Source organism: Meriones unguiculatus, chromosome 14 (genome assembly GCF_030254825.1).
Source record: "Meriones unguiculatus strain TT.TT164.6M chromosome 14, Bangor_MerUng_6.1, whole genome shotgun sequence".
NCBI lineage: Eukaryota > Metazoa > Chordata > Mammalia > Rodentia > Muridae > Meriones > Meriones unguiculatus.
Genome location: NC_083361.1, coordinates 40,683,034 through 40,971,391, shown reverse-complemented (window position 1 = coordinate 40,971,391; position 288,358 = coordinate 40,683,034). Strand labels below are relative to the sequence as shown.

At 39.6% G+C, this 288,358-nt stretch overlaps 4 protein-coding genes, 1 long non-coding RNA gene and 1 pseudogene across 8 annotated transcripts; 5 read left to right on the top strand and 1 right to left on the bottom strand.

Moving 5' to 3' along the window:
• Positions 1-68,191: 68,191 nt before the first annotated feature.
• On the top strand, positions 68,192-71,961 carry Ccdc179 (coiled-coil domain containing 179). Its single transcript, XM_021654564.1, has 4 exons — positions 68,192-68,236; positions 68,975-69,019; positions 70,533-70,637; positions 71,929-71,961. Exons 1-4 carry the CDS (start codon positions 68,192-68,194, stop codon positions 71,959-71,961), a joined length of 228 nt encoding a protein of 75 aa, XP_021510239.1.
• A 6,132-nt stretch (positions 71,962-78,093) lies between these two features.
• Positions 78,094-87,277, top strand: Svip (small VCP interacting protein). The gene is made up of 4 exons (XM_021654562.2): positions 78,094-78,291; positions 79,741-79,791; positions 80,293-80,403; positions 84,915-87,277. The coding sequence occupies exons 1-4, from the start codon at positions 78,238-78,240 to the stop codon at positions 84,927-84,929; spliced, it is 231 nt and encodes a 76-aa protein (XP_021510237.1). The 5' UTR covers positions 78,094-78,237; the 3' UTR covers positions 84,930-87,277.
• A 3,051-nt stretch (positions 87,278-90,328) lies between these two features.
• Gas2 (growth arrest specific 2) lies at positions 90,329-219,139 on the bottom strand. 4 transcript variants are annotated; one of them, XM_060367224.1, is made up of 9 exons: positions 218,790-219,139; positions 210,930-211,094; positions 194,443-194,564; positions 169,771-169,912; positions 157,283-157,346; positions 150,611-150,752; positions 143,873-143,980; positions 128,950-129,003; positions 90,329-91,497 (listed from the first exon to the last, which is right to left on the bottom strand). In XM_060367224.1, the coding sequence occupies exons 2-9, from the start codon at positions 211,075-211,077 to the stop codon at positions 91,279-91,281; spliced, it is 999 nt and encodes a 332-aa protein (XP_060223207.1). In that variant the 5' UTR covers positions 211,078-211,094; positions 218,790-219,139; the 3' UTR covers positions 90,329-91,278. The 4 variants fall into 4 exon arrangements, with proteins under 4 accessions (XP_060223207.1, XP_060223208.1, XP_060223209.1 ...); XM_060367225.1 differs by having other exon boundaries at positions 218,881-219,139; XM_060367226.1 differs by lacking the exon at positions 128,950-129,003 and having other exon boundaries at positions 218,881-219,129.
• LOC110559238 (heterogeneous nuclear ribonucleoprotein A3-like) lies at positions 202,341-205,847 on the top strand (annotated as a pseudogene).
• Positions 219,140-238,629: 19,490 nt separating the features above from the next.
• On the top strand, positions 238,630-239,925 carry Fancf (FA complementation group F). The gene has a single exon (XM_021654566.2). The coding sequence runs from the start codon at positions 238,651-238,653 to the stop codon at positions 239,710-239,712; it is 1,062 nt and encodes a 353-aa protein (XP_021510241.1). The 5' UTR covers positions 238,630-238,650; the 3' UTR covers positions 239,713-239,925.
• A 997-nt stretch (positions 239,926-240,922) lies between these two features.
• LOC132647201 (uncharacterized) lies at positions 240,923-252,454 on the top strand. Its single transcript, XR_009585521.1, has 3 exons — positions 240,923-241,760; positions 247,013-247,099; positions 251,358-252,454. It is a non-coding gene; the product is annotated as an uncharacterized LOC132647201 (long non-coding RNA).
• The last annotated feature ends 35,904 nt before the right edge of the window (positions 252,455-288,358 follow it).

The following is a 288,358-nucleotide window of genomic DNA, read 5'->3' as shown; positions in this document are numbered from 1 at the left end:
GGGATATCTGTGTGGGAAAACAGGGTTCACATTCCAAGCAGGAGAGCAGCCTATAAGAAACATTGGCTTCAAATATGGACTCTAGACTCTACAGGAGAGCATCAATGAAGGAAACTCTCAGGGATCACCTGGCTGGTGACAAAGAAAGAGCCACAAATGTGCCAAGAATCTCCTTTCCTTAGGTGAGATAGATCCATTCAGGGTATGATGAAGGCAATGAATGCACTACTTGTGACAAGGGGTTATGGACACAAAGACCATCAAATCTGCATCTTAAAGATGCAGTAACCAAATAGGAGACACCTTCCACAAGGATTTCATTTCAGATCAGTCGATTGTGGCATCTGAAATGGGATTGGGGTGACTCTGAAGATCACATCCTTAGAGAAGCAGGACAAGACTCTGAGATGGATGACAAGGAAGTGTGGTGGGTGAAGGTGATACAGACTCATTTGAAGAAGCTCCTGAAATTCACCATGAAGATCACCAGGATGAATTCTCTCCCATCCAACCATAGCACAACAAATGTTAAGCCCCTAAGGAAAATGGCTTCAAGAGGGAAAAGAAGACAGTGAAGGGGAAATCCTTAAGAAAGCCTAATGAGAAAACTCAGCACAACTAGAAGAGGGTATAGCTGTGTCTGACAGAAAACTGACTACAGAGAATTACTCCCAAGAATAACCCATTGAAGAAAAGAGAGCATAAAGATGGCACCTCACGAACAACCACCTCTAAGCACAAATGTAGTGAGAATTGTGTAATTTTGGTTTCTTGTATATAAAAAAAAAATGTTATGTGAAAAAAAAAAAGGTCTGAGGCCTGAGTTACATGAATAATAGGGGCAGCTGCAGCCTTGTGGAAGGAGTTGAAAAGTTGCCTTGATAAAGCTGCAATTAGTAAATCCATAAAGTCAGATATTGAAGAAGGAAGAATTATATACCAGGAAGTATAATCCAAGTAGCCTCTGTATCCATTAAAATTACAAAGACTTACCTTCTCCCTAGCCATTTGCGCTAACCGTAGTGGTCTTAATGACTTCCACAGTCATACTTGGGCTGTGATAAAGCATAGCATTAAATCTTCTGCTGATGCACAGGAGAGCACTGGCCTTCAACTGCCAGGCACAGATGAGCGGAGAGCTTTTCCTGTAGTGAAGGTACTTGAAATCTGACCTTGCTTTGAGCAGGCAGAGTACATCGTTGGGAAGAGCCCTGGTGGAGTGTAAGGCCTGAGGGCAGTTCTGTCCAGTGCTTAGCACATTACCACAATCCAGGAAGAGTTGTTGTGCCCACTTGTCATCTTTGGAGACTTCAGGGTTGCGTCTAGGAATTGGCACTTCGGTCTATAATGGGAAGATATCTCATTATACATTTTAACTGCCATAATCAACATTTAAATCTCTAAAGATTTTGAGGACCATCTTTGAAGTATTCATGATTTTAAATAAACTTTACTTGTTTTATCTACTAGCATTAGGTTTAACCTTGAAGACATATACAAGATGCTAAAAATTTTTCTCATTAATATGAATTTTGTAACAGTTTGCAAGTTAGTAGCTTTCATAAAGTTGGGAACTGACAATTTTACCCTGTTAAATTTGAGCCTTAAAATGTTGAGCTGAAGATTTAATTGAACATCCCTTGGCACCAAAATAAAACATTTAATATAAAATTCAAAGCGAGCCTGGAAAACTTTCTGATCTTTTTTATAGTGAACAGTGATAGAATATCAAATTTTCCTGTATAATTCAGTTATCTAAACAGCTGAAGCTTAACAACATGAGCAAAACAATGAGAACAGACATCTCTCTTTAAGTCAGTTACTGTTAATCTAATAGACTTTCGGAATTTATAAACCTTATTGAATATATATTGTTCATTATATTTTAATTTAGAAGCCTTGTATTGAACATAGTTAACAAAAATTTAAATAGTAAATCCTCTAAGTCAGGTTTTGTTAAACTGAATATATCTTTAGACACTTAGGAATTTATACTTATCCAAATAAGTCTATCCTAATCCAAATACTTTGCAAACCTGCGATTAGTTTTGCTCGTATGATATGGTCATCTTAAGATGGTTGTGAAGTCAAAAGGCAGGTACACGTTATCCTAGAGATAGGTGCTGCCTGCCATGTAGTTGCCACTTAATTTCTGAATTTTTTTAGTAAATCTTTAAAAATAACAACAACAACAAAAACAACACTGCAACTCAGAAACTGTCGCTTGTCACCATCTTGGAGCACCCTGCCAGACCACAGAGGAGGACTTTGTCACCGCCTTGGAGCAGCCTGCCAGACCACAGAGGAGGACTTTGTCACCATCTTGGAGCAGCCTGCCAGACCACAGAGGAGGGCTTTGCAGCCAGTCCTGAAGACACCTGATAAACCAGGGTCAGATGACAGGGGAGGAGGTCCCCCTATCAGTGGCCTTGGAAAGGGGCAGGGAGGAGATGAGGGACAGGGAAGGAGGGTGGGATTGGGAGGAAATGAGGGAGCAGGATACAGCTGAGATACAAAGTTGATAAACTGCAACTAATAATAAAAAAATAATAAAAAAGTTGAATGCTAGTCACTTATATGCTATATTTAAAGTTTTTAAATGTTTTAGCAAATTAAAATTATCTATGCATAGATGTTTAACTATGAGCCTTTTGTTACAAGATTGACGCTAAATTTATTGGAGGTTTCTATTTTATAGTGGATGATGAATTAATTAACTGTATATTCCAACTGCAGTTTTTCCTCCCTGATATTCTCCCAGTTCTTCCCCCTCAACCCTCTCCCCCACCGACTGACTTCTCTTTTTCTTCAGAAAAGGGGAGGCCTCCTATAGATTTCAAGTTGCAGTAAGACTAGGCATATACTTTATTATTAAGGTGAGCAGACACAGCCTAATAGGAAGAAAGTGTCCCAAAACCAGGGAACAGAGTCAGAGACATCCCATGGTCCTGCACTTTGGAATCCCACATAAAGACCAAGCTACACAACTGTAGCATATGTACAGAAGACCTAGGTTAGTCTCATGCAGGTTCCCTGGTTGGTAATTCAGTCTCAATAGGCTCCATATGAGCCTAGGTTAGTTACTTCTGTGGGTCTTCTTATGGTGTCCTTGAGCTTTCTGTGTCCTACAATCCTTCCTCCTCCTCTTCCTCAGGATTCCCAAAAGCTCTGCCTAATGTTTGGCTTGGGGTCTCTGCATCTGTTTCAGTCAGTTGTTGGGTAAAGCTTCTGATGATGATTATGCTAGGCTACTGTCTGCAAGTATAGCAGGATTTCATTAACAATGATAGAAGTGGGCTCCCTCTCAAGGCCTGAGTCTCAAAGTGGACGAGTCATTGGTTAGCCATTCTCTCAATTTCTGCTACATCTTTATCATGGAATGTATTACTGACAGGACCAAGTGTAGCTGGAATGTTTTATGGCTGAGTTAGTGTCCAAATTCCTCCACTGGAAATCTTTCACGGTTATAGGAGATAGCTTGTTCAGCCTCCATATAGCCGTTGTTAGAAGACTTATCTTGGGTTACCATAAGGGACTCCTGGAACTTTCTACTGCCCTTGGTTTCTAGCTCATCCCAAAGATGCCACCCTAGTGGTCTTTTGGTTGCATATTTCTGAACCATACTCAATGAACCTAGAAATCCTGAGAGAGTCTTTAGCATACTCTGAAGACAGTATATTGAGAACACAGCACAGAAAAATCAGACAGGTAAAAGTTTTCAGAGTGGGAAGTAGAGAAACTTCCTAGAAAAGAGAGCTTTTGGAAGTTTGTGGATCACTGGTTTGTGCAGTGGCAGAAGTTCTTACCATAGGAAAGAATTTGAAAATCAAGGTTGCTAATCTTTCACGGTTGATCTGTACTGAGGTCAAGCTCTTTGTAGTCTAAGAAGGACAGCAAGAGGATGCAAAGTGAAATTACACTGGATGGCGGTTAGAGCAAGGAAGCAAACAAAGGGTTGCAGGTGGTTTCAGGCAGTTGCAGCTGGGACTTGCAACTCCTAACTGGAGGTGAAAAAAAAGAGCTGAGCTGAGGTGAATAATGTGTTGTGGTAACAAAAATTTCTATCTGAGGTAAACTAAATGAAATTGAAAACATGTCAAAGCCAAATGTGCCAAATCACAGAGGAAAGATGTCCCTCGTCCTTGTAATTGGTGCCCAGTGGGGGCAAAAGGAGCATTCCTGGCACACAGGTATGGCTTTTGTAGTAGTAGAAAAAGCAGGCAGCTTCAGGGTAACACTTACCGACTCAGAAGAGCTGAGGGGTTACAGCAAGGAGAGAAGAAAACAACTGGAGAAGTAGGCTGGGAGAGGCTTTTTCTTTTTAAGAGAGGGCTTCAAGGAGGAAGAGGAAATTGTCTTAGTCCAGCCAATTGCCCAGCCAATCCTGCTAGGGTCCAGGAGCCAGAGACATGTTTACTGAGAAGTAGAGGAATGTCAGATGGTTAGGGCAAGTAGGGTATAGAGGCATGGTAGGTGGCAGAAGCCACCAGAAACAAATGGTCTGTACATTACTTAGGAGAGGCAGATTAGCAGCTTGGTTCAGAGGAGCCAAGTCTCTGGGAAGGGAGCTCATTTATGCCACTTCTGAGGTAGTTCAGCACCAGAAGAATGAACAAGACAAACAAAAGGATGGCACCGCTGGCTTTAAGGGGCTGAAGTTTTTATTATAGACATAAGAGAGTTCAGACATTTTCTGAGGTATCTTGAAGAATCCAGAATGACTATGACTGGCAAATTGAACTAGTCTATGTGAAGAGAAGAAGGAAAGAGGAGGGAATAGGGAAGATGGGAACGAGGGAAAGCTGCTAAGAGGACAAGGGACCAAAACATTAAAAGGGATACTTGCTTGAAAGGGCTGGGTTATACAGGAAAGCACATTTGGAGAAGGTAGGCCATCCTAGGCCCTGGGATGCAGAGTTTCAATGAAGAAATATGTCAGCTAGGATAATTATGTAATGAGCAGGAGCTGAAGCATGCTGAGAGAACCTAGTACCTATTGTCCATTTGACAATGATAATTGGTGTCTCAGAACTTTGTCTGAGGTTTGAGACCTAATAAATTCCAGTAGTATGGATTTCCTGGTCTAGTCTGTAGGGTTTTCTTGTAGAATCTTGAGATTTTCAAATATGGATAATTTGATACTTTTCCTTTCCTATTTGTACCCCGATCTCCTTCTCTGGTCCTATTGCTGGAGCCAGGACTTTGAACTGTTTATTGAATAAGATATCCTTGGCTTGTTTAAGTGAGAATAAGTAAAGTTCTTCTTTGTGTAGTGGGTCTTGGCTATGGGCTTGTGGTGTATTTCCTTAGTTATATTGAAATAGGTCCCCAGTGTCCCTTGGACATTTATCATGAAGAGATTATGTTAGATTTTGTCAAATGCCTTTGAAATAGCTTATAAGATGAGCGTGTGGTTTCTATCCTTGAATCTATTTATACATTTTCAGTTAAAGGGTTTTTGTCTGACATGACAGCACCATTGCAGGCATGAACTCACTACAGCTATGGCTACCTCCACAAACATGCAGCAAATCATGCCAGACAAAATCCCAGTATCGATGTAGAAGGAGGTCAAGAAGTTCAATACATAAATGAAGATCTACTGGCAAATGCTGCTGCTGCTGAGGAAGCAGAGTCACTTTTCTTCAGAGATGTGGACTCTGAGATGCTCCAGTGACGGTGCCCATATCCATGTATATACAAGGAGAACTAAGTGGACTCAGTTTTGTTTCTGTTTTGGTATTTATTAAATCATGTGACTTGGGGAGGTAAAAATAGTTGGGGTATTAGGAGATGAATTAAACAGAGAAAATGGGATGAATTTTATTAATAGACATTACATGAATCTTAAATATTCCTCAAAAGTTATTGGGTCTGGTAGCTCATGCCCATAAGTCTATCACTCAGGAAAATTAATCAGGTGAACTGAAAAGAGGGAAGAGTCAACTAAATAGTGAGTTACAAGCTGGACTGTGGTGTAGAGCAAAATCCTACCTGAAAACAACACAGAGGAATTATCCAGTGTTCTTATGTACTAAGTGTGGGGGAAACACATGATTTAATCTGTACTGCAGACTTAATATGTGCTAATGTGCTAATCCTTAGCCTCCATCAATAGGTGACAATGCAAAACTCTGATTCTATATTTCCTTGAAAAGAACAGACCACTGAGCAAAGATACAGTGTCATGCAATGTAAGTTCTCTCCATTTATCCTTGGATTGCAAGTGCTCACTGGAGGTCATTCAAACATATAAACCTGAATAGATAAGATCAAGGTTGACCTTGAGAAGCAGAGAGTTGAGATCAGTGGGAATCCTGAGAGCCATAGAGAGATAAGAGTAGGGGTGATTGTGAGACTCAGAAGCTAAAGGAAAGCAGAAGTAATTCTATAGACAGAGATGGTCACCAATAGCTTTATATGAGTCCATAAAAGTTATTTACACCAAAAGTTAGTTTTTTGTATGTTTTCTTTTTAAAATTATTTGTTGTTTTATTAATTACAGTTTATTTACTTTGTATCTGAGGTGTAGCCCCTTTCTAGTCCTCTCCCAATCCCATCTTCCCTCCTACCTCTCCTCCCATGCCCATTCCCAAGTCCACTGATAGGGGAGGTGGTCCTCCCTTTCCCTGTAATCCTGTTTGTATGTTTTGAAACAGGGTTTTTTGCAGACTCAGGACTTCTGGTACTATAGGTATCTTGAAAATCTTCCCCTGGAAAAAGTCTTGAGCCACCATGCCCGGTTTATGCAGTGTGGGGATCACCCCAATAGCTGCATGCACCTAGGTAGCACTTTATCAAATGATCCACATCTTTATTCTCAAGCCATTAGGTTCTTGGTGGTTTATATTACTTAGGCTTAATTACAAGACAGGTAACTGGCAACCATGTCTATAATCTACTGAGCTGAGAAACACAAACTATAAAGAAAAGAAGTTAAAATAAAAATTAATGTGCATCAAAATAATCAATGAAATCACTATCACTTTGACAAGGGGGAGCACAAATAAACCCCTCTGAGAATATGAATATAGTTATCTGTCTTTCACAAGCATCTTCCTGTTGAGGTAGACTTTGATAAATTCTTCCCTTTGGAGGAATTTCAGAAGCTGGTATGAATCTCGATATAAAAAATGGATGACTCGGGGCGGCCTCTGAAAGCCAGAAGAAGAAAATAGGAAACAACCTAGGAACCTGCCACCGAGGGCCTCTGAAAGCCTCTTCCCTGCGGACTATCAAAGCAGATGCTGAGCCTGATGGCCAACTGACGGGCAGAGTGAATGGAATTTTATGTAAGAAGTGGGAAATAGCAAGAGCTGGAGAGGACAGAACTCCACAAGGAGAGCAACAGAACAAGAAAATTTGAACACAGGGAACTCCGCAGAGACTCATACTCCAACCAAGGACTATTCTTGGAGATAACCTAGAACCCCTGCACAGATGTAGCCCATGGTAGTTCACTGTCCAAGTGGGTTACATATTAATGGGAAGAGGGACTGCCTCTGACATAATCTGATTGGCCTGCTCTTTGATCACTTTCCCCTGAGGGGGGAGCAGCCTTACCAGGCCACAGAAGATGACAATACAACCACTTCTGATGAGAACTGATAGTCTAAGATCAGAAGGAAGGAGAGGAGGACCTCCCCTATCAGTGGACTTGGGGAGGGGCATGCATGCAGAAAGGAGGGAAAGAGTGGGACTGGGAGGGGAGGAGGGAGGGGCTTATGGGGGGATACAAAATGAATAAAGTGTAATTAATAATAATAATAATAATGAAAAAAAGAGATGTGTAAAAAAAAAGGATAAAAAAAATGGATGACTTGGGGGGGGAGGAGGGCAAGATGGCGGAGCCAGGAGAACACAGCAAGACAACATTTTCTGTACAGTGACCAAGACACTGAACTCTGGGCCCTAAAACAACAGTGATTGTGTTTCCCAGGTGAGAGGAAACCCCCATGGCATGGAAATCAGTCCAGGCCACGCTCAGGCCACCCAGCCAGAACTGGGAAGAGATCCCGGGTAGCGCAGGCACGAGGTCGCTGGACCAGAGCCACACGCCTGTGTGTCCTGATCACCTTCCCAGGCTGAGCAGTGGGCATTAAAAAACACCAGAGACTGGGAGTCCCAGTCAGGAGAAAAACCCACAGGGAAGGAAAGTAGCGGGACTGGCCACAGGTCACCCAGTCTTCCCCTGGAAAAGGTCGCGAAGACCTGCAGGTATAAGCCACCATCACTGAACTGGGCTCCCGCCGCCAGCACAGAGTGGCTGCGCGCCCAGCTCTCTGGCACAGACAGAGCTGTGCCCCAGTGCAAGAGCAACAGGGAGTCCCTGTCGGGAGAGGCCCCCATAGGGAAGGAAGGAAACAGAACTGCCTTGGGACATTCAGGCTTTAATTGGGGAAAGTCTCTAGCAGACCATTGGGTATGAGCCACCATCACTGAACTGAGCTCCCAACACCACCATGGAGAGTAGCTTTGCGCCCAGCTCTCAGGCACAGACTGAGCTGTGCCCCAGTGCAACAGAATCTGGGAGTCGCTGTCCGGAGAGGGCCCCACAGGGAAGGAAGGAAACAGTGCTGACTTGGGACACCCAGGCTTTGCCTGGTGAAGATCTCGAAGACCAGCGGGTATGAGCCGCCATCACTGATCTGGGCCCAAGCCAGAAGCACAGGGAGTTGTTGGGCACCCAGCTCTCTCTGATTAGCGGGCAGGTGCGCATGTCGCCAGTCAAGAGACCTGCTTTGTTCGAATTATTCCTCACAGACAGAACTGTGCATCCCAGGACACCAAAGACTTGGAGTCACTGTTGGGAGAAACCCACAAAGGTGACAGACTTAGGCCACCCAGTATATCCTCAGAAAAGGTCCCGCAGATTGGCCCAACCCAGGGACCTGCTGTACACCAAATAGCCTGCTGTTAACAGGAGATCAGTACTCACCCACCACAGATTACTGCTTGAGTACTGGGACACAGAGTCCCAACCTCAGACCTACAAAAGCCCAGGATCCTTAAGATCAACCCCCAGATACTGCTCCAAGGAGCAACCAGTTATCCCTAACAAAACTGACCAAACGACAGGACACACAGGTCACAGCAGCAGCTCACTAAATTTACAGCAAGAAACCCAGAAACAGGGTACCTGTCTCCACGACTTCTCCAGGGGAAAGGAGAGCCCTCTAGAGTAACAAGGACCACAGTTACCACTAAGGTCTCTATGCCTGAGGTGAGCTGTGGCAACTCCTAAAAAACACCGGCCATACAGTGACTATAACCAAAAAGCTGAGAAGTCTTTACTTAAGAAAAATCCATCTTCATGCCAAAGAGAATCTCTCCACCACAGGATGCCAGGAACCACCAGAAACTAACTCCAAGCACCTAAGATAGCCCAATGGGAAGAGGCCAGAGCAATATGGCCTCTCCAGAACCCAGTTATCCAGGGGCAAATAGCCCTAGACACAAAGACATAATTGAAATTCAAAAAAATGAGCAAACATTTATGATCATGAAGAGGATAACAGAGGAAACAAATAAAATACGTAAAGACTTAGAGGAAGATAAACTCAAACAGATTATGGCCATCTGTAAAGAAATAGAGGAAGATAAAAACAAACAAATTATGGCCAACCATGAAGAAATACAAGAAGTTGCATCCAAACAGTTTGTGGCCTTTAGAGAGGAAATGCTTAAATCTCTGAATGAAATAAAAAAAACAGAGGATTGTTCAAACAAACAGCTGAAGGAATTGATGGAAAAACAGGAAAATACAGTCAGACAGGTGAAGGAAACCAACACAATAGCTCAAGACCTGAAGATAGAATTGGAAAAATTAAAAAAAAAAAAAACAATGGAAGAAATTGTGGAGAAAAAGAACTTAGGGAAGAAAGCAGGAACTACAGAGGTTAGCATAACCAATAGGTTACAAGAAATGGAAGAAAGAATCTTAGGTGAGGAAGATACAATGGAAGAAATAGATGTATCTGTCAAAGAAAATGATAAATCTAAAAAATTCCTGACACAGACCGTCCAAAAACTTCAAGAAAACATAAAAATATAAAACATAAGAATAATAGGAATAGAGGAAAAAGAAGATTCCCTGCTCCAAGGCCCAGAAAATATTTTCAACAAAATCACTGAAGAAAATTTCCCCAACTTAAAGGAGAGGCCTATAAGAATACAAGAGGTTGATAGAACACCCAATAAATTAGACCAGAAAAGAAAATTCTCTGGTCACATAATAATCAAAACAGTAAGTATACAGAAAAAAGAAAAAATACTAAAAGCCGCAAGGGAAAAAGGCCAAGTAAAATATAATGACAAACCCATCAGAATCACACCTGACTTTTCACCAGAAACTATGAAAGCCAGAAGGGCTTGGACAGATATCATGCAGACCCTAAGAAAACACAGATGTCAGCCCAGGGTACTATACCCAGCAAAACTGTCAGTACTCATAGACAGAAAAAACAAGATATTCAATGAAAAGAAAAAAATTTCAACAATACCTACACACAAATCCAGCATTACAGAAGACACTAGAAGGGAAAATACAACCCAAGAAAACTAACTACTGTCAAGAAAACACAGGAAATAATTAACCTCACTACAGTAAAAGAAAAAGCAACAAAGCATACAACCTTATGACCAGAACCAACATCAAAATCAAAGGATCTAACAAACACTGGTCATTAGTCTCTCTCAACATCAATGGACTCAACTCTCCACTAAAAAGACACAGACTAACAGAATGGATGTGTAAACAAAACCCAGCAATCTGTTGCATACAAGAAACACACCTAAGTCACAAAGCTAGACATTACCTGAGGGTAAAGGGTTAGAAGACAGCTTTCCAAGCAAGTGGACCAAAGAAACAAGCAGGAGTAGCCATTCTAATAGGTGATAAAATAGACTTTCAACCAAAATTAATCAAAAGAGATGGGGAAGGACACTTCATACCAATCAAGGAAAAATTCCACCAAAAAGATATCACAATCCTGAACAACTATGCCCCAAATACAAGGGCACCCACATTTGTAAAAGTAACATTGAGAAAACTTAAACCACATATAGATCCTCAAACATTAATAGTGGGAGACTTCAACACCCCACTCTCAACAAAGGACAGGTCAACTAAACACAAATTAAACAAACAATATCTTTAACACAGGTTGAATCAAATGGACCTAACAGACATCTACAGACCTTACAACCAAACAGAATTTACCTTCTTCTCAGCACCTCATGGGACCTTCTCCAAAATAGACCATATAGTTGGTCACAAAGCGAGTCTCAACAGATACAACAAGACTGAAATAGTCCCTTGTATCCTGTTGGATCATGGAATAAAGCTGGACCTCAACAACAACAGAAATAGCAAAAAACCTACATACACATGGAAACTCAACAACTAGCTACTAAATGACAGCTGGGTTAGGGAAGAAATAAAAAAAATAAATGTCTTCCTAGAACACAATGAAAATGAAGATACAACGTACCCAAACTGTGGGACACAATGAAAGCAGTGCTAAGAGGAAAGTTCACAGCACTAAGTGCCTTCAAGAAGAAATTCGAGACAGCTCATTCAAGCATCTTAATGGCTCACTTAAAAAAACTAGAAAAAGAAGAAGCAGACACACCAAAAAGGAGTAGACAGCTGGAAATATTCAAACTCAGGGCTGAAATCAATCAATTAGAAACAAATAAAATAATTCAAAGAACCAATGAAACCAAAAGCTGGTTCTTTGAGGAAATCAACAAGATAGACAAACCCTTAGCCAAGCAAACTAAAAGGCAGAGAGACACCACCCAGATCAATAAAATCAGAAATGAAAAGGGGGACATAACTACAGACACTGAGGAAATCCAAACAATCATTAGGACTTACTTCAAAAGTCTATATGCCACAAAATTTGAAAATCTAAATGAAATGGACAATATTCTTGATCAATTCGACTTACCAAAGCTGAATCAGGAACAGGTAAATCAATTAAATAGTCCTATATCCCCCAAGGAAATAGGAGCAGTCATCAAAAGTCTCCCATCCAAAAAAAGTCCAGGACCTGATGGTTTCGTGCAGAATTCTACCAGACATTCAAAAAAGAGCTAACTCCAATTCTCTTCAAACTATTCCACAAAATAGAAACAGAAGCAACATTACCAAACTCATTCTATGAAGCCACAGTCACCTTGGTACCTAAACCTCACAAAGACCCACCAAAAAAAGAGAACTTCAGGCCAATCTCCCTTATGAACATTGATGTAAAAATGCTCAACAAAATACTCACAAACTGAATACAAGAACATATCAAAGATATCATCCACCATGACCAAGTAGGCTTCATCCCAGGTATGCAGGGGTGGTTCAATATGCGGAAATCCATCAATGTGATCCACCATATTAACAAACTGAAAGAAAAAACCACATGATAATCTCCCTAGATGCTGAAACAGCATTTGACAAAATCCAACATCCATTCATGTTTAAAGTATTGGAGAGATCAGGGATACAAGGCACATATCTAAACATAGTAAAGGCGATATACAGCAAGCCTATAGCCAACATCAAACTGAATGGAGAGAAACTTAAAGCAATCCCAGTGAAATCAGGGATAAGACAAGGCTGCCCACTCTCTCCATATCTCTTCAACATAGTTCTGGAAGTCCTTGCTAGAGCAATAAGACAGTTGAAGGAGATCAAGGGGATACAAATTGGAGGAAGAATTCAAATTATCACTATTTGCAGATGATATGATAGTATACATGAGTGACCCCAAAAACTCTACCAGTGAACTCCTACAGCTGATAAACACCTTCAGCAAAGTGGCCGGATACAAAATTAACTCAAAAAAATCAGTAACCCTCCTGTATACAAAAGACAAAAGGGCTGAGGAAGAAATTAGGGAAACAACACCCTTCACAATAGCCACAAATGACATAAAGTACCTTGGAGTAACCCTAACCAAGCAAGTCAAAGACTTGTATGAAAAAAAATTCAAGTCTCTGAAAAAAGAATTAGAAGAAGATATCAGAATATGGCAAGATCTCCCATGCTCATGGCTTGGCAGGATTAACATAGTAAAAAAGGCCATCTTACCAAAAGCAATCTACAGATTCAATGCATTTCCCATCAAATTACCAACACAATTCTTTACAGACATTGAAAGAAAAATTCTCAGCTTCATATGGAATAACAAGAAACCCAGAATTTTGTAACAAGTTGTTCAGTTTCCATGTGTGTGTAGGATTTTGATATTTCTATTGTTGTTGAAGTCCAACTTTTTTCCATGGTGATCAGACAAGATACAAGGGATTATTTCAATCTTCTTGTATGTGTTGAGGCTTGCTTTGTGATCAACTATATGGTCTATTTTGGAGAAGGTTCCATGAGGTGCTAAGAAGAAGGTAAATTCTTTTGTGTTTGGGTGTAAGGTTCTGTAAATGTATGTGAGGTCCATTTGATTCATGACCTCTGTCAGAGATATTGTTTCTTTGTTTAATTTCTGTTTTGTTGACCTGTCCTTTGTTGAGAGTGGGGTGTTGAAGTCTCCCACTGTCAATGTGTGGGGATCTATATGTGGTTTAAATTTTATCAATGTTCTTTTACAAATGTGGGTGCTCTTGTATTTGGGGCATAGATGTTCAGGATTGTGATTTCTTCCTGGTGGAATTTTCCCTTGATGAGTATGAAGTGTCCTTCCCCATCTCTTTTTATTAATTTTGGTTGAAAGTCTATTTTATCAGATATTAGAATGGCTACTCCTGCTTGTTTCTTGGGTACTCTTGCTTGGAAAGCCGTCTTCCAACCCTTTACCCTCAGGTAATGTCTATCTTTGTGCCTTAGGTGTGTTTCTTGTATGCAACAGATTGCTGGGTTTTGTTTACGTAACCATTCTGTTAATCTGTGTCTTTTTACTGGAGAGTTGAGTCCATTGATGTTGAGAGAGATTAATGACCAGTGGCTGTTAGATCCATTGATTTTGATGTTGGCTGTGGTCATAAGGTTGTGTGCTTGGTTGCTTTTTGTTTTAATGTAGTAAGGTTAATTATTTCCTGCACTCCTAGGCATATACCAAGAAGAGGCTCAAATACACAAAAAGGACATTTGCTCAACCATGTTTGTAGCAGCTTTATTTGTAATAGCCAAAAGCTTGGAAACAGCCCACATGCCCCTCAACTGAAGAATGGTTGCAGAAACTGTGGTACATCTATACAATGGAATATTACTCAGCAATAAAAGTAAGGAAATCATGAAATTTGCAGGTAAATGGTGGGACCTGGAAAGGATCAACCTGAGTGAGTTGTCCCAGAAGCAAAAAGACACACATGGTATATACTCACTCACATAAACATACAACACTGAATAAACCCACTAAAATCTGTACATCTAAACATACTAAGCAAAAGAGAGAACCCTAACTAAAATGTTCAGTCCCCATCCTGAAAGGCAAAGAGGATGGATTTCAGGAGAAAAAGAAAACAGGAAACAACCTAGGAACCTGCTACAGAGGGCCTCTGAAAGCCAGAAGAAGAAAACAGGAAACAGCCTAGGAATCTGCCACCGAGGGCCTCTGAAAGCCTCTGCCCTGCAGACTGTGAAAGCAGATGCTGAGCCTTGATGGCCAAATGACCGGCTGAGTGAATGGAATTTTATGTAAGAAGTGGGAAATAGTAAGAGCTGGAGAGGACAGGAACTCCACAAGGAGAGCAACGGAACAAGAAAATTTGAACACAGGGAACTTCTCAGAAACTCATACTCCAACCAAGGACTATTCATGGAGATAACCTAGAACCCTGACAATGCAGCCACTTCTGTTGAGAACTGATAGACTAAGATCAGAAAGAAGGAGAGGAGGACCTCCCCAATCAGTGGACATGGGGAGGAGCATGCATGCAGAAAGGTGGGGAAGGGTGGGACCGGGAGGGGAGAAGGGAGGGGCTTATGCGGGGATACAAAATGAATAAAGTGTAATTAATAAAAGTTAAATAAAAAAATACTGTAAAAAAAAAAAAGAAACCCAGAATTGCTAAAATAATCCACTACAATAAAAGATATTCTGGAGGTATCTTATCCCTGATTTTAACTTGTACTATAGAGCAACAGTTATAAAAATTGCATGGTACTGGCATAGAAACAGAATGGTGGATCAATGGAACCGAACCAAAGACCCAGAAATAAACCCACACATTTATGGATCTTTGACAAAGATTCCAAAATCATACAATGGAAAAAAGATAGCATCTTCAACAAATGGTGCTGGTCTAATGTCTACATGTAGAAAAATGCAAATAGATCCATACTTATCACCCTGCACAAAACTGAAGTCCAAGTGGATCAAAGACCTCAACGTAAAGCCAGACACATTAAAACGGTTGGAAGAAAAAGTGGGAATACCCTAGAACTCATTGGTACAGGAGACAACTTCATGCACAGAACATCAACAGCACAGGCTTTAAGAGCAGCAATCAGTAAATGGGACCTCATGAAACTGAAAAGCTTCTGCAAAGCAAAGGACAACGTCATCAAAAGAAAATGACTGCCTACAGATTGGGAAAGAATCTTCACCAACCCTTTATCTGACAGAGGACTAATATCCAGTATTTATAAAGAACTAAAGAAGCTGACAAGCAGCAAACCAAGTAATCCAATTAAAAATTGGGTAACAGAGCTAAACAGATAATTCTCTGTAGAGGAGTATCTAATGGCACAGAAACACTTAAAGAAATGCTCAACCTTACTAGCCATTAGGGAAATGCAAATCAAAACAGCCCTGAGATTTCACCTTACACCCATCAAAATGGCCAAGATGAAAAACTCAATGGACAACACATGCTAGAGAGGTTGTGGAGAAAAGGGAACCCTCCTCCACTGCTGGTGGGAATGTAAACTTGTACAACCACTCTGGAAAGCAATCTTGTGTTTTCTCAGGCAACTAGGAATAGTGCTTCCTCAAGATCCAGCCATACCACTCCTAGGCATATATCCAAAAGAGGCACAATAGGGACATTTGCTCAACAATGTTTGTAGCAGCTTTATTTGTAATAGCCAGAAGCTGGAAACAGCCCAGATGCCCCTCAACTGAAGAATGGATGCAGAAATTGTGGTACCTCTACACAATGGAGTATTACTCTGCAATTAAAAATAAGGAAATCATGAAATTTGCAGGTAAATGGTGGGACCTGGAAAGGATCATCCTGAGTGAGCTGTCCCAGAAGCAGAAAGACACACACGGTATATACTCACTCATATAGACATATAACATAGGATAAACCTACTAAAACCCTGAGCATCTAAAAAAACTAATCAAGAGAGAGGACTCTGACTAAAACAATCGATCTCCATCCCGAAAGGCAAAGAGGATGGACATCAGAAGAAAAAGAAAACAGAAAGCAACCTTAGAACCTGCCACAGAGGGCCTCTGAAAACCTCTGCCCTGCAGACTATCAAAGCAGATGGTGAGACTTATGGCCAACTGCTGGACAGAGTGCATGGAATCTTATGTAAGATGTGGGAAATAGTAAGAGATGGAGAGGACAGGTTCTCCACAAGGAGAGCAACAGAACAAGGAAATTTGAACACAGGTAACTTCCCAGAGACTCATACTCCAACCAAGGACTATTCATGGAGATAACCTAGAACCCCTGCACAGATGTAGCCCATGGCAGTTCAGTGTCCAAGTGGGTTACATAGTAATGGGAAGAGGGACTGCCTCTGACATAACCTGGTTGGCCTGCTCTTTGATCACCTCCCCCTGTGGGGGGAGCCGCCTTACCAGGCCACAGTAGAGGACAATGCAGCCACTTTTGATGTGAACTGATAGACTAAGATCAGAAAGAAGAGGAGAACCTCCCCTATCAGTGGACTTGGGGAGTGGCATGCATGCAGAAAGGGGAGGGAGGGTGGGATCGGGAGGGGATGAGGGAGAGGCTTATGGGGGGATACAAAATGAATAAAATGTAATTAATAAATAAATAAGATAAAATAAAGGTTTCATCAAAAAAAATCCCTAGTGAACAGAAAACTTTTTAAAAATAATTAATGTGTTAACTTCTGCCTTAGATCACTCTGAGTAACATACATATTCTTTGAGAGAAGAATAACATTAAGAAGTTGACATCTGGAACAGTGATATCTTCATTGTGCCATCCATACATGCCATTTCCCAGAACTCAGCTCTACCTGAAATCCCAGACATCAGCAGCCATCAGGGACTACAAAAAACAGTCATCAGGGACTACCAGAGGCTGGCAACCAAAAATGACTACCAAAAGGAAGTCATCCACTAGGGATCACCAGAGGCCTGAAGCCATCAGGACCTACATGCTCTACCTGCAGTCCTGGAGGCCTACTGTAATCAAGGACCACTAAGCCTGCCAAAAACACCAACAATATCAAGTTGATTTAGGCCTGCATAAAAACACTCTCAACAGAACCCAGGGCAATATGGCATCACCAGAACCCAGCTATCCTACTAAAGGTTAGTTCTGGATATACTAACAACCTGAAGAGTGAGAAAACCACCTTATATATAATCTTATGAAGATGATAGAGGCCATTAAAGAGATAATAAGGGCAATAAAGAAAACACAAATTGAGGCAGTTCTGAAGATTTAAACCTAAGGAAAGAGAAGAGGAATTACAGAAACAAGCATCAGCCACAAAATATAAGAGATGGAAGAGAGAATCTCAGGTGTAAAAGGTACAGTAGGAGACATTGATACAATTGTCAAAGAAAGTATAAATCTAAAAACTTTCTAACATAAAACATTCAGAAATTTGGAACATTATGAAAAGATCAAACCTTTTCTTAAATTAAAATTTCTTTTTTATAATTAATTTATTCACTTTACAACCTGATTATAGTCCCCTCCCTCATCTCCTCACTGTCTCACCCTTCCTCCCTCTTCCCAATTATTCCCCTTCCTTATTTCTCAGCCTAACAAGTCTCATTAGGACTGCCTTCATCCTCTTCCTCTGTAGCCTGGTAAGGGCCCCCCACCAAAAAGAAATGTTCAAAGACCAGGCAACAGAGTCCATGTCAAAGACAGCTCCTGCACCCTTTACCAGGAGACTCACATGGAGACTGAAATGCCTATTGACTACATCTGAGCAGTTGGTTCTAAGTCCTCTTCGTGCACGGTCCTTGGTTGGTGCATCCGTCTCTGCTGGCTCCATGGGCCTAGATATGTTGGCTCTCTTGATCTTCTCCCTGTACCCTCTAGGTCCTTTTAATCCCCTACTCTTTCCCTCATTTAAGAATAAAAGGAATAGAAAAATGAGAGTACCCAGCTCAAAGATTCAGAAAATATCTTCTGCAAAACCATAGAAGAAAATTTCTCTAACCTAAAAAAAGAGAAGCTTATAAACATACAAGAATCCTACAGAGCAACAAATAAATTGGAATAAAAAAGAAAATACTAATGTGATAATAATCAAAACACTAAATGCACAGAACAAAAAAAAAATATTTTAAAAGTTCAAAGAATAAGGGCCAAGTAACATATACATGTAGACCTTAAAATTACACCATTAATCTCAACAGGGACTTTAAAAACCAGAACAGCCTAGACAGATATAAAGAGAACACAAATGCCAGCCAAGAATCCTAAATCCACCAAAATCTTCAATCACCAGAGGTGATGAAAACAAGACCTTCCATGACAAAATCAAATCTAAATATATTTCCACTAGCCCATCCCTACAGAGGATACTAGAAGGAAAAATCCAACACAAGGAGGTAACAACACCCAAGAAAATGCAGGAAATAAGTATTTTCACACAAATAAAACCAAAAGAAGGTAATCATACACACACATGCACACACACACACACACACACACACACACACACACATTATGACCACCAACATCAAAATTACAAGAATCAACAATCTTGGAGCATTTACATTTTTAACATCAATGGACTCAATTTCCCCCCAAAAAAGACACAGGCTAACAGGCTATGAGAAATTCATTCTGCTGCATATGAGAAACAGAACTTAACAACTAAGACAGACATTACCTCAGAGTAAAGGTCTGGAAAAAGTCTGTCCAAGCTAACAGACCCAAAAACAAGCAGGAATAGCTATTCTAAAATCTGATAAAATAGACTTTCTGAAATTTCCAAAAAATTCTGTTTCTTTCCAAAAATACTCTACCATGTTAGTCAAAAGAGATGAGGAAGAATAAATCATACTCATCAATTGGAAAATCCACCATGATGATATCTCAGTTCTAAATATCTATGCCCCAAATGCAGGGGCACCTACATTCATAAAATGAACATTACTAATTCCTAAATCACACATTGAACCCCATGCATTAATAGTGGGAGGCTTCAACACTCCACCATCACCAATGGACTGGTAAAGAAGAAAAACTCAACAGAGAAATAATGAAACTAACTGATGTTCTGAATCAAAGGGTTGTAACAGATATCTACAGAACATTTCACCCAAACACAAAATATTCTTTTTTTCTGAGCACCACATCTAACAGTCTCCTGAATGACCATATTCTCTGTCACAAAACAAACCTCAACAGACACAAGAAGATTGAAATAATCCCTTATGTCTTATCAGAACACATGAACTAAATTTGAACAACAGAAGCAACAAAAAGCCTAAAAAACTAATGGAAACTGAACAACTCTCTACTCAGTGTTCATTGGATCAGGGAAGAAATAAATTAAGAGACTTTATAGTCTAATAAATTAATTAGTCCAATAAATTGTGTCCAGAGCTAAACTGAGAATTCACGACAGACCTATATCTAATAGCCGAGAAGCATATAAAGAAATGTTCCATTTCCTTAGTCAACAAAGAAATGCAAATCAATGTGTCCCTGAGATTCCATCTTACACACATTTGAATGGCTAAGATAAAAAGCAAGTGACAGCACATGCTGGTGGGTTGTGAAGCAGGGGGAACACTCCTCCAGTGCTAGTGTGGGTGCAAACATGTACAGCCACTTTGGAAATAAATTTTGTGCTTTCCAAGAAAACTGGAAATAGCTCTACCTCAAAACCAAGCTATACCACTCCTGGCCATATTCCAGAAGATGCTCCACCAAACAACAAGGACATTAGCTCAACTATGTTCATAGTGGCTGTGTTTATAATAGCCAGAAACTGGAAACAACCCAGAGTAGACAAAGAAACTGTGGTGTATCTACACAATGGAATGCTATACAGCTATTAACAACAAGTACATCGTGAAATTTTCAGGCAAATGGATGATTTAGAAAAGATCATCCTGAGTGAGGTAACCCAGACCCAGAAAGACAAGCATGGTATATACTCACTTATAAGCAGATATTAGCAATATAGTACAGGAAAACCATACTATAATATGCAAACCTAAAGAAGCTAGGAAGGACCCTAGAGAGTATGCTTAATTCTCATTCAGAAGGGCAATATAATAAACACCAGAAGCACCTGAAGGGATAAAATAGGATTGGAGCCTACTATAAATGTCATCTTAAAGACTCTACCCCACAGGAAATTAAAACGATGGTGAGACTCACAGCCAAAAACTGGGCAGAGCTCAGGGAGTCTTATGGAAGCATGGGAGAATAGAAGGAAGAGAGTGGCAGGAGCTCTAACAGAAGACCAAAAGAACCAACATATCTGGGCCCAATGGTCCCTAGGGAGACTGATGCACCAACCAAAGTCCATGTATGGAGAAGATGTAGGCTCTGGCTCAGATGTAAGTGATTGGCAGCTCAGTCTCCATGTGTGTCTTCTACTAAGGGAACAGGTTGTGTCTGATATGGACTCTGTTGCTTACCCTTTAATCACTTCCACTGGTGGGAAGCCCTTGCAAGGCCACAGAGGAAGAGGAGGCAGGCAGTCCTGATACTACTTGTTACACTGGAATCAGTAGGTTGTGGAAAAAAGCTCCCCCTTTCTGAGAATTAGGAGATAGGAATAGGGGAGAAGAGAAAGGAACAGTGGGACTGAAGGGAGGGGTCTACAATCAGCATATGAACTGAATAAATTTTAAAAAACATTTAAAAATTAATAAAAGGAAAAACAAAACAGGAAACCCCTTGACATGACATGAAGAGATCAAAAACGTCCAATGATACAATTGAGCTCTTGTTGTGTTGGCCATCCGCTGATGGGCATACAGCCTACCCTAAAGAGCAGCTTCCTGGTGAGACACTCTAAACTAGATTTTCCCTTGAAAGTGGTTATAAATTGTAGATAGCTTCTGGGTTAGAGATGGGGACATGTGTCCATTTCTTCTTCAGCTCTATGTCCCCATTTGATGTAAGCACATGCAGGCCTTGTGCATGCTGCCACATTCCCTGCGAGCTCATATGTGCATCAAACCTGTTGATTTACTGGGCCTGTATGCTTGTGGTCCTCCATTTCCTTTGGATTGCAAACTCTACCAGCCTTCTCTTTGGCATGGCCCCCTGAGCTCTGGAGGTGGGGAGGGAATTTAATGGAGACATCTGTTATAGGGCTGATTTTACCAACTTATCTCACTCTCTGCATAATATCTGGCTGTAGGCCTCTGCACCTAATCTTATTTTCTGCTGGGGAAAGTCTCCATGATCATAATTTAGCAGAATTTATTGAAATATTTTCTAATTTAAGAAAAACTTTACAAATAAAGCTGCTACAAACATGGTTGAGCAAATGTCCTTATTGTGTACTTGAGCATCTTTTGGATAGATGCCAGAAGCTGGAAACAACCCAGATGCCCCTCAACTGAGGAATGGATACTGAAATTATCCATCAACACAATGGAATACTACTCAGTAATTAAAAAAAAAAAGGAATCATGAAATTTGAAGGTAAATGGTAGGAACTGGAAAAGATCATCCTGACTGAGGTATCCCAGAAGCAGAAAGACACACAGGGTATATAATCACTCATAAGTGGATATTAGACTTACAATATAGGATAAACCTACTAAAATTTGTACACCTAAAGAAACTAATCAAGAAGGAGGACTCTGACTAAAATGCTTAATCCCTATTCAGAAAAGCTAAGAGGATTGACATCAGAAGAAGGGGGAAACAGGGAACAGGACAGGAGCCTGCCACCAGAGGGCCTCTGAAAAGCTCTACCCTGCAGGGTATCAAAACAGATACTGAGACTTATGGCCAACCTTTGGGCAGAGTGCAGGGAATCTTATGAAAGAAGTGGGAAATAGTAAGTCCTGGAGAAGACAGGAACTCCACAAGGAGAGCAACAGAACCAAAAATTCCGGGCACAGGGGTCTTTTCTGAGACTGATATTCCAACCAAGGACCATGCATGGAGATAACCTAGAACCCTGCACAGATGTAGCCCATGACAGTTCAGTGTCCAAGTGAGTTCCATAGTAATGGGAACAGGTACTGTCTCTGACATAAACTGATTGGCCTGTTCTTTAATCACCTCCCCCTGAGGAGGGAGCAGCCTTACCAGGCCACAGAGGAAGACAATGCAGCCACTCCTGATGAGACCTGATAGACAAGGATCAGAAAGGAGAGGAAGACCTCCCCTATTAGTGCACTTGGAGAGGAGATGTGTGGAGAAAGGGGAGGGAGGATGGGAGTGTGGGGGGAGAGGGGGGGTTTACAGGGGCATACAAAGTGAATAAAGTGTGAAAAACAGAAATAAAGTATTATTAGTTAAATTTCCTTTAAAATAAAAAAGAGTAGACTAGCAAAACAAACAGCAATGGGGAAAGTAAAAATTAAAAAGAAAAGAAAAGAAAAGCTTTAAACAGAATTCTTTTTTGTTTCTGTTGTTGTTGTTTGGTTTTTCCATACGTGGTTTTTCTGTATAGCCTTAGCTGTTCTGGACTCACTTTGTAGACCAGGCTGGCCTCAAACTCACAGAGTTCTTCCTGCCTCTGCCTCTCTGAGTGCTATGATTATATTTGAGCTGAACTGATCCTGCTTTTCGATCACTTTCCCCTGGTGGAGCTTCCTTGCCAGGCCACAGGCAAGAAGATGAGCTCAGTTCTGATGACAATTGATGAGCTGAGGTGGATTATTGGTTGGGGCTTCTCTAAAGGGCAGGGTAGATGGGGGAAGACAGAAGGAGTGTTTACCAGGATAAGAGGGAGGACACTATGATTTGGATGTAAAGTGAAGTAATTAAAAATAAATTTTAATGGAGATATTTGGTGAATAGTACACATCTCATGCTCGCTATCTTCTCTGTGTGTTCTACAGCCTTTTTTCCCTCTTTTGGGCACTTGTGATGCCACCTGAGGCCACACATGTCCCGTAAGAGGGTCAATGTCTACAGACATAAAATCCTGATGCTTCATTCTGAAAGGAGTCTGCTGTAACTGTCATTAATGATTGATGGAAGATGCAGTGACATCATAAAAATGTATGCTAACATTTTGTGTTTATATAAGAAATGCCTCTAGCCATCTCTTTCCAAATTGCTGCTGTGTGAATTTAACATCTTAATCTGCTTAAAGCCAACTTCAAGTAAACATGGCAGTTATGATTGCAAACTAGAGGTATTAAATAGAGGCTGGTGTGAGATATTCTATTACGATGATAAGCCGGTTGGCTAACAATTTATTTGCAAAAGCCAACAATGCCAAAATCCTCAGAAGTAAGAGACTCAAGAGATTAAAACAAAATTCTAAAAAAAAAAAAATCCTTAAAAAAAAAAAAAAAGAGTAGACTAGCAAAAACAAACAGCAATGGGGAAAGTAAAAATTAAAAAGAAAAGAAAAGAAAAGCTTTAAACAGAATTCTTTTTTGTTTCTGTTGTTGTTTGGTTTTTCCATACATAGTTTCTCTGTGTAGCCTTAGCTGTTCTGGACTCACTTTGTAGACCAGGCTGGCCTCAAACTCACAGAGTTCTTCCTGCCTCTTCAACCAAAACCTTTGAATACTCCACCTAAACTCAGCTCTTATACGTATGTAACAACTACTATAAGATTTCTTGTTCTTTAAATCAGAATCTATGTGATAAAGAGCTGGTGAAAGCTTCATGGATCTGGTCCTCTGTAGTCAGTCTGCCTGGGGCCACTGTGGCTCACTGAAATTAATAGAGCCCATAAAAACATACACCCTATGGGATTAGGTGCAGACTGTCCTCAACAGCAACCATGACTAACACCTGGAGGCAGTGGGGTTTTGATTCTCCACTTCAGCAAGGATGTTCGCAACCACCAGGACTAATCCTGTCAATCCCCAAAGCCTCTTGGAAAACTGCTGATGCTTTCAGTCCACAGCTTCATCTATTTCCTTTTCCCCAAAGTAAAACTTTTAGAAATATATTAGCTTACAATTATGTCTGTGCTCATGTTCCTTGCTGTGTGTCTACAATTTCCATAAATATTCTCCTCAAGTAACTGTTTCTGTCATAACAAATCTCAGGCACAGTTTAGAAAAATGTATCAGTATTGAAACTGATAAATAAGTGCATGTGTGCATGCATGCTTGCCTGTGTGTGTGTGTGTGTGTGTGTGTGTGTGAAAGAGAGAAAGAGAGAGAGAGAGAGAGAGAGAGAGAAGAGAGTATGGATCCATGCTGATCAATAAATTAAAAACCAATGGTTTATATACATTAAAAATGCAATGAGTGTAGAGTTAAGATACCAAGAAGCTGTTATTTTGTGTAGAGGCTAATCATTATGAACAATTTAGAACGTTGCTGGATGCTGATGGAGCTAATGCTGAGCTCCTCCAATCTGCCACATGTAACAGTGGTCTGAATAAAGACAGCATTACCCAGAATACATAATCAAGAGGAAGACATGCTTATTTTGACTTTTCTTCAAACTTTGTGACTGAAGAATCAGTCCAGGTATAGAAAAAGATAGAACTTTAAAGGAAGCCTGAAGTTTTCAAATAGATTTTGACCTTTCTATCTATCTCCATTAACATACATTTCCACCCTCACCTTTTCCACATCCTAGCTGTAAGGACGTCACAGGGCCTGCTCACACTAAAGAGAATTGGTCTCCATATAGGCATGCCTATTTAGGTTCTGCATACCTCTAAGAGTAAACGTTGTTCTAATGTTTGTACAATTGTCTCCATGAATAGAAATGTCTGAGTGAACAAATAGGTGCAGGCCCCTGTGCTGACATTAAAAGGAGGATTAAGTTCTTACATTTGTATAAAGAAATGAAAATATCTTTAATTTTACTTTTATCCACTTGATATACTGCCAACTTCCATGCTATTCATGCTGTCAATTATCAAACCAAAGGAAAATCACAGGAAGTATGGAATTAACATTGAAACCAACATTCATTTTATTTTACAGAGTAGTCTTTGTATTACTTGTAATTTCTAATTCGTTTTCTTTATGGTTATTTATCCAGAATATGATGACTGAATATTCAAACCAAAAAAGCACAAAACAAAATAATCTAATAATCTAAATCTTGCTTTCCTGGAGGGTCCTGTTTGAATAGGTATACCCCCCTTAGACACACGTGTTTGAATGCTTGGATCATAGGGATTGGTACTACTAAGAAGCATGCCCTTGGAGTAAGCACTGCCTTGCTGGAAGAAGTGTGTCACTATGGTGGGAAGCTTTGAATTCTCCTATGCTAATGCTATGACCAGTCTGGTACATAGTCTCCTTATGCTGCCTACAGATCAGTATAGGGAATTCTCAGGTCTTCCAGCACCATGTCTGTCAGCATGCTGCCGTGGTCCCACCATGATGATAATGGACTAAACCTCTGAAACTCTAAGCCAACTCCAATTACATGTTTTCCTTTATAGGATTTGCTTTGGTCATCATGGAATAGCATAGCAATGGAAACCCTAAGACAGGTCCTTTAGAAAAACAGAGAGTGTTGCATGTTTCCACGGGTTGCAAAACCTATTGTTTTGGAAACCACCCAACAGCTATATACAAGCTTTTGCTTAGATAACCTACTTCTGCACTTACAGATAGTTGGGGAAAAAACATGTGGGTGCTGCAAAATGAGCCTGAGTCCTCTGAAGTAGCAACAATTGACCCTACCCACTAAGCCATCTTCCATCTCCACAAGGAACTTACTTTTGTAATCTTCACAGATTTACAAACCAGTGATATCTTTCTCAAGAACCTATTGCTTTCTGTGAAATATAAGCATTAAGGAAAACAACAGCTAGGCTTGACACTTAAAGGGCTGTTTTTTTTTATTTTTTTTATTTTTTTTATTTTTTTTTAATTTTATTTTTCTTATTAGTTACATTTTGTTAATTCTGTATCCCAGCTGTATCCTGCTCCCTCATTCCCTCCCCAATCCCACCCTCCCTCCCTCATCTCTTCCCTGCCCCTTTTCAAGTCCACTGATAGGGGAGGACCTCCTCCCCTTTCATCTGACCCTGTTTTTTCAGGTATCTTCAGGACTGGCTGCAAAGTCCTCCTCTGTGGCCTAACAGTACTGCTCCTCCCTTGTGGGGTGGGGAAGTCAAAGAGCCAGTCATTGAGTTCTTGTTAGAAATAGTCCTTGTTCCCCTTACTATGGGAAACCAATTGATTACTGAGCTATCACAGGTCACATCCAAGCAGAGGTTCTAGGTTTTATCCACTCATGGTTGGTCTTTGGTTGAGTGTCCATCTCAAAAAAGACCCTGTGTAAAGGGCTGTTTCTAAAAAGGCCTAGCCTTGGTATATTATTCCAAGTTGTAAAATTATAAAATCATAAAGATTAACAATTTAAGTTTTCTCAAGACCAAGGCAGTTAGCAAATTCAGATGTCCTGTATTCTCACCACCCTATACAGTCATCATTTCCATGAAATAGAATTCAGCCTGAGTTCCAAACTACAAACTTTATGAAATTTTCTAATAATATTTAACTGGTCAGTATTGTTTGGAATCATGACTAAACACACACAGACACACAGACACACAGACACACACACACACACACACACACACCATCCCCAGTAATTTTCATTGCAAGTGCTCTGTATAAATACCACAAACAGAATTCACTCTTGGGATCTGCTTGATGAGGACTGACTTCAGAATTAGCTGGAGTTTTGGACCCATTGGCCTGTCAAGTACCTGGCCATTCCTACAGGGTTACACACACCTTAATGGATGTGGTTATATGATTGCTTCTTCGTGCTTAGGTAGTGGTAATTTTCTGATTATCTAAAAAGTATCACTTCTTGACTTAGGGGCTGCCCCTTTCTATTGGTTCTAAAACCTTCATAGTAATTTTTTAGCTATTCTGTGTTTAACAGTTTTCTTTTTCTTTTCTTTTTCCCTCTTTGCTTCCTTGTTTCCTTCCTTCTTCATTCCTTCCTTTTTTCCATTGTTCCTTTCTTCCCCTCCTGGCATCCATTTTCTGTCAAATGAAATCTTTCTCTAATTATAGAAATGATTTCAAAATTCACATTTATACATTTCTGGGCAAATTAGATGAAGTATTAGTGTGAATTTAGTCAGCCAGAGTAAACTGAGAGCCTCATCAAAAGTCAGTGAGGAATTCCATGAATTAGTAACTGCAGCACTTAGAAGTTCAAAATCATGCTCAGCTACTGAACAAGGAACTGCCACCATGCACTGCATAAAACCCTGTCTCAAAAAATCAAACAAACAAACAAATGAATAACCTAACATCCTGCTTAGGCAGTCATTGTACTTGGGAGAATTTCCCTTCTTCCTATTTTGTCTTTATTTTCTTATGGATGGAGGCATTACAGAACACCTTTCAAGAAATTAAATGTAATCTTCTCTCTTAGACCAGCTGATCTGAATCCCAAGTTTTACCTGACACATTAACTCTTTACCATATGACAATGTCACACATTCAGACATTCTACAATAGGTACAAGCACGTGGTGACAAAATATTGTCTGAAATATTGCCCAAGTGTGATAATCCAGTTGTTGCACTGGCTGACCAAAGCAGTTGAAACTGAAAATGCAGTTTAACATTAAGATTTCTCTGCTGTGAAAGGGGATGAGGCCCTCCCCAATCAGTGGACTTGGAGAGGCAGGAAGAAGAAGAGCGTGGGAGGGAGGGTTTGGCAGGAGATGAGGGAGCAGATACAGCTAGGATACAGAGTTAATAAAAAGTAAATAATAATAATAATAATAATAATAATAATAATAAAGATTTCTCTTCTGCATCTTAAATCTTCAAAGTTGCAAAGGTCTTCATTTTAACAGAACACAGGTGGTGCTAACTCAAACTACTGATGAATTTTGTTTTACGTGTACAGCATTCCATTTCTGAGTTCAGACAGACAGCATTAAACACTGTTGAATCAAACAGAGAGGGAAGTCCTGCTAAGCCTGACCTCTGCCATCAAAGAGAATACAGTCCAATGAGTAGAAAGAGATGGTTAAAATCAGCTATACTGACCAGACCTTGGATAACCATTGACAAAAAGGGGCAAGATGCAAAAGGAAAGGAGAAAATACCAACCCAGGGCATGGGAGCAAATGCACGGTTTTACTAAGAATCAAGATAGCAGAGTACAAATTTGTACTCTGCTTCTCTTCTTAGCTACCCTTGTCTGATGAAGTAATTCTCTATTTCTACACGTGCATCTCAACAGTTGACAAATGTATGTATGGAATGGACTAGTCAAATGAAGCTTTATTACAATCTTAAAAGAAAGAAAAACAATTAGTATTACCCTCAGATTGGTAATTTAAACATCATTAACTATTGTAATAGCTCAACATTATAATAATAATGAGTAACCAAATTGAATCTGGGTTTCTGTATCCTGCTGGTTTATGACTTATGAAATAATCATTCTGAAGAGAATATGAGAACTAGTAACCACTCAGTACTCAGAAGGGATTTCAATTCACCTGGACTTTTAGATTTGAATACCTTAAACTACCCCAGGATCTGGCATAGACAAAACAATGAAAACTGGCAATGCATTAGGAGCATCTTGGAGGTATTTACAGGCATTCACCAAAGCCTCCAAAAAATGTAGCATGTTCTGGGCATTTACAGGCATTTAGCAAAGCCTTGGGACCATTTGGTACCTACTCTAGATGTGCAATGCAATGTAGAAAGAGCCACATCTTTCTGAGAGAGTCCTGAGATTTTTATATAATTTCTTTACTGACAGAGTAACAACTGGATAACTATCTACCTAGGCATGAGAAGATTACTTTTATGAAGCCTAACACAGGACAGCAAGATGAGAACCCAGTTTGGAACAACTGAACCAGTTCTGTGGAGAACTCCACAGATCTGCTCTCTGCTATGGTCTGTTCATCTTTGAATGCTGTTTCTGGGGTCTTTGTCAATGGCCACTTTTGCTATTCATTTTATAAGTAAAAGAACAAAAAAACTGAAAAAAAAAAGAATCAAGAAAGCTTTGTAAGATTAGTGAGATAAAAGAAACTAAAGGGTTAGCTAAGAACATGTCTGAGCTGAGAGAATCCTGGGGTGATAGAACCACTAAGGCAAAGTCCTTAAGGATGTTAGACCATTTCAGGGTGCACATGCCAGAAGGCTAGTGTACAAGCTCCTGACGGTGTATAACATAGGGTGGGCTTTGCGGTTACCACCCTGAAAGTGGTGTCATGAAAAGCAGTAAGATGGCAATAAACAATTCCAGACGGTAAACTGACAGGCTGAATCCTGGGCACACACAAAGCCACACAGAATATGAGCGTACTGTTTGATACAAGGAGTTGAAATCAGACAAACCAAAGACTGAGGAAGACAAAGTGGCTCTCCTTGTTTCCTAGTGAGTGTGGCCAGCGGGGGGGACGGGGGTGGACATTATTCACTCAAATGAGGATAATCACGGTATGCTCAGCCAATAACCTTAAAACTATTAATTAAAATAGAGTAAGGGCAGAATTCCAAAGCAACAAACCTATAAATGTAGAACGTAAAATCTGAACAAGATTTTGCCACCCAGTTTTCTCAAATGAAATTGAGCCATCCAGGCATCTGTGAGTGACAGATGACTCAGGCTCGGAGCAGGGTCCCTGCTGAAGATGGTCAGAGATCCAGAGTCCAGAACAGAGTCAGAGGAAATCCCAGAAACAAACAAAAACAATAATGTTCCCCCTAATATCTGTAAATTGAGAGAACTCAAACCACATTTTCTTCCATAAATGCCTTTTGTGATTCCTGTGTACTTCCTTGACACATTGGTTTATCTAACGTAAAAAAAAAAAAAAAAAAAAAAAAAAAAAAAAAAAAAAACAAAAAACGACTTACCTGCCTCCAGAAGTGTAATGTTTTAGATTCAGTGATCGGGGTTATAATCTCTCGACAGATAGAGAGTTGCATGTCACCTGGAAGCTGGGAGTCTTGTCTAAACCGCAAGGACAAAAGCTAATTTCTTCAGGTTTCACTGTCCCTCCTAAAGTACCCCAGTGCATGGCTTCTAATGGCCGTTAGCCCACACGGCTTCCGCTTGCCGGTAATCCGCATGGCTTCTAATGGCTGTTAGCCCGCATGGCTCCTGGGTAGCCCGCATGGCTTCTGGGTAGCCTGCATGTTCCAGCTGCCTCAGCAAACAAGCTGAGGACAGGCTGCAACCCACCTGCTCTCAAAGATGGAAGTAAGCAAGGTTGGCAGTCCCATGTCTTGTGCAGTCCACCTGACAGACTATTCACCCATCTGCTCACGGTTATTGTCAAAGTTTACAGGGTTAAAACCCTCACGCCTATAAAGAAAATCCAGCTCCTATAACTCTGAAATTTGGATCCATTAGGCCTGTGGCTACATATGTGGTATTCAGACAGGAACTCATTCCTCCTACCCAGAGAAATTAAAGCACATTTAAACAACCAGGCCTAATCCTCATGATCAGAATTGATTGTTTCACGCCACAGTTAAACTCACCTTAGATCCCCGAACACTGTGGTCTGCAGAATAGAAATGTACTCTGCAGATGAAAGATGTAGATGACTCTGAAGACGTTCTCTTTTGCTGCAGTTACGTGCAGCCCTCTAGGTGAGGTGTGTTAGCTTAGTTTTCAACCTGGCCGACTTAAAGATATAACTAACCTCCATGAATCTAAAATTTTAATGCAAGGGTTCCTTTATCCTGGGCTCCGCTGATAACAGAAAACCCATTCACTGTGAGAGGCGTGCATCCCCAGCTACAGAGAGGAAATCTTAACTCACTGTATGTGTGGTTAGACACTGACCTGCGCCAGGTGACAGCTGAGGTGGACTTGGATAAACTATTTCAGCACACTTCAATAACTTGTGGCTCCAACTGGACTTCCAGAGTGTAGCGCCAGGGCTGGTTGATGCGAACAGTACTGAAAATAAGCTACTTTATTCTCTGTTTTCATTTATTCTTCTGTGTCCCTTGATAAAAGGTCGTGTCATAACTGGCCCTTTAGTTAGTTCTGAATGAAATATCTTCCAATTATTCCTTTAGGGCACAGACACCTCTTGCCAACATGCTTTCAGATATGAGTGGGAGAGGTTACCAACAAGCTGCAGATGACGGGAGCTCCTTCCTGCTGAAGGGCCCCGTATACAAGGAGATAATTTGTTATCAAGACAATTAATAGATGTCTACTCTACTGATATCCAAGCACAAAATGTCATGGAGCTCTCGCTTGGGCTTCAAATCACTTCCCCTGATTTTTTATTATGTTCAGTATTAACCACTGAAAATGAGTGCTAGTTAACAGCAAAGATATATTGTATATTAAATCCTAAAATCACATATTGGGTTTGCTTGGCTTCCAAGCTATAACAGATGAGAGATTCACACACTCACAAGCAAATGTTCTATAGATTAACTCGTGGGGAAAATGCAGGAATTCAACCATTTCCTCATTCTTTCAAAGTGGAATAGTAACACACTTCACCTAAATTGCTGGCATTGAAACGTTCAGTACAGACACCAGGGAGATGATTGAAAGAGGGCTGTGGTTCCAGGCTACAGGGTGATCTGCCCAGTTATTGTTTTACTGTTGTGGCACACATGCACATGTGTGCGTGTGTGTGTGTGTGTGTGTGTGTGTGTTCATGAGAGTGTGTGAGTGTGTATATATGTCTGTATGTGTTTGTTGGTGTGTAGCATGTATGTAGGGTGAATGTGTGTTTTAGAAGATGGTGAGGGCACACTTCTCTTGCTCTGTTCCTTCTTCGTCTTGCTTTGATCTGGGCCAAACATCATGTAATCTGTGGTGAAAGTGAGGGCAGGATGTGGAGCAGCTTCTCTCCACAGCTTCCTCTTACATTTCTATAACGTTTAATAATTGCTTCATTCTCCTTTCCGTGGCACTTGTCATAGCTAGGAATTTGCATACTGCTTCCCAGAGAGGTGCAAGCTTTTATACCAGTCTTGGGAATTCATTGCTCATTACAAGACCACAAAACACATGATACATGCATAACCCTCCTTCGTATTTTCTCTCAGAGCTTTGGTGGATTGACATATCACATTAAAATATCCCACCTAAACTTTTTAAGAGAGATTTTTTTTTTCCTTTCTCAAGGTCAATGTGTGCCTAACGTTATGATGGAATGAGTCAAGAGGGCCAGTTCAAGATTTATGTATTCAGTTATGTTTCTGCCATATTTTTATAAGGCATATAACAATAGTCATCCAAAACAGTACAGCAAAAGCCTGCATGAAAGCTTGCTCTTCAGCGGAAATAGTGGTGCCCAGCATGTGCATGCTCACTTAATATATCCAGCACTTCTACATGTGTAGTGTTATTTCTTCATCTTTTCTTCGCTGCCTGTGATTTTGTTATATACATACATAGTATGGTAGTTGAAAAAGTCAACTATAAAGTTATTTTTCCGTGACTCATTTGCATGACTCACTGATACACTGGTGTTTTCAATCTGACTTTTTCTGAATGTCAAGCAGTCACTAACGTGAGTGTGCAGGCAAAGCCTGTGTGATGATTGTAGTTGCATTGACGGCACTGTCTGCATGTGTTTTCCAGAATCCGGTGGTTTTGTTTTGCATTGACAGGGTCTGACCATTATCCAAAGCCTGAGAGTCTCTTGTTGTTACACCATAGTTTTTATGTTTTGCAGTAAAGCATGCACTTATTTCTATAAAAGCACTTTCGTCTTACTGTGCTGTTTTCTCGGCAGTAAATGGTCTTGAATTTGCACCATATAAACTTTCTTTATGTATTAAGCTTAGTCGATCCAGCACAGCCTGTGGGGATGGCTGCAGGGAAAGGTGGAACACGTCAGGAGCAGAGCCTCCAATGAGGTCTGAGAAATACACTCTGAAACAGCCTCTCCTCTCCCTGGAGGATGCAGAGGTTTCGGCACATCCACATAGGCTTTATTGGTTGCCAGATTCCATTAAAAAAAAAGTGGGAAACAGTAAACCCTGCTTCTTCATGTTCCATCTACAATGGGAAGTATGCTCTTTACCAGTGGGAATGCCCAAGCCATCTGAAATACATCTTCTTAGTTGAAAGTTACCCACAAGGGAGACTTTTTCTTGGAAGACTTTTTTTTTAATTCACCACAGTGATTTTTATTTCACAGAAAAACGTTGACATGTGTAAAGAGCCTATTTTAAAAAAAATATTTTACATCTCAAAGGTGCCCCTTCCTCCTCTCCTCCCAGTCTCCTCTTCCCACCTTCCCCCTTCCCCTCTCTCTTTTCCCCCAGAAAAGGAGAGTTCCCTCCCTGTGTAACAGCCTTCCCTAACACATCAAGTCACATCAGGACTGAACATACCTTCATCCCCTGAGGCAAGGCAAGGTAGTGCTGCCAGGAGAAAGGCAATAGAGTCCATATTAGAAACATCCTCCATCCCCTCCTCACCTCCACTCACCAGGCAACCAACATGAAGACCAAGCAGCCTATCAGTTACAGGTATGAAGGGGCCCTAGATCCAGATCATCCATGCTCTTTAGTTGATTTCTCAGTCTCTATAGAGTCAGTTGTCTCTATTTGTCTTATTGTGAGGTTCCAGGTCCTTCCATCTTTCCCCCAACACTTCCACAGGACCCCCAGAGCTCTGCCCATGCTTGGCTGCAAGTTCCAGCATCTGTCTGAATCTGCTGCTGGCTAGAGCCTCCAAGATGATAGTCAAGCTAGGCTCCTGTCTGCAAGCATAGCAGAGTATCATTAGTGTCAGGGTCTGGCTCTCTACCGTGAGTTGGGTCTCAGGTTGGGCCAATTATTGGTTGGACTTTCCCTCAGTCATTGTTCCCTCTTATTCTCTGCACTTCTTATAGACAGGATAATTTTTGAATCACAGGTTTTGTCAGTGGGTTGTTGTTTCCCTCCTATTAGTCCTGCCTGGCTAGGGGATATTCACTTCAGTCTTTATGCCTCCCTCTCCCCATTAGGAGTCTCAGCTAGAGCCACACCCATGTCCTCCCAGGAGCCTTCCCTGTCACAGGCCTTCATCTTGACAAAGAGATGTCTCTCCTCAGTTTCTATTCTTGTTACCAGCTCTCTCTCCTCCCACCCCCATTCTTCCCACATCTGATTCCCATCCTTCTTTCCTTCCCCATTCCATCTCCTGTCCAGTTTCTTCTCTTCATCCACTTCTGCTGTCTGGCACCCTCTCTTGTGGGCACAAGAGATTGTAGTATTATAATCCTGTACTATAGGTCTAATAAAACTGAAAACAACATAGATGTCCCTCAGCCTAAGAACAGATACACAAATAGTGCTACATTTACATGACGGAATACTATTCAGCTATTAAAAACAAAGAATTTATGAAATTTGTAGGCAAATGAATGGAACTAGAAAAGATCATCCTAAATGAGGTAACTCAGACCCAGAAAGACACATGGTATGTACTCACTTCTTGGAAGATTTTTATAAAATTCTCAAAATGAGAAAGAATGTAGGAGAATATTTTTCTTATGTCAGAAATTACCAGTAATCTATTAATAGACTCTGGACAAATATAAATCTCTCTCTCTCTCTCTCTCTCTCTCTCTCTCTCTCTCCTTTCCTCCCTCCTGCTCTCTCCCTCGCTCTCTTGCTCTCTCTCTAAATTTCTCTTTCATATGGGGCTCCACAGCTATTTTTCTTCTCTGTTCTCTAGCCTTCCAGTATGACCACTCACTTTTTTCAACTCACTTTGCCCTGTGTAGCTCAGGCAATGTCATGGTAATATCAGGTAAGGGAGGAAGGCAAGACAGTTCTCCTGTTAGCTTAACTGTGGCTTTTTGATAATGCAACTTATAGTGATAAGTGCATTTTGCATTTTTAAATACTCTCATATTACATCAACGTATGAGAAAATATTTCCCATGCTATCCCTCTTATTGGGTGAGATATGCTCATATCTGGTGCTTAGCCAGTTCCTTTTTGTTGGTGGTGCAAATAAAGTTTATATTAAGTACTTTAGAAGGTCATGATAATGTTTCTCCCTCTCCCTCTCCTCTCTTTCTTTCTTTCTTTCTTTCTCTCTTTCTCTCTTCTCTCTCTCTCTCTCTCTCTCTCTCTCTCTCTCTCTCTCTCTCTCACACACACACACACACGCACACATACACACATGCAGGGTCTTAACATGCTGGGTTTTGGATAGAGCTTCCAATTGAATGCAACCTGCGTATTAACCCAGTCAGTATTTTATAGAGAAAAAGAACTTCACTGCTGAGCCCAGTCAACTCATGAAGACAGATGATAAGTTGGTGTGATGGAAACCTAACAGGGAAGAAGTGTATGTGTGGGGTATGTGTGTGTATGTGTACATGTGTGTGCATGCATGCGTGTGTGTGTGTGTGTGTGTGTGTGTGTTGAAGAAACTAAGAAACTAAATTTTGTTTTTCCCCTTTAATTTTATCAGACTTCTCTGAATCTAATGGTTTCTCCAGAGAGAAGCTGTGAGTCCAGTGTGAGGCATAGCTTCCAAATGCATCAAAAGATCACAGAGTGGATAGAGTAGGCAGCTTGATGATAGTCTCATCCATAGGGAAAGCACAACAGCTGATGGGCAGCAAAAGGTGAATCCTTTACGCACTGATTTGAAAGCCTGTGGCTCTAGGTACAAATTTTCCCTCACTGTATTACAATGCCATATTAGCTAACACCTCTAAATCAGCATCTGCATCTTATGTGAAACAGAAATCAGAACAGTACAATGCCTTTTATATAATTTTTTATAATGAGATTGGGAGGGTCGAAGTTTTTGTGTGTGGGTTGGTGTTCCTTCCCTCTATTAGGAGACTTTTCTAGTTAGAGGGTATCCTCTTCAGTCTCTATGGCCTCTGCTACTAGGAGTCTCTGCTTGAGTCCCCCCATTATCTTCCCAGGGGCCTACCCTGACTTAGGTCTCCAACTCTTCACAGAGATCTTCCCACCCTCAGTTTCTCTTTTCTTTACAAGCCCTCTATACTCTCACCCTCATTATTCCCAAGTCTGATCTCCACCCTCTTAACTCTCTGAGCCCTGTGTCCTACCTTAAACCAATATTTCTATCTATTCTTTTTCCCCTTCTAAGTGACATTTATGCATTGTCCCTTGCCCAGAGAGATTTGCTGAGACTGAAGGATCAACCAAGGGCCATGCACAAACTGGACCTAGGACCCCTACAAAGATGTAGCAGATGGGTGTCATAGGCTTCATATGAGTCCTCTAGTAAAGGAAGTTGGGACAGCAAAGAACACAGACTTACTTGCAAGCTTGTTTTTCACTTCTACTTAGCAGGACTGCCTTATCAGGTAACAAGGGAAGAGAATAGGCTCAGTCCTGATGCAAACTTGCTGAGCTAGGATGGATGGGAAAGGGAGCTCCCTTTTCTAAAGGGGAGGGAAATAGGGTGAAACTGGGAGAGGAAGAGGGATAGGACTATAACAAGGATGTAAAGTGAATAATTATTTTAATTCTAATTTTTATTAATTACAATTTATTCACTTTGTATCCCCCCTGTAGCTCCCTCCCTCCTCCCCTCCCAATACCACCTTTCCTCCCCCTTCTCCACCCATGTCCCTCCCCCAGTCCACTGATAGGGGAGGTCTTCCTCTACTTCCTTCTGATTCTAGTCTATCAGGTCTCATCAGAAGTGGTTGCATTGTCTTCCTCTGTGTCCTGGTAAGGATGCTCCCCACTCAGGGGGAGGTGATAAAAGAGCAGGCCAATCAGTTCATGTCAGAGACGGTCCCTGTTTCCATTACTATGGAACCCACTTGGACACTGAACTGCTATTGGCTAGATCTGTACAGGGGTTCTAGGTTATCTCCATGAATGGTCCTTGGCTGGAGTATCAGTCTCAGAAAAGACCCTTGTGCCCAGATTTTTTTGTTCTGTTGCTCTCCTTGTGGAGCTCCTATCTTCTCCAGGTCTTACTATTTCCCACATCTTTCATAAGATTCCCTGTACTCCACCCAAAGGTTACACAATGGAATATTGCTCAGCAATAAAAAACAAGGAAACCATGAAATTTGCAGTTAAATGGTGAGAACTGGAAAGGATCATCCTGAGTGAGCTATCCCAGAAGCAGAATGACACACAGGGTATATACTCACTCATAAGTGGATATTAGACATATAATATAGGATAAACGTACTAAAATATGTACATCTAAAGAAACTAATCAAGAAGGAGGACTCTGGCTAAAATGTTCAATCCCCATTCAGCAAGTCAAAGAGCATGGATATCAGAAGAAGGAGAAAACAGGGATAGGACAGGAGCCAGCCACAGCGGGCCTCTGAAAGGCTCTACCCTGCAAGAGTATCAAAATGAATAAAAATTTAAAAAATAAATATTAAAAAATTAATTTTATGGTAATTGAAATAATACCCTGATATCTGATTTATGACATAAAAACTAAAGGTTCTACAGTGGATTTTATGAAACATGGCCTTGTAAGCACACATTCTCTGCTTATCAGTCTTCTGGCTCTTACCTTCTACTGCTTCCCCAGATATTATACAATTTCTTTTACTTATACTTGGTCCCAAACCATGTTCTGTCTCTCCATTCCTCTGCAGACATACTCAACTCTGCCCATAGATCCTAAGAGATTCTAAAATTATTTTGGTCACCTGTCCTTCATTCTTCCATAACAAAATACAATATACTATGTCAGTATTTTTCCACAGATAAAAAACAATATAGAAAACAATTCACCCCTGCAGCCTGCATAGCAAATTCCAGCACTGTGAAATCTACCCAGCAGGAAGGAAGCCTCCATCCCAGTTCCTGCTTGGTTTCTCTCTGTCCTGTAACTACGTCTGTGGGATGTTTCAGCAATATGGTCTTGCTAGAAGAGTTATCACCTCTATTTGCTTTCCAGGAGGCTCCAGATATGCCCCCTCCCAAATTACAGGCAATTGCCACTGGAACAGGGTCCGAAGTAGTCCAAGATAGCCTCAAACTCACTATATAACTGAGGATGACCTTGAATTGCTGAGCCTCCTGCTCCCACCTCCCACATGCTGGGATGCCAGGCTAACGGCCTGCAGCTTATCCCTGCAATATTAGCGATCAAATCTAGAGACATGTTATATGATTAGGCAAGCAGTTTATCAACTGAGCTACCGAGGCTTGATTTCTCATGTTACAAGTCTGAGAATTTTCTGAAAAAGTATTCTTCCATTAGGGTGGCTTCTCAATTACAGTATATAAAAAATAACTAAATAGCTATTAACTTTGTACTTAATTTATGTTGTTATGGTGTTCTGCACATTTAAGATAATATATGGTATGTATATTAAATAATGTTCCCCTAGGTTAGGAAGTGCTATAACCTACTTTTAGGGTCAGCAAGCAAGTTAGGAAATACACTATTACTCACTTCTGAATTGCCTGTTGTTCTATTCTTTCATCTTCTCTACTCCTGATGATGCTGTCTTGGACCTTGGCTGTTTGCCAGTCACACAGGTCTGCATTTATGTTTTGTATCTCTCTGTTCAGCCTACACAATCTTCACTGAGAAAAACCGAATCACACGACACAGTCGCAGAGCTCAGACAGGTCTCTTATCACAACCACCAAGGGCCATAAAGGAACAACAGCCACTTCCTGGGAACTGACAAACATAACATGGCAGAACTGCTGAACTGTTAAAGAACTGCCAGAGCTTCTTCCACACAGAAAATTCCAGTGAAGCTTCTCAGAAGTCTGAAGTTTCATCAGACAGTTTATAGGAACAAAAGCAAAGAGGACTTTGAAGTGAAGGCACATGTCCTCATCTTTATGCAAGAGGGCATCGCTAGTCTCTGCAGGATTCTGAACTTTAACATTGCGCATTAACGTGAGAGTCACCTGTTCTTTATCTTTCTACAAGTCATCTCCTCTCCTTAATCTTCACATGAGAATGTTGATGTAAACTGCCCAATGTGTCTTTATCACATTATATTTGGTTTTTTGAGACAGGGTTTCACTGTGTAGCCTTGGCTGTCCTAAACTCGCTTAGTAGACCAGGCTGGCATTGAACTCACAGTAATCCAACTGCCTCTGCCTTCTGAGTGCTGGGATTATAGGCACGAACCACTGCGACCAGCTGCATTTTTAAAGTACGTGTTAAAAATAAGTGACCATAGTGATGGGAACAGGGACTGTCTCTGACATGAACTGATTGGCCTGCTCTTTGATCACCTCCCCCTGAGGGGGGGAGCAGGCCACAGAGAAAGACAATGCAGCCACTCCTAATGAGACCTAACAGACTAGGATCAGAAGGAAGGAAAAGAAGACCTCCCCTACCAATGGACTTGGGGGAGTGGCATGCATGGAGAAGGAGGAGGAAGGGAGGGATTGGGAGGGGAGGAAAAGGGGAATTACAGGGAGAATAAAAAGTGAATAAAGTATAATTAATAAAAAATTTTTAAAAAAATAACTGACCCACAATAACTTGTATAAAGGATATCAAAATGACACTTCTGTCCTCATCTTTAGCTACTGAAAATACAATTCCAATGGCCACTGATAACTGGTCCTGAAGTCTGATACAGACTTTCCGGTATGTTTCAGTGCATTCACATTGTATTACTTACTTTGTATGATGCTAACGTGCAGCACATGAAGCTGATACTTCTTTCACTGAAACATATGTAGTGGGCACATTTCTACACCAATATATGTTAGGCTACTGCCTTTATCTAAATGTCTATACTACAGTTCACTGTATGGATTCAGATTGAAACCTTATTTATTGGGTTGGGCTGCACATGACACAGCATAAATGTAGAGGTGAGAGTCCATCCTCTCCTTCCACTGTGTGTACAAGGGATTAGATGTACATCATCATACTTGGCAGCAAGCTCTTTTACCCACTGAGCATTCTCAGTGGCCTTGAATCTTTCTCTTATTGGCCATCTTTATAATTTCTTTCTGGTTTTAAATTCTGAAACAACGAAGCTGTATGTATCTTTATGTGATTCTGAGTTAATACATTCTGAAAAAGAAAGCTTCAAGGTACACTTAATTGGTATTTATATTTTTTTAAAGATACACAATCTTCTGACACAGAAAAAAAATGACTTCAATCAATAAAAACAGAAATAATGAGTTTTCTGGAAGCAGGGAAGGTAGTCCACCCAGAGAAGAGCACACCGATTGGTTGTCTAGTGACAAAAGACACAGCCCTGAAAATATATATATAACATTATCAGGACTCAGTAGGTTAGATTTCTAAATACATTTATATATGTAAACACATATATGCATGAAATAACAATTGATGAAAAGAAAAGGCCATGAATTTGAAGGAGAGTGGAGAGGATTTGGAGGGAAGAAAGTGAAGGCAGGAATGTTATAATTAAAATACAATCTCAAAAAAGAAAAACCAAACAAACAAAATGTTATACCTGAAAAATATAAAACTACTAAAAAGTATATAAAGAACATGGAAATAAACAAAAGTTTGCTGCAAAAGAGCCCCAAAATTCAACCATCAAGGACAAACAGGCCACATAAAGCTGAAAAGCTTCTGCAAGACAAAGGAACAGAACGCAAAGGTAGCATATGAACTGGAAAAGTTGTTCACAAGCACTGTATCCCACAATGCAACAACGGGAAATATCTGGATTGTACAAGATAGTCAATAATAAAAAATCTAGATTGTAAAGGATAGTAAATAATAAAAACAACAAAAATCTAATTAAAAATGGGCAAGTCTAACCTCAATGAGATATGGACCAAGCTGCACTTAACATAGCTAATGTCAAAAAGACAAATACTAACAGTTGATGAAACAGGGAGAAAAGAAACATAGGCTTCAGTAGGAATGCACTTTAGAAAACAGTTTACAAGTCCTTCAGAAACTTAAATCCCAAAATAGGGTATAAAGCCAAAGGAAAATGAACTAGTATGTTGGAAAACTATCCCATGGCCATTTTCTGAGTCTGTTGTTGCGTTTTGCAGAGACTCAAACAGTGTATCCGTCTTGCACCATGGTTCTTCCAGAATAATCTGCGTGACTTCTCTTCCACTCTGCTTCACTTCCTGTAGAAAATCTTCAGCCTGTGTTATTCCACATTTCTATTAGACACAGAATATTATTAATATATCTGAGCTTTTTCCTTCTGGAATGGGCTTAGCAACACATATAAAACTGGTTACTCCTGTTGAGGAAGAATTTTTTCTGGTTTATATTCCTACTGCTTCGTTCCAGGCCTCTCATGCCCGTTGACTCTATTGTCAGTTTTTACTACTGTAAAAGAGAGAGAGGTTCTCCTGCTAGAATTTTATACAAGTACTTTTTTCCCTAACTATATCTGAAAAGATCACTTCCTTTAGTGAATATAAACATAGGCTTCTGCTTTCTATCTTCCCTATTATATTTGCTTCTTGGTTAGTTTATGGGCTTTTTTTCTCAAATAATATATCCTGATTATGGGTTCCTCTCCCTCTACTCTGCCCAGTTCCCCCCCCACCTTCTCTTCCATATTGATTTGCTTGTCTTTAGAAAACAAACAAGCTTATAAGAAATAATATAAAGACATAAATAGAGATATAATATGTTTATATACACATATACACACATACAAAACAAAAAACTAAGTCATCTGAATTGGACAAAACAAACAGAAGGAAAGAGCCCAAACAAAGGCACAAGAATCAGAGACCCACTTATTCACACGCTCAGGAATCACATAAAAACACTAAATTGGAAGACAAAATATATATGTGTAACTGTGGCCTTTTGCTCCCACCTCCCAGTTCCAGAAATATCGACTCTGGGTTTTTATTATTTATGAATAAATGTCTAGGCCATAAGCTTTGGCTTGTTTTCCAACTAGCTCATAACTTATTTTACCCACTTATTCTAGTCTATGTGTGCATATAGCTGGCTACCTCTCCTCGGTTTCATTCAAAGTCCTAAATGTGTTCATTCGAAGGCTCTGCAGAGGCTCCCCTCACTCAGCATTGACCTCTATAGGATTGCACAGCACAAAGAGACTTCAGGTTCTTGATTGTATCTCTGGCTTTACTGCAGCATCAATTAGCCATGAACCACTGTCACTCTAATCCCTCCTCCAACTTACACAGTTTGTTCTATTTTCCTAATTTTTTATTTTTATTAATTACAGTTTATTCACTCTGTATCCCCCCTGTAGCTCCCTCCCTTCTCCCCTCCCAATCCCACCCTCTCTCCCCCTTCTTGACCATGCCCTCCCCAAGTCCACTGAAAGGGGAGGTCCTCCTCTCATTCCTTCTGATCCTAGTCTATCAAGTCTCATCAGGACTGGCTGCATTGTCTTTCCCTGTGGCCTGGTAAGGCTGCTCCCCCATCAGGGGTAAGTGATCAAAGAGAAGGCCAATCGTCAGAGACAGTCCCTGTTCCCATTACTAGGGAACACACTTGGACACTGAACAGCCATGGGCCACATCTGTGCAGGGGTCCTAGGCTATCTCCATGCATAGTACTTGGTTGGAATATGAGTCTCAGAAAAGACCCTTGTGCCCAAATTTTTTGGTTCTGTTGCTCTCCTTGTGAATCTCCTGTCCTCTGCAGGTCTTACTATCTCCCCCTTCTTTCATAAGATTCCCTGCACTCTGCCCAAAGGTTAGCTATAAGTCTCAGCATCTGCTTTTATACCCTTTTGTCTTTTGTATACAGGAGGGCTACTGATTTTTTTGAGTTGATTTTGTATCCAGCCACTTTGATGAAGGTCTTTATCAGCTGTATGTGTTCACTGGTAGAATTCTTGGGGTCACTCAGGTATACTATCATATCATCTGAGAATAGTGATACTTTGACATCTTCTTTCCAATTTTTATCCCCTTGATATCCATTAGTTGTCTAATTGCTCTAGCAAGGACTTCAAGAACTATGTTGAAGAAATATGGAGAGAGTGTGCATCCTTGCCTTGTCCCTGATTTCAGTGGGAATGATTTAAGTTTCTCTCTGTTTAGGTGGTATTGGCTATAGGCTTGCTCCATATCGCCTTTACTATGTTTAGATATGTGCCTTGTATCCCTGATCTCTCCAAGACTTTAAACATGAATGGGTGTTGGACTTTGTCAAATGCTTTTATGGCATCTAAGGAGATGATCATATGGTTGTTCTCCTTCAGTTTGCTTTATATGGTGGATCACATTTGCAGATTTCCGTATATTGAACCACCCCTGCATACCTGGAATGAAGCCTACTTGGTCATAGTGGATGTTATCTTTGATGTCCTTGTATTCAGTTTGCAAGCATTTTGTTGAGTATTTTTGCATCAATGTTCATAAGGGAGATTGGCCTGAAATTCTCTTTCTTTGTTGGGTCTTTGTGAGGTTTAGGTATCAAGGAGACTGTGGCTCCATAGAATGAGTTTGGTAGTGTTCCTTCTGTTTCTATTTTGTGGAATAGTTTAGAGAGTATTGGTGTTAGCTATTCTTTGAAGGTCTGGTAGAATTCTGCCCTGAAACTCTCTGGCCCTGGACTTTTTTGCATGGTAGACTTTTGATATCCGCTTCTATTTCCTTAGGGGAATAGGACTATTTAATTGATTCACCTGTTCTTGATTCAGCTTTAGTAAGGGGAATTGATTGAGAAAATTGTCCATTTCATTTAGATTTTCAAATTTTGTGGCATATAGACTTTGGAAGTAAGTCCTAATGATTGTTTGGATTTCCTCTGTGTCTGTAGTTATGTCTCCCTTTTCATTTCTGATTTTGTTGATTTAGATGGTTTCTCTCTGCCTTTTAGTTAGCTTAACTAAGGGTTTGTCTATCTTGTTGATTTTCTCAAAGAACCAGCTCTTAGTTTCATTGATTCTTTGAAGTATTTTATTTGTTTCTAATTTATTGATTTCATCCCTGAGTTTGATTATTTCCAGCGGTCTACTCCTTTTTGGTGTGTCTGCTTCTTTTTTTCTAGGGCTTTTAGGTGAGCCATTAGGTTGTTTGAATGAGGTGTTTTGAATTTCTTCTTGAAGGCTCTTAGTGCTATGAATTTTTCTCTTGGCACTGCTTTCATTGTGTCCCACAAGTTTCGGTATGTTGTGTCTTTATTTTCATTGAATTCTAGGAAGATTTTATTTTCTTTCTTTTTTTTCTTCCCTGACCCAGGTGTCATTTAGTAGCAAGCTGTTCAGTTTCTATGTGTGTGTTGGCTATTTGCTATTTCCGTTGTTGAGATCCATGATGATCAGATAGGATACAAGGGATTATTTCTATCTTCTTGTATCTGTTTAGGCTTGCTTTGTGAACAACTATATGGTCTATTTTGAAGAAGGTTCCATGAGGTGCTGAGAAGAAGGTAAATTCTTTTGTGATTGGGTGTAAGTTCCTGTAGATGTCTGTTAGGTCCATTTGATTCATGACCTCTGTCAGAGTTATTGTTTCTTTGTTTAATTTCTGTTTTGATGTCCTGTCTTTTGTTGAGAGTGGAGTGTTGAAGTCTCTCAATGTTAATGTGTGGGGATCTATGTGTGGTTTAAGTTTTATTAAAGTTTCTTTTACAAATGTGGGTGCCCTTGTATTTGGGGCATAGATGTTTAGGATTGTGATATCTTTTTGGTGGAATTTTTCCTTGATGGGTATGAAATGTCCTTCCCCATCTCTTTTTATTAATGTTGGTTCAAAGTCTATTTGATCAGCTATTAGAATGGCTACTCTTGCTTGCTTCTTGGGTCCATTTGCTTGGAAAATTGTCTTCTAGTCCTTTACTCTCAGGTAATGTCTATCTTTGTGACTTAGGTGTGTTTCTTGTATGCAACAGATTTCTGGGTTTTGTTTACGCATCCATTCTGTTAGTCTGTGTCTTTTTATTGGAGAGTTGAGTCCATTAATGTTGAAAAAGATTAATGACCAATGGCTGTTAGATCCTTTCATTTTGATGTTGGCTGTGGTCATAAGGTTGTGTGCTTTGTTGCTTTTTGTTTTACTGTAGTGAGGTTAATTATTTCCTGTGTTTTCTTGAAAGTAGCTAATTTTCTTGGGTTGTATTTTCCCTTCTAGTATCTTCTTCAATGCTGGATTTGTGTGTAGGTATTGTTGAAATTTGTTTTTGTTGTTGAATATCTTGTTTTCTCTGTCTATGAGGACTGAGAGTTTTGCTGGGTACAGTAGCCTGGGCTGACATCTGTGTTCTCTTAGGTTCTGCATGATATCTGTCCAGGCCCTTCTGGCTTTCATAGTTTCTGTTGAAAAGTCAGGTGTGATTCTGATGGGTTTGCCATTATATGTTACTTGGCCTTTTTCCCTTGCAGCTTTTAGTATTTTTTCTTTGTTCTGTATATTTACTGTTTTGATTATTATGTGGAGGGAGGATTGTCTTTTCTGGTATAATGTATTGTGTGTTCTGTAGGCCTCTTGTATTCTTATAGGCCTCTCCTTTAAGTTGGGAAAATTTTCTTCTCTATGATTTTGTTGAAAATATTTTCTCAGCCTTGGAGCAGGGAATCTTCTTTTTTCCTCTATTCCTATTATTCTTATGTTTTGTCTTTTCATGTTGTCTTGGATTTCTTGGACAGTCTGTGTCAGGAATGTTTTAGATTTAACATTTTATTTGATGGATACATCTATTTCTTCCATTGTATCTTCCACACCTGAGATTCTTTCTTCCATCTCTTTTCGTCTATTGGTTATGCTTACCTCTGTAGTTCCTGTTTTCTTCCCTAAGTTCTTTCTCTCCACAATTTCCTCCATTTGGGTTTTCTTTTATTTTTTCAATTCTATCTTCAGATCTTGAGTCCTTTTGTTGATTTCCTTCACCTGTATGACTGTATTTTCCTGTTTTTCCTTCAATTCCTTCAGCTGTTTTTTTGAACAATCCTCTGTTTCTTTCATTTCTTTCAGCGATTTAAGTATTTCCTCTCTAAAGGCCAAAAACTCACTGCATCTTCCTGTATTTCTTTATGAATGGCCATATCTGTTTGTCTTTATCTTCTTCCATTTCCTTATGGATGTCCATAATCTGTTTGACTTTATCTTCCCCTAGTTCTTTATGCATTTTATTTTTTTATTTTTTATTATTAGTTATGTTTTATTAACAGTGTATCCTCCTCCCTCATTCCCTCCCAATCACTCTCTCCCTCATCTCCTCCCTGCCCCTTTCCAAGTCCACTAATTGGGGAGGACCTCCTCTCCTTTCATCTGACCCTACTTTATCAGGTATCTTCAGGACTGGCTGCAAAGTCCTCCTCTATGCATTTTATTTGTTTCCTCTATTATCCTCTTCATAAGCATAGATGTAAGGTCATCTTCTTGGATTTCAGTTATGATGGGCTGTCCAGGGCTGCTTGCCTCTGGATAAGTGGGTTCTGGAGATGCCATATTGCTCTGTCTTTTGTTGGTTGAGCTTTTACGATGGCCTCTACCCATTGGGCTATCTTAGGTGTTGGGTGTTAGTTTCTGGTGCTTCCTAGAATCTTGTGGTGGGGAGAATCCCCTTGGCTGGAAGATGATTTTTCCTGAAGGAGGCCTCCTCAGCTTTTTGGGAATGGTCACTGAATGGCTGGTGTTTTTCAGGAATTTTCAAAGCTTACCTCAGGTGTATAGACCTGAATGGTAACTGCTGTCTTTGTTGGTCAAGGGGGCTCTCCTCTCACTCGGAGAAGTCCTGGAGATAGCTGCCCTGCTTCTGGGTTTCTTGCTGTAAATTTAGTAAGCTGCTGATGTAACCTGGGTGAAGCATGGTTTAGTCAGTTTAATTAGGGATAACTGGTTGCCCCTTGGAGCAGTATCTGGGGGCTGATCTAGGGGATCCCAAGCTTCTGTAGATCTGAGGTTGGAACTCTGTACTCCAGTACCCGAGTGGTAATCAGTGGCAGGTGAGCACAGCTCTCATGCGTGCAACAGGAGGCTAGAGTCTGGAGCCTGTGGATAACCAGAAACTTGTCTGGAGCTAGGTGTCCTGAGGTAGGGCCCAATGTCTCTCCCTACCCTATGGTTTCCTTCCAATAGAAGACCCAGTCTGTGGTGTTTGCGGTGGCGCATACAGCGTGCAGGCACTGGCGGGTGGTGGCTCCAAGCTGGTGACTGCCAAGAATCTGGAAACTTTTCCCAAGAACTTTTCAGTGTGTGTGTGGGGGGGGAGGGGAGGTCAGCTGAGTGCTCTAATCTGGGACCTTTTGTTTCTCGCGCTGTGGGGTTTTCTCCCGACAGGGAAACCTAGTCTCTGGTGCCATGGGGCCCACAGTTCTGTCTGTGACAGAGAGTTGGGCACACAGCAGGTCTCTGGGCTGGTGGCTGTGCCCCCGCCAGTCTGCAGGACCTTTTCCAGGGATAGAATTGGTGACCTGTAGTCAGTCCCATTTGTTTCCTTCTCAATGGGGTTTTCTTGAGACTGGGACTCCAAGTCCCTGTTGTTTTGGTGCCTAGGAAAGTGATCAGGACATGCAGGCATGGGGCTCTGGTCTGGAGACAGGGTGCTGAGGGACCCGGGATCTCTTCCAGGTTCTGGCTGGGTGACCTGAAAGTGGACCTGACTGATTCCCATACTGTGGGGTTTCCTCTCACCTGGGAAACATGATTGCTGGTGTTTTAGGACCCAGAGTTCAGTCTCTTAGTCACTGTACCAACATTGCTGTCCTGCTCCTTAGACACAGTATCCTCCCTGCGCTGCCATCTTAGATTCCCGACCTGTTCTACTTTTATATGTAGGGTTTTTCCAATCTTATCTGAGTCCTTGGAGACAGGAAAAATAGACTGCATTGGTCTTCTGATAGACTTCCAGGTACCCCTTCTGCTTCCTGAGCATTCTTGAAAACATCCTGTTGATGGGAGACAGACTGACTCTTACAAATCGATCACATATGCCAGAGTCCTCTCAAGTCCTCTTTGTTTATCCATTCCACAAGGTCCCTGATGTTTGTCTGGCCATGGGGATGAGACAGCTGAGTACATACTTGGGCCTGTGGTTTGCAGAAGAACTTGGACAAAAAAGAGTGGGATTTTTTTTTACCATAAACAACTGAGTGTACTACAGAGGAGAGGGTCACTGAGAGTTACATGGAGGACAGAACAAGGGCTGTGACACAATCTCAGTCACAGTGCAGATTTTCATGAGAAGATGCCAGTATAACACCCGAATAAGTTAACATCCAAGTGGGAGATCAGCTTCATCAAATCAAAGAAGAACATGTAGAAACCTGTAGGTTGAAGGAAGAGCATGATAAATGTCCTAACCCAGAAAGTAGAAAATGGATAAGAGTGACATGAAATAGGCCCAGAGAAGTGCCTTGGGTGGATGCTCTGAGCTGCCTTCCTTAGGAATACCTGGACACTCATAAAGCATGGAAGATCATGGATGAAATGAACAAATGTGCATTTGTAAACTATATCTCAGAACTCATGGCATGGGGTTAGTTGGGGCACGTAGCAGGCACATCTTTGGAGGAAGGCACTGGGAAGGCAGATCGGAAGCACAGGTTAGGGAAGAGGATCAGGGATACATGACCACCAACGAAGGGGCACGTCCGACACGGGTGTAAGAAGAAAGTTTCGAAATTAAGTGCTCTGAGAACTGCTGCGAGAAAGTCATGCTTCTGCTAGTGAGTATGAAATTTAGACAGCATGATGAGCTACTTACATATTTCCCTATGGCTACGAAATAAAGACTTGCATATGGTCTAGAGAAAGAACAAAGAAAAAAAAAAAAAAAGAAAAGAAACTTCCCTTAACACTTTCCTTATTGACACATGTGAGAAAGTGCAAGTGAAGGACCTCATAGCCCCAAAGAGCTGCTTTGTGCCCTTAAATGTTCCCGGGTGGAGAGTGGGAGAAAAGAAGAGCAGAGCAGAGCACAATGTCTCATACACACCTTCAAAAAGTGTAATCTTGAATTGTGTGAAAATATAGAAAAAGTAAAATTAAAATGTAAAAATTATTAAAAAAAAAAAACAATGGTAATAAAATTTCAAGTAGGGAAATATTTATTTAATGAGGTGGGTCAGACTTCTCTTGCTTTATAAGTGACACATTATAGTATAAATTTCAAGATGCTGAAGGCACAATCTGACTGCGATGCTCAGATGATCATTTCAGATTCAGGAGAATTCATTTACCTTCAAAGGAAATGCTTTATTTTTATTTATTTACTGTTTTTTTTTTTTAATTCTTCTCTTACACATTACATCTGAACCATGGTTTCCCAGTCGCCACCACACACACCTCCTCTCTTCCCTAGATCTACTCCTCCTTTTGTTCGGGTTTGAGCTAGGCCATCTGCATACATGTTAGAGTTGTATAGCTTAGATTTAATGGGAGCAGGAGCTGTCTGCTTTTGGATCGTTTTTCCTCCCACTGGATTGCCTCATCCGTCCTTGATATGAAGGTTTGTGCCTGGCCTTATTTAGCTGATATTTCTGGGAGGCCTGCTTTTTCTGCTCTTTTTTTCTTTTTCTTTTTAGAGAGAAACAGAAGACACTTCTTAAAGATAGATCTTTTAGCGCCATCTTTTGGTTAAACAATAATTTTATTTCATCCAGGCCTACAAAATTTTACTTTAGTAATTTTTGTGTGTTTGGTGCCGCCTGCTGGAATTTGAAAGAATACACAGTAATCCCATGTAGACTTTTACACAGAAGTGGTTTGTCACCTATTAAAGAAACAATCTCCATGCATGCTACTTGGTTGGAGTATCAGTCTCAGGAAAGACCCTTTTGCTCAGATCTTTTGGTTCTGTTGCTCTCCTTGTGGAGCTCCTGTCCTCTCCAGATATTACTGTTCCCCACTTCTTTTGTTCTGCCCAGTTCATGAACCCCAAAAGACCAGGAATAAATAGACTCCACTGTAAATACATGAGGTTCTTTTTATTGTAAATTACAAGCTGTAGCTTGGGCCCACAACCCCAAACCACTGAAGCGGTGAGAGCCTAGGGCTCTTGCTCAGGTTAGTTGAGTGATTTAAAGATTCTGGTCCCTCCCAGCATGCCCAAGGCAGGGGCAATTCCTGCCTGGCAAGCATCTATTGGTCAAAATTAGCTATAGCAAGGTCCCCAGACCATTAATGACGTGGTGTCCCTCCCTAGGGGCATGGGCCAGTTTACTAGCAACTGTATCTCTAGTGGGTGGGGAAAGAATGCTGTAAGGTGGTCCTTCCCCTCAGGGCATTACTGGACTTCTCTATCCATCTAGTTCAGGCCTTAATCAATAATAGCTGCTAATTTTTAATCTTTTGGTCTCTCAGTTTCATAAGATTCCCTGCACTCGGTCCAAAGTTTGGCCATAAGTCTCAGCGGTGGGGGGGGGGGGGGAGCAGCCTTACCAGGCCACAGAGGAAGACAATGCAGCCACTCCTGATGAGACCTGACAGACTAGGATCAGAAGGAAGGAAAAGAAGCCCTCCCCTATCAGTGGACTTGCGGAGGGGCATTCGTGGAGAAGGGAAGAAGGGAGAGGTTGGGAGGGGAGAAGGGAGGGAACTAGAGGGGGTATACAACGTAAATAAAGTGTAAAAAAAAAGAAACAATATAATATCTTTAAAGTGGATAGATTCTGGCTTCTGAAAACTTTTGAAAATTATTGACATATTCTTATGAATTATTACAAAGTGGTTTTGCGCCCTCGGGTGACTTGTTCCTGTCTTTGTGTAAACCTGAAAGAAATGAGAAATTACTCTCACATTGTTTATCAGGACAACATTTGTGCATATTTGAATAGATCACCCATGAGTTCTGTAATTTTACACAGCAATATAATCCACATGCTATCATCTAAATATGTAGGCTCAGTGCATATATTGCCAAAAGAGAGCACAATAAAATCCTTAATGGTGTGGGGTTGGTAGATGTTGTTGACATCTTTCCCAGAGAAGGAATCTTAGCAACAGTCTGTTCGTGACTGTGTATGGCTGCGTGCATGTGAGTGTCCATGTGCACAGATGACAGAAGAGGGCAGCAGATATCCTGGATCTGGAGATACAGGTTATGAGCCAGTCCACGTAGATGCTGGGAACTGGATGCATGTCCTCTCCAAGAGCCTGAGAGGTCTTGATGGCTGAGCAGTCCCTACAGCCTTAACCTTGAACATCTAATCCTCCTGCCTCCATCTCCCAAGTGCTGGGATCACTACCATGCTCATTTTATGAAATGCTGGGAATCAGACTCTGGTGCTTTTCTATGTAAGCACTCTACCTACTGACCTACATTCACATCCTTTTTTTTTTTTTTAATGAGTGGTATCATTTACCAAGTAAAATGTATACTTGAACACATTTTAGTGACATCATAGCTCTCTAGCTAGCTGTGTGTGTCAGTTGGCTTTTGTTTCTGTAATAAATATTCAAGAAAATCAACTTATAAACAGAAAAGTTTCATTTTTGCTAATGGTTTCTGAGGTTTCAGTCAGATTTGTTGTTACCACTGTTTTGGACCTCAGTTTAGACAATTTATCATGGCAGAATAAGATGGTGAAGGAAAGCCAGTCTCCTTGTGGGGGAAGAAACAAAGATTAAGGGAGGAGCAGGGGTATTAATATCTTCTTCAAGGGCACACTCCAAGGTATTCAAGATCTTCTACTAGGCCTTGTGCTATGTATTTATTCATATTTAATTTTATTTATATATCCACTTTACATCCCAATTGCAGCCCTTCTCTCATCTCCTTTCAGCCCCCCCTTCCTCCCTTTTTTTCTCTATCCTCCCTCCCCTAACCCTCAGTAAAGGGGATCAAGCTCATCAGGACTGAGCTTATCCTCTTCCATGGTGGCCTGGCAAGGAAGCCCTGTCAGGCAGAAGTGATCAAAAAGCATGCAACAAAGTCCATGTCAGAGAGAGCCTCCACTCCCCTTAATAAGGAACCTACGTACAGACCAAGCTGCTCATCAGGTACATATGTATAGGGGAACTAGGACCAGTCTATGCATGGTGCTTGGTTAGTGTTTCAGTCTCAGCAAGTCCCCCTGGGTCAAGGTTAGCTGCCTCTATTGGTCTTCTTGTGGTACTATTGTCACCTCTGGAACTTCTATCCTTCTCCCAACTCTTCCACAAGGCTTCCTGCACTCTGCCCTATGGTTGGGACTCATGAAAGAGCCAAAGGTGCAGGATCTCCATGACACAGGGAAACAACAGGATAACCACAAGGAGGTCTAGTGAGGAGCCAATATTGATGGTGTCATAGATCTAGAACCAGACAATGACTTGTTGCAGTGAACATTTGCAAGTGAAGATGTGTGGACAGAGGGATATGCTGTAGGACACGTTGTGACATATAAAAGCTTCCACAATAACATGTTTTTATGCTTTGTTTTTTGTTTGTTCATGTGTTGTTGTTGTTGTTGTTTTTAATTTGGGAAGGAGGTTGCAAGGGCAAAGGGCAAATGAATGGGACTGGGGTGCATGATGTGAAACATGCTAAGAACCAAGAAAAAGTTGTTTTTTAATTAAATTTTTATTTTTTATATTAATTACAGTTTATTCACTTTGTATCCCATCTGTAGCCCCCTTCCTGCTTCCAATCCCACCATTCCTCCTCCTCCCCTCTAAATCCCACCCTCCCTCCCTCATCTCCTCCTATGCCCCTCTCCAAGTCCATGGATAGGTTGTTTGTTTGTTTTTTAATGGATGCTAATTCTGAAAATTAGAATAGTTCTCTATAGGGGAGAACTATTGTCACTCTACATGGTCTCTCTTTAGTGCCACATCATTCCTGTGAGAAAGAAGGAAAATGTGGAGAAATCCAACAAAACTTTTACTTCTTTTTTTTTTCCATTCTCTATTCCATTATTTATTGTTAAATTATCTTCTTATGTTGTAGAATAGGTCAACATTTATATAATTAATAGCTATATATTTTCATATAACCAAGTTAAAATATTTTTGTGAGTATATATTTATTTTATTATTTTTATTTTTATTGATTACAGTTTATTCACTTTGATTTCCCTGTACCTCCCTCCCTCCTCCCCTCCCAATCCCACCTTCCCTCTTCCCCACCCATGTCCCACTCCCGGTCCACTGAAAAGGGAGGTTCTCCTCCCCTTCCCTCTGATGCTAGTCTATCAGGTCTCATCAGGAGTGGCTGCATTGTCTTCTTCTGTGGCCTGATAAGGTTGCTCCCCACTTAGGGGGAGGTGATCAAAGAGCAGGCCAATCAGTTCCTGTCAGAGACAGTTCCTGTCCCCATTATTCTGGAAGCCACTTGGATACTGAACTGCCATAAGCTACCTCCGTGCAGGGGTTCCAGGCCATGTCTATGAGGGGTCCTTGGCTGGAGTATCAGTTTCAGAAAAGACCCCTATGCCCAGACTTTTAGGATTTGTCACTGTCCTTGTGGAGCTCCTGTCCTCTCCAGGTTTTACTATCTCTCACTTCTTTCATAAGATGCCTTGCACTCTGCCCAAAGTTTCGCTATACTTCTCAACATCTGCCTCGATACCCTACAGGGTAGAGTCTTTCAGAGCCCCTCTGTGGTAGGCTCCTATCCTGTTCCCTGTTTTCTCCCTCCTCCAATGTCCATCCTCTTTGCCTTTCTGAATGGGGATTGAGCATCTTAGCCAGAGTCCTCCTTCCTGATTAGCTTCCTTACATATAGTATACCTGAGTGACCCCAAAAATTCTACCAGGGAACTCCTACAGCTGATACAGACCTTCAGAAAAGTGGCTGGATACAAAATTAATTCAAAAAAATCAGTAGCCCTCCTGTATACAAAAAACAAAAGGGCTGAGGAAGAAATTAGGGAAACAAACCCTTCACAATAGCCACAAAGGAAATAAAGTACCTTGGTATGACCCTAACCAAGCAAGTCAAAGACTTGTATGAAAAAAAATTCCAGTCTCTGAAGAAAGAATTAGAAGGAGATATCAGAAGATGGAAAGATCTCCCATGCTCATGGCTTGGCAGGATTAATATAATAAAAATGGCCATCTTACCAAAAGCAATCTACAGATTCAATACAATTCCCATCAAATTACCAACACAATTCTTTACAGACCTGGAAAGAAAAATTATCAACTTCATATGGAATAACAGGAAACCCAGAATTGCTAAAACAATCTTCCACAATAAAGGATCTTCTGGAGGTATCTCCATCCCTGATCTCAAGCTGTACTATAGAGCAACAGTAATAAAAACTGCATGGTACTGGCATAGAAACAGAATGGTGAATCAATGGAACCGAATAGAAGACCCAGAAACAAACCCGCATACTATGGACATGTGATTTTTGACAAAGATGCCAAAACCATTCAATGAAAAAAAATAGCATCTTCAACAAATGGTGCTGGTCTAAGTGGATGTTTACATGTAGAAAAATGCAAATAGATCCACACTTATCACTCTGCACAAAATTAAAGTCCAAGTGGATCAAAGATCTCAACATAAAACCAGACACATTAAATCAGTTAGAAGAAAATGTGGGGAAGAGCCTGGAACTCATTGGCACAGGAGACAACTTTCTGAACAGAACACCAACAGCACAGGCTCTAAGGGCAACAATCAATAAATAGGACCTCATGAAACTGAAAAACTTTTACTTCTATTCCATCTTTTTGCATATCCTTTATTATTTTGTGTGCAATATGAACTCTAGAATTAATCTAAATCATCTTCAAAATTATAGAGATATTAGAGGGCAATTTTAACATGGGGTGTAGCAGAAAGCAAGACTAGGTTTCAATGGGATATTTGGAAATAATCTCTTATGATAAGGATGAGATTCATGGAACATAACTACTACTGAAAGGTTGCAAATTTAGTCCAATATGTAACCAAATAAACAGTTCAACCAAAGGCAAGATGATCATGATCAACATAAAGGATGTTCTCTGTCTTGTTCTCCATTAAAGGACATCCATCCCATCTCTGTTTTCTGCAGCTTTTAATACAAATTTTAAGGATAACATGGCATGGTGACCAGTCAGCATGTGATCTAGGGGAAAAATGAAACATTTTCTTGGGTCGAGAGAGAGCTCAGACAGAAAAATGTCTTGCCATGCAAACATAAAAGCCTAAGTTCAGATCCCCAGAACACATATAAGAAGTATGTGTGTGACAGTGCATGCTGGGGAGGTGGAGACAGCCACAGTCCAGAACCTGGCTGGCCCATCTGGCTGAATCAGTAAGCTGCATGTTCAGTGACAGAGCTTTTATCAAAAACTCAAGAGGTACAGAATGAGCAAGGAAATATGCTGGAGGTCACCTCTATTCCACACTGCATGCATATATGAGCATATTCATATATGGATTCATCCACACTAAACGGTATTTGCAGTAAACACAACACACACAGAACAGAATAATGAGCTAAGGTGCAATTTAATAAAAACCAGTTAAAACTTCTGCAACCTAGATTCCATAATTAATTATAAATACAGAAAACAAAAAATTATGCCATACAATCCTTACATGGTAAATTATATAATATATAACAGATACTTAATATATTCAGCAATAGTACATGCCAAGAGTTGGTTGAAATAGAAACACAGTTACATAGACAATTTCTTACAAAGTTTGTAAAATGAACTGAAGACTGCCAACCTCACATATAAGTCAAGTGTAATGTGAGAATTCACTGATAATTGTTTCAAAAAAATCAAAAATGTTTGTTTAAATTACAGTCCAGTTAGTAGTGAAATATTTGCCTGGCACATGGCTCCCCAGCATTGGGAATGACAATTTACTAAAAGGCTATAATAAGGAAGCACTAACCCTTTACTTACACAATCCCCTTGCAACTGACAGGATATACCCTTACAAATACCATTCCTCTGCTGGTATTACTTTACACAGTAACTATTCCTATAGTTGTGTTCATCAGGGAAATTTCAACACAACACACAGTCTAAAATTTAAATGGTGCTCAATGGGCTTATATAGTTATAGAATGGGTTGAAAAAAGAGTAATAAATCCATTACATTACGATCCTATTCACAAACGGGAAATATCACAGAAAGAGAACAGATTTAATTATGAAAAGAAGTCACTGATTATTTCAAGCACAGTACTTGGGCAGAATTATTTTTCTAAGCCATCCATGAGACATTCTCAATATTTATTAACATATTACAAAGGCCATGCAGTATAGAGTCCAATGACTATAGCAGAAAGAGAGGCAATAAGCAGTCTCCACTCAGGGCTGAAGCAAGTGGCATGAGGCAAGACTTAAACTGAAAAAACAGCAACAGGGAAACAAGAGGTGCAGATCAATGCCATTATTATTTCCTTGAGAAACGGGATAAGGGAGGGGGAATGTAGCTTAGTTGGAAGAGTGCTTGCCTACCATGCAAGATGCTTCTGGTTTAATCTCTGTACCACAAAAGAGCAGATATGGTGGCTACCACCTGAAACCCAGTTGGGACAGAGAGGCAGGAGGATAAGAGTGCAAGATCTTTCTCAGCTACCTGATGAGTTCCAGGCCACCATCAAAGAAAGGAGAGATGGAGGAAGGAGAAAGTGGTGATAAAATTTTTACTCAAAAGGGTTTCCTTTCTATTGTTAGTATGAAGAAAAACCCTGAGCATGAAGTTAAATGTGTTTAAAAAAGGATTATGGAGACTCCAAGGTAGTGACACCCAGTGAAAACAGCGTCTGAGTATTTGGATCGCAATAACTTGCTCAGTGAGTGAATGGCTGAGCTCCTTTCTCCAAAATGCCAGTGGCCATGTCTCCCTCATGAGATGAGGGATCCTGAGTGTTAGGGACATGGTCCCAGCCTTCAGCCACTGGGCACCTTCCACCTACCTGAAAAGAGGGCCCATTCCAGACTCCAGGCACTGGACTCTCTCTGCCTTCCCTTTGACAACTACTAGGTTCCAGGGGACACAGTCTCAGTCTCAGATCCACCGTTCTACTTGTCTCCCTCCCAGATGGTGGTACCTAGCATGCTCCATGACTACTGAGCAAGCCAGTGACAGTGCTGCTGACTCCAAAATGCCAACATCTGTGCTTCCCTAGTGAGAGGAGGAATTCCAACTACCAGGTACATACAGTTACAACCTCCCATCCACTGCTCTACAGGCCTTCCTGAGGAGATGTGCTTGACCTTGAGATCATACAGGTTACACACCCCCACCCAAACCCCATGCCTGTAGGTCCCACTGTGACAAACTCAGCAGAGGAAAGATGTGGGCTTTTCACTGAGATCCAGCCTCCATCCCATGTTCCTATATACTACCCAGAGGAGGGCTGCTGGACTCAAGACACATTCAGCCTCTGAGCCCAGGTCTCCTTCCCCATGTCTTAGAAGCCCAGCTGACCCCAGGAGCAAACAGCCAATGCCAGGGACAAAAGGCAGGGCAATATGGCACCACCAGAGCCCAACTATCCTATTACAACAAGCTCTGGATATCCTAAGGCAGCTAAAACACAGAAAAAGATCTTAAATTTATGCTAATGAAGATGATAGAGGCCTTTAAAAAGGAAATGAATAAATCCCTTAAAAATTTCAGAAAAATACAATAAAACAGATAGAGGAATTTAAAGAGAAAATAAATGAATCACTAAAAGAAATAAAGAAAAATACAAACAGGTGAAGGAAATGAATAAAATAGTTTACGACCTGAATAGGGAAATAGAATCAATAAAGAAAACACACAGTGAGGAAATCCTGGAGAGGAAAAACATTGGAAAGGGAACAGAAACTATAAAGGTAAGCATCACCAACAGAATATAAGAGATGGAGGAGAGAATCTCAGGCATAGAATATACAACTGAAGAAATCAAAACATTTACCAAAGAGAATACTAACTCTACAAAAAAATTCCTGTTATAAAATTTCCAAGAAATCAAGGACACAATGAAGAGGAAAAAAAAAAAAAACCTGAATATTAGGAATAAAAGAAAGATTCCCAGCTCCAAAGACCAGAAAATATTTTCAACAAAATCATAGAAGAAATTTTCTCCAACCTAAAAAGAAAGAAAGAAAGAAAGAAAGAAAGAAAGAAAGAAAGAAAGAAAGAAAGAAAGAAAAAAAGAAAAGATGCCTTTATACACAAAAGAAGCTTACAGAACACCAAATAGATTGGACCAGGATACACATTCCTCCCACTTTATTGTTTTAGTAATAAAAACACTAAATGTACAGAGCAAAAAAAATATTAAAAGCTGCAAGAAAAAAAAAAAGGCCAAGTAACATATAAAGTCAGACCTAGCAGAATTACACCTGATTTCTCAACAGAGATTCTAAAACTCAGAATGGCCTGAGCAGATGTCTTGCGGACTCTTTATGACCACAGATGGAAGCCTGGATTACTAGACCCAGCAAAGTTTTCAACTACCGTAGATGAAGAAAACAGGATATTACGTGACAAAACCAAATGTAAGCAACCTTTATGCACAGACCAAGCCCTACAAAAGATACTGAAAGGAAAACTCCAAACAAAAGAGGTTAACTGCATCCAAGAAAACACAGGACAAATAAATTCACAGCAGCAAAACCAAAGGTAAACAAGCACACAAACACACTATCACCACCAAAATCAAAATAAAATAAACTAATAATCATTGGTCATTAATATCTATTAATATCAATGGACTTATTTCCCCAAAAAAAGACAAAGGCTAACAGAATGGATGTGTAAACAGGACCCATCATTCTGCTGCATACAAGAAACATGCTTCAGCAACAAAGATGGACATTACTTAAGAGTAAAGGGCTGGGAAAAGGTTTTCCATGCAAACAGACCCAAGAAGCAAGATGGAGTAGCCATCCTAGTATCTAATAAAATAGACTTTCAACCAAAATTAATCAAAAGAGATGGGGAAAAACAATGCATTCCCATCAAAGAAAAAAATCCACCAAGAGGACATTTCAATTCTGAGCATCTATGCTCCAAATACAAGGACACTCACATTTGTAAACGAAACATTACTAGAGCTTAAATCACACATCAAACTACACACATTAATAATGGGACAACCCTACTCTCATTAATGGATAGGTCATCGAGACAGAAACTAAAGAGAGAAATAATGACACTAACAGATGTCATGAATCAAATGGATCTAACAAATATCTGCAGAACCTTGCACCCAACCACAAAAGAATATGCATTCTTCTCAGCACTGCCTGGAACCTTCTCCAAGACTGACCATATAATTGGTAACAAAACAGTCTTCAACCAATACAAGAAAATTGAAATAACATTTTATCAGATGGATTAAAGCTGGACCTCGACAACACAAATAACAAAAAACCTACACACTCATGGAAACTGAACAATTTTCTACTCAATGTCTACTGGGTCAGGGAAAAAAGAAAGAAAGAAATTAAAGACTTCCTAAAACTCAATGCAAATGAAGGCACAACATACCCAAACTTGTGGGACATAATGAAAGCAGTGCTAAGGAGAAAGTTCATAGCACAAAGACTTTCATTAAGTAATTGGAGAGATTTCATACATGCAACTTAACAGAACACCTATAATAAAAGAAGCAGGCATACCCAAAAGGAGGAGATGACAGGAAATAATCAAGATCAGGGCTGAAATCAATAAATTAGAAAAAAAAAGAGAGAGAACACAAAGAATTAATGAAACAAGAGAAAATCAACAAGATAGACAAATCCTTGGCCAAACTAACTAAAAGGCAGAGAGACAGTATCCAAACCAACAAAATCAGAAATTAAAAGGGGGACATAACAACGACAGTGAGGAAATCCAAAGAACCATTTGGTCTTGCTTCAAAAACTTGTAATAATTTTGTTCTATTAACAGTGTCCTTTGACTTACAGAAGATACTCACTTTCATGAGATCCCATTTATTAATTGTTGATCTGTTGGCATTCTGTTCAGGAACATAGTTGCCTCCTATGCCAGTGAGTTCCAGACTTTTCCCCACTTTGTCTTCTAATAGGTTTAGAGTCTCTGGTTTTATCCAGTTGGACTTGAGTTTTGTGCAGGGTGATAACTATGGGTCTATTTGCATGTTTCTACATGCAGACATCCAGTTAGACCAGCACCATTTGTTGAAGATGTTTTCTTTTCTTTTTTTTTTTTTTTTCCATTGTATAGTTTTGGCTTCTTTGAGAAAACAAGTGCTGGCAGAAGTGTGGATTTGTTTATGGGTCTTAAATTTGGTTCCATTGATCAACTTGTCAGTTTCTATGCCAATACCATGCAGTTTTTATTACTATTGCTCTGTAGTGTAGCTTGAGATCAAGGATGTTGATACCACCAGAAGTTCTTTTATTGTACATACTGTTTTGGCTATCCTGGGTCTTTTATTTTTCTATATGAAGTTAATGGTTGCTCTTTCTAGGTCTGTAAAGAATTGTGTTAAAATTTTGCTGGGAATTGCATTGAATCTGTAGATGGCTTTTGGCAAGATGACCATTTGTATTATGTTAATCCTAGTGATCCATGAGCTTTGGAGCTCTTTCCATTTTCTAAAATCTTCAATTTCTTTCTTCAAAGACTTGAAGTTCTTGTTATACAAGTCCTTGCTTGATTAGAGTTACACCAAGAAATTTTATATTATTTGTTGCTATTCTGAACTGGTATAAGATGGAATCTTTGAGTCATTTTTGTTTTGCATTTCTCTGATGGCTAAGGACATTGAGCATTTCTTTAAGTGCTTTAAGGCATTTGATATTCTTCTGTTGTAAATTTTTGGTTTAACTCCGTACTCCATTTTTAATTGAATTATTTAATTTATTGGTGTTTAATTTCTTAAGTTATTTGTATATTTTAGATACCATCCCTCTGTCTGAAGGGTTGGTGAAGATTTTTCCCAATGTGTTGGCTGCAGTTTTGTTCTATTGGCAGTGTCCTCTGACTTACAGAAGGTTCTCGCTTTCATGAGATCCCATTTATTATTTGTTAATCTCAGAGTCCATGCTGTTGGTGTTCTGTCCAGGAAGTTGTCTCCTATGCCTATGAGTTCCAGACTTTTCCCCACATTGTCTTCTAAGATGACCTCTCACTTCTGAACATCTATGCCCCAAATGCAAGGGCACCCACATTCGTTAAAGAAACATTACTAAAGCTTATATCACACATCAAGTCTGACACATTAATAGTGGGACACTTCAACATCCCACTCTCACCAATGGACTGATAATCAAGGTAGAAACTAAACAGAAAAATAATGAAACTAACAGATATCATGAATCAAATGGACCTAACCAATATCTACAGAACCTTTCACACAAACACAAAAGAATATACATTCTTCTCAGCATTGCAGGGAACCCCTCCAAAATTAATCATATACTCAGTCACAAAGCAAGCCTCAACAGATACAACAAGATTGAAATAACACCTTAAAAGCTGGATTAAAGTTCCAGATTAAAGCTGGAACTCAACAACAGAAACAACATAAAAATTACTAACTCAGGGAAACTGAACAACTCCTTACTCAATGAACACTGGGTCAGGAAAGAAATATAGAAAAAAAATTAAAAACGTTCTGGAATTCACTGAAAACTAAGGGACAACATACCCAAACTTAAGGGACACAATGAAAACAGTGCTAAAGGGAAATAAAATATATTTTTTTATTTTTATTTTTCTAAAGAAACATGGAACATGTCCAAACTCATTCTATGTAGCCACAATCACCCTGATACCTAAATCACACAAAAACAACAAAGAAAATTTCAGACCAATTTCCCTCATGAACATTAATGGAAAAACACTCAATTAAATATTTGCAGACCGAATTCAAGAACACATCAAATACACCATCCATCGTGACCAAGTATGGTTCACTCCAGGCATGCAGGGGTGGTACAATATACAAAAATCCAAAAATGTAATCCACCATATAAATAGACTAAAAGAAAATAATCATATGGTCATCACATTAGATGCAGAAAAAGCCTTTGACAAAATCTAACACCCCTTCATGGTAAAAGTATTGGAAAGATGAGGGATACAAGGCTCATACCTAAACATAATAAAAGTAATATACAGCAGGCCAATAGAGAACAACAAATTAAATGGAGAGAAACTCAAAGCAATTCCACTAAATTCCGGGAAAAGACAAGGCTGCCCACACTCACTATTTCTCTTTAATATAGTACTTGATATTCTAGCTAGAGCAATAAGACAACTAAAGTAGATCAAGTGGATACACATTGGAAAGGAAGAAGTCAAATTATGCCTATTCACAGACAAAATGATAGTACATATAAGTGACCCCAAAATTTTAGTAAGGAACTTCTACAACTGATAAAATAAACACCTTCAGCAAAGTGCCTGGATACAAGATTAACTCAAAAAGTATGCAAATAGACAGAGAAACAAATTAGGGAAACTACACCCATCAAAATAGCTACAAATAATATAAAGTATTTTGGTGTAATTCTAGCCAATCAATTCAAAGACCTGTATGACAAGAACTTCAAGTCTCTGAAGAAAGAAAGGAAGAAGATATCAGAATGTAATGATCTCCAAAGCTCCTGGGTTGGTAGAATTAACATAGTGAAAATGGCCGTTCTACCAAAAACAATCTACAAATTCAATGCAATTTCCATCAATGCCAACAGGATTCTTTACAAACCTTGAAAGAACAATTCTCAGCTTCAACTTTTTCTTTGAAAAAACAAACCAGAATCTTCTTGAGGTATCTCCATCCCCAACTTCAAGCTGTACTACAGAGCAATAATAATAATAACTGCATGGTACTAGCATATAAATAGATTAGTTGATCAATGGAAACAAATAGAAGACCCAGAAATAAACCCACACACCTATGGATAGTTGATTTCTGACAAAGATGCCAAAACATACAATGGAAAAAGATAGAATTTTCAACAAATGGTGCTGGTCTAACTGGATGTCTACATGTGGAAGAATGCAAAGAGATCCATATCTACATAGCAGTGTATCAAAGCAGATGCTGAGACTCATGGCCAAACTTTGGGCTGAGTACAGGGAATCATATGAAAGAAGAGAGAGTTAGTAAGACCTGGAGAGAACAGGAGCTCCACAAGGACCAAATATATCTGGGCACAGGGGCTTGTCTGAGTCTGATTCTCCAACCAGGGACCATGCATGGATAAAACCTAGAACCCCTGTTCGACGTAGCCCATGGCAACTCAGCATCCTAGTGTTCCCTATTAAGAGAAATAGGGACTGTCTCTGGCATGAACTCTGTGGCTAGCTCTTTGACCTCCCCACCCGCTGTGGGAGGAGAAGCCTAACTAGGCCACAGAGGAGGACATTGCATCCTATCTTGATGAGACCTGATAAGCTAGGGTCAGATGGAAGGGGAGGAGGACCTCCCCTATCAGTGGACTTAGAAAGGGGCAGGGAGGAGATGAGAGAGAGTGGGATTGGGAGGGAATGAGGGAGAAGGCTACAGCTGAGATATAAAGTAAATAAACTGTAATTAATATAAAAATAAAAATTTAATTAAAAAAAGAGATCCATATTTATCACCCTGCACAAAACTCAAGTCCAAATAGATCAGACTTCAACATAAAATGAGAAACACTAAATCTATTAGAAGAGAAAGTGGGAATAAGCCTTGAACTCATTGGCACAGGGTACAACTTCCTGAAGAGAACACCAACATCTCATGTTCTAAGATCAACAATTAACAAATGGGACATCATGAAACTTAAAAGATTGTGTAAGGTAAAAGACACTGTCAACAGAACACAATGGCAGCCTACAAATTGGAAAAAGATCTTCACCAACCCTCATCTGACAAAGGGCTAATATCCAAAATATATTAAAAACTCAAGAAATTAAACACCAGCAACCCAAGTAATCTAATTTTAAAATGGGATGCAGAGTTAAACAGAGAATTCTCAACAGAGAAAATCTTGAAAGGCAGAGAAGCACTTAAAGAAATGTTCCATGTCATTTCATTAGTCATCAGGGAAATGCAAATCAAAATGACTATTAGATTCCATCTTACACCCATCAGAATGGCTAATATTAAAAACTCAAGTGAAAGCACATGCTATTGAAGATGTGGAGAAAGGAGAACACTCTTCCATTGCTGGTTGGAGTGCAAATTTGTACAACTAGTTTGGAAAGCAAGCTGGTTCTTTCACAGAAAATTGGGAATAGCTCTATCTCAAGACCCAACCATACCTCTCCTGGGTATATATACATACCCAAAAGATGCTCCACCACACAACAAGAATATTTGCCCAACTATGATCATAGCAACTTTTCTTAATAAAACAACCCAGATGTCCCTCAAGACTGAAGAATGGATAAAGAAAATGTGTTGCATTTACACAATGGAATACTGCTCAAGTATTAAAAATAAGGAACTCACGAAATTTACAAGCAAATAAATAGAACTAGAAAAGATCCTCCTAAGTGAGGTAACCCGGACCCAGAAAGACACTCATGGTATGTACTCACTCATAAATGGATATTAGTCATATAGAATAGGATGACCATATCACAATTTCAGACCCAAAACAGCTAAGTAAAGAGGAGTGCCCAAGGGAGGACACTTAATTCTCACTCAGAAGAGGAAAAGAATAGACAGCAGAAGTGGATGAAGAGAGGGAACAGGGTAGGAAAGGGTGTGGGAGTATGGAGAGAAATGTGGATAAGGATCAGATGTGGGGAGAGTGGGGCAGACAACCAGAGGGCTTGGAGAGAGAAAAGGAACAGAGGGCAAAAGCATCTCTGAGAAAAGCTGGGGTTCCTCAAAAGGGTAGGCTCCTGGGAGCATATGGGGGTGACTCTGGCTGTGACTCCTAGCAGAACGGCAGGAGATATCAAGACTGAATTCACTACCCCTATACCCAGGCAAGACTTCCAGTGGAGGTAGTAGGACACTAACCCACCCATAAAACCTTAGACCCAAAATTTACTCTGCCAACAAATTGTGCAGAGATTGAAAAAAGGGCCAAACAGTGACTGGCCCAACCTGAGACCCACTCCATGAGAGAGAGCCAACTCCTCACAGTATTAACAATACTTTGCTATGCTTTCAGATAGGAGACTAGCATAACTGTTCTCTGAGAGGCTCCACCAAGCAGCAGATCAATAAAGATTCAGAGACCCACACCCAAATACTAGACAGAGCTTGAAGAGTCCTGTGGAAGAGTTGGAGGAAGGATATAGAGACATGAAAGGGACAAGAACTCCACAAGAAGAACAACAGAGCCAACTGACCAGGGTGGCAGGGAAGGGCTTACAGAGACTGAAGCACCAACCAAGGACAATGCATGGACTGGACCTAGGCCCCTACACATTATATAGCCAAAGGGAAGCTTAGTCTTCATGTGGGTTCCCTAGTAAAGGTTAGCAGAGGGCTGTCTCTGACATGGATTTTGTTGCCTACTTTCTGATCATGAACCCCTGTCAAGGCTGAGAGAATGCACTCAGTCCTGATGTGACTTGAAATGCTGGGGTTTTTTGGTAGGGGAGGGGGCTTACTTTTTCTGAGGAGTAAGTGAGGGGTGTGAAGAGAATAAACTTTATGTTCAATATAATCTGTGAAAAGGATCCTGGGCAGAAATGAAATGGACATGGACATGGAAATGGAGAGATGTACCTGAGGGAGAGAGGGTCAAAAATGTTTTCAACTTCAATGGGACTACATGAAAAGGGATAATTGTCAAGGTTACAAGTTCATAGATGGCAAGAAAATTAAGTGTTTCCAGTCTTGGCAAAGAGCATTTGGCATTACATGCTCTAAGGCTGCCTTTCACCTACCTGCTCACTGTGACTCTTGGGTACAATTTACAGCATGTCACTGTGCCTCTTTCATGATAACACTACCAGGCACTTACTCCCTTTTAATGGCTATGGAACTGACTACGCATAAATAATTACATCCCTGCTGAGCACAATACACTGTTCCCATGGTTCATGTGACTCGAAGTGCTGGGCTTTGTTGGTAGGGGAGAAGGCTTCCCTTTTCTGAGAGTAGGGAGGGGGGGATAAAAGGATTATGAAGAAAATAAACTTTATGGCCAATATAATCTGTGAGAAGGATCCTGGGCAGAAATGACATGGACATTATTATACTCTGCTAGATATGTCTCTGAGGTGGAGGAGAACTTCACTTGAAAAAAAAAATGCCTCCTTAGGACTGCTCTTCAGCCATGTCTATGAGTAAGTGCCTTTCTGTAGCATGCCTGAGAAGGTGACCCTGGAAGAAAGCAGACTGAGCATGAGTCAGGAAATAAGCCAGTAAGTGGCATTCCCCCATTCTCTGCTTTGGTTCCTGTCTCCAGGTTCTGCCTAGAGTTCTTGTCCTGGTTTTATCAATTGATGGGCTGTGATGTGGAAATATAAGCTGAAATAAGCCTCTCCATGTTGTTTTTGGTCATGGTATAGCTTGGTTAGTGTTCTATTGCTGTGAAGAGATACCATGACCAAGGCAACTCTTATAAAAGAAAACATTTAATTGGATGCTTTGCTTACTGGCTTAAAGCCTTAATCCATTATCATCATGGCAACATGGGGGCAGGCAGGCAAAATGATGCTGGAGCAGTAGCTGAGAACTTTAAATCCTGATCTAAAAACATCAGATTGAGAGAGAGACAGAGAGGCAGAGAGAGAGAGAAAGAGAAAGAGAAGAAAGGTGGGGGAAGGGGATCTTGGTGTGGGCTTTTGAAATCTCAAAGGCCACCTCTAGTGTCCTAGCTAGTTTTATGTCAATTTGACTCAAGCTAGAGTCATCTAAAAGAAGTCAATTGAGAAAAATGCCTCTATAAGATCCAGCTGTAGGGCATTTTCTTAACTAAGGATCAGTGAGGGAAGGCCCAGCACACTGTGCATGGTTACATCCCTAGTCCAGTGGTTCTAGGTTCTATAAGAAAGCAGGCTGACCAAGGGGATCAAGCCATTAAGTAGCACTCCCCCATGGCCTCTGAAGCATCTCCTGCCTCCATAATCCTACCCTACTTGAGTTCCTGCCCTCACTTCCTGCAATGATAAGGAGAGATGTGGAAGTGTAAGTCAAATAAGCCTTTCTTCCCCAACTTGCTTTTTCATCATGGTGTTTCAGCAGTAGAAACCCAAACTAGACACCCAATGACAGACTGCAACAAGACCACACCTCTTAAGCATCCCCAAGCAGTTCATCAACTGGCAACTAAGGCATGCGAACATACAAACCTATAGGAGCCATTTTCATTCAAACCACCAGATGATGTTTATCACAGCAACTGAGAAGCAAACTAGAATAACCAGTTTGGAAAGAATTCTGCTTAGCATAAGTGAAAAATGTCTAGCACAACAGAAATGAAGTAGAAAGCTGTGCTTAAAATACTCCAACCAAAGACCATGCATAGAGATAACCTAGAACTCCTGCACAGATGTAGCCCATGGCAGCTCCGTCTCCAAGAGGGTTCCCTAGTAATGAGAACAGGGACTGTCTCTGACATGAACTCAGTGGCTGGGTCTTTAATCCCCTGGGGATCCCCTGGGGAGCAGCCTTAGTAGGCCACAGAGGAAGACAATGCAGCCAGTCCTCATGAGACCTGATAGGCTAGGGCCAGATGGAAGGGGAGGAGGACCTCCCTTATCAGTGGACTTGGAGAGTGGCGAGGGGCATGGAAGTAGATGAGGGAGGAAGGGTGGGATTGGGAGGGGATGAAGGAGGGAGCTACAGCTGGATACAAAGTGAATAGATTGTAATTTACAAATAAATAAATAAATTTAAAAGAAAGAAAAAAAATTGATCTTAGCAGAAAGCCTGAGCATAAAGCAGCCATATTCAGTCCCCTCTCCCACTCTGCCCACTTTCCATTGAAAGTCACAAGAGGTCAGAAGGAAGAGAGCTGGGAAAAAATGAGTAGACAGAATGTAGAATCAGAACAGCAAAAAGATTGGAGTGACAAACAGGATTCTGAGTTAGATGCATTGACCAAGGACTCTCCTATGAAACAGACAGGTGGTGTATGTAGCTTTGAAATACATGGGATCGTATACAGGGAATTACAGAAGCCTGGAGCTTTTTAGACAACCAGAAGCTGTGCCGCAGCCTCATGGGCACTGGTAGGGAAAGGGTGGGGCTCAAGCTGAGAAAATAAAGAGAATTGTGATGGTAGGGTGGGTAAGGGCCTGAGGGACATGAGTAGCCCCATCTTTAGGCAGTAGGTGCCTAGGGCACCCTACTGCTCTGCAGTATGTGCCTGAATGTTAAGGAGGAGGAGCCTGCTCAAGTCTACCCAGTGAGTACTTTGATGTCTTTAACTCTATTCTGGCCAACCTTGTCCTAGGCTTGCACCCATGCAGTCAGCTGCAGCCATCCAAGGTTCCAACTTGGGGACTAGGATTCAAAAATCTTGAGTGAACAGACTATATACTAGGCTGCTGGGAAGAGTCCTGGAGAAGAAAAGGCACCACAGTATGTGCTCCGGTTGGACTTGACATAGTGTCTTTGCTGACTGATAGACTGGACTACCCTAAAGAGTAGGGTGTAACCAGCAGAAATGAGGACCATAGGCCTCAGTCAAGCTCTTGAGAGTATTGATACTGAGATTTACTTCCAAGGTTTAAGGTTATAGTTATATTAAAGTTTGAAAGAGAAGTACTTGGAAGACACTTTATGAGTGGGAGAGGTGGGACATTGTTGTACCCTCATGACTTCATTTGTTCCAGTTTTCTGGATTTGGGAGCCTGACTAAAAACTAGACCCACTTCTTTATGGACATGGATGGGCCCCTGGGCATTTACTTGTCAATAAAATTGTGACCCTTTTGGGGTATCTTATATCTTTTCCTTCTAGAATGAACCCAACACCCACTTAACCCCTGTAATGTGGCTCACAGCCAACTGTTTCAATTATGCATGATCTTTCTTCTGTCCTGCTTCTTGCCTAAAGTGGTATCTATAACAGATTTTAAAGAGATGTGGGCTCCTTTCTGCTTTATTTTGACTTTGTGGGGTTTTTTTTATATATTGTGTAGGAAGAAGCACAAATACCCCATCCTTCACATATTTCCTCCAAGCAGGTAAATTTTGTTTCAACTGTTTTAACTTATGTCTACATGTGTGGTGATCATTCTTCAATTATCCCTCAGACATCTGGGGTCCTGCAACTACTAAAATGGGTCCTAATTATGTTGGATATATACATATGTATATATATGGCATATATATATTTATATATATATAAACAAAACATCGCAACATGTATAAACTGTAAAATAGAGTAAAAAAAAAAACAGATTTTATACTTAAGAATTTGAAGCATCAGCCAGGCACAGTGGTGCAAGCCTGTAATACCAGCACTCAAGGAGAGGAGGCAGAGCAGGAAGATTGCTATGAGTTTAAGGCCAGCAAGCTCTACAAAACACATCCAGGCCAGCCAAAGCTACACAGAGAAACACTGTCTTCCAAAAACAAAGAGAAAGAAAGAAAGAAAGAAAGAAAGGAAGGAAGGAAGGAAGGAAGGAAGGAAGGAAGGAAGGAAGGAAGGAAAAGAAAGAAAGAAATCAGAAAGAGAAAAGAAAGAGAAGGAAGAAAAGAAAGAAAAAATAAAATTAAAAACAGCATGAAACACTGTGTGAGTGTCTCTAAATCCCAGCAGGAGCTACCTCGTTTTTTTATATCCCTGCACCTCTCAAAGACAAGCATCATTTCCATGTCTATGTTTTCCAGCCATTTCTTTTTGGTGCACCGACATGTGTGCCTCTTAAAACACATTGCTCCCATTTGCTTGGCTCTGAATGACATAAATATGAGATTCAAACTTGGTTCCTTAGCCTAGAATGCCATGTATAATTGCAGTTACCTTAAATTCTTTGCTGCTTAATATTATTTCATCATGGGACAAATCATACTTCATTTTTCCTCTTGTTTATGATGCTGGTTTGGTCAACCTTGTTCTACAGTGCAGAGTGCTGCTATGAGCACTGAAGTACAGGTCTCCCTCCCGTGCACAGCAGGTCCTCTGACTGCTTACACATGAGGGGAATGTGTGGATCATGAGGAAAACAAGCTTCTCATTGATTTGAAGGCCTGCCTTTCTGTGTACAGAGCACCACACGCACTTTTCCATTGGCAGTTGTCTCTCCACACTGCATGGCATCTCTTCAAACCATTCAGCTTTCATTCCCTGTGCCACACAATGGTGACACAAAAGGCCATGTGTGAAATGAAACATGTAGTAAGACTAAACAATGTACTTACTTTCCTATTTCTATAAGTAAAAATACTTTGGACATTTTTAACAAAATTTTATTTAAAAATGAAATTGAAAATACACAATCATGAATCTGGATTTAGAGAAACATGTATGGCATTGATGTGGGAATCAAGACTAAACATGCTCTTCTGGTAGCCTTCCGGAAGCTACAGTGTGGTTTTTCTCCACCTATGAACAACAGTTTGAGAAGAAATAATTTAGGGGGTTGTTTTGTGATTTTTCCCCTTACCCCTATTCTATTAGCTAAGTAGACTGTGTGCATATTAGCTTCCCATGTTCTAAGTTCTATTTTTGTTTGTTTTCCAATTTCCCTTAAGTCTGTGAATAAACGAGTCCAATATATGCAAAGCCTACAGAAAGAGAAGAAGAAACTGAGAAAAAGGTTCTCAAGGCCTGCCCCGATTCCAGATCCAGGAATTGTGGTACGTGTGCAGCTCTCGCAGAAATGGACAGTCCTTCAGTGCAATTGGCATCCTCCTTTTTAATGTGTCTGGTCGCTCTTTAAGCTTCTCCAAGGAATCTGAAATGCCAGTCTAAAGAGACTCCTTAAAATTCTTCTCACCAAATTTTCATTGTTTAAATCTACTGAGCAACTATCTCCTAATGATAACATGAAGTTTGATCTCTGAAGCCATACTGCTTGTTTGTTTTATCTGAGCTTATTCTTTTAAACCTTTGGGTTCCATTATTTAGAAAATGAGTCACAAAGTCTCCTGAAAATAATTATTTAGCCTATAATTGAACACTTAAATGACAAAAAAAAATTCTCTACACTGATTGCAACTTATTTTATATATAATACATATATTTACTTTAAAATTTATTTATTTGTTTGCTTATTCATTTTACATCCTGAACATAGCACCCTCCCTTCTCACCATCTGGCCCCACCCTCCTGACCTCTTCCTCCTCCCCACCTCACCTTATCCTCAGAAAAGGGGATACCCCAAAAACCAACTCTACATCAAGCACATCCTCTTACCTTGTGGCCTGATGAGGAAACCACATGAGGGGGAATAGATTAAAAAGCAGGCAACAGAGTCCATATCAGAGACAGCGCCTGCTGCCCTTATTAGGGATCCCTAATGAAGCTCAAGCTGTCCATTGGCTACATCTGTATAGGGGTTCCAGGTCCAGCCCATTCATGGACTTTGGTTGATGCTTCAGTCTCCACAATCCCCTCTCGGCCCTGGTTAGTTGGCTTTGTTGTTCTTCTTGTGGAGCTCCGGTCACATCCAGGTCCTTCTATTCCTCCTTCTACCCCCTAGCCCCTACTTTACCACAAGACTCCCTACACTTCACCCAATGTTTAGCTGTGAGTCTCAGCATGTTTTAATCCACTGCTGTGTGGAGCCTCTCAGAGGACAGCTATGCTAGGCTCCTCTGCAAGCATAGCAGAGTCTAGTTAATAGTGTCAGGGGTTGGCTCTCTCCCATGGGGTGAGTCTCAGGTTGGGCCAGGCATGAGGGACATTCACTCAATCTCTGCTCTGTCTTTATCCCTACCCATCTTGTAAGCAGGGTAAATCTTGGGTCAAAGTTTTTGTGGGTGTGCTGGTGTTCCCTCCCTCCACTAGGGTGTCCTCATCAGTCTCCATGATCCCTGTTCCTAGGGGTCTCAGCTAGAGTCATCCTCATACCCTCCCAGAAGCCTACCCTGTCGTAGGTCTCCGGTTTGTCACATTAATGCCCCTGTTTTCTCTTCTCTCCTCAGGCCCTCTGTTCTCCTGCCCCCGTTCTATCCTGATCTCTACCCTCATTTCTCTCTTACTTTTATGTGTGAGTGTATACCATGTGTGTCCAAGACCTCACAGAGGTCGGAAACTCTATCTCAGGGTTTCCTATCTCTATCCCCCAGAGCTACAGGTGGTGGTGACCCACCTAAGAGGGGTACTGGGAATCTAAGAGCTGGAGCTATTAACTCCAGCTATGGCCCTTGACACATATTATTAGGATTTAAATGCTTTCAAAATGCAAGGTCTCATAGAAGAGTCTATTTTTTTAAAACTTATTTATTTATTCACTTTACACCCTGAATGAACCCTCTCCCTCCTCTCCTTCCTCTCCTCCTGGTCCCACCCTCCTACCATTTTCTCCCTTTCCCCCTTCCTCTCCTCCTCATAAAAAGGAAATGCCCCACCCCTTACCAAAACAAACCAGTACATCCAGTTGCATCAGGACTAAAAGCATCCTCTTCCACTGAGGCCAGACAAGGGTGCTCAGCTAGGGGCAATTGATCTAAAAGCAAGCAACCAAGTCCATGTCAGAAACAGGCGGGTCCGCCAGCCCGCTCTACTTTCCAGGGGACCCACATAAAGACCAAACTATCCATCAGTTACATATGTGTCAGGGGCCTAGGTTCAGCCCATGCCTGCTCTTTGCTTCGTGCTTCAGTCTTGTAAGCCCCTATTGGCCTAGGTGAGTTGACACAGTTGGTCTTCTTGAGGAGTTCTCGTTCCCTCTGAGTCCTTCTATCCTTCCCCCAACTCTTCCGCAAGACTCGCTGAGCTCTGCCTAAGGGTCTGAGCATCTGTTTCGATCCAGTGCTGGGTGGAGCCTCTCAGAGGACAGCTTTGTTAGGGTCCTATCTGCAAGCATAGCAGAGTGTCATTAATAGTGTCAGGGATTGACTCTCCTATTTGGTGGTTCTCAGATTGGGGCAGTCAGTGGTTGGGCATTCCCTCAATCTCTGTTCCATCTTTATTTCTGCATTTCTTGTTGGTAGGGTAAATTTGGGGTTGAAGGTTTTGTGGGTGGTTTAATGTCCCCCTCTCTCCACTGGAAATCCTGACTAGCTTTGAGGTGGCCACTTCAGTCTCCATGTCCCCCAATACTAGGAGTCTCAGCTAGAGTCACCCGCATATCCTCCCAGGTGGCCTATCCTGTCTTTTCTCAGTGATGCCCCGTTTTCCTTGTCTCCCAGCCCTCTCACCTCTCACCTCCACTCTTCCCACATCTGATCCCCTACCCACGCCGTCACCCACCAAGTTCCTACACTTCATTACTTCTGAAGTCTATTCCATTTCCCCTTCTGAGTGGGATTCAAGCAACCTCCCTTGGGCCTGCCCTGTTTTTCTTGGGGTCTGTGGCTTCCTTCCGGCATGATTATTCTGTACTATATGGCTAATAACCATTTGTAAGTGAGTACCTTCCAAGGGTTTCTTCCTGGGTCTGGGCTACCTCACTCAGGAGGATGTTTTCTAGTTCCACCCATTTATCTGCAAATTTCCTTGTTTTTAACAGCTGAGTACAGCAGCATTAAACTGCAGAGGTCTGATGGCTTTCCCACCTGACAGTCCTTTATCTGAGAACAGCTGTCACTCTCTTCCGCTGTCAGACTTGCTGTTCTTCAGGTTGAAAATTCAGGGTTTTTTTCATCTATTTTGATTTATGCTAACTGGTGAGCCCTGAATGTCTTCAAACAATGATTGTGTTTCATAGATAATGTCAGTTTCACGAACTTTACATACAATGCAATAGTCTCTGCATTCCATCTAACTGATTCATTCTTCCCTCAAAACCCTGATCTTTCACCATTCTATCCTTAGCCCACAGCATAGCGCCGCCTAGCAGAGCTCAGCCAGCACATGCCTTTTAGAGGTGGTTCCTTTCACTTGTGTTGTGCATTCAAGGTCCCACCACAACACGTTTATTTCTTGATAATCCAGTTTTATGCTTGAAACTTACATCGATTTGTTTACTGTGGAGATTATGTGATTGGATAAGCACTTATGCACCAAAATACACAGGCGGAAGGCAGAAGATATGCCCTTGCAGAAGTTGATTGTCTCCTTCCATCACGTGTGTTACAGGATCAGACTCAAGATGTCAGGCTTGGCAACAAGTGCCCTTATCTGCTGAACCATATCACTGGTCCAACCCCTTCCTTTTTTTTTTAAATCAGTGAAAACTGATTCAAGTGTTGAAGAACAGCTTTGCTGCTGTGAAGAACTGCTGTATGCAATACTGTTTGCGTACAAAGGTCTTGCTACTGAGAGTGAGAGAATTGATAGTTCATAAACATTTTTGTTACAAAAATTTCAATTGTATTTCCTTTTTAATTGTGCGTTTTATGTTTCCCTAGTGGACATCAACATGAGTCTGGAGACTTCTACAAGAAATCAAGCTCCAGACCAAAATGTGTGGACCTCTGACACTGACCAACAGGTCATGGCTTGACTTCATCTGAAGCCTGAAGAAATGTTCGGCCATTCTGCAAAATAAACATTAAGCTTGCACTCAACATCCAGGCTGTAGGCTAATGAGTTTTATTGAGTATCACGGCTCATCAGTGCATTCTTTCGAGGTTAAACTGGTGTCTTAAGTAATATGTAAAGATTCTGAAAATGTATTTGTGTTGACATTTTTGCAATTAAATGTATGGCTTATCTTTGAGAGCTGTGCTTTGTTCGTAGGAGAATAATGGGAAACATTCTCTCTAGATTTACAAAGATTTAGATTGATACTGTAAATAAAGTGTAACATAAGCAAAATTCACACTTAAATTCAAAGTCCAATGCTGAAGTGCAGTTCTATGTATAAGTAGAAAATATATAGTAAGTGTATCTGGTGCAGTAAAAATGACACTTTGTTACATGAGAAAGTTTTAACCTGAAAATGAAATAATGATTGTATTCTAAAATAGTTGGCTACTGTTTAATAAATGTGAACAATGGAACTGGGCAGTTATTTGCAGTTTCAAAACTGATATGTAAAGTGAGATATAAGGAATTCCGCTTTAAAAATTATACAGAAGTATGAGGAACTATGATAAATAGGACCTCAAATAAACAGCCAAAAGATAGGACAAAAAGTTAGCATTTAGCTAACAATAGAGGAATTAAATGATAACAGTAGATTACTTCCAAGTAAGCAGCTCTCTAAAACCAAGCCACTGGGGGAAAGCATCTAAAAGGAAACAGAAAGAGTACAGACTTGTCAGCAGGCCAGCTAACTACTACTACTGATGCTACTTCAGAATTCAGTGTTCTGACTTTGGGTTATATTCAGGAGTGTGGTACATTCTTATTTAGAGGCTCATGTGTAGGGTAGGCTGGCCTCCAGGTCATGTCTGCATTTTCTCCTGTGGAAAATATTAATAAAACACATTGCTAAAGTGGACTTTAAGCCTAGAACAGCAGGCAGCATCAAATGCAAGTTTACAACATTTATCTAATTTCAAAGTTGGGAGATGTCTTAGTCTGCTTTCTGTCGCTGTGATAAACACATGACCCAAAACAACTTGGGGAGGGAAGGGTTAACTTCAGTTTGCAACCTTCAGGTTACACAGGTGACTGAGGAAGTCAGAGCAGGGACACCTGGCAGGAACCTGGAGGCAGGAACTGAAACAGAGCCATGGAGGAATGCTGCTTACTGACTTGCTCCTCTTGGCTTGCTCAGCCTGCTTTTGTAAATGCCCCAGGACCACCTATAGTGGGCTAGACCCTCTCACACCAATCATCAGTCAAGAAAATACCCTGTAGACTTGCCTAAGGGCAATCTGATGTATTTTCTCAGTTGCATTACTTTCTTCCCAGATCCCTCCAGCTTTTGTCAAGTGTGACAAAACTCTAACCAACGGAGAGAATGAACCAGTTGTGTCAAACAGGACACCTGAGCACACAACGGCTTGTGTCACAGCTGGGAAAAGCCTATATTACCCAACAGGCTGCTACCCAGCCTACACAGCTTCTATTCTGGTATAACATTATTTTCTTAGAAAGTAAGTATTTCCTATTCACAGAAAGCTTCTCCAAGTTTTCCACCACAAAACTATCATGGGATACCTCTGTGGATAGCCCTTGACTCAAGAAAAATAATTTGAAACATTTTGCATTGCAAATTGTTTTCCTCCATCTATGTAGTACAGTTTTTAATTAAAATAAATCAAATGAAAAATTGATATGAGAGGAAAACTGAAATAGAATTAAACAAATAGAGAAGTGTTTATATTAAGAAGGAGACAGCACGGGTGCACCGCAGTAAAAGGCAGGAGTGATTACACACCTTGTTAGTTTTCTACCGCTGTGACAGAACACTAAAACAACACGGGAAAGAAAGGGTTTGCCTGTTGTTACAGCTTCCCATTCAGCACCCAGGGAAGCCACGCCTTGAGACAGAAACCAGGAAGGAGCACTGCTTCCTGGCTCAAGTCCAGCTATCTTTCTTCCACAACCCAGGACCCTCCTGTCCAGGGATGATACTACCACCCGGTGGGCTTGGCTCTCCTGTAGTAATTGTCAATCAAGAAAATGTCCCACCGACATGCCCACAGGCCAACATGAAATTCCTTAACTGGGTGTGAAGTTGGCAACCAAGATTCAAACACCCAGGGTTGTACAGAGTTGGGGAACTAGAAGCATTATTTCTGCGTGTTATATTTCAAAAGTCATGACACAATGATCCTCGATAAAGTTCTGGGTTATAGAAGTGCTAAGACGCTAAGAGAAGAGCATCCTAAGGCAGAGGAATAATTTAAAATTGAAAGATTTTTAATGTAAATTCTCTAAATAGGAAGGTCAGAGATGAATAATTAGAAGGACATCGAAGTTTGGTAAATTTTCATACATGTCTATAAGAAGTATGAAATACATTTGTACTATTTTGAGGCACAACAACTTCAAATAACAGTTTCTGGGTGTTCACCAAAGGACATAAAAGCGTTTGTCCACTTCAGTGTAATATGTGTGAGTGGTAATCCTTGGAGAGACGAGAGAAATAAAAAAGGATAGAAAGAGAAGGGAGGGAAAAAGAGAAAGAAAAAATGAAAACTAGAAAAGGAAACGACACCACTGTATACAGCCTGGCAGACAGAAACACTGTTACATACCTGGCAACTGTCCTATCTAAAAGAATAAACGTGCTGTTTTTGAGGGCAAACAGCTGCGTTTTGGAAATACAGGCTGTCAGAATAACAGCCTTGGTGTGGGGAGACATGCGTTGGGCATGCTAGGGCCTGGCCCTAGCGTTTGTCAATCTAACTTTAACCAGATGCCAGGGGAGTCTTATGGTTATCAAAATGAGTCGCACTTCACTGAAGTGTTTTTGGGTGGTCCCTGGAGGTAAAGTGAGTCGCCAGAGACTGTCTCTGAGCCAGGATTAGCAGCGATTTCCTCGTCCCACCAGCTCAGCGACACAGTGCTGCTCCCACTGTGTGGAAGCACTGTGTGGAAGCCGAAAAGGTAGCTGTCAGCACCCCGAAATGCGGGTTTCAGGGCCTCAAAAGGCCAGAACTCCTTCTTTCCCTCCTGCGAACTCAGCAGGTGCCTAGCCATGCGAACGTACGCATGCGCAGAGCTCCAGGGGCGGCGGGGCTCCTCACCGCTCCAGAGGACGTTAAACCAACCCCGCCTCCGAAGGTTGGAGCCTCGCGTCTGGGAAGGGAAGGCTGGTTTGTGCATAGGGCGTGGGAGTGCTGCTGGCTGACAGGTAGAGGTTTGGGCCGGAGCCGTGGGTCAGGTGCATCACTAGGGAAGGGGTGTGGCCGAAAAGGGGTGGGGCGGGGCTTCCCGCAGATGGGTGGAGCGTTGCCATAGGAGGCTTGGGGTTCATAAGGGACGCCCCTGGGTTGGGTCCCTTTTAGTCCTTATTGGGTGAGATCCTTGGCAGAGGCGGGACTTGATGCTGGACCGGATGAAAGAAGATTGCCGCCGGGTCAGGTGTGGCCGGTTGGCGCCGGGGCTGGCCGAGGCCTGGAGAGGGGTGGAGCCTGAAGTTGGGTGGAGCCTGTGATGGTGCCGGTGGCGGGGAGGGTCTGGCGTCTCAGGTAGGGCCGGGCCTGGCTGCGGGGCGGGGCCTGCTGTGGGGCGGGGCTTGCTGCGGGGCGGGGCTTTGCCGCCAGCCAGGTGGGGGCCGGGCCTGCTGCGGGGCGGGGCCTGGCTGCGGGGCGGGGCCGGCTGCGGGGCGGGGCTTTGCCGCCAGCCAGGTGGGGGCGGGGCCTGCTGCCGGGCGGGGCCTCTGCCGGGCGGGGCCTCTGCCGCCCCCCGCGAAGATCGGCGGTCCTCGCGCCGGTGCCCGAGTCTCCATGGGGCTGTGCCTCCCGTGTCCCGCGGAGTCCGCACCGCCGTCCCCGAGCCCGGTGAGTAGCGGGCCTCGCCCTGCCCTGCTCGCGACGGCCGTTGCGGTGAAGCCGGGCACTCGGTGCACCGGCCAGGCCGCTGGACCCTCTTTGGATTGGACGGTTGGGGAATGGCCTGTCCCCTGGGGCCGCTGCCGACATGTGCCTCTTCTCCTGTCTATACCAGCTGTACTTAGAAGGTCCTGGACGCGCTGCTCTCCCTGCCATCCAGCCGATATTTTATTAACACGGGCCCTCCTTTTACTCAGTTTGTAACAGCTGGGGTCCTGCCTAGGTTTGAACCTCATATACACGAGCAATACGTTTAGGTGTAGAGTAGTGCTGTATTTGAGATATATTTATGTGAAAGCAGTCAATTTTCTTTTTGATATTCGAATCTAAACAGACCCTATGCTATAAAAGTATGTTTATGTTAATACTTTTCCCCGTATTTGATAATATAAAGATCTAATTTTGTTCTCGGTTCTTTGGTTCTTGGGATAGCAGCAAAAAATTAGTTGAAAAATTGAGGAATTTAGGCAAGTATATTAATCCCCTAGCCACTAGGTGATAGATACTAAAGTGTTTAGTCGACGCAGGAAAGTTCAACTTGCCTTTGGCTGCTGTTTTAAAATGCTGTTTAATTTTGTGTAGCTCCTGAGAAAAATATCATTCTGCCATCTGTCCTCCCATCCTCTTCCCTTAACCACAGGGCCAACTGGTGTATTTCACTTAGTAGCTAAGATTTCCCTGGCCACCTAAATAAACATGCTCTACGTTCAGCTGCTTCCCTCCTGTTCCTTTCCCACCACGGTCATTATATCTCTTCCTTGGTAATTACTTCCTTCAGAAACACGTTTTTGTATTTGCTTACATTTGTGTCCATTCTCTGGTCAGAGCTTTGTATGCACGGTGTCTGTATTTCACTGCTGAGTTCTTAGTGCCGAGGACTCCAGCGGCTTCATTTTCCTTCCAGACTAACTTTCAAGTTATGTTTCCATCCTTATGGCTTAGACATCATTAAAAAAATGTGTTACCGCTGTAACTCCATTTTTATAGGAAGTATGTATTCTGTAGGCCAGCTTATATTTTTGACATATGCTAATTTGGTATATTCATCTAGAGAATGAAATTCGGAAAGTAAATATTTAAAAGACTTGGGGTTATTTTGCTTTATTTTTGTTTGGGTGAAGGTATACTCTTGCCACATTGCTCAGACTAGCTCTGAACTGGGCTCCAGCAATCCTATGTACAGTTGCTCACAAAACTAGCATCTAGGACTGTAGTTCCAGCACACCTTGCTGGAACCTTGCAGGGCCTTTCTTCCTTCGCAAGGCTTTTTGCACCCATATGTACAAACTGTTTCTATTTGTAAGTTATTATTTATTCTTTTGCCTCTAAAGTAAACATGTGTAAGGGGCTCATACAACGTGACTTTTTTCTTGAAACATGTGTTATGCATTTTCTTAGGAAGAGAAAAGAGCAAAGCTGGCAGAGGCGGCGGAAAGAAGGCAGAAGGAGGTGAGAATACACTTGCTTGCCTGCTCAATAAGGTTTATTGCACTTTCTCAGATGTTTGCCCTGCCCTACTCCGTAATTGCAAAGTGCCTGCTGACACACACAGTTTTATACTCAGAGACAACCATTCTTGAAACGATGTCCAAGTATCCATGGAAGGCATGCATTTACATCATTTACTGTGACAACAGCCCCAGACGACTTCCCACTTGAGTCTGTCCTGCAATAGAATTCTTCCTCAGGATAAACATGCCGTGCTGCTGAGTGGGTGTGAACTAGATTTAAGGAAAAAGTCTCTGTGGTTGAAAAATGTTCTCTAAAGAAATAGCTGTGTTTCATCCAAGGTTGTTGTGGCAAACTGCCCTGCTACCTGAACAAAACCACTCCCCACCCCTAAAGGAAAAGCCAAAAAGCAGAACACACAGCTTTGGACAACAGATACTTTGTTTTTGTGTTTGTTTTGTTTTGTGTTCCTGCAATCACCCCTTGTTGAATTTCTCAAAGGCCGCATCTCGGGGGATTTTGGATATTCAGTCGGTAGAGGCAAAGAGGAAGAAGAAAGAACAGTTGGAAAAGCAGATGGAAGCGTCGGGGCCACCAGCAGGTGGACTGAGAGTGAGTATTTAGGCAGTCCATTCAGTAACTGGACAGACCTGAGAATGACTCCAAGTAAGCTGAAAACACAGAGCAGAGATTAGAGGCAGTGTCTTTATTTTAACCTTATTGGAATAGATTTGCTTTCTTTTAAAAAAAATCATATATTTTCCTTCTAAGCACAGTATCATAATAGTTTTATATATAATGTTAATCATCAATATATAAAAAAAAAATCAAGCAATGTAAGACAGTGTTGAAACTGTAAAATTGTACCCAATTGTGATCTTGACAGATGTGTCAAACTTCTGCTTGTATATAAGTCAAGAAGTTGGATTTTTCTGGAACTTCTCATTTGTAGCTTTAATGTTCTCATTCCACAGTTTGCGACCTTTTCAAGACATAGTCTCCAGTAGCCCATGCTGGCTTCAAACAAACTATGTAGCCCAGGATGGCCTTGAACTCCTGACCTTCCTATACCTTCCATGTAGTCCATCCAGGCTTTAGAGACTTTTGATCCTTCTGTTGTCAAATGTGAATTTAGAGGATAGTTTGTGCAAGTGAGTGGTATATACTCCTCCCAATGTCTGTGTCTCTGAATAGACCTGTGTCTCTGAATGTGCCCTTGATGAACAAGCTAAAATAGGGAGGTCCTTCAACTGGAGGCCATAGTCTGGCAGGAATGTACAGGTTTTACTGTACATGATGCTGCTCAGGAAAATAACAGTTCAGGTGTTGTGATTTTACAAACGCATTTCACAGGCACATTTACTTTTAGCATCAAAATAACTGTGAGAAGCATAGTGCCCTTAATTGCTCTCAGCTTTTCAGTTAATTCCTCTGAAATTTCATTTGGTTTTGTCACAGAACCCCACACAATACTATCAGGCATCTATGTCTACACCACGGGACATACATGTGGGCTAGAATTGTGGGGCAAAGCTTAGAACCACCCTGAGCAGAGTTGGTCCAGGCCCATGAATGCCTCCTGGCAATGGCAGTTACCCGTGCTTCTACCACTGTAAGTTATTTCATCCAGTTTCAACTAATGAATAAATGAAAACTGCCTTTGTTTAAGTTGGACTTTTAATAACTCATAAAACAATTAGGTTCAGTATTCAGCTATGTCACACGGCCATTTTTATCGATAGTATTTCCTAGACTTGAAAAGAGGACAGTAGTAAAACTACTGTAATTTTAATAGATAACAAGATCAGTTGTTGTCAGGAGTTTGTTCTTTCTTTTTCCTGCTAAGATAAAAAGCTGCCACTAGGTTAAATTCAAATTGTATACTCAAAAACAAGGAGGAGAAAAAGTAAATCGTAGCATGAGAAGTAATTTGAGATCCACTGTTTCCTGTTGGGAGTAGAGGTGCTGAATTAAGTTCACAGAGAGGGCTAGGTGCTCAGTTTAGTTGCCTTAGCCATCATATATGTAGTCAGAACTAAGAAAAACACTTATTTCATGTGATAGCCCAGCAAGCCTACCGTTTGCTCTTCAAGGCTGAGAATCCAACTTTCTTCTTTAAATCTGAAGCTTCCTCATCTGAAGCTTGTAGATTGGAAAGATACTAGGCCTCCTGTTACTTCAGGCCTAGTGTTACTTCAGGCCTAGTGTTACTTCTAGGACTCATGTTACTTCAGGCTTCTCAAAAGAGCTCACAACCAAAAACCCAGAGAAAGGGCAATCCTTTCTCTTTTCATGCTGTTTCTTTTACAAAATCTGATTTCCCCAGTAAAGTGTCCTAAGCATCAAGCTGCAAAGGAGCTGCAGGGTTTTCTCAAAAGAAACAAGCCATCCCCCACTGTGTGCTAGTCCTGGCTATGGTTGACTTCAGGGAGTGTGTTCCTGTTCCCGGGAGGCTCCTGACCAGCCCTTAAAGCAGGGAGTTCAAAAAGAAGGTTTTGAGGCCTCAGGAGTAACAGGAGCCCAAACAATGCAGACAGTGGCTCAGTTCTCCAGCCTGGGTCCGCCAGTGTCGCCTTGTCTTGTGTATTGCCTGGAAGACCCTATAGACCAGGAAGAAAAGTGTTTCCTCCCCACTGTCAATATATCCACCATCTGCCTGTCCCCAGAGGTGGCATAGATGGTATTCAGAGTCCTGAAGAAGCCCTGTGTTGCCCACACTGGGATCTACATCCACACCAGAGTTCACAACCTCCACAGAGGACATGGTAATGCAGGAGCAGTGGCCAACATGCTGAGGTCTAAGCCAGGGTTGTGCCTGCTAATGTGCAGTGTGCCCAAGAGTGGAGTAGTGCGCAGAGACGTTTATCGTCCCTGTGGAGCTTCCATGTGAAGCCAGACTGAGACTTTCCAATGTTGAATTAACAAGTCTTAAAAGAAACTTCCAAATAGAGACCTATGTTTAAAAGTTCTAAATAATACAGCATATATCCCAAATGTGTTATAGACTATACCACCTCATTTTTAAAGGTTTATTTTTGTTATCTTCAATTATATATGTGCATATGGGTATGTACAGATGAGTGCAGCAGCCCTCAGAGGCCAGAGGCATTGGATACTCTGGAGCTGGAGTTACAGGTGGTTGTGAACCACCCAATGTGGGTGCTGGGGATTGAACTCAGGTCCTCTGGGAGAACAGTGCATGTTCTGTAACACAGCACTCTCTCGCCATCCCTGCACATCTCTTTTATAGACCCAAGATATATAGGCCTCAAATAAGTCCTGTAATAAAGAATAGCAAATTAACCCCATCAACCCTTAATTTTGGAAATGTATTGAAATAGTAATTTAAAAACTTTAGCACTGAATATTTCTTGGATAAAGTTTGAAAGTAGTACTTAGGCAACTGTGAATATTTATTGTCCTTACTTGGAGTATTTTCTAAAATTTAGTATCACAGATTTCATATTCTTTTACTTAACAACAACAAAACTACAAATAAAATATTTTCTTACTCAAGAAAGGGAAAGATCTTACATCCTGAGTGAGGTATCCCAGAAGCAGAAAGATACACATGGTATATACTCACTTGTAAGTGGATATTAGACATATAATGTAAGATAATCATATTAAAATCTGTACACGTAAGGAAGCTAATCAAGGAGGAGGATCCTGGGTAAGATGCTCAATCTTCATTCAGAAAGGCAAACAAGATGGGCATCAGAAGAGGGAGAAAACGGGACAAGATAGGAGCCTACCACGGAGGGCCTCTGACAGACTCTACCCAGCAGGGTATCAAAGCAGATGCTGAGACTCATAGCCAAACTTTGGGCAGAGTGCAGGGAATCTTAGGAAAGAAGAGGGAGATAGAAAGACCTGGAGGAGACAGGAGCTCCACAAGGAGAGCAACAGAACCAAAAAATCTGGGCACAGAGGTCTTTTCTGAGACTGATACCCCAAACAAGGACAATGCATGGAGATAACTTAGAACCCCTGCACAGAAGCAGCCCATGGCAGCTCCGTGTCCAAGAGGGTTCCCCAATAACAGGAACAGGGACTGTCTCTGACATGAACTTGGTGGCTGGCTCTTGGATCACCTCCACCTGAGAGGGTAACAGCCTTATCAGTCCACAGAGGAAGACAAAGAAGCCAGTCCTGATGAGATCTGATAGACTAGGGTCAGATGGAAGGGGAGAAGGACCTCCCCTATCATTGGACTGGGGGAGGGGCATAGGAGAAGAAGAGGGAGGGAGGGTGAGATTGGGAAGAGATGGGAGAGGGACTACAGCTGGGATACAAAGTGAATAAACTTTAATTAATAAAAAAAATAAAATAAAAAAGAAACAAAGCAAAACAAAAAAAAAAAAAAAAGGAAAAGATCTTAACCCGAATTATTTAATAAGTACTCTTTATTGCACCTGACTCAAGAAGAAAGAATTTCTTATTTGTTTTTGTTTTCATTTTTGGTCTTTACTGATGCTGTTTTTTTTTTTGTTCACTGTGTTGAGTGTTTGGGATGTAGCTAATGATGGAAGCTCAGTGTTTGCCAGGTTCTGAGTCTGGTGAATAGCCTCTCACATGTGTGAACAGGTATATGCCATTGGTTTACTCATGGACAAGTTTCGTGGGGCAATAGAAACCTAGGGATGTCTTCTGGGCAAGGACAGCTTTTCAGGTTGTTTGGGGTCTACAAAGGAGGGCCACTGGGAAGCAGCTCACTCTGGGCCCTATTTCCTGGGGACAACATGATCCATGTAGTTCCAGCACTGAAATAAATCCAGTAACAAGGTGCTGGCTCTTTTGGCCCCATTCCAGGATGCTAACATGCCCTACAGACTCTGGCTTTTGAGGGAGTTCCAGGGAGAGAACAGGGGTGTCCATCCAAGAGAATGGTGTCCATCAAAGGCAATCCTTTTACCTACTCGACAAGCTTGTCTTGCCTGTATGTTTTAAGGTGGTGTCTTACTTCAGATTTTTGTTTGTAATATAAAATTGTATTACTTGTGGCTCTTTGCAAATCATTTTTGCATTCCTTTGTCCCATCATTTTTTGTTTGTTCCTTAGAAATACCATTATATAGTTTAAATAAGAATTTACTGATGCCTATCTGTCTTCACTTTTTTTAGTGGACGGTGTCATGAAGCATGTCATACTGCAGGAGAATCCTGCCCCTGACTCCAGCATCTGCAATCGGATGGATTTCAGCTAATTAGCTCCTCTTGGCAGAGATTAAGCATCAGACTGTAGCATTAGTACCCTTGAGTGCAGTGCTAAAACTATACTAAAAACTACTGGTAAAATTTTTAACTTTCAAGCTTACTAAATGACCCAGCTTTTCCTTGTATTTCACTTTTGCTGCACTTATTTTCTCTTCTGCAGGAAATATTGTCCCATTTTCTGTAGTTAAAATATGGATCCAAAAGGTATATATGCATGGTGTGTCCTGTCCCCATATATATCTTCAGTGTTAACTTTGTGCTTATACCTCTGCTTTGTGAGTGACCTTGCTACCTAGTCACGCGGCACAGCCTGCTGTCTGCTCTGTTCCCTGGGTAGGAAGACTTCTGCTTCCAGACCTAGTGCCTTTAAGCTGATCATCAGGGAAAATCCTAAAGACTCATTTGAAGGATTTCAGGTGAAGGAAGTCTTTATTTTTATTACCCACTAAGAGAAGAATATTTGTAGGCAAATGATAACTGGTAATTTATTTTCTGTACCTAAGGCATATCATATTAACCTGAATTTACATGTCAGTAGGCCATCAGAGCACAGTGACCTCCTGACATTTCTACCAGAAGCATGAAGGTCAGTGCAGTGAAAGGATGATGCCAACTGAGAATTGGGTTAATGATAATGAGTGATAATATATTTGTTTAAATATATATTTATTTAAATTTCATGCTGTATTCTGTTGTATTTATTAAAGAGTAATTGTAAGATCTATAAAGACATGATGTGGCCAATGAAATTATGCAATAGAAATATTTAAGTTCTGTACTTGGGAAGTTCAAGCATGCAAGCTTGATGTGATAGTAAGACAAGAGGTGCACAGATCTCCATTCGTTAGACTTGATTTACGACATTGTGGCTTGTTTTCTTACTGTATAATGAGCAAAGATGCAAAAAATGCAAGGGTGCAAGGATGCTACTACTGTAGATGCTAAGACTTTATAGTGCCAACACCTGGACTGTCCCTGCTGTAGAATTTTTATAGATTGTAAATGCCAGTCAGGAATCTCAGTGAATTAGGCCAGGTCACAGGCATAAAAGAAAACTGAGCCATTGGCTCGCCCCAAACAAGGTATTTAATAGCGTGTCACACATGGTTTTAAAGAGTTAGAGATGTAATATAGGTCTTAGGATACCTGAAGAATTACTTTCCTATTGTCCAAAATATTTGATATCTGGGCAAGGCATGTAATTGTATCAGCTCAATTTTCTTCATTTAGAGATTAGTGATATTTTCCTCATAAATGATAGTGAAGTCAGTGAGTTGAATTTTAGAAATAATTTTTCATTTATCTTGGTAATTAATCTTTCTAACATAGGACATATATCTAATAGCTGAATGGAAAGAGGCAACACACACTAGCCTTGACTACAGGAAGCCTTCATCAAATTAACATACATATCATATTCTCTTCTCTTCACCTTCAAGACTTAGAATGTGACTTGTGCAAAGAGGAGGCTTGCTTTCAGGGTGTAGTGCTATACTTATAACCATGTGGCATGCTTCCCTACTCTAGAGGCACATGTGACATACAAGTATATTCCTAGTTTGGGATAAGTAGGATGCACTGCTTTTGTCAGCTGTAAGCTGCCTCTGCCATTCCAAAGCCATGTGCATGGCTATGGCCTGCCTCATGGATATGATGATGTGCTCAGTTTTCCTCCAAGGCCACATATGTCATAGGCACTAAATGGTGACCTGAATCTCCTGAATGTAATTAAAAAGAGGAAAATAGGAAACAGGATGCTAATAAGAAGCTAGGGAATGGCTATTAAAAATACATCTAAACATTTTGCTTAGGTTATGGATAGTAATGTAGAGGTGTGTTTTTTGTAGCTTACAGCTTAAATTAAAAAAAAAAAAAACACATGAAGTTGAATGTATTTTCCAAATGTTATGGTCAAATTACTAAAACATAAGAGAAGCCATCAAATGCAGAAAGGTGACCAATGTATGCAAGCTGCAGTCTTAATTCTAATTCTGAAACTAATATGGCTTATGATAAAAGAGTTACATATATCAATACAGAAGGTCTTTATGACAAGTTGCATGTTTGGGAATATCTGTAAATGGCTCTTTGTATTGAGTTTGTATTACAATTATATTTGGAATGTGATTTATTAGTTTTCCAATATATTATGAACCCACATGTAATACATTCTGCATTGTCTTTGGATATATGAACATACATCTTTCTACAAAAAAAGTTCCCCCAAGTCATCTTTTTAAATAAAATGCCTCTACTCTGTCTTAAACAAATTGGGGATTGTCTTTGTAGTTAGGGAGCATTTCCATTTTTCTGAGACTAATAATGGATAGCTAACTAATGGCTCCCTGGAGAGGCCATGTTTTTTTTTTTTTTTTTTTTTTTTTTTTTTTTTTTTCCCTCAGCCTGTAAAGAAGAACTCTAATTATATTGTTATTACACTTGCCTTTTGGAATATAAAGCCCTGTGCATCATCCCCAGGACCCTGGGAAACTGACCTGACATTTGAATTGATTTTATTATCCAAAAAATTTTACTTATTTTTACTGATAAGGATTATACTGTGTTATTGGAAGATAAAAGGTCAATTTTGAATAAAGTATATAATTTAACAGATTGACAAGAGTTAGGTAGATGTGCCTGCCTCCCCTTTTGAGAGAAAACGTATGTATGACTTTTTAAAAATAATGTATTTTGATTATATAGATCTCCCTCAGATCAACCTCCATCTCTTTATTCACTCAACATCATTGCCTTTCCTTCACCCCCTTTTTCATACTAACCATGGAGTTGAATTTGTACTACCCAAATACTCTTGGTTGCCCTAGAGGTTGGTTGACCTACCAAATGTCGACCTGCCTCTTCCTCTCCAACATCTGTCCAATGCCATTAGCTAGGGGTGGGACTTTGTGCTCACCTCTCACTCAATGCTTGGATTTTGTCTTGCACATAGTGTCACGGGAGCTGTAAGCTCATATGTGCAACTTCCCATCCAGAAAATAGTTGCCTTGTCCTCAACACCACCCCTTACTCTTACAATTGCTCTGCCCCTCTTTCAGGTTGTTCCATGAATGTGAGGGGGTGGGTGAAAAAGACACCCTATTTAGAGGTGAGAATTTTATAGTCTATTGTTCTCAGAATGTCAACCAGTTACCAGCTGCAAATCTCTTTATTAATCGCCGACTATTTCCTTAGCTTCTTTTTTTAAGTAAACACCTCAAGTTCTCTCATACATTACACACAAACACATACCACACACTGTAACCTGACTCATATATAGAGAGATAATAAGATAATACATCGGTAATGAGGCCATATGCATTAATTTTCTAAAGCCAACCAATCACACAAAAAAGACGGCATCACCGACATAAACTAACTTACAAAAGCCACTTGTGTGTATAGCAGGCTTTTTTGTTTTGTTTTTGTTGCATAAATTTCTGTCACCAACCTGAGCTCTCAGTTCTCCTTCATTGCGGCTTGTTACTACCCTGTTCTTCCTTTTATGGTTTATTTTGCAAACATGACTACCACAGTTTAAGAACTAAATACACATAAATTCCTTTACCAGCCTGTGACAATTACATGAGATACTGAAGAGCACTGGCTGCTTTAGTGGTACTGCCTTTAACTTGTGTGTTATTTTAAGGGAAGAAAGAGATATTTCCTTCTTAGTGACATGTTGTCCAGAAACTCTGATATCATATAAATCTAACAGTCTTCTAAGTTCCCCAAGTATGTCATGGCCTAACCTCATCACTCTTGAGTTGCCCTGCCTTACTAAGATATTTTTAAAGGTTAACTTAGGTGTAGCTGATCTAATCACACAAGTCTTAGGAGCTACAGACTTGTCCACCCTCTAGTCATAGGAAGAGATGTAAAGAGATTGGTCTGAGTAATGTCATGCCATGTTGCTGCCATGAGCCAAGGATTTCAGGTTGTGTCTGGAAGGTAGAAAAGCCAATAAATGGATTCTCTCCTGAAGTGTGCAGAAAGAAGCACAGCTTTGAAGACATACTTTGGCTTAAGGTCAGCAAGACCATACTGCACTTCTGAAAATAGAATTACCAAATGATAACTCATGCTCTAATGAGTTATTATTTTTTAACCTACACTTATTTATAACTAAATTATCATTATTAAAAGAAAAATTTAGTTCTGTTGTTCTTCTTGCAGAGCTCCTGTCCCCTCCAGGTCTTTCTATCTCCCCCTTCTTTCATTAGATTCCCTGCACTCTCTCTAAAGTTTGGCTGAGTCTCAGCATCTGCTTCGATACCTGCAGGGTAGTCTTTTAGAGGCCCTCTGTGGCAACAGAACCAAAAAATCTGAACAAAGGCATCTTTTCTGAGACTGATACTCTAACCAAGGACCATGCATGGGGATAACCTAGAACCCCTGCACAGATGTAGTCCATGGCCCCGCAGTCTCTAAGTGGGTTCCCTAATATGGGGAACAGAGACACGTCTTTGACATGAACTCAGTGGCTGGCTCTTTGGTCACATCCCCCTAAGGGGGGAACAGCCTAACCAGGCCACAGAAGAAGACAATGCAGCCAGTCCTCATGAGACCTGATAGGCTAGGATCAGAGGGAAGGGGAAGAGGGCCTCCCCTATCAGTGGACTTGGGGAAGAGCATGAAAGGAAATGAGGAAGGGAGGATGGAGATGGAAGGGGATGAGGGAGGGGCTACAGCTAGGATACAAAGTGAATAAACTGTAATTAATAAAAAAATTTTTTTAAAGAAAATAAACTTTAAACATAGGAGATAGTTTTAAAGGAAGAATGTCAATAATATAAAATTTAATGCCAATTTTAATTGATGAAGTAGAGACTAAGTTATTAAGTGTCATATGTTTCAAAAGTAGAGTTATTATGCCAAAATCATCTTTCCTAGCAAAAAAAGCTGTAGGTTTTATTTTCAGTTTTGCACTGACGGGCTTTTCTAGACCCACAAGTTCCCAGTGTCACTAACCTATACCATATAACCTATATGTTTAAGTTCCCTGTCAACAGGCTGGGTGTTTGACTGCATTGGTCATATGTCATACAAATTCCTTGTGAGATTCTGGAGCAAGGAAGATTTACTGGAAAATAGTAAAATGATAAGTTACCTCTACCATTTAAAAATTTCATGGTGACACTTAAGGTCCTTCCCGTGGTCAAGTCCACACTCTTTGATAGTGAGAACAAACAACACACATTCTCCTTCCCGACATGAAGATATTCTACGCAGCCACAACTTGACACTCCTCATATTTGCTGGGAAATTAGTAGTTTGAAGATTAACTTTATTTTAGGATGAAGCACTGACACAGACAGATCATGTGTGGTTTTTTTAATTCTTTGTTTTTAATTCTTAAATCAGTGTGGACAATATCTTGCTGTTCATTGGTACAAAACAGCCCTGTCCTGGGTATACAAGCCTGTAATATCAGTGGATTTACTACAGTGAATTTACTTCATGAGACAGCATAGCAGAATAGGACTAACTAAAGATATATGTTTTTAATAAGAAAACGCTTGAAATAAACAAAATCACAAAGTTAATGAACATTTTGACTGTGCAGTCCACACATCGCGATGTGAATGCACGCTGGCTATGCGTGCAGATTTCAGTAAGTGATCATGCTAAGACAGCTGTGGTGTGCGTGAAAGGTGCCTGCTATTCCTAAGGGGCTGCACAGGCAACAATCAAAAGTACCCCAGAGGCTGGTTTGGTCAGGGATCAGAGATGAACTTTAAGGCAATCTTCCACGTGAATGTGAACACCTCTGAAGGGGCCTTTCCAGTTAAGTGTTATGGCTATGAGGGCTCCGTACTGTAAGTGCTGTCAGACAATTTTAGTAGCACATTATCACATTGTCATTTTGTAAAAAATAGTTATAAAATCCCACCATTATAAAAGTGTCTGGGGTGCTTTAGCTCTTAGACATACAGCAGGCACTTTCTGTTGACCTACCCCATTGATGTAAATACAGTCTCGGAGGCATGTTCACCTTCTATGGCTATACCTAGAACTGAGTTCCTCCTAAGGTTTGTTCTAAATACTATGTTCACATATTGAGAAATACGATGTGCTTACAATTTGTTTGATTTCATTCTGAGTTTAGAATTTTTCCCCTTGGGTGAAGTTCTACAGATGCATTAAAAATAAATAGTGCTGCCATTTTAGTGATTTCCAGTCTGATGGCGTGTGGTTTTCAGAGCATGTGCACTACGCTGGCTACACTGCAGAATGGATGTAGCCCATTAAATGAGCCTTTTAGAGACCAGTTTCATTTAATCTCCTTCTTAGCCTTGTAGCTGGCAGAGACCACCAGGTAATTATCTGGGTTCATGTCCTTCAAGGTTGGAGATTTGCTCTGGACAGGGGACGTCTTGCCATCCACGCGGGAGATCTGCAGCACCCGGCAGGGGTCATGCTTGAGCAGATAGCCCGCGAAGGTCTCCCAGCCTCCTCCCACACGGACCATCACATGCTTGTTGTGCAGCATCTGGAAGGAAAGACCAGTAAAGTGGTCAGGTTTTGGGAGTTCGCATCAGACCTCACAGCAACCCCCAGTCTAGCGAAATTAGCATTGCTTGCCTTATTCCCATGGCCCTTGTGTAGCCATGTGGCACCGTGTCTGCTTGGACAAAGGCTTGTAAACAAAACCTTGTGTGCAGACATATCTCAGGAAAAACATCTGACATCTAACTTCCATGTGGCACAGAGCATCTATGTCTACTTCTCTGGCTGGATGCATATGAAAGCTTTTCTGTGTTATACAGTGGACCACTAACACTCATCACTGCTTTACTCTCACATCAGTGTTCCATCCTTCCCACTGAGCCATTTCCCTCTTAACCAGAACTTAAGAGACCATGCAAGTCTCTGATATTGGGTTAATGTTAATAAATGACATTAACAGCTATCCACATACTTGCAGTAAAATACAAGTGAAAATGCACTCAGGAAATAATATGAAATATGTTCTAGTCATTGAGCCTTTCAAGGATAGGTATATTCAGTTTTAATTGACACTAGTCTTCTCAATTACTTCATAATTACTTCAGAATACATTCACACACACACACACACATATGCACATATACTCACACGCACATGTACACAGACACACACAATCCAACAAAGACAACGGAAGCTTACCTCCAGGCCAGGGAGCCATGCAGAGCTCCAGCCTGTCCCTCTCCAGTGCGACACTCACAGGAAGGTGCCACCTGGAGATATGGTCCTGGGGACTGGACACAGGTCATCCTGGATGCTAGGCAGCTCTACAGACTGAACTGCATCCCCAGTCCCAAGAGAGCTTTTAACTCTGGGAGAAATTGGGAAGTCCTTTTCAGCCTTGAGCATTCTCATCACAAAAACACACTCTGAAGGCTCTCTAACCAATCTGCAGAAGTTTGCAAAATGGAAATATGAAGGACAGTCCACTGAGCACGGAGAGCACAGGACATAAACTGTTCACCTCTTCTTCTGCAGCCTCTGCCGATGGGAGCTCAGCACAGTACTGTGGCCACAGGCAACACCTGAGCATAGATGACTGGTCATGACTCTGTGAGGAACCTGGGGCCACAAGTCCGGCTTCAGCAGAGGAAAGTGGCATTAGTGACACCACAGCTGAAACAGCCAATTGTGTTTTTTTAGGTTCTATTGTCGGTAGCCTATTGTGAGGTTTGGGGGCAGGGAGCCACAGGTATTTATTTCCTCAGTTTGAAACCTGACCCTCCATTCCTGGCAGACCTTGATCTTTGTTTTTTATTACGTTCTGAAGACAGTCATAAAAGAAGTGACTCTAAGGAATGACTTACTGGCCATCCTCCTCCTCGTAAACCATTAAAGGAAATAGTAAACAGATGCTATTATGCGTGCCTACATTTATACATTCTTACCACAGAATTAGAAAAAGATCCTTAAACAGCTAAGATTAACTGCTTATAAAATATTTGTATTTCTAGTCAGACAGAGATACACTCGAACCACCACAAGAATCAGGGCATTGTTAATAGAGGTTAATAGTGTAATTTGTTTTCTCAAAAAAATTCTTTTTTTTTTTAATTCTCAGAACTGTGAAATGCTTCTGTTTTTATTTGAAAGAAACTTTTGTTATTTTGTGTTGTTGTTGGTGGTGGTGGTGGTGTGTGAGAGTGTGTGTTTGTGTATGTGTGTTTGTGTGTGTGGTTTTTCTCTTCTGCCCCTAACCTAAGCTATATCACAAGTAACAACAACAAAAGGTATGCATAAGCAAAGAGTGTCAGCTCTGAAAGCTTCCTTGAAGAATTTATCAGACCTCTAAGCTCATAGAGCCCTGGACACACATGTCATCTCTAGTATTTCACACTTCAAAGAATACTGACTCCACACTGAAGTGGGGAGAGGGGAACTGAGTGCATTGTCTTCTCTCATGCCTCCCTTTCACTATGCCTAGGAATTAGGAGGGCATCTCACAACACTTAATAATTTTCTATGGAAACCTTGACCATCACATATCTCAAACACTTTGAGAGAAGAGGCTCAGGACAGTCTAACGGGAGGCATTCTTATATTTAGACCTCACTGTAATGTCCTAAGAAGTCTCTGGTGAGTTTCAGGTATGGGACTGGGATATTAAGGTCACAGTGATGGATATCTGAATCCAGATCTAAATCCCATGCCCCTTTAAGTATGTGCACATTTTCCAAAGACAGTCTTGCACCACCACATCTCCACAAAATTATATTTAACCTAAAAGCAAATTCACTTGCTATAAGCCCAATTATTCTGAACTTTCTCCTCCTGGGAACTCTAGCCTAGTCCTTTGATGGATTCAATATATGATGCCATTATTGAGAGGTGATAAAATACAGGAGATGAGCCTTTCAGAGGAGGTGAGCCACTAGAGAGTTCTTTCATATTCCCTCTCTGCCTTCTGTCCACCACGAAGTGAGCAGTCTTTGCCATACACTCCTCCTCACAGGGGCTCCAGTTCAACAGATCCAAGGACTACTGACTGAAACCTCCTGACTGAAACCTCTCAAGCTCTGAGGCAGAATAAGCCCTGCTCTATGTTTTTTCTTTGCTGTTTGCTCATGTGACAGAAGGGCAGCCCTCAGCATTGGGATCACATATCCATAACATCACAGCATCGCCCATTGCATGCTTACGTTATGTTCTCACTTTGTCCAAGAAATGGCACCATTGCCAGAATTCTATTTTATAGATAGGAAAGCTGAGGCTTTTAGAAGGCAAAAACTTCTGTAAGGTCATAATGAAAGCAGTGAGCAGCAGCAAGAGCAGAAGCTCCCTTTCCTAACCTCATTCACTCTTTCCGCAGTCTGGACTTCGCTTTCCATGCCTTCTAGACATCAGCCACTAGTCATCATCACTGATATCAGAAATATCAAACAGAGCTGATTAACAACTCACTTAAAATAAGTTATAGATACACCCTAACGAACAAAAGTTTAGTTTCAGAAGACTGTCTGGCTATGGTTCTAATCATTCAGAAACAAGTGTTCAAGTGTAATGACAAGATGTCTCATGCTCTTCCAAGGCACTCAGATCACTCTTGTGGTATATGCAGCAAGAGTGCAGAAAGAAGGCTTCTCTCTAACTACCTAGCCCGCAGAGAGAGGCAGGGGTCGTAATGTGTATATATACCAAGAACTGCAGCAACCAAAAATGCTCTCCTCCCTCTTCTCGGAAACATTAGTCAGTGCTTAGAAATAGAAACAAAACAACTCAACTTTTCATTTAAAAGGGAAAGTCTATATTTATGTAGCTCATAGATAATGTGTTTTGCTAAGTGACAAAAACAGATAAAACATCCAGAAAAGTATCAGGTTTACTGATAACGTACTTTTGCTTCCAAGTGAGCATGCTGTGTCACATAAACATGGAAAATCATCTCAGGAAAAGATGAAGAATACTAAGTAGGAAACCGTTTTTAATTTAAGGAGCAAATTTTAACATTAAAGGCTTCATGCTCATATTAGACTTGTGACATCCCTGGAAGAGGTCTGCAAGAATGGCCATGTATACCCCAGATCAAAATCCCCATGAAATGCTTCATGTTCCTTTTCTAGTCTTACCCAGAATGGAATGTGTTTTGCTCTAGCCCAATTGCTCTGCCCAATGTGTTTTGCTCTAGCCCTGTTCCTGCTGGTCCCTACCAGCATCAAGAGCAGCAGGAGTACAGGTCAGGCACTTGGAGCCTTTCCTTCAGGGTACTCTTGTTGTTGCTCTCACTAATCCACACTCTGCCCACAGACATGAGAGTCTTTCCAGAAGGAGCATCTTTTCACTTCACTGTGTCACTTGAACCTCTGAGAGTGGTTCTTCATTGTCTGCTGTGGTCCCACATGAGGCCAGGACTCAAACTCCTCAAAGCAGCAGGGTTGAAGCCAGGCAGGGATGAGGTGACAGCAATGGTTCAGGCAGATTTGTCTTCTCCAGGGTGACAGAGGCTTATAGACCGTGAATAATCTTCTGACCATTCTGATGCTTCCTTCCCTTGGTCACTGTCTGCTGTATCTGGCACATGAGTCACCTGCCAACTGCCAGTTCTTTCATCTGTTGTTGATTATTAATATTTATTGTTGATTTATCTGGAGTTAAACAGCAGGTATTCCTAAACCAGCTGTATACCCAAATCACCACACAGATATTAGGACTTATTTAATTAACCTAGAGCACAATGCTGGGCAATGATCACTCCGTCCTAAACCTCCAAGCCCATATAGTTTCTTACCATTCAGATTTCACCCATTTTACTTGCTTTTAGTCATATCTTAGGTCCGGTTCATCTCTCCTCATGGTTCCAAGACCTCTCCTGCAGATCTCTGCTCTCCTACTTCTCCCACTCACTTCCTTCTCCACCCCTCCTGACCAAGATGTCCCACCCTATTCTCTCCATTGCACAGCATTGGCTGGTGGTTTAATTGAAAATAGGGAAGACAATTGGTGGCCTGTTTACACAAACTTGAGACAGGTGATGCTTAGAATAAACATCACAATGCAATGTCTGGATTGAAACCGGATAGTGGGGTAGAGAAATCAGCATTTGAATGAACAATGATAAATTGTATACATTCCATAAGAACATTATACCAACATTCATCCTTTCACACTGTTTCAAGTTATCACAGCACCACAGGTTAGAGGTCCACCTGTCTTTGTCAGCACCTAAACTACAAATTTCCTAAATTGTTTTGCAATATTCAAAATTTCACACACTTTTCTACTTATACATAACTGCTCTATATTTTCAAAGAGAAATAAAGTCTATTCGTTCCTTTGGTCGTTTAACAAATACTGTCTGAAAGCCCTTGGGGCTTTTCACAGCATTAGGCATATGATGCTTATCAAATGCATTTTAAATGAATATTAGTGAAATAATGCTTATCCTATGAATTAACAACATTAATTCTTAATACTGCTCCATCCAACTGCCTGCATTATATCTGTATTATTCATAGAATTATTGAAAGAGTAGGATGAAATGATTTGTATTCATCCTTTAGAAAGCCTGGGTGTGAATACTCCACACCACTCTTTGTGTAGAGAACTTCACTGAGAGAGAGAGACAAATTTGGAGTCTGAAAGTGAAGCTAAGGGAGAACTGCACAGAGAAGAAGTAGGTGAATCTAGACAGCTATGGGTGGAAGAAAGAGAAGATTGAGAGGATGAGTAAGAAGCATTATGACTGGCTACAGAGAGAATAAAGTCGCTGTTCTTTGGGATGATCCTTCATGAATCTTTCTTACTTTTAATGCAATTTTTTTAATGGCAAACAGTAACAGTAAATTGCCCAGCAAAGTTTCCACAAACCTGATCTCTGTGATGCTTAAGTGGGCAGGTGTCATTCAGCCTGGGTCATCCAGCCCCTCTGTGGCTTTCATTAAGCCTTTCTCTTCTAAATGGATCTAGATACTCACATTTCAACACTGTCTGGTAACTGCTCTCCATTGGAGTGGGAGGCAACTGTCTGACAGAACTGCCTACAGGAACTGGGTCACCAAGATATTGTATTCCAAGATATTGTATGCTTCCTAACACCTAGTCAACCCTGTTCATTTGTTTTTATAAGGGATCATAACGTGAGCACAAACATTGTTTTTAGAAGACAGTTATCTCCTCTCCAGAGAGCAACATTACATTAATTTATAGGATTGCAAAAGCTATCATAGTTTCCTATCACTCTGCAATGGCATATGTTACAATTAGACAACTGGGAATTCAGCTGTCTGCCTCGGGTTTCCTGACACCGTCAAGGATAAGATAACAGATGTTCAGCAGATGGTGGGAAGCCAGGATTTTCAAAATAAGTGATAAGGTCATAAGTCTGCAGTTCAAACTGAGGCATCAGTGACAAAGTGTGGTGTTTGCCATGTTCTTTGCCAGAGGTGAGGATTTCATATTACGTTTTCATAAAACAGCTTATCACAGCCCGGATGAATAGGCTCATGAAATCATCCCTCCATGTTGATTACCACCATTAACTCCCCAGCATGTCTTTGACGCAGCCTACCCTTTCTGTAGTAAACTTCATAGAGACCAGTGACAAGAAACAGAGAAGTTATCATTCACTCAGTCTCTACCAAGAGTACCAAGCTGTAACCACCACTAACTCTATGATCTTGGCAACTGCAAACATTCTCTCTGTGCCTCATTTTTCTTCTGAACAATGGATACTTCCTTCTAGATTCACTGAGACAGAGATATTGATGGGCAAACTTGAAGACAACATATGTGGAACACAGATAGTACTTAACCACTGTGGAAAGTTGAATATTTTGCTCTGACAACAACAGAATCAATACTGAGTTGTTTCATTCTATTATCACCAGGGCTCCACATTGGCAGGCTGGTATAACTGTTACCTCTATCTGGAGAGAATTGGAACCTCAGACATGACTCAAGGACTCACACAATCTCGGCTTCTGATGACCAGTGGTGTGGCCCACCTCTTCTTAGAACTATACATCGGGGTAATGAAGCCCCCGTGCCTTTATTTTAGACTGAGTTATTAGAGTGCCCCAAATGATGAGAGCCAGTCCTCAAACAGGAATAGGCCTTGTCTCACAGAGATTCTACAGGCTTGAAGAAAATATTTCTGGCCTGTTGTTATTGTTATTTCCTTCTGAGAAGAAATGTAAATTTCTGAGGCTCATTTTAGAGACATGTGGTTTCATAAGCTTCTTTCAAGTATGAGCAAGTATGAGACAAGCAGCTCATATAAGGCATACAAGTGATGGATGGCAGAATGTTCTAGCTGTACCTGCTGGAGACTGTGTAGGAGCATTAGCACCAGCTCCTGTCAGGTCCTGTTGCCTCCCTATGTAAGGTATCCTGTTACCCAGCTCTGCCCCAGATGCAATTAACAGGGCTTAGCTGCAATCTAATCACCAGAGACAGAGCAGACAATGTCATAATAAATATTTTATAGGATCGTCAGCATGGTGAAAGCAACGAGGTGGAAACCCCTTGCTGCTGGAAGGAGAAGGATTGTATAGAGGAAGGATCTGTATCCAGTTTATTCCAGAGGAGAAGAGGAATTCAGCTGCTGCAAAGAAAATAAAAATGATTCAAGAAATGGAGCTAGGCTCTAGCAGCCACACAAACATGTGTGCCTACACAGACACACAGACACACATGCAGACACACAAAATAGACCCTGGATAACAGTAGGTTTTGCTGATTCTGTCCCAACTCCATCAATTCCTGTAAACCCTGTGTAAGCCAGGGAAGAAGCACAGTTCAGCGCTGGGCATGCTGCTGCACAGGGTGGCACCCAGCGGTGTCCTGCTGAATGATAACAGCAGAGTCTGTGGTCCAGACACTCCAAAAACACTATGAACTTGCCAGTGACTTTAGTAGAGGAGTCACTAAAATGGAAAATTGACTATTTCTGAATGCATCCAACACTTGCCTCTGACAAAATGTTTAAAAGCATCCTTCTATTCAATGATCCATCCAAATGAAAGACAATGGATAAATTCATTTACTCATTAAAAAATATAAGGCCACAAGGAAAAAAAAGGAGAATTTGGGAGGATAAAATTGAAATGTAGGCAGTGGTAGAATGTTTGTCCAGTGTGTATAAAGCCCTGGGTTCCACTATCAGAACTGCAAAAGTTATTGAATTGGAAAGGAATGAAATGAAATTTGCTACAAATCCACAGGGGAGGTTTTTCAAAAGGAGCTAGACAAATCATTCCTGGAAACTACAGAAATTTTGGGTTTTAGAACTGAGTGTTACCTCCATCCGATAAGGAGGGATGTGTGGTTGAAAGGCAATGGCATGCCAGTCTGTGTAAGGGCTGTTGGGTCCTGCACACTAAATATACTCCACGACAGCAGGAGGGAGAAGGGCTACATCTGCAGAAATAGAACCAGAGCGAACCAGCCCAGGGGAGGACAGGACACAGGATGAAAAGTGGACGGGAATAGGAAGAGAAATGAAGTCATGTGCGCACTGTCAACCCAGACGACGATGATGTGGACCTTCAGTGCTTAGTATGTTGGAAAAGTTTTTCACATATACTGTTGGAGGGAAAAGGCCAGCTCCACAGCTGTGCCCCTCTCAGGCCAAACTTGCCTGGTTTATCACAATCACCTGTGTCCTTCAGTATTCTCTCAACTGGGCAATTAAAATAATGATGCAACATGTAGTGAACTCACTACTAACTAATGATGATACTGGACTCCTTAACAAACCTGAAAAGTTCTGGGTAATGGAGCAATGTAGCCATATAACTGAAAACACATTTATTAATAGGTTAGTGGAATTTATAGTTAAAACATCATTTCTGATACTGCTTAAGGTATAAAATAATATCTTAAATATTATTTATCATCTGAATTTTCCCGCCAGCACAAAGACCATCTCAGCACCCTCAGGTAAGTCCACTGCGTATAGAGTCCCTTTTTACCCTCCTATGTTCTCTGAGTTACATCTTACCTTATACCACTGGACCTCTCTTCCACCCAACTTCTTTTCAAGACGAGGATTCCTATTTCTCCCAATTTGTTAAATTAACCATGGGTTTTTTTTAATCCAATTAGGCACCAAACAAGCTTTCTCAGTGTCAAAGTTTTCTTTTTGTCTAATTCCATCTCTAAATCATTTTCAGACTAGAATACACTCTTTGGGAAATTCTTCCAAAGCTTTCCAAAATCACTAGATAGCTCATGAGTGTAGAAGAAATTCATAAATCATTCTCATTAAGAAATACATAGGTAAACAATTCCATTATGCATATGGCCTTTCAAAAGTGCTTTTAATTTATTTTTTACATTTCTTAAGCAGCTGTAAAGCCTATGAGCCATAACAATGACCAAAACAGCAGGTATACCCAAGAATGATGGTGCTCATATCTTAGGTGTAATTGGTAGCTGTCTAATTGTAGTTAGGAGGGAAACCATACCTGCCACTGTAAACTTAGTCAACTAACTGTAGATGGTAAGGAGAATCTACTGATGCCAGTTTTCTAAACTACTATAATTCCCAAGTGCATTCTAAATACTTCACCTGTTACCTAGAGAGAATTATGTCTCTGAACCCTCATCAACAACACATGCTGGAGAGGTTGTGGAGGAAGGGGAACTCTCCTCCATTGCTGGTGGGAACATAAACTGTACAACCACTTTGGAAATCAATCTGGAGCTTTCTCAAGATCCAGCTATACCACTCCTAGGCATAGATCCAAAAGATGCTCAAGTACACAACAAGGACATTTGCTCAATCATGTTTGTAGCAGCTTTATTAGTAATAGCCAGAACCTGGAAACAACCCAGATGTCCCTCAACTGAAGAATGGATACAGAAATCGTGGTCCATTTACACAAGAGAATACTACTAAGCAATTAAAAACAAAGAAATCATGAAATTTTCAGGCAAATGGTGGGATCTAGAAAAGATCATCCTGAGTGAAGTATCCCAGAAGAAGAAAGACACACATGATATATGCTCACTTATAAGTGGCTACTAGACCTATAAGATAGGATACACATACTAAAATCTATACACCTAAAGAAGCTAAACAAGGAGGAGGACCCGGGGTAAGATGATCAATCCTCCCTTCGAAGGACAAATGGGATGGACATTGGAAGTAGGAGAAAACAAGTAACAGTACAGGAGTCTACCACAGAGGGCCTCTGAAAGACTCTACCTAACAGTATATCAAAGCAGATGCTGAGACTCATAAGCAAACTTTGGGCAGAGTGCAGGGAATCTTATAAAAGAAGGGGGAGATAGAAAGACCTGGAGGGGACAGGAGCTCCACAAGGAGAGCAACGGAACCAAAATATCTGGGCACAGGGGTCTTTTCTGAGTCTGACACCCCAACCAAAGGACTATGCATGGAGATAACCTAGAACCCCTGCAGAGATGTAGCCCATGGCAGCTCAGTCTCCAAGTGGGTTCCCTAGTAATTGGAACAGGGACTGTCTCTGACATGAACTCAATGGCTGGCTCTTTGATCACCTCCCCCTGATGTGGGAACAGCCTTACCAGGCCACAGAGGAAGACAATGCAGCCAGTTCTGATGAGACCTGATTTGGTAGTCTGGGGTCAGAGGGAAGGGGAGGAGGACCTCCCCTATCAGTGGACTTGGGGAGGGGCATGAGAGGAGATGAGGGAGGGAAGGCAGGATTGGGAGGGGGTGAGGGACGGGGCTACAGCTAGGATACAATGTGAATAAACAGTAATTTATTAAAAAGATAAATTAAAAAAGAAACTTCTTTTTGTAGCAGGTGGAGACCCTGGTAGAAATCCACAACTGGGTGAGTAGACAAAATGCCTAAAATGCTTGACTGCAGGGTATCCAACACTAGATGTGAGCTCTATAACAAAAACCCTTTGTTTTCATCTTCTACATAGCTAAAATCATTGTCTCGTCTGCATACTCTCTTGACTATTCTTATCTTAGCATTCATCTTTCGTGAGTAGGTGGAGGTTGGAGTGTGTTTCACATTGTTCAGTCTTCTTGTATCTGAAGTACAGAGAACTGAGAATCCGGCCCTATCTGTTCTTGTGACACTGGTCACAAGTTAGCACATAACGAGACTTCTGTTCCAAGGGTCTCTCAGTTCCCTATAGGGAGGAATGCACAGCCCTGTTTATAGTGCCACACATCACTAAGGCCCTTGGGAACATCCCCAGAAGCCCACTATTCACTTTTCCGACGCATACTCTCAGAATTGCCACACTGAGTAGTTTTTGCTTTTAAATTTATTTTCCCCTTTAGAAATTCTAGTAACTGTCTTTATTTAGACATGTACATTTTTCATTAGGTCTTCTATTTTGTAATTTCATAATTTTTCATTTTTTTCATTCTCTTATGTACACATTTATCCATGAATTCCTCAAATCTTTCACATATATGGGCACATGCAGAGTCATGTGACAAATACATATGAACTTACAGAAATACTCGCCTTATACTCAGTCCTCTAGAGTAAACACACACTTGCCCCACTCCCCTCTATTTTCGCTTTAGAAACATTTCATATTTATCCAACTACCGTGGGCCAGAACTACAACTACTTTTTTGTTTTCAGTTCATGTCTTCTACAGGCTATACAACTTAATATAAAATTCATGTTGTATGAACTCAGTGGCCTACTCTTTGACCACCACCCCTGAGCGGGGAGCAGCCTTGCCAGGCCACAGAGGAAGACAATGACACCAGTTCTGTTGAGACCTGATAAGCTAAGGGCAGATGGAAGGGGAGGGGGACCTCCCCTATCAGTGGACTTGGAGAAGGGCATAGGAGGAGATGAGGTGGGGAGGGTGAGATTGGGAGGGAATGAGGGTGGGGCTACAGCTGGGATACAAACTGAATAGACTGTAGTTAATATTAAAAAAATGTAATTTAAAAAAGATCATGTTGTAGGGGCTGGGAACTGCCTTTCCTTGCAGAAGACACAGGTTTGATTCCTAGCACCTATACAGCAGCTCCAGTCCCGGGTGATCTGAGGACTACTTCTGGCCTCTGCGGGCACTGTTTGCATGTGGTACACAGGCATATATGCAGGCAAGATACTTATATACACAAAATAATAAAAAAATAAATATCCATCTTACAAATCTTTAAAAAGTATATTTATTATCATATTTAATCATGTGTGTGTTTCTGTGTGCGCGTGTGTGTGTGTGTGTGTGCGTGTGCGAGAGAGAGCAAGAGAGAGAGAGAGTGTCAGTGTGTGCATACACAGGTAAGTGCAGATGCCCTTAGATACCAGAGAAGTGATGTTGGATTCCTTGGAAGTATAGTTAGAATTGTCATCTGCCGGATTCAATGCTGGGAACCAAATTTGGATCCTCTGCAGGTGTAGTTCAAGCTTTCAAGAGCAGAGGCATTGCCCCAGCGCCCAAGTCACAAATCTTGAGACATAGTTTCCTCACCCACTTCCTTTTTCTCCACAACCTACTGTATGCAACAAAAAAACAGTTCCTGTTTGCTAAGTCACGGCTCTGGAGCTGTCCCGCAGGCTCCACCTCTCTCTGTCAGTGAGTTCCTGGGCTTTCCTGTGTCCTGTTCACTGTGAAAACGATACAGAAGAAAAACACTCATGCTTTCCCCTGACTGAACAAATGAACATGTTAGTCTGCTTTCCTTCCAGTTCAGCTGGCACTCAGAAACTTGTCTGTTCACTCAGCAGCTTTTTGTTTGTTTGTTTTTGAGACAGAGTTTTTCTGTGCATCCTTGGCTGTCCTGGCCTCACTTTTTAGACCAGGCTGTCCTTGAACTCACAGAGATTCGCCTGCCTCTGCAACCAGAGGGCTTGGATTACAGGCGTGCGCCACCACTTAGCAGTCTCTTAAATAAACCCATATTGAGTTTGCTGACAGAACTGTCCACACTGATGCTGCTAGAACCACACCCTTCTCATTGGAGGAAGCCTCCGGGTGAAGATGGCAAAAAGACTGACTCACTCTGATCCTTCATCCTACTGTCTCTTTAAATTTTTTCATGTGTCTGTATGTGGGTGCATACCTATGAACACAGGTGCCTGCAGAGACCAGAGTAATTTATCTGACTCTTTGAGCTGGAGTGGCAGGTGGTTGTGAGTCTCCCAACACGAGAGCTAAGAACTGGACCCAGATCCTCTGCAAGAGCAATAAGTACTCTTAGCCACTGGGCCATCTGTCCAGCCCATGGCATTGTGTCAATGCGTTTTTCTCTTTATTTTAGTGTATTTAAGTTTATTTAGGTAACTTTATGAGTCACAGCCCCTTACTGTCTAGCCAGCTTGTACAACAAAATCAAAGCAAACATAATTATGTTACAGCCACTTTGATGGTTTCCATATCTAAAAGTCCCTCCCTTTTTATTTTGGACATGCTACTGTTAATACGCAAACTTCTGTAATGGGCATGGCGGTGCATCCTTGGTTGCTGGTTCTGTCATGATCAACATTATAGTTATTGTTCCATGAACCTCATGAGATCTGTAGGCTGAGACGTACCTCCAATAGACTCCTACAGGAAGGGTCATGTGACACCAGCACCTACCATGCTTTCACTTTCCTGGTTCCAAGTAGAGGATGCTGCCTGCTGTTGTCCATCTCTTCCCATTTCCAGAGTGTCACAGAAATCCCCCTTGGGTGCTCTGCAGGAGCAGTCTCTCAGTGTCTTCATCTATTCATTCTCAAGTGACAACTCCGTCAGCCTTTCACCTGCATCTCTTCCATGCCCCATGAGGCCTTTGGAAAGGAGGTTAATTTTATCTGATTCACCCTTTTTCCCTTTTCATTTTGAATCTATCTGATCTCTGGTAGTAGTTATTTTTGCCTGAATTTCTTCAATGGTATGGTTTTGATATTACCTCTGCTCCTAGTGTTATTTTTATTTCCTTTCTGAAGTCCATTTGTATAGCTATTTTATTTCCAATTTTCTTTGATACCATATAGCAAAAGTAGGTCTTCTCTGCATGGATCATATTTAAAACTTTTTATTGTAATGTAATTTTTAATATGAGAATTTAATCTTTATTATGATGTGCATACATACAGCAATGACAAAATAATGCTCAGTAAGTTATATAGATATTTTTAAATATTGTAAAAATGGATGTAATGTAATTTTAATCATCTCCTGCACACCAGTGTCAAACTTCCTCTCATAAACCATTTCACAAAAGAGCACTGGGGGTTGGAGTCAAGATCAGAATTTGTAGCCAAACGCTCCTAATTTTAAGTTGTCTGTGTTATAGCGAACCAGGGGTCAGTGGATGGATGGATAGCTCCTTGGAGCTGAAAGCACAACAGGAGGTTCACTGAGAAGTAGTCCTGTCTGTCAATCCAAGCCTCAGCCATTTTCTCCTCATGTGCTCTGTTTTGAGGTAGAACTACCCTTCACTGAAAAACCTTACACATACTTTCTAGAGTTCAAAAAAGAATGTCTGATGATAGCCTCTTTCTCCCCAATGTACGACAGTCTACCCCAGCATCAAACTGTATGATTTCCTGCTATCATTTTTTCCCCAAATAGAATAGAAAACTTCCAAGGACACAAAGGATGACTGGAAATATATTTATTCTGAATTTATATATTTTCTGTATCTTCCAGAGGAATATGGAGACAGAAGACATACTTATTGCTAGGAGGCCACATAGGTCTACCTTTCTAATGCCCGACATTGGGTGCCTCACTCTCTAGTCATTCTTCAAAAGGTATTTACTAAGCAGTTGCTGCTTAACAAATAGTATGTTAACCCCTGCACTTATCACAGAGAAGATGGCATCTCTTTTTTCAAATTGATTCTAACAATTCATTACATAAATAGATGCTCAGCAAGTGGGCACACATGAGTGAGGCCATGGGTGGCAAGTCCAGGAGGCTGTGAGATGGAGAGTCCAGCTTTGAAATGCAATTTAGTGTCACAGAATCACACCCAATCTTCCTGTCCTCTCATTCTGGTTTTTACTCTAGAGGCAAGGAAGTGAAAAGACTCAGTTTCTCAGTTTTCTTTGCAGCTAGGTAGCCATGTGGTTCTCCTCACCCACAAACCATATGGAGATGTCTAGAAGGAAGTCCTGGCCATCTCTACTCCTTTTTTCGATCCTGAAACTCAAATGTGCCACAGCCTGCAGTAGCCGCATAATAACATAAAGAAAGAAATACAAAGATGCAAACAATATACCAAGGACAGCAGAACAGAACACAGCTAGGTCCTTTGTTTCATCACCTACTAACATTTGATTCTGATTCTGTCACATATGTGAATATGTAAATAGTTATACAGATTTATGGAATTTTCCAGCAAATCACTGTATCATAGAATATGTATCTCCAATTATTACAAACCTTAAACTAATCAAAATATAAAGTTACTATTTATATATAATTATCACAGAGAGCTTCTGTATTCTGGTTCCTAGTCCAGGGTCAGTTAGAAATTAATCTCTCTTCCCCATCCACCCTTTCATTCTCCCTCCCTCCTTCTTCCTCTTTCTCTCAGCCTAGATTGTCCTCAAATTTGTTATGAAGTCGAGGATGGCTTTGAACTCCAGATTTTCTTGCCTCTACCACTGAAGTACTCTGCATTTAGGTGTTCACTACCATGCCCAGTTTATATAGTGCTATAGATGGAACCAAGGTTTGTTGAGTGCTAAGCAAACATTCCAGCAACTGAGCTATATCCAAGCATAGCATTTAGCACTGTCTGCAAACATTTTTGGCTCTCCCATCAGGAGTGAGGCAAAAAATGCATTTGTCCAACAAGAAAACATCTCTATGTCAATAACAGCATTTTATGTCTCAGTTTGGCAGCATATGAGTGCTTCATATGGAGGATTCAACTTGTATGGAAACTTTCCTGAAAGCAAACAAACAATCTACATCTTAATCATTTCCCAACTCAACCATAATTTCTTGTTTCTCCTGCTTCCTGGTTTTCCTTTGAGGGTCATTCGTACTGCTTGAGATAATTATCATGCAAGAGTCACAAAATAACATTTTAGCAACAGCAGTGGGAACAAAGGAGATGTAAAGCATTATCCTTTTTGAAGCTGAGCAGAGTGGCCTTACTAAAACACTGTAAGGAGATGCATGCTATTTCATCTTACAGAAGCATTCAAACTCTTACAGAATGGGTCTCATACCCAGCAAGAAGCCAATAAATTTTCCCATTGAACCAGCGGCAGATTCATTATTACTTATTTTAAAAGGAAAAAAGAATCAATACACTCCCACAAACACATCTAGTCTATGTAATATCTGTTTCAAAAGACACAGAAAGGTAAAATATCATGTGGTAAGCACTAGTGTTGTCAGGATTCAGAGAAACAGGTGTAGTGTGATGAGTCCAGTGTTTGTTGAGTCATGTGTTGTTTTGTGTTTCGCATCCATAGTAAAATCCAGGGCTTCACACATTCTGGTTAAGTGCTCTGTCACTGAGCCATACCTACAAGCCTAATAAGGGACATGCTGCCTTTCAGAGGTACGAGGGTGGCACTGCTGAAGTTGAAGGGAGAGTGTGGGAGGGTTGTATACAATCAAAATGCATTGTATTCATGTAGGAGATTCTTAGTGATAAAATTAAGGAAGCGAGGAAGGAAGAAACGGAGGGAGAGAGGGAGAGAGAGAAGGAGGAAGGGAAGGAGGTGGGGAGGAAAGGATTGACTGAGGGAGTCAAACAAAGTACCCAGAAGCTTTCTGAATATGACAGTGTTCAAAGCAGATCTGCAGCTTTTGAGTCTGAGCAGTAGGGGACAGCAGCACATAAGTACATGGGTTTGTCCATGGGTAAAAAGAAATTAGTGCTATTGTGTTGAAATTCTATCTATGCACAAAAGTCAACATGTGCCACTCAACACTGCTCACCAGGACATTACTTTGTATTTATTCAACCCAAAACTCTTAAGCTGCTGTGCTTTCAGACTGAATCTACTTTTTACTCCTGAGCAGGTCTTTGAGTGAAAGGATATATCTATATCTATATCTATATATCTATGTTTATCTATATACCAATTCTGTAGTTATAACTATATACGTGCATATTTATAATTGCTTAGTAACGTAATTATGTGACTACACAATGAACTTTATGATTATAGCGAATGCAGTACAGTAACTGAAGTAGAAGTTGCTTTGTACAGTGCACTTTATCTCAACCAACACCTTTGTCAACATTAAGGGAAGGTACTGGATGTTTCATTTGTGGTTTAGTAGCCAAGGGTCAGAGTTATGAAGCAACTTTGTCAAGATCACATACTGTGATTAACTACAATGCTGAAATTCATGGCTACATTTCAGTGTTTCAAGTAGCTAGGCATGTGGCTCAGTCCCACTCAACTTGCCCATCATGCATGAAGCTCTGGGTTACATTTTTGGCCCTAAGGAATGCATTGACCTACATACATACATGCAAGCTATTATTAATGCCACATCACCTATATTAATCTTACCAAGTGCCAACCCTTCTCATAACAGACAAGTGCTTACTTCTTGCACCATGGCTAAGTAGATGTCTATCTATGACCCAGCAGACAAGGGGGCTTAGGTTAGCTTATTAAGGAATGGAACATAAGACTAATCTGATTGGCAAATTCTGAAAACCCACTTCAAGGAATTCTTAGAATGTCCACTGGTGTTTTCTAAAGATCTTCCTTAAAAAACAACATTTATAGTGTCAGCTTGAAGTTCCTTTGTATAACTCTGCTTTCAGAAACACACATCAGGCAAGTAACATGATTATTATGTTGAAACTATGATTGTTTGATGATGAAACTAAGATGAAATGATGGATGTGTTAAACTGCTGGAAGGGAGAATTCTCATGAGCAGGATCTGTCTTTAGGAAGACAGACCATAAGTTTGTGGGGTTGTGGTTTGGTCTGTTTAATTTTAATTCAATGTCTCTATGGGAAACTAATTCCTGAATGTTGAAAGTATCACTTGTTTAGACTAAATTACAGGTTGGCACATAGTACATTCTCAGAATTATCATAAAAGAAACCCCATATGTGCTAACAGGACATCTTCTGGTTATATGATATCACCCCCTTCACAGGAAATCAAACCTTCACAAGTTCTTGGCTGTTCACTTTCCTACAGTCTCTTATTCCCTGAAGAGAGGAATTGGATGACATTCTAAAAACCTTCAGATGAAGATGATCCTTTGTTCATTACTTTAGGCAGCAGAAATCTGAGCTAAGTTCCCAAGCTCTGCAGACATATTAACATAGCTAGGGTGGAAGCCTGTGGAACAAAGAAGCTTGTAAGTCACACATCTGCCATGCAGTTGTGGAGGTGCCTAGGCATCCCTGACCCCAACATACCACTGAGGTCCTAAAGTCAACAAATCCATCACTGGGTGTTGTCCCATCTCATTGCTAAAGATTAAACATTTGGTGGTTCTGTTCCCTCTGATACTTCGTGGTTAACTCTGCTCTGATAGAGTAAGACATGTGAGCAGAGAGACAAAGCAGTTTCTAATGGGGTCATGCGTCAGAGTGAGTCAGAGAGAACAGACTATTCCTCACCCAGGATGAGTACAAAGAGTGGGTGGCAGGATACCAAAGGCTGTGCACTTGACCTCCATTTCCTATGAGGACAAGAGGATGCACTTTTTGAGTGCAGTGGAGATTTTTGTTGGTTTGGTTTTTCTGTTTGATTTTATTTTCCCTTGGTAATGAGGCAATCACTAACATGGGCTGTACTTGAACAGAAAATATCCCCAGCTCCCATAAAAAAAGGTGTTTTTGGCATTCACTCCATGGAGATAATGGTGTTTAGAGCAGTGGTTCTCAGCCTTCTCAACCTTCCTCATGTTGTGTGACTCCCAACCATAAAATTATTTTTGTTGTTACTTCATAAGTGTAATTTCCTGTTGTTGTGAATTTTAATGTAAATATCTGATATGCAGAAAGGTATTTGGTGACCCCTGTGAAAGGGTCATTAGACTCCAAAGGGGTTACGACCAACAGGTTGAGAATTATTGGTTTAGATTATGATGGAGTTTTTCTATTCTTACCTCTCTATTTGTCTTCTATCCCTTATGGTGTTCTCACGGTGTGACATGAAATTCATTATGTCAGGCTGACTGCAACCTCTTAGTCATCCTAGAAGATGGAGTGGTCAGCAAATTAATCTAAACTATGACCCGGACCTAATAATCAGAGGCAACAGCAAGTTTAGGAAATCAAGGAGATTAGATACAATGGTTAAGGACCATAACCAGGGCGTAGAAGACAGAAGACACATTGAAGTTCTAAACCATTTGTGAGACCATTTTGAGATGGAATTTTATTCTGAGACTGGGATGGAAGGAGAGATCCAGAAACCTGAGCATACCCAGTGTCATTAGCATGGTGAGAAACCTAGCAAGCTTTGACTGTGAAGAAGGACAAAGTGAATGCATCAGATGATGCTGAAAGAACATTTTTTTATGACATGCATGGCTCTTTATGCCAAATAATCTGGGAGGATGCTACTTGTATATCTATTTCATATATAAGAGAGCAGGTTCCAGAAGATCAGTGATCTGCCATATATCACCATGTATGGCTGACCTGAGAAGAATGATTGCAGTTGAAAAAAATAAACTATCTGAGTTTGAAAGTACTTTAGATACATCAGTTCAAAGCTTCCCCTGGAAGGTGGCAGTAAGGAGTCTTTATAGGCTAATATTCACATGTGGGCTTTTTAATAGAGACTATAACCCCAGAACAGTTGGGCCTTAATTTTATTAGCCCTAAGGGATCCTTCTACATTTTCAACATTGGGTTTTGATGAAATTAAGAACATAGTGACAATGATTATTATGATGGTGATGATGATAATGAAAATGAAGAGCATGGTGGTGATTATAATGGTTATATCATGATGGTGGCGATAGTGATAATTATGAATGTATGATGAAGGTGGTGGTGGTAGCTGTTCTTTATAAGAGCCTTCTGGGTAACATTAAAGGTTAGTATCTCCTCTGATTTTTCAGAGTAATGTGTTCTAGTTAACATGAATCCCTCTCACAGTACTTTTATAGTTTACTCAGACTGACAAAACAGTTCCAGGTCCCTATTTCATTTTAGTATAAAATTTGTTCTACATTATCATGTTTAAAAAGAATTTCTCAGCAACTGATGTACCAACCAAGGATCATGAATTGAGAAGACCTAGACCCCCTGCTCAGATGTATTCAATAGGCAGCTAAATCTCCATGTGGGGTTCCCGAGTAAGGTGAACAGGGGCTCCCTCGCCATGAATTCAGTCGCCTGCTCTTTGATCTTCCCCCAGGTGATGTGGCCTTCCCAAGCCACAGAGGAAGAGGATCCAGTAAGTCCTGATGAGACTTATAGGCTACGATCAGATGGCAGGGAGAAGAACTGCCCCTTTCAGTGGACTAGGGGAAAGTGATGGGGCGAAGAGGGAGAGATGGTGGGACTGGGAGGAGATGAGAGAGGGGACTAAAACCAAGATAAAATTTAATAAATTATAAAAAATAAAAATAATATTTAACATTTAAAAAATAATTTCTAAGCAAAATTCACTTCTTAAAATATAACATAGTCCTTATTTTAAACAATCAAAAATGTTCACATTGTACACATCATGAAGAATATCAACTGATTTGTATTGAAAATCAATTGTTGTTTTAGTCTGACCTGATGTTTTTTGAGCCCAAGCATTCTTGCATTGGTGAAATACAAGTGCACAATACTTTCCAACTTACAGTCCCTATTTCTGTAAGCTCAAGACCAAGAATTATGCAACTTCAAGAGATCATTATAAAAATTACTCCTGATGATATTTTGTTTTGATTTGATAATATATTACAGTGAGTTAAAAATAAACCTCCATGCTTACTATTCCCTTATCTTTACTTCTGAGTCCAGGCTATCCATTATAATTTTCTTTCTATTGAGATTCCCAATGCAAACCTAGAAGTTGTTGAAGGGATCATTGGAGCTCTCCTACAGAAACAAAGGCAACACAGCCACATGAGAAAGCCTGGGCATCAAGGTTTGTTTGTTTTTTGTTTGTTTTGTTTTGTTTTTTATCCCTGACAGAAAAAAGTTACAAAAGAAAAATTATAGACAGCTCTTGCTAAGGATTTTAATTAAAGCTCAAGTGAAAAATTCTAGATCAGGCCAAGTGGCAGCTGCACCAGTGTGACCTGCTGTAATAGCTGCACAGGGACCAGTGCCAGAAAGCATTCTGTGAAAGGGGCCATCGTGCCATTTAATCCAACTCTCTATAAGAGCTAGTTCTGAAGAGGCTTCAAGGAAGTGCAATACTTTTGTGACTAGTTAAGAATTCAAAGCAAGGTGTACTTGGTTGCTTAGTGACACCCTAGTGTAGACCACAGGGTGTGTTAGTAACAGGGGGTTCCCTTATTTATCAAAGGACACCATGTCCTGCCACTCTGTCCTGTCTTTGCTGCAGTTATCAAGCAGAATTCCCTTTGCTACTGCCACAGTACTAGCTGTCCATGTACATACCATAGAAACAGTCTCCCCAAACTGCCTGCTTCCCAAGAAAGGTACAGAAGAGATTGTGTCTTTTTTTTTCCCTCCACTCTGTCTCACTCCCTCTTCAGACTCTGACAAGTCCCACAGGTCAAAAGAAAGAACAGGGAGTTAATGCCACACAAACATGGTTCAGTCGTGACCCTGCCACTTACAGATCATCTGTTCATTTCCCAGGTTCTCATATGTAAATTTGTCTAATTTGAAAGAGACACTGTAAGATCAAATGCCCTAGTCTGCAGCGCTTTAAAAATCATTAAACATTAAATAATCATAATTTTTACAAGAATTCTGTTTTTATTTTTCAATCATACTGACTATTTCACTATTTAAAAGCTATAACACAAAAGGATGAATTAATTTAGTCTTGATCCAAGTTACAGTTAAGTTGCTTATATTTTACCATAATTCTTTATTAAAACCATCATTGACTGGTATCTCTCCTATATGAATTTCCACAAATAGCAAAACAAGACATAGACAGAGAGAGACAGATTAGCACCCAAGGAGGTGTAAAGTTGAGCCAGCTGAGCTAGGTTAAGAACATGTGCTGCTCTTCCAGAGGCCCCAGGTTTGTCTTCCCGTGATCAGTGGCTCACCACTGCCTGTAACTCTACCTACCGGGGACTCTGGCAGCCACTTCTAGCTTCTGAAGCTCTGCACTCACATGCACAAGCATACATACACACACACACATATAGACATAAATTAAAAGTAAAGAACATTTGTAAGGATAATGTTCAAAAGAAAATAGTTTGACTATTAGTAATTTAATTCTTGTCCTTTCAATTCCTATCACCAACCACAGAGTCAAAGCCTAAATGTGGGGCTCAGATAATATTTTCTGACCTGTGGCATGCTACCGAGGCACTGTGCTGTGCTCCCTAGCTTCCTTGTAATGACCAGCCAGCTTCTAGCATAATTTTTCTTCCTCCAGATGCATAACAAGCAAACAAACAAAAACCAAAAACTTTCTTTCTACTTAAAAAAAAAACAAAAAACAAAAAACAAACAAACAAACAAACAAACAAAAACAACTCCAGGTTTCACTTACAGCAAATTGGATATAATCATTCTGAAGTGACATTTTTTTAAACCTTCCTTTAGGGTACATGTGTGCTCCTCCTCTTCCATCTTTCTTCCATGACACAGAGTCACTTTGGGTCACGTGTGTGTCTTAAGATCTACCACTTCATCTTCTGTGGCCTGGTAAGGCAGCCATTCCTGATGTGATCTGATAGACTAAGATCAGAAGGAAGGAGAGGAGGACTTCCCCTATCAGTGGATTTGGGGAGGGGCATGCGCAAAGAAGGGGGAGGGAGGGTGGGACTGGGAGGGGAGGAGGGAGGGGCTTATGGGGGGATACAACGTGAATAAACTGTAATTAATAAAAATAAATAAATAAAATTTTTAAAAAAGTTAAAAAAAAAAAAAGATCTACCACCTCTGTAGAGCATTGAAGGGGAAAAACTAAACCCCTGGATTCTCTTCGGGAACACAGTCACAAACAGAAACTTCATGATGAAAAACAAATGCATTTTATCTTCTCTAAGTAACTGTCACTTTATTTATAGCTGTAATCCTGACCTTAGTCATTGACATGGCTGTCAAATTCAGAGTTCCAGAACGTTCAAAAGTTCTACATTGCACCAAGTACATACCTGCTTATTTTAGTACAACTCATTTAGTATGTGATTATGAATTGGTGTAGAGCATAATCTGGGGATACAGTGATGCGACACTACACTGGACAGAACATTCATCAATGACATGGAGTGCATTGATGACACACACTTCAATTTTTTGAAAACTGGGCCTCAAGGCGAAAACTGAACCTTGAGGTCTACAATACCGAAGAACAAGACCACACCAAAGATTAATTGCAATATCACAAATGTCTTTAGTGAAAAGGATAAGGTATCTGCTACAAGTAACCCCGACTCCAAGCCTGCTCTTTAAGGAAGCCCACCCAAGAGAAACTGAGGCTTGTTGTAGGAGTGACAAATGGGATAAACAACAGTAGCAGCAATATGAGCAATGCTGATAACAGTAGGGTATCAGGATATGGGCAGACCCAGTGCAGAAAGAGCAGCTGATTTCCCCGGGGGGCCCTTCACCTGGAAACAGCAGAGAGTGCTAGATGGCGTCACAGTCCACCCAGATAGGGCGGAGTCAGGGTCGGTAGACCTAATCCTCACTCTTCTCTACCTTCCCCATCACCTTCTCCAGCAGAGGGACAGGCACAAAGGAGAATGTAGATGAGATTGTGGGACCAAAAGCATTATGGAACACACATTTTTCAGAATCTTTCTGTGGGTGAGGAGAAAATTTACAACACACCACAGAATAAAATTATTCTCTGAATCTAATCTAGGGTGGTTTTTCTTTCTTTCTTTCTTTTCTTTTCTTTTTTTCTTTTTTTTTTTTTTTTTTTTTTTTTTTACTGTCAAAGAAAAAACTAGTGAGGCGAAACAAATAAGCCTTAATGGAACCATTGTTTCCCCTAGTTTATATAATGAACAGACCAGACTGAAAAATGCAAGTCATCTTGACTAACAGAATAGGCTTTGTCCCTGCTTCCAACCCCACTAGGTTATAAAAATATATTTATTCTCTTCAACAGAAGCCACCCTCCAAGAACGTCTTCTCATTCTTCCTATAGTAAGATCTATAGCACTGGCGGCAACACTGTTTCACTGGGCTCCTTCAAGGACCCGAGAAGACTGTGAATGCGTGTAAACGAGCAAAAGAGGCCACTAGAGGGCAGCATCGCTCCTAAAGACGCAATTTCTAACCGCAGACCGAACCAAGTATTAGCAATGTGGGTATGCCTGTCTCAATTGGCCGCATTGTCCTGAAATGCTCAGAGACAAGCTACAAATATTCTAGTTGCAGCCCTCACATAAGCCAATTCCCATCTTTTTGTTGTTGTTGTTGTTGTTACATCTTAGTTGATTTTTCTCTTCTGATCTCAAGGCAAGCCCCTTCTTGGCACATAGGTACCCAGCAGATCACACCCTTCAGGCAGAACCACAGCTTAGGACTTACTGGGTCACTCTAGAGCCAAATACTCCTGATCAGAACCTTAGATTCCCTCCTGGATTTGCTCCTTCGGATGCATTTCTGTTAGAAGAGCAGCCCTTGAAGGCTGGGGCCCTGTCTTTTCACAGCTCAAGTCCTAAGAATCAGAAGATTAATATGTGCATTGCTGTCGGATAAATGGACGATCAGATTTCTGAAAAAGGGTGTCACGGTTCTCAACAGAGGCGAGCCACATACAGACTGTAGATCTTGATCAGGGTCATGCAGCAAGCAAATGGAAACAGCACCTGACCTCAGAAACCCTGCTTTACAAAATGCACATGTATTTATTTGTGTGTAGGGGGATATTCACACACATGCAATATGCTTCGGAATTAGAGGAGAACATTTAGGAGTAGGTTCCCTCCTCCACCATGTAAGTTTTGGGAGTGAACTTAGGTTATCAGTCTTGGTGACAAGCACCTTTACCTGCTAAGCCATCTTGCCTGCCCCTAAACTATATTTTCCTCACATTTCCATCTTGTTATTTTATTTAAACGTAATCATTCTTTTCAACTGTGGTGTAAACCCCACATGTCAGAATGTCATTTCTTTGGCTTGACATCAAGGTCCTCCACAATTATCTCTAATCTATCTGCTGTGATCTGTTCTCTCCCAAACTATTGGAAAATTCTGACTCTACTGTATGTTATAAATTTGGTGGGATATTAACATGGTGGAGTTTAGAGGACAGCATTTTCCAGGACAGTCAGGTTAAGGCCATTAGATGGAGACTTGGAAGTCAAAACTGGTGGCCTTCTAAGAGGGACAGAGACAAAATAACACACACTTAAACTTCCTGATTCCAACTGACACTCTAGTACCAGGGGTGACTCCTCCACCTTGGGCCTCCAGAATTATGACTGAGAGGAAATAAGGCTCTTTTCATTATAAGTCACCTTCTCTGTGGCATTGTGTCATCAACAGAAAACTGACCAAGACATAGTACCCCTTCCATGAATTCTCTCTGTAGTCTCACCAAACAGGCCCACCGCTATTCAAACTTCTGCTGTGCTCTCCCAGCCTTTATTGAGGTTTTGAGTTTGTCCCATTTCTATGACATACACATTTTACTGGCTTCTAAAAGTTCTCCCCTGCATCAAATACCAAGATACTAATAGATTTTGAAACCTTTTTTCAGGGGGAGGGGAGGTTTCTGATGAATCTTCTACACTTTGGTCTTCCTCATCTAAATCCATTAAATATCTAAAATGTGCCAAGTCTATTATTATAAGTACTCAGCAAATTTTGTCAAGAAAATTAATAAACCTAGTTCAAATAAACCAGGCACCTTTACTTTCTGTCTTATTTCTCCTATGTTCATCTGAGTTTCTTCCAGATAGAGCTGAGTATTCTAAAGTCATGGATCTTACTCAGCTCCTTACATGGAAGACCTCTACTGCTTCCATACTTTAACCATATGACACAGCACTGCACATTGTTGTTAAATGTGAATCCTGAACTTTGTGGATCAGCACTTGACTGACAACAACTGTACCTACAATAGAACTAACCTCACAAATCTCATGAAGGAGATTTAGGAGTTTCAGGAGCACTTTCTTCCTTCATTAGCTAATGTGTTTATGCACCCAAGCTAGCCAGGACTGTTGCCCTGGAAAAGGCAACCATCACTCTGACCTCTTCTTAGAATCCTACCAGTTCTTCCTTTGAACTTTTATGATCCTCACAAAATGAGGACACAACAGTCATGATGTTTCAATTACAGAAGAACAACAAATAAGGCAGCCAGGATAAAACCCAGATCAAGCCCTGTCCACAAATCTACCATGATGTCAGAGCAGAGAGAGGGAGAGAGTAAAGAAGAGAGATTAGGTTGCATGTTCTCAGCACTATGTGAGAACCCCTCATTTTGTTAAATACCATGTAATCCAGAGGTAAGCCTGGTTAGTGATGACTGAGGTATAGTTTAATAGATAAGGTACAGTTTTACTATAAATGCCAGAGGCTCACTGTGGTTCCTGCCTTCTTCTAATTCTTTAGTCTCTAATTTTTATAAATTTACCTTCATTTTAAGGGGAAAATAAATGGGAAATGTTAACAAAAGTTCTTACTTCATGTAGCCAAATAGCAGAGTTCCAATCACCCAATCAGTGACCCACAGTTCTCCAAAACACCTATCAGAGTAACCCAAAGACCTCCAAATCATCCAATTAGATCAGCTCATATACCACTAAACCACACACTCAGAGCAACCATAGATTTCTAAACCACCTACTCAGAGTACCCACAAACTTCCAAAACATCCAATCAAAGCACCCACAGACCTCCAAAACACCCAATCAGAACACCCACAGACCTTCAAACCATCCAATCAAAGCACCTACAGACCTCCAAAACACCTAATGAGAACACCCACAAACCTCCAAACCAGAGCACCTACAGACTTCCGAACCACCTAATCAGAGTGACAAAAAGACCCACAAGCCACCACTTGGAGTGACAGACACAAAGACATCCAAATCATCTAATTAGAGCAGCTCACAGACCTCCAAATCACCCATTCAGCGTGGCTGTGGTCAATTCTTCTGTTCTTGTGTCTTCTTTCTTCCTAGCATTTGAGATGACATTGCTCTGATCTGTCTTAACATAGGAGACTATGACCAGAAAACATTGTGATATATATATATATATATATATATATATATATATATATATATCATTAGAACATTGCCATGATAACTGATTACCTATTACATCTATCACAAGAAAATGGAGTAATTATGACAAAACCATGTGCTTTGAGTTGAAAATCATTGCATCTCTTTGGCCATCCATCTGAGCATTGTGTCTTTCTGCCACTCCCAGGATATGAAAAAATGCCTTATTAACTACTGTGTTCATGACACCCATGCCAGGCACATGGTAGCTGTAGAATATGTGCAGGTTATGAACAACTTGCAGACTTCATAAGAGAAAAATGTATTAACTTTTATGCAAAGCTTTCAACTCTGCCACACATCTGGAACCACTGCTCCTGGGCATGTGTGTAATGAACTCATGTTGAGAAATTTGTAAATGCCTGGAGGATACTCCAGAGAGAATTTTTGGCACAAGGTACAGTTTTAATATAAATGCCAGAGGCTCACTGTGGGGCTTAGAGGGGGCAGAAAAGCACATTTTTTATAGCCCTGTTGTGCTAAGAGAAACACATGCTAAATCACCAGGAAAACTGGGACTGCAGGATCTGGGCAACATCTGGAGAATAAGAACTTGGAGGAAAAAATTTCTGAAAACTTGTTGATAAGGAACACCACTCTGTGCTTTCTGCTAATTTATCTGAATCTTGTCAACTGATACTACCCAGAGATTAAAAAAAAATATTGTTATGAAGTATAAAAATACCATTTTCTGTCATTTGTTTTTTAGTTTTTGCGAATAGTAGATAGCAAATCTATTTTGTGTAAAATTCTAAACAAAACAACTCCTTATTAACAAGTAGAAATCACGACCTTCTGGAACCAGCCAGTTACAGTATGCCAAGCAGATGGATGCAGAAGCAGTCAATGCCAGTATGTTGTGTTTCAGCTATTAGTAAAGGCACAAAGAAGGCCTCAGTGGTCCCACTTTAAATAACCTCCCTGGCCTCAGTTGTTCCACATTAAAGAACCCCATATTTAGGAAGAAAGCGGAACCTATGGGGTTGTGATACCAATTGTACCTTGTGTGCGTTTTTCCACATATGTGCGTGTATGCATGCATGTGTGATGGGGGATGTGAGATCAGAAGACAAGCAGTTGGTTCTTTTCTTCTACATGTGGGTCCTGGAACTTGAACTCAAGTTGTCAGCTGAAACTCAGGTTATTAGTCTTGGCAGCAACACCTTTACCTGCTGAGCCATATTTCTGGACCTTATATGTAGAATTTTCATCATCAGGAGGTTCTGGATAAGTGGTCACAGTCCAGATGCACACCTTCCCCAGCCCACTATGGATGGCTAGTACTTCTTCAATCACACACTTCTGGTTCATTCTCTGCAATGCGACTGGTGGACAGTGTCATCCAATCTTTTTCTTTTTTTTCAAGAAAGTTCTCTAAAATCTCCTCATGGTTTCAAGAGAAAGTCAATATTCTTATGACAGAAGAAGCTTTTTCTGAGAGCCCCTCCCCACGTGTGTCTGCCTGGCTCTTTATCTCCCTTCTGTATCAGCATCTCATTACAGTTCCTCCTCTGTGTTGTGGGCTCAAGGCTGCCCCTCAACAATCTTAATAAAATCTGATTATATCTCTATTTTCCTTATTCCATCTTCTCTGGTCCTGAAGGGTCTTTATACATGACCTTTTCAACCCTAATGGGAACTTTCTTTTCTATCCTTTGACAGCCATTTGCTGCTTCTTCTTCTTCTTCTTCTTCTTCTTCTTCTTCTTCTTCTTCTTCTTCTTCTTCTTCTTTCCATCTTTCTAGGCTTTATCTTCTTCCTAATGGCTTTTACTGATTCTTGATAAAAACTCTTCTGGGACACCCACCAGAAATCTAACCTCAAGAAATGCATCACATAAAAGATTAATGAAGACACAGCTGACGTTTAACTCTGGGATATTATGTTGATGTCTCCTCCAAGAAAACATTGGTTCCTAAAGTGAATGTAGCTAATACCATTGTAGGTACTCTCCCAAGCACTGCAACAAAGGGTCTCTTAGATAAATATTAAAATGTTGTGCTATAAAATCATTCACTTATAATACTTCTTAATTTGTGTCAAAATATATCTTGTAATAAAATGAAAATATATCTTGGTAGGAAAGCCAATTACTTAAAGAAAGTCAGTTAGAACAACGTAAAGATAAGCCAGATGGAGTGGCTCAATGTTTAGCAATCAGAGAAAGCACCAGAGATTCTGAAAAATTACATGAAACACAGAAAATGGACCACTGATGCTTAACTAAAAATGTCCAGGCACCAAGAACTCAAGATCCAGCTATATCACTCCTGGGAATATGCTTAACAATGCCCCACCATTCAATAAGGACATTTGTTCAACCATGTTCATAGCAGTTTCATTTGTAATAACCAGAATCTGGAAACAACCTAGATGTCCCTAAACAGAGGAATGGATACAGAAACTGTGGTACATCTACACAATGAAATACTACTCAGCTGTTACAAACAAGGAAATCATGAAATCTGCCAACAAATGGAAGGAACTAGAAAAGATCATCCTGTGTGAGGTAGTCCAGAAACAGAAAGACAAGCTTGATAAACACTCATTTATAAGCAAATATTGGCTATATTATTTAGGATAGCCATCTACAGGCCTAATGAAGCTAAACGCATCCCAGAGTCTCTGGAAAAGAACACAAAAAAAGCCTTGCTTCCGATGTTAACAACTTCCATGAAATCACCACTGGGGTCAGCATTCTGTGTCTGTGTTTAGACAGAACAATACACAAGGAATTCAGATGGGAACACGTCCCTGAAATTTGTCAGGGTGTACTCCTACTTCTCTAGGGGAAATGACAGCAAAAAAGTAAGAACAAGGTACTCTGTGCACATTGGATAGTGTCCCCCAAGGGGATCAAAGCTCCTCCCAAAGAGCCAACATATCACCACCATTACAAACTTTCCATGCAAAATTATGCTTCTACAATCATATTCACTGGGGAAGATACAAATGGCAGGGTCTATAGCACACTGTGGCTGATCAGCAGGGCATCACTGAGTGCACAGAGACCAATAGACTGAACTGTGGGCCCCCAAACACCAGTAACTGTGTTCCCCAGGTGAGAGGAAACCCCAGAGTGAGGGAGACAATCAGATCTTACCTCAGGTCTCCCAGCTAACCCACAGAAAAGTTCCTGGTTTTCTGCAGGCGCTTGGTCTCCAGTGTATCCATGCCTGCACGCTGTTCTCACATTCCGAGTCTGAACTTTGGGACCCAAACACCACAGATTGTTTCCCATTTGAGAGGAAACACCATGGTGAGAGAAACAATCGATCTGACCTCAGGTCACTCAACTAACCCCCGCAAATATTCCTGGATTACCACAGGCTTGGAGTCACTAGCCTCTTGCCATCTGCCTGTGTACTATGCTCACAGGCCACTAATTACCTTCTGGGTACTGGGCACAGAGCTCCAACCTCACATTTATGGACACCTAGAAGCCATGGGATCAACCCAGACACTGCTCCAAAGCTCAACTTGTGAGATGAACAAAACCTCTGGGCTCGCAAGCAAACACAGTGCAGCAGCTCATCAAGTTCAGAGCAAGAAAGCCAGTGGCAAGACAGCTGTCTCCAGGACTTCCCCTGGTGAGAGGAGAGATCCTGAGCTTCCAAGGAGCCCAGTCAGTCACCAGGATCATACACCTGAAGAGAGTTTCAGCAATTCCCTAAAACATTACTGGCCATGGGGAGGCCATACTCAGCAATTTGAGAAGGGTTCCTTCGGGAACAACCAGATTCCTAAAAAAAGAGATGTTCCAAACCACCCCTGCCCCCCCACCCAAGACTCCACCAGACACCATAAACTACCTGCTAATGCCTGAGACAGGCATATGGGTAAAGGCCAACATAAAAACACAATCTGCAAAAGCCAAAGCAATATGGCATCTCAGGAACCCAGTTATCAAAGGACAAGGAGCCCTGGATACCTCTAACGCAAGTGAAACTCAAGAAAATGACCTTAAATTTATGCTTATGAAGATGATAAGGGAGAAAATGAATAAAATTTAAAAAGGAATACAGAAAGATAAAATCAAACATATTGTGGCCTTTAGGAAGGAAATAATTAAATCACTGAAAGAAATGAAGAAAACAGAAGAAAGTTCAAACAAACAAGTGAAGGAATTGAATTAAAGGTAGGAAAATACTAACAAACAAGTAAAGTAAATCAACAAAATGGTTCAAGATCTGAAGATAGAAATGGAAACATTAAAGAAAATACAAACTGAAGAAATCCTGAAGAGGGAGAATTTAAGGAAGAAAACAGGAACTACAGAGGTAAGCATCTCCAACAGAATACAAGAGATGGAAGAAAAAAATCTCAGCTGTAAAAGATACAATGGAAGAAATCAATGCATCCATCAAAGAAAATGTTAAATCTCAAAATTACTGACACAAGCCATCCAAGAAATCAAGGACATGAAATCATGAAAAGATGAAACCTAAGAATAATAGGAAGAGAAGAAAAAGAAGATTCCCATCTCCAAGGCCCAGAAAATATTTTCAACAGAATAATAAAAGAAATTTTCTCCAATTTAAGGAAAAGGCCTATAAGCATACAAGAGGAATACAGAACACCTAATAGATTAGACCAGAAAAGAAAATCCTCCTGTCAGACCTCTACTCTTGCCTGATGCGTCTAAAACAAAAAGGGGGAACTGTAGAGAGCTGCGGAATGCTATGCCTTAAAGATGGAGCTGTTTTCCGTCTTCCACCTTCCCGATGGTGAGTGCTCTCTGTCACGAACAACTCCACATTTGGCTAAGGCTGAGGATCTGGCTTGCTTCCATGTATGTGGACCTATCTGCATTGCCCACGTGGCATGCCTGGGTTGGCTACCCAGAGGCTATTTAAGCTGTGGGCTGGCTTTCCCCAGGGTCCGAGGATTGATCAAGGTTCCTGAATAAACTGCATTGAAAAAAAAAAAATAGAGAATGCAGTTTAATGTTTTTTGTCACAATATCAAAAATAGGCATTTTCTCATACCAAGTTTATGAAACATGCCCCACTCAAAATCTTCTTAAGCAAGTGGAAGTATAGAACTGGCTGGTGTAGTGTTTGTTAAACATTAAAAAGGAAAATTTCAGGGCTGTTACACAGAAAAACCCTGTCTTAAAAAAAACACAGAAAAACTTTACATACTGCATGCTATTTCAGTGCTTCTTAACCAACCAGAAATGCAGACTCACTAATATTATTGACGGGACGTTCATACACCAAATAAAGGAAATAAAATCTATCATTAAGTGCAAAAAAAAAAAAAAAAGAAAATCCTTGATTATTACGTGTCAGACGTAATAATCAAGACAGTAAGTATACAGAACAAAGAAAAAAATATAAAAGCTACAAAGGAAAAAGGCCAAGTAACATATAATGGCAAACCCACCAGAATCACACCTGACTTCTCTACAGAGACAATGAGAGCCAGAAGGGACTGGACAGATATCCTCCAGTCTCTAAGGAACGCAGATGTCAGCCCAGACTATTATACCCAGCAATCATCATCATTGAAGGAGAAAACAAGCTATTCAATGACAAAAACAAATTTAAACAGTACCTACACACAAATCCAGCATTACAGAAGACACCAGAATGAAAAATACAACTCAGGGAACCTAACTATATCCAGGAAAACAGAGGAAATAAATAATCTTACTACAGCAAAACTAAAAGTAGCCAAGACACAAATACCCCACCACAGCCAACATTGGAATAAAAGAATCTGTCAGTACCTGGTCATTAATCTTTTTCAACATCAATGGACTCAACTCTCCAATAAAAAGACACAGACTAACAGAATGGATGTATAAACAAGACCCAACAATGTGTTGCATACAAGAAACACACCTAAGTCACAGAAATAGACATTACCTGAAAGTAAAGGGCTAGAAGATGGTTTTCCAAGCAAATGAACACAAGAAGCAAGTAGGAGTAGCCATTCTAATATCTAATAAAATAGACTTTCAACCAAAATTAATAAAAAGAGATGGAGAAGGACCCATCATACTCATCAAAGGAAAATTCCACCAAGAAGTCTTCTCAATTTTGAACATTTCTGCCCCAAATACAAGGGCAGCCACATTTGAAAAAGAAAGATTAATAAAGCTTAAAGCACACATAGATACCCACACATTAACAGGGGGAGACTTCAACACCCCAGTCTCACTAATAGCAGGTCAACAAAACAGAAGTTAAGCAAATAAACAATAATTCTAACAAAGGTCATGAATCAAATGACCCTAACAGACATCTACAGAACTTTTCACCCAAACACAAAAGAATACAACTTCTTCTCAGCACCTCATGGAACCTTCTTCAACATAGACCATATAGTTGGTCACAAAGCACGTCTCAACAGATACAAGAAGATTGAAATAATCCCTTGTATCTTATTAGACCATCATGGACTAAAGCTGGACCTCAACAACAACAGAAAAAGCAAAAACACATGGAAACTGAATAACTCTCTGCTCATGAAAGCTGGCTCAGGGAATAAATAAAGATAGAAATTAAATACTTCCTAGAATTCAATGAAAGTGAAGGCAGATCATGAGGAAACTCATGGGACACAATGAAAACAGTGCTAAGAGGAAAGTTCATAGCACTAAGTGCTTCATAAAGAAATTAGAAACATCTCATACAAGCAACTTAATGGCACACCTGAAACCCCTACGGGGGGGGGGGGGGAAAGAAGCAGACACACCAAGAGGAGTAGATTAGAAATAATCAAATTTAGGGGCTGAAATCAATAAAATAAAAACAAAGAGAACAACTCAAAAAACCAATGAAACCAAGAGCTGGTTCTTTGAAAAAATCAACAAGATAGACAAACCCTTAGCCAAACTAACTAAAAGGCAGAGTAACACTATCCAAATCATCAAAACCAGAAATGAAACAGGGGACATGGCAACAGACACTATGGAAATCCAAATATTTATTAGGTCTTATTTCAAAAGCCTATATAGCCTATATGCCACAAAAATTGAAGATTTAAATGAAATAGACATTTTTCTTGATCAATTCCACTTACCAAAGCTGAACCAAGATCAGATAAATAAATTAAATAGTCCTATATCCCCTAAGGAAATAGAAACATTCATCAAAAATCTCCTAACAACAACAAAAAGCCAAGGGCCTGTTTCAGTGCAGAATTCTACCAGACCTTCAAAGAAGAGCTAATACCAATACTCTTCTGATGGTATAATGTTCTTTTGAAATGTTTACACCTTACCCTTGTTCATTCAAATGCTGATTTCCCCCCCCCCCCCAACCACTCTCTGGTTTCATTCCCGACATTACATTGTGATACCTATTCTAAGCATCCTGTCTCAACTTGGTGTAAACTTCCAAATAAAGCAACTAGACACAATGTTGAGCAGGGAAAGGAAGTAGGCGGGAGAGGGGAGTAGGCATAACAGCAAGCTTTACCGAAAGATAATCATTAGTAAATATTAATCACAACACTCTTCAAACCATTTCACAAAAGAGAAACAGAAAGAACATTACCAACTCATTCTATGAGGCCACAGTCACCTTGATGCAATATAATATAGGATAACCATACTAAAATCTACAGACATAAAGAAGATAAACAACAAGGAGGACCTTAGGGAAGATGCTTAAATCTCATTCAGAATGACAAACAGAACCAGTGAGAGAGAAGGAACAAGACAGGAGCCTACCATAGAGGTCCTCTCAAAGGCTCCATCCAACAGGGGATTGAAATAAATGCTGAGATTCACAGCCAAACTTTGGGTAGAACACATTGAGTCTTATGGAAGAAGGGGGCAGACAGAAGGGTCCAGAGGGGATAGGAGCTCCACAAAAATACCAACAAAGCCAAAAATTCTGTGCCCATGGGCACCTGTGGAGACTTATGCACCAACCAAGAACTATGCATGGAGTGGACCTAGACTTCCTGCTCAGATGTAGCCAAGAGGATGGCTCAGTCTCCAAGTGGGTCCCTGAGTAAGGGGAGCAGGGGTTGTCTCTACATGAACTTGGTTGCCTGCTCTTTGATCACTTCCCCCTGGAGATGTGGCCTTCCCAAGACACACAGGAAGAGAGTCCATGCATTCCTTATGAGACTTGATAAAACTAGGCTCAGATGGCAAAGGAGGTAGATTCTCCCTTTCAAAGTGGGCTAGGGGAAGGAGATAGGGGGGAAGAGTAGGGGAGGGTGGGACCAGGAGGAGATGAAAAAGGGGTCTACAATTGAGATATAAAATGCAGAAAGACACACACCAGTACATACTCACTTATAAGTGGATACTAGACCTATAATATAGGATAAACATACTAAAATCTGTACACCTAAAGAAGCTAAGCACGAAGGAGGACCCTGGATAAGATGATCAATCATCACTCAGAAAGACAAATGGATGGGCATTGGAAGAAGGAGAAAAGAGGCAACAGGACAGGAGCCACCATAGATGGCCTCTGAAACACTCTACCCAGCAGTGATCAAAGCAGATGTTGAGGCTAATAACCTAACTTTTGGCAGAGTATAGGGAATCCTATGAAAGAAGGGGGTAGATAGTAAGACCCAGAGAGGACGAGAACTCCACAAGGAGAGCAACAGAACCAAAATATCTGTGCACAGGGGTCTTTTCTGAGACTGATACTCCAACCAAAGACCATTCATGGACATAACCGAGAACCCCTGCTCAGATGTAGCCCATGGCAGCTCAGTATCCAAGTGGGTATCCTAGTAAGGTGAACAAGGACTGTCTCTGACATGAAATGAGTGGCTGGCTCTTTGACCACCCCTTCCTGAGAGAGGAGCAGCCTTGCCAGGCCATAGAGGAGGACAATGCAGCCAGTCCTGATAAGACCTGATAAGCTAGGGTCAGATGGAAGGGGAGGAGGACCTCCCCTATCAGTGGACTGGGAGAGGGGCATGGGAGGAGATGAAGGAGGGAAGGTGGAATTGGGAGGGAATGAAGGAGAAGGCTACAGCTGGGATACAAAGTGAATAAACTGTAATTAACATAAAAAATTAAAAATTTAATTTAAAAAATGAGCAAATTGTAAAAAATTAAAAGTATAAAAGATCATATCCATTCAAACATTTCCTTTAAAAGGACTTCCTAAAATAGGAAAAGTCCTAACTAAGGTTTTCATATTACACACTTATCTATTTCAATATGCACACTGTTTTAAAAAACGCACACACTCACACACACATATACCTACATACATGTACACATGTGCACATACCCACGTACACGTAGATATAGACAGCCAGTCACACAGCCATGCATATGCATACACATGTATACATGCATGCACGCACACATACCCTTTAGTACTCTTGCAGAAACACACATACATACAAGAATGTACACATACATAAGCATGTACACACACGAACCCATATATAGATGGACAGCCATGGACATAACCATGCATATGCACACACATGCACACATATGCACAAACACACCCATTAGTACATGTGTATGTATGCACAAATACACACATGTGCATATATACACATGGACAGCCATAAACATAATCATGCATATTCACACATATACACACATGCACATACACATCTGGCAAGCAGACAGATGAATATGTGACGGATGAAAGGATGCATTTAACTGTTCTCTCTAAAACATGTATTCTCAAAAGTAGATCTGAGATACACTAACTGTTAGTATTTTGGAACATAACCTGCTCCTGGGTTACCCAGCAACTTATGATGTCATCATGTGTCACCGACCAGGTGGCCACACCTGGAAGGTGTGGTTACCTTGCCCCTTAAAGGGCCAACCCCGACATGTGGTCTCTCTCTTACTCTCTGACTCTCTCTTACTCTCTCTCTCTCTCTGTTTTTCTCTCTCTCTTGGGGTGCCCCATTCCCCTTTCTCTCTCTCTCCCCACCATGTCCTGTTTCCCACTCCCTCCGTACCCACTTAATAAACCTCTGGCATAGAAGATCTGTTGACCCCAGCCTCATGCTTCTTTTAATAACACTAACCAGCTCATAAAAAGAAAAATTAGAAGAGTTTCTCTAAAAAATTATGTATTTCTGTGAAAGAAACAAAGCTCTTTCAGAAAGTTCACTGCTCTTTTTAGATCATATTCTTGACTTTAAAAAATACAGAAATAAGTTAGTTCTTTAATGCACACTGGCAAACTTAAGACCTCACCTAGAATGCGTTTGTAACTCTGTCAGCAACATCCCAGTCAGGCCAGGGCATGTGTAAGCTAGGGGAACGTGTGTGTCAGAATTAGAGATGGTGCTGGAACAGCAATGTGCCAAGTGCCAAAAGAGCACACGTGCTAAACTACAGAGGGCATCCGTGTAGAGTATGGTAGAAACATTCCAAAATAAATGGTGGCTCTTATTCCACAAATCCATTATTTAAATGCTTAACAGCAAAGACTGCAGCAACACAGAATATAGAAGCAAGCCCACGCTTATACTTCCAAATTATTTCAATAGAAAGGTCCATAAAGAAAAGCATCTGCGTGTGGAGGTCTCACTAAGAGTTAAAAAATGTAGTCATGCTACAGTCTTCCATCTACCCACAGTGAGTCTTTAAAATGTTTACAAATATGAAAAATATTGTTTTCAAATATGGAAAATATTTCATATTTTACTGAAAAGACACATGACTGTCAACCCTGAATGCCCAGCTTCCCTTGTTTGATAAGAGGTCAGAGGTCCACAGTGAAGGCAAAGGGGAGAGTTGTGCTCTAATCATCTAGGTAGTTACCTTCAGTGTCTGCCTTGCTCTGGCTGTTGAGACATAGGCACAACTATGAAGACCCTACTGAAACAAGAAGATACAAGGTTCATAAAACACTCACCACTGCAGGTGGCATACGGACAGCTCCTAAAAATGCAAACTGATCCTTTGCGACAAGATTAAGGAAAACTTTTTGTTAGTTACAGTAAGAATGACTTTATCCCTTTACATCCTGTACTGGAGTGATGTTTTATCACACTATGCTCCACAGTGGCTAAGAAGAGAGAGGCACGTGTCCTCACACACTGTGCTGACTCTTGGTAGTTTGCAAGTCAAATGATAGGATGATCCCTTTTCTGAAGTCCTGTGATCTGCTCCAAAACAAGAGGCAAGTGAGAGAAGAATTTTCCTGGGGAACACCAGGTGTAGCTCTCAGATCTGTGCAGGACACACCACGGCCCAGAGGATTCCTAAAAAAAAGAAAAAAGTCTAGCACAGATGTTAAGCAAAGGATCCTGCCATCTTGGGCTAACATCCCTGGCCACCATGTCAGCCTCTTGCTCTTTGAGAAGGTCCTGCACCAGAAAGCTCTGTGTCATGTCAGCAGTCTTATCTCACAATCAGATCCTTCTTTATATTTAAAAATGTGCTTTGGGACAGTCCAGGGTCATAAGGGCTACAAGGAGACATCTGTTCTATCTGAAGGTCAATTTGGTAAAAATTTCAATGGGAGTAGGAGTTGCAGCTTGCAGCCCAGGCTTTCTGAATAAGCACAGTGTGGGAGGACAGCTGAGTCATCTCTGAGAAATAAGAGTTTCTTTTTTCTATGCCTGGATATGAGTGTGGCTGTGATCCTATTGGTTGGTTATCTGTCAAGGTCACCTTAGAGTATTTCGCCTTTAGTCTTCCCTCAATGGAAACAAGCGTCTATATTACCCAGCAGATCCACTGGTGTTAAGCACTAGGCACTGAAGGGCCTATTCATACCTTCAGTGCTAATATGTCCTTGAAATGCAGGCTTCTCTGGAGTGCTAGCTGAAGAATTATTCTGTTGTTATTGTTACCAGACAGTGAGAAAATACATACAAGATGAACATGATCACTACATGTAGAAGGAGACCCTACTCACTGACGACCTCAAGTCACTTGTCATGTTAGTTGCAAGCTGTGAACAGGTGTTTTCTACACGTCTGTAAGTGGAGCTTTGTGACATGTGAATGGTTGTCTGAAGTACTCTCTCTGCAAAGCTAAAGTCCAGCTTACCCCAAGTCAGCTCATGAGCAGGGCTAATGGTCCTTAGTCCTCTCAGGCAGGAAGGCAGTGCATCACTGAAAAACCGTATGCCATGAGAGGACCTACATTTCCCATAACAATCCAGAACTTCAAAGCACCAAGAGCAGCAAACATGACTCCTGGGCTGGGTTATAGCCACAGCTGACACATGTGTAGATGGAGATAACTTGATACATTGTTCTCTATAGGTGCTATTGTTGTGGTCTGGAACTTTGGAGACTTTGCCTGCTGGAAGGCTTTCAAGCCAAATTTGATACCTGGTCTGCCCTTTTCCTGCTTTTCAGTGAAGCCTGAGTAAAACCTGACTGTCTCTTCCCTTCATAAAGACTAGATTTTAGGAAAAAATTGATAAATGCCAACATTCAAAATGAGAGAGAAAACTGTTAACCAAGATGGCCAGTGGGAAAGAAAAGGAAACATTGGATAGGTTGGTTAAAAAGAAGAAGAAGAAAGAAAAAACCTGAAGAACATTTTACATGGCTGTATCTCAAATACAATTTTACCTTGAATTTATGGTTCACTAAATCTTGTTTCTATCAGGAGCTATCCTACAGAATCTCTGGGCTAGAAAAGGGCATGTCTGTGGAACTGACAAGGATGCAGTCAGCATGCTGCTGTGGGATGGGGAGCCTCGGGCACCACAATGGGAGCTGCATTCAGTGGAGGATTCTTTAATGCTGCGGTCACCCATTAGGGTTTTCTGAAGTGAAAAGGGCAAATATTATTTGTAAATTTTTTGTTCAATTTTACAATCCGAAATTTTATTTTAAGAAACTTGATTTTTCATAAGGAAAACTGACAGTTAACAGCAACTGTCAGCTTGACTGAGTTCAGAGTCACCCACTCTTCACACATCTGTGAGGGTATAGGCAGAGGTTTAACTGAGAAGGGAAGACCTGCTGAGTGTGTGCAACATTGTTCCACTGTGCCACTGTGTGGCACACCACACTGAAGGACTGAATAAAGGGCGAAAGGGGACATTAAGCTGAACCCCAGCATCCACATCTTTAAGCAAACTGTCTGTGCTGCTCCAGCCGCTATGCCTTTGCCACCATGGCCGACTGTGCTCTTAAACCAGAGCCAAAATCAACCCTTCCTTTCTTAAGTTGCTTTGTCTGGTATTTGGTCACAACAAGAAAAGGAGTACACTGATGTCCATTCATATTTTTATGCCTTGTTCTTTCCACACTCTACAGCAATGGTTCTCAACCTGCGGGGTGCAACCCATTCAGGGGTTGATAGACCCTTTCACAGGGGTCAAATAAGACCATCTGAAAATACAGATATTTCCATTATGATTCATAACAATGCCAAAATTACAGTTATGAAGTAGCAACAGAGATAATGTTATGGTTGGGGTCACCACAACATGAGGAACTGTATTAACGGGTCACAGCATTAGCAAGGTTGGAAAACACTGAAGAGTTGTTCAAATTCTCTAACATGGCATCAGGAGACTACTTCGCAATATAATGTGCAAGCAAATTTTACATGATTACCATGTCTTAGTTCCTGGCAAAGTTTAAAACATCAATTAATAGAAGTAATGCTAAGAATGTTGGAATGTGCCACTCCAGCGGGCTCTACAGCAAGGCTGGTGATTTAAGGGGAAAAGGTCCCAACTTCCTTTAGCACAAGAAAACACAGTCTCACTGAGAAGCAGAAATTAAAAATTTCAAGAATTATGGGGAAATGCAAGGCAAGGATGAACTGAGGAAGCAATACAGAAATCTGAGTTTATCTGGCAGGAAAACACGGTCACGTATTACTGGCAGTCCTACGGCACCTGCGCCACACAGCCTGTTTGTGAATACTCACTACAAGCTCCAGGACGGCCCAGTGAGAAATTTCTTCATGGATCTGTCTGTGTTTTGTTTATGCAGCCTGAATCCATGGAAAGATCACAAGGGATTTATGAAGAGATATTTCAGAGTTCTTTCTCCCCTTTAGCTAGGCAAGCCTTATCAATAATTTAAGAACTCAGAACATTGCACGCAATTGCTTCATTTCTCTCCTTTCTACACCAATCACATTTGGACCAACATAGAGGACTGAAACCAAAAAAACTGTTCTTCCTGAGAAGAATAAAAAAAAAGAAGAAAAATTCCAAATTGTGATTTCACATTATTATGTAATGTTAATTTTGTTGTTTAAGGTAAATGTCTGAAAATATTTTCAACTTAAGGAATACATCAAAGAGAAAAATCTATTGTATAGCTTTAATGCATCAAAATATTATAATATGACAAATTACTGATCACTGGGTAAATTTTCTCAGCAAGGTCACTAAACCTCTATTAGTGTCACTAAACCTCTATTGTAACGTATAAATTAATGATAACATTGGCTTTCTCAAAGAGTGGTAATAGTAGTAAAAGGAGATCATGTGTAAGCCAACATCTTTCATAAGTACAGTCAAAATAAGATAACCACTGCCACCATGGAAGAGTGCTAAAAATCCTGAAGGAAGATGTGTAAGTCCTATCACAGGAAGATAAACAGCATCAATTGCAGAGGGATGCCATACTGTGGAGGGATGCCCCAGCATAGAGGGATGTCACACCATAGAGGGATGCTACACCATGGAGGGATGTAAGAAAGAGGAGGGATGCCACAACTACTGCAGGCATATGCTCAATGGCTTCTAAGTTTCTGTTTTAGGTATGTGCTTCAAAGCACAAGTTGTTGTGCTAAGGGCTGAGTTTGTACTCAGTAATGACTTCACACCAGTCCTCTATTTTAGTGCATAGAGGTATAAAAGGCAATAAACTGAGAACATTCCTAATTTTTTCATTCAGATGATACATTTTTGCTTTTGAAGACTTTCCAACCACAGTAAATATATTGCAAATAAAACCATTTGTGGAACATGTAAAAATCACTCCTCTAGGGTGCTTTGTTTAAATTATTCTTTTGGGTTCTTTCTTTGGAGTATTCAAGGAGGGCTGGCTATAAAAGTGTATGTTGTGACAGAGCACACCAGTAGTTAATAGCAAATGAGAATACTAGATATAAAATAAGGATTAGGTTCTAACAAAAGTCAAGGGTTGAGTGGAAATATTCAAAATGGGAAGTGGAAACCTAAGGATAACCTTGCAGCAACAGAATGAAGCCCAGATATGAGAGCTGAGGGCTCTGAATTAGATACTTGATTTAGACAAAGGCTTGATACTGAGCAGATGTGCAATCCCCACAAGTGACTGGCCTCTAATTTTCTGTATTTTTAAAATGAGAATAGAAGTGTCTGCCTCAAAGAACTGTGTGTAGTGGGGTTATAAACCAAGAATAGCAGTTGCACAACTAATACAAAAAAATGATCATTGGATGGTGTGTGTGTGTGTGTGCATAAGACAGAGAGAGATAGAGGAAACATTTTCACACAAAATTCTTGCAAATTAATTAAATTGTCAAATTATTAGACTAAATTATCAATTAATTTCCTTCTAATACATATACATATGTGGGTATATATGCCCACACACATAACATTTAAACATATTCTCTTAGGTTTTTTCATGGCAGGGAGGCTAAAACAATACATAAATAGGGTGTACAGAGCATACGCATTGATTTCCTCAGTGAAATAATTAGATTTTTCAGCATTTCCTTGAGATTTTAATTGTTTCGGACTGAAGAGGTGGCTCAGCAGTTAAGACCACATTGCTAAGTAGCCCAAAGTGATAATGTTCACTTTTCAGCTCTAATTTATTTATTACACATTGGAGTCACATCCCAAGTCAAATGAAAAGAGAAAACTGCTATGGATACAGATATGTGTTTAGACTTATAAGCTATTCTTTCCAGCCTTGTGATAAATATCAAACTTTATTTTTCTTCCTTCTAAAGATGATCTAAAATGGATATAGTGTCAGGCAATAATCTTGGGTAAAAGCCTGGTTTGAACTTCCCATATTTGAAGGTTTTAACTACAAAAATAAAACCTCAAAAAGGCAACACATCAGTTGAGTTCTTTCCATCAGGACACCTCCTTAGGTTAGTTTTGCATTTCTCTACTGCACACCCTTTACTCAGAAAGAAAAGGCTAACAGAATTTATTATCATTGGTTAAGTACAAAAGAAACATTTTCCTAGATTGTAAACTACACCCTGTTGGCCCCAGGGAACATGGGTAAATGACCAGTTTAAATTCTTTACAGGGGCTGGAGAGATGGCTCAGTGGTTAAGAGTACCGCCTGTTCTTCGTAAAGGACCTGGGTTCAACTCCCAGCACCCACATGGCAGCTCACAATCTTCATACCAATGCACAAAGAATAAAATAATTTTAAAAAATAAATTCTTTACAGGAACAAACACATATATCAAAGAAAAACTTAACTGCTGAAGTTAAAGTATTATGTGCAGTTTTAGATGTGTTTGGTCCCCGTGACTGAACTGATGCTGCACTGCGCAAATGGACTAGAAAGGGAGGTGTTCACAAATGCTCCTTTTCATTCCCATGGATATGAGCAGGCTCTGGGCTTAGGTACATCCATGGAAAGAAGGCCTAAAAATAACCACAACCTGTTATGTAGTTTTGAAACATAATCTCCACTCTCAACACTTTTTAAGCTGGATGGAGGGATACAAACATGGATTTCTAATTGCTGGGTAATGGCTGCTCCTGCAAAGCTCACACTGAGAAAAAAAAGGAAACTGTACTCTCCTCCCTACTTATTCATATTTCTGCATTTTTACACAACAGCTCATTTCTCATCACCAGGAGAGATTTGCAATTTGAGTACAGCTACTTGTTACTCCCAATAAATCAGTATATGTCAAAACATCAGCAGGGCAGGGACTAGGACTCTCGCATTGAACCTCCCTACCACAGAGTCCCAGAACACTCTGCCAGGATATGTTACTATGGAAACGGAGTTAGGCACCTCTCTGGCTTATCTAGCTGAAGTGAGTTGATTTTCACCACACAGATTTAATATTCTGAAGAAATTTTAGGGTAAAGAAAACAATCTCACAGATAACAGCATGTGTGACCTTTCTACTGATCTATGACAATTTAATTCAAAGACAATTCTCAGAATGTCTCCACAAACCCCTCTCCTGACTGTAAGCTAAACTGTTCACTGTCTTTTACTTTGGGTTCTTGTGTATTCTACTTTCTTAATATGAGAAATTGGAACTATAAGACGTTGTAGGATGTAAAAGCACAAAGTCTAACCAAAATGTACACATCTCTGTGCAAATGTCTCCAAAGAAAACTTATGGATTTTAACATTTTCTGCTTTTGTCAATGGAAGACTCAACAAGGTAATCTAGGCAATCAGAAAATTTTCTTTGAGTTCTATTAAGGGATTCAAATGAATAATGGCATATGTCTTTTTGTTTGTTTTTATTTTTTATTTTAATTTTTATTAATTACACTTTATTCACTTTGTATCCCTTCATAGTTCCCCCCTTCTCCCCTCCTAATCCCACCTTCCCTCCCCCTTCTCCATGCATGCCCTTCCCCAAGATCTTAAATTTCACAAAGCTCTAATTCAGACAACACATTTTGAGCAGTGCCATTTGGTTATCATCTGTAGTTGTAACAATTGTAACTAATGCAGGCAGGTAATAGGCTGCTTTAGAGTGAGCCCTGCCATTGACACAGCTGAAATGCTCTTTTTATTCTGGGTACTTTAAAGGAAATTGGCAGAGGGTTATTTATTATAGTTGAACTTTAAATGTGTTATGAAATTAGACAGCTCGTTTTTAAGAGGTTAATCTAGTTTGAAGCAGTCTCACGTTCCCTCAGCTAAACAGCAAGTTGAAGAATGATCCCCCAGATCCTCTTACCTCTACTTCCCTCCCAGGTGCTAGAATTACAGGTGTGCACCATCTTATCTACTTTATAAACTACTGGTATTTGACAGCCAAGGAGACGGGGAGCAGACTGTGCTCACCCAGCACTGCAGGCTGGAATTTTATGTATATAACACTTCTTGAAATAGTAAACAAACTTTTACATGTAGAAAATATTGAAAATTTCCCATCTATATGAAAGAGGTATCTTAGACAAAGTATGTAAAGTACTTAGAAAATTCCCAGCTAACTCTAATGAAATATCAGTTCTCTTCCCTCAAAGCTTCTCTACTCACTTTCTTCGGAATCATTTCCAAACAAACTAAGTACAGACTTAGTACTTATTCTTTATTAGTAAGGACTTTGAAATACATTTTTAAACTGGACAACTTGCTTTTTAATACATTTCTGAGTTTAAAATAATTTAAAATTTTTGTTTCAAATCATAGTGTTTTTCCTAGAATGTGTACTCATTAACTCGCCACTCAAGAGGACACTCTAGAAAAAACAGTGGATGGGGACCAGTTCTATAGTTGAATATACTTGAGACATGATACCCAGGCCATTCTCCATAGAAGAATAAAGAATGCATAGTAAATGTTCCAAGAACTTCCAGGTAACGAAATCAACAGCACTTAGTGGTAAACAGTTAATACAAAAGTTAATCTGCCAGGGTTTTTACCCCAGTTTCACCACTCATTAGCTCTCTATAAACGTTTGAGAAAATTGAGACATGGTTTTATTTCGTGCCCAGGAACTTTAGTGTCCTTAGATGCCTCAGGCTGGCCCTTTTACTCACAGTCCTCCTGCCTTAGTGTCACCAAAACTGAAACTGCAGGCTGTGTCACCATTAGATTCTGTAACTTTAGAAGTCACTCAAGTCCTATTTCTAAGCTTCCTCAACTTTAAAATGGGAATGGCAACAAGATTTCTCCCACTGTGGTGAGAAATTAAAGTAAGATATGCCAAGTATTCACAAGAGACTAATAGAGTCAACTGTCAATATTCATAGTCATTTAACAAGCTGACTAAATTCTTTACTGTCAATCTCTACAGATATTGTGACCATTTTTCAGAATGGCTGTGGTTTAGAATATACTTGGAACAGCCCAGATTTATTATGTATGTTAGTTAGGGTGATGAGTTATGGTTAATTTTAAAAAAAAACTTTCATACATATGCTTATGTCATCTCAAAGCATATAATGTCCTATTATCATAGAATACTAGAGGAGTTGCAGTTAGGTGTAGAAATTTTACCCCATGGGTGTTCTACTAGCTCACCAGGGTAGTTTGTAAACATTTCACACACCAGTACAGATTGTCCATCTATATGAAAGAGGTATCTTAGACAAAGTATGTAAAGTACTTTGTATGTAAAAGTATGTAAAGTACCAACTCATTATCTTGGTGAATTTCCATGTTACTAAGTTTTATAGGGATGGAACACCAAGTAGCTAAAGCTTTAGTGATCAAAAATATCATGGATACAGCTTACTGCTGGGGTCTGCAGAGACAAAACACAGTACTCAGAGAGAAAATTAATATTTGAAAGTTTCCTAGGAATAATCATCAACAAAGTAAGATTTCAAAATAGAAACAAGAAGTACAAGCATAATCAGTAAGAACTCTACCAGAACTACCCTGCCTACAAGACCTGCAAGGACAAAGATAAAACAGATAGAGCAGAGATTAAGGGTATGTACAACCAATGCCTTGCCTAACCCAAGACCCACCGATGGAAGAGAGCCAACCCCTAACACTATTAAAGGTACTCTGCTATGCTTACAGACAGGATCCTATCGGAATTGGCCTCTGAGAGATTCCCGCACAGCAACAGTTTGAAACAGAAGCTGAAACTCACAGCCAAACATTGGGCGAAGCATAGGCAGTCTTAAGGAAAACTGGGGAGAAGGATAAAAGCACCTAGAGGTGACAAGAGCTCTACAAGAGTCCAATAGAGCCAACTAACCAGCAGAGCACCCTGTGAAATCTCAAGCACCAAGCAAGTACCATGATGGACTGGACCTGTGTCCTCTACATATATGTAGATACCTCAGGCTTCCTGTGGGTTCACTAGTAAGGGCACCAAGGGTTGTCTCTGACATGGACTCTGTTGTCTCCTTTTTAATCATTTGCCCCTGATGGGTCTGTCTTCGCAGACCACAGGGGAAGAGGACAAACTCAGCCCTCATGCGACTTGATGAGCTGGGATGGGTAGGTGGAGGGGCTCCTCTTTTCTGAGGAGTAGAAGAGAGGGATGGGGGAGGAAGAGTGGGACTGGGAGGAGAGGAGGGAGGGGGCTATGACCAGAATATAACGTGAATAAATAAATAGATAGACAGATGGATAGATAAATAGCTTTTTTTAAAAAAAGCTATACTGTGGTGTAAGAGTCTGTATTCTATGTCGACAGGAACAGATTTAGAACAACCAAGGAGACAAACACTGGAAATGTCCGTGAGAATATCCCTCAAAAGGCAATTCCCAGCTGAAATGTGGGCAATATTATCTCCTCAGTGAGGGGTCTCATTCCACACCACCCCCTACCACAATGGGCCACATACTCTTAAAATGAACCATAATTAATCCTTCCATTAAGTTGTTTTCTGCCAAACATCAGCAATGAAAAAGGAAATAACCATACCAGGAAAAAATTATGTAAAAAATTTGAAGGAAACTGAAGAATCCTTCCTAGCCTAAATAACAGAAACAAAAATGCAATACAGTCCCTTGCCCGCCTTCAGAAGAAGGAAACTCAGAAAAAGATCCATTAAAATGAACAGTCAGCTAGTTAAATGATAACCTTCAAAGGACCTTTAATGATTTTAAAATTTATAATTGCATCAGTTTGCTGGCTTCTCTTAGGTCATATTTTAATCATTTTCACCAGCAAGAAGAAGAAAAAATCATGTTCATAATTCTATGTTCTCAGTAACTAAAAACTACTTTCAATTATTATCATTCTACTGACAATTTACTCACATAATATTTCTACATAAATGATTTTTCATGACTGAAAAGCTTATTTTTTACTTAACTGTGTACACTAATCATGCCCCTAATTGTCATTTTCTGGAGGCTGGAGAGATGGCTCAGCAATTAAGAGCATAGGCTGCTATTCCAGAAGACCCAGGTTCAATTTCCAGTACCTATATGGTTTGACCCTAATCTTAGACTTTCTGTTTCACTCTGAGAAGGTGTAAGGATCTGCATTTTATTGCCTTCCCAGAAGCTGATGTGGATCACCTAGGGACACGTTACTAGTCAGAGTAAGATTGCACACTAATCATCCGATTGAGGTTCCTGAAGTTCCTTCCCAGAAAGGAGCTCACAGACTTGAGTTGCAGATGAGTTTTCAACATGGGGGGTGCTTTTAGACAGCAGCGGAAGGAAAAGAGAAAAGAACAAAGGAATCCAGGAAGCAGCCAGAAGCCTTCGGTGTGCACTGCAAGGAAGCACTGTCTGGCTGACTGGAAATATCTCTTAACTGCAGAAATTGTTAAGGAGATTTTTGTCCTGAAATAAATGAGATTTATATTGTTTGACAGTAAGTTTCTACCTTCACAATAGAGGCCAAACTGCTACGTGGGGATAAAACACACACACACACACACACACACACACACACACACACACACACACGCTTTTTAAAATTCTTTTGTGTGTATGACATGTTTTTCACATGAGCACATATATTCTAGTGTATGACCGCAGGTGAAAACACACCACAGAATACAAAGAGGTCACAAAACAACCACAGTGGTTTGTCCTTGCCTTCTACCTTCTTGAACACAGATTTTTTTTCTTTCACAGTTTGCTGCTGCCTAAGTAGGCTACCTAGCCTGCAAGCATCTAGGGATGCTCTGTCTCTATCTGCTGTGGTTATAGACAAATGATACCAGGTGCATTTTTTCCTAGATTCCAATGAGCACAGGTATCCATGATTGCATGGTAAGTGCTTTACTCAGTAAACCAACTCCCAAGTCCCACTCCCGAAACAATCCCACAGTTTTCTTCATGAAAGATACAAGAGAAACTCTAGCTCTGAGTAATTATTGTATATCAGCTAGAGATGTTTTTACTTTATTTGGGAGATGATTACTGAAATATAAATTAAATCAAAAGTCAGAAAACCACAGAAGTTTGTTCCCTGTACTAAAGGTTTCATTTTATTTGGGTAGAGATTAATTCAGTCCCTCTAGAGGCATGCACATATGAACATATGTCTACATAAGCACCCAGTGACATGTGCGTAAATGTATCTTAGTTATATGCTGTCTTCTAGAAATAGATAGATAGATAGATAGATAGATAGAGCAGAGAAGCTGCATAAGATATCTTCCTGACTCTTTCTCTGAATGCCACATCCCATGTACATTTTTTACCTATTTTTTAATTTAGTTTGGCACTATTGTTTTTATTTCAATATACAAAAAAAATGTGCTCATGTATGTACACAATCACAAAATGGCTCCAGTAAAGAGTTACTGAACCAGATATAGGCTTATTTGTCTCATGTGTAGCAGTTTCTGAGGGCTAATTCATTGGGAGCATGAGTTATCACTGCAGTATCTTTAAGACTGAAGTCTGATATTCTAAATTATCTTAAATGACTCTGCATTGTTCTTTAAATTAAGCAGGCTCATTAAGTCCTTAAGAAAACATGGCTAATCTCAAGGATGGCTTGGATAACTGAGGATGAAGCCTGAGATAGCATGTTTCACTGTCTGTATATTTTATATAACAGTATTCATGAATGTATCAAAGAAGACAAAGCTGTAGTCAATAGCTCCAAGAGGTGTGACAAAGCTTGTTTTTAAGTTTAAAATTTAAAATACATTGATTTAAAAAAATTCAACTAAGCCACTGGGAGTTGCCACCGCCTTCTGTATATGAGGTTCCACTATCAGCACTTGTTCTTAAATCCAAGTGTTTGGAAACATATCATTCAAATATTACCTACTACAGCCACAAATCAACACCACTGAATTTCTGAGTAATAATTGCCATTTCTTCACAGAATCCGAGCACAATGACAATCCACTATGAAGGCTCTAGCTGGCCACAAAACACGTATGTATCAGTGGGCTATATTCAGTCTACTGATCCAACATTGGGAGAAAACAGAAATGTACAATAAGGGTAAATGGGGGGGTGACTCAAATTTCAGTTAGTAAGTCTCTAGTAAGGACAAGAAGAAGTTGTCTCAGATTCTGATCACTCTGTCAGGGTGCGCACAAACTCACAGGACAAATATTACGTTTTCTAAAGCTTTTCTGTGCAATCACTGCAGAAATGATTGGTTAAGTGCGAAGAAGTAGAATCTGTGGACTGCTTGACAATAGCGGGTCTCTAGATCACAACCCCTGATCCTAAAGTGCAGGAAACATCACGGAAGAGGAGTAGATGGATTGGAAGATGGAGAGGAGTGCTGTGAAATAGTGTCGGTTGGACACCTCATGGCCACTGCTCTCATGAACTCACAACTCGCACTCAACTACTTGCACAAGGCCAAGCTAGTCAATAATCCAGCGTGGATGAGGGAGGGGAGTTGAGGAGCTATTGGAAGCTGATGCATACTCAGTGAGGGAGACTCGGTTATTTTCAGGTATATATAGTCAACATAATCCGACTCAGCAGGTTGTTAAAAACAAAACATAAACTCAGAAGGGATGTATAAGGGGGAGTTAAAAGGAGAGTAGGTGGATATGATGAATATATAATGTACTCATGAAAATTCTCAAGAATAAAAAATATTATTAAAAATATCTGTGAATATGTGTTCATGACATGTAGCTTTGTGAACAAATAAATTTGTTTTTACAGTTTAAGCAGTGCTATAAATTTTTTGTAAATCTGTACTTTCCTAAAAAAAAAATCAGCTTTCACATGAAACTTGTTATAAAAGAGCAGAACTTTGTAAAAGTGCAAGAACTATGGCTAAGTCTCACTAAAAACTGCTGTAAGCATGTCCCAACAGCCTAGTACCATGCCTTGCTGTCAATCAGTGTGCGACCTCACTGTGGTTCACAACTTCACATGCTTTCCTGATACTAAGTGAAAACACTATCACTCAAGAACTTGATGGTTTCACTCACAATAAAAGCCCAATTCTTCTATAAATGATAGCATAAAATCAACAGAAAAGAAACATTTCCTGAAAATAAAAATGGATCATCAAAAACTAGAACATTAAATAACTACTATAAACTCTTAAGCTGGTCATAAACACGGTCACTGAAGTCTTCAACAACTGAACAAACATGAAAATCAGACACAATTAAATATGCAAACTGCATTCTTCTGGCTGTACAGCCTAGGTGACATCTGAGGAAACAGTGTCCAAGGTATTACATCTCTATCCCAAAAATAAAAGGCTGTTTCATTATGCCCTTTGTTTTCACTGTAGGCTCTGGGGTCTCATAGTCTAATAGAGGCTGATTCTCAACTGAGCAATTAGCCTGGTAAAATGTTAATGCATCCACAGAGACTCAACCATCGTTATTTAATGTGATGATGTGAAGGCAGGCAGCTGAGCTTTAAAAATTTTTTCCTAGCAACAAAGAACAAGGCAACAAGAGCAACCTTGGTGCTTGACATCCTTTGTGAGGTCCTGGACCCAGGATGATTCACAAACCTTTAACGCTGGTCTGTTTCTTTTTCACATGGCTGTCATTCTGAGGCAGAAAAGCTATTATTACCTGGATTTGTTCATATCAAGTAAACATTAGTAGAAATTAAGTAAAAATCTGAAATGATTGACAGGGTTTAAGATCAAATTAAGATAAAAATGTCTTTATCCATGCTGCAGATTCTTAAGGATGCCTGATATATTAATATGTTTCAGTTATAAGTTGAAATGAATAAAATTTCCCACTGGCAAGTTTTCTATGGATCATCTCAGACAAGTGCTGGGTGTTCCTTGCACTTACCCAATACATTAGTTAAGATGCTTCAGTTCTACAACACAACCAGCAAGATGCTTTCAACATATTCAAATGAGGTGCGAATAGAACACGCTTTCCTTAGGAAAAGCCCAAAAGCACACAGAAAAAAATTACTTTTCTAAGCCACAGCTTTCTGGGGTTATATACAAAGTTATATTTTCATTGTTTTAAAAAGAATATTTGGCCTTAACAAATATCACAACTTGTTCAGAGAGCCTAAATTCTCTTCACTGTTAGCAAAGCAGATTCTGAGTAAAAAGCCACAAGTTCAACTTCACAGAGTCCCCGTCAGACCCCGAGGGCACAATTGGGGCCATTCTCTCTTCTAACTCAGAAAACTAGGTGGGAAATGTCAGTCACTCTTATGCCAGGATACTGTTAATCCAGGGGATGTTTTGTGGGGTTCTGGTGTTGGGGATAAAACCCACAACCCCACAATGCAAGGCAAGCTTCCACACAACTGTGCTCTATTTTCAGTTCCCTAGACAGAGTTTTCAATCTCATCACTTTGGTCCTTAATCCTTACTTGTGGAAAAGCCATGCTTAATGAATCTACAAAGCTGCCCAGAAACAAAAGGATGATGATTTATTTCCACACTGTGCTATATAGAAGATCCTGGAAGGGCACACTTTCATTTCGTTCTCTTGAAATGAAACGAATGAATACAGGAGACATAATGGCTACCCTTTTCCATGGGACCAGACACCTGTGTGTATCTGACACCCTGTGCTCACCTAGCCTTCAGTAGCGCATTAGAACATCCATCGCTCTGCACAGGCTCACACCCTGCAGCCTCAGTGAGACCAGAAAGCATTCCTCTCTGGTCGTATGCCATACTTCCCTTGACATTGTCTAATTCAGGTTCAGAAAAATGCTCATGTAGACGAGAAGGTGAAAAGGGACTTTACCCTGATGAAGAGGATCTTCTCGCCCACTCGGTATCGACCTTGAGAGAGCCGCTCTACACAGAACTTGGTTGGGCACTTGCAGGGAGGATCTTCAGAGATTCTTTTTACCTGAAATAGAGTAGTACATTCATTGTCTCTGATAAAGTCACATGGGATTATTCTCCAGGAGCTTAATCATGGCTGAACTGTTAATCAACTAGACTTGTTCTATGTCAGAACAAGTGAGTAGAGGGACCCTGGCTGAAATGTGAATGAAGATCAGGGTCTGGAAGCATCTTCTGGGGCTCTGAGCATGCTGGCTTATGGTGACACTGAAAAGGAGAGAAGATGAGATCAGTTGGCGTGATAGCAGCCATGAGCTGGAGATCCAGAAAGACAGTATGTGTGGGTCCATACAACAAAGGTATTAACAGGTAAAATAAAACATGCAGGTAAAATAACCATATTGAAAGCTAGGGCTAATGCTCATGACATAGAATGTTTCTTCAATACTAACCTACTTAATTTTAAAATCAAAGAACATGTTTTTTAGGAAAGTCTTTTTTTCTTGTTTGAAACTCTAAGGTTTTCCCCTGAAGTTGCACCAACAGATTATTTAGACTCATGTACATTTTATCCCATCTTAGGTATCATATGTAGTGTTAGCTGACACTCAAAATGAATAATTAAAACCTGATTCTGGTTAATGTTCTTTTCGAGTTCTCAGGAATAGGCATGAATACTATAAATCTTAAGAATAGCTCTAGAAAATTCATTTGTTTTTATAACCCATAAAACTTCTAGAATGTTTTTAAATGAGGAAGATTTTTAGACAATCCAGACTATCCCAAATATCACATATATTCAACAACAAATACTTCATCTATAATTTCCCTGAACTACTCAGCTGTTAACAGCTATCATTTTGTACAGATAAGATTAATTCAACAGATATGAAAGCTATGGTACTTAAAGTTCGCTATCAAGAAATACAGCCATTGTTATTTATTCACTTATTCATTTAGTGTGGTTTTTGTTTATGTTATGTATGTCAGTGTATAGTATATACACACATACGATCATAGAATACATGTATATGAGTGTGTGTGTATGTGTGTGTGTGTAGGAGAGCACTGGATAAATTTTTCTGTCTGTCTCTGTCTTATTTCCTTGAGACCATGTCTCTCACTGAACTTGGAGCTATGCTAGTGACCAGCAAGCCCCAGATACCCTCTTGTCTCCACTCCCCATAGCATTGAGGTTACTGACACTGGAGTGACCACATCTGTTTTTTATAAGGATGTTGGGACCCAAACTCAGGTTTTCATGCTTCAACACTAAGCACTCTAAACCCTCAACCCTCACCCAGACATTATTTTTAATGGTATAGTGACTGAAATTCACTTTTCTACCAAGCAAAAGCCATAGAGAACTTAACTTATGGACATCCTTAACTTTTGTTATAAAAGTATAGCAATGACTTTGCTAGCATATGAAAGTACCAGAAGTATGAAAGCGAAAGGTAGCAGAGTGAAAACCAGGAATAATGCAAGAATACAAGAATAAAAATATCTAAAGAACAAGCAAACTGTGCCTCAATGAAACAAACACAAATAACACTATTTTGAAAGTTTCAGAATGCACACAACCATCAGTGCCTTTCCAATCCTAAGTTTTTGCAATGACACAATCCTAATATTCTGAGTAATGTGATGGTATCCTAGTGAACCAATATTAGTATCTTGTTACCTTAGTTCCTTAAACGCTACATGGTATTTTATCTCACCTTAAACCCTAGACATAAAGTACAACACTATAATGAAACAGAAAACAGTTTAACAGATGCACTGTGGACACATACATAATCATACTAACAATAGCATGGATCTTCCAGGACACATGTAGAGATCATTGGAGCAGAGGAGCCCTGGCCTCAGAGATGACGTTCACTGAAGTGTGATGGAACAGCTATTATTCAGTTACTAATCAGGCCATGGATTTGAAATCGGAGCTTCTTTGTTATGGTAATGTTAAAGCAAGTGGCATAAGGATGGGATGGTAAAGAGTGATGGTATCCCTTACAAAAGAGACTTGCATTCTGCGCTAGCCATGAGGTCATACAGCCTGTAATGAACCTGCACACTGTTTTCAGTGTTTTTCTGTGCATATCTCTTCCTACAAATGTTTGTAAAATGTCATATACACATATAGCATCCTTACTATTACTATAAGGGTTTTGGGGAGAAGAGTGAGGATGACATAAAGGGGCTAGAAGACAAGGATCAGACCTTTGTCACCTAGAAGCCCAGGGAACAGCAAATCTCACTGCCCAAGGAATCACAACTTACTGAGCAAATTCTCTACTGAGAAAAAACAACACTGAGTTTGTGTGGGCAACATTTCCATCTTGCAGGATCCTCAGGAAAATACAGATAGTGTTTTTATCAAATAAATATGAGAATAATTTTCTCAAGTGGCCAGCACTTTCTTCATGCCTTCCTCACTACAAAAATATACTTGCTTTTTGTCTTTTTGTTTGGTTGTTTTTTAAATGAAGGGCTTTTGTTTGTTTGTTTGTTTGTTTCATTTGTGTCAAGGGCAGAAGCAAAAAATAGAAGAGAAAAGGCCAGACAGGGGCCAGTGGAAACACATTGTTGAGTTAATGGTGAATGATGACAACCCTGCTTCTTACATTACCATGAGGTAATTCTGTCTGCCAGGTGCTCTGTTCTTGGCTAGGAACTGAGCCGGTTTGGGGCTGAAATGAGATTTCAAGAGGGGCCTGGTTATTCAGAATTATAATATCTCTCATCCTCAGACTGAGGAAGTTGATGAAGAAGGGAGACAGTGCGAACCATTTCTTAGGACTGCATTCAACTCCCTGTGAGAGCAAGCTCAATACAACAGAACACCGAGAGGAGCACTCGGGGCGACCTCACTGCCTATCATGGCTGGATCGCTCCACCAGGACACAGGGAATAAAGCATTCCAAACGGACACCACTATGTTTCCTCTGTGAGATCTTGATTAAGGAAAGGGGGAGTTTTTTGTCCACATAAAAGGTCATCTCTTTCCCTGTGGTTCCCCTAAGAATCAGACAAGAAACTTTTGCACAAACAAAGGTGGCTTCAGTCCTGGTGCTTTCTGAAGTTGTCCGCTGGAATATGATCATCTTGGCACGGGCTTCCCTTTCTTTCTCAGTCTTCTCTGTTTCTGTTTCCTTTGCTTCCTTCCTTTACTCTTCAATACCCTCATCTCTCTTTCCTTTTGAGCTTGGCATACAATAACTTTGTACAAAATAACACAAGAACTTAGAGGATCACTTTTTTAATCGTTTTTTTTTTTCCAGCACATTTACTGGAATACATGAAGTTCAGTTCCAAATGGCTGTGTGCACCTAGTCTGTGGCACAGTGGTTGTAATGGTAATTGTTTCCTTTTTACCTTAGATACATGGGGTCTGATTTAAACCACTAATGAGAGTCAACTTTCTTTTCTTTCTGTCCCACTGTCCCTGAGATAAAATACTTCAGTGGAAAAACCAGCAAAAATTTAATGCAGTTTACAAGATTGAAGAATGACAGAAATTGTAAGAAAGGTCTATGTTCCAGTATATTTGAGAAATTCCAGGTCAACTAAGATCTCTGAGGGAGCTCTAGAGAGCTGTGTGATGTTGGCAAGTTTTCTCAATGCCAGGCAGAGAAAGCAATACTTTGCATTTCTCACTCTAACCTAATCCTTCCCCACAGGCATTGTGGGGAGAGTGTTATCTTTAAGCATTTCTTGAAAAATGCTAGACTTAAGATTTACAGGACACAAGAGTTCTCACTGGTGAGCGGCAGATGTGTCCACTTTGCACGTTAAATAAGTCTCCTGAGTGCCCACATAGCTTTGGGCTGAAAGAACAGACCTTACAGCCACAGCTTGAGGGTCTCGCTGTCTTGGGTCTCTATGTGACTTTTGTTGTTGTTGTTCTGAATTAGTACATTCATAAAACAACCTCTAATCCCTCTCAGAGTTATTCTACACCTTGGGGTTCTCTTTATATTTAGCCCCTTCCCAAAGATGAAGAATGACTGGCCATGAGACAGGCTACTGAAGAAATGGGAGCATTCTTACTCCTTCTTTCTACTTCTGGTACATGGGCTCAAATGGCAACACGTCTTCCATCTACAACACAACAGCAGACACAAACAGCACATGTTTGAGAAGAAATGATCAAATACAGAGGACAAAGAGGGGACACTCACACTGAGCATAGCAGAGGCTGGGTAGATGCAGACTGATAAAGAACCACTTGACTGAAGATTAGACTGTGCCTTGAGAGGAACACACATTGAGGCCTCATTCACAACTGCTTCATACTGACAAATAATTTAGACAACAATAAGTAATCTGTAACATATATCTAGGATGATAAATGCCATGAAAAACTTAATGTGAGCTGGGGAAATGGCTCAGTTGTAAAATACTTGCCATGCAGATATGAATTTGCATACTCAATAGCCATGTTAAAGAAGGCCAGCACATATCTGTTATCCCAACTTTGGGGGAATGCAGACAGGAGGATCCTTGTAGCTCTCTGGCCAGCTATTTGGCCTAAAACAGTGAGCTATAGTTTTAGTGAGAGGTCCTGTGTATATATTTTAAAAAAAGAAAAGAAAAAAAAGGCAAAAAATTAAGCAATACCAGTATAGGCCTCTAGCCTCTGTGTGCATGAATACACAGGTGAGCATTACAAAAACCCCCACAAGGATACATGCACATATGTTCTATAAAAGGTAACACACACTAAATATTAAAATGGTTAGAACATATTTAAGATATGCATTTAAAAGAAAAGTGTCAAGAAGTATGTTGAGGAACTAAGAACAACTACCTCAACATAAAAGAAGTGGTCCAAAGGACAAGAGTTAGAAAATACACTGGGATAGAGCAAGGAGACATGTGTGGTATCAGCAGGGTTCACATATGTCCTCGAGGATCCTATTAATTCTACCTGACTCCAGTTTGCATTCTGTCAGAGCATGCTGGTTACAAGGAATACTTTCACAGAGGAATTTCAAGAATATAGTGATGAAACAAAGCTATGGTTATACCAGGCGTGGACCTCGTAATGAGAACTGTGAGGTTCTCTTGGTTGAGTAATTAGAAAGTAAATGTAACACTGGCCACACTTTTCAAGCCTGGCACCATATTATAGGGTCTAAAGCATGTAAGTAAATGTCTCAACTCAGAGGAGGACTAAGAATGGGTGTAGCAGCCCAAAAAGACACATTTTGGAAAAGACCAAACTCAAGCTAAGTCTAAGAAAACAGCATAAACACCATGAAAAATTACTTTCAACCTATAAACATCATGCCTTTGTTATAATACAATATAACCCCATTACTGTACAAACTTTGAAATTAAGCTTCATGAACAGCAAAGCATGTGATTAATCCTAAAAGGATTCCAAGACATTTTCTTGAAGTATGGAAGCTCCCTGAGTATTTGTACATTATGAGTGGAGCAAGTGGCTATCAAAAAGAAAGCATATTAAAATGTATTGTGTAAGAAGCTTTGGTGGGACAGGTTTAAGTTTGCTGCCTTCATAGGAATTCACAGCTGCTCAGGCAGTTGTTAAGTTTCTGCTTTTTAAAATTTGTTGTGTGGAGTAAAGCAAAGAGGGTTGTGTGTCTTTTTTGTATCAGAAAGTACTCACCACCCTCTCTCCTACTGTTTCTCAGCTTAAACCATAGAGAGGAAGGCCTGCAGTCATGGCAGCCCTGTGTCCTATCAACAAAAACATCAAGACAGCTGCCAGTCTTCAAAGGACTTTGCTCACTTTGGCAGGACATACTTCGGTCTTATGCCTCTAGCCCTGTCATGTCCTATAAGCTTGCAGGCAATTCTAACCTATAAATGCAAACTTTGCATGAGTGACATAAAGACAACTCATGGTTTTTCTTGTTCACTAATGTCTTCAGGCATTTAAGATATGAGAATGATAGCACATGGGAATAATTGTCCAACATACCAACCCCATAAGCAAGGATTGTTTAATATACCTAAAAACTGCTTATCCTTATAATGATGGTGTCATGAAAGTGTGTTCTAATCACCAAAGCCTGTGCCTACAGAATGGCAGAGTAGACAGACCCTAGAGTTGGATATACACAGGCTGGAACCTAATACCCCCTCCTCTTAGCATCACAAAACTTCCAATTTCCACTTTCCTTCCTAGCAACCTTCCTTTCAGATAAAAGAGCTCTCAGGAAAAAAAAATTAGAAAGAAAGAAAGAAAGAAAGAAAGAAAGAAAGAAAGAAAGAAAGAAAGAAAGAAAGAAAGAAAGAGAAAAAGAAAAAAAAAACCCAACAAAAAAAACCCAACTCTGGTCAATACCAGGCAATTAATGAAGTAAAATCACCTTTTCCACCAGATGTTTTGTCCTTTTTCTCAACACTCTTCAATATTCATATCCATGAAAGGAGGAATTTGGAACTAACAATAAGGAGGTTAAGTGTTTTCAAAAAACTGTTTTCAAGGAGGTGACTTATTTCCTAGATTTTCAGGTACAGCTCAATGGAATTAAGTAGCACTTTATTTTAAATCATTGGTTCAGTTTTGAGTTTCAAGAAGAGCTGAAGGAGCACAAATTTTCTCATTTAGGTTAAACTGAATTCAAAGGTGCTGAAATGCAGTAAGGTCAGAATGTTCTGAGAAGGCAGGGTAAGTTTTATAGTTGGGGGAGAAAGAAGACATGGAAACTTCACTCACTGCATCGTCCAATAGGTTCCCAGTACTCTTCTTTCCTGAAGACTTTGATGAAGGAGAAGGCGAAGGAGATGGGGCAGAGAGTGTCTCTTCTTGTTCAATTTCTTTTTCCAGCTTTATCAGACCAGGAGGCTCCACACCATACCTTTCAAAATCATGAGACTGTTATGCATGCACACATAACAATACAGCAGCTGTACAGGATTCTGGATTGTGAGTGCCACAACTAACTACCTTTTTAAAATGCTACAGACTCTCCCACACTGAAATAGAGTTTTGTGAATTAACATCCTTGGAGCAGGTTAAAAACATATGTAGTTGCTGTGTATGTATAAGTACATTCATGGAGGTATATGATGTAAAGATACTCAATTTGATATATTACTGTCTCAACAACATGAATACCCACAGAGAATTTTTCTTTAACTTTTTTAACAGAATTGACAATATCAGTAATATAGTTAAAGCCTTATTTAGAAGATAAGATTGGTAATGACAGACATTAAAATGTCAAAATCAAAATAGCAGAACCCTAAAATTAAAAAAGAAGCAACTGCTTTTATAGAGAAAAGATTCACTGTGAGCTGTTCATTTCCTAGGCAGTGAGAGCAATGCACATGGCTATACAATATTACAAGCTAAACCCTTAGGAAAATCACAGTAAAGGCAAAAACATTCCTAGGAAAGGAAACAAGAATAGTTCAGAACAAAAATGTGCAAAAAAACCTGTAAACGTTACATGTTCAAGAGAAGAAGTTGGGAGATAGGCAAGAGAGAATGTGACAGAGTCTTATCATATCTCTTACAACCAGGTTTTTCTTAATCAACACTTAAAGATGTACTAAGTTTTATAGGGCTGTGTCATCTATGCTTAGTGGAGGACACCAAATATAATTCTGGAACTTGACAGCTGTGAGGCATTTAGGAAATAACCTAGGCATACACTTTCATTAACAACAACAACAAGAAAATGAATGTCTGCACAAGACTTACACAGGACAGAATTTCAAATAAAGACTTGCTGTTGTCAGCTGCCTATATTTTTTGATCAAGTGATTATTTGTTATAAAGGAGAAAAAAAGCCACTTGGTAATTAAAAGTTTGTTGTAAACCAAGCGTGGTAATACACACTCCAGCACTATGGAGGCAGAAACAAGAAGATGGTAAGTATGTGCGCATTCTAGACTAATTGGAGGGATCCTGTCTCCAGAGAAGACACAAGAAATAAAACAGGAGTTATTGAATAACATACAATATGGTCTATGAGTAGAGAAAAGTACTGATACTGTTCTTATAACTTGAATACTGTGTCAATTCAGCAGCCAATGTAAAACCTTGTTTATGTCCTCCTGTGGTATCTTGATACTTTAACAGATATCACTGCACACCAGTGTGGTGCAAATTTCTAGGGAGTTTTTCTCATTATCATGCTTGATTCCGAAGAGGGGTTCAGGTGGTTCAGTTCCAGGCCTTTTGGCTCATTACTCACTCTTCCCCCTCAGATGAAAGAACGTGGTTAAGTTGATCAAGCTTGACTCAGTTTACACCTCTAGGGAGAAATCTCCCCTTCACAGGCCCCAAGTTTCTTTGTCCATGCTGATGGCCTTTTTCTCCAGTTCAGTCATAGACACTCAGAATGCCTGCTGACTTGGATCTTTTTAGTCGTAAAGGAAACACATGATATCTCATCTGCCACTCTTTTTCTTTCTTTCTTCCTTTCTTTCTTTCTCTCTCTTTCTTTCTTTCTTTTCAGAATTTGTACAGTAGAGAAGGGTTCTTTGTATTGTATGCCTTTTAAGAGCTGCAAAGCTTATGTAAGAATTCAGTACAAAGAGCTTATAATGCCACAACAGCTTCTAATCTATTAAGTCACTTTTGTTCCATAATGAACAAACAGTTTCTATAAAGATCTAGTCACCACATTTCATACTTCTAACTGTTTGTACTTATAAACCATTTAATGCATCATTACCAGACACATGGTACAGAATGGATTCCTATCATGGTGGAGAACACATCTGACTCACAACCACCTCAGCTCTCCTACTAATAGGTCAGAAAGACTTTGGAAGGCAACCCTCTTAGCTGCTTTAGACTTTTTGGATGCTTAGCTCCATCAAGGTATAATACCTTCCTATGTTGAATGTTCTCACGAGAATAGTATAAACCTGGTTTTGAGTCTGGAAGAATCTGAGACACTGCAATCACAGGCAACTCCATATCAGTTATAAGTGAAAACCTCATAATTGAAAATATAAATTAGGTAGCTTGGAAAATATTATATTTTCAACCACAGGTGGAGGAAGGCTACCTCCCAATAACAAGGTGTGTATGCTCTGTCTTGAAAAATAGAGCAGTAGCAAATACACTATTAGAGTAGCAACAGGCTTGGCTCACAGCCAGCATAAAACAAACAGGCCAGCTTTGAATGAAACTGGTAACAGACTCACACCTGGAAAATGTTTCCTTGGAGATACTTCTTTACCTGAGAAAGCTAAAAATTAGCTGTGCCATTGACACAGAAAGTCAGTTCTAAGCTTGGAATCTCTGCCTACATTGACTTTTGAATTCTTCACGCTGCTCAAGGTAGAGTCAACTGATACCAGAATGCACACTTGAATACGATTCATTGGCTTCCTGTCAGTCTGGAGGTATAAGTAGGCTGTAAATTGTGACCCACCCCCAAGGAGGGAGACTTGTACCTTCAAGCCAACTTAGTCACCAAATGCACTTTCTGTTCTTCAAAAGGCTACCTTGGCGTCCGTGAGAGCTATACAACTTCACATGCCCTCTTTTCCTAAAACAAATTAATGTTTTTCCTTATTTCCAAGAACAGGGTGTGAGAACTTTGGGGGAAAGGGGCTTCCTTTTCTAAACCTCAATAAGGATCCAACTGGAGTCATCAAGGAAGCTTAAGTCACTAAGTCAAAGTCCTAATCCCTGCAGAGCCCAAAGGCACGGATATTGTTTAAATACTCAGGGGCACACAGTTATTTTCATCTCAGTAAAAAGTATCAAGATCAGCAGTCTTAGGGTTGGCAACTGTATGAGGAGAATATAGGAATGGCTCTCTCATTTTTCTGGCACAGAATGGTGTTTGGGATTAAGCTAACTGGAAGAAATGCACCCCAAAACTCATTCCTGACCAAGAAAATCTATTCAAACTATTTAGTAGTCTGTACTTTCCAACAAAAGACATCTGTGTTCCATTGTAGTAGGTCAGGAGACAAATTTTATAGACTAATGAAACTCCCTCTTTCTAAGGCATGTAACAGATGGTTTATAGATTCTTGCCAGATAATTTTGCCCCATTTTTCCTCTTTTAAGACAATGTAAACTTAACTTTATATGTGGAAAATGCCCCAGCCATGGGAAAGGATGCATAAAATCCCGGCAGCCCATGTCGGTCCTCCATGTGAATCAATTAGTGATCTTAACACATGATTTTCTTTTAAGCAACAGTTCATTAATCCGTGACTGAAATAGGAGATTAAAGAAATTATTCTGAAATGTTTCCTTTTAAAAGTAATAAACTTGTTCTGGCTCAATAGAACACCAAAACCCAAAGTCAGAAAATGACAAAATGCTGCTGACACACATCCTTGCCACCAACCTACCATTTCAGAAGCTTCCAGTGTTATCATGAAGATAACCTGAATCCTGCAGTCTGAAAAGATGATGAACTCAGTCATTTACCTCTTAATTTTGCAGAAATTAACACAGAAGTATTACTCGAAAGAATCTGTTGATTGTGTTGAGTTGCTTTGGTAGTGGTATAATTGCCAGACTCTACTTTGTGCTCAAACAGTACAAGTGGACTCCTTAGATGGCCAAGTGTTGAGAACTGAGAAGACTGACTACAGGAAGGCTGCTTCTTCAGAGTAGCCGGGATTGTACATTCCTCATCTAGCTGAAAGTTATTTTCCTACTTTCAAAATTTTATTTCAGCTATTTTTCATCACATTAATATTTTAATTCAGAAATAATATTTCTAGTTATGGCTACTGTACCAAAGGTGATTTTTTTTATTAAGAAACAAGGAGATTTTTACCTTCCAACAATGTTTAGCTAAAAAAGCAAAGAAATTTTACAATGTAAACAATGTAAAAGTATTGTCACCATCTCAGAGCCCAGATTGGCTCCCATTCTTGAGGGAGTTTTGCTGAGTGTCCCCAGAGAGAAGACTGTAGCAGAAGCTCAGAAACACTCCCAGAGTCACTTCTGAAGTGATGTTGGTGCTCTTAGGAGCACTTGAGAAATCTGGATGTACCATTTAGAGTGGAACATAAGGTACCCCTATCAGTGCAAAGAACTCAAGAGACTTCAGGAACTCTGATAAGATAAAACTCATCTTTATGGGATAAGATGAATGTGGTTTCTGAGTGTGCTCTGAAAATCACTCCTAGTTTGTGTTGGAGTTGTTCAAATGCATTAATCTCTGTGAGATCTCTGGCTGTGGACACAGGGGAGGAGGGAGTGACTTCAAGCATCTAAATCTAGATCTAAACCTCAGGCTGAGTTCAGATGTGAAAGAGACTAGATGGGGGAGTCTTTCCTTCATGTTGTCCTACTTCAGGAGCTCCCAGTAAAACCAAACAAATAGCTCAGCTCTGTTTATAAAGAAACAAATAGGCATTTTTTTTTTAGCTGAATAACAATTTATCTGACTGGCATCCTTTCAACTGTTTAAAGTAACAGCAAGAGGAATGCACTACCTCATTTTCTTTTGTGCTGAACAGTATATAGTGCTTCACAAGACCCATTCAGCTGAAGATGACAGAAAGATAATCTAAAGTTCAATATTTCAATTTTGGGGTGATCTTAATCTCCACTCCACCATGAGATACTGACCTCCATTGTGGGTTTTTTTTAATTAGTTGTAGTAACTATCCTAACATGGTCATAAATGTGGGTTTGTACAGAGCAATACAGAATAACTACCACCTAGAATATCTGTGCTGGTTTTCAGATGTACCTCAGTACATAGTGTTTACTGAACACGCCAAAGCCCTGGAACGGTGTCCAGCACCCTCTGCTCCTCATGTATGAGTGCATGCCTGGGAGGGTAGAGGTGGGATACCAAGGTCATTCTGTACTGCACAAAGAGTGTAAGGCCATCCTGGCCTACAGAGGACTCTGCTTTAAAATAAACTAATTGATAGACTAAGGAGTTAATCACTTGTAGTGAGGGGAAAACTCTTCATATGACATTTCACATTGGATGGAGAAACATGTTGCTAATCTCCTTGTTAACCAAGATTTGTATTAATTTTATCATGGCTATGTCAAAGGTAATTGATGTCAGATCCAAAGCTGATAGTCAAGCTTCACCTTAGATACAGTAGCCATAACTAGTCTTTCTGAATTAAAGTGTTATTGTGATGAAAAATAGTTGTGATATAAAATTTTGAAAGCAGGAAAATAACTATCAGCTAGAGGAGGAATGTAAAACCCCGGCTACTTTGAAGTCAGTATTCCTGCTGTCACTCTCAGATCTCAAAATCTGACCATCCAATGGACCCAGTTGTATTATTTAAGGACAAAGAAGAATCTGGCATTTTTCTCATATTTATCCATATAATTTATCCATATAATTATATCATACAGTATTTTTTAGTAGAACTTCTAAACACTCTACGTTTCTTCTAGTTGTGTATCTCTGAGGTAGCTGCTGACTGATTACTTTTTTTTTCTTAGTTTCTGTTGCTTCTATATGATGGATAATGAATCTGACTTGAGCAGAAGCTCCAAAGCTGGTAGAAGAGGCTGATCTCTGGAATCATTAACACCTTTGTCCTACTCTCTCTAACACCCAACTCAAGGATATGGCAGAACTAAAAAGGCCTGGCATTCTGTCTGGCTAAGAGATGGACTGAACTGTACCTAAAAGGTAAAACCCTGAATGATCAAGGGCAAGGGGTATGACCCAAACCCTTTAAACAGTTATCTGGAAGTAGTGTGGGGCTAAAGAAATCTTTAAATGTCTCATTTTTCATTCCTTCTTACATATTATTTTTAATTAAAATACTGAAGCAATGTTTTTGCTGTAACTATTGAGGTAAAGTAAAAAAAATTCTATCTATTTCATAGTTCACTAAAATTTTATTGGTTGTGGTGATTTAAAGAATTTGGAATTGCTTCCATTAATCAAAAAAAAGTACTTTCACTGGCAGTGTTTGTTGCTGGGCTACAATTTCACAATGTACAAAGTTGGTGTCTTCTTTCTCCTAATTTTCTACATAAATTCTCCATGTAAGCTCACCCAGTACTAACTCTCACTCTGTTTTACTGGCTCATGTGATCTCAGTATCTACATGCACATGGTACACAGACAAGCAGCCACAGAATACAAAGGTAAAAGTAAATACATAAACTTTAAAGGTATAAAGGATTACCCTTCATGCTCCATTAAGACTTGGAAGAAAATTTATTTAATTAAAGGGTATCAGTAGAGGCTTGGGCAAAGTCTGTCCTGACCAAATGAATGGGGTGTTGAGAATACTAGAGACATACTTTTAATTTTAACTATGGCTTGCAAGATAATCTAAGCAATTCATTTGCTAACCGGTCTCTTAGCATCCAGTTTGAAGGTCAACAATGAGAAGCCAGTATGTTTCTGTTTCCTGAGGCTGAGATGTGTCTGCGCTGTGACAGGAGAGCAGAGGTCTTACCTACCTGGCTGCAATCCGACCAAGTTCTAGCAAACAGAGACACACTTCTCGGGGCTGCTTGTGCAGAACTGGAAGACAAGACAAAGACAACTTTACAAGAAAAACAAAAACAAAAACAAACAAACAAAAAAACTGTAAAGTATTTACAGGTGATAGGCTTGCCAATGACCCTCCCGTGGCCCTCACAGAGATAAGCTGCTTTTCATTCTGCCATTCATAAGAGCCAACCCAAACCCTACGCTTTCCCAAACTCCAGCCACCCAGGGCCCCAAATACCATAGGTCCAGTGAACTCTCACTATAAAAGCAATGTCTTCAGTTAGTTAATATTAATAGGTCTATATTTGATTATACATATATAGGTAAGATAATTATATTGTGTACACTCCTGATTCTTACATCAAATTGAATTAGTGAGGATAAAATGTATAAATTATGATTCTTTGTTCACCTCCAAATAAAGGCAGAGGTCAAATGGAACTTCCAACTTAATGTTTCTTGGTAATCAATAATTGATACTGTAGAAAGAGACCAAGTTTACTGACCAGATTCTTAAGACGTGTGTGAATAAACAAGTTTCCATCAGCCAGCATTTTTCATCAGATAAGCCAATAAGAAACCTTCTTTGTGTAGCTATTCCTGAATTGCATGACACTATTACACCGTGAAGCTGTTCTGTGACTAGGCTTGGGCAGTTCAGCAATGCAGACAGACACAATTGCATTTCTGAGCCTGTGAGAGGAACACCTGTTGTTTGCTCTACCTTCCTAATCAAAACTGGGGCAGATAATGCAATGTCATTTTCAACATCAAATAAAATCAATAGTCTAACAAAATTTTGCATACAGAAAAGCCTTGAAAAAGTTGTTATTCTAATAAGACAAAATAATATTTGATAAAAAATAGCAATTTTGTTCTAATTCATAAAGCTAGAATTGTATAATTCAAGTCTTATTATCTATTTACTTAATCTAAATATTCTAATTTCTTATATCTACTCATTATATAATAGTAATACTTAGTCCAAAGATAACAACAGAATTTGTTTGGAGAAGATATGAATATTAAATATATTTGTATTTGAACGATTAAAATTTGTGCTCTCATTTTGTTTGAATAGACATCACAATTATGTCTTATTATTTGGTTATAAAAATGTCACTTTTAAACTAAAAAAAAACTCATCAAAAATGCTTACTAAAAGCATAACTGATCATAGAAAAGTCTGAAACAAAAAATATTCCAATTCCCAATAAGAAAAGTTTAGTTTTAGTTGTCCAATAGAAAACTGTTACAGAACCTAGGGGAGGCTTGAATAGTTTCTAATTAACTGAGGCTTCTTTATTTTAATACAGTATATCTCCAGCTGCAACTGTGTCAGCTGACTGTGTCCCCAGCCACAGCCACCTCATGAGGATTAACATGTAAATCGACTTCAGTTCAGTGATTTGAAGAATCAGGTACAGTGTCAAACAGAGAACAAGGATGAATGCCACAGAAACAGAAGGGAAATACTGAAACCAGTCTAAGTCATTGATTTCTTCTTTTTCTAACTTCTTAAAATAAGGTACTAAAATAACAAAATGGAGTTTTGAGTAGGAGAGAGAACGAATGAAAGTAAGGAAAGAAAGACTGATTCCCCATTTATTCCCATATCTTCAGTGAAGGCTGTGTGAAGTACATAGTCAAAGCTCCAGGAACTTTAGATATGATGTCATTCATCTTTAGATGGAAACAACATCAAAATATTAGTAGAGCCAGGCGCAGTACTGCATACCTGTAATCCCAGCACTCAGAGAGGCAGAAACAGGCCACCTCTGTGAGTTCCAGGCCAGCCAGGTCTACAAAGCAAGTCTTGACACAACTGTCACACCCCTTTAGCCAAATGAGTATTGGCATTCTGATGCGTTGGTACATAGTGGTGTGGAAACAGAAATATTCCACAAAAAAATTGAAGAGGACTAATGATGGGAATAATATGAGAAATTTGATATGAAGGATGCACTATCATTATTCATTTCTTGGTTTCCTTATTTGTGAAAGTAAAAGATTTTGTATGCCAAGCTCAAATGTTGGTTCCACGTTGATATGTGAGAAAACCCAGTTGACAAACTGTAAGGTCAGGGATCCAACATCCTCTTAACAGAACTAGCCCAGATACTCTAACAAAAACAAAACTACCTGAGTTGGGAAATTGTACGGGAGAAGAGGATAAATTAAAACAGAAAGGATAGTGATATATATGTGTGCATATGTATAATAAAATTCATAACTTTGCATACAAGCTTTAAATTAATGTAAAATAGAAAGAGCAGCATTTCGTAGGAAAAATTTTATAAAAAGACTGAGTTTTAATCTTAAGTTTTTGTGGAATTATTATCATCTGTATAGTAATAAGTGAATCACTTCAAAATTTTACAGCTGTACATTATTGTCATAATGGCCTTCCAAATATTGACTAGACTGTGACTAAAAGTGGTGAGAAAAAAAATACAAACGGCCAAAGGAAACATGGTGAATGATGACTGGCAGGCCTGACTGATATGTTGAGCTGCATGATGCCACAGTGTCCACCACATGTGGTTCCTCTGCCATGTTAAGTATGTTTTAGAACACTGAGGATAGCAGTCTTGTGGAGATAGTTATGATGAACAAGCTAGAAAGATGAGAATGCCTAGCCTTTTTAGAAGTGATAAGAATTTAGCTGAGGTAAATGAGTATTAAGTAAACAAAAAAAAATCACTTTTAGCCTACCACTGTAAAATTCGATTTAGAACCCTTTAATAGTACAAATGTGTGTATTAGACACAGGAGTCAACCTTGACTCTAACACTGCAGCAAGCTCTACTCTGACGGGAAGAGAATATGGGTGTGGATCCAAGCTGCAAAGGTCTGTGAGTGAGTGTGAGGGCTCATGGCTATTATTGGTGCTATATGGGGAAGTAGTTATATATATTCCCACCTTCCTAAGGAGAAGCAACACTGCCTATCTCCTAGCATCTCTGTGGTGACTGAATAAAACAATACTTGCTGAGCATACGGGAAGCACCAGCGGGGGAGCAGCTCTCCTCTTCAGTATTACATTTTTTGTTGTTATTAAGAATGATTTGCCTAGAAAGATTATCTTCATTAGTTGGAGTCAATTAACATCAATCCACTTTTGTTTGTTCTTGTGTTCATCTTATTGTGCCCCTGTAGTGAACCAGTTATTAAAAATACTTAGGCTGGAAAGATGGCTCAGTGGATAAAAGCACCAGCTGCTCGTCTAGAGGACCTGGGTTCAATTCCCAGCGATAACATGGGAGTTCACAACCATTAGTAACCTCAGTTCCAGGGGACCTGACACCCTCACACAGATATGCATGCATGTAAAACACCAACACACAAAATAATAAAATAAAATTTAAAAAAAAACGGTTGAATGAAACAAAACTCTTATAGTTGAAAAATGCTAATTTAGAGCATCCTAGGACAATGAGTATTTTTAATGTTGTGGGCCAATTTTGGCTATTATAAGTTTGTGCAAGTTATAAGTCATAATGACGTTTGTACAAAAGACATGTTTTAGACCTAAACACCTTGTCATTGATTTTCTTGGGAATAAAACAGTTCAGTAGAGTCCATTTTCAGTAATTAATCTGGGTATATTAGGTGTGTACTGAATGATTTAGGCACCTTGAACTACCTGTCTCTAAAAACGACAGGAAAAAGCCCAGCCTGCCCTGTGAGCTGGGACTATGGCCTCAGTTATCTGCAGTTCCCCTTTCAAACATATTCCTCAGTGGCCTTTTAAAAGAAACGTCTACTTCATGTACAGCTGGAAGCACTGCTCCACTCTATCGCTGTGACAATATGGGCTCTTCCTTTAGTTAGTGGAAGAAGCTGGAGTTCCTCTTGCTATCTTTCTCCTGAAGGGACTCTCTATAAAACAGCTCTCAGTTTGGTGGTGATTATTATATGAAAAGGCTGCACCTTCAGAGGCCTTTACAAGACATTCAAACCCGTAAGAAGTAAAAACATCTGACCCTGAGATCTACAAAAAGCAGCCCAGACTCCAACTCAAGATACAAGTGGAACAGGAGTGGTAGTGCATGCCTTTAATACCAGCACTCAGGAGGCAGAAGTGGGCAGATAGACCTCTGTAAGCTAGAGGCCAGCCTGGTCACCTAGAGGCCAGCCAGGAGTAAGTAATAGTGAGACATTTTCTCAAAAAAAAAGCAAGAGTTTAATTTATAACTTAGATAGAATGCTACTCACCCCAGGAATAGAACCTGAGTTTAAATGTTAGAGAATTTTCAAGAGCAAAGTGCATGAGACTGTGGATGTATAGTTTAGCTATCTGCATTAAGCGTTAACAAATGGACAAAGAAAGAAAAGTATAAAAAGTTTAATGTGCACTTTTTTTTAAGTTTTTTTAATACAGTAAAAATTAACGATATTTGAATAACTTGGAAAGAAATATTTAGATTTTTTTTATTTAGGAAGAAAACTAGAAGTAAATATTATTGACTGGTTGCTTTAAAATTAGGAATATATCACAAATTTATGGCTGAATACCATCTCAAAGTAGAGAATAAGTCCTAATAAATCAGAGGGGGAGGTAGGAAAAAACAATAAACTGAAACACAAGACATTGCTGAGTGTCCACTGAAAAAGCTGCTGCCTTCTACTTCCTCTTCTAAAAGAAACTCATGGCTAAGAGTCAGTGCTGTAGTGTAAGTTCCTTGATAACGAGAATGGGTCCAGAGGTTATTGGTATAGATATCAGTGGGACGTTTTAGGAAAACCCTACTCTTACTGATCATCATCTATTCCTCACACTTAAAGGTGATGAGTGTCATGTCTGAAAACCAGTGTTAGCCAACATTATAATATTAAAAAGCTTTTCTTATAAATTTTATTTACTAAAAATTTGTAAGTGTGCAGTGGGTTTGTGAAGTATGTTCTACTTACGTGAAATACAAAAGTCATGCTCAGTACAATGACTTGGTGGATTTTGTGAGTATTTTTCCCTTGTAGGGATCTATATATTCAAAGTCTGAGGGCCAGGTAAGCTGAGGGTCAGCCACAAACTGTTTCCTGTGCATTGTTATTCTGAATGACACCCAGAGAGCAGAGAGAAATCTAATTTAAATGCAAGAGCTGTCAAGGACAGCCAGTTTTGGAGGCACAGAACAAATCTGAGGGTTCAGTTGCAAACTAACAACGGAAACTAACTGGTCTGCCGCTCAGAAGAAGGACTCTCCTGGTCCCTGACGCTGGGTGTGATGCCTAGGAGACAGGCCTACGGGCGCACCTGTGGACAATTGCAGAGTAAGGTTAGCCTCTGAGAATCACTCTGGGAAGGACATTCCCAGAGCAGCAGTCCCAGGCTGCACAAAATGGAGAGGGAAAGCTGAGCATAAGCATGTGTGCGCTGATCCACGCTCTCTGCTCTTCACCGTAGAAGCCCCTGCCTCTGTGACTTCCTGCAACCTAGAATTCTGAGGCAAATAAGCCTGTCTCCCTTAGCTTGATTTTGCCAGGGTGTTTCAGTATAGCAACAGAAAACTAAGATATCACATGGCTGAAGACTTCCATCAACTCAACAGTTTCCAAAACAGAATGAGACATCCATAGAAATAATACACAGACAGTGCCCACACATATTCTCGTCCACGAGGGAGGCACTGTAGGATGGAATGAATGTGATGAAGTTGAATGAAGAAATGTGCTGGAATAGGGGTTTCCTTTCTCCAGCACATAACACTCAGAATAACAAGGGCAAGTATATCCAAGTTGGTTTTATTTACAGTTACTCATTTTCTTTTAACTTAAAATAATCCTACACAACTTTACAAATTTATTCAAAGGATTAATTTTTATAAGAAGGTATAGTATTTGGAGGTGAATAAAGCTGAATTCAAATCTTAATTTCAACCTCTTAGCAGTTGTAATATGGGGTAACAAATGATTTAACTCTCCCTTTCACAGGCTTTTGTTTATGCAGTGACATCTACTGGCAGAGTACATGGGGTAGCACATGTGCTGTGCTTGGCTGCCTTTGATGAGCACAGAGATAAAACCCTCAAATCTGGGCCAACACAAACCTTACCTAGGAGAAGCTACAGATCTGCCCATATCCTTTCAGTCAGCTTTGATTCTCTAAAGTCCCTAAATTTGCCACCCAAGAAGCAATTCAACAGTCTTCATAAACTCAATATTATTCTCCTGGACATTCTCCTAGACACTACGCAGTCAGCTAGTTCTGAAAGGGGATGCCTGAATTTCTAAGTAAAAGTAAAAGTTGTTCCAGCACCTAGAGGTGGAGGCAGGAGTGCTAGGAATTATAATCCTCCTCAGTTACATAATGAGTTCCCCCAGGTTGGCCTGGACTGTTTGAGAGCATTCTCAAGAAAGAGAGAAAAAGAACAAAAACAAACAAAAATAATAAAATAAAGACAAGAATTAAAATACTAAAACAGATCAGGGCACGGGGGCCCTTATGAGACTGTTTTTCCAACCAAGGACCATGTATGGATATAACCTAGATCCCCTGCTCAGGTGTAGCCCATGGTAGCTCAGTAACCAAGTGGGTTTCCTAGAAAGTGGAACAGAAACTATTTCTGACAGGAACTCAACGACTGGCTCCTTTACCTCCCCCGCCCCCCCTGAGGGAGGAACACACTTGCTAGGCCACAGAGGAGGACATGGCAGCCAGTCCTGAAGATACTTGATAAGCTAGGGTCAGATGGAAGGGGAGGAGGACCTCCCCTAGCAGTGGACTTGGAGAGGGGCAGGAAGGAGATGAGGGAGGGAGGGTGGGATTGAGAGGGAATGATGGAGGGGGCTACAGCTGGGATACAAAGTAAATAACCTGTGATTAATATAAAAATAAAAATTAATAATAATAATAAATAAAATAAAATGCTAAAACAGTATTTTTTAAATAAAAGAAGTTTCTAATAAAAATAAAAAACAAAATAAACCTGGAAAAAAAGTAAAAATCAATATAAATACAATCTAGAGCTGAATCAGTCCCATGGAGTTGCTATCCTGCATTAATACTAACAACAAATAGAAATATTCATAATAATAAACACATAATAATATTGGCTTGATTTAGCCCGTAGACATATTCTTACAGTTTTCAATACACATAAAAACAAGAACAAGAATGGGGACATATCACGCAAGAGATGCAGGCCATCAAGTATTTTTTCTGATGCAACCAGTGACCAGGCAGAGTAGGGTGGGGATGGTTAGTCATAGACTCCACAGATTTCATTTCCCTTCAGTGAGGCCATAGGTTTGCTATGGAGAACATCTAGAACCACAGAGATCACAGGCTTTGTTAAAAAAAACAAAAACAAAACCTGCCGGTCACTGAGGTGCATGGAAAGAACAGAAACTGCACAACAGACAAAGAGAACTTAGAATTAAATAATGACAGTCATACAAGTCACACAGAGCATGCTGCACAGCAGAAAGCAAACCCGTTTCTCGGTGAGCAGATTCTTTCTCTGAGAAACAGATGAATAGTCACTGCGCTCCAGGTCCTACAATCAGCCAACAACATGTTTGATATTGACATGAGTACAGCAAGAAAACTATCTCCCAGTTAACAAAAATGTGTACAGAGAAAATCAAACGTGTCTGAGGAAAAAAGTTGACATATTCTACTTTAGTGATATTGTGTGTAGCACGTACTCCTTATAAATGAAAGCATCACTATTAAAAAATGGATTATATTTTAAAGGCATTAGAAAAATCACATAAGAGCATCCATTTACGACATAATTTAAAATATTTTAAACTGGGAATAAATCAAATATTACTGATTTTAATATAAGTTACAGAATTAGTCACATTAACAAACCAGTATCACTTTTAAAAGTGGTTAAAATATATAAATTGACATTTGAAAACTCATTAATATTAATTACTGACAGTAGGATTATTGACAAATACAGTCTAATAATCTTCACATACCTTTTTGGAATAAAAATATAAATATTTTCACTGCTTTATGAACTGGATCATTATTTCTCCTTTATTTATTTATTTATTTATTTATTCATCATTCATTCATTTATTCACTTTACATCCTGATCCCAACCTCTCCTTCCTCTTCTCCCAGTCCCACCCCCACACTCTGTTCTTTTCATTCCCTCTCTCCTTCCCATAGAAGGTGATGCCCCAGTTGGTACCAGTCCACCCTGGTATCTCAAGTCACTGCAGGACTATGCATATCCTCTCTCCTCAGGGATGACAAGGCAGCCCAGCTAGAGGAAGGTCACCCAGCAGCAGGTAACAGGTTCAGAGACAGCCCCTATTCCTAAACGGGATCTTTTTACTACTCCATGTTTGAAAATCCACTAACATAATAAACAGAGAACTATTTTAACACTAGGCTAATGAACAACAAACTTTTAAATTCAAGGAAATACCCATGGTCATCTTTTTTCATGTAAAGCACAATCATAAACACTGTGAAAGCACGCCACAAAGGCTAATATCTATCTTAATGAATCAGCCAGGGTCTGCATCATATGGAGACAGAGCTGGAGCTCCAGAATATGTACAGCAGCCTTCTGTGGCCTGATTCCACACAGATCCAAGTCACCTGATCCCTGTATGGCCTCAGAGTGAAAAGGCTTTCTCAATATGCTAATTTGTAAAAGGACAGTAAACGGTCCTCTATGTAAATCACTCTGATTTCTTCTTTGGATACATTAAACGAATTCCTTATGTTTCCTTGCACATTCTGTAACTGTTTACTACCTGGTTTGCTAGCAAGTGAATCCCATAGATAGTGCTTACAACCCAATTGCTCTCCATTCTCCTTTCATAATCCAAACGTTACTTTTATTGTTATATACAGATAAAACAATGTCTAATATTTATATTGTGCCTATGCCCCCATTCCTTACATGCTTTCAAAAATATAATTTTAATTTTGATATCTATGGACGACAATTGTTTGCTTAAAATAACTTTGAATGCCAGGGATATTTATTTTTATTTTCTCAAATGTCTCAATGTTCCCATCTTTCATAATTTCTTTCAGAGAAGTCAGTAGAAATTTAAAAATCTGTTTTGTTAAGGTTTGCGATCATATCTAAAGACCACCCTAACTTTTCCTCAGAGACATACTCTGGAATCCTGCATGAAGGTTTTTCTCAACTTTTCATTTACTGTTTTGGATAATATTCACTTATTAAAACTGGTGAAGTGCTGGAAACATTTTATCAGCATGCCTTTGATGTAACATCTCAGTTAATTAATTAACTTAGTCTTATATCAGTAGGCTATTCATGATCTTTGCTCATTTTTGAAGCAATATTTGAGCACACTTATCTTATTATCTGAAAACTGACCTTTACAGAACAAAATTGTCTCTCAGACTCTCAGAGTAGGCCAGGATTTAGGAGGCTAAGACAGAACGATCAAGGTCATCCTCAGCTACAAGGCAAGTTCAAAGCCAGCTTGAGTTACTTTAAGCTCTGCTTATTAAAAACAACAACAAAAACCACTAAATAATACTAAGAATAACAGGATGAGCTGCAGGTTATACACTGTTGGTACTGTATGCTTCATACAATGTTGGCTTCCTAGAATCAAAAATTCATCACACATGAGGAAGACCTGGAATTGCCACATTCCTCATTTCACCCTCTATGCCCCCACAACACACATGGGGACTTCTTAACAATTGCTGTTGTGGAAGGAGAACAGACTTATAACTGCAGGAAACATGGCTACAGCACACAGAAGCTACTGGCTGCTGCAGAGAGGAGGCTTTCTCTACGCTGGCTCAGACTTCTGATCAGTGTGAACAGACAGAAGCCTCTTCACACAGCCAGCACTGTGATCTAGTTTATCAGTCACTCAGACACATTCTCCCCTTCATCAGGGCATCTTTTTATTTTGCTTTCTGTTCAAAACACTGGGGCACAAAGGATGTTCTTCATCGAACACCACTGAAACAAAATCTTGAGGTAGGAAAAAAAAAAAAAAAGGAAAGAGAAAAACCTTGCCCTAAATTCCCTTTCAAAAGTGAAGCGTGAAAGACATCAAGCAGAGCACACAGCACTATTGTTGTGGGGAGGCCAAGGCCAAGGCCAACAGCTTGGCTCTGCTGCCTCCTCAACAGTGCATAATAAAAACACCCAGGGAGAAAGAGCTCTGCTGGGAAAAGAGATTTCTCTTTGTCCTTCCTCCTTATTGTCATTAATATCCATGGGCCCAGCTGTTTCCTTTCTCCAACTAATCCTAAATCAATGCTATAATATTGACCCCTTTTTACTGGATCCCCAGGGCCTATAATACATCTCCTTATAACCACTCTGAGCCCAGAAAATTTCAAATGTATTTTTAATTGAGCAGCAAAAGAAAAAGCCTGAATATCTGATTTCATTTGGTACTGTTCTTAAAAATAGTTTTTTTAATTTTAAAAGGGTCGAAATCTTTGATTTCATGAATTTGCTTGGACATTTAAATACCTTCTGATTTAAAAGTTATAAGCTAAGATAAAAAGATAATTAAAATAAAATGTTTAAGGAACAGAATGTGTAATATTTCTTTAGAGATAAATTATTACAAACTTTCTTTTCATAATGTCATCTTGTTTTGTAAACAGGAAGACACAGGCTATCCAAATTTTCTTTACCTAAGTATACAATTACACTCTGACATCACGAGATAAATTGCTTTAGGGTACATAGTTTAAGTATAAAATGTATTATTTATGACTTAAATTGAGTTTTGTGTGTGAGAGCATAAAGACACACTACAAATGTGAGTTGCAGTGGTATTTCCAGTGAGGAATCTGATACCACAATGACTCCTGCTGGATTCTACTGAAAGTCCTATTAGTCCAGGCAACAAAATGACTCACAGACTCAGAGAAAACCAAATCAAGGCCACAGAGATATGAAAAGCTATTTGAAACCCATCTGTTTTTTTACTACCAAGTGAAAAATAAGCATCTTTAAAGAAAAGCTGTACAATAAACAAACTCATAAATTAATGCAGATGCTAAAGTTTGCCTATGTTGTAGCCATTCTTATATCACTTCTTAATTTAAAGCATGATGTTAACTGCCTCCATACCTAGGTGAAACACAAAATTTATTCTCCACAACTGACATTTGACTAACTATATCTCTATAGCTATAGAGACGTTGCTAGACATTATGTTTGTCTTCAAATCATTCATCTTCATTTATTTCCTATAATTCTCCACTTCATAATCCCACATACCTAAAAGTGAAAACCTATGTGTAAAGTTGCTATTAGGCTGAAGGGAGGTGGCTTCAACAGATGCACATACTTGTCAAGAAGAATAATCAAAGCCACTTGTTCCCTGAGTTTTCGGGGAGCACATTTCTATATGCACCACATGACTGTGTAATTATTGATTTGCCCTTTTTCTTTTAAATTTAGAATACCCTCTCTGCTGAGGAATTTCTCAGACATTTAATGGCCATCTCTGACATCTTATCTCCTCACCTTAGAACACATACATATGGCCTTAGCATGTGAAATGTCAAGTTCCCACTATCACTGTGGTGAGTTTGCAGGATTTAGCAGAAAAATACTATTATTTGGGGCTTGGGGACAAAGGCTCTTTTAGATGTTTGGAAAGTAGTTTATATGCTTATTCCCTGAAGAATGCCTGGTTTAGTTTAATGGCAATATTGGGAATTATATGATTTGGAAAATTGATTGTTAGAGCCTTACACAAAAAGACCCAAAGCTTTTCTTTTTCCCATTAGATGTATCCATTCTTGGCTCTGTCCCACTTTACTAAGACTGATTCTCCACATTGGAATTACATCGCGGGGCGCTTCTCAGTGAGCTTGGACATTTAACCCCAGAGTTTCAGGCGGTTCAGAACCTCTCACTAGTTCAATACATCCTATGTTTCCTTCCAAGAAATTTAGACTCTTACTGTGTGGTCTGGAAATGGAATTGCCAAAATTCAATCAGAAGACAAAACAGAAAACAGCAATTTCAGAAGGTATTTTCATTGAGGTGTCTGCCTTCTGTACTTACTTCAATATCCTTTATACATATCTGATTTTTAACCCTAAAAACTGTCAAATACATAAACTAGTAAACTTCAGTTTCAACAAAGACAGACCTGAAAACTTCACCCTTCATAGAGGTGGCAACACCTTGTCCTCCCTGGGTGGTGCACAAATTTCCCCATGAGCACAGATTAGAGCCTGTAAAACTCAGCCCTGTGCACTCTAGTCCTGCACTCTGTTCCCACGGACAGCACTCAGCTGTCACTTCTGCATTTGTATTTTATCAGCCAGGTGACCAGGAGGGAGACAGCAGGTGCATTTTTCTATATCGACTTGATAAAGTTACAAGGCAAGCGTCCAGTTTCCTCCCACTTTTTAAGATAATCTGAAAACAACAGCACACAAAAACTGCAGGTGGTTATGCTGGGAGAAAAGCAGCTCTGAGACCCCAACAGCTAAAGTCTTGAAGGAAACACTTACCCAGGCCTTCAGATTCAAAAAGACATGTTTCATCCACCCCCAAGTCTCGGCACCAGGATAAGAAATTGGCTGTGTTATCTCGGGCAAAAAAGGAGCCTGAGGGTGCACTGGCTTTGTAGGGGATCTTCTTCAGTGGCAGAGTCTGGAAAATAAATAAATAAATAGATAGATAAATAAATAAATAAATAAACAAATAAATAAAAATTCAGTCTCAGTCTGGTGGGATGCTGGCTAAGTCATCTCAGAGATACATTAAAAATGCACATACACTTGGAACAAAATGCTTTGAAATTTACCTCATGTCAATAAATATGCTGTGAAGAACAAAGAAAAAGAATGTAATGTATGGAAACACAGGAGCCTGAATGTCTGTGCACCGGTACACCCTTGTCTCAGCAATACTCACCAGTAAATGCACATGAGCCCTCATCCTAATGCAGATGGAGTTTTCTTTTTCTTCTGTGATTGTACTCTTGCTTTTTCTTTCATCTAAATAATCTACCAATCTTCTTCACAAAGTATGTAAAATGTGTTTTTCACATCAATATTACAAATTAGATGAATGTATCCTATGATGTATGAAGATACAATGTCAAGTTCACAAAATACAGGAAGTGTGCACAAGCTGAAACCAGAAGGCAGCAGAAGAGATCTCCGCCTCACACGTCTCCACGCTGGTAACAAGAAGATATAAACACCTTTAAAGGTAGCAATGCATAGCAATCCCTCTAGCTCCTTTCTTTTAGACATATGATGTAGCTTCACCTTAATATGAAATAATTCATATTAAATTTGATGTTTTTATTCTCAAAGGCACTATTTACATTCTATGTCAATTCACTTTGACATAAAAGAAAATGATTAGGATACAGATGTATGTGCACCTAAAGGACTGTCTTGCTAACCTTTTCCCTGGAATCATAGCCAGGCACCACTGCTTAGCATCACCGCAAGTGCTACAGGCTTTTCCTCTAACAGAGCAGACCCGTTTCCAAGCACTACACAAAGCCAAGGAACTCATGTGATGTTAAAGCCGGGGCCAAAGTACTTCATACATGTGAGCTACTTAAGAACCTTGTTTAAAGAGCAAAAAGATCCAGGGAGACTATTTGGTCATTTAGACTCAGAGACAGAAATGTCCTCTGCTCACAGGAGAAGCAACATGCTTTGGGATGCTGAGTTCACAATCAGGGAAGTATAACAGGGCAAAACAGTGGTCTGATTGAGCTGGTGAAGTTTGCACAGTTCCTTACACCAAGAAATTTTATGGCTATAGTAGGAAGTGCCTGTTGCTATAGCCTGGAAGGGCCTGCTATCTGAGAGGCAAATCTTTCTACTGAAGATTAAAGTTGACATGAAATACATAAAGTGATGTATTTTTTTTCTGTGAATGTTCTTTTTTTAAAATTTTTATTTAACTTTTATTAATTACACTTTATTCATTTTGTATCCCCCCATAAGCCCTGCCCTCCTCCCCTCCCGATCCCACCCCTCCTCTTTCAGCATGAATGCCCCTCCCCAAGTCCACTGATAGGGGAGGTCCTCCTCTCCTTCTTTCTGATCTTAGTCTATCAGTTCTCATCAGAAGTGGCTGCATTGTCATCTTCTGTGGTCTGGTAAGGCTGCTCCCCCCTCAGGTGGAGGTGATCAAAGAGCAGGCCAATCAGATTATGTCAGAGTGACATTTTTACATGAATACTTAAGTACATGCATATGTTTCATGTACTATAGTTATATTAAACAATATACATATTTTACATATGCATGTATATGAATTACATGAATATGAGTACATGCATATGTTTCATGTACTATAGTTATATTAAACAATATACATATTTTACATATGCAGCTGCCTACATGGTAATCACATCTTTTTGCCTTTTATTAGTGTATATTAATTGTACAAAATACTGAGTTTCACAGTGACATCTTTATGTATGCATATAACAGTTGACAATGTACATATTAGGCTTCACCCTGTTCCCCCTCCCCTGAGTCTAACACCTCATCTTCTGTTTTACTTTCACATCTTCTTTATAATCTGGACACTGCACATGCAAAGTATCCTTCTGAGTCTGGCTTATTTGCTCAATATGGTGATCTCCAATTCTACCCACTTGCCTGAAAATGACATAAACTATTCTCTATGTCTGATTCTTCATTGTATAACATATATCCTATTTTCTTTAATCATTACTTTATGTTCTCGATAGGCATCTAGACTAAATCCCTACTTGGCTAATGTGAATCATAGCACAATAAGCAATGGTGTACAGTCACCTCTGTGCCTTACTGACTGATTCCTTCCAGGACAAACCCAGGACTATTTTAGCAGGCTTTGTAGTAGTTCTATTTTTAGTTTTGTGGGGAATTTTCATATTGATTTCCACAGTTATTTGACTAGTTTACATTTACTACCAATGAGGTATCATTATAACTTTTTCCACCCCTCCAGCCTTAGCAGCATTTGTTGTTTTTACTTACATAGTAATAGCTGGTTAACTGATCTAGTTCAGGTATCCGCAATCGTTTTTAAAAAAAAATGCTTTCACATATGAGTCTCAAAACAATCATATATAACATAATATAGTGTCTCCTTTACAAACTATTTATAAACACCAATTATTCTTTTAAGGTTAAAATAAAAATATCCATGTTTTTATAAAAATAAAAATCTAGCAATGTAGTTCTAAGAATATACCCTACTTAACATTGACTAAGCAGGAAAAATAGAAATGAGTCCAGAGTGAGCTGGTAAAGTACCATGGAGTACGTAAATACAATGAATTCTGTATGATTATTTAAAAGGAATAAAACATACATGTACTAAGGCATAAATGTGCTCAGAATACACTCTTAGGAAGAGAGTAATTCACACATGTGTACTATGATTTTATTCTATGATATATGTAGGTATGGACAGATGACCTATGCATAATGTTTAAATTTCACATAAAATGTTAAGACTCATACATTTATAAAATAAAATTTATAAATAGGCCAAGAAAATATGCATCAAATTGTAGAAGATGCGGGTGATTCAGTAGGATTTTGAGTGACTTTTGATGTTAAATAAAAATCCAACATCAAAATGTCGTAGCTGGGGTTAGAAAACCACTTCATTTAAAAAAATTTTTTTTTAGTTTAAATTTTTTATTTATTTTTATTTTTTTTTATTTTTCATCAATTACACTTTATTCATTCTGCATCCCCCCATAAGCCCCTCCCTCCTCCCCCATTTTAAAATTTCGATCAACTTAGATGTGAACAGCACATGTGGAAAATGGTTATTATATTAGATGGCACACTAGATAAGAAAGCAAAGCCTTCACCTGAGGCTTCATGAAATGTACTTGAGCACTGGACTACTTTTCCTCAAAAGGGAAATAACATCAGCACACCTCCTGCCCCTCCTCAGACAGAGTATCCCCATGTATAAGGCGGATGCTCAATGGTACAGGCCAAGGGTTTCACCTGAAGGATAATGCTCAGCTTAAAAATGGAATTGTTACGGCATCAGGGTATTTCAGCGTCAAAGGGTAGTAGTGACTACTCCATGTGTGTTGCAAGTACTGTCTATCCCTGGGGGCAGGGTCTTGTCCACTGTCCAACAGCAGAGTAAGAAGGAGTGACCCAGAGTCACTGTGGCAGTGTTTACCACAGGGGAGGCACAGAACACATGTTTATATATGGACCTCTCTACTGAAATGTCAACGGATGACACCCTGAGTTAGATGCCTTAGAGGACAGCACGTCCGTCTTCTGGATGGAGACGTTGAGCTCGTACGCAGTTCAAACCTAATCACCGAGTTTTCCCTTCCACGAGGAGTTTCAGCTATTCCATTATAGCTCAAATTTATTTTGAATCTTGTATATTTTAGCATTTGGTATTTCTCAAATTTGGGCCAACTAAAGTTAAAATGAATAAGTAGGTATTACCTGTCACCTATTCCAGTAACTAAAAAAGTAAAGTAAATGAAACAGACTGAGAAAATGCTATTTTTTAATTCCCCTTATATTTAATTCCCTTTACAGCATTTTGATTCTGACAGTTTAAGTTTTTTCTTCACAAAAGCTCAAGACAGACGCCTAATTTTAATTACATCAAGTAGACATTTCAGATATAAAGCAGAAGATTTGGTACTGGCCAAGAAGTAATATTGTTTCTTTTCTAAAAGGTATGTGGAGTAGTGTGCTGTTCAAATATGCAGGCAATGAAGTCACTTTTTCCATAGTGGAAATAACATTTCCACTTGAATCCCAGTTGTTCTCTGATTCCCTGTATATTTTATTGAAAAGTAATCTCTCTCAGCAAAAATTTTTGCTGACATTTAAAGTACCAAAGTTTGTAAATTCAAATACCAAGTCACCTGAGAAAGTATAAAGAAAGGCAAGATGGTTCAGTGGGCAAAGACGATACTGACCACCAATTGTGACGATCCCCAAGTCTCACATGAGGGAAGAAGAAACCCAACTTCTGAAAGCAGTTCTCTGAAAATACATGTGCAGTGGCACATGCATACCTACATATATACACATACAATAAAAAAGTAAAGGTAAAATCTGGAGAGATGGCTCAGAAATAAAGAACACATACTGTTCTTGAAAAAGACCAAGGTCTGGTTCCTGGCACCCACATCAGACAGCTCACAACCAGCCATAATTCCAGTTGCATAGAAACCAACACCCTCTTCTGGCCTTCATGGGCACTGCATACTGCATGCAATTGATGCACATAAACCCACACAGGCACCGATACAGAAGTAATCAATAAACTACGTATATATATATATATATATATATATATATATATATTTCTCAAAATTTTTAAAAGGTGGAAATATACTCTTTAAGATAAAAATTATATAAAATTTTAAAGAGAAAAATTAATCATTAATCATTGCATCCTTCTTAGAACTCAGCACCTTGTACTTCAACATTGACTTAATACAGAAGCAAAAGAAAACACAGACTGGAATTCTCTATGAACCCTCCACTTCTTGCCAGGCCACTGAGGAGGACAATGCAGCTAGTTCTGATGAGACCTGATAGGTTAGGGTCAGATGGAAGGGGAGGACAACCTCCCGTATCTGTGGACTTGGGAGTGAGGCATAGGAAGAGATGATGGATGAGAGGGAAGGAGGGAGGGAACTACAGCTGGGATACAAAGTAAATAAAGTGTAATTAATATAAAAAATAAAAATTTAATTAAAAAAGGAAATTGAATGGATAGACAATAAAATATTAATCACTGATTAGCAGAAACAAGCTATCAAGTTATGGAAATGCACAGAGAGAAATTTAGTCTTTCACTAAATAAGAGATGCCAATAAGAAGAACTGAAAAGACAAATGCTAACTGATCCCACTACATAGTAATCTGTAGCAGATACAACTAGAAAATTCTGGGAGGCTGGAGAGATGGCTTAGTGTTTAACACTTGCTGATGAATCATGCAGACACCAGGCAGCTCACAACTGTCTAACTCCAGCTCCAGGGGATCTGATGACCTCCTCTTCTGCCTTGTGTGTGTGTGTGTGTGTGTGTGTGTGTGTATGTATGTACGTATATACATGTGTGTATATATATATACATGTGTATATATATGTATATATGTCCAAACATATATGTGCATGCATTCACAAAGACACGTGTGTGTATATACTCACACATGTATGTTCACAAATATAATTTATTTCTAAAACACCTGGAACAGTAAGCATGGGAGATCTTAGTATTTCAAGGTCAGTGAGACAGTAAGATGTTGATGGACATCTGTTATTATTTACTGCAGAATGTGTAACCAGAAGGGCAGATACTATGTTGGTATTGTGTGCTGGTGAATTACGTTAATGAAGAGTCCCAGGCAGTAGGAAATGCATCATCCTGAAGAGCTTACCACAAAATTTTACTTTCAACCAAAAACATCTCTAACATTTGGAATTCATAATAGCCAAACTCTTAAAAGCAGAAAATAGAAAACAGGGCCCTGGTGGCTGTGGGAGAGGAGATTGATTTTGGGAGACACAGCTTAAAGAACAAAAATATAAGAAACAGAGTCGATAGGTTGACATGGTGATAGATTACAAATCTGAAAATCACTGAGAGAAAGGATCTACCATGTTCTCATTGCAGAAAGAAATATGAAGGCTATGTTAATTATACTTATTTAAAAATTCAATGTGTACACACGTCTGTGCTGTATACTAAGTCACAACATGTGCATTTTTCTCAAAGATGCCTCAGTAAATCTGAAAAAATGGTATCTATAAAATGTTATTTTATGATATTAAGTAGCTTAAGAAGCAATAGGTGCTTTCCAAAAGAGAAAGGTAGTTGTCTTAATTATTTTAGACTCAGTAGGCTACACAGAAAGACAGACAGAGGGAAAGAGAGAGAGAGAAAGAGAAAGAGAGAATACATTCTTTAAATGTTTCTTCATTTGATTTTCTGAAACAGGCTCTCTCTGATCTATAGCTGTTGCTGTCCTTGAACTCACTATATAGACTAGGGTAGCCTCAAACTCACAGAGATCTGCTTGCTTCTATCTTCCAACTGCTGAAACTAAAGGCATACAGTACCACACCCTGCTCTTTCAATTTTTATAGGTTGTGTCTTACATGGGACTCCATATCAAATGTTCTCTGTGAAGCCTTCTGTCCCACCCACTGCATATATATGGATCAAGAGATCAGCTAAACATCGAAGTAGAGCTCTGGATGTTTACCTCTGAACTTTAAAGTCCAGTTCATTGAAGGAGCTTTTTAAAAAACTCAGTAGACATTTGATCTGATTCAGTTCAACCTACCTTTACCAAACCACAGCTCTTTGATAGCGGTAACTCTCTGGTAGGAATAAAAGAAGAGCAGACATGACCAAGGTTCCCTTCTAGACTCTTCACTCTTGCTGAGGAGTCAAGACTCAGATCACATCAGTGAAACTGAAGCAGAAGTGCAAGCCATGGTTTAAATTTAGTTCTCTGGGGCCTTTGCAGCTCTGTGCCTGATGGAGAAGAGGCTTATGGAGCATCGGTAGGGAACATCATACTGAGCATCAGCTACTACAGAGCTGAGTGACCTCAAGAACTGACCAAGAGGTTTGCATATCCCAGAAAGTGAAACATCTGACAGCCTTGAGCAATCTAGACATCAGGAATGAGGACAAGACATGATGCGACTAGAAAAGCTGACCAGGAACACAATAGGTGTTTATGATCAGGAAGCATTTATGAAAGTGTATTCTTAGCCCAGGTCACAAGCTCCTGAGGGCCCTGCAGAGGCCAAGGAGAAAATATAAAAGATGGGCGCGGCTAGCTCTGAGTGGCTATGAGCAGTATGATGACCCTGGGAATTGGGGGCTCACCCAGCTTCCAGGAGAGAATATCTTTTTATTCTTGTAATTCACTGTATCCACAGAAGACTATAGCCCAAGTAAGGTTCCCATTTTAGAGGAATATCAGAAAATACAAATATTTTAATATGAAATTCTTGCTTTTGAACAATTGGATATGTGGACAGACACATGAGGTTACCAGTTGACAACCTCTGTCCAAAATACAAAATAAAGGGGTTTATGATTTTAAACTCAAAGCACCCCAATATAAGTGAGTTTTAGGAGACGTAATGCCATTATTCTCAACAACAGGTTGAAGGATAAAAGAAGCATTTATAGACAGCTTACAAAAGTACAACCATTTCTTTATCTCCCGTTACCTTTGTCTGGGAAGCATGTATGTCAAAGGTAGATTGTCACAACTGCATAACAGATGCTCAGGAAAGAGGTGAACATTTTGGATACCAGGTTTTCAATAGAGCAAGCAATCATTAATTATGATGGATAAAACAAATTATTGAAAGTTTTTAAAGTGTTTTCAAGAATATACATTAATTTTCTGTCATTCTTCCAAAATGAGAGAATTAACTTAAGGAAGTAGGGTATAAATTCCCTTAAAACAGATGTTAAATTACTCATTTCCCACAAATACTTTGTTTGCTCTAAGATGTCATCATTTGTAAATACTGGTAACCAATTTTGAGTGTGCAGAGAGTAATCCTACGGTTCTGTAAAAGTTTCTTCTTAGCAAACATCTTAAAATACTTGAAACACTGATAGTGGAGGACCTCCTCCCCTTCCATCTGACACTATCAGTTGACTGGGGAAGGGCATGGGAGGAGATGAGGGAGGGATGTAGGGAGGGTGGGATTGGGAGGGGAAAAGGGTGGGGCTACAGCTAAGAATAAATTATAGTAAATAAAAATTATATTAAAAACAGAAAAAAAATATTTGAAACAGAGCTACATCCCACGAGTTCACAGCTGTTCTATGGCTGTGCTCTGGCAGTTCCGGGTCAATCAGTGAGGTTGGTAGGCTCCCAAATACTCTGTTACACCATGTGTGTTCCTCAATGTTCTAATTTCAATGCATGGCAGAATATATTGGAGGCATATCACATGTGCCCATCAGTCAACTAGATGGGACCAAGAACAGTTGTTTAATTTATTTAGCCTTTTTAAAACTAGGGTCCAACATTTGTGTGTAGATTAAATGAGATAGCGAGAAGGGTACTACTGTGATTCCCATATCAAAGCTTATTTTCAACAATTATATTTTTTTCAGATGTATGTGTATACTCAGGCCCTTTACAAAATTCATGATGAGGACAAGTAATACTGTCCAATCTGTAATCACCACAATAAATTAACACATAGACAAGGTATATTAAACTTTAAAAGAAAAGCTTTCTGTTTACAACTTGCTTTTTCTTTCTTCTACCTACATTTTCCATCTCTGCTCTAATCGGAGAGGGGTTTCCAAAGGGCAAATCTGATTGTTTCCTATGCTTAAAGTCATCAGTGACTCCCTAGTACACAGGTACTTTAAACTTTAAAATCAAACCTTTCCAGAAAAGGTTTCTACAGCTCTCAGGAGCCTGGCCCCTCCCGCTGCCCCCCATGTCTCTTACAGTCTGCTGGGTCTGTCCCCACCTCTGCGCACCCTGCCCCCGCCCTTCACTACAACCTGCTCTCCCAGTCTTTCTCTCTGCCATCCACACATCTCTTGCTCAGCTAAAGCTCATCTCTAGTGGCACTCAAAGTCTACATTCAGTTGATGAAAATCCACCTTATACCTGCAGTTTTTGTTTTGTTTTTGAAGCCCACTGACTTTCTCTCCAGACTAAAAGTTTTAAGAGAAATGTGATACATTCAGAATGGTTCTGAATTTTATGCCAGCACCTAGTATAAAAGCTGTAACTTATGAGACACACGAGAAATTATGAAATACTGGCACACAAACAAGATTACTTTCAGCTATAATGCATGTGTGCACACACAGAGAGAGATAGAGAGAGAAAGAGAGAGAGAGAAAGAGAGGGAAAGAGAGAGACATACACCCACTGCACTCACAGGATAAAATCAATCCCAGCTGTTCTGACTATTCCTTTCTTTTTTTCTATTTATCCCTAATGAGTCATCACTCCAGCTCACATGATACTTTACTCTTAATGTCTCAGGCATTAAAAATTGTAGACTGTAAAATGTCCCTCCATTCCTGGGTTGGGTTGATTGGGTCTTACCCTACCACCATCAGATTAGCCTCCTAAAGGGGAATGTTGCATTCACCAGCTACAAACACAACCCAAAGGCTCAAGCCTTGCTCACTTTTTCAGGTCATGTGAAAAAAACAAAACAAAACAAAACAAAACAAAACAAAACAAAAAACGAAACAAAACAATCCCCATACACTCTACACCAACACTAAAATTCAATAATAGAAAAACTCCTTTAATCATTTGCTTGTACATTTTCTCCATCAGTGTACAAGCAGTGATGTGATCGGAGCCACAGCCTGCATCCCTGGGGGATTTACTGACAGAGGCATGTTACTTTGTGAATTAGCCCCAGTTTTACACTTCACCTTCCTTTCCAATTGCAAACAAAAATGTATTTATTCATGTTTCCCTAAGCTCAAAACACTAGATTAATCTTTGATATCCACACTATACAACTCATTTCCAGATTGTTGCACATCTACCTATTCTCAAGGTCATGCAGAAGCCACCTACTTTTCAGTTCCTCGCTCTAAATCCTAGATAGCATGGCTGTTATTTCTTACCTAGCCTGGACAACACCATTGCACTTTTTCCTTCCAATCCATTCTCCACTCAGCCAACATCACTTATGAGAAGATTCCATCACGTTTGTCTTTAAAATGCTTCAATAGCACAAAAATGTCAGCTCCTGTCTCACACTCAACTTTCTCTCACGCCACTCACACATGCAGATATACTCTTTCCTTTCTCTCAGTCATCATGACCCACCACATGGCTTCTGACTGGAACACTGTACTCTTCTCTGCTTGCCTAACTTCAGAATACTCTAACATATATCTTCTTCAAAACTACGTTGGGTATTTCTCTTTAAGCCACTTGTAGTTTCCAGCAACTCAGACATTGGATGAGAGAGAAAACAGGGAACAAGACAGGAGCCTACCACAGAGGTCCTCTGAAAGGCTCTATCCAGCAGGGTATCGAAGCAGATGCTGAGACTCAACCAAACTTTGGGCAAAGTGAAGGGAATCTTATACAGAAGGGGAAGATGAAAGACCTGGAGGGGACAGGAGCTCCACAAGGAGAGCAACAGAACCAAAAAATCTGGGAACAGGGTTTTTTTTTCTGAGACTGATGTTCCAACCAAGGACCATGCATGGAGATAACCTAGAACCCCTGCACAGATGTAGCCCATGGCAGCTCAGTATCCAAGTGGGTACCCTAGTAAGGGAAACAGAAACTGTGTCTGACATGAACTCAGTGGCTGGCCCTTTGATCACCTCCCCCTGAGAGGGAGCAGCCTTACCAGGCCACAGAGGAAGACAATACAGCCAGTTCTGATGAGACCTGATAGGCTAGGGTCAGATGGAAGGGGAGGTAGACTTGGAGAGGGGCATGGAAAATGCCAAAGGGTGGGTAGGATTGGGAGGGAATGAGGGAGAGGCTACAGCTGGAATACAAAGTTAATAAACTGTAATTAATATAGAAAATAAAAATTAAAAAAATAAAAAGAGATTTGTTTTAATTATTAGCTTTTTGTCATTCTCCCTTCTAGACTACAGGAGCAAGATCATGTTGACATCCATACCTTGCCCCATATCATCAAATATACAGTGTACATATGTTGAATGAGTTGCTGAATGTCATAACACACCAATCAGCAACAACACATCCATCACTATTTTGTATTGATAAGTTCATTTCCTATATTAGTTTTTCAGTCACTTAATTAAGCAAGAAGTTCTCTAAAAGGATTAAGAGATGTTTTACTATTTCCACGTATCAATATTTTGTGAATAATTATCACATAAAGGCTTATCAGCTACAAAGCATCTTGGAAGGTACTGTGGGGTAGGTTTGCCAGTCAGGGAAGACCTAGTCTAAAAAGATAATGTTTGAAGAGTGAGGAAGAAGTCTCATTTAAGTGAGGGGTGCAACCTTAGAAAGATAGAAGATCAATTATAAATAACTTTCTGATGCATTTACAGAAGGTGTAGCAAAGGAAAGTAAGGGAGACCACAGGAAATATGGTTGAATGGGCAGCTGTGTACCAGAGCATGGAGGGCTACAGTGTTAGTAAAGATTTTGGCTTGCCTCTAAGAAGTGAGGGCTTAGATTTCAGAATATTTCATAAATGTGAAAGGATGTTATATGTTGAGAAGAACTGAGTTATAAGATGATCATCTATGTTCTTATGCACCTCAGACATATAGTTTTGCGTACTGCAATTTTACTTTTTATCTTCAGGGCTCCTGCTTGACTATAACAGGTCACATGAGATCAGATGTGAGATTTTTTTTTCCTTATGACATCATAACAGGGTGGAATACTCAAGTTTTACACTGAAGAAGCACAACCTGTATGCTGACATACATACAATACATATATACTTATACACACAGATATACACACATATACATATCACAAACACATAAATATATACTCACAAGTATACTAATGTATACATACACACATATACATCTATGCACACATATACATATATGTGTAAATGCACACATGCATATCATATATACATATGTATGTGTAAGCACACATATTTACATACACATTCACATATATGCACATACATATATAATACAGATATGTACACATATACACATGTATATTTACATACATTGATATATCTGCACAGTCACTTATGATATAGGTAAAATGTAAAAATTTATCCTTCCTGCTTTAAATCTCCAACTGTTCTCTTTTATTTTATAAAGCCCTGTCTGAGGTTTACATTTTTGACAGCTCTCCACACCAGCTGGAACCATGGACATATTCCCAGCTTGCACTAGAGGGACTCTGAATTTGAGATGAGTAAAAATATCTTTATTTTAGTAAGCAACAAGGTTTATCATGCCCCCATTACCAGTGTAAAAAAAAGTTCCTGCCTATCAAGTGAAAAAAATGGGGTTTGTTTGAATTACAAAGGTGGCAGACACTTAAGAATATTTCTCTCTGTACAGACATCACAGACTTTATTTCAACTAATGTCAGAGTGAGGTTTTAAAGGCAGGCCTTGAGGCTTCTGCTGTGCTTCATGTTTGTTTTTACTGTTTTGAAGATCATTTCTGTGTCTGGAAGCTATTTCAATAAAGTTGGGTTGGTTTGTGTTGTTTGTGACATTTTGTTTTATTTCATGAATTTAAAAGCAGCACCCGAGAGAATCTGCAAACTCCACCCACTATCCACAGAAAGCTGACACAGTACTTCTGATCTGGAATGGGGACTTGAGTACCCCTCACAAGACTGGGTACAGAGCATACTCAGAGACTTCCTGCAGTCTGCTCCAGAGAGAGGTTTTTCTTCCTCCACACCTGGAGAATTTTATTCTTTATTAGCACTCGAGCCTGAGCCAGATTTCTAGACTTCCTCACACCTTCAGCTTCAATGTGCCACTCTATCACTTGCTTTTAATATGAGACAATGATTGCAATACATCCAGCAGACAAGCAGTCTGTGCTGTGTGAAATTAGACATGACCAGTGAAATAAAGCCAGCACAAAACGCATCCCAGACAGCTTCATGCATGAAACAGAATGCATATCCGAACTGCTAACTGAAACAAAGGAAGCATTCACAGAATAGCCCCAGAGGACTCCGGAGAGAGCTAGAAGCTCTGCACATTGTAAATTACCTCTCTGTGATGTAACAAAGTACTCTCCTTGGACCACACACAGAGAAATAGCATAAGCACTCACATTTTAAATTACCCAGAAATCCTCAGACACTTGTAAATGAAGAAATACCTCTTTTCTGTAATTTTCAGTTCCTTATAAAAGGCTGTTGTTTTAAAAATCTGAGTGTTCTTTTTACAAAATAGCTTGCAAAGTCACTATTGATTTGCTCAAATGCCTTGAATTTCTCCATTTAGAAACAATTCATTTTCAAACAATTAATTTCTCGTTTTCCATATGGGGAGAGTTATTTTTCTTGACACTGTATTCTACATTCTCCTGCCTTGAAAGCAATGACTAAAATTAGTACTATCGGATATCATGGAAACATTCAATTCTCTTGCCAGTGAGCCTGACTGTGGTTAAGGCAGGAAGTGGGCCTGATGGGAAAGAGATGATGTCATTGTGGAAAAATCCCGTAGATTTATTTCCTGTTAAGGAGCAAACTCAGCTAATGCCTGGAAGTAACTCACATGAAGTGTGTGCATGCGTGTGCTCGTGTGTCTGTGCCTGTGCATTTGTTTCTGTCTCCTCTGTGGGGGGGCATGTGTGTGCTCATGTGTCTGTGCCTGTGCATTTGTTTCTGTCTGCCTCTGTGGGGGGGCATGTGTGTGCTCATGTGTCTGTGCCTGTGCATTTGTTTCTGTCTGCCTCTGTGGGGGGGGGCATGTGTGTGCTGGTGTGTCTGTGCCTGTGCATTTGTTTCTGTCTGCCTCTGTGGGGGGGCATGTGTGTGCTCATGTGTCTGTGCCTGTGCATTTGTTTCTGTCTGCCTCTGTGTGGGGGGGTATGTGTGTGCTAGTATCGGTTTGTGTGTCTATCTGCTTACACTTGTGTGCATGTTCATGTGTGTGCTTGTTTGTATGTCAGTGTGCGTGTATTTGTGAACTTCTTTGTGCTTAACTTTTTTCCAACTAAGAATTTGTTTGAATTTTTAACAGTTTTCTGAAGTGTTAATTTGTTTCATTTTCTGTTCCATGTGTTTTTTAAATTTAATTTTATTTTATTAATTACACTTTATTCACTTTGTATCCCCCCATAAGCCCCTCCCTGCTCCTCTCCCGGTCCCACCTTCCCTCCCCTTTTTTCAGGAATGCCCCTCCCCAAGTCCACTGATAGGGAAGGTCCTCCTCTCCTTCCTTCTGATCTTAGTCTATCAGATCACATCAGGAGTGGCTTCACTGTCATTTTCTGTGGCCTGGTAAGGCTGCTCCCCACTCAGGGGAAGGTGATCAAAGAGCAGGCCAATCAGATTATGTCAGAGGCAGTCCCTCTTCCCATTACTATGTAACCCACTTGGGCACTAAACTGCCATGGACTACATCTGTGCAGGGGTTCTAGGTTATCTCCATGCATGGTACTTGGTTGGAGTATGAGTCTCTGGGAAGACCCCTGTGTTCAAATTTTCTGGTTCTGTTGCTCTCCTTGTGGGGTTCATGTCCTCTCCAGATCTTACTATTTCCCACTTCTTACATAAGATTCCAGGCACTCTGCCCAACAGTTGGCCATAAGTCTCAGCATCTACTGTTCCATGTGTTTTGAATGGCACTTGTTTATACTATCAAACAGCACCTTATGATTTAGGCTTGTGACAAGACTGGTGTTGCCTCCTGAGAGGTGGCCTTTCCCACCTCCTGAAGGGTGGCCCTTTTCCAGTTTCTGCTGGAATCCAGGCTGGTTTCTAGAGCAGATGTTGTAGTTGACAGCCCATCTCTTTCCTTATCTCTCCTTTCCTTGGGAAAGGGGCTCTAAGTGGGCATCAAGTAGAGCTTGGAATGCTCTCCTGACATTGCCTGGCTTAGAGACCTCATTGCATATTATCCAATAAAGAGAACCTAAGGTAGGGGGCATAATGCCTTTCTCTTATTTAGAAAGGTTGCTCTTATGGGGAGCTATCATCTAACAGTGTGCAACAAACAAGAAAGAAGATGAAGTGGGTGTGGTAGGTGAGTTCCAATAAAAGTGAAATAATAACCAATGGACACTACTCTAGTTTAGCATCCTCCCTAAATTCAGCCACACAAGGAAATGACCCTTCCTCATAGTTATAACTCTGCCTGGACTGAACTAACTTTTCTATAGTTTTGTGAGCTGTCTCAGGAACACTGCATTGTTACAGTGTATACTAAGTTGGCTGTGAAAGTTTTCACAGCATCTGTATTTCTAACAACCAACCACATGCACAGAAACCTTGGCACCAAAGATGTGACCATGCATGAACCCATCAACCAACCTTCCATCACATTCCCAATATGTGAGTGCATGTGTTGACATATATATATATATATATATACACACGCACACACACACACACACACACACACACACATGGATCACAGCTGTACAATATTTACAGGTGGTAGAATTCTGAATTGATAAAGTATATAAAATGAGGACCTGGCTATGTTACATTTTTATCCCCTTGTCAGCACCATTAGGCAATAAAGTCACAAATTCTCAGAGTAGATAGCAGTCATCACACATGACTTGAGCACTGGAATTTTCAGGCTCTCTCCTACATTTTTATACATACTGCTCTTACCTTGGTTGTTAAATGGTACTTGGATAGATGGCTAATTAGGGATCCTGAGAAGAAACTACCTTTTCATATTCCTGTCTCACTCATTACTTTATAGGGCAATCAGCATCACTTATGAAAAAGATATATAAAAACATGATCTCAGCTCTATGCTTCCTTCAGAAAGTAAGAACCTTAACTGCTGGAATAATGCCTCACTTCAGGCCAGAACTGTCTTCTAGGGACCTATTGGTGAGCCTCTGGTGGTCACTCTCTGCTAATTCTCAAAGCTGAGTAACTGTACACAGCCCCAGCTGCTGTCACTCGCCCATCACCTCTACAAGGAGCTGTAGAACACTGCAGAAATAACCTTAAATCCTTAAAATGAATGGATGCTGCCAACTAAGATGCTGATTTCTATGCCCATCTTCACCTTTAGGCAAATTGAGCTCTTCCAATTGTACTTGGCCAGTTCAGTACACTCGTCGACCTCTTGTATCACCCTGAAATTATGTAGTCTTCAGCCATCTTCTTTACTTAAAATGTTTGTGCCTGCAGGATGGCTCAGAGAGTAAAGGAGCTTGCTGCCCAACTTGATGCCCTACCTGAGTTCAATCCCTGACACTCACTACTTTTACAAGGTGACGTCACCTTCCACATATACATGATACGCATGTGTGCATGCATGTACACACTCATACACACAAACACATAAACGATATTTTTTAAGCAGGGAAAAGTTATGCTGAAGGTTTATCTCAGTGGCAGAGCACACTCCTGGTTAGTGAAAGGGCCTAGGTTTAAGCCCGAGCACCACAAAAACAATTTAGTTATTAAAATATAATATGAAAAATACTAGAATCATCACTAGGAACACAAAAGCCATATAACCTTTCTATTTAAAAAAACTAATATGTTAGAAAAATATTTCAGTTTTATAACTCATTATAGGCAAATATAAATTTTGAAATTTGCAAAATTTCTGTTGTTAAATTTGTAAAAATCAGTCAGGTTTCCCATTCCCAAGTGAACCATCAGATGTAGAAGCATTTTCCACAGAATAGCTATGCTGTAAATAAGGAGTTGGGAGAGTAACATGACTTGGTTTGACCTTTGCTTAAAGGCATGACCAAGCTTTAGATACTGCAACAGGAAATCACCATCTACAAAGTTAAAAAGGAACCCATGAATGAAATTCATAATATTTAAATAAGAAAAGTTATGGTTTTGTCAGGTCATCCGCAGAGCTATCCTGGGGTACATGTGACCCATAGGCTGCAAGCTGAGCATGCCTGGCCTCTGGACGATAGGTCTTGTCCTAACATTTCCACTGTGGGGCAGTCCAGAGGCAGGAATAGTGGAACTCAGTCTCCAGGGGCAAACAGATGCTAGGAGGCCTGGTCACTGCTATCACTCTCCTGACTTAGAAGAAGAGGGTGTCCATTGTTCTGGGCTATTCTGGGACTGTGGCTGTGTCCTTATGCATCTTAACTTAAGATCCAAGAACCTACATTTAAACCAGGGCTGAAAGGCTCACCGGTGTCAAAACACTACAGTGAGCTAGGAATAGATTGTGTTTCATCTCACAGAAAGACTCAGAAATTCCTGGCAAGCTAGCTATACACCCTCGATATATATTTAGAATCTCAAGCACCATGTAGTGTATTTCTCTGAATGAAATCAGGACACTGATAGTCTGAAAATGACAAGAAGGGACCTATAAAATCAGAAGAATGAATGATGACTGGACAACAAGCTGCCCTGAGAGCACTGACGTCCCCAAGAGTATACTGCAATGGGTACCGTGAACACTCACTAGACCAGGGAATGCCCATGAAGAACTGAGGCTGGCACAAACTCAGTGATATTAGTTGGTGTTTTCCTGGAGAAAGTAAGTCAAAACCTGGAAAATGTAATGTGGCAGTCAGAGTACAGTGCACATCTCACCTGGGCGTGGGTCTGAGGTCACTCAGGACTCATCAAGATACATTTTATAGTAAAATTTTGCATCTTGTGTTGTGAGCAGATACCTGACAAGGAGCAGCATACAGGAGGTGAAGATCTGTCTCATGGCTTAAGCACAGATTCAGTCCATCAAGATGTGGGGTGGGAAGCCATAGCAGCCTGCCCTGTATGTAAGTGACATGTCTCCACAGTCAGGAGAAAGAGAGGAAAACTGGAAGTGAATCCAGACGATGAACCTCCAGGCCCTCCCCAAGCGACCTACTTTCTCCAGTGAAGCGCCACTTGCTAAAGATTCCACAACCTCCTGAAAAGTACTACGTGCTGAAGATACGAGCTCAAACATGTGGTGATCCTGTAGTGGACACCTCACATTAAACCACAGTAGAGATGAAGAACAGGAGAGTAAGGAAGGTCAGAGCTTCGACTGAAATAATTTCCTTCTATTTTAATAATTGGAGAATCTCAGAGAGTAAGAATGCATGGAGGAGCCTAACTATAAGGATATTGCTGTCAGAACAGAATCAGGCCAATCAGCTCTGGTAGAAGCCTGGACCATTGGAAACCTAAATATGCTTCAGATGCAAAGGTCTTTAGGTGTGAATGAAAAGCCAACCCCCTAAGTTGCTCTATACCACAACAACAGAAAGATATCCCGGGAACCCATCTAGAACTAAACTGTAAAGCAGGGGTCCAAGGTAAATGGAAAAGAGTATCATTTCCAGTCCATGCTCTAAGGCTTTTTTCCAGTTCTTATCTAGCTGACCTAAACTGTTCACTGTACTCTAGGGAAAGAAAGCTACTTCAACATAATAGGGAGAGACATCTCTGTACCTAAGAGCACACCAAGAGCAGAATACTTTCCAGTATATACAGGTTATTTTATGAGATTTTTCCTGAATTCATGGTGCAATGGATATCTCCATAAATTATCAAAGTTCTTAGTTCCTGGCATATTAATAAGTTCTGTTTTTTTTAATATTTTATTTTATGTGTATGAGTGTTTGTCTACCTGTATGTATGTGTGCCACATACATGTCTCGTGGCTGCAAAACCAGAACCGGGCATTACACCCTCAGAAATAAAGTTAGAAATAGTTGGGAATCACATGTAGGTGCTAGGACCTTCCAGTTTACCTGGAAGAGAGCCAGCAGCAGCTCTTGCCTAAGGGCCCACCTCTCCAGGCCCTGGAAGAGTTCTTCTGTGGTACAAGGACCACAGAAAATTGCACAGCTGTGAAAATATCAACTTCAAACTACTACTCATTGTGTGATCTGGAAAGGAATCCCCATCACATCTCCACACACTCAGAGACAACATAAAAGATTAATGGATTTTAAGCTGAAAGGAGGGCTTATAACAAAATTAGAGCTTTACACTCATGTACCAATCAATAATTCTGTTACTTGGCTTCCATGTATTAAAATGGAAAATTTAGCTTTCCTAATTTTTATGAAAAGAAATCCCATATCTATATCACTATATAAATCCTATATACAATTAGAATTCCAATTACGTATGCTTCACACAGAGCCTGTATTATCCTGTACATTCCTCCAGGTCTGTAACTCACAAGGAGCACAGGCATTTCAGCATCCTAATGTTATAAACTTATACTGGTCCACACCTCAGTGTTTGTTATGAAACATGAGAACAAGATGGTTTCAAAAGACATAAACATCCCAAGCATTGGGAATGAATAAATGGGAACCCTGGGATGGTCCTAAACACATACTTGTAGTTTCAGAGTCCAGGATAGGAGCTGTGTGGGAATTAAAAGACAGCATGTGAACATCCTCACCCTCCTCTGTTCCATAATGGATGTGGAGCTTCTTCCCTGAAATACTGCAGCCTTGAGCTACTAAACGCTCCTCTTTCTATATGATATACTTGGACATATTGACATACCACATGCATACAGTGCCCTACTGTGTGTAGAGGGCTACAAAGTGGGCACACTTTCACCACAAGTGTGAGGAGATGAAGTTGAGCCCCAGCACCAATATAAATACCAGGTAGGCATTACAGGTAACCTCCAACCACAGATCCTGGGATACTGATATCCTAGGTCAAGCTGGATAGCTATACTAGCTAAATTGAGGTGATCTCTGAGTTCAAGTGAGAAACACAGCCTTAATACATAAGGCAGGAAGTCCCCAAAGAAGACAGGTATACGTGCACCCACACAAGTGACCGTTCTAACACACACTACTGACACCACATACATACACACAAGCAAAATCAAGAACTGAAATATAGGATATCAGAGAAAGATTACATTTATATTTCTTTTCACCATTCAGGAAATTCAAATCCTGTGATGTTCAGACTGATATTAATAGCAAATCCATAAAGTTCTGATAATATACTAGTTAAGCCAAATTTTACATTAAATTGCTATAGACTTGGCTCAAATATGTTCACAGATCTACCATTTGCATCTGTTGACTTTATTGTAACCATACTATATGAGGAAACTGTCCACTAAGCAAAGGCAAAACTTGTAGCACCTTGGACAGGCTGGTTCTAAACTGAACATATTAATGTTCTGAGAAGGGAATGACAGAATACAGTTTCTTCTTAAGTGGAGCATTTCACCAAACCAAGCAGGTATAAAAGATTCTCAATCTATGCTGAAGCATTAAGCCTATAAAATGTCTATCGTATCTCACAACTTGCTTTCAAGTATTAAGAACATTAAATAATTCTTAACTCAGAAAGCCTTGACCATTACAAATTGCATACACTTGCTCAAACATATTTACATAGCTGTAAAATTCCCAAATGAATCATCAATCAAAAAAAGTAAGAAAAATAATGCTTGGAGAATGGGAAGATAAAATTAAAGCTGTGAGAAGAAAACACTAACGGCTTCTTGGGTATGATGTCATTAGCTAATTCAGAGGAGAAGCTGACCAGCTCATCTGTTGTCATTGTCATTGTTCCTAAATTCAGTATGAAATGTAGGATAGTCACCACACACACACAGACACACACACATGCACGCACATATGCACACTCAACACACACACACACACACACACACACACTAATTATACATAGCACATGCACATTTATACACACATACATATACTGACATATACAGTATACTTACATATAATACACATATACAAACACACTAACATACATGTATTCACAGGTATACAAACACACAAACTAAATCCATGCTCTAAGGCTTTTTTCCAGTTCTTATCTAGCTGACCTAAACTGTTCACTGTACTCTAGGGAAAGAAAGCTACTTCACACTAAACACTAAACACACACACTGCACACATACAAAAACACAAAAAAATATACCACACATATATACACAGCATACATACAAACACCCACAAATATACATAGACATGTGAATACATAAACACATGTAACACACATATACACAGACACACACATACATACAAACAGAAACACACAAACACTAACACACATATATACACACATTCATACACAGATACACCGACACATACAGACACATGTGGGCACAGAGACACACACAGACACATACATGCACACACACATAGAAAGACTCACACACATATGTACAAACACATGCATGTATACAAGACATACAGAGACACATACACACAAACAAACTCATAATGGACATAATGCTGTAGCACAATTGTAATTTATGCACAATTGAAAGGGTCTTCTTCTGTATGGGAATATTAAATGTTTTCCTAACTTGTGGGTTTTAGTAAATTATCATTTAATAAAGACTTAGATTGAATGGTAACAAAATATTGTATTATCTTATAAGCCATCTCTCTCCCTCTCTTTTTTTCTTCCCTTACTTTCCCCTTCCTCTCTCTGAGATAGGGTCTCATGTAGCCCAGGCTGGTCTTGAACTATACAGACAACAAGGATGACTGTGAACTCCTCATCCTATTGCCTCCATTTGCCAGATGCTGGGATGACAGATGTGTACTAGTATGCCCAAGCTCTCCTATGTGTCTGTTTTCACTACGGAGGGAGAGAGACTGGATAAAAAAACCACAGTTTAACAAAAACATATTTATAAATAATAATAATACTGCAATAATAACCATTTTGATAATCATCTTTTGAAAATGGTATATTGTTCACACAGCAAGGTATATGATATTTTGAGTTAAGATGCCATTGCAAAATACATAAATTCTGTCAAAGATTCAAAAGAAAATACAGCCATGAGCTACTGTGCCAAATGGACTCATTAAATTTAGGCTTTCGAGCACTAGAAATGGAATGATACTACATTTTAATTTTCTCTTTAAAAACAAAGTTATACTTGTAGACTAAAATAAATTTGTCACAACCATAGAAAAGTTTTATGTTATATTTAACTAAAAAGACTGGGGTTCAGAAAATCCAAATTTTATAAAATCTCACTGCAATTCTCATAAACTTGCAAGAAAATTTTTATCTTGTTACTATTATTTTATAATTTTCTCATAGAAACAGTTGTAAACAGTTGTAAACTCTTGATCTCAACACTCTGCACCTTGTGCATTACCATGAGGACAGGGGTGAATGTCTATGGATATATTTCAAGCAGACTTCATGCCAAATACAGACTTACAGAGCACTAATTTTCCTCTAGTTAATCTGAAAGGTTCAGTAAGGGTCATGTTAATCCTCCTTCATGTAGGGAAGGGATGCAGCTGGATTGAAATGCACAGTATAATGATATAATGAAAACATACTTACGGACAATAATGGCCACTGTAATGTAACCATTTTGATTTTCAACTTCTCAAAATCTGCGTTGTTCACACAGCAAGGTATATGCTATTTATCCAGAGCTGTTAATTACTATATTATAAGTAATTAGTACTAATTCCAAACTAGAGGGAAAAACTAAGACCCAGACACAGCCAATTAACATCTCATACATGCTATCTCAAGCTAAGCAAGTACCCAGCCAAAGTCTCTAAACCACAGGCCCATGCTCTGAGCCTGTCTTACACATCCCTGTTGCATAATTAGAACTCTGTGGATTTTTGCTTCTGCTTAAAAAGTCATCTTCCCAAACAAACAAAACCAAAGAAGGCTACAGAATTCTTAGCAGGATGGTTTTCCTCTGCATGATCCTGACCCTATTTCGGATCTGGTCTTACTGTTCCCAACAACAAGCAATAAAAATGCAGGGTAACAACACCTGTAAATAAAACCTAGCGACAATACCTTTTTCCTCTTTCCTAATTGCTTCAGAGTAAGTTTCTGTACAAATATTTCTCCTTTCGTCATAAAGCTTCTTGTTGCTAAACTAGACAATGGTCTGTTCCGTTACAGTAGCGATGACAGCATAAGGAAATTGTCTAATATGAAGAATTACATAAAGCACATTCCTCAGTGAAGCAAGGGTGTCGACTTGGAAGGAGGGTGTCTGTTACATTTTTGCTCAGCTGCTTTCTAGTCATGGGACCTGTGCAAATCCCTTAGAATCTGCAACCGTCCAATGGAGGGAGAAAAATGTGAAAAGAAATTGCATCAGTTACCTGCAGCTCAGAACACCTCTCTCCTGGTTAGCTTTTGACAACTGTGTCCAGGAAGCATCCCATAGGCAAGAAGACAGCATGTTCAGGCAGGGATGCAGTCTGTTTCTTAACATCAGTCATGTGGTGCTCATGGTAACAGAGCATGCAAGGCACTGGATTAACTGATAGTATCACAGGACTACTTTGAAGAAAAACGACTGACGCTCAGGTTTGGTGTGGTACACAACAGTTTGGAAATTGATATATATTTTTTAATGCCATAGTGAAATCCATTGGTATGCATATCCAACATATGTTAATAAAAACTTAAAAATAAAACCCTAAACAATAAAGACATATTTATATATGTGTAAGAATGAAATACATCAAAGCTAAGTGCCTGGTGATCAACACATGTGTGCCCTGCACCTCTGCACTACCAGAGGTGTGGGATTCGTTTAGAATCTGGGTGTGTCATCCCCTTCACACTGACTTCAATGTCATTTCAACTTCGTTTTTCTTCTTTCCCTTATATATTCAAAATCAGAAAAACTATTATCTATATTGTTTATACAAAATTATCAAATATATGACCCCAATATGCTTGCAACATAAAAAGATTAGAACCAAAAAACTGAACAATTAAAAAGTAAAATAATCTGCCTAAAGTTAATTATTTCAATGATACTACTTATTAAAACACACAAAACTCATATTCCAGATGAATTACATGACACTACATTACATTACACCAGGATTCTGACATACTGCATTTGAAAAGAAGATCTATTCAGTAAACATTTCTCCTTGATTTATTTATTTTTTATTGTCCAAAGACATAGTTGTACTTGCACTGTTTTTCCACAGATGTAGCCAGTTTATAAACAATGCCCTCTTAGAATAGCATCACTTTTCCACATTCTTCCATCCAATTAGATTCACTGAAAGGGCTATGTAATTTGTATATTAGAAGGGAGATGGCATGTCCCCTAATTACAAACTAACTTCTGTGCTTTGTTGTTATTGCAGACCTCGATGCATCCATTTACACTTAATTCTCATACTGAACCCTTTTTATAAGTCATTGATTAAATACCTGCTCTCAGGACAGCTGTCTGCAAAGAGGCCCCAACTGCAAGGACAACAGTCTCTCACCGGTGTCTTCTGCAGGAGGACTGTATGCACAGGCATGTCCATCTCAGCAATATCTTTTGCAAAGCTACTCACTGCAGAAGTACCTCACTCTCAGTAGTGCCTTCTTCATGGGGACCATCCACACAGGAGTACCTCACTCTCAGGAGTGCCTTCCTCATGGGGACCATCCACACAGGAGTACCTCACTCTCAGGAGTGCCTTCTGCATGAGGAACATCCACACATAGATACCTCACTCTCAGTACTGTCTTCTGCATGGGGAACGTCCACACAGGAGTACCTGACTCTCATCAGTGTCTTCTGCATGGAGACTTTACCTTGGCAGGTTTGTTGGCATCCATGCTCTCTTTGAACTTCTCCTGCACAGTTGCTGCAAGCTGACAGAGCAAGGCACCATTATCCAACTTCTCCATGAAGGTTTCTGCAGTTATCTCCTTCCCTGAAATAACAAGAAGTAGAATTATAAAAAACATAATATTTCCCTAGTACAGACATCAGAATCACTCTAACAAACTTTATTTCATTAGGAGCTTCTTCTATTAATTCTCAGTGAATTATCTGAAATGACCATAGAATGATTTCTTTAACATTTTATGTTTTTATTTTGTGGTTGGAATCTCAACAGTTCATAGTCATTCTAAGTGTATGAAATTGTATTTCATGTCAATTTGACAAATGGTATCCTAGGTAAAAGATTCCCTAGACTTAGGAACCAGGGAAAATGAAAACCAGTCAATGAGACTCAAAGAACTAGCCTTCCCAGGGATTCTATATTTCCAGAAATACATAAAAAAATTTATTAAATGACAGCCAATGACACGATCTTCACCAATTCTAAATGTGACAGAGGGCTAATATCCAGAATATATGAAGAACTAAAGAAGTCAAAAACAACAAATCAAGTAATCCAATTAAAAAATGGGGTACAGAGCTAAACAGAGAATTATCTATAGACAAATATGGAATGGCAGAGAAACACTTAAAGAAATGCTCAATGTCTTTAGTCATCAGGGAAATGCAAATCAAAACAAACTTGAGATTTCACCTTACACCCATCAGAATGGCTAAGATCAAAAACTCAAGTGACAAAACATGCTGGAGAGGTTGTGGAGAAAGGGGAATCCTCCTCCACTGCTGGTGGGAATGTAAACTTGTACAACCACTTTGGAAATCAATCTGGCACTTTCTCAGACTATTAGATATAATGCTAACTTAAGATCCAGCTATACCACTCCTAGGCATATATCCAAAGTATAGTCAAGTATACAACAAGGACATTTGCTAAACCACATTCATAGCAGCTTTATTCTTAATAGCCAGAATCTGGTAACAACCCAGATGTTCCTCAACTGAGGAATGGATATAGAAAGTGTGGTACATTTACACAATGGAATACTACTCAGCAATTAAAAACAAGGAAACCATGAAAATTGCATGCAAATGGTGGGAACTAGAAAAGCTCATCCTGCGTAAAGTATCCCAGAAACAGAAAGATATACAAAGTATATACTCACTTATAAGTGGATATTAGACACTTAATATAGGATAAAGTTATTAAAATCTCTACACCCAAAGAAGCTAAGGAAGAAGGAGGACCCTAGGTAAGATGATCAATCCTTACTCAGAAAGGCAAATGGGATTGACATCGGAAGAGGAAGAAAACAGGGAACAGGACAGGAGCTTACCACAGAGGGCCTCTGAAAGACTCTACCCAGCAGGGTATCGAAGCAGATACTGAGACTCATAGCCAAACTCTGGGCAAAGTGAGGGGAATCTTCTACAGAAAGGGAAGATGAAAAACCTGGAGGGGACAGGAGCTCCACAAGGAGCAACAGAACCAAAAAATCTGGGAACAGGGGTCTTTTCTGAGACTGATACTCCAACCAAGGACCATGCATGGAGATAACCTAGAATAAAGCTGCTATGAATGTGGTTTAGCAAATGTCCTTGTTGCACAGATGTAGCCCATGGCAGCTTAGTCTCAAGTGGGTACCCTAGTAAGGGAAACAGGGGCTGTCTCTGATAAGAACTCAGTGGCTGGCCCTTTGATCACCTCCCCCTGAGGGGGGAGCAGCTTTACCAGGCCACAGAGGAAGACAATGCAGCCAGTTCTGATGAGACCTGATAGGCTAGGGTCAGATGGAAGGGGAAAAGAACCTTCCCTATCAGTGGACTTGGGGAGGGGCATGGGAGGAGAAAAGGGAGGGAGGGTAGGATTGGGAGGGGATGAGGGAAGGGGCTATAGCTGGGATACAAAGTGAATAAACTGTAATAAATAAATAAATTTTTAAAAATTAAAATAAGTAAAACACACATTGACTCTCAGCATGTAACGCATGTAATTTGTTCAGTTCTTACCTTTGGTAGCTTGTTCAGTTATTTTGGTCTGCAAAGCAAAACTGGTATATCATATCTGTGACATATCTATTCATAACAACAACAACTCAATTGCTAGAGTACTTGGCTACATTTCAAGTGAAGACCAGCCTTGGATACATGGGTCCCTATCTCAAAAATAAAAACAACAATAACAAAAAAATAATCAAAACAAAACGGGCTACAGAAATGGCTCAGCTGTGTAGTGCTTGTCATGCAAGCATGAGAACCTGAGTTCAGAGGCCTAGCACTCACATAAGAGAGCGAGGAGGGGAGAAGGAGAGAAAGAAGGGGGGAGGAAGGAAAGGGGGAAGGAAAGAAGCTTGTGCAAAGGGGTCCAGGTTCTTAACCTGGCACTGAGGAGGAAAAGCAAGAGGCTCTCTGGACTTCGCTAGTGCTCGTTTAGTTTAGAGTTTAGTTTAATTTGCTAACACTAGTTTAGTTCAGGACTAGGATAAACCTACTAAAATCTGTACACCTAAAGAAACTAATCAAGAGGGAGGATTCTGGCTAAAATGCTCAATCCCCATTCCGAAAGGCAAAGAGGATGGACACCTCTTTGGAGAAGGTGAAGAAAACAGGAAACAAGTTAGGAGCCTCCCACAGAGGGCCTCTGAAAGACTCTGCCCTGCAGACTATCAAAACAGATGTTGAGATTTATGGCCAAACTTCGGGCAGAATGCAGGGAATCTTATGAAAGAAGTGGGAAATAATAGTAAGCTCTGGAGAGGACAGGAGGTCCACAAGGAGAGCAACAGAACCAAAAAAATTTGAGCACAGGGGTGTTTCCTGAGACTCATACTCCAACCAAGTACCATGCATGGAGATAACCTAGAACCCCTGTACAGATGTAGCCCATGGCAGTTCAGTGCCCACTTGGGTTCCACAGTAATGAGAACAGGGACTGTCTATGACATGAACTGATTGGCCTGCTATTTAATTACCTCCCCCTGAGGGGAGAGCAACCTTACAAGCAACAAAGGAAGACAATACAGCCACTCCTGATGAGACCTAACAGACTAGGATCAGAAGGAAGAAAAAGAAACCCTCCCCTACCAGTGGACTTGGGGAAAAGAGTGTGTGGAGAAGGGGGAGGAAGGGAGGGAACTAGAGGGGGGATACAAAATAAATAAAGTATAATTTAAAAAAATAAGGTATACAGCTGAGGAGGACACCTGCTGTGGATCTCTGAGCTAATTAAGCTAAAGCTTATACAAACACACCATATAACCACCATACAGGCACACACATGAACATATAACACACACACACACACTTTGTTCTTTTTAAAGAAAACGATGGTACATAAATAAACCATCACAAGTAACCCCAATAAGAATGCCACTAAACCTCATCTAAACTATACTAACCCTTACCTAAACTATGCTAAATTTCATCTCTAAACTCAATCAATGTGTTATTCTTGATTAAGAGAGATTAAGATCCAGGTAAGATTGTTGCAAAAGATAAACTCTAAGTAAAAACATAAAAACCATTTGGGCAGTTTGAGCATTGCCTTCTGAGCACAGCCTTCAGATGGCAATTATGTCTGGAGCTCCTACTGTGCCACCACTGCTCTCAGAAGCTGTGGTCCTCAACCAATCATCTCTACACTTGACTAAATCCTAGTTAGACATTCAACTTTCTGAGATGATCCCCAGAGTATATTCTCTTTCTCCATTTCCTCTTTAATTTTGAGATAGCTTTACTGAGATCTACTCCATAGCCTTTCTCATTTGGCCTTTTGATGTACATAATTCAAATGCTATGCATATATTCAGAAATGTATAGTCATCATCATAATTTCAGAACATTTTTACCACAGCACAAGGAATTCTACCACCTTTAGTTTCTATGATCCCCCCACCACGTCAACCGAATCACCACTTGTGGTTTTCCATAGCTGCCACAACTCATTTTCCCCAGGCCCTCTCCTTTGCTTGGATCCTCATTTTTAGTGTTTTTGCCCCTGCCTTGATTACCTACAACTTGAAAGTCACAAATCTTGTTGACTCAAGCTGTCAACAGGATTTTGCCCATGTCATCATGGTCTGATGACTAACATGATGGCAACCAAGGGCTGAGGGCTGTTTCCTAGGTCTTCGCTCACTTTTTAGCGCAGTGTACCACTGCGCAGTGTTCCTTGGTACAGTCTTCACTCAGATAGACACCTTTACTAAACACTTTCTATCCCATCTCTACCTTGGAATAAAAAAAAAAAAAAACAAAGCACAAATCTTTGCATTGGTATACCAATACCCAATGGCCTCCACTGATGCCTCTGGCCATCTTTCTCATCAAATACTTCAAAATCTGCCTGAGCTCCACATACTACCTTGATAAGACCCTCACAGACTGTCCACTCTTCCTGGAATTGGTCTGCCTTAAGTGACACTCATTCCCCCTGGCTGAATTCCATTTCCTCTTCCTCTGCTTTCTGAAACTGATTTTCTAGGGTTCAATACTTTCTTCTGTATAGTCATTCTCACAAATAGCTTTTGTTTTGGGTACATATCAAACATTTTCTTCCATTGCAAATAACATATTTTGTATAAAGCTCTACTTTCCTCAATATGATATAAACCTCTTGATATGTGTCTTTTTAAATCTCTTATAGGACTGGAATGTAGCTTGATTGGTACAGTGCTTGTCTGGCATATACAAAGCACTGAGTCCCTTACTGAGTATTGGAACCAATAGGCTTGGAGCTGCACAGCACTCAGAAGGCAGGAGAAGCAGGACCAGTTCAAGGTCAAGGCCTCATCTACAAATATGTAATTCTTTTTAAAAATGACATCTCCTACATAGGTAAGTATTATGTGTTTATGTGATGAGCACCAGGTAAATGTTATCTGTAACCATATAAATTAACAAATAAAATGTCTAGAAAACCTTCAAAACAAACACTAGATAACACACAGGCTTATTTTCTTATCTTAAGAAAAGTGTCTGCTTCGATACCCTGCTGGGTAAAGTCTTTCAGAGGCCCTCTGTGGTAGACTCCTGTCCTGTTCCCTGTTTTCTTTCTCTTCTGGTGTCCACACTATTTGCCTTTCTGAATGGGGATTGATCATCTTGCCCAGGGTATTCCTTATTGATTAGCTTCTTTAGGTGTACAGATTTTAGTATATTTATCCTATTATTATATACCTAATATCCACTTATAACTGAGTATATACCTTGTGTGTCTTTCTGCTTCCAGGATACCTCACTCAGGATGTTCTTTTCTAGTTCCCACCATTTGCCTGCAAATTTCATGATTTCCTTGTTTTTAATTGCTGAATAGTATTCCATTGTGTAAATGTACCTCACTTTCTGTATCCATTCCTCTGTTGAGGGACTTCTGGGTTTTTTATAGATTCTGGCTATCACAAATAAAGCTGCTATGAACATAGCTTATGTCCTTACTGAATGGTGTGGCATTTTTTGGGTATATGCCTAGGAGTGATATAGCTGGATCTTGAGGTAGCACTATTTCTAATTTCCTGAGAAAGCGGAAATTGATTTCCAAAGTGGTTGTACAAGTTTACAACCTCCATCAGCAATGGAGTAGGGTTCCCCTTTTAAACTTTGGGCAGATTTCAGGGAACCTTATGAAATAAGGGGGAGATAGAAAGAACTGGAGAGGACAGGACCTCTACAAGGAGAGCAACAGAACTAAAAAAAATATCTGAGAACAGGGGTATTTTCTGAGACTGATACTCTAACCAAGGACAATGCAAGTAGATAACCTACAACCCCTGAACAGATGTAGCCCATGCCAACTCAGTCTCCAAGTGGGTACCCTAGTAAGGGGAACAGGGGCTTTCTCTGACATGAACTCAGTGGCTGGCTCTTTTATCACCTCCCCCTGAGGGGGAAACAGCCTTACCAGGCCACAGAAAAAGACAATGCAGACAGTCCTGATGAGACCTGATAGGCGAGGGTCAGACTGAAGGAGAGGAAGACCTCTCCTATCAGTGGACTGGGGGAGGGGCATGAGAGCAGAAGAGGAATTGGAAGGGGACAAGGCAGGGGGCTACAGCTGAGATATAAAGTGAATAAATTGTAATAAAATATATTTAAAAAGAAAACAGAAATATAAACTCTAGAAAAATAAAAACATAAATAAATAAATTTTTAAAAAGTGCAGGAGATACAATTCCTTTGTACTTACATACAGCCACATAATTCAAAGAAAAACTGGTTCAACTGATAGTATCTAATGTTTGAAAGTTTTTAAAAACATCTGTTTAAAATGACTTTCATGCAATGTGTTTGTGTGTGGAAGGTGGTATATAAGAGGGGAAAGGAATTAGTTCTTACATTCTCCTTTTCCCTGCTGGATAGCTTATTCTTTAGCCTCCAGTTAGGATAATGACTTCTGCAGGTGGCAAAGCAGCAATGCTGACCACAGAAGTTCCCCTGTGCAGGCTGCTTATATTTCATAATTACACTGAGTTCAGTCAACTCAGAAATGAGCATAGGAATCTTGAAACACAACAGGCCAGCAGGAAAGATTGTATAGTGTACTCCTTATGTTAGTCTAATGAGAAGAAAGTTATCTCAAAAGCAGTCATAAAACATCAATAACAGAAATAATTGCCTAAAATTGTCAGTTTATTGAGATGTGTTTATATATCAAGATAAACAAACTTTATACAAATTTCTTAGCTGATTTTGTTGAATGATTCTTTTATAAATTGCTTAGAAAATATTCTGCTTCTGGAAGGGAGCTTGATTTGTTCTCATTTGGTTAACTCCATAGCATTTTTATATTTCCTCCTCATATTTTCAAGTGACTAGATGATTAGAATAAATTGAATTTTCAATAATGAAAAAAAAATAGTTTTCATTAAAGAAGCATCAGAAATTTGCCTAGAGTTACAATTTTCACTTAGTTTTCTTTGGATCTCACAAGTGTCCGTTGTCCTGCTCTCTATGAACACTTGAAAACCCTTTATACTAAACATCTGTATCCAATGAAGAATATATTAGGTGTCAGCTTTCAATTCTGTATATTTTATAGCTTAGAAAGGTGGGGCTTTTGGCTAAAACAGAGACTGTTATATACTTTATAGTTGAAATGTACTGCCTTAAATGAAGGAAAAATGCAAGACTGAAAAGTTCTATTTTAGAAAATCCTTTACATGTAATATATTTTCCATCCAAGTATTAAGTCATTAAATATATATTTCAATGAACTATGTAATTGTAAGAAGTCAGTTTTAATGATTTTATGGAATGATGCACTACTTCACTTCCATTCCACAACGATCACATCAGAATACAATGCCAGCTGAGTGTTTCCACAACAAATCCAAAAAAGCAGGCTGTGAAGAATAAATTCCTTAAGTAAAATTAATGTGTAATTAACATTAATGATCTCTGTTTCACAGATCAGGCCTTCCTGATCTTACTGTGTTAGGCAACTTCACATTTTAGATTAGAAAAACTCCGTAAAATATCTCTGGAGTCATATCATTGCCACATTCTCAGCCCTACCTTTCCCATGTCTTAGCACATTTCGAAAAACAAGAGTGATAGATGGGTATAACTGAACCATCTTGGATAACCAGATGTTTCAACCTGTAAGTGCCATGGGCTAGAATATCAATGTAAGGCACACTGATCCTAAAGTCATGTAATTATTTTCTACATCCACAGCAGTGAACTCTCATTTGACATCTTTTCAGTCCTGACTGATAGCTGGCAGTTACATAGTGACCAAGGAGTCTCACTAAATAACTCAGTAAGTCACTGGCCCTTGTAGCAATAAGGGAAATGAACAAAATTAGCATCAGCCTCAGTATTTTTAGCCTACATGTTTTTAGGGAGGGCTTGGATAACTAAAATCAGCATGACTGATCGTTACACATCAGTAAACATCTCCCAAGATATCTTTGACATAATTTTCATAAGGACTGACTATCAGCCTGTAAAATGTTTCTGACTGGCACTATATGAGGGCTGGGGCAAAGACTCTTTTATCTTCTATTGGAGTGAAAAGGGATGTATTTTCCCCCAAAACTTAGCAATACTGGCTTTCCAAACATGAGACTATATCTAATATACTATCTAATATCACATTTGCTATTTGGATACAATGTGGCTGGCATGTGAACACAGTACTACAGGGTGCATGTTATTTTACCTTTTTTTTAAACAAATCCACGCAATTAGCACATAGCCCTTTGACCCATGTCTTTGAGGTTCAAAGTCTATGCCCTCAGTGATTTGACTTGACAACTTCAATATTTACTGAACATACAGTGACTGTTTCCTACAGCAAAGCATTCTTCCAAATGATACTGTTAATTGTTTTGTTTCCTTACATAGAAACATCACAGAAAGCATTTTAGAAAAAGAGGATCCTGGGACTGAAGATAACAGTCTGTGAAATGTTCCAGGGAGCCTAAACATAGCTGAGATGATCACTCAGCCATGTTCTAATGTCTGCTTTGAAACACTGCAGAAGAAAGCTGGTATAGTTTCAATGTCTAAAGATAATTCTGATGCTACAATAGCAAACTCTACTCTAATATCTCTGTACCCTACAACTTCAATTTATTTTTCATACTAGAAAACTCAAACATGACTACTTTTCTAGTACAATACAAATTATTCACCATTTTTGACGAGTTACCTTATCTCAAATTACTTGGTATTTTCGAGACTGAATTTTGAAGAGTGTGAGATAAAAACTCATTACATCAGAACTCCAGACCAGGATCTATTACATGCTGAGTCACAAAACTAGCACACATTTAAATCAGAGATGGCAAAGTAGGTTTTGTTGGAAAAGCCACTTTTTAAAAACAAACACACTAACTGCTCTGAAGGGCAGAAGCAAGGGAATAGGAATCTGTGCCTATAAATGTCTACACTGACAAAACACAGGACACTTCTTAAGGAATTTTTATTGACTTACACCAAGAACACAAGGATCTCAGAAGACAGGAACCCAATGAAAAGGACTCTACAGAAGGAAGACTCTTCTGTCTTAAGTTTACTGGACAACATCTGTGTTTGATAACATCAGCTTCAAAAGACAAATGTATATATATTTTTAACTTTTGAGACAGTGTTTTCATTGTACACCTAGCTGTTCTGGAACTCTCTTGTAGCTCAAGCTGGCCTTGAACTCATAGAGATCCATCCACCTGCCCCTGCCTCCCAAGTGCTGGGGTTAAAGGCATGCACCACCATACCTGGCTAGATGTTTACTTTTTAATAAAGAAAAATGCAGTAGATTTTTAGAAATAATTGAAAAATTCAAACACATAACACTCATATTAAATCGATAACAGTTAAATTTTCTTTTCCATGCATATAGAAAGAGCAGAAAAGTGGAACTTTCCATCATAAAAACTATCAATACATTTTCTAAATAAAAGTAAAATCAATTCAGTGTAACTTGGGTTTTGGAGTAACTTGGATACTAATTTCTAGATAGATATAAACAAGTACATCTTTATCCTGAAGACCTACAACCATTAATAAACTGCTCTTTTTAAGGCTTAACAGCTAAATCTTTCTTAAAATACAGTACCAGTAGCTTCAGCATCACAGAAAAAAAAAAACTAATATAAGACAGCGAAAGTATATTTAAACTAAATATGTAAAAACTTAAAAGAGACATGCTATTTGTTAGTATGTTTGTCTCAACACTAGACCAAAACAATCCTTAGAATTCAGCTGCCAATCAGAGTTAGATGTGATTAATTCTACATTATGGATAACTGCTGTGACCAGGGGCTGTTTGTTTACTAACACTCTATGCTCAAAGCAATAATTAAAATTTTCCTCAAGATTTGCTGGCATAAGCTTTTAGTGTCATGGTACATTTTAGAGAAATAAATAATGAGTTAACAATACTTGGTTCATGAGTAAAAGGAACAGAATTGACAGCCTACAATAGAAACAGAACATGTGTGTTTAATGTGGAACAGACCTGTCAGTAATGGCTAAAAGGAACCTCTATGTAAGGGGCAGCCCAGGACACATTTCTTACTGAAGACGGTGGAATCTTCATGACCTAGTCAGCCTTCCCTAACTATTACACATATAGGTAGTCCATGGCTCAGCTACTATCAGGAAATGCAGCAGAGCTACATAGAGAATTTCCTATAACATACGTAAGGACATGTGAGCGATCGAAAACACAGTGACTTTCTTGTGAGTCATATTGGTCACTTCAATTAGCACACTTCCCACAGGACAGCCAGTATTAAAACAAAAGCTGAGCCTGACTAACAGTTTATTATTGCACCTTTATCTCTAAACCTAGAGATCTACAATGGTGTTATTTTTGCTACTGATTAAGCAAGATTATAGTATCTGAAAATTACAATATCACCTATCACATTGGGCACATGAATGTGAATATTCATCTATCAGCAAAACAAGTATCTTCTTATCTATCAAACCATTTTGTTCTTCAGAGAATCTTGAAATAAATCATGCTTTTAAAAAGTCCATCTCCCTCAAGATTGAGGGCCATGATCCAAAGGAGCCAGAACAGCTAAGGAAGACGCTTGTTCATGGTCCGAGATTTGACACCACTGACAATAGCTTAAGAGAACATTTTGAGAAATGGGGCATACTTACAGACTGTGTGATAATGAGGTCCCCAAACGAAACATCCCAGGGGTTTTGTACTGAAGAGGTGGATGCTGCCATGTGTGCTTGGTCGGCTTGTGGTAGAACCTCAGAGAGCCATTTCTAGAGAGGATTCTGTAAAGCCTGGTACCCATTTAACAGTGAAGAAAAAGGTTGTTGATGGTATTAAAGGAGATACCTAAGAATATGATCTGAGATACTACTTTAAAAAGTATGGCAAGACTGAAATCATAGAAGTTGTGGAAGATAGGCAGGGTGGGAAAAAAAAGAGAGGATTTGCTTTTGTAACTTTTGATGATCATGACACAGTTGTAAAATTGTTGTTCAGAAATACCACAGTATTAATGGGCATAATTGCGAAGTGAAAAAGGCCCTTTCTAACCAAGAGATGTAGTCTGCTGGATCACAGACAGGCCATGGAGGTGGATCTGGTGATTTTATGGGTTGTGATGGAAACTTTGGAGGTGTGGGGCTAACTTTGGTTGTGGGGGAAACTTTGATGGGAGAGGAGGTTATGGTGGTGGCAGCAGAGGTAGGTGGAGGTGGTGATGGTGGATATAATGGATTTGGAGGTAACAGTGGCAACTATGATGGTAGAGGAGGCTATGGTGGTGGCGGAACAGGGTATGGAAACCAAGGTGGTAGGTATGGTGGTTACAATGAAGGAGAAAATTTTGGTGGCAGTAACTATGGCGGTGATGAGAACTGTAATGACTTTGGAAATTATAGCAGACAACAACAATAATACTGTGGCTGCATGAAGGTGAAAGAAGCTCAGGCAGTCTTCAAGTGGTGGTTATAAATCTAGTGGTGGATATGGTAGCAGAAGGTTTCAAAAAAGAGAGAGAGAGAGAGAGCGCGCAGAAAAAGGCTACAGTTCTTAGCAGGAGAGAGAGAGAGGCGTTGTCAGGAAAGCTGCAGTTTACTTTGAGACAGTCATCCCAAGTGCATTAAAGGAACTGTAAAAATCTGTCACAGGCAGAATGATGATCCATAATCAGAAAAGTTACTGCCGCTTAAACAGGAAACCCTTCTTGTTCAGGACTGTCACAGCCACAGTTTATAAAAAGTGCAGCTATTGATTAATGCAATGTAGTATCAATTAGGTGTACATTCCTGAGGTCTTTTTTATCTGCTGTAGCTTTCTCTTTTTCTTTTCATTACACCAGGTATATTGCCCTGTAAATTGTGGTAGTGATACCAGGAATAAAAAAATAATGAATTTTTAATTTTTCAATATTTGTGTAGTTTGGTTTTTCTACATTGAAGTACAGAAACTTTAACAAAATGTACTTTTGAAGGTGTTTCCTTGTGATTTAACAAGTAAAGAAGATCATTGTTAATTAGTATTTTATATGAATTTTGCTAAAGTTAACTGTAAAGAAACACCTGCTGACTTCCAACTTAAGGTGAATCTATTGCCGCATTTCCAAAACCATGATGAATGGGTACTGAGATATGGACAGAATAGATATTGTATGTTTGCAATGTGTTTTAGATAATTAGGATTGGGTAATAAAAAAGAGCATATTTGTGAATTTAATAGCATTAAGATTACCTTCAAATGAAAAAGATCTCAAAAGCTAAAAAAAAAGTCCATCTCCAATTGACAGTTTATGTATAGGATCAGAAACACAAGTTTAACCGCTGACTTCATTAATAAGCATATTTTAATGTTATATTTTTTATTAATTTATTTTTTATTCATTAAAATTTATTCAGTTTGTATCCCTGCTGTAGTCCCCACCCTTCCTCCCTCTTCTTCTCCCATGCCCCTCCCCCAGTCCACTGATAGGGGAGGTCCTCCTCCCCTTCCCTCTGACTCTAACCTATCAGATTTCATTAGGACTGGATGCATTGTCTTCCTCTGTGGACTGGTAAGGCTGTTCCCCCCTCAGGGGGAGGTGATAAAAGAGCCAGCCCCTGAGTTCATGTCAGAGACAATGAACTTGTCCCTGTTCCCATTACTGTGGAACCCACTTGGAGACTGAGCTGCCCTGGGCTACATCTGAGCAGGGGTTCTAGGTTATCTCCATGCATGGTCCTTGGTTGGAGCATCAGTCTCAGAAAAGACCCCTGTTCCCATGTTTTTTGGTTCTGTTGCTCCCTTGTGGAGGTCCTGTCCCCTTCAGGTCTTTCATCCCCCCTTTTTTTCATAAGATTCCCTTCACTCTGCCCAAAGTTTGGCTCTTAGTCTCAGCATCGGCTTCGGTACCCTGCTGAGTAGATTCTTTCAGAGGCCTTCTGTGGTAGGCTCCAATCTGTCCTGTTTCCTGTTTTCTTCCCCCTCCAATGTCCCTCCCATTTGCCTTTCTGAGTGAGGATTGATCATCTGACCCAGGCTCCTCCTTTTGCTTAGCTTCTTTAGGTGTATAGATTTTAGTATATTTATCCTATATTATATGTCTAATATCCACTTGTAAGTGAGTGTATACCATGTGTGTCTTTCTGCTTCTAGGACACCTCACTCAGAATGATCTTTTCTAGTTCCCATCATTTGCCTGCAAATTTCATGATTTCCTTGTTTTTAATTGCTGAGTAGTGTTCCATTGTGTAAATGTACCACAATTTCTATATCTGGGTTTTTTCCAGATTCTGGCTATTATGAATAAAGCTGTTATGAACATGGTTGAGCAAATTTCCTGGTTGTACACTTGAGCATCTTTTGGGTATATGTCTAGGAGGGATATAGCTGAATCTTGAGGTAGCACTATTCCTAATTGTCTGAGAAAGCATCAGTTTTATTTTCAAAGTGGTTGTACAAGTTTACATTCACACCAGCAATGGAGGAGGGTTTCCCTTTCTCCACAACCTCCCCAGCATATGTTGTCACTTGCATTTTTGATCTTAGCCATTCTGATGGGTGTATTAACAGTACATTTTAAACAAGATAACTAAAATGGGTTCAGCAAAGTTCTTTGTAAGTATGATACCATGATAGCAAAAATCTAAAAGCTTTACATTTCTGTCTCACTGAAGAATGTGGTGCTTTATATGGAAGCATGGCCAAGATGGAGATTGTCACCAAGACAGTTCTATAGTCTAAGCAAAAAGAAGCTAAAATCTAAGACACAGACAGAAAGACAGAGGAAGAGAGAGACAGAGAGAGAGAGAGAGAAAGAGAAAGAGGCAGTAAAATATGTGATATTTCTCAGTTAGTAAAGAATATTTTATAAAAATTTACCTTTTTTATCTATGTGTATGTGCTTGTTCTTTTCTCATTACCTTGCAAAACACAATTATTTTCCTATCTCTAGATATTATTCCATTTTAAACAGTTTCAAGTGTTTAGATTCCAAATTATCATGAAGGTGTTGCCTTGAGGTGTAGTCTCTGTCTACCTCAGGTGAATTCCAGTCTATTCATATGCAATTCAATAGCTATAGTTTTCTTTTCTTTTGTTTTGTTTTTATACCTTTAGGATCCCTTGTCTGGAATGTTTCACAAACCATCAATTTCATTTGCTACAATTACTAATAAATATTTAACAAGATAATCTTATTCTTTAAAAATCATTCATTTACATAATTCTTTTTGCTTATTTGTGCATTTTGTTGACTTAAACTGCCCCAACCAAATCTCCAGATTCAGATTTCTTGGAAATACAGATTTGGAGAGCTGGAAAGCATATTAAAGAGCATCCCCTCCAACTCCTTCATTTATGTTTGAGGACAGCAAGCCCAGAACAGGCAGATGAGTGACTTCGGGCACGTTTCCTACCAGTGGAACAGCCAAAAGCTGAAGCCAGGTCTCCTGATGCCCAAAGAGGAGCCAGGTCTCCTGATTTCTAATCCAAGGATCTTTCCATTACACACACTGACACTGTTCTTTGAGGCTGTGTTGGGCTGCTCATACTGATCAAGCCACTTTGAGAATGATCACATTGGTTAAACAGAACACTTTGATGACCTAGTCACCCAACACTGGGTCATGCCTGTGTAATCAGGCTACGTTGTACTCATTCACCCTTTCCTCCTGTCCTAACATCTCCCAGGCCCCTTGTTGATCTCACACTATCGATTACAACTCACTAATACTGTTTTCAAAGAAGTGTAGGATGTTGCCCCCAACAAGCCTTCTTTTAGAAAATTAATAATTTCACTGAACTTTATAAATGGGACAACTTATATAATATTATCTATGATCCAAGATCCATGCTAAGTACTATGTATATTTTCAATATTTCCTATCATATTAACTTGCAAAGCAGACACAACGATTAACTCTAAAAACAACACACAGAGAGTCTGGGGCCAGGAAGTGACCACTGGCACTCAAGCATCAACATACTCTTTAGAGCTGCTACTCTGAATTTCTGTATCACAATTCCAGTGATCACTCAAACCAGCAGCCGATGGCTGAATCTTAATCATAGACATTAGTTAGCCTTGGGAAGGCAAGAACCATGGAGGCAACAACCCCCTCTATTTGATGAAGTTAAAAGGCACAGCTTTTTGTTTTGTTTGTTTGCTTGTTTGTTTGTTTGTTTGGTTGGTTGGTTTTTCGGGGCAGGGTTTCTCTGTGTAGCCATGGCTGTTCTGGACTTGTTTTGTAGACCAGGTTAGCTTTGAACTCATAATTATCTGCCTTCCTCTGCCTCCATGAGTTCTGGGATTATAGGCATGTATCACTGTGCCCAGCTAAAAAGTACTTCAGAATTATTACCAAGTGCAAGTCTCTCCTTCTGTCAGAGAAAGGGTGGGCTAGAGGGCCTGGCTTGGGGAAAATGGGTCCTGAAAACCTTTCTGAAGGGTATGTTCTCTATATCCACATTTGGTAGTTCTGGTTAAACCATAAAGTTGTTCAAAATGGGGTGCTTCTGATGAAGAAAAAAATAAATACCTTTCCATAGACAAAAACTTTTAAAATTAGCAAATAAGTATAAAAAGCCAGGATAGGCAGGAAAAAAAACTCTGCCAAGGACTAATGGATTCCCAACCTTTGCTAGATTTTAGCCAGAGGGGTGCTGTATGTGAGCCCCATCTTAGCTAGACAGTGAAGCCTGCACTTGGCAGGATTGCTTCAGTGATAAATAGTGTACATGGATCCACTCAGCCAACCACAGAGCACCACAACAGCTCTGCTTATTCAACAGTCCAATCCTACATCCTGAAAACTCTGTAGGGTCAGAAAGTTGTGTCTCACTCTTCTTCTCTGGGGAAATCTGTTACTGGGGATGCTATAGCTACTTATGTGATAAGCCTTTAAACGTACAAATCTATAGCCTTCATTGCTGTACTTTCATCATTAAAAGTCTTCAGACAAATGAAAAGACACATTTATCTTTCAGTATCATTTCTCTCAACAATATTTTTCCCAAAAAGACATTTAAAACAAAACAAAACAAAATTTAGTTCAAAGCTAAATTAGTCTAGTCAGCCCATTTGAACAAACATAGGTGTTCTCCCTGAGTTTCAGCACTCAGCAATTTTGGAAGGTGTGTGTAAAAGTAGGGCAAGAAAGACAATTTTAGAAGCAGATTTCACAGAGCCAGCAGCCTGACCCAAAGCACAAGTCAAAGCGGTCAGCTGCAAACCCACGAGTCAAAAATAATCAGACCAGAACAGAAATGGTATAAGCAACTTGACCGCAGATTTTCACATTCCACTGGAAGATGCTGGAATATGAAACACAGCTAACGTGAGAAGCACTGGGAAATTCATTTAAATTTCCACAGGCTTCGGATTTCCCAGACGACAAATCCCAATAAAGAAGGTCTTTCTTTCCCAGGTGCGGTCACATGCTTGGGAGTAGGACACTATGAGAGGAGGTGAAATGCACAAGACGCTGTTATCTCTATTCACAACGCGGTATCTTATAACCTTACCTAATAGGTTGGTTAGCCACAAGGCCAAGTCCTCTTTCATCGGCAACAAATTAGCTTCATGTCTGCTGGCCAGCCACTGGCTGTACTGATGCATATCAGACAGGCCAGGCCCACTGCGAACCTTGGGGCTCAGGGTCGTGCACATCATTTATCCACTCCCAATACCTGGTGTGAAGACAAAAGAGCAACAGATTTCCGTACCAGTTAAGAGTTAAAAACTTTCACTACCATGATATTATACTGGGCCTCATCCATGGGCTTAGGTGATGTCTGCTAGGGCTATTAATTATTAAACCCAGGAGATAGTATTTGCTTTATTCATCTGGCTCTCTAACTTTGGGCAGGTACTTGGTAACAGAAACAATCAAAGGTCAAAGAGAAAAATCAAACAATAAATGCTAAGTTCATGTAAAACAATGTATTTGCAAACAGTCACAGTAAAATGTGGTTAAACTGAGATTTTAGTGTCTGACTTTTTTCCCCCAGACACAAAGCTTTATTAAGAGATAACTCAATAATAAATTCAGTTGTCTCATTGTTTTTTCTGTGTCTGACTTTTTTGAAGCCAGAGATTTCCACAGAATTTGAGTGTTGACCCTGAGCACTGACAGTATTCATCCAGTTTGTAATAAACGCTTGGGAATTGTTGGTAACATTGCTGCCAAAAAGATTAAGCACAGCATGCAGTTTATTAGTGATGGCCACACTCATTCAAAGTTCCACTCTCATTCAAAGTTCCACACTCATTCAAAGTCTCCACTACAATTCTGAAAATCACAGAAGGCCAAAATCAGAAAGGGCCAGTGGCATAAGCAATCTGACTACAAGGCATCACAACACAGTTAAGCTAGAATCTTGTTCTTCAGACCCCGAGAATTTTTTTTCCATGAAGACACAGTCTGACAGAATGCCTTAGGAAGACACTGCTCTAACAAGCTCTGCCTTGGTGGCCTTTGCTCCTCTACCATGATTTCCTCCTTGTTCTGTATCTTCCTGATTTTTGTTTTTACATATTGAGTTTTGTTTGTATCAATTTAGAGTAGAAGTACTTCTGTGTTTTACTTCTGAAATTAGAAGTGACAGAGAATTTGCTTTGCATATTAGATATCTTGTATTAATACACAGCACAATAAAGATAAATAAACAAAATAAAATTATTTCATAACCTAATTACTTCATTGTATGCAAAGCATAAATCTATATTTGAGTGATAAAGTATTTAAATAAATATTTTAAAGTATGGAAATACATTTAATTAAGTACTAAAGTATATCCTTAAGTATATCATCTTTCTAATTTTTTTTCCCAAAGCAAAATTACAATTAACCCAGGGTGGCCTCAGAAATGCTATAAAGCTAAGAGTGACCTTAGCCTTCTGATTTCTCTGTCCCATCTCCTGAATTCTGGGATTGCAGGTGTGCCCCAGGCTGGTATATGGAAACCTGGGAAATAATCCCAGGGCCTTTCGCACACTATGCAAGCATTCTACATCTACAGGCCCCATATGAATTATTTGTAAAACCTGATACTAAGTAAGTAAAACAAATATACTAAAGCAGTCTTTTATCTGATATAAAATTATTTCACTTTTGTCCACAACAGCTCAATCATTTCATTTAGAGTTATTTTATCATGGGACCTGTTCTGGCTACAAATCAGTATGTATATAAAATAGCCAAAGGAAGTATAACCAAATGACAATAAACACAAGAGTATTTGCAACAGGCAAGTCATTAGATGCATATGACATCCTGGATATTTCATCTAAGCATTTTGAAGTGACTTTAGGGTTTTACTCTTTCAAACTTTGCACAGTACTCCAGTGTAGTTACTCTCAACTCTAATTTATTTAGGTTAATTTCTTTTAAAAGTTTACTTTTGAATTATTAAATAAATAATGATTATTTATCTATTTTTGTTTTCTTTAAATTCAAAATGTAGTTATCTTCAAAATCTTAGAAAAGCCTTTTGGGAGAGATAGTAAATATATAAAGTATATAAAAATATACAGCTGAAAGGTACAATTTCATTTTTTATGCACGTAATCTTGACATTCTCTAAGCATCTGAAGTGAAACGTTAAGGTGATCTGTGTTTACTACACCTTGTCATAGGCTACAAGTTTGTCAACCTAAGAATTAGAATGTTGCTGTTGTTTATTCTCTTTCAATTAATCAGTGTTGCTCAGAGTTTCTCTAGACTTCTGTGATTAAAAATTAAAGAAAAAAACACCTGAAATATTTTCAATCCAAACTTTTTAAAGATTATGTTCATTCCAGCAAAATAATACCTCTGTGTGTAGCTAATTGGGATACTACAGGATAGTTAGCCTGTCAACACGCATGTAATCAATCATACATCTAAGCACATGAGTCACATTTAAAGAGCTAATTGAAATCTTAAAAGGGTTACCTCTAAAAAGCCTTCCTTCTCAAGACACAATCTCTCCCACTACTTCCCTGAAAGTGAGATATGGTCTCGCAGTAATTCTACCTACACCCTATTGTATGCCCTGTTACTCCCATTGAAGCTTTGGAGCCCTGTGTTGCTCTACAAAGGCAAGAAGACGCCTCGGGTTCTGAAGCTCATTGTCCAGCACAGACTCCATCAGGGGATCGCTTACAGTGAGCCTAATGGCATGCAACAGTTCCAGCGAGGCAGAGGGACACAATCCTTCCCCTCAACCTTGCTCAACAGTGAAGTTGTTATTTGCCTTGACAGTAGCACCTTTATTTCTCATGCAATCTCTCTTGTGTTTCACCAGAAATGTAATCCAAACTATCTCCTAATATGGACAGATAAATTAACTAAAATCAGTAAGGATAATTAAGCTAGTTTTATTTTGATACCTTGTACATAACCACAAATTTAGTAGAGACAGTCAGTAAAAATGGGGTCAGATTTTCCCAGAGGCTTAATGGGTAATTTAAATACTATAAAGATTAAATAACTAAACTATGACAAACACAAAGAGACACAAAGGTATTTTAACAGAGAGTACTCGTCTAAGTCCTCTCTAAAAAGAACAAAGATAGGAAACCTAATTTCTCCCCCTCTATTTTCCATATTTGAAATCATCATTACACTGAGCACGACTCACTAAGTTTCTTAAAGTCTCTACACTCAGGCCTTAGAATTGGCTAAAATCAGGTAGGAAATAGAAATGGATCCAGCTAGAAAAAAATAAAAAGTATGGAGTCTGAGAAATTCACCACATGGTGAAGCAAACTGTCATTGAAATGACTGAAATGGAAAAAAAAGAGAAAAAAGAGAAAAGAGGAAGGAAGGAAGATAGGAAGGAAGGAAGGAAGAAAGCAAGGAAGGAAGGAAGGAAGGAAAGATGGAAGTAAGAAGGAATGAAAAGCACAGGGGTGAAGGGAGGGGAAAAAAGGAAAAGAGAAAAGGAAAAGAAAAGAAAAGATACAATAATCACAGTAGATGGAGGGCTTGGAGATAGAAGACAAGGTGTAGGGAAAAACAGGATATGGAAATTGAGATGATTAAAGTATATTAAAACATGAAAAATGTCATAATTAAACACATTAGTTATACAATTAAAAATGATAAAAATGAAAAAATAAAGACACGAATCTCTTAGCAGATACAACCTAGTTAAACTTTAATTTTTTTTTAAGTTCATACTAGTTGAATAAAAAGATAAGTTTGGAATTTGATCCTTTTATAATTTGTAATAAATATTGATGAACTGAGTTAGGTCCTAAAGAAAAGTTTAAGGAAAAGATCATGCTAATTCTTTGGAGCACTTTTAAAGTTTTCAAGACTACAAAACATGTCAGTAGTAAATTTAAATACAGGAAATGAAATGATCAATGAGACACTGAACACAACAGTCAGAATAAGAATAAAAACTTTTAATATGTAAATAATGAAATAAATTTTCAATAAAATTTATGTAATAGAAATATTTTAAAGGATCAATCAACTTTGTTTAGTATTAAAGTCAACCAATTGAAAAAAGTAAGACCTCAAATGCATGTACGAGTTCACTAAATTGGAGCTCCTGCAGACTTTCTGCATCTAAATGTCAGTAACTTAACTGTCAGGACTTGAAATGAATAAAAAGTAAACCTTAGAGTGAAAAACATGCATAAACATCCACAAAATCCTTCAAAGATCCTGTGTTTCCCCTTCTTTCCATAGCAAAGGGGACTCTGGAATAGCAATTATGAATGTGATGAGACATGGATGACCCCAAGGGAAGGAGAAAGAGTTAATGAGCCTGAAAGTTAAACATCATGTTTAAAGACTGTCTAGCCCATTACTCTAGAATGCAGCTCAAAGTGTATATTTTACTCTGAGGGAAAAAAAAAAAAAGAATTCTTCCATCCTCCTATGGGGTACTTTAATTATGGTTAAAATAGTTTCTCCTATCTCTAGACTGGCATGACAGAGAAAACATATTACAATATTACATAGAAAATAAATTGCAAAGAATGAAAAAACAGAAGCACAAGGAAATAAACAGAGTGTTCGGGTCTTCTGTGCCAAGATTCTATGCTCACTGTAACAAATAGGTGGCTATAGCTACTGTGCAAACTTCTTCTGTGTCTCACTCTCTACCTCCAACCCTCTCATCTCCTTTTCAAAAACAGTGCTGACTTCACTTCGAACCACTAGGTTTTAAGTGTTAAAGGTTCAAAACAATGCAGAAACAAGGATTATAGGTCAATAACACTGTCCTTTAAAATTAAAAACAAAATGAATGTGTCAATCCAAAAACTCTTCCAAAATCTAGGAGAAAATGTCATTTTGTTTAGACTCAAAGAATGAATAGCCAAGAAAGGTGTATTCCATTTCCTGAGAACCTTATTGTCATGTGACTTATTTTAACCAACTAAAAACATCTCTGCAAAATGTAGATCCTCAACCAATGTTCAGAACATAAAATGTTTTGCTGTTGTTTTTTTCTTGTATTAAAAACCGACTTTTTTCTCACATAATAAATCCTGATTATGAATTCCCCCCCTTCTACTCTTTGTTCTGCTCCACCTCCCCTCCTGTTCATATCCACTCCTGTCTGTCTCTCATAAGGATACTATTATCAGTTTATGTTTTAATTTTGTTTCACTATAAAGCCCAGTTTTCCCAACCCAATATGTAGCCCACCTAGGCCTAAAATTTGAAGTGTGCCTGCCTCAGCCTCCCAGGTGCTGAGATCACATGTCTGCATCCTTATTCCAAGTTATGAATGTGAAATCGTAGTTCAATAGCTTAATCAGAAAATAAAGTCCACAATTTAATCATAAAGGCAGTTCTAGATATTGTAGTGAGACAATATCTGTCAAGGTACCAAGTCAAAATAAATTGAGCAAATATCAAGCAAAATAATATGCAGCTTTAGTTATGTGACTAAGGAATAGACACAAAAGGCTCTTGGAAAAGCCATGAAGACAAATTCTCAAACATTCATAAGAGACTGGTGGCCCAGGAAGATATTTTGCCCAAAGTAATGGGCTATTCACACAGTCATTAAATTTTTGTTCCCTCCTTGTATCTAGTCTGTGTTGCTAACTCTTCAGGCTTCTCTTTCTCACTGACAGATCCATGGTGACCTACCTTGAATAAAACGGTCATACACACATATTCATGCACACATGCACCCATTCACTTACACACACACACACACACACACACACACGAGCACTCGAACACACATGCACATGCACAACTCTTTCTCAAGAAAAAAAAATCTTTCTGGCAGTTGAGATATTTTTCAAGTTGTTCTCAAAATCCTACTAAACCGTTCTTCCCAACAGTGAAGCACAGACTTTTCGACCTCTGCCATACTAAATTGAGACACAATCTAAGTAGAAAACCATTTAAGATCATTAATTGGAAATTGTTGTGGCTCACATCAGAAGTTTATGTAAACTGAGTTGGCAAGCCTTCATTTGTGAGAAGATTTGCATAGTCATCACACAAAAATTACATTTTACCTCAAATATAGCAATGAACTATCAGAATTCATCATACTCTTCAGATATATATGCTACACATACAAATATATTTCATGTAAAGAAAAAAAAATAGCAAAATCTCAGTTGAATTGCTCCTGAAAATAAGTAATCCAAGAAATTAGCAAGCACCTTAACCCACCTTGACAAGAGATACCTCTGCTCTCCCTCCTGCTCTTTCCTCACGTCTAACAACACTGAGCAGAAAACTTTGGTAACAGTTCAAGAAAAAGGAAAGAACTTGGCTCTTGTTTGGGACACAATATCAAAGCTACAAAACCACAAAAATAATGCTACAATTTCTACAGAAATGTCAAACAAAACTTCCTGGAAACCTGTTAGAAGTACACCAGTTGTTTTAAGCAGCACAGGTATTTCCAGGGCTCCCCTAACCTGCACAGCCCACCAGTCCTGAAGCAGAGTTCTAAAAGGCATGTTGCTGCAGGTTAAATTAAGCCCCGAAGTTTCACCACATCTCCAAACTCAAACTTTAACTAATGTTGGTACCAAGATGCTAGAAAACTTGTGGGGCAGGGGTGCTATCACAAGTCTTTTGACCAGAATGAAGTGAATTCTGCCATGTGGATTTATTTCCCAGCAAAGCGGTTTATAGCACAAAGTAGGGTGCTTATGGATAAAATGAAAAAGATACACCTAAAGCTCAGGGGCACAGGGCTGAAATCCAAACTACCTTTCCCAGTCAGAAACTTCTCAGGCAGCCCTCAGCACTGGCGCTGCTGTGTCTGGTTAAGCACTGTGTCCCCAGGCTTGGTTCCTCTGGTTCTTACCTTGTCTTAGGCAGTCAAAACCTAAACACCCATGTTGGAAAGGAACACCACCATCTTGCTCTCCACAGCTAGAGCAGGGCATTCCCTGAAGAAGGACTCATTGATGGATGCCAAAGACAAGCTAGGCAAGCCAGATGTGAGCTGTAGTTCTGAGCACAGAGTAAGAGATTGGGGGAAAGCAGCAGGAGCACAGGGTTTGTTCTCAGCCCTGCCTCTCAGAGTCTCTTGGGACAGGTGTGAAGGAAAGGACTTCCTGTGCCTGGCTGACGCTCCCAACCTGTCTGAGCCTTTATTTAACACCAGGAGGGCAACTGGGTGTCCCTTTGAACACATGGGTCTTATTTCCTCTGCCTAAAATCTCCTGTGCACAATTAGTCAAGCTTTGTTGGAGAGGTTTGGGGTGGTAAGTAGGGAGCTGATAAAAGCAAAGATGAAGGAAAAAATGGAAAAAAAACAAAAACTGTAATTAAAAAATTGTAATTAGAAGTAAAACCCACCCCCTTCTATGTGTATTAGAATAGAGAAAGCAGAATGCAGAGCACTGACTTCGCTCCCATTCTGACCCCACACTAGAAACTGGATGTCTGGACCAAGTCAATCCTCTACAGAGTTGTTTGCCAGAGTAATTAAGGCTTCAGGAAAAAAAAAATAATAACTCCTTTGCTCCCTAAACAAACTCCAATCTGGGCTAAAAATGAAACACCTCATCGAAATACAAAATTATGTATAGATAAGTAAACATTTGTTCAACTCTACCCAACTCGTTCACCGAAACAGTCACCCCAAATGGTTTTGCGACCTCTCTTTCTTTTGTTCCCATAAACTCAAACCGTCAGGTCAGGAAGTGTGACTAAGACCAACAAGCCCCCCACGTCCCTCTACACCCCCCACAACCGCAGAGCATGCACAGCGTCACAGGCACGCTTGAGCAGCATCACACATGTGTACATCCACACGCTAACGAGACTTCCTCACTTCCGCCCCTGGTTGGCTGAGCGGTCCCAGCGGGCTTCATGCGCTGCCCAACAATAGGGATGGAGAGATGGAGGCTGTTTCCAGGGCATCAGAAGGTCCCCCACTGCAGTGAGCACAGCTCACCCTTGGTGCTGCACGGGTGCTGATTCCAGGTCCCTCCCTGCGCCTGTCTGCAGTAGCTCAGCAGCAAGTCCCCTCTTGGCGGCTTGCTCACCAAGGCAGCTGCTCCCTGCGGCTCGGCTGCAGCAGTTCAGCAGCACCCGAGCTCCGGGCTGCGCCCCCAAGGCTCCTCCAGACTTCGGTCCAGTGGCCCTGGCTCCTTGCAGGCTAGCAGCACGGTGGCGGCAGCTGTGGCCTCACCGCCCCTCTTCATACTTCTGTGATGGCTCCTCTTGGTGCTGTTTGGGAAAATGATTTTAATTCCTCTCGCCAGAAACAGATTTCCTACATTTCATCACTCCACACGGACCGAGCGGAAGGAAAAAGCTTACTTTTTTTCCCCTCCCCGGCTGGACAGCAAACGCGGTTGACACTGATTTACCCTTCAAATGGGAGAGATTGTATTACAAGCCCTTGGCAGCAATTCCGAGTTGGGGCCAACCTCCAGCCCCTTGCCTGTCCCCCAAACACTAACCTAGCAGAGAATGGGTGGAGAGCTGGGAAGGGATCAAATTTAACTTCAGTGTTTTAACAGTCAATGACTTTAGCACAATATTAAAACTGGGTGTTGGAAAGTTATTTTCCTGGTCTGTGAGTTTACACACTCAGTGGCATGAGCTTTCTAGTAACTTGGGACAGTGTTCATTCCAAATAGAAGAATGCAATGTCTTAAAATTTTCTATTTAAACATATTTTAGAAGGGTTTGCACGCGGAGATGTTTCTACTTTAAAATGAAGTGTGATTGTGTTTCCTTCTCTCCGCCACAGCCCAGTGTTGTGTTGACATCACAGACAATTCAAGCCAACTGCTGTGTATTCGGATGTGAACTTTAAGATGAAAAGGTTTGCGTGAAGCAGACAGATGCTGCACTGTCTGGTTCACCTCTAAAGGACAGGGCCCTCTAGCCAAGTGTCCGGTTTCTACTTCCCAGAAAGTCTGGTGCAAGGGATGACCCTGTCAACTTCTCCATCCAGTGTGCATGACTGCAGCACACAGGTATTCCCTGATTCTCAGATAGCAAGTGTAAAACCGAATGAGGCATGCTCACATCCCTTATCAGAAAACAACAAGACCAATTACCCATAAATCTGCAACAGCAAACTACTGCACACAATTTTAGCTGCCTTTGAAAATGCATTATGCATTTATTATTGCTTCCATCTGGATAGGTTATTTGCTCTAATATATTCAGAATGGCATGTTATTTGCATGCAGTGACAGTCCAAAAAAAAAAAAAAAAAAAAAAAAGAAAAAGACAATAGGAAGACTTAGGATACTGAAAGTTTTTCGTTTAGGATACTGAAAGTTTTCGTTTCAGTCAGACTTGCTATTGCAACTGTTGGTTCCACAGTCCTCCTTAGCACCCCAAAAGGATAATCCCTTGAATTGAGAATGAACAGCACCAAAACTGACAACAACAAAAACCAGACAGAACTTGACCTGGTGAACTGAAATCCATAACATCATTGCTCAGTTAGACCAGGTTTGAGTTCAAAGAACCCCACAAAGCATTTTCAATTTCAAAACCTGTGCACTTTACATAAAAAAATTTACATCCTTGATAAATTTTTATGATTCAAACATCATTATCCAGTGAATGGTAATGTATATGTTTTCAGGAGCTATCACAAGAGTTCTAAATGTTTACCACCTTGAACTTTCAAAATCTTATATTCTATCTTCTCTTAGATAAAATAATCTTGTCTTATTATTCATTACTTCAGTTATAAATAGTGAGTTCAGATGTATTTACTGATTCAGGATAATGGCAAACTTGATTCAAAAACTAAGGAGGCTTTCAAGGGCACTGAAGTACCCTTATCACACACACTGCCTGCCACCCCATAATCCATCCTTCCCATATTTTAAGTTTTAAATTATGCATCACGTCAATGCCTGACCTTCAAGACAGATCCAGTAGGAAAATACCAGAGGCAACAGGGAACTTTCATTTTCTCCCTCACTTACCTTACAACTGTGTGAAATATACTCTTTTTGTGATGAAAGTAATATAGCACAGGGTTCTGAAGGGGCATTGTAGTGGTTAGTTGTTGTTTCCATTTTATTGAAAATACATTTTTCTCACATATCTTCAATATAGTTTTCCCTCCATCCACTACTCCTTGTTCTTCCTCATTTCACCTCTCATCCAGATATACCCTCTTTCTGTGTCTCATTACAAAACAAACAGGCTTATAAGGGATAATAATAAAATAAAATAAAAACTAACACATCAGAATAAGACAAAATAAACAAACGGAAGGAAAAGAGCCCAAGAAAACAGCATAGGAATCAGAGACTCACTCCCTTGCACACTCCTATGAAAATTCTAAACTGGAAACCATATTTATATACGAAAAGAACCTGTGTGTTAAAAGGAAAGAAGAAAATGTGAAGAAAAAAATTAAAAAGGAAAAACTGACATACCAGTTCAACTTCTCCATAATCAATGAGTTGTGTTGGTGTTGTCATAAGCAATGGAGCCTTGTCATCAATTTCTGGAGAGCAACCTGGCAATAGCACTGGAAATAGTATGTGTTCTTTGGGAGGTTCAAATGAGATGATTTTGGCCAACCGCTCAATTAGATGTAATCCAGTCCCAGGACTGAAAGCTTCATTTATTGAAAAGAGATGGCAAGTTGGTGCTATTTCCCCCCAATATTTGGGGATTTCATTTAGATAACCTTCATATATTTTAGGAAGCTTCTACTGTATTAGGTTTCCACACTATCCCTCAAATGGCCCTTGTTTTCAGCTGTCTTCCCATATTCCCTCCCTTATCCCTGTCTTTCAACCTCTCCACTTAATCCTCCCATCCTAGTTTTTCTCCCCATCCATCCATAACTACATCTATTCTATTTTCCTTTTCTAGGGAGATCTAACTGCCTCTTGCCTTGGATACCCAACCTCCATTTTATAGACGGTAGCTTGGTTATCATTGATTTAACAGCTAATAACCACATATAAGAAAATATATGCTACATTTGTCTTCTGAGTCTTTACCACCTCTTGGGATTTTTTTTTCAAGTTCCATCAATTTACATGTCAATCTCACGATTTTGTCTTTTAATGGCTGAGTAATACTCCATTTTATAAATATAATACATTTCCTTTATCCCTTCTTCTGTTGAAGAGAAATCTAGATTGTTTCCAGTTTCTGACTATTATGAATAGAACAGCAGCGAACATGGCTGAGCAAGTGTTTCTGTAGTAGGATGAAGTGTCCTTTGAGTATATGCCCAAGAGTGGTAAGCTGAATCTTGAAGTAGATCAATTCATATGTCCTAAGTAAGCACCACACTGATTCTGATAGTGGCTATGCAAGCTGGCACACCCATCAGCAACGAATGAATGTTTTCTTTGCTCCACCTTCTCATCAGCATGTATCACTTGTTTTATGGATCTTTGCCATTCTCATGGCTAACTACTTTAAGATAAAATCTCAAAGTAGTTTTGATTTGCATTTCCCTGGTGAATAAGGATATTGAACATTTCTTTTTTTTTTTCTTTTTTTTTTTTAATTTAATTTTTTTTTTATCAGTTACATTTTATTAACTCTGTATCCCAGCCGTGTCCCGATCCCTCATTCCCTCCCAGTCCCTCCCTCCCTCCCTCCCTCATCTCCACCGTGCCCCTTTCCAAGTCCACTGATGGGGGGGGACCTCCTCCCCATTCATCTGATCCTGTTTTATCAGGTATCTTCAGGACTGGCTGCAAAGCCCTCCTCTGTGGCCTAACAGGACTGCTCCTCCCTTCGGGGGTGGGGAGACCAAAGAGCCAGTCATCGAGTTCCTGTTAGAAATAGTCCCTGTTCCCCTCACTTTGGGAGACCAATTGGTTACTGAGCTACCACAGGCTACATCTGAGTGGAGGTTCTAGGTTATATCCATACATGGTCCTTGGTTGAATGTCAGTCTCAGAAAAGACCCTGTGCCCAGATATATTTGGTCCTTATGGAGCTCCTATCCTTTCCCCATCAGACTAACTCCCCTTCTTTCTTATGATTCCCTGTACTCTGCCAAAGGTTTGGTCATGAGTCTTTGCTTTGAAAACACTGCTAGTTAGAGTCTTTCAGATGCGCTCAGTAGACTCCTGTCATACGTTCAATGCACATCCCATCTGTCTTTCTAAATGAGGATTGATCATCTTACCCCATGTCCGCTCAATTGATTATCTTTTTTAGGTGTATAGATTTCCTTATGTTTATCATATCTTATAGGTCTATATAAGTGAGTATATCCCATGTTTGTCTTTCTCCTTCTGGGATATTTCACTCAGAATGATCTTTTCTAGATCCCACCATTTGCCTGCAAATTTCATGATTTCCTCCTTTTTGATTGCTGAGTAGTATTCCATTGTATAAAAATACCACAATTTCTGTACCCATTCCACCGTTGATGGACATCTGGGTTGTTTCCAGGTTCTGGCTATTACAAATAGAGCTGCTATAAACATGGTTGAGCAAGTGTCCTTTTTGTGTACTTGAACAAACTTTGGGTATATACCTAGCAGTGGTATAGCTGGGTCTGGAGGAAGCACTATTCCTATTTGTCTTAGAAAGCGCCAGATAGCTTTCCAGAGTGGTTGTACCAGTTTACATTCCCACCAGCAGTGGAGCAGGGTTCCCCTTTCTCCACAACCTCTCCAGCATGTGTTATCGCTTGAGTTTTTCATCTTGGCCATTCTGATGGGTGTAAGGTGATATCTCAGGGTCGTTTTGATTTGCATTTCCCTGATGGCTAATGAGGATGAGCATTTCTTTAAGTGTTTTTCTGCCATTCGATATTCCTCTGTCGAGAATTCTCTGTTTAGCTCTGTTCCCCATTTTTTAATTGGATTACTTGGATTGCTGCTTTTCAGCTTCTTTAGTTCTTTGTATATACTGGATATTAGTCCTCTGTCAGATAAAGGGTTAGTGAAGATTCTTTCCCAATCTGTAGGCAGTCGTTTTGTTTTGATGACGGTATCCTTTGCTTTACAGAAACTTTTCAGTTTCATGAGGTCCCATTTATTGATTGGTGCTCTTAGAGCCTGTGCTGTTGGTGTTCTGTTCAGGAAGTTGTCTCCTGTGCCAATGAGTTCTAGGCTTGAACATTTCTTAAAAGTGTTTCTCAGCCATTTTAGATTCCTTCCTTTGAAATTGTTTAGATCTGTATCCCATTTTTAAATTGTTTGTTGTCTTGATACCTAGTTTTGTGTGTTCTTTATATATTTCGGATATTAGCCCTCTTTCAGACATGTAGTTGGTAAAAATGTTTTCCCATTCTATACACTGCCACTTTGCTCAAATGACAGTGTCTTTTGCTCTACAAAAGCTTTTCAGTTTCATGAGCCATTTAATAATTGTTGATCTTAGTGCCTTCATTATTGATGTTCTGTTCAGGAAGTCTTCTCCTGTGCCAATGAGTTCAAGGCTATTCCCACTTTCTCTTCTATCAGAGTCAGTGTATCTCAATTTATGTTTAGGTCCTTGATCCACTTGGAGTTGAGTTTTGTCTAAGGTAATAAGTATGGATCTATTTGGATTCTTCTACAGCCACCCAGTTTAACCAGCACCATTTGTTGAAGATGGTATTTTTTTCCCAGTATGTATATCTGGCTTCTTCATAAAAACCAGGTGTACATAGGTATGTGCGTTTATGTCTGGGTCTTCAATCCAATTCCACTGATTAGTGTCTCTGTTCCAGTGCCAATGTCATGCTGTTATTACTCTAGCTCTGCAGTACAATGCACAATTAGGGATGGTAAGACTTCAAGCACTTTTTATTATTCATGATTGTTTTAGCTATCCAGGGTGTTTTATGTTTCCCTATAAAGCAGAAAATTGTCCTTTCAAGAGCTATAAAAATTGTGTTGGAATTTTGATGGGAATTGCATTGATCTGTAGATTGTTTTTGGTAAGATGGCCATTTTACTATGATAATCCTACCACTCCATGAGTATGCGAGATTTTCCTATCTTCTAATATCTTCTCCAATTTCTTTCTTTAGTGTCTTAAAGGTTTTACCATACAAGCCTCACTAGCTTTGTTAGAGTTACCCCAAGATATCTTATTTGAGGCTATTGTAAAAGATGTTGGTTCCATATTTCCTTTTTAGTCTGTTTGTCATTTGTATACCTAGGGCTACAGATTTTTGTGAGTTAATTTTGTATATACCTACTTTTCTGAAAGTGGTTATCAGCTGCAGAAGTTTCCTGGTAGGATTTTTTTTTAAATCTTTTTTTTAATATATATTTTATTTATTTATTATGTATACAATGTTCTATCTGCATATACACTTGCACGCCAGAAGAGGACACTGGATCTTATTATAGATGGTTGTGAGCCACCATGTGGTTGATGGGAATTGAACTCAGGACCTCTGGAAGAGCAGGCAGTACTCTTAACCTCTGAGCCATCTCTCCAGCCCTCCTGGTAGGATTTTTAAGGGTCACTTGGGTATCTGGCACATCATCTGCAAATAAAGATACTTTTGACATCTTTCTTTACAATTTGTGTCCACTTGGAAAACTTCAATTGTCTTAGTTGTTCTTACTACAACTTCAAGTACTATATTAAATATGTATGGAGACAGTAAACGATCTTGCCTTCTTCCTGCTTTTGAGTTTCTCTCCATTTATGTTGATGTTGGCTTTTGGCTTGCTGTATTGTATTCATAATCTCTCTGGAGATTTTATGATGGGGATGATCAGGTGTTGTATTTTTTTGTCAAAGGCCTTTTCTGCATCTAATGAGATGATCATGTGGCTTCTGTTTTTCAGGATTTTTTTTTTTTAATATGGTGGATTACATATACTGATTTAGGTATATTCAACCATCTGTACATCCTTGAGACAAACCTTACTTGATCATGGCAGATGATCTTTCTGATGTGTACTTGTGTATGTTTTACAAGTGTTTTGTTGAGTATTTTTGCATCCATGTTGATAACGAAATTGGTATAAATTCTTTGTTAGGTTTTTATGTGGTTTGCATATCAGGGTAACTGTGGCTTCATAAAATGAATTGGGCAATATTCCTTCTGTTTCTTCTCTGGGGAATAATTTCAGAAGTACGGGCATTAACTCTTCTTTGAAAGTCTGGTAGAATTCTGAGCTAAAACCATGTTTGACTGGGAGATTTCAAATTGCTGCTTCTATTTTATTGGTGATTATAGGTCTATTTAAATTACTTACCTGATATTGATTTAACTTTGGTAAATGGGTACCTACCTAGAAAATTATCAATTTCTTTTAGATTTTCCAATTTGGTAAAATAAAAAATTAAAGTGTCTTATGATTATCTGGATTTCCTCACTGTCTGTTGTTATGTCTCTCTTTTCATTTCTGATTTTGCAAATTTGGATATTTTCTCACAATTTTTTAGTTAATTTGGGTAAGGGTTCTTGATTTTTCTCGAAGAACCACCACTTCTGCCAACTTGCAGCAGCCTAGTACCATGAGAGAAGACAGCTCCAATTGAGGAATTTTCTAGATCAGGCTAACCTGTGCGCATGACTGTGGGGGATTGTCTTGATTGCTAATGTGGGAAGACTCAGCCCACATGGGTATCACCATTCCCACTTGAACAGTTTTAAGATTTGAGAAACTAAGCTAAACACAAGCAAATAATCTTCACATTCATTTCTTTTTTCTTGTCTGTGTATGTCATATGAACAGTTACTAGGATTCCTGCCTTGACTTCATCTCAGTGACGGACTGTAAACTAGAACTGTAAGCCAGATAAACCTTTTTCTCCCCTAAGTTGCTTTTGGTCAGGATTTTAACACAGCAGCAGAAAAAAAACTAGACCAAGTGTCAAATAGTGTTTTTATTTGATTTGCCTGGCACAAGTACGAATTTCCATAGTGTGTTTCTCAAAACTCAGTATTTTTCTTTATATATGCCTTCACTCTCTGGGAAAGTTTCCAAAGATAACCTCTGTTCAACTCAGACTGTTTAAACAGGAAGCCAGAGTCCAATGATGGCACTGTAACCTACTTGAGAGAAAGGGGGATGAAACAACTGTCTGACTTAAGGAGATTAAAAATATCTAATTATGACCTTGAAATGTCACCTCATTGAAAACAACCAGGCGAGGTTTAAAGAATTCTCAGCTGCAGTTTTTGTCTTTCTATCATCACAGGTAAAGTCTTGAGTGAGGAAAGTGTCTAGATTAGTAGCCACTTCCTGGGTTTCTAAACTTTTCACACCATCCCTAACATGAACTATCAGTCTTCTTAAAAAAAAAAAAAAAGAGTAGAGGGCTTTAAAATAACTAATAAAATGCCTTATTTTTGCCTTATCTATATGTGACCTTCTTTTCTTCCCTCCCATATTCAATGGAAATAATACATATGCATTTATTCTGGAGGGGGGTGGAAATAGAATCGAGAAAATTAGAAGACAAGCAATGATCCCAACAATGAAAGCAGACATTGGGTTAAAGCAGTTCCTGGTACCAGCATGGTAACTTTAGCTCTTAGGTATCTGGCCTCTACTGGTAACTGCATACAGGTGTGGTGTACATGCCATGGCTTGGGGGTTGGGGGAAATCAAACAAACAAACAAACAAACAAAAAAAGCATTATATTTCTAAATAACTCTGATGGAACAATTAAAAATGGCAGTGTTAGCCATTGGAACAAGTGGACATAGGGTACAAAAGCAATAGAAGTCACGTGATGGTACAAAAAAAAACATGAAACAATGAAATAAGTGGAGAAATTTTTGAAGGAAATCATCTGACTTCAATTTATTAAAGCAATTCAGTAAGATAAAATGTTTATGTCCTTGCCTGGCAGCATTTGCTAGTCTTTCAACTACAGTTATAATGTAGATAAATGATTTTTCAATATTGCGAGACAAAGAAACTAAATTTTACAAGCAGTACTTACAAATCATGTCAGGAATAAGGGAAGCTAGCTTCTGAAATCTCAAACAATAAATCTCACTACATTTTACCACATTCATGGGAATGAGGCGGAGAAAACAAAGACTAACCCAGAGAAATTCCATGTTAAGATTTAAGGTTTTCTGTCTAAAATGCTTCTAATTCACACTCTGGACAACTTTAGACTTTGATTTTGCACATTCAGTGTAAGCACACGTTTCCTACTGTGTAATTCTATAAAACATCTGAAACCTATGAAAAGACACTAAAATCTCCTTTGGGACAAGCTGTTTGTCCCAGACAGTTAACTTACTCTGTGCTTTGTGGGCTGAGGTGTGGCTTTCCTACTTAAGCTGGAGTTAAGTATGTAAACATTTTCTTTTATTATATATGTTTGTACTTTATTTCTAAAGCTATTTTGAAAAAAAAATGTAATGCTGAGATGCTCAACTTTAAAAAAAATTAGTAATATTTTTTCTTGGTTTTTCGAGACAAGGTTTTTCCGTGTAGCCTTCGCTGTCCTGGACATGCTTTGTAGAACAGGATAGCCTTGAACTCAAAGAAATCCACCCACCTCTGCCTCCCTGAGTGCTGGTATTACAGGCATTACCACTGTGCCTGGTTCTTATTATTTCTATAGCCATAACGTTGTCTGTCTTTCGTGTCACTGAATTCCCTGCACACTGAACACCATGAGACAAGGAGAGGATGCTGCATGTATAATCACGGAATAAATGAATGTCACTGATATTAGTAACACAGAGATTTTTAACACTCTTTACTTACACTTTGATTGTCTCTAATTTTGTAAATTGAAACTCAGAGTAGAAAACTCATTTTAAAATAATGTTACAGGTGATCATTTCATTCCACAACGAGAACCATGTGGACACATTTTATGTGGTAAAATATAGAGTTCACTAAAGCAGATGCTGGCTGGGGTGACAGATTTGTAAATGAGGTCAGCCTGTGTCACTTGTCACTTCATCTAAAAACAAAGCAGATTTGAACCCAAGGTTTAATCATAATTCATATAATACTGCAATGAAGTGCAATGAACTGCATGGAAATAGTTCTATCATGATGAATAGTTTTTAATCTTTTCATATATGACTCAAAATCTAAAGAAATGTATTATGGAACAGATACAAAAGCATATACTCAGATACACATAGCCACCACCGATAGTTACACCTAAGTTATTGCACTCTGGAATTTTTCTCCTTGGCATTACTGTGGTCTCCATTGTGTCATCCTCCATTGAAAAGCAACACGCTAATAGAGAGTTAAACTTGTTTCATTAGCCATAGTTAAAATACACGTACATATGATGTATATGTACACATACATGTATTTATATATTATTGTAAGGAAATTGAACTCAAGAGGAAATCAATCAAAACTGAGGAGAGGTATCCATGAACAGGTAGCTTCTTCATAAAATATAAAGCATATTATGTATGTCAACCATAGATACTCTCAACATGATAATAAAATCACAGCTCCTGATTTTTACTGATGCTACCAAGAAAGATATTTCATGCTTTGATTTCCTGTTAAAGAAGTATGTTCATTTAGAAGCATCTAGATCTTAACCTCTCTGAGGATCCCTTTGACCTTTGGGAGTTGTTTCATGTGTCCTCTGAAAAATTAATGTATTCTTTGATTTATGATTTTCCACACATCATAATTTACCTCTCCATCTCTCTCATCTACTAAATTATGAGTTTGAGAAAGCAGGGATGAGGGCTAGAGAACCAAAACTAGAAGAGAAATAAAAGAAGGGAATAAAAGTAGGTAAGAAATTGTGTAAATTCATATGTCTTTATCATGATATCCAATGTGAGCTTGTTGAGTAGTTGGCTGGATGAATAACTGAACCACAGAACCTCTGGGTTTCTGAATCAAGGTGGATGTTGGTGCACAGTGAAGAGACATGGGCAGGTATCTAAGCCAATTGGTGGAAAACAGCACAATTATTAACTTTACATCTTTATTGATAGAACAAACGACAAAATAAGGTTTTGGTTGTTTTTTTTTTTTCCTCAAATCCATGTTTTCTGAAACTCTCATTCATGAAGACATTAAACAAGTTCGCTTTTAGCTATGGGGCCACTTATAATGACAAAAATACACTTTATCAACTCATGAGAAAACTTCTTGACATTTTTATGACATTTCACAAATGTAGAACCCTTGCCCACTGCTGATTTACATAACACATTTAGAGTGGAGACTTTTAAAATGAGCTAATTTGGTATTTGCTGTACCAAATAGTAGACCAGGAAGAATACTGAAAAGAGTAGCACTATAAACCCAAAGTGAGAAAGCTTCACAGGAAAATGGGGAAGCAGTGGATCTTTGCTGGAGAAACCATTGCCTACCTGCTGTGGCCACAGTGATGACTGGCCTCTAGAGTCATTTGCAAGGAAACCTTGTCTGCCACTATCCCTGCCAAGGCTGTCAAGAAGTAGAAGCAATACTTTGCACTGATGGCTACGGTCCTTGACATCATGAATTGAAGACAAAATTTGGAAACAGACAAAGTGGGGTCTGAACTCTAGGTTCTTTGCTAAATTTTAACTACAAAGCAGGATTAAATACACCACTTTCTGTCAGGCATGTCTTAAGGGTCACATAAAGTAAAATATAAAATAGTGTCCTATTTGGTGACTGACTACCTCCATTTTTGTACTGAGTATCATCAGAACAAGCCCCTGCAATAATGATATTGTCATCCTTCAAAAATAGAGACCCAGAAAATTGTAGCCTCCTCTCCTGTTTCATTTCCTCTTGTGCATGGTTTGTCCGTGCCCTCATTCTCCCAGCTCTGCTCTGCCAGGCATTCACTATATAAAGGCAAGGGTTAGATCCCTGCTGACCAGGGGCCCACACTGTCATAGGAAAAAAAATGACTTTAAGGAGTTTATGTGGTATCATACATCAACTAAGCAAGTTAAGCTGGGCATGGCAAGGTAGCATACATCTATATTCCCAATACTTGGGCAGTAGAAGCAAGAGAATCAAGAGCATAAGGCCACCCTGGGTTCACTTTGTCTTTTAAAATGTTTTATGTATTTATTGCAGTTTATTTACTTTGTATCCCAGCTGTAGCCCCCTCCTTTGTCCTCTCCCAATACCCCTCCCTTCCTCTTCTTCTCCAATGCCACTCCCTCAGTCCAGTAACTGGGGAGATCCTCTTCCCCTTCCTTCTGACCCTAGTCTATCAGGTCTCATCAGGAGTGGCTACATTGTCTTTCTCTTGGGCCTGGTAAGGCTGCACCCCCCTGAGGGGGAAGTGATAAAAAAGCCAGCCCCTGAGTTAATGTCAGAGACAGTCTGTGTTCCCATTACTAAGGAGCCCTCTTGGACACTGAGCTGCCATGGGCTACATGTGTGCAGCGATTCTAGGTTATCTCCATGAATGGTCCTTGTTTGGAGTATCAGTCTCAGAAAAGACCCCTGTACCCAGATTTTTTGGTTCTGTTGTTCTCCTTGTGGAGTTTCAGGTCTTACTATCTCCTCCTTCTTTCATAAGATTCCCTGCACTCTGCCCAAAGTTTGGCTATGAAACTCAGCATCTGCTTTGATTCCCTACTAGGTAGTCTTTCAGAGGCCCTCTGTGGTAGGTGCCTGTCCTGTTGCCTGTTTTCTCTCTCTTCCAATGTCCTAAAAAAAGTGTATAGCAGGATTCAACTTATGGCTGAGTTTGATTGGTTAGAAAGTATTTGTTTGTTTCCTACAACATAAATTCGAAGCACTTCGAAGCAACTTGTCTAAAGGAACAGTACCTGTCTACTTCCCTCCCTTTTCTTTCCTTCCTTCCTCCTCTGTCCCTTCTTCCCTACCCTTTTCTTCTCCCCCTTCCTTCATTTCATCTTGGCTCTCCTTTTTGTTTATAAAAGGAAAGGAGGATACGGACTCTTTCATTGTCCAAGATATTACAATAAAATTATATCCAAATATTTAAAGCTATGATAAAAAAATCCCTGAGGAAAATCAGTGAATAAATTTGTAAGATCTGGGTCCCACAGGAGTCAGTCCACTGCTCATGACATCATAGGCACAATGGCAGTGCATCTATCTCTAGATTTGAACCAAATACCTTCAAGAAGTATCAGTGGATTATCATGAAAAGCATATAGCAATAGACATTCAACGGAAACTTCTGAACAGGAAATGTTTAGAAAAAGGATCAAATAGTCCACACGAATGATCTTTCCTTTGGCTTTAGGAACAGGAGAGAAATGGGAGTCTATAGGTCACGATTTTTTATTTGTTTGTTTGTTTTAAACTATCCCCAAGTCTGAAGAGGCTTAAATGACAAAATACTGAATGATAACCCTAAGCAGTGTTTTTTTCACTTTATTTGCTTGTGTTCTTAATAATGAGATAACCACAAACTGAATGATTAACTTTCAAAGAAATTTTACTTGGAAACATGACTTGGAGCAGTCATTTTCAACCTTGCTAAAGCTGTGACCCTTTAATATAGTTCTTTATGTTGTGGTTACCCCCAACAATAAAATTATTTCATTGCTACTTCACATTGTGTGAACTGACTAAGAAGTTAAGAACACTACTAAATGAGTAAATCATTCTATCCCTAAATACATTAAATGAATGATGTTTTCTGTAACTAAGACCAAAATAAAAATATTATTTGATCTGGAGAAATTAACAGTTTTATTTTGAAAATTCTATTTTGGAATGTAAAGAATTAGAAAATTTTATTTTAAAAAACACAAATAACAAAATTCTACCAACTAAGCAAGAGATGAAGATGCCCCATATTCTGCAGTAAAAAGCAGCAGGAACATGTGTAGATGTGTTAAATACTGACATTGAGACTTAAAAAAATGGCCACTTTCATGATGCTCTACAAAAGAAGAAAATAAAAAATGAGCTATACACTCCTTTTGCCTCAAACACTTTTTTCTTCCTTCACATGGACCATCTCATTTAAATGTAATAGGATAGTCTCTGCAGCATCCCTTGGAATTGTTTTCCCATCTTATTTTCATTTTTTTGAGAGTATTCCTTATAGGTAAATATTGTCAATTAGCAAAGAAACAATGCCATGAAAATGTTACCCTCCAATAAAATGCATCTGTAATATTGTAAATTTTATTTTAATCACTTGTTGGCTGGTTTCAGGCAGTTTATTTTGAAATACCAGGAATCTCTGGTGAGAACATTCCTTGACATTAATGCTATTACCAGCCCAATCTCAGAACCCAGATTAAATCTGGAAGTAATTAAATACAGCAACTTTCGTGACAATTTCTCACTGTATTTGCTATTTTGTGAGAGACTAATTAGAAAAATTAGGTTCATCTATCATTGTGAAAAAGGGAATAAAAGTGAGTTCATATGTGTGCATGTGTGTGCACACTCATGCTCTTTTCAATTTCCATTTGATTAGGTTATATATATATATATATATATATATATATATATGAAATTTCATATATATATGAAATCTCTCTTAGGACATTTTGGATTATATGTCTGGAAATTTCAGCCATCCAGAAAAAAAGAAGGCTGAGAAATAATGAAAAAAATGTGCCTAAAGAATCCACATAAAAGTTTTGGAGACTTGAAAATGGGAACAACAGATACTTAAAAGTTATTGAACTAGAAACAAAAACTTCTGGCAGGTGCTCATACAAGCAACATACAATAAGCATTGGACAAAATGAAGGCATGCAGAGATTGTCACATCTACATAAAATCCAACTTCCAATTCAAAATAAAACAATTCGTTTTTGGTTGCTTCTTTTAGTTTTGTATTCAACCATTAAGGGAGAAAGACAGAAAGAAAAAGAAAGAGAAAAAGACAGAGAAAAAGAGAGCAGAAAGAAAGAAAGAAAGAAAGAAAGAAAGAAAGAAAGAAAGAAAAAAGAAAGAAAAAGAAAAAAGAAAGACAGAAAATTGTAAAAGAAAAATTAAATCTGCGAAAGGTATTCTAAGGTCTTTACCATATGGGTTCATGGTCCAACTTATCCACCATGCCCATACTGTTATAGAATGCTCTGTTCACCTGTAATTAAGTAATTACATTATGATTTCATAGTGCTTATTGTCATATAACCGTTATAATGATGACTTTTGTCACAAACTGACAGCACCTATGTCAATGATAGGTCTCTGAAAATACATTCATTAAAGTACTCATCACTATTTAGACGAGTACTGATAAAAAGTGTTGTGACACATATTCACATGACTTATAAAAATGGCTGAGAATTTGAGCAACTGTATCTGTTGAGGTCTTGTCAGAAAATAAGGGCAGATTTGTGAGAGACAGGGAAGATAAATAAACAGTAGAACATTTATAAGACTCTGGACAAGGTAAAAGCACCCATCAAGGTATGTCAGTCTGTGCAGGAAGCCCAGAGGACTGCAAGAAAGAATACTCTGCAGAACATCTGCAGGAATGATGCCTGCAGCCCAAGCCGATACAGCCCACCCTGGTCCTCCTGCTTGTTTGCTAACGTCTCTTATTGGTTAGTTCAGCAGAAAGTCAGAGGTCTAAGACTGTCATGATGACGCACAATCCTCTGCTCAGGACAGGGGGAAAAGAAGGAAGAAAATACATTAGTGAAGAGGAAGGAAAGCAGTAATTTTCTTTTCTATTTACAAAAATCTAAATCAGAAAATTTAAAACACAATGCATTTTCCATTACCATGCTGTGTGGCCTCTGGACTATGTTAGAAAAATGTTTCCAGGCTTTCACATCCAAGCAAGAGACACTCAAGTAAAGAACATTTGAAAGACATATATAAATCACTAGGTTTACAGAGAAAAAAAAAAACCTCTTTGGAATGTAATTGTATAAATAAAAATTATTTTAATTGACTACAAAACAATAGATTCATTGAAACATCATCATATGTCTATCATTTTTACTTCCTCTATATTCACAACCCATTACCCTCTGACATTTCTCCTCTCACTGGTCCCCTTACTACCTGTATTAGTTACCTTTCTGCTACTGCTGTAAAATACTACGACAAAGATAATTTAAGGAAGAGTTTATTCTGGCCTATGGTGTCAGAGTGATAAAGTCCATCATAGCAGGAAGGCATGGCAGGGTAGCAGGAGCAGGAAGCTGGCTGACCACATTTTCAGCAGAATACAGAAAGCACTGAGAAGGAGCAGGAAGTTGAGCACGGTTACAAACCCTCACAACTCACCCCAGCTCTGATGTAACTCTTCCAGCAAGGCTCTACCTTCTAAAGGCGCCATAACCTCACCTACAGACAGACTATATATAGAAAACTATTCTCATCAAAGCATAACAATGCTCTCCTAAATAACTGCCCTTCTACCTTCATGTTATATATATAACATATATTTATGTATTTCTTTAATCTAGAGTCTTTACAGTAGAAAAAACAAACAAACAAAAAAAAACAGGCAATATGCATCATTCTGAGTTTGGCTTGTTTTACTTAACATGATGATCTCCAGTTCCATCTACTTTTCTAAAATAACATAATTCAGATGATACACATCTTGGCTGATTCCAATCTCAAACATGAATAAGAACATAGAATAAAGCTTTTAAATATTGATTTATATAAAAATTCCCAACACTTAAAACTGTCTTCATGTTAGACCAGGGAATTTGGAGTAACCAAAATCTGTGTTCCTGGGCCCTGGTCACTCAAAATGGCAAAAGAATATAAAGGATCTATTATTCCCTTGCACCACTGCCCCCCGCAAAAAAAATTAACCAGAAATGACAGCACTAGCAGTAATGTTTGTCTAATTGCATTCAGAATTTATAAAGAATGTGACTCTACTTAAATCAAAGTTCTTTCTGCTCCCCTTAAAAGCACTGTGAGGTTAAGTTCTACTGTTACAATGTGGATGAATTGCAAATCCAAGCAAATTTTTCTTAGCACATATTTCAGTCTTGGTGGAGCTCTAACTGTCATGATGAGGAAGGTTTGGGGACAGAAGCCTGAAGTAACTGGACACACTATCAGTAGTCAGAACAGAGAAGACAGGAACTTGGGGTTAGGTTTTAAGACACAAGGCCTACCCAGTGACTTCCTCCAGTAAGGTTTGGCCACCTAAAGGTTACCTAACCTAACCTTCTCTCAAAAGGTCTTATCCATGTATGATAAGGAATCAGCCAAGATGTCTATCGTCTGAATTATGTCATTTTCAGGAAAGAAGATGGAATTAGAGATCATCATGTTAAGCTAAATAACATCACCTAACCACCTGTCACCCTTCGCTAGTGACAAAGTATTCAAACAAAACACATGAGTGTGTGGGGTACGTTTCATATTCTAACCAAGGCAGCCAATAAGTGACTGCCAGTGATGGGGATTGGGCACACTAGTCAGGAGGATGCTTCCTGTCCTCCTCAGTAGGACAAAGCAGAATGATGTGGGGATTTCATCACACTCTTAAAAATGACTCTAAAACATACTGTCTATTCTGGAATTTTCTGTTTAATATTTTCAGACTGTGTTTGGCATTGGGTAGCTAGAACTATGTAAAACAAGCTGTGGGTAAGGCATGACGAGTGGGCAGCACTGTACAGACTGACAAGAGAGTTGCTTTCTCAGCTATGCAATATGTTGATTTCTCACTTACTGCATATCTTGAAACAAGACTCCAAATTATACCCAGTAAGAAATAATATCAACTCAAAATTTCAAATCAAAATATTGTGTTGGACAGTATTTAAAATCAAGAGCAAACCCTACAGGAACCAGCTGCATGTTTGATAAAGATTCCGCTACTACTGCTCATGACAATGCTGACAGTTGCTGTTCCGTATTTGCAAAGAGTAGAATGGGAAACTGACCATGCCAAGGTCTGCAGACGTACATATTAACAAACCCAAGCCAGCCAAAGTTTATGAGCCACACACTGTAAGATGAGGCTTGTAATAGCTAGGTATATTTAAATTAAATAAATTAAAAAACCCTCAAAATTGTCAAATGCAATTGAAAATGTATAGGGTCCCACACTTGTAAGCAGATCCAGCTTAAGGACTGTGCTCAATCAATTTTTCTTTCTGGGAAAGAAACTGTCTCATTAGCATGCCTGGTGTTCAGCTTCAACTCACTACTGACTTTAGAATAAGAAATTTTTTTCTGAATCCCACTGGCCAAACTCCAAAATAGTGTTTTCTTCCATTGGGAAACTGTCATAGGCATGCAAAGCTACTTAATAAAAAATGGCTACTCTGAAATGAATACTCACTGTGGTGCTAAGACTTAATGTAGAACAGGTTTGAGAAGGTGACCAGAAAGGGTGGAGCTGGCGAGGTTTTGAAAGGGTTAGGCTAACTTTGTAACCTATATGTCCTCTAAAGCCTATAGTTTTGAGTTTTAGGTCCAGGTTAAGCTAAAGCCTCTTCTTAGTACCTTTCCAGAAAGTGAAGGAATGTGACCCTATCTGTGAGGACAGATATAAAAAAAAGGCAAGCAAGCAATGACCTTCACTCAGCAAAAGAACGACCAGACCCTTGTCCTTGAGATAGCATTTCTGAGCAACAAACCTAGACTTCTTCTGAGTAGCTTTTGACCTCCAGCCAAGAGCCCGCAGCCCTAATCTTCAAGGATGAGCTAACCACCCCACCTTCAATTGCAGCTGCATCCACACTTGGCAGGACTGGCCAACCTTGAGCACCTAAGACTAACCAATTATCTTACTTTATAGCTTCCTCATCCAATCCTAAATTGCCAAAACTAGAACTTCAAATCTCCCGCAATTTTTCTTTTAAAAACCTAAAGGCCTTTGTCTCCCAGTGCCACTCTTTGCTGACTGGCAGGGGTGACCCCGTTGTACAATGGTTAATAAACCTCTTGCTTTTGCAACGAGTCTTGGTCTGGGGGAGTTTCTGGGAAGGGCACGATTGAACTCCTGAGCTGTGAGACCCCAGGTCTTACAGTTTCTCTGCACTGTACCAGCCACATGGAAATAAAGCGGATTTGGACTTCTTTCTCATCCTACATTAGATCTGTTTTTCACTCTGTAGCTTGGTTCTCATGGACTTTTCAGAGCCTGTCCTGTGGGCAGTCCGTTGAAAAGAGGGTTTAATGAGGCTTTGCCAAACATCCAAGGTCTAGTGAGTCTTATTTTTGTCTGCCACATATAAAGTCTCCTTAAATGGAATGTTAGCGTGGAACAGGGTAACATTTAACCATACTTATCTTTATTGTTCTAGTCCTGTCCTCCACACGCTATCACAGCAAGTATCTTAAGTACCTAATGAGCGAGTGAACCAGTGACCGCCGAATACCTGCTAGAATGTGGGCTACTCCATTGGTTGTAATTCCTAAAACACCCGTTGTACAGGTAGCCTAAAACAAACTTACAAGGCCAAACAATACAGTCTGAGTTACAGATTAAACTAAACAAATCTGGCGTACCTATATGCTATAAGAAAGCCCAGAATTTTGCAGAGCCTGGCATAAATAAGCGGGTTAATTTGAGCTTAAAACTTTCATTTACTGCTTGCCGAGGAAGCCTTGCGACAGTAACGTCAGTTACAAGGGTAGTAGAGGCAAGAGGATTGCAAGTTGAAAGGCTACCTGCACAGTTTAGTAAGAGGTTTCCTCAGAATCGTTAAGTTAAATAAGTAAAAAAAAAAAAAAAAGGAACTCCCTAGGAGGCGGCTCTGTAGTGGTAGGCTTGTCCAGCCAAGTAACAGAAAAATGGGCCACTTAAGACCTTGGCATTTTCAAGGCAAAAGTACACGTAAAGGCCTTGCGCACACACAGGAACTCCAGCGTTCTCTCCCAGTTCCGGAGTGGTAAATTGCTGACTCCCCTCCGGTTTGTTTCTAGCGCCAACGGACCCGGAAACGCTGTTGCGAGACTGACACTAGCGACGCCCAATGGCAGAGATGCGAAGGCGGGCTCTCAAACCCACGTCCAATCGGTTCGCGCCTCGGAAGGTAAGGGCGGAAGCGGCTGCCATGGAGTCTCTGGTGCAGGACCTAGAGCGCTTCTCGGAGGTGCTGGCCGTGTCCTGCGGGACGCAGGTGCGCACGTGGGATGCAGCGACCGTGCGCAGGGCGCTGCAGTGGGCGCGCTATCTGCTCCACGTGTACCGACGCTTCGCCGGTAGCAGCCGCGCGCGGGAGGCGATCGAGAGGCGGCTCCGGGCGCCGGGCGGGTCCCTCGGGCTGCGCAGCTTCGCGGCGCTGGAGTCCGGGGACGTGCGGCTCGCTCTCCGCCTGCTGCGGAACCGCGCGCTCGCGCCCGCCGCCGCCCACGCGCTGCCGAGCCTGCTGTTCCCGGGCCCCGCGGCGGACCGGGAGGACGACGTGCCGCAGTCGCGCCTGGCGCTGCTGGCGCGCCGCGGGAGCGCGCTGCACCTGCTGTTCCGCCTCGGCGGGGACGCGCCCAAGGGCGCGCTGCTGCGCACGCACGCCGAGCTGCTGTGCGCGCGCCTGCGCGACCTGGGCGGCGCGGACTCGGCCGCCGCTCGAAAGCTCCTGGGAACGCTGTGGGCGAGCGGGCCTCGAGAGCACGTGCTGTGCGTGGTTGGCGAAGCCCTGCTGCGCGAGACCGGCCTGGACCCAGCCCAGGCCGCAGACCCTGCGGGCGCGGATGACACACAGAAACTGCTGCACTGGCTTCTAGACAGCCCCGAGCTCTTGTCTGCTTTCTGCCGCCGCCTGCCCCCTAAGCGCCTGGCCGCCTTGGCGGGCCGTCACCCCAAACTGTCTCGAGCCTACTTGGACCTGCTCACAGTGTGGGCCAGGCGGCTGCAGTATGACCTGCAGAAGGGCGCCTGGGTCCCCATGCACCTGGAGGATGTGCCCTGGGAGGAGCTTTGCCTAAGGCTGCAGAGCTTGTGCCTTGAACAACCATCCCTTCAGGAAGAGGTGTTGGCGACCTTGCACTCCTTCAAGGCCCTGGATGGAGATTTTGAGGTTCCCGGAATGAGCATCTGGACAGACCTCCTGCTGGCCCTGCCTGATGGTGCTTTAGTGTGGGAACATTCGGGAGGAGGTCCTCAGGCCCCACGCTGAGCATGTGGACAGACCTGGCCCACGGAGGGAACGACAAGCATACCTTTCACCAAAGCCTCTGCCCTTTATGTGTCCTGCTACAATTTGACTATACTTTGACAAAACGTCTGTGTTCTCACCACCGCCTTGTCCTACATGTTCCCCAAACCTAATTATTTACGTTTTACAATTTTAAGTGGTTTGTAATGCAAATACAAATACTTTTAAAAGTGATATTTGAGTCTTTTTTAGATAGTAGACATAGTGTTATTTATGTTCTGGTGGTGGATTAAGGACCTTGCCCATGTTAGACAGTACTTGGCATTGAACTGCATCCCCACGCTCGGAAGTATTCGTAAAGCTATGCAGTTTTCAACTTGTTTCCTATACAGCTACTTTGTAAGAATACTGAAACTACATGCACCTTAAAAAAAAAAAAAGGCAGCCTTAAGTTTTCCAAGAAGGCCACTTTTTATCCGTAAGATTTATTTTTCTTATTTCCTGACACTCTTCACTGAAGTGGTGAAAAGTTTTGTTTAAACAGCAAATATTACAGCTTCAAATGTTAGTTTCAAAGCTGACTGAGATAGAACTTAAGCTTTAGACTTGCTTTCCTCAACTTGTTTACCAACTTTAATGTGCATTAAGGTTGCGTTGTTCCAACAGTTTTGTTCCCCTTTTGCGTAAGTCACTATTCTGAAATTCAGAGTAATAGCATATTAGTCTAAAGCATTTCTTGAGTACACACTAAGGATTTAGAGCTCAGTAAATGTATCCCTGTGCATATTTGGGTGATAAAGGAATCAAACTAGTTAGAGAATCGAGGCTTCTGCTGTTTATCAAGTTAGTAGCTCTAACCTTGTGTCATCATTAAGGTGTTTAAATAATCGATTCTGGTTTTCCTCGAGGTTGCTGCATGGAGACTATTTGGAGTGTTTGGTGACTTCGCCGGTAGTAGTGGTGCAGTTCTTTAATCCCAGCACTGTGAGTCAGAAGCAGGCAGATCCCTTGAGTTTGAGGCCAGCCTGGTCTAAAGAGCAAGTTCCAGGACAGCCAGGGCTGCACAAAGAGAAACCTTGTCTCAAAAACCAAAATCACCCAGCTTTGTCGGCTTTAATGTTCCAAACTTACTAGGTGATTTTGTTAGTAAATAACTTGCAAAATACTTTCCACGGATCAACATACTTTCTCCATGTTTGAGATATTTCAAAGTAAGAATTTTTGGTAAGTATCCATAAATCAAAATTTAATTTCCAATTCCAGACGTGGAACTAGAGCAAAAGGATATAGATTGTAAAATTTTAATTACACCTTAAACCCTGAGTATAAACAACTGAGATTATCCAAAGAGAACAATACCACATTTTTATTTTCCTGTGGTCAGAATCCTTTTTCTAGCTCTGATCTGTGTAAACCTCTTATATTTACAGTTCAAGTACCCTGACTGGGATTGCTTTGTGCAGATATAACAGGAGTGGCGACTAACGCACTCTGCAGCTCTATTTTGTTGTTTTAGAGTCTCACTCTAGCCCTGGTTGGCCTAGAACTCAGTGTCTGCCCATGCTAGCCACAGACTCCTAGAGGATTCTCCTGCCTCAGCCTCTTAAGTGCTGAGATTACAGGTGTGAGCCAGCACATACAGCTAAATTCTGTATCTTCCTGTTCCCGTGGTTTCGAATTTTTAGTCCTGATGCCTTTCATTTGTAGCTTATTTCATGCTGTTTTACTTTCGATTGTTGTAGGAGAAACCGAAGTTTTAAATAGTAAAGTAAATCTTGATTTTTTTTTTTAGTTTTATCAGCTCCATTTCAGATGATTTTGTGAGTTCTACGATTGTACTTTCATTCATTTACTTACTAGTTTTTGTTTATTTCTTCTGTTTCTAGGATTCTTTGAGAATCATCTCAGAGTGATAAACATGTTAATTTGTATCTACAGCTGCCTGCCTTGATCATGTTGGAAGGTGGTTTTGCCGTTTACATGACTTTTGGTTATCATTCACTGTGTCAATTCATTTGTCTCCTTTTCCTTGTTGGTGAAGAAAGGTGTGCTCAGGCTGCAGTTCCTATGTAAGTAGCCTTTTTCCTATTTTTTAATTAAATTTTTATTTTTTATATTAATTACAGTTTATTCACTTTGTGTCCCAGTTGTAGCCCCCTCCCTCATTCCTCTCATGCCCCTCCCCAAGTCCACTGATAGGGGAGGTCTTCTTCCCCTTCCCTCTTTTTCTAGCTTATCGGGTCTCATCAGGACTGGCTGCATTGTCTTCCTCTGTGGTCTGGCAGGTCTGCCAAGCCCTCCGGGAGAGGTGATCAAAGAGCCAGCCACCGAGTTCCCTTGGTTCACCATCTGCATCTTCACCATTTCCTCCATTCTCCTAATGTTCCTAATCTCTCCTGTGACTGGCTGAGCCTATACCAGGTTTATGCTGCCCACACCCTAAAGCTCTTTCTGGCTGTCTCCACGTCCATTTGTGCTGCTGTGGAAACTGCTCTCTCATGTGACCCATTTGCCTGGACTGATATTCTGCCCCGGGTTTTACCTGCAAATTACTACCCAGCCATAAGAATAAACTTTCCGTACTCCTCTGTAGTTAAGTATGTCTATTACACTGCTTTGGGGCACCTTGTAATAAATACAAGTAGGAACTACATCAGATTTTTCCATTTACTAGGCTGAAGTTGGTGTGCTGCAATGGGTTCTCTAGGACCAAGGCTGGAGAGGTTGGTCACCTGCCTGTGAGGAAAGAAATATGCTCTTCTTTCTATATGTTTCTGTTTATTCAAATGACTCTTCTTGGATGCCGTTCTCTATGGTACATCAACAGTGCCTGTAATACTCAGTAGTACAGACTTGGTAATACAGGCCTTAATACTGACCTTTAAACATCACTCGTCCAAAATTTTATTTGGCTTCCTTTCTCTAAAATCTGCCTGGCACATATACATATATATGTGACATATCTCACATGTCTATTTTAGATTTATTTTATCATGTGTAAGTATGTGTGTCTGTATGTAGATTTTGTATAAGTCTATAGATGTCTTTGGAGGCCAGAAGAAAGTCCATCACCTAGAGCTGGAGTTACAGTTAGCTGTAAACTGTCCGATATGTGTCCTCTGCAAGGGCAGCCACTGATTGCTTTTTATAGTCTGCACTGCGTCTCAGAAGTCCCTTGAGATGAGAGGTTGATGGGACTTTGTTTCTTTGTGTGTTTTGTAGTGTTTTGCTTTGACTTTTGTATTTGTTTTTGTTTTGAGTTGATTTTCTTGAGATGTAAATCTTGGTTGTCTGTCTGATTTGATATGTAATAAACTAAGAGCCCTCTGGAAAGGTCTATGGAGGTATTCCCTGGGAAGATTAACTCAAGGAGAAGGCCTCCTGCCACACTCAGTAGCCTTCTAACTTTCTGGGTATATGGAGGTCAGAAACAAAAGGCTGCATGCCTTGAGTCTAGTGCATATACTCTGTATGTGCATGTCTCAGGACAATATGATAGTGGGAACAAGACCACTTCTGACTTGTTTCTTCTTGAAAAGCCAGGACCCTCAGACTGCCATAAGTAGCTGATCATTATGCTATCATTATGGGAATAGAGCACCATCACCAGAGGCATCTATCTAAGAAGTGTAAACCATTTTAGAAGTGACTTAAGTAGAATGGATCTGAACAAGAATCAAGCCCCAATATGTGCTGACTTTCTCAGATTTCAACCCAACAGCCTTAAAAATCCTTCCAGAGTTACTTTATTGCCTCAGAGTTGAATCAACATTCATCTATGTCATGATCATGTCATGATCAAGTCTGAGGCCAGCCAGACTTAGCTGCATATGAAATCCAGGCTAGCCTGGGCCACAGTCTAAGATCCCTGACTTCTCCACAGAAAGGATTTTGCTGATGAGGATGAATTCTCAACTTTACTATTTTTTGTGATATTTTTGACCCTGATGCTTTATGCCACAATTCAAAAGCAGAAACAGGTTATAAACAGAATAACTCCTCCTAAAAATGTAGATATAAAGTATTCATTATTGACACAACTTAATTGATGTAAACACTCTAGGAAGCAACCATTGATTTTTCTCAGAAGTTAATTGGAAATGATCAATTACTCTATCAGAATCATCGCACCCCCTCATTTATTAGATACTAATTGTCCTGATAGGCTAAGGATGCCCTTTTGACTTAGGAATGTGATGGCTCTAAGGGAAAGAGCTTAAATCATTACAGTGATGGCTGTCTCCAGCTGTGTCTGGGAGCTTCATTGCTCTCAATACTGAGGTTAGGTTTTGACTTAAAAGGAGTTTACCATGTCTTAAAGGTCTGTGTGGTTGTATCTTTCTACACAGTGAGTGATATGAAACCTAACCAAGACGAGTTCCACTCACAGTGGCTGTCAGGTACAAAGGAAACCCCAATTTTCTAACCTCTAAAAAGATACTCCAGATATCCCAAAATGACAACTAGTTTTACCAGTTCATTGTGAATAGTGGATTTTCTCTAACCACCAAAATCTTCCAGATTGAGCTCATTTTTTTATATGTTGACTGCCTTTTGGAGGGTAGGGAATTGGGGTTTCCTTTGGAACTGACTATGACCACAGAAATATAGATATCATATGAAAATTTAGTTTGCATTTTATATTTACATATAATGCAAGACTGTCAAGCTCTGAATACCGTCTATGGTAAACTCTAGAACCCAGGGTTTAATTTGAAATTGGCTAATAGAATTGATATTAAAAGGCAACTTGTTCCAAAGGCAATTTCCTGTCTGTGTGTATCACAATATTCTTATCTTATAACCCCTTATTTCTACTTTCAAGTGGCAAATGTTTACTTATATGGTAAACACTCTGTCACTGTTGTTAAAATTTAATGTGCTAAAAATTTTAAAATCCAATTTTCATAATCAACTAATGTGATCTTTTTAAAAGACCTTGCTGGATTGTGACCTTGATCTCTGGGTTTCTTGGCTCACTCTCCTCAGCAGCAGGGATAACACATGTGTGCTCCCATGCCTTGCTCATGATTTATGTATACTTATGTTATGAGACCAAGTGTCTCGTACTTTTAAAGACTATATAGAGAAAGCAGAATGTAAAGGACAGGTTTGCTTTAAGTAAATACTGGGTCTGTTAATTCCTGTGCCTGCTCAAAGCTCTCTCGGGTGGTTGCTGAAATACTCATTACTATGCTGAGCATTTACATAATATCAATAACTTTGTAAGATATTCTGTGCAAGGCTATGCATGTGCTTAGTGTATTGACACAGTGCCCACAGGGATATAAGCTTGTGAGCTGTTAGCTTTCAGGAAATGTAGATGTAATGATGGGAGAAAATGGCCAGATTTCTTTGTAAGTCTCCAACACAGTACCTTAAAAACCTCTGGTATTAGTTCTAACATTGGCCTTTCTGATGACCCTAGTCAGACTCTGCAGGACACAGAATAAAAACCAAGACAAGTAGAGAAAAGATGTTTGTAGGGAGAAAAAGGGTTAGTAAGGGTTGAAGGGAAGTCAGGGAGGGGGTAGAATCCACAGTACACATGTATGAATTTGTAAAGAACAAACTACCAAAAATGATAACTGAATTTGAATCTACAACTAAGCTTTAAGTACTCTTTAGTATATTAATGATTAAAATTTAAAATAGTGAAACCATGTAGATTATGAGTTGTTTTATCATCTCTTCTGGAAATGAAGAGATCTCATAATTTGGAATACTTTTGGCAGAAGAAAGTAAAATTTCCATTTTCTGTTGTAAAAAAAAAAAAACAAAAACAAACAAACAGAAAATGCAAAATAATGTTAGTGATAGCTTAGACAGATACTCAATATTTCGCCTGAGCAGAAACAGCCAAGCGTGGGATAAGGGTATAGGCAAATGTGTGTTCTTTTCTTTTTGGTCTGTTTTCTCAGTAATTGTAAAAACATGGGTTCCTTCAAGGGCCAGTTCGAAATTGTTGAAACAGAAAATAAATGACAAGTGACTAATGAGCAGTTTACAACAGATACATGGCATAGTCCACTGGTCAGCAGCTAAAGGTTGCATATGGGGTTGCTATAGCAACCAAAACTCATCTAAAACAGCCACCATGTTCTAATTATAGCCAGGAAGCCCTGATCCCTGTGCAGTGCAAATTGGCCCCTGTAGATTCAAAATGATTTCATTGTTGTTACAGATCTTAGTTAAGGAAGGATATTTTACGAATTTATATTATAGCCAGGTTACTGGCTAGTTCTGCAAATAGAATATTACCATGGCTGTCACTTTGAGTTGTCACAGCAACTCAAAGACATTATTTCAAGAATGAAATAATTTTAAAAATATGTTTTCATGTTATAGGAACTAAAGTACAGAAAGGGGAGATAATTTTAAAACTTGTTAAATGACCTTTAAACCAGTTTCTAACTACACTACTTTTGGAAAAGCGTAAACAGTCCTTCTTTAAGCTGCCATCTTATTTGCATGCCCTGTGAAGAGTTGGAAACCTGTCATTCTTTACTAGAACAACAGGAATGCGGCTATTCAAACCCTCCTCTTAATACTCCAGAATAGAGCTCTTATGTTAGTGGTCTCCATCTGACAGTGCATTAATTTTTGAAAAATAATTTAGCCACAGACAGACACAACTTGAGACATATCCTTTCTTCTAGCCTTTGAAAACTCTGTGATACTCTGTTCTTTTCCAAGTTTATCATGAAAGCTGTCATTTACACTGATTTTTCTTCCGCAGGTAAAATGTCAATTCCTGTAGCTTCAACGTTTTTCTTTGGCCATCCTTTGCAGAATTTTGATGCTGATGTATTTTTGAATGTACTTCTATAGAATTCTGTCCTGTTTCAGTTACATTTCATATTGCAAATCTCTCTGGGGAATATCTTTTTCCAGGTTTGGAGGAATGTGTCACCATTATGTTTTAGAATATTTCTCTACTTCCTTCCTAGACTCTAAGGATGTGATGTTTGAGTTTTGTTTGTTTGGGATCCATAGGTCATTGAGGATCTGTTCATGGCCCATATCCCAACCTCACATCTACATTCTTTTGTTCCAGTTGGGTAGTCTTTATTGTTCTACCTTGGAAGGCAGTGATTCTCTCTGGCTTCCTCATTCTTCCCTTGACCTCATCCACTAAACTTTAGTTCAGTAATGTGGCTTTCATTTTAAATCTAGATTTTAAAAAGACATTAAAATAGAAGATAGACTATTTGGAAAGAGGAAGGGGAGACACAAGGACATATACATGTACAAAAATAATAATGCACAACACTTTCTACAACTAATACAGACAATATTTATTTTTCTTTTCTTTCTACAGAAAAGCTTTCCCCCTACTTGAAAGTTTCAAGAGTGTCTGAAATTCCTTGGATCATTTTTAGAGTTCTTGCTCTAAAGTCTCTGTTAGGTAAATTGCTGCATGTCCTTTGTCTCCTTGTTAATCTCTCTAGGTTGTCTCTCCTCATTCATTTCCATGGGACACATTTATTCATTTATTGTTCCACCTGAAGTGAGGAAAATAACCATTTAACTCATCAGAGGTTTGTAGAAGGTGTTTGAGACATTAAGGTGAGAAAGTTGAAATTCTGTCAGGGTAATGACCCCAGTCTCCAAGGCTGGGACTGAGTTATCACTGGTATCTTCAAAAATGTGCACCATCTGTTTCTCACAGAGCCACTTAGTGGGGAGCAGCGTGACCTGAAGTCATAGTTTCTGCTGAGTAAATATATGAGAACAGGTGTATGTAGCCTACCCTGTTTGGTACTTGGATGCGTATACTTTACTGTATCAAAATCAGCCCTCGCCTTATAACCTCAGCATACAGGAAGTTGAGGTAGAGGATTGCCACAAATTAGAAGCCAACCTGAGGTACATATGAGTTCTAGGCCAGCCTGGGCTACAGAGTGAAGCCATAGTGAAATAATATACTTACAAAGAATTTTGCTTATAGAATTCATACCTTGACATATAAATAAATACTGCTTTTACTATTGGTTTGTTTAGTTAATAAGAATAGTAAAATATCTAAAAGAAACATTTAAATATATTTAATACAACAGATCATTTTGTCTTTGTGCACTAATTTATAGCTGTAATTAATAATACTCAGTTTCTTGTATGTATATTTTACTTTTGAGTCATTTTCTAAGTTTTACGTCTTATCCTGGGGGCTGGGGAATTATTATGTAAGACATATTTCTATTGAGTATAGGTGATTAACACAGAGTGTAGAATTTGAGAGAGGTTTTTTTTGGTCCCAGTTTTCCAGAAAGGTATGCCATTTGTCAAAGCCTCTCACATTTGCTTTAACTACAGCTTTTTTGGTGAAGTCATGCATACATACCATCCATCACTATGAGTGGTTAACATAGTCTACGAATAATTTTGGATATTTCCTTGTGTTCAACAAATCAAAGGAACTATGAAGCACACAAACTTGTACAATACAGACCTAAGACCTTCTACAGGTTAGAGCATGTCGTGCCTGCTTATCCTCTTAATTTCCATGGTAAGAGATGTCTACATCAAGATATCTATCAAAAAGAACTAAGTTTTTTTTCAACAGTTTAGTTCTTAGTTCTGCCAGTTGATTGCTTACCATAACTTCTGTGGCATAAGACTCTGAGCATAATAAGAAATGAACAAGCATCTAACACAAATATTTATCACATGAAAATTTAATCCTTCTTAAAAACATTATTAATTTTTTAATAATTCAAACAGTGTAACATGCAATAAATTATACAATATCAAGATGGTTATTCCATAAAGGTATCAAAAACAATTTCATTCATAGTATTTCCAGAGTATTTATGAGACTTAAAAAGCTTGAATCACTGTTATTCATTTTAGTACTGAATCTGTCATCAGGACCCAAAGTTTTGTTTTCTAAGTATTGTATGCCAAGTGAAGTTATTACTTATTCGATCTATCACTTTTCATACAATTCTGTTTAGGACTTTGATGTTAACACAGAAATAATAAATGTGATATACTAAAGCCTTAATCAAGTTATTGTTTCTTCAACTCTTAAACTAAAGCAAAAGTAAGCACACATTACCTGAGCTCAGGCACTAAGGGATAAAAACCAGAAAAGGTCAAAGCCTTATGCTCTTTGTTCTGATATCACAGTGTTTCTTTTTCCAGAGTATTGGAAAGCAGATGAGCTATGATAACATGCAATACTCGTGGATAGTTTTTGTAAAGAGAAAGGCTTGTCTTTATAAGTTTAAAAGCACAGATTAAAATTGTTTTCAGAAAAGAAATGACAAATTTTGAAAATATGTTTTCATTCTAGAGTCCTTAAAGTACTGGGTGGATCATTACAATTTTAACACCCCATTCAGCTCGTAGTACATATAGCATATATAATGGTAAACATCACAGGAACACAAAGAAAATATTCTTTTATTGAATCTGATTCTTTTATCATTATCATAAGCTCTCAAAATTAAACTATAAAAATTATCTAAACTGTGAAACTACCAAAAGCAAAAGAAAAATCATATATTTTTCACTGCCATGGAAAAAGAGCTTCCAATCAGATTGGATGCTTTGACATTGTGCTTGATTAATAGCACCTTAGTGCAGGGCTGCATGCTGGGCTCTGTGTTTTTTGACTGAGTTCTGCCAGCTCCGTCTCTGAAGGAGAGCATGTGCCTGAATTGCACTGCACTTTCCACTTGGAATATTGCTGTGTGGGTTATCAGGTGAAAAACAGTCACCAAAAGTCTGCATAGCTATCCTATTAGTTCAGCTGTAGTTCTGGCTGAGCAGAGGGCTTTGGAAAAAAAAAAAATTGGTGGGTGTGACTATCCACATTTTACCTGGTGTGTGGTTCCTTGTTGAAGAAAAGAAATCCTTCCTGCTGATTTGGTTTAGTTCTTATTTATAGCATATAGGAGTAGGCTCAGATGGTAGATCCATATAAAGCAGTCACTTGCAAATAACTTAAAAAATGATTTGGTTATATTACTTCCACATTTTATATAAAATGTATTGTATATATTCTGCCAAAGTTATCACATTCATCATTTAAAATTGTAGAGATTATGGTATGCTTTCTTTTTATTTTAGTCTAAAATGAAGCTGAAGAAGCATTCTTATAATGGGAATTCCATATGTCCAAGCAGAGATGGTTTCTATCCCGTTAGTGCTGCCCTAGCAGACCTGAAATACCTTCTCAGCATGCTGCAGCCTACAAAGCCCTCCTCAGCCTCGGTGTCACAGTAGGGCCAGGCAAGGACCCTCAGATACGACTCTCTTTCTGAGGACTCCAGGGATACCTCTGTTTTGCAACTCATAATAATCTCTAGATTTTCTCTAGATCTTCAAGATTTGCTCCCGTACCACTGAGTCACCTGTGTATAGTCACTCTTCATTATCCAGAAGTGCTCAGTTCTAACAAACTGATATGTTTAATTTTAAGTGGGAGAGAAATTTTAAATGATAAATCCTAATATCCTTCTTGTTCATCACCTTACACTTTTAAATCATATATAAATTACAAGCTCTGTTCATCATCACCACCTGATTTGTTACTTTAATGATTACATAATGCTCTGTAATATCAGACATCATTATATATTACAAATCAGACTAAGATGCATGATTACATACATCCTATATAATCTCCATGCATATCCTGTCTCATCTCCATGACAATGAGCAGTCAAGATTTCAATTTTATTGCTATTAAAATGACACATAGCTCTTCTCAAACTTCTTCCCAGTCTGTTTATTCTTTGTCAATCCAAATGCTATACATTGACCACTGGATTCATGTGTACATCATGAAAAGGATAAATCAAGTAACTGAGCGTGCGCACTACTTCACATACTAATTCAGGTGATAAAAATACTTTTTTTATAGATTTTTTTTAATTTTTTATTAATTACACTTTATTCACTTTGTATCCCCCATAAGCCCCTCCCTCTTCCCCTCCCAATCCCACCCTCTCTCCCCCTTCTTCATGCATTCCCCTCCCCAAGTCCACTGATAGCGGAGGTCCTCTTCTCCTTCCTTCTGATCTTAGTCTATCATATCCCATCAGGAGTGGATGCATTGTCATCTTCTGTGGCCTGGTAAGGCTGCTCCCCCCTTCAGGGGTAGGTGATCAAAGAGCAGGCCAATCAGATATGTCAGAGGCAGTCATAGTAATGGGAAAATACTTTTAAAATTGCTGAGAAGTGCTGAAATCCATAGTGCATTTTGTTAGATGCGGTCAGGTCAGCACGGAAGGTTTCAGCTGTTGCCTCTCTGGGAGACTGTGTCCTTTGATACCATTTCCATCCCCTGAACTTCAGTAACAGGTAACCAGCACTGTACTGTTTCCAGAAATAAACCTTTCAGACTTAGTGAGGTCATGTGACATTTTTCTGGCTAAGTTTATTTAACACTGTCTGGTATCATAGTGGTCTTTTGGGAAAGCATTTCAGTCTTCTTAAGGGTCAGTTAATATTTAATTATATATGCATACAAGTGCATATTATCCTTTTCATTTTCAGTCTATCTATATATATGAGCTTTGCAGTTAATTAATTTAAAGTTTCTTTAATCTGAACTTTTGTTTTTAGAGGGACAAAGGAGATCCAGTTTTATCAACATCACTTGTAAAATACTGAAGCTTTTCACACTGGTTTGTGTTGTTGGTTGTTTGTTCCAGGCTGAGTCTTAATGTATCCCAGGGAGACATCAAACTCACAGTGTAGCATGTGATGACCTTGACATCCTACACCTCCTGCTTCTGGGATTACAGGCCAGACGTACCACTGCACCTGGAAATATTTGTCATCCTAACATCCTGGAAATATTTATGGACGTTTTACTCTGTTTGATCTGTTGTTTTAGCAAAGTCACTTTTAAACTTTCTATATCTTTTTAATGTAAATTGATTTCTGGTGAGAAAAGATATCCTGTACAGTATTTTTCCAAGTTTTAAAGTAATCTTCCATGGTTTATCCATGACATAAGTCTTTTTTTATTTGATTTTTGGGATTTACATCCTTGTGAATTTTAACTTATCTGAGAAAATTCTTTTTCTTTTTACTTCAAAGTTTTTTTAATGATTTCCTGTTATTATTTAATATATTCTTTATCGTGAATAACTAGGTCTTTAACATTTCTTGATAGATTGATCTTATGCTTTTTGAGTTTTGGCATATTTGTAACCCTTGGCTCTAGAATATATTGAGCAATTCTAAATGAAAGGCAGCCACTCCTGTCAATCATTTTTGTAATGTATCTTGGTGCATGTGAAATATTTATTAGTATTTACACACATACATTTGTTGTATGCTCGACCTTCTGCTGATTGGAGATTCATATAAAGCCTGTCTTCTACAAATAAACTCTCAAAATTTAAGTGGAATATAGTTAATTTATTTTACCTAGGGTAAGTTAACATAATTTCTTCAGATGTTAATATTTCAGTAACAAATACTGAAAACAGAATCTGGGTATTTTTAGTTTTTACTTCAGAACCAGTTGTGGGCAATTCTGAGCTATATTCGAGTGCTTGACTTCATGGGACATTTTATTTTTACCTGAAGAGACTCTATGTTTAGGCTTTACCTTTTTCGCAGTCAAGTTATGAAAGATGAATTTGCCTAGCTACTTTGGACATAACTCATCATGTCATTACTCAATTTTACATTATTCACAGTGGTATATTCATTTCAGAAAGTGAGCATGTGAATGGAAAGAGTGAGTATTTATTATAAATGCTAAAAATAATAAAAATACTTTTCATGGCAAAGTACAGTTTTTGCACATTCCTCTCTCTGTTACACAATGCTAGATTTTTACCTAATTTGATTATAGTTGTCTTTATTTCAATGTTAAAGATACTCTGGTGCTTCTAACACCTCCAGGTGCTTAATTTACTAGTTCTGTGGCTGAGAAATGAATGTCATAAAAATGCAAAAGAATAAAACCAAAGAATACTTTGGAAAATATTTCTGATTTTTAGGAAACACTGGGTCTTCCCATTGTCTTACAGTGAAAAGTTATAGGTCTTCCATCACACCCGAAAAGCTCCTTTGGCTGTTGCTGGAATCGGACATACACCTCAAACTTCTTCCTACAGTTTTATGTTTAGTGATCCAGTATCCTCCATTTTTGTTCTGTCTTTCTGCATGGTTTGACTTTGAAATCTTGGACCTGTGCCTCTTTTCACAGTACAGCTTTCGATCACTGGGAACTACTTGCCCAGCACATGGGAGAGGTAGAAGTATGGGGTTATGTGGTTATAGTTCTCACTTCTCTAGGTGGTTTGTGACAAAGCAGGAAATCTAGCTCTGCTTCCTCGTATGTGAAGTAACCTTATTCTAGAGCAGTGTATCTCAACCTTCCTCATGTTGTGGTGACCCCCAACCATAAAATTATTTTTGTTGCTACTTCATAACTGCAATTTTGCTACTGTTATGAATCATAATGTAAATATCTAACATGCAGGATATGAGATGTTACTCTAAGTGTGTTAATTTTACTTTGGACAGATAAAAACCATTTCATTTCATAGGTAAAATCTTGGATTGACTTGTGTCCATTAAGGCCACCACATTAATAGCAGCTGAGTGAGAGAGAACTCTACTCTCTAGTATTCAGGGTCAGAGATCTAGAACTCAAGATAACCATTCCTTTCTTAGTGCCACAGTAAGTCCTTCTTATAGCTTCATATCCAGCAAAACCTTCTGGAAACAAGTGTTATTAGTTTGCCAGATGCTTGTATCATTTTATGTAGCCTTTGATATTCTAGTTAAGCAAGCCTGCTTTGTTTATTTATTAATTCATTTGTTTGTTTACTTACTTGCTTATTTATTCATTTCTCTGATTTAGAATCTTGACATGTAGGCCAGATTCCCTTGCCTTCACTTTCTGAGTTCTAGGATTACAAGTGTGTGCCTCTATAGTCATACTGTGCCCTAATAAAACTGTTTTGGTAGGAAGTTTATATTTGAATCTAAATATAGTCCTCATATTTTATCTTAACCCAAATTAGTAACTTACTCTTTGCTGGAGTTTGGGTCATAAGAAAGGAGCAGTATATAATAAACAAGCTAAAAAGGAAAGGTAGAGAGGCAGAGAGTTGTGTCAGCATTGAAGAAACAAAACTCAGTTCACCTACTGGTTAGCATCGGTATGGTCAGTCCTGTTAGTAGCCAGCAAGTCATAAATGCATCCCATCAATGTCTGCATTTTTTCTTCTCCCCTTTCCTTCACATATGTGTGGAGAAAATTAATTCTCAACACTAATTCATTCAAAATCATAATACATACTTAATATACTCCAGACACATCTTCAGAATCTATTTCTAAAACATATCATCCTTCTGCCCCACTGTGAGGTGGGGGGGGAAGTACATGCAGTACAAGTACTTAGCTAAATTATAGGTAGCGTCTGAGCAGCTGCCAAGCAGAAAACAAGAGGCATGGAAATACTTTACAGGAATAGCTAAGACTGACTAAATGCCATATTTTGACCATGTTATTCAATGAACTCCTTTATTTGTATAATAATAAAAAAAGATGTATCACTTACTTTGTGAGGCAGTAGGTGAAGTGAGGAATTCTAGTATAAGAACTAACAGAACAAGGCTATCTTTAATACTAGATAGAATGGCTGTTGGTTTTGTAATTCCAAATGTTCAGAGAAAGTAAATCCTAAATCACTGGTAAAATGCTCCAGTCAACATTTTATGATTATTTATAGAGAGGCAAATACTTGAACCGTGGGCTGAGCTTAGCAATGTGAGGTTTGTATACTGTACAAACTAATGGCTGCGAACTGTTTTTCTGTAAGGATTTGCTTTTCTCACTTCATCAGTACTTGGAGACTCAATTGAGTTATCTGTCTGTAAGCATTTGAATTCAGGCTTCTGGTCAATTATGCTATTTAGGGGAAGAACAACTGTAAATCTACTTTTAAAAACTCCTTACGATAGAGTATAAACTTTCTTTTATTTCTTTAATTTTTTACATTTATGTCTGTGAGTGTGCACATGAGCACACATGTGCACATGAGCTAGAAGAGGGGTTGGAACCTTTGGAACTAGAGTTACATATTGTTGTGAGCTACCATGTGGGTATTAGGAAATGAACCTGGGTCCTCTGGAAGAGCAGCAAATGTTATTAACCACCAAATCATCTCTCCAGCCCCAAGTTAGCTACTGTTTTGCAGTACTGAAAAAGATTCGAGAACTCTGCAGCCACCATCATGTGAATAGACTTCTGAACAAGCATGAAAGGCACCATGGAAAGCAGCCCAGCTTTCAATCAAGCTCTACATGGCGTATGAGTAACATGAGTGAGCCAACTAGACCAAAGGCAAAACCCAGATAAATCTCTGAAGAATCATGCCTGAGAGACTGACAGTCATTGGGGTCTGGGGAGATCATTCAACTGGTAAAGTGCTTACAGCACAAGCATGCTAACTGTGTTCTATCACCAACAAACATGTAAAAGAGATTGGATGTGCTTGTAATCTCAGAAACGAGATGACAGGTAGATCTTGGGGCTTGTTTGGTGCCCAGGAAGTTGACCTCAATGGGTGAAATGCTCATTGAGTTAGACCTTGTCTCAGAAAATAATGTAGAGAGCGATTGTGGAAGATAGCACTTATTATTGACCTTTGCTCCTCACGTGTGTGCACACATACACTCAAATTCAAATATACAAGAAAAAGAAAGAAATAGTAAAAACTGGTTAATCGAAATATAACTGCATAAGCATGCTATTGACAAATGTAATTATAATTCTGCATTTTAGTGCACCATGACCCTGTTAAAGTCATCCTGTGGAGGAATGAACTTTTTTTTATCTAACACTGCATCATGAGGATTCTGTGCACACTGACTATGAAATACTAGTGAAGATAAATGTCTAACTCCACAGTTTAAAGAGGATGTATATATGAAGTTCCTGGCCCATTTCCCTGGCATGGTCATGCTCAAAGCATGGCAGCTTCGTTCATGGGACTCTGTGCTTACAGATAGGTGTGCTTCATGTGGTTGATTGTGTGAGTGAACCATTGAAGTGAAAATTAAAAATTGCTTACAGTAGGAGGCATCTCTCTCTGAGAGAAGAATCTAGAACAAACAAGCCAATCTAGGCTTGGCTTTTGTTACAATATAAAGCCATGTACACAACTAGAGGGTTTTTGTTGTTGTTGTTGTTGTTTTAACTGTGTGGACATATAGCTTGATAAGATTTTTAAAAAATGTTTTGCATAAAGACCCAGAGGTAGAACCTTGAGTTGAAGAGCATGAGAGCTAAAGCTAAGAACAGTGAAATGGGGGCATCGAGGTGGAAGAGGGCTTCCTGGTGGTTGTATGCCCCATGGTGGCCTTTTGAATCTGCAGTACTGAAAGGGCATGGGGTAAATGGGAGGCAAAATTTACTTTTTCTGAGAGTTTTCCATCAAATGCAGTTCTTACCTCTCTGCAGATTGCCATGATTTATGGTGGCTCCTTTGGACTTCACATATAAAAGTAGCATTCTAGAGACTGCCTACACCTTCACATAGAACCTCCCATTGAGTGTTTATCTATCTATGCATGTGTATCTGTGTATATATGTGCATATATGTGTGTACATGTCTGTGTCTATGTAGTCTGTGTGTGTATATGTCTGTGTGTATTCCAGTGTTTTCCTTTTCATATGAATGTCAAACATTTGATTAGTGGCCCACTAATAACTTGCATAATAACTATAACTTAATCTCATCCAAAGACTTTATTCCAAATGAGTTCACATTTTGAATGCTAGAATATCCACATAAAATTTGAGAAGGACATGTTTTAATACACAACAGCTGAAATGTTGTGTTTTGGTTTGGCTTCCTGATGAAGAATGACTTAAGTATGCTTACAAAATATTCTAGAAGAAAACAAGAGAATGTTGATACAAACAGGAGGATAATGGGAGGAAAAAAACTAAGCTGTTTCAAGTTGGAGTCATTTACATTTCATATGTATTGACTGTATCACACATGCCCAAACACACACACACACACACACACACACACACACACACACACATCTGAGGATAAGCAAGAAGGAATAAAATACAGAGTTCACAGGGAAGGCTCAAGTTTTGTAGAAAGAGCTGTCAATGAGAGGAGCTGGATTTTGCTGGAAAGAGCAATCCTGCCAGTGTGCTGGCTTCTGTTCTCTTAGTGAATAACAATGACATTTATATCCAAAAGTAAGACTGAAAATGGGACTTGGAAAGAAGCAGGCATTAAAACAAACAAAAACAAACAAACAAACAAACAAAAAAAAACCTGTCTTAGGAAACATGAAAGGAAATTTAGTAGGGTCACATTGTTTTAAAGTTAAAACAAAGACACTACATGGGACTAGTTAACTATGTCTTGATAGCTAGGGAAATAGTATAAAACAGAATAGGAAATATGAGTCCAGCAGAATGAGCTGGTGGGGAAAAAGCCATCATGACTTACTAGGGGAAAGAGCAAAATGTCACACTTCACATAAAATGATTCTGCTAAGGGCATCATAAATAGGCAGACATACCCTTTTTCACCCTGGAAATATGTGTAAAAAAGACTTAAAGATGTTCACATTATTACTTTTGGGAAAAGGTCATGAGTGATACACATAGACAAAATTACATCTATGAAGTAGCAACAAAATAATTTTGTAGTTGATGATCACCACAGCTGTACTAAAGGGTCACAGCATTAGGAAGGTTGAGAACCACTGGAGCTAGAAGAAGCCTAGCAAACATGGAAAGTAGGAAGATGGAAAGGAAGATTGGTGTGATGGTCAGAAACAGGTCCAGACTCCTATTAGACATTTGGACAGAGTAAAAAATGGCTGTCTAGTATAATATAGGTTATATTAAGTTCTGAGGAGATAAGGAGGTTAGCAAAGAACAATAGGAAAAACAGACATGAATTTAGATTCCAATCTTAGCTTCAGCACAGCTTGCCAATTGATGACCTCAGAATATTCTTTAACCCTTTGATCTTAGTATTTAGATAAAAGGGTGGTGATGAAAATATAGTGATAATATTCCTCACTGAGAAGTTGCAAAGGTTAAAAATACCAGATTAACTCACAAGAGATCTTGCTTGCCATGCGGAAGACTGACAAGAATGGCTGTTCTAAGCACATTTAGTGCTATGCAACCTGTTCTTTACTTAATTATTAATCCAAATTTAAGCATTTTAGTGCTGTACACACTGTTCGTTACTTAATTATTAATCCAAATTCTGGTTCTTTATTCTCCAGCATATGACCTTAAGTATATGCAAATAATAATAATAAAAAAACTGTTTAAAACTGGGCTCGTGTTAAATGGTGTGGTTGTTTGAATGACAACACCCCCAGTCCAGCTCAGGTATTTGAATGCCTGGTACCCAGTATGGGGCACTGTTTGGAGAGCTGGCACAGGCTTGCTGGATTAAGTATGTCACTGGGGATTGGTTTTGCAGCTCATAGACACATCCTACTCCTAGTTCTCTCTGCTTTGTGTTTGCCTTTGAAGATAGGATTTCTTAGCTTTCTGCTCCTGCCACGGTGCCTGCTACTTGCTGTGATGCCACCATGGTGGACTCTTATCCCTCTCCAACAATAAGCCAGAAAAATATTTTTTTGTTTTGTTTTATTGAGACAGGGTTTCTTTGTGTAGCCTTGGCTGTCCTGGACTCACTTTGTAGACCAGGCTGGCCTCAAATTCATAGAGATCTGCCTGCCTCTGCCTCCCTGAGTGCTGGGATTAAAGGCATGTGCCACCATGCTGGCTCAAAATAAAATTTATTTATAAAGTATCTTTCCTTAAAAAATGAATACAAATATTCTGTTTTTAAATTAATGGTCTTGAAGCACAGTCCCCTAGAGTTCTGTGATTCTACGGCTATCACACTTGGTTATTTGGTGAGCATTTGATTGATCCATTTCTTTCTCTATTCATCTTACTAAATTATAAACTCAGAGACTATGACATATTTTCCTCTCTGATTTATTCTTGCTTGACAGATTACATAGCGTAGAGTGAGGCTCTCACCAGTACATACTAATCAGCTGAAGATATTGTGAAGGGCATGATGGAGAATAGATGTGAGTCAACTTTGCAGTGGTAAAACAGCACAGAATCTCATGTGGCTTTGTGATCAATAGTTGCATTTAATAGCCAAGTCTTACTTGAACTTCCCTGTGAGCTTCTGAGGAACCCTTCCCAGAGGACACTGTCTTTCATGAATAAAGCCAGTTATATTTTACCTGTAATTGCAATGTTGTCATGCTAGCATAACAACTTTAAGCATGCAAATGTGATCTGAAAGTCAGATTTATGCAAATACGATATATGCAAATGTGATATATGCAAATATGATCTATAAGTCTGCTATATGTTATGCTAATCCTGAAAGACAGGGCTGCACAAGTGTTTGTGTGTGACGCCTTCAAAGAACGAAAAGGAAAACGTTCCTTGATTCCTTATAGGCTTCACATGACACCTTTATTAGAGTTCTCATGGGACGTTGGATGAAAACACATGAAACCTGCCTGCCTTCAGAATGCTTCACCTCCATGGATAAGAAAGCATTACTCTAATTCAGGTTAGAATACATGAACCATGCTCTTATATATTGTGGGACAACAGAGAAAGCAGATTTTGATATGAAAATATTTATGGAGGCTGAGATGGGGGAAGTTTGAATGATAAGAAAACACAGGCATAAGTTTTCTTTTTATAGTGTGCCATCCTGTCTTTAATAAATAATCTAGAATATTGAATACTCCATACAGAATACATGGTATGAAGATGCATAGTTTCCAGCCTCATAATGTTGAGAGCACATGTGTTGATCAAAGCCCTCGTATTGGTGCGTGCCCCTTGTAGCTAACTGAAATAGTAATCTAATGAAATATTTATGTTTATGTAAAATTAAATTGCTCATGTATGTGTACCATGACTTGCTGCAGGTTTCTTAAAAATCGTTTCTTAATATTCAAAATGTGACTAATTTTAAATTTTTATTAATTTATATATTTTGTGTATGAGTGTTTTGGCTGTATGTTTGTGTACCACGTGCATACAATGCCCATGGTGGCTAGAACAGGGTATCAGAGACCCTTGAGTTACAGATAATTAGGAGCTACCGTGTGGGTGCTGGAAACAGAAGCTAGGTCCTCTGCAAAAATAATAAGTGTTTTAACTATTGAGAACCCTTTCCAGGCATGTTAGTGAGTTTTAAACATCTGTTTCCAAATTAAACAAAACTAAAAAGCAGTCTGTGTTTGGGTTCATCTTTTTTTCTGAACAATGTTATTTTCAAACACAGACTTGCATACTTCAGGCTGGCACTTAATTCACTAACTACATAGCCGAGAATGACCTTGAATCCACTGCGTAATGCCTCCTAGAGCTGGGATTACAGGAATGTACCACCATTACCGGTTTAAACCTCACTGGCTTTGTGCATGCTAGCCAGGCACTCTAATAACCAGGCCACATCCCCTGCCCCTTATAAACATATATTTGAACATATATATAAACATAGTTTATAAACAAATATATAAACATAGTTTTCCATGCACACTACACTAATAGTAACGGTGTTCACATGACAATCAGGCCTGCTTAGGGCAGAAGGGTGAGGTGTTGACAGAGGGCCACTTGCATGATCTGGGGCTGTCCAGAGAGCTTCACCAGCAGCCCAGTGCAGTAGTGTCTCAGGTATCTTTGTACTCACACAAGCTATAAAAAAAGCGAGAATTGCCTGGCACAGTGATGCACTCATGTAATCCAAGTACTCTGGGCAGCAGAGGCAGGTGGATCTTTATGAGTTCAAGGCCAACCTGGTCTACAAAGTGAGTTCAGTACAGCCAATGCTACACAGAGAAGCCCTGTCTAGAAAAAAAAAAATTGAGAGTTATTGAAACACAATGATTTGGTAATGGCTAGGAAATTAAGCATCTGGGGCAAAATGAGCTAGGAATTCTGGAGAGAATCAGTCTCATGCCCACAATAAGGCTCTACTACTTTCTGGAAAATATGCACAATTCATTAGGTAAATTTTCTGTAGTGCATAGTGTTCTGTAGAAGACTGGTTCGCACCTGCTGAGTACTGCAACCACTGGAGAATAGAAAGCTTTAATCGTGAAGATTGCTGATTTCTCCATTTATTCCTGAAGCTGTTAAGAGAAGTATTTGCTTACTGTTTCACTTGGTTTGATGAAAAAGTGAAACCCAATATATAATGAATTATGAGTTCATTTTTTCTTTTGTTTTTGTGTAGACTTTTGGCACATAATAATTCACAATGTATTTCTGTCTAATTAAACTGGACTCAAATTTCAGCCAAAGCAGACAGAATACCCTTAGTGTTTTATTTTAATCACAACTGGACAGAACCTCAGCTTTCTGGGAAGACTGGGAACCAGGTCTAGAGGAAGGACAATGGCTGTTTTTATTTAAATGGAAAGTTCTTGTTTGGTGACCTTGCTCTATAACGTTTTTTATGTGTGTGCAATTTATACCTTTTCCTGAGGAGGTAAGATTGCATACTGTGGAGTTTCTCTCTGGAGACCTGTTCTCCTGGCCGGATAGGTATGACAGGTTTAGGCATTAAATAGCTTTAAGCTTGTCAAAGAAAGGTTATTAAAAATGTCCCTGCCTTTCAGGCTCCATGCCCAGTAGGAGACCAAATGCCGTCCTCTGGGGCTGTCTTTCTATTTAGTCATGTCATTTGGCGCTTTGCCTGTAGCAAAAAGTGAGACACCATCTGTTATTTCTCACTAATGGCTGTCGGCTCTGAGCTTGCCTGGCTCAGAGCTCACCCCTTTCCCACCAACGGCTGGACCTAGTGTCCCTAGCAGACTCTGCAGAGAAGGGTGCTTTATTATTAATGGGCTTAGAGAGGGGGAAGTGCTTACAGACTCTAAAACACGATTTAGTCTTAAGCTATTGTCATTACTGTGTGATACTGTAAAATCTATAGCATTTGCTTTTGTGGGAGGGTGATCTGGATTTTATGTGGGAATAGCCATTTGCTGATAATTACAGTTGTTTTTATTAATTGAAGTCACCTATAATTCAACATATTTTCTCAGGCGATCACATAAAGTTGGTATTATTCCTCCTTCCTTCTAAATAATCCAAAGTCACAATAAAGTTGCTTGACTTGTTAAGTGCCACAGACATGAAAGGGTTACCTAACCCAAGCCTTCCTCTAGAGGTGAACCTTCAAACACCAGCTCCCCACAACCTGTTCAACCACATAACCACCAGCTCTTCACAAAGCCTGTTCGGCTATTGGCGTTATGATTTAAAACTTCAATTTAAAAAGCCACTATATTGCTAGGAGCAAATTATTTCCTCTTGGGAGATTTTCTGTGATTTCATTTTAAATGTGAGGACATATATTACATCCTGACCACAGTTTCTCCTTCCCACCACCCCTCTCAGTCCCTGTCCCCCTCCTCCCCCATCTGCTCCTGCATCATTTTCCTTCAGGGCAGGCCTCCCAGAGATATCAACTAGCCATGGCATATCAAGCTGCAACAAGACTACGTATCTCCCTTTATATTAAGTCTGGATGAGGCAACCCAGTAGGAGAAAAAGGGTACCAAAAAAAAAAAAAAAGCAAAAGAGTCAGAAACAGCCCCTGTTGTGGTTGTTAGAAAGAAAACATTTTCTATTTAGCTTCAGAAACTACTAAGTACTTCTGGCTTTACTGTCAGTCTGCTAAATATTGTTCTCAATATTTGGAGTCTGCATAAGACTCCAAGCCCAATGTCAACTCTCAAGTTCAGTCCTCATGTCAGGCTCTTGCAAGCAGCAACCATTTGAGAAACATTGGCATTAATATCAATTTACAACCAGGGCATGTTTTATATTGTAAAAATTTTCAAAAGTAGCCTGTAATTTGTTATATAGCTACGGGCAAATTTTTAAAACCTTAATACAGTGCCTTGCTTTATAGCTCAGGATGCCTTTTAAGTTCCATATGTAGCTCAGGCTAGCCTTGACCCTAGTATTCTTCTGTCTCAGCTTCCCAAGAGCTGAGATTGTGGATTTTCACTACCAAGTTGTCCAGCAGGCAATGCTGAACCAGGCTAGAAGCTGTGTAATGACTTCAGTGAGGAGGACACATTTTGTAGTTGAATGCATAAAATCTATTTATTTATTTATTTTTGGGCTCTAGTCGGTTTATTGACATTACTTACGGAAGCATGAGCACGTCAGCTGTGCTACTAAAAAGCTCTACCTGAGCATAGGTGATGACTCTCAAAAGCTCCATGGCTAGGTCTCAACAACTCCAGGAGACCTTCACACCCCACAAAACACATGTGCTTGGGACAGAATTACATGCAGGTGATGTGGGTGGTGGACTACGAGTCAATAAGTGGCTGGAGTCTCCGTGAGGGTTAGGAGAACGCACCTAATCCTTCCTCGGGTGAAGAGAGAATAGAAACCTGTCTCATACCCCTGACCAGGAGACACCAGATGTAGTCGATATTGGTGTGACTCTACTCATGGCTGTCACTTACATGGTTTAGGACAAGAAGTTTCTTAGAGATATGCCAAGGTAGGAAACATACTGCTTACCAACATTTTGTTGTTGTTGTTTTGCTTCTGGTTGATAAAATTGCAAACTGTAAAGTAGCAAGATGACACAATAATGTTAATAAATAAGTTTCACTTTATTCACAAATCACAAACAACAGCAAAGATTCCATAAGGATTCACTGTAGCAAATGCAAGGCTGAAATGATGTTTTCTTGTTGTAGTGTTGGTAATTTGGAGAAGTTTTAAAAACTTGCAGAATATAAATCATTACCAAGAATGTCATATTTTCAATAAGTTACTATCATTGAACAAAAACTTTCATTTTAAAATATTCTTCAGAAACACTGCCTTAAAAATATATAGGTCTTTTGGTACAAAAAAAGCAAACAAGTCATTTTGTTTTTAATATTTAATATTTATCATAAATCTCTCCAAACCTAAAGTTTATGTGCTCTCTATGGCTGTTTAAAATGGAAATTGTTTTCTCAGTTCTCATTCTGCTACTATGTCTACTATGTCATCACATAGATCATCTACACACTCCAGAGACTTTTCGAATTCTCTACCCTCCTGTTTCTCTCTGGGGAGGGCCTTGTCTCACTCTTGTTGTCCAAGGCAGATGCTCACAAGCTTCATTCCTATATCCCATTCTTTCTTCCCCAAAAGCAAATTCATTTCCATCACTTTTACATTTTTCCTCCAGGCCTTTCCTTGCAAGGGGCTACTTCCAGTCTCACCTGTCATCTTACTGCTGCCATCATTATCTGCCCTTGTGTTTGCACCATCAGGGTGTGGTGGCTTTCAGATGACACTCTGTGGTTCGTCTCTACATTTAGGACAGAGCATACTTAATAAAATGCAAACCGGACTTTGTAAATCAGTTCCTGTTATAACCTCACAGGTTCTCCACAAGGAACAATGAAATTCCCCTCCTTCATGGGGCTTTTAAGAGCTTCTGTGATCTGACTCATTTCTGTGTCCCTTGCCTTCTCTAAGCTTTAATAACAACGACCTGCTGATAGCTTCCTGAACACTGGAAATTTTTGGTATAGATGTGAGCTTCTTTTTTCACCTTTCTGGCATGTCATGTTTTAAATGATCCTTACATCTCTGAGGTTGTAGTTAATCTAATCTGTTGCAAAGCATTCTAGCTTCATCATAAACAGATATATACCTAAATCTGTAATGAGGAATTTCTTACCCTAGATCAATGGTACGTTGTTCTGGGAAGAGACCAGTGCAGAAAGTGTTCCTTGACTCTAAAGGTGACCTCCCTTGAACCCTGCCTCCTTGGATCATCTATCTACCCTTGTGTTTTCTTCTCCCACATTTTATCAGGCTTGGTCTGTATGATTAAGAATACTACATGTGCAGTGACAGACAGAAAAGCCATCACTGTCTTTATCTTTTTGTAAATCACTCTCTCTGAGTAAGGCCCATTGCCAAGCCATGGTCACTCCTATGAAGAAATTCACACAGCTGAGAACCAAGGTTTTCTGCTATAGTCTGTGGAGAATTTCATGAGAAATTAGAACTTCTTGTGACCTTGAACCAGAATCATTCAACCCTGTTTGGATTCCCCTTTCTTGACCTTTAGTAAAGGCTGTTTTTGTTTTTGTTTTTTTTGTTTCAAGATTCTAAGCCTTATTTATTTATTTATTATAAAGCAATGAACAATGACTACAGACCAGGATGTCCTTATTGGCGTGAGCTAAAAGGACTAAGAATCCTTGGCACTTATACCGCTCATCCTGTGCTCAGCATCTCTCAACATAGATTAGATCATCATAGTTTACTTAGCAGGTGAGTTACCCGAAAACAGCAAAACTTCTTTTATCATCAAATACTCAAACCACACCTACCCAGAGATAGAATATAATACAGTATTTTTAAAAAGATTTCTTGTTTAAATGAAGTTTGCCTTTTTCTGTAGCTTGAAGTGAAAACAGTTATTGCCAAAAAGCTTCAGTCCACAGTAAGGCAAAGAAGTTCATCTTAAAAGGCCTCTGGTACTGGGGCTTCTTTGCTAAGAAGAGAAAAGGAATTTCAGGTTATGTGAGACTTCAAAGTAATTTTGTAGAGGAGACAACATGGAAAAATGGCATGCAAGGGAAAGTATTTGTTTTTCTTCTCTTTCAACAGAATTTAAGCTTGTATCTCCTATGATGCAATATTCAATGGTAGGAGAACTCCAGGCATTACCAGGTCCTCACTGAATAAGGATGTTGTAAGGATTTGTGTGTGTGTGTGTGTGTGAGAGAGAGAGAGAGAGAGACAGAGACAGAGACAGAGACAGAGAAGAGTGTTTGTGTGTGATACGTATGGAAATTTATCAGTTTGTTTTTAAAAAGAAGATAAGTTTACAAAAATATGGAGAACAGTATGAGTATTCACATTGTGCCATTTATAGTCCAAGAAAACTCTAGCACTTCTTTCTTACTTAAAGCCACAGAACCAAAGGGAATGAATTAGACTAAAGGAATGAGCTCTCTGAGGCTGAGCCGTCTGTCTGCTCTCACTGTGCTCTCTTGCCACGTGTCACCTTCATGAAGTTTGGAACTAACCACAGGCAGTCACCAGACAGTCAGATTCCCCTCCTCTCCATCTACTTTCCTGCTGCGCAGCTGCACAAACGGGAAAATCACTTTCTGAAAGTGCACGTGCTGCATCCCCAGGGATCTGTTAGTCGAGACAGGGCAGATCAGAAAAGGCAGCTGGCTGACCACAAAAGATCTCAAAGCATTCCTTGTCTTTAGAGGAAATTCTTAATTTTATTTCCCTTCATAAGCTGTTTACCCCTGAGGAAAAGTTTTTAATATTACCTTTTTTAATGGGAAGTAAGTGACTCAAAAAACCTCCACCTTGAGATGCCCTCAAATAGTTAACAGTTTTTGCACACTTGAATCATCTCCTTAAAGCTCTCATCAAGTTGAGATCCAGTCTGTATCTAAGTGGATATAGAGACAAAGCTCATTGCTTTCAAATCACTGAAACAAGTTTTCTTGTCTTTTGAATTAAAAACTCATTCTATGGCCTCCAAAGGTAAAGCTACATCAATCTGGCTAGGCGCTCCCTATTAGACTGGGCATCTAAAACACTTCACTTTGCCCATCGTCACATGGCTTTACTCCAACTACCTGCTGTTCTGGAAGCTAAATCTTCCATTTCCTTCTGCCCCTGTTCTTCCATTTTCTCTTCCTCTTTCCTCAAGCCCTGTCTCTTCCTTCTTTAACCTTTTCCTCCTCTTTTCTTCCTTTTTCATCTCTTCCTTCTCTTCTCTTTTTTCTCTTTCTCCTCCTTCCTCTTTTCTTTTAATTTATTATTATTATTATTTACAATTAATTTATTTGTATTCCGGTTGTAGCCCCTTCCCTCATTTCCTCCCATTCTCACCCTCCCTCCTTCTTTCTCCCCTATTCCTCTTTCCTAGTCCACTAATAGGGTAGTTATCCTCCCTACTGTCAGACCCTAGTCTATTAGGTCCCATCGGGATTGCCTGATCCTCTTCTTCTGTGGGCTGGCTAGGTTGCTCCACCAGGGAGAAGTGATCAAGGAGCAGGCAACTGAGCTTAAAGAAAGAGAATCTCAGACCAGTCTCTCTTACAAACATTGACACAAAAATACTCACAAACCAAATCCAAGACCACATCAAAGATATCATCCACTATGACCAAGTAGGCTTCATCCGAGGTATGCAGGGGTGGTTCAAGATACAGAAATCCATCAATGTAATCCACTATATAAACAAACTGAAAGAAAAAACAAAACAATACACATGATCATCTCATTACATGCTGAAAATGCATTTGACAAAATCCAACACCAGTTCATGTTTAAAGTTCTGGAGAAATCAGGGATGCAAGGCACATACCTAAACATAGTAAAGGCAATATACAGCAAGCCTATAGCCAACATCAAACTAAACAGAGAGAAACTTAAATCAATCACACTGAAATCAGGGACAAGACAAGGCTGCCCACTCTCTCCATATCTCTTGAATATAAAACTTGAAGTCCTAGCTAGAGCAATAAGACAACTAAAGGAGATAGATGCAAAAAAGCAAGAAGAAGTCAAATTATCACTATTTGCAGATGATATGATAGTATATATGAATGACCCAAAAATTCTACCATGGGAACTCCTACAGCTGATAAACACCTTCACCAAAGTGGCTGGATACAAAATTAACTTAAAAAAAATCAGTGGCCTTCCTGTATACAAAAGACAAAAGAGCTGAGAAGGAAATTAGGGAAATAACACCCTTCACAATAGCCACAAATAACATAAAGTATCTTGGAGTAACACGAACCAAACAGGTGAAAGACTTGTATGAAAAAAACTAAAAAAAAAAAAAAAAATTGAGTTCTTACTATGGAGCCACAGTGCTGACCTGGAACTGAGAATCCTCCTGCCTCTGCCTCCCAATTCTAGGTGTGTGCCATTCCCAGCTAGTCGCTCCTCGACTTAAGACTTCAGTGCAGACACTTCTGAGAGCCTTGAATGTTCCTTCATCCTTCACAAGTTAGTTATTTGGTACTGATCTTTCTAATGTTAGTTTTTGGTCACTACCCTCCTGTATTTCTAGTAGAATCTTCAATTATTCTTTAAGTACACACTGCAGTCTTGCGGAGGTGACTCAGTGGGCCAGAAATCTTGCCCTGAATGCCAGTCAACCTCAATTTATATCCCTAAGAAATATGTAAAATGCCAGACATGGCTGCATGTATGCCTGTAATCCCAGTGTTAAAGTCCAGAGATAGTTGGATCACGAGAGGAAGTTCCTTGGCCAGCCAACCAAAACAAAACAATAATCTTCGAGTTCAATGAGGTGCCTGTCTAAAGGCAGTAAGTCTGAGAGAAACAGCTGAAGACTTGCAGAATCCTGCTCTAGTTGCTGCATGTCTATGAGTGCTTACACACATATGCATGCATCACACACACACACACATACACCCCACACCACAACATAAATAAGTAACAAACATGCTACATGCTTCTTTCATTGTGGTCAATCATGGTATGTCACATGTGACAAATAGAAAATTATGTGTTCCTGTTGTGATCAAAAGTTAGCTGTTCTAAGTTAGACATCTTGAACAACAAGCCTCGTGCTTCTCATAGTGTTGGGAGGTGAGAAGGTGAAGATTGGCGTCTACAAGCACTGCTTATGGTAAGCTATGCTTTTCTGACTGTGGATGGCTGACATGGCAGACAGGCAGCTCTAATGGCTGAAGCTCTTATTTGGGCACTGATCCTCTCCTGTGGTCCTTTTATGAGATGCTTTCAATACAACTACTTCCCCAAGGCCTCCTCGTGCCATACAATCACACTGGGGTGGGCAAAGCTTCCACATGGGATGTCAGGGAAGACATGAGCATCCAATGTGTAATATTCCTCTACTATATTGTTCTACAGGACAGAAAGCTCTCATGACCATAGGCACAACCTTGCTTGAAGCTTAACCCAACCTAAAAGGAGGGAAATCTAGATGTGTAGCGCCCACAGTGGTCTGTGTCAGATCTCCTTTTGACTGGAAGCAAATATGACTCAAGTATGAGGTCAAAAGGAGAACAATGTCATAACATCAAGAGTGGCACAAGTCAGGAAAACTGGAAGACTTGCACAGAATTCTAACTCAAGTAGAAGTTTCAAGGGAACCACACTACACATTTTTTTTCAGATGAAAATGTGTACTTCAACAGCAGATACAATAGTTCACACTGAGATATATAGGTAACCTGGAAGTTTCATAAGAGGTTTGTGCAAACAGGGGACTAGATCATCAAGATCAATGCTATTTTGTGTTAATCTAGTTGTGGACTGGAATGCTTGCTCGCCAACTTCCATCAAACTAAAGAATCTACTCAGCTCCACAGATGGGGCTGGAGTGTCTAAATGACCAGGGGAGGAATCTTTAACACTAACACTAGAGGTAAACAGTAGATGATGCTGCAGTTGATTGATTTATGGGCCACATATTTAGGAAATTTATATAGGACAAAATGAAAAGTGATGTGATCAGCTGTCAGACATGGAAGCTGGCAACTCAGTCAGGTATGCTCAGACGTTAACACTTATTCTCTCCAAACTCATGCTTCAGCTACTTGGTTAAGTAATAATTTCCCCAAACCTTTGAGTTTTGAAGGCAAGTTTCTAGGAAAGAGAATAAGAACACAGTCAGACCATGTGTAAACATCTCTTTCATTTCAGATAGTTGCTGAACTAAAAGCCTAGGAATAGAGTGAGGATGCAGAAATCAGATGAAAAGTGAGCCAAAGCAGCAATAGGAAGTCGCTATGCAAAATGAGATGTGTTCCAATGCTCCCCAGGAATACCAGGAAATGAACAGCTCTCAGAACCCACCTCTGCATCCCCTCAGCTTGCTTTCTCATTATTCACTAGATGGAGCTGATCAAAAAGGTTCTTGAGAATGGAGTGTTGCTGATGATGGAAACTGAATTCATGATTTCACTGTTTCTAGAGGAATATGTAGAGGTTTCTGTCTGAGCTTATTAAAGGCAGGAGAGGAGAACTAATGAAAAGTTACTTTCTTCTCTTCCTGGTCTGCCTCAGGGGGAAAAGTGTGGAACCTTAGTGTAAATAGTGTGTAAGAGCCAATCTCTATTCTGCATGCCCTGTCATGCTGAAAGTGTGACTCGACCTCTCTACACCTCATTTTGTTCCTGTCACTTCACAAGATGACTTTTAATTTTTAGGATTAAATGAATTGATTGTAAAGTTCTTGGAATGGGTTTTGGCCCATGGTTAAGTTCTTCATGACTGTCTTCTATTACTAAAGAGCACCAACAAACTCTTTCATTCCCTCTACTTCAGAAGCAAGAGCCAATTATTGTTTTTCACAGGATATGATGGATCGGACAATCAGCCAGCCAACTTCATAAGACTTAGGTGGAATCTGAGATGGCTCTGGAGAATGGATTCCATGACAGTCACAGACATTTCCCTACCTATCTCTCAATCCTCCCCATAACCCCTTGGCCTTCATCCAATTTGTAAAAATAGTAATGGCATCAAGAACTCTCAGCTTTCATCCTATGATCTAGGAAGGACAATCATATAAAATACTTTGTAATATAGACTTTGTAATATACAATGAGGTTATTAAGCAAGTTCTCTCTTTAGCAGATGGGTGGATGTTCACCAGTTATTTACTGAGTCAAAAGCTGGCTAAACAATCTTTTCAGAAGGCACTGGTGAAATACAGTGACTCCTTCAGCTACTTTCCTGAGCCATCTTCTTTAGTTTAGTCTCTGCTTGTTTTCCAGGATTTTAATTCTATCCTGCCACACTGGTTGCTTACTGTTACTTTTAGATTCCTGGAGGGGTGGGAGTGAAATGCAGGGGGAATTCAACTAAATGCATGGTCTACTGGATTCATGAATCCAAAACCTTATATTCAACCATGGTACAAGCAGGTATCAGATGACAATGAACCAGTCCAAGCAGGATTGTGAGCAACCATTCAAAAATCCATGCTCTAATTTCAGAATTATTCACTTTCTGAACTCACAAAATTGCATACTATAGAGCTACCCACACCAAGACCAAGTATATAATGTCACCTATAAGCTTTCCATATACCATATTAGAGGCCTGAAATTCCTAGGGAGTGTGTAATACCTTCCATGGGATGAAGGACTAGAAAATAGGTCCTTTCCCCCCCAAAAAATTATATAGTTATAGGGTATGGGTCAGAATCCTTTTACAACAATAGGAAAGAAGGGAAATTTATTCAAAGTTATTTCTCATCTCTTTCTTTGACATTGCCATACTGTGTGGCACAGGTTATACATAACAAGCTTAGCTTCTATTCTCAGAGTCACTTGACACAGGACTTTTCTACATCACAAAAGGCACTGCCATCCACAGATTTGGACAGAGATTTTATTCTGAGCTGGCTGGCTGACATTCACCCTCCAAAATCTAACCTATCCATAAGCTTAGCAAATGGAATATGTAGAACCCACTATAATGTAATCAATCACAGAGTCAGGGCCTTCCTGAACTTGGCTTTGCAGGGTGGCAGTTTCTTTTGGGGTGTGTAAATAAAGAGGAGGTTAATCAATCATCACCAAAAGAACCTGAGGTGGGATAATCTAGTCTACATTCAGTGAAGATGGGTAATTCATTAGTCAGGAGGACCCAGGAGGAGCCAGCCTTTCATCATACTATCCAAACCTTCCCATCTGCACTTCCTGGTTTGTTGGAGATTCATGCTTCAATTTTACAAACCAGGAGAAAGAGGAGAAAGAAAGAAAGAAAGAAAGAAAGAAAGAAAGAAAGAAAGAAAGAAAGAAAGAAAGAAAGAAAGAAAGAAAGAAAGAAAGAAAGAAAGAAAGAAAGAAAGAAAGAAAGAAAGAAAGAAAGAAAAGAAAGAAAGAAAGAAAGTATGACTCAAATGTTGGGGCGATAATTTTAGTTGGTTTTTTTTTATACCAAATTTTTATTCTTTATTAATTACACTTTATTCACTTTATATCCCCTCTGTGGTTCCCTCCCTCCTCCTGTCCCAATCCCTCCCTTCCTCCACCCTCTGCGTGCATGCCCCTCCCCAAGTCCACTGATAGGGGAGGTCTTCTTTTCCTTCCTTCTGATCCTAGTCAATTAGGTCTCATCAGGAGTGGCTGCATTGTCTTCTTCTGTGGCCTGGTAATGCTGCTTTCCCCTCAGGGGGAGGTAGTTAAAGAACAGGCCAATCAGTTCATATCAGAGACAGTCCCTGTTCCTATTACAATGGAACCCACTTGGATACTGAACTGCCATGGGCTACATCTGTGCAGGGGTCTTAGGTTATCTCCATGCATAGTCCTTGGCTGGAGTATCAGTCTCAGGAAAGACCCCTGTGCACAGATTTTTTTGGTTCTGTTGCTCTCCTTGTGGAGTTCCTGTCCTCTCCAGATCTTACTGTTTCCCACTTCTTTCATAAGATTCCCTGCACTCTGCCCAAAGGTTGCCCATAAGTCTCAGCATCTGCATTGATAGTCTGCAGGACAGAGCCTTTCAGAGGTCCTCTGTGTCAGGCTCCTGACTTGTTCCCTCTTTTCTCCTTCTTCTGATGTCCAGCCTCTTTGCCTTTCTGGATAGGAATTGAGCATTTTAGCAAGAGTCCTTCTTGATCAGTTTCTTTAGGTATACAGGTTTTAGTAGGTTTATCCTATATTATATATGAGTGAGTATATATCATGTGCATCTTTCTGCATTTGACCACACATCTGTGAAAATGAAAATGCCCCTTCCATCACAAGGCAAGCCTTGTATTTTAGATTTGTTTTGTTTCTTGGGCGCTGTTATTTTTTCAGATTTTATTTTTTATTTTTGTTTGAATGTCATATTAACAGGCTTCATCATTTTGGTCTGCTGACTTAACCAGTAGGCACCAGCTGGAGATTGTCTTCTTGGCTTCTAATTACTTAATTAGCATTCAAATCCAAGGTTTTTAAAAAGGGTTGGAATTATTTTAAGTCATGAGTTAGTTAATTGCTGTCATGACACCTCTGTTGCTGTCATGCAGGCGCTATAAAAAAGCTCATCAGAGATGAATGTAGCTTGAAGTAAAATTTTAAAATTAACTTTAAAAATAATGTTATATTATTTAAACCTACTTTTAAAGAAATTGTAGCTTTTTAATTATGTAAATATTGATTCACAAGTAGTATTCATTCGTGTTCTACAAAAATGATGTTTAATCATAAAATTTGTAATTCCTTTAGCCAGCCCAATGGATAGATAGTTCTTTGGAAAATTAAGCATATTTTTATCTCTAAAAGCATAAAAATATACATATTAATGGGGCAATATGATGTTTTATACATGCACATATTGTGTGATATTTAGATGGAAAGAAACTTATCTGCATAAGCATATTTAATTTCTTTATGATTAAAAGCATTTAAAAAAATCTATAAAACCTTATTCTGTTTTGTGGGAATATATACAGAGTAGTTAAGTGCTATAACGAATTACTGTAGTTACAAATAGCAGAGAATTTCACAGTTATTTAAATTAAACTTAATTTTCCAAAGAACTAGTTTTCCGTTGGGTTGGCTAAACAAATTTCAAATTTTGTAATGAAACATTTTTTGTAGAAGGCAAATAATACTTATGAGGTAATATTTGCATAATTTAAGAATCTATAATTTCTCTAAAAATAGGTTTAACTAATGTAACAATGGCCAGTGTTATAGAAATGGGGCACAAGAAAGCCCACAAAGAAATCGACATCTGAGCAAATTACTGTCTCTGTAAAAGAACCATCATTTGTACTGGCTCTGTAGGATTAACCTAGTCTATACTGTAAAATTCTACCTTTAGCAAAATTAAAATCACACAGTAGGCTATAAAATGATTTGTAGGAACCCAAATCAGGAAAAAAATTTAACAGGAAAATAAAGAATCAATAAATGAAAAATCAACATGTATACATCAGATGTATGGATAAAAATTACAAATATGATATTCATAATGGTTTGGGAATTATTAAATAAAAATAGATAAACAATGTTCACCAATACTCAAGGAATTAAACAGAAACACGGGCAGTGCGCTGATAAATCAGTAACAGGCACTGATTTAACAATTAAATTGTATATTTAGAATTCTAAAGCTATGGAAACATTTGTACATACATAACAGGTTATAGAATACATTGATATCAGCACATTTTGTAAATAGCCTGAGCGCTGGGAACAGAGATGAATGGTACAGTACTTGCCTAGGTTACACAAGGCTTGGAGCTTGACTCTGAAAATATAGTAACAACTGTAATAACTAATAATAATAATAATAATGATAAATATGGCAGTTTCTTCAAGGCTGTAAAACATTACAAATAATTTATCTGGAGAATTGTTTGTTTTGTGATATAAATCAAATAAAACTTTTAAGGAAATAGATATACACAATTACACAGAGTTTAAAATCCTCTATAAGAGACATCACCATCAAAACCATCTACCCACTGTTTTTTTTTCACTTAATAAGCATACTAGTGGTATCAAGTAATAATATTTATAAGATAGGTTATGCTAAAACTTGAAGTTATACTTCAGTCACTATAAAAACAGACATGAGAAAAAAACACAGAGATATGAAGTTGCTGCTGCCTGGGACTAAATGAATTATAGCTGATATTAAGGTGGGGCTGATGGTTGAGACATTTGTCTCTTGAGTTCGGTGTAGAATTAATTGCTTCCCTGAGCCTAAGTTTTTTTTTTTTTTTCAATATGAAGTGACATTCACCTCATGAGTTTGTTGCCCGTGTTAGCAGATCAAATATGTGTTCCATATTTAATGGAATTTCAGAAAATAAAAACAATTATGTTCCTATTGGCAGTCCTGGTGTCAAACGAACAGTAAAATAAATTGAATAAACACTTGTTATTCCAAATTCTGAAACTGGAGTAGGGCGAGCAGACCTGGGGAGAGACGGCTTAAGCAGTTCGCTCCTCATGGAAAAGGCCTCTGAGGGGATGGTGCTTTTAAAAATGAAGCAGGTGAGGAGGACATGAGGACAGCAGTGAGGGTGGGGATGCTGATGTGGGAGTTTGTTGGCACTCACTTATGTGCTGTAGTAACTTGTTTTTCCAGTAACACCAGACTGGTATGCATTGGCTGCCCGTTGGTTTAAAACATCATTTCCCCTGATGCATTCAAATAACAAAATTTTTAAACATATAAAATGTAATGGACCAAGAATTTCTTTGGCTACGAATAATTGTTTACATTTCCTGCATTGGTGAGCCTGCTGAGAGTGACTAGGGCTGGCTGGTCTTGCCAGCCTCACTAGGCTCCTGGGATTAACTAAAGAGGTTGGCAGGCAGCTGTGCTCACATGCCTCATATTTCCCAGGTGAGCAGTTGGCATAGTTGGCTCATGGTCTTGGAAGAAATGAAAAAAAAAAAAAACACCAAAAAACCACTCAATAGCCCCCTTCAATCCTCTAGGCTCAGAGACCAGATTCTGAGAGGAGCTAGATTATGTCTTAGATAGTGTCTCAGGTACCTTCATTGGTGTAACTTGGTCTTGTTCTGCCATTCTGCCCCTCACTCTGTCTACACTCCAGGAGCCAAAACTAACCACATGACCACATCTAATGTGAGGTATACTAGTAGGAGAGGTCCAAATTGTAAAGCAGAGGACATAGAAAGAGAGAAAGAGGGAGAGATGAGTTACTATTGATAGTCACAACCTAGGAGGTTCTTAAGGAACGACTTGTGTTTTTTCATTTTAAGCAAAAACTGTCATTTTTATTTTAATAATGTGTACTCATTTTCCTGCATTGAATAACAAAAGCACAAAAATGCTGCCTTTAGGAGAATTCTGCAATAAAAAAGTTAAAATTAGGTGAAAACATTGAGTAAATGTATTTTGAATTATATAGTTAATGATATTTTTGTGTTAACTTCTAAGATAAAATCATTGCAGAGTGATAAGAGAATGAAGTTATGAAGAATCACTTATTTGTAAATGTCCCAGATGTTAATGTGTGAGGAGAGGAAAGAGCTTTGAGGGAAGTAGGAACACTAGAAAAGCATCTTTGAAGCTGAACGTGGTGGAGCACGCCTTTAATCCCAGCACTCAGGGAGGCAGGCAGATCTCTGTGAGCTCAGGGTCAGCCTGGTCTACAAAGTGAGCCCAGTACAACCAAAGCTACACAGAGAAACCCTGTCTCAAAAAAAGAAAAAGAAAGAGAGAAAGAAAGAAAGGAAGGAAGGAAGGAAGGAAAGAAGGAAGGAAGAAAGGAAGGAAGGAAGGAAGGAAGGAAGGAAGAAAGAAAGAAAGAAAGAAAGAAAGAAAGAAAGAAAGAAAGAAAGAAAGAAGGAAAGAAAGAAAAAACAACATCTTTAAATCTTTGGGATGTGAATAGAGAAGAGGTCAAAAGAGGGCAAAGAGAAGGATACAATTAAAGTATGTTATACAAATATGTAAAAAGTCATAAAAAGATTATTATTCTGCATAACAAATACAGGCTGAACAGGTACATGCACACACACACATGCACATACACACAGCTGCAGCTAATAAGGCAGAAAAGAGAGTGTTTTTCACACAAAGAAAGCAGAACCTTCAGATTCCCAGTAGTAGAAACTCATAGCTCATGCCGCAGTAGTAGGTTCTGTGGAGTAATGATGGGGGGGCCAGTAGTGGAAACTGGGTGTAGGAGTTTCTGGGAATTCTGAAGGTGTGCTAAAAATTTATTTGAAAAAGATCTCCTTCTGGTCCCCAAGGGCTAAGCAGTGAGAACTCCTTCTGAACTGTACTCTGGTAGTTATGGAGCCTCCTTACTCTTCCTTCATCCATGCAAGATATGGCAGGACTTTAAAAGTCATCTGTTGGATGAATGTAGGGCTTGTAAGCTCTTTCGGCTGTTTTGTTGTTTGGATGAGAAATGCCCTCTATAGTCTTAAGCTTTGAACACTTGGTCCTCAGCTGGTGGTGATCTTTGGGGAAGTTATGGAACCTTTAGGTTTTCATAGTTGTTTTTAGAGTTGTTGCTTCGCATTCCAAATGCTTAGTATCACCCAGGGCTGTGAACACTGAATGTACACAGACAAATTCTTCATCAAAGAGAAATATTTATAAACTTTGAGACTGGCAATCTCTGAAAACTCAATGAAAGCCTTCCCTGAAAGCCTCAGCAGTAGGAAGAGCGACCATCTGCCTCTTTTGGCCAGGAGAGCCTGTATTTGAATCATGCTGCTGATTCCCCCTTAGAAACCAGTCAAAACAATCTTCGCCACGCAATTGCTCTTTTAAGTAGATTTTTTCCCTGAAATGGCTGTGCTATATTTATTCTATGCATTATTTAAAGTCCACAAACTGCTACTTCTGCAGTGTTCAGCTAAAGAGAGAATCCTGGCACACATTATTCAACTGAATGGACAAATTTTGGAGCCACCTTTAGCTCTTCTGTTTTTTTTACTTTAGCTCTTCTATAAGTGACCAGGCCCATATGGTGAACTGTATGCCAATCCTACTTACATCTCTACTACCATATCTCCTCATTTGAGGAAGACATTCCATAAGCTCCTATCTCCACTCCATTTAAAAATGTTATTCTTTCTATTGCAGCCTCAGGAGTCTTTACGAAGTTCTCTAGTATATTCTAATATGATTGAACCAGTATCAAAATGTCTCTATGATACTATATAGCCTGACTACAGCAAATATAAACACACACACACACACACACACACACACACATATGAACAAATACCCATGCTTTCTTTCTCTCAAATGTAGAATCCAGATTGTTTTTAAAGATAAGCATGTAGATGAGGTAATGTTTGGGAAGAAGAAAGAAACTAAGAAAAGGGAAAAAATAAAACAAGGTGGGTGAGTGAGTTAAATAAGATTGTGACACATGTATGCATGCATGTCTGAAAATTACATTTTGAAGCTCAATATTTTATACTAATATATGCTAATAAGCAAAGCCACTTCTCTGTGACTCAAAAAATTAGATGATGGTGATAGATACCACAGACACAAGACCAGGTAACAGTTTTCCTATTGGCTAAGCCTATGACAATTTGAGGACCTGGGTTTATTCAGAACAATAAAATCATGTCCATTTGTCCACCATAACTTGTCACTGAATGGGGAAAACAGACAAACCAATGTTAGAATTCTGCAATGGCTGTGCAGATGCTTTTCTTCCTATAATAAGAAGACGACTCCACCCCAGATGCATGGGATCCAGTAGTGAGAAGAGTGTTGACATGGGAGATGCCTCTGTGGGTGAACACTGACTGAAGCTCCCAGTGGAGTGACCCAGGGCAGCAGCATCAAGAATAAATCATGCTGACTGCATGCATCTACAACGTGATACCATAGGAAAGGCATGTTAATGCTTCTTTACAAGAACCAGTAACTCCAATCTAAACACACTCCAAATCCAAGGGCAGGCTATAAAATATCTTACTAATATTTTTCAAAACACTTAAAAATCACCCAAACCAGAGAAAGTCTAATGAGCTGTCACAGCCAAAAGGAACTCATGCAGATAAATAAGAAGGCTAAAGGAGAAGCCTCCTCTTGGATAATATCCTAGACAGACGAGGTATTCATCATTCAAATACCCAAGAAATGCCAGTAAAACTTGGACTTTAGTACAGGAATTTTTGAAAATGAGAGATACTGACATCTTGGGAAATTGGGTGTGGCTCATGGGCTCACAGGCAATATGCCCATCTCAGAACAGTGACATTCTTGTTATCTGTGTCTTACACACTTTCTCTTGCTGTGATTTTCAAAAACTGTGTTTGGGAGGTGGGGGTATGTGTATGTGAGTGCAAGTGCCTATGGAGGCCAAAGATGTTGGATATCCTTGAGCTGGAGTTAGAGGTTGTTGTGAAACACCTGACACAGGATGTTAGGGATCAAATGAATTTTGGTCCTCAGCAAGAACAAGGATGTGCGCTTGACTGCTGGTTCATCTCTTCAGCCCATAGTAAATTTCTGTTTCACCTCTGAATCTTCCTCTTGCCCACCCATCTCAGTGGAGTTACAGTCTTGATATTCTCCAGCCCACCCAACGGTTTTTCTTTTACTGGTGTGTTCCTCCTCCAAGGGACTGTCCTTAGCAACAACACATCTGAGTGAGTCATTCACTCAGGTGTTGGTTTAAATGTTACCTCTGTAGACAAGTTTTCATGGCCAACTTATATAAAATTAAACAGTTAATCATGCTCCAACCTGTTCTGTTTTCTTACTGTCCTGAGTTTGGCATATATTTACTAGTTCATTATTTACCTGTTTTCTCATTGTCATTCCTTCTCATTATAATATAAAAGTCATAAAGGCAAAGGGCTCTTTGTTGTCACTCCTGTGTCTCCCAGCTCTGAACAAATGCCTGATGCATTGTAGATACTCAATGCAGTATCTGCTAATAAGTTACTAAAATCTTCTCCCAGATTTACGCCACAGCCCTTCCATAATCCAGATATTTTTATATAAGATGCTGTCGGCCTCTGAAGCTCTCTTCTGCCTTCTACTAGCTGCACCCAATCATTGTTTTACAGATGAAGTAACTGAGGTCAATGAGTGCTTTATTGTCTGCTGCATGATGATGATAATGATGATGACGATGAAAATGATGATAAAGTCAGAGGAAAGGTCTGGCCTTTGGGAAAAAGGTAGGGAGCAGATGATAAACATCTTAAGTGAGTATGTAAAATTCAGTTTGCAAACTACTGATTTGCATTTATGAATATTTTGTGTTTTTCACATGTACATACTCTGGAACTTAAGAAATTTTTATTATTTTATTTTGTTGTTGTTTCTCTTACTATGTGAGAGTCCCAGTGCTGTGGGGAAGAAAATAAAACCCAAATACATGTTCTCCAAGAACATACATTGTATTTCAATTTACACAAAAGTTGTTCTATTCTGCCTATTGAAACTGGGGTCACTCTCCTGCAAACGTTTTCAAGGGAAGCTGGTCATGAGAACACTCACATGTGTCCTGACACCTTCTCTCTGTTTTGAAATCACAGTTTGTGGTATGTTTCTCTTAAGAACCACCACTGCAGTCCCAGAATGCTTCATCTTCCATTTTCTCTCAACTCACCACTAGAGTGCACCAAAATATTTACTACAAGCTCAACAAGCCAGGGATTGTGCTTCAGCTGTGCATTTTCCTCCTTCCCTTGCATTTTAAAATCCTGTCATTAAATGTTTGCATGTCTTTGAGAGAGTAGGCACAGCACAGGACATCTCCATTGCTGAAAAATAAACAAGTCCAGTTGTTGGCCTCAGGTAAGGATTAAGACTTGATTCAGAGGTCAGGTTTGTAATGAATCACAGTTTCTGCTATGTAGATTCTGTGTTGTGAGTTTTATGCTGGGAGTGGAGGAGGGAGTCTTTTTGGCAATCATAACAGAACAGCTTGGAATACACTCAGTCTTGGTATAACTTGGCAAAAGAGACCTCTAAGATGTCAGTGAGCCAAAGCCACTCTGCAAATTCTCAGAACACTCTAGGAAACCTAAAATTATCATCACTGTGTTAGTGTTACTCGTCCCATTAATATCATCTATACTTCTAATATATGCTGAGAACTGGGTGGTCCCAGCTCTAGGGTGAACTTTATGTGTAGACTGGCCTTGGGTAAGCAGGCATTCTGCTTCCAAAAGTATTACTCTTATACCAAATCCTCTAATGTTCACCTACCCACGAGTGGTCATTATTAATGACTCATTATTTTGACTGGAGTAGTATATCCAGAGCAGGTTTATTTAAAATTAATATTCTACTCAAGAAACAAAGTCCATAGAGTTTGAGATCTTGGCCAGTAGTGACTCAAGCCATACATTTTGCTGCTCTGCTTTGTGTGTGAACAAAACTGAATTTTACATTTGCCAATTCATGCAGTCCCTTAAGCTGCACACTTTGATATGTGACTATTTTTGGTTAGTTAACTTGTTGGTTGGCTTTTTGGAAGCAAATCACATATAAAGCCTAACTTCACATCTTCACATGATGATCTCAAAGCATCTCAATTATTATATCTTGGAAACTGCTATCTTTATTTCCTCTCCCTGTCTCTTTTTCTGTATCTGTCTGTTTGTCCACCTCTGGTAGAGTACTTGCCTAGCATGCATGTTACTGAGGAAAGAAAAAAGGAAGGAAGGGAAGGAGAAGGAGAAGGATTTGAAAATCTGGCATCAACATTCAAGGAGAGATTTGGAGAGTAACTGCTAAATACTCGAGCTAAAAGAGACAGAGCTAAAACTTAAGAATCTGGAGAGCTATAATTTAAATGATAAAGACATGCTAGGCAAAGATAAACCAGAAAGCCCTAGACTCTAATAGAAACACAAGATACAGTCTACCAAATTAACAGCCCAAACTCTAGAGAACAAAATGTTAGTTCGCATCTAACGAGAAGGCATTTTACAAAATTCAAAGACTGACAGCAAACCATGGGGGTGGGGGAGGCAGGACTCTGAATCTCATAACAGATGCTGTCAATACTTTCATCAAACATTATAGATAGTGCAATGTTAGAAACTTTCTGTTAAAATTCACCTACAAAATTTATTTGCCTACCATAATTTTTCTAGCCACTGTGATAATAATGTTTAAAGGAAAAAAACTATTAAAACGTGGAAAGAAAACAATTGTGATTTTCTGTTAAGATAATTGTGAAAAGAGAGCAGTTTGATGATTAGAGTCTTCTGATTTAGGAATATCATTCATTAGACTAGAAAGGGAAGACTGGTTTCCTGTCTATCCTCTCTTCACCTCCACTTCCTCACTCCCTCCCTTTTCTCTCTCTCTTCATTTTCTATTGCTTCCTTTACTCCTCTCTCTCTTCTTCACATCCTTCTTCTCTCTTCATGATCCACTAGCTTGAGAGTCTTCAGCACAGGATTACTGTCATTAAGTCTGCTGCAATTGCATTTCTATACAGAGGAAAGAATATATGCAGTTACTTAGAACTTATTCTAATGCAATTTGACCTATTAAAAAGCCATCCTTTCCCTTCCTTACACAAGTGACTGAAAACCAGAAGGCCATTAGTGCCCGCAAGCTATTCTCATCTAAGTCAAAAGGAAAGGGCTTGATTAGAGGATCATCAATTTTTGTTAAGCAAAGAACTACTATAAAGGATAATTATATTTCCTAAAGATAGATCTGTCTGCAGGATGAAAATGAGAGTCTAATATCATTATATTTAATTTCCCTGCTTCTTCTTTCTTTACAAATAACCAAGATTTGAAATATTAAACTTATCACAAATATAAAATTAACCAAGACTCCCAGAAACAATGTTCTGAAACATGCAGATAGTTTTGAGTGTTTGTGTGTATGTGTTTAAGTTTACAAGACTCAAACAAATATTTCACCCAGATTGCCAATCGGAAATTATTTTGGAAATATCCTTCTAATCAATTTAAAGGCATAATCATTTCTGTCCTGTCTGGACATTTAATGTGTCAAAATCTCAATGAACGATTTAACAGGGTGATAAATATGGATCTATTTTCATTCTTCTATATGCAGACATCTAGTTAGATAAGCACCATTTGTTGAAGATGCTTTCCTTTCTTTATTGTATGTTTTTTCTTTGTCAAAACTCAAGTGTCCGTGGATGTGTGGGTTTATATCAACCCCTTTCACTACTAATAATACTTTTCTATGCTTGCAACAGAAGCCTAGCATAATTGTCTTCTAAGAGGCTTCATCCTGCAACTGACAGAAACAGATGCAGAAACCCACAGCCAAACAATAGGCAGAATTCTGGGAGTTCTGTGGAAAAGTGGGAAAAAGGATTGAGAGAACCAGACCAGTCAAGGACACCACAAGAAGACCTACAGAGCCAACTAACCTGGACCTATGGGAGCTCACAGAGACTGAACCAACAACCAAAGGGCATGTATGGTCTAGACTTAGACCCCCTACATATGTTTTCAAGATGTGTAGCTTGGTCAGCATGTGGGCCCCCTAACAATGGGAATAGGGGCTGTCTCTGACTCTGTTGCTTGTCTTTGGATCCCTTTCCCTAGCTGGGCTGCCTTGTCAGGCCCCTGTGGGAGAGGATCTGCTCAGGCCTGCTGTGACTTGAGGTACCAGGATGGACTGATACCCCTCGAGGGCCTCCCCTTCTCTGAGGAGAGAGGAGATTAGGGGAAAGGCGATGAGGGTGGGACTAGGAGGAGAGGAGGGAGGGGCTAGGATGAGCCTATAAAGAGCATAAATAAATAAATAAATAAATAAATAAATAAAGGAATAAATAAATAAATAAAGGAATTAAGGAATAAAAGAAAATATGAAAAGCTGATGTGACAATAGTACATGCTCATATACAGGAACATTCAAAACTCATTAACTACATCAACCGCAGTATTCAGTATCTTGTTGGGAAGTTTTACTTTCTAAAAACAATGTCGACTGGTAAGAATATACTTGAAAGATTGTAGAATAAAAAAAATTAACAAAGTTCATTTGTTGTGACAATTTTTTTGCATATAACAACACATTGCCATATATTATTTCCTGACTCAGTTTACTTGATCTATGTTAAATAGGTGTGTTTAATTATAGACTGTGGACAGCAATATGTCACTTTCATTCATCTGGTAGATGCTGTCATTTGGATCTGTTCTGTGCTACATAGGTCAATGTAGTTAAAACTTGTTCTCCAGACCCAGGTGCTATCGAGAGGAGGAGTACAATATTTTAGAACTCAGTAGGGGCTATTGGAACAATGAGGGTACAGTTTTAAAGAGAATGCAGGGACCCAACTCCTTCCTTTCCTCTTTGAGTGTTTGCTTTTTTCACCTTCTCCCCATCTTTACCCATGGCCTAAGAAACATTGGTAGACACTGTTGAAATTGTTAGCTTAAAAACAGCCCATTGTCTTTATAATTGTATTTACTCAGCTAAATGAACAATATCAGTATGTTTTTGTGACTTCCTGCTAGGTGTTGTGCGGCCATGTTAATAACATACAGAAAAGATTTAATCCCAATTTTCTAATTCTCTTTTTCTTTCATTGGAGTAGGTACAGGCGACAAGAGTTTGAAGGCAAAAACCATAACAGACATAATAATAATGGAACCCTTTCCCATTACTTAAGTGGTCAAGCACAGCTTCCAAGGAGAAGGAAGGTTGAGCTGAAGATGAGAAACTTAAGCAAAAGCCAGGCTAGTTTGAGAAAACTCAGCAGGCACTAAAGGAGGAAAGAGAAAGGTGAGATTGCCAAAGACAGAGAGAGAAAAGGCAGATGATGAAGTAAACAGAGTCTGCATTCACTATCAAACACAAAGGGCAAAGCACCATGTGGATCTACAAAAGATGATAACTGGGATAGATTATTCCTGAGAGCCCTTAGAGAGAGAGTATGGCCTGGATAACCCCTTCATTCACATTTCCAGACTCCAGGACTATACGAAAATGAATCCCTCTCATTTTAGCTTACGATAACTGTTAATGGCAATGCTAGTAAACTGATGCAGGAACTGTCACCATTGTTGAGGACCAAGTGGGCCTGCTCATCTGTTCTAGTTTCCTTTCTGTTGCCATGTTAAAATGCTGTGATCAAAAGCAACTTAGGGGAGAAAAGGGTTTATCTGGGCTTTCCTTTCTAGGCCATAGTCCATCTTTGACAGGAATCAAGGTAGGAACTCAAGCAGGAACTTGAAGGCAGACCAGATTGCTGCTCCATTCTGCATTATTTCTAACCAGGAACGTTGCTCACAGTCAAGAAACAGCAAAGAAACCATGGAATTATACTTCTTGATGGCTCATTCTCTGAGTAGTGTTTAACTGGTTTTCCTATGCTGCCCAGAACCACCTGCCTAGTAATGGTATCCCTCACAATGGGATGGGCCCTCCAACATAAATTAACAAGACAACTCCCACCCCCATAGCCATTCCATAGTCGAATGTAGGCAATTCCTTTTTTAATTCTTTATTAATTACACTTTATTCATTTTGTATCCCCCCTATGGTTCCCTCCCTCCTCCCATCCCAATCCCTCTCTTCCTCCACCCTCTGCATGCATGCCCCTCCCTAAGTCCACCCTTAGGGGAGGTCTTCTTTTCCTTCCTTCTGATCCTAGTGAATTAGGTCTCATCAAGAGTGGCTGCATTGTCTTCTTCTGTGGCCTGGTAATGCTGCTTCCCCCTCAGGGAGAGGTAATTAAAGAGCAGGCCAATCAGTTCTTGTCAGAGATAGGCCCTGTTCCTATTTCAATGTTCCTATTTCAATGGAACCAACTTGGATACCGAACTGCCACGGGCTATATCTGTGCAGGGGTCTTAGGTTATCTCCATTCATAGTCCTTGGTTGGCGTATCAGTCTCAGGAAAGACCCCTGTGCACAGATTATTTTAGGTCCTGTTGATCTCCTTGTAGAGTTCCTGTCCTCTTCAGATCTTACTGTTTCCCATTTCTTTTATAAGATTCCAAACTTGTACAACCACTCTGGAAATCCATCTGGCACTTTCTCAGACAACTAGGAATAGCGCTTCCTCAAGATCCAGCTATACCATTTCTAGGCATATATCCAAAAGAGGCTCAAGTACACAATAAGGACATTTGCTCAGCCATATTTGTAGCAGCTTTATTTGTAAGAGCCAGAAGCTGGAAAAAGGCAGATGCCCCTCAGTGGAGGAATGGATACAGAAAATGTGGTATATCTACACAATGGGATATTACTCAGCAATAAAAAAGAAGGAAATCATGAACTTTGCAGGTAAATGGTGGGATCTGGAAAAGATCATCCTGAGTGAGGTATCCCAGAAGCAGAAAGATGCACACAGTATATACTCACTCATATAGACATATAATGTAGGATAAACCTACTAAAATCTGTACACCTAAAGAAACTAATCAAGATGGAAGACTCTTGCTAAAATGCTCAATTCCTATCCAGAAAGGCAAAGAGGATGGACATCAGAAGAAGGAGAAAAGAGGGAACAAGTCAGGAGCCTGACACAGAGGACCTCTGAAAGGCTCTCAATACAGATGCTGAGACTTATGGGCAATTCTTGAATAGAGGCTTTTCTCTCAGATGATCAAAGCTGTGTTGTGTTGACAATTAGATCTAAATAGGACACATTCTTCTTATCAAATTTGTAGGTTGAAACTCTAACCCCAATACCTCAAAATGAGAATTTTTTTTTTTTGGCAATAAGGTTTATTTTTAAAGAAATGATTAAATCATACTGTCTGTTGTTAAGATATCCAACTTATCTGACTGGTGTACTTGCAGAAAGGAAAACAAAATAAGAACCAGGAGATTATATACAGAAAAGAAACATTTTGTGTGAGGATGCAAGAAGTGGGCAGTCAACTGCAAAAACTAGAGAGTGGCCTCAGGAAAAGGTAAACATAAGAACACCTAGAGCTATTGTCAGAGAGTAATGGAATGTAGAAGGATATGGACTTTATTCAACGGATAGCAACTTTGCATGAGGAAATGACCACAATGCTTCAGTTCCTGGGTGAATTTGTGGAATGCCAAATTCTTCTACTTGACTGTGCATTGCAGGAGTGGAAGAGTAGGCTGTTTACATAGGATCCTTGAACACTAACCTCAAGAATGTTATCTCTTATTTTTTCAGGTACTAAGAAAGCATGGAAATCCTCTGAACAGAGAGAAACATCTTCAAAGTTTCTGTTAAGGTAAAATGGACTGAAAACCAGGAGAGACTGCCTGTGCTGAAAACAGGTATGCAACCAACTTAGACACTTACAAGTGACCCCATGGTCAAGGAAAAACCTGATCCCACTGTGCTGCTCTCATCTCTGTATCTATTTTTCTGTACTTTGGACTTACACTCAGAAAATTTAAGACTCATTTTTTCATCATGAAATCAAAGATATACCAAGAATTATTTCTAAGGATCTTCTGAGGAATATAGTTGTATACCCATGAGAGGCTTCCAGGGATATTTTGAAACCATGAGCCTACAGACCACCCTTGATAAACCAATAGATCACAAAACAAAACTAAAGGTGTTGAATGTGGACCTTTAAGAAAGGAAAGTGGGAGAGCTGGCATGGGCAGGAAGGGGATGAGAGGTTGAAAGTAGCAGAATTATGTGTGCATATGTGTGTGTGTATCTGTGTGTGTGATTGTTAAAGAACAAATTTAATTTGTAAAAACAAACAAAAAAGATGTGGAGTTTAGGTAGCATGGGTTTCCAGTTAGGATTTATTCCAAATATCTCCAATCACCCTTAGTCATAGTCAAGTTCACATGGTGTGGAGATGGCCAAGAGTCTGTCTAGCACACTTGCCTGGTCAACTGGTCGCCACTATTGCAGGAGGTTGCAAAGATAAGCCTGTGTCTTGGAACTCTATTTTTCTTAGAAATATATTTAGCACCTTGTGGGTAGGCAAGGCTCCATGCCCCATGCTATTAAATATAACCAGGAAGTGTTTGAAGTGTTAAAATCACTCATGAAGACCTTGAAAAAAAGAAACCCTCACAACTAAAGCAACTTCCTATGATCTCTGTGAGGGAAGTTAATTGTAAAATATCCTTCACTGGTAGCTGGAAGATTTGATCTGTGTTTGAAATTCTTAAAGGAAACCAAATGAAATATGAAGAGGTTCTTCCCAAATCTGAAACTGGTTTTAGAATACCGAGTTGTATCTCTGAAGACACACACCCAATAACTAATGTAGCCTTTTCTTAGCATACAACTGAATAGTCTCATTCTAATCAGAGAGAAATGTTTATCTTTCCATTTTCAGTGACAGTACCTCCATGTTCGTGGCACTAGCAAGTCATTGATGAATACACTTACAAGGAGTAAGGTGGAAGAAACACATTCCTGGGCTTTGTGCTGTTTGAAATCTCCCTTTAGGGACCATGTCAATCGAATTCTACGGTAAATCTGAAATTTTAGTGAGCTTTCACATCTAATTCCATGATAAAATCTCAGTGGTTGCTTGTTAATATAAACCTATAGATATTTTTAAATCTCACTGTGTAACAAGAGCTGCTATTTGTTATTTATCTTTGAATTGTATCACCCAAGTTCCTAGTATGTAACACACAATGTAAGTACAATGGCCATCTTGAGAAACACCTTAAGTTACGCTTTCATCCTAGGTGTTCTGAGTTCAGTGCTGTCAGGAGCTGCCCACAGTCAGAATCTTCTCACTTTAAGATTGCTCACTTTCTTGCCTTACGCATACAATCGTTCCAAGTATTCTGTTTCTTCTTTTCCCACAAATGCTTTTTCCTTGGATGGCATAGCATGATGATGGGAATTAGAGAGCATGTATTCTCAGGGAAAACTTTGGACCTATCATCTCCCAACTTTCATCCTAAATGAATTACTTAAGGCCCCTAAATTTCTGTTTTGTGCCCTGTAAAAGTTAAAATAATCACAATGCACACTACATGAACTTACTAGGAGTATCCCATGAACAGTGTATGTGCATTCTCCTGAAGAACATGAAAGGCAATAGGTTATAGATATATAGATATAGATGCAGATATAAAGGATGTGACATAAAATAATGCTCCCTTGAGGCTGTCTGAAAACTGAGAACACATTAGTCATAGTATCCTTGTATGAAAAGGAGGAGGGTGTAGGAATCAGGGTCGAGATGATACAATAGAAATGTTTCTGATTTTGAA

Coding starts and splice junctions, on each gene's coding strand:
- Ccdc179 (XM_021654564.1), top strand. CDS start 68,192: ATGTGCCTGAATGTTAAGGAGGAGGAGCCTGCTCAAGTCTACCCA. Junction 68,237..68,974: donor AGCCTGCTCAAGTCTACCCA/GTGAGTACTTTG, acceptor TATATTGTGTAG/GAAGAAGCACAAATACCCCA. Junction 70,638..71,928: donor TTCCAGATCCAGGAATTGTG/GTACGTGTGCAG, acceptor TTCTCTCCTCAG/GCCCTCTGTTCTCCTGCCCC.
- Svip (XM_021654562.2), top strand. CDS start 78,238: ATGGGGCTGTGCCTCCCGTGTCCCGCGGAGTCCGCACCGCCGTCCCCG. Junction 78,292..79,740: donor CACCGCCGTCCCCGAGCCCG/GTGAGTAGCGGG, acceptor GCATTTTCTTAG/GAAGAGAAAAGAGCAAAGCT. Junction 79,792..80,292: donor CGGAAAGAAGGCAGAAGGAG/GTGAGAATACAC, acceptor AATTTCTCAAAG/GCCGCATCTCGGGGGATTTT.
- Fancf (XM_021654566.2), top strand. CDS start 238,651: ATGGAGTCTCTGGTGCAGGACCTAGAGCGCTTCTCGGAGGTGCTGGCC.
- Gas2 (XM_060367224.1), bottom strand. CDS start 211,077: ATGATGTGCACGACCCTGAGCCCCAAGGTTCGCAGTGGGCCTGGCCTG. Junction 157,347..169,770: donor TTTTGAATCTGAAGGCCTGG/GTAAGTGTTTCC, acceptor CTTGTCTTCCAG/TTCTGCACAAGCAGCCCCGA. Junction 143,981..150,610: donor GGAACCTATTGGACGATGCA/GTGAGTGAAGTT, acceptor ACTCTATTTCAG/GTAAAAAGAATCTCTGAAGA.